The 288,358-nt window shown below is 38.3% G+C and overlaps 2 protein-coding genes across 3 annotated transcripts; both read left to right on the forward strand.

The window, feature by feature from the left end:
• Window positions 1–52,295: 52,295 nt before the first annotated feature.
• Window positions 52,296–67,476, forward strand: NUDT12 (nudix hydrolase 12). Of its 2 annotated transcripts, none has more exons than XM_032335602.1 (7): window positions 52,296–52,385; window positions 55,015–55,226; window positions 55,775–56,364; window positions 59,692–59,859; window positions 61,348–61,461; window positions 63,975–64,174; window positions 65,347–67,476. In XM_032335602.1, the coding sequence occupies exons 2-7, from the start codon at window positions 55,021–55,023 to the stop codon at window positions 65,455–65,457; spliced, it is 1,389 nt and encodes a 462-aa protein (XP_032191493.1). In that variant the 5' UTR covers window positions 52,296–52,385; window positions 55,015–55,020; the 3' UTR covers window positions 65,458–67,476. The 2 variants fall into 2 exon arrangements, with proteins under 2 accessions (XP_032191493.1, XP_032191495.1); XM_032335604.1 differs by having other exon boundaries at window positions 55,019–55,226.
• Window positions 67,477–84,598: 17,122 nt separating this feature from the next.
• On the forward strand, window positions 84,599–192,106 carry LOC116586074. The gene is made up of 12 exons (XM_032335605.1): window positions 84,599–84,740; window positions 86,631–88,970; window positions 96,285–96,476; window positions 105,869–106,036; window positions 112,749–112,850; window positions 125,227–125,337; window positions 134,381–134,559; window positions 177,075–177,232; window positions 179,359–179,401; window positions 181,301–181,487; window positions 189,620–189,755; window positions 191,734–192,106. The coding sequence occupies exons 1-12, from the start codon at window positions 84,683–84,685 to the stop codon at window positions 191,831–191,833; spliced, it is 3,774 nt and encodes a 1,257-aa protein (XP_032191496.1). The 5' UTR covers window positions 84,599–84,682; the 3' UTR covers window positions 191,834–192,106.
• The last annotated feature ends 96,252 nt before the right edge of the window (window positions 192,107–288,358 follow it).

Consider the following 288,358-nt stretch of genomic DNA (forward strand, 5'->3'; position numbering starts at 1 on the left):
CAGTAGAATGTCATGGGCTTGTAAGAATCAGACTTATAAACTACCTTATATCAAACCACCACATCCTATTATAGTTCCACACCTTGTTGAAGGCCCAATATAAACTTGGACTTGAAATCAAGCACCCCAGTGTTATAAGCTAGCCTATTTTTTTCACAATAACAATTCCATAGAGAGAAACTGCTCTTACTTTCTAACAGGTTTGAGACTCTAAAATGTGACTGCTTCTCTTCAGTAATTTTCCATCAAATGTGCAAGATATATCTCGACAGTGAAACACCGTTTCTCATTTACCTCTTCAACAAGACTGAAAATATGTAAGAGGACATTCTTCTATATAAGGAGACATTCATTTTACTTAAATAAAACCAGGGTGGATCTATGTGGTTTGGTTTCTTTTTCCAAATATTTCTTCATAAAAAAGCGTTGATTTCTTAGCTTCTATGACTGGATGGGATAATTTCTTTTCAATGTGCTATCTGTGCCTCAAAATGATAAGCTGACTTACTGTTGTTACAACATACTGTTTGAGTTATACCAAACCAGTCACATTTAGTAACTAGCTTTCTTAGTGATCACTAATCTAGTCACTGAGAATACAAATTGTAACTCAAAGCCATGAACTAAGTTTATGGATTAGCAAGTCTATACATATGAGGCCTGCTGGGGACTGAACGTTTTTAATTAAAGTAAAACATTTCCAGTAGTAAAAGCAGAAAGGAATAATTCTGAGAATTCAAATCACAGTGATGAATTGTGTCACAAAGTTTCAAGACTGCAGCTATCACCACCCCCACCAGAGGTTTTGTTCTGCTGCATTCTGAATGGAAAGCCCAACCCACCTATGAATCGTCAAAAGCAATATTAGGAATGAAGTTCATCCTGAACTCTAAGTCCTTGTACAGGAATGTGTCAAATAATCAGTGGTTCTGGGACACCTGGGTGGCTCAGTGGGTTAAGCCACTGCCTTTGGCTCAGGTCATGATCTCAGGGTCCTGGGATCGAGTCCCGCATCGGGTTCTCTGCTCAGCAGAGAGCCTGCTTCCCTCTCTCTCACTGCCTGCCTCTCTGCCTACTTGTCACCTCTCTCTGTCAAATAAATAAACAAAATCTTTTAAAAAAAAAAAAAATTCTTAAAAAAAGAAAAATCAGCGGTTCTATTTTCCCCAAATGCTATTATCTTACTCCAGTACAATAGCAGGTCAGATGGTAAATAATAACAAAGCCATCTAACCTTTAACACTTCCACATAATAAGCTTTAGTTAAAAGGGGTTAAAAAAAAACAAAACAAACAAACAAACAAAAAAAACGTAGATTTTATCATATCCAGGATAAATCTCACTACTTAGAACCAGGTAAAAAGAAACCCCACCTGAACAAGTAAATGATCATAATCATTGTTTATTTTTAAAGAATTGTTAATACTTTCAAGCTGCAAGGGAAAGAGTAATATGGCAGGTTTGTGCTTCGGATCCATGAGAGAGACCAGCTCTCCTACTTGCATAACTTAAATTTCCTGTACCTTGATTCTTTGTCCATAAAATGGAGCAAGTTTAAAGAAGACAACAGTTAAAACGAATTTTGGACAGTGCATCCTGAAATATTGTGGGTGCTCATAAACATTCATTTACTCTATACCCACAACAATTATACAAGATTAATAAAATATTTCCAATAACTATTTGGTAATTCTGCTTCAATACTACAAAACATGATTTTATATAATAAAAAATCATTTTGCTTTTTGGGTATAATCTTAGGTGATTAAATAAGAAAACTGCTTGTTGTCTAAGTAGGTTAAACAAATTTTTTGCCCTCATAACTTATTTATACTTTTAATCTGGTTAGAAGAAACAACAAAGGAAACAAATAAATAAAAGCCTTCATCTTTATTAAAATTTCTGAATTCAGCTGTATTCCAACCCTAGTTGGCTACGGCTTACACAGACATCTTTACCAAGTCAAAAATTAAGAACTGCCCAACAAGATTCTTAATACCTATAGCCTTGTTCCTTCCACCCAGCCATTGATGTGCTAGTTTTGTTCTTTGGGCTGCATTCAGAGCCCCTGATCATCATATGCCACTGTCTCTGTCATTCAGTTCTTAAATGCCCTATCATCATCAGAGAGGATCTCCCTGATCAGCTTACCTAAATTACCACCTTTCTCTGACCCACATTCCTGTTTATCCCATCGATTTGTTTTATTTTCTTTTAGCAATAATCGCTCTCTTGTTCACATACTTATTCACTGGTTTCATAAACTTGTTTAGCTTAGAAACCTGGCCCGGCTCAGGCACCACTGTATTGTTAACATCTAAAATACTACCTGGTCTCTAACAAATACTAATTATTTTTAAAGATTTTATTTATTTATTTGACAGACAGAGACAAGTAGGCAGAGGCAGGCAGAGAGAGAGGAAGGGAAGCAGGCTCCCTGCTGAGCAGAGAGCCCAATGTGAGGCTTGAGCCCAGGACCCTGAGATCATGACCTGAGCTGAAGGCAGAAGCTTTAACCCACTAAGCCACCCAGGCACCCCACAAATACTAATTATTAACTGAGAGGATGAATCCTGATCCCTATTACATATAGAGGAAAGGTTAGGCACTTTCAAAAGCACAATGCCTACTGGACATTCTTCATCAAGGTGTGTTTCCACTTTTCTTTACAAACTGTATTTGCCTCAAAAGAACACAAGTCTAATGTAGTGCTGTCTTCAGCCCGATCCACCTCAGGCCATCAACAAAAGAAAAAGAAGCCACTTATCCAGAAAAATAACAACAAAAATGGGTTCCCATTAGGATCAAGAACATTTGTAGCCTCATAAAGTGAAAGCCTGAAAGAACAATGCCAGACAGTAAACCTATGTTTTAGCAAAGCTGACAGATTTCTTCACTAGGAAAAAAACAAAAAAACAAAAAACCAACAACAACAAAAAACCCTGCATGACAAGCTTTTACTAGATGGCAAAAGTAGACAATATCACCATGTAGTGCCTAGTGATCAATTGTAATAAACAGCTGTATGGTTCATAATTATGAAGAATTATTCATAATTATTCTTCCTCAAATAATTACTAAAAGAAAAAATGGGAGAAACTTTTGACAGTGAGGCACAGTTTACATTTCAAGAATTTCTTTCTCTGCATAGAAAAAACTAACTTTTGGGGCGCCTGGGTGGCTCACTGGGTTAAGCCCTTGCCTTCGGCTTAGGTCATGATCTCAGGGTCCTGGAATCGAGCCCCACATCGGGCTCTCTGCTCAGCAAGGAGCCTGCTTCCTCCTCTCTCTCTGCCCACCTCTCTGCCTACTTGTGATCTCTGTCAAATAAATAAATAAAATCTTAAAAAAAAAAAAACTAACTTTTTATTTATGATCCAATTAACCATAACATCCCCCAGTACTTTTGTAGCATTTCCAAGTTGTCCACTTGTCACAGCCCTTTTCTTTGCACCTAGAATACTGTTTGTAAACTTTTCCTGGGAGCACACAGAAACCTCGGCAAAGTGCACATGATTCTGTCACCTAGAATTAATCCCCAACCTTCTCCCGTTTTCTATCACCTTGTTTTTCCAGATTTTAATCCCCAGCCGGTTACTTAAATTTGCCTTCACTTGCAAACTGCACTTTCCTTGGATGCCATTTTATTTTCCCCTACTTATTACATCTGGTTCTCTCCCATAAAAGGAAGATTCTCCTGGATTCCAACACATTTGAGGAGAGAGAGAAGTCATTCTTCTTCCACAGGCATCACAAGAATATTGTAAATCTACAGTGGGCTTTGGATATCAAGTATGTTATACTGCTTTTGTATTTTTTTGGTCATTGATAGCCTCTTTAGGATAACTGTAATAATTCTCAGTTAACCTGAGAATTTCCTTTTGTGATAATATTCTACTTTGCTTTATCTCAGCTCCCTCATTACCAGCTCTTAGAGGACAAGGACCATGTTTTACGCAGCTTGGAAGTCTCTGTAACACTTAACACATAATACTTTTTTTTTTAATATATATTTTTTAAAGATTTTATTTATTTATTTGACAGAGAGAGATCACAGTAGACAGAAAGGCAGGCAGAGAGAGAGAGAAGGAAGCAGGCTCCCTGCTGAGCAGGGAGCCCGATGCGGGACTCGATCCCAGGACCCTGAGATCATGACCTGAGCCGAAGGCAGTGGCTTAACCCACTGAGCCACCCAGGTGCCCCTTAATATATTTTTTTAATTTATTTTCAGCATAACAGTTTTCATTGTTTTAGTACCACACCCAGTGCTCCATGCAATCCATGCCCTCTCTAATATCCACCACCTGGTTCCCCCAACCTCCCACTCCCCCGCCACTTCAAACCCCTCAGATTGTTTTTCAGAGTCCATAGTCTTTCACAGTTCACCTCCCCTTCCAATTTCCATCAACTCCCTTCTCCTAACTCCCCATGTCCTCCATGCTATTTGTTATGCTCCACAAATAAGTGAAACCATAGGATAATTGACTCTCTCTCCTTGACTTATTTCACTCAACACATAATACTTTTAAGAGTTGTCGGGGGTGCCTTGGTGGCTCAGTGGCTAAAGCCTCTGCTAGCTCAGGTCATGATCCCAGCGTCTTGGGATCAAGCCCTGCACTGGGCTCTCTGCACAGCAGGGAGCCTGCTTCCCTTCCTCTCTCTCTGCCTGCCTCTCTGCCTACTTGTGATCTCTGTCAAATAAATAAATAAAATTCTTTAAAAAAAAAAAGAGTTGTCAAATTAACTAAGTTGAGTTAAATTCTGGACAAATGGGAGTTTTTGTAAAATTTGAATGTCAGATTTTAATTCCTAGGATACCTATTCTATGGATATGTTTTGTTTTGATTAGCCTTATAATTCATTTAATAATTGTTACCTTAGTTGTGAAAACAAAACCTGAACTTAAATAGAGGCAGAACAGCACATAAAATGCTTCATATAAGATGATCCTGGTGGTACATGTTAGAATCAGGAATATTAGAAAAGGAGTGGTAGCCTACACCTATACCTACTTCCCAAATTAGAATCTTGGACATACATCCCTGATAAAGAAGGAATGACGGAAGAATATTGCACTGACAGGCAATTATAAATAAAGGAGTTCAGGAAATAAAGATACCTTCTAGACACATTATGAAATCAAATGAACTTCATTTTGAGAAAGGGCGTTATAGACTAGAGTGCTATAAAATGCTATAAGATGTTAATGACCGTTCTCATTAGCATCATCACTTTTAGTAGGGATTTTCTGGTAGCTGCTTGGGGAGAAAGTTACTTTAAGCTAAGCCTTCAGGGATGCACTATATCTGAGACAGACCATATTGTTTAAACATTCCATGAATCTCCACTTCCTCATTCTGGTCTATTTTCAATTGTTTACCAATTTTTTTCAACTCTATCCAACTTTTAAAAATCACCACTGTTGACCTGTTCTATAAAATCCTCCTCTTTAAGTCTCACTTCAATTTTAAATCCATTTAATTGCTTCAAACTTGGTGAATTATTCTTACTAAGTTTTTAAAATTCACAAAAGGGACCTATTTATCTATTAGAACTATCCAAATTGTAGACTAAATGTGGCATGATTCAAGCCCTCAGAGTACATTAAACAATATCTCTCCCAACTTGATCTGGAAACATGAAAATGTTTATTATATTCAAAATACTTTGATATTATATTCAAAGTACTTTTTATGTTGTTTCGCTACAACATAAAACTTCACCAGATTCTCTTTGGCCTTATGCCATAATTCTTAATTAATACTTGTAGGTTCCATAACATGGTTCAAAAACAATTGTAAATCATTACGTTACAGACAGTGATTTCTGAATTAATTCTAAGCACCAGCAGCAATTCTGCTATTACAAGCTGCATTTAGATCATAAATTACTCTGTAGGTCATGTTGTCTATGCCAAATAAATGTGAAGTTACTACATGTGTGAAGATGGAAATTTGGTAAAATAATATTTAGAGTACAAAGGATTATCTTGGTCAGAACCTCCTTGTAGCTGAAAATAATGATGAAAAACTAGCCAGAGAGTCCCTGAAACACATTTGTTGAAAACATGCTTCATCTTCAGCAGACACCTGAGAAGAAACTAGTTAACAGCTTCACAGATTCAACAGGGACAAGCATCTTTCCTTGGCACTATTTTAAATTGCTACATAGCAGGGTGAGTCTGAAACGGGGGGAGAGGCATAATTGCTTGTTAGAAAAAAAGAGGAGGGCAACAGAGAATGCTAAAAGAAAATGTATATTAAAATAAACCTTAATTGAATTCATGTGCTTAAGGAAATAACAATAAAAAAGACTTCTCAGAAATATAGATATGTGCCTATAAATAAAAATACATCATGATTTTTTAAAGATTTAGTTGTTTTAGAGAGAGAGCAGGGGAGAGAGAGATAGTGGGATAGAGGGAGAAAGAGAGAGAAAATCTTCAGCAGACTCCCGACTGAATGCGGAGCCCAAGGATGTGAGGCTCTATCTCATGAGATTATGACCTGAGCCAAAATGGAGTTGTATGCTTACCTGACTGAGTCACACAGGCACTCTCAAAGCATGATTATTTAAAATAATATCGAGCCTCAAGAAACTGTTCAAGAATTTATTTAATCCATAACAACTAAGATATTGCAAGAGTTCTAATAGGGTCATAGGAAACAGGAAAATATTTTCTGAATGTCAGCTTCATGTAAAACAGCTATACCCAGAACAGATCCAGTAACAACAACTCTGTGGTACAGGGGTTGGCAAACACTTTGTAAAGGGGCAGCGAGTAAATATTTTAGCCTTTGCAGGTCATAGGTCTCTGTCACAATTATTCTACTCTGCCACTGTAGTGCAAAAACAGCCATAGACAATATGTAGACAGCTGGGCATGGTTTTGCCCCAATAAACTGTATTTACAAAAATAGGCAGCCAATTAGAATGGCCAATATCCAAAATACTGATATCACCAAATACTGATTATGATATAGAGCAACAGGAACTCTTCATTGCTGGTGCAAAGGCAAAATGGAACAGCCGGTTTGGAAGACAGTTTGGCGGGTTCTTATAAAACTAACCAAACTCTTACTAACATAAATATCCAGCAATCATGACCCACGGTATTTACTCAAAGTAACTGAAAACTTAACATCTATACAAAAACCTGCATGCAGATGCATAGAGAAGCTTTATTTCTAACTGCCAAAACATGAAAGTAACAGGATGTCCCTCAGTAGTGAATGGATAAATATACTGCAGTACATCTAGACAATGGAATATTATTCAGGGATAAAAAGAAACGAACAGTCAAGCCACGAAAAGACATGGAGAAACTTTAATGCGCATTACAAAGTGAAAGAAGCCAGTCTGAAAAGGCCACATACCGTACGATTCCAGAGATTTAACATTCTGAAAAAGGCAAAACTATAGGGACAATAACAAAACCAGTGTTTGCCAGGGGTCAGGAAATGGAAGGATGGATGGATAGGCTAAGCACAAAGGATTTTTTAGGGCACTGAAAATAATCTGTATGATGCTATAATAGTAAATGCATATCATCATGCATTTGACAAAACGCACAGAATTTAAGATCAAAAGCAATCCTTAATGTAAACTATGGACTCTGGGTGATAACGATGTGTCAGTATAGGTTAATCAATTATAACAAATGTAACAAATGTACCACTCTGGTGGGGTATGTTGATAATGGAGATACTATGCATGGGTTGGGGGCAGAGGGCATATAAGTAATCTCTACCTTATGTTCAATATTTCTACAAACCCAAAACTGCTGTTAAAAAAAATAAAGTCTATGAAAACGCACACAGACAAAAAGAACAGGCAGCCAGTTAGACATGACCCATAGGCTGAATAAAGCTTGACGACCTGCCTTTAGAGTATGTTAATCCTGGGTCAGGAATCAGAAAAATTCTCATGTCTTCTGAGGTCCACAAACCTCTTCTTCCCAGTCTGGGGAATCTCACTTTAATCATAGGAAAATATACCTCTGTCCTGTTACTTTTATCTTAGAGATATTCCATTTCTCCTCTATTTCCGGAACACCAATTTTAGTCTCCTCAGGTGACTTCAGCGTTGGAAATTCTAATTAGAAAGGAAAGTACCCTACCCATTTCTGTTCTGTATAATACTATTGTGATACAGTCACTGCAGCTCTCTGTTCTCAGGTCAACATTGGGAATAATGATGATATACATTTTATAAGGTACTATGAGAATTAAAGTTGTTCTCATTTACAAAGTAGTAAAGTACTTAGCATTCAGAAGATATTCACTCATAAGAAAAAATGAATACCTACCATTTACATTATCATGAATGGAATCGGAGGTGATTATGCTAGATGAAATAAGTCAAGCAGAGAAAGACAATTACTATATAGTTTCACTCATATGTGGAACATCAGGTATAGCACCGAGGACCATAGAAGAAGGGAAGGAAATTTGAATGGGAAGAAATCAGAAAGGGAGACAAACCATGAGAGACTTAACTCTGGGAAACAGACTGAGGGTTACAGAAGGGAGGGGGGATGGGAGGATGGGGTAATGGGGTGATGGGTATTAAGGAGGGCACATGTTGTGATGAGCACTGGGTGTTATACACAAGTAATGAATCTTTGAATGCTACCTTAAAAACTAATGATAGGGGCACCTGGGTGGCTCAGTGGGTTAAAGCCTCTGCCTTCGGCTCAGGTCACGATCTCAGGGTCCTGGGATCGAGCTCCACATTGGGCTCTCTGCTCAGCAGGGAGCCTGCTTCCCTTCCTGCCTCTCTGCCTACTTGTGATCTCTCTCTCTGTGTCAAATAAATAAATAAAATATTTAAAAAAAAAAATAATGATGTACTATATGTTGGCTAACTGAACATAACCGTAAAATATTTGTTTAAGATATTCAATAAATTGTCACTACCATTTTTAATTTATGTTGTTCCACACATCTCTGAACAAAGGAAACACCTAATCTTTAACCTGCATAAAAGAAAAAGGAGAAAATACAGGGAGAGAAATGTGTTTTAGAAAGCTCAAAAGATTATCCTGACAGAGAGTTGACTCAACAAAGCATTGACTAGGATGGTGGCTAGAATGTTATCTCAGATATTTGTTTTGAGTCACTGTAAAAATAAGATAAAAAACACAATCTCTGGAGCACCTAGGTGTCAGTTAGGCATCCAACTCTGGATTTTGGCTCAGGTCATGATCTCAGGGTTGTTAGATCCCTACATCAGGCTCTGCAGTAAGCAAAGAGTCTACTCCCTCTCTCCCTCCTTCTTCCTCTGCCTCTTCCCACTCTTCTTCCCTCTCTAAAACAACAACAACATACACAATTTGTAGGCAATTCATCAAAACTCTCATGTTTGCCTGTGGCCCAAGAGAGGTCAACATGAAGACAATACAGAGAAACTTGACAATAAGGCAGTAACACCAGCCACATCTTCACGGAGTAGGCAAAGGGTCGACACAACTTTCCAGTTCATCATTAGGAGAACTTAGCTGGATTCAACAAAGCAAAGGAGGGTGAATTATTATCACCCATCACTCCAGCTAATAAAGAGCCACACACCTGGGCATTAAATCCCACCCAAAGACATTATGGGCCTTGCATCCTTCTTAAAACAAAAGTTTATTTCAACATAAAATGAACATATATATAATCCTGGCTTTTCCTATTTGTTCATTGAGAAGCAAACCCTAATTTCCTGATCCAGGAAATCAAGCATATGAGATCACATATCAAAATCCTAGTTTTCTACATTTTGAATAAATTTATCCTGTGGGTTTTAGAAAATACTGATAGCCGTGGTCACTTTTATATACACTAAGTGTTGGCAGTTCTCTGCACAAAAGGTGAATTCACGGTGCCTGGGTGGCTCAGTCAGTTAAGCGTCTATCTACAGCTCACATCATGATCCCAGGGTCCTGGGATCAAGTCCCACAAGTGGGTCCTTACTGCGCAGGGAGTCTATTTCTCCCTTTACCTCTATCTCTCTCTCAAATAAATAGTCTTTTAAAAAAATGGTTAATTCATACTATGTCTCTTAAACTAATGCTATCCCTATTTTTAGTTCTTTACTTATTTTTAAGTTACTATTAATTAAATGACTTTAATTGCAAATAATACACATTGAGCCTTGAAAATCATGGATTTGAACTGCATAGATATGAATCTGAACTGCACAAATTTGAACTGCACAAATATGAATATTTTTCTCAATAAATACATTGGAAGACTTTGAGGAATGAAAAAACTCAAGAGACAAACCATGTAGCCCAGAAATATTGAAAAAATTAAGAGAAAGCTATGTCATGAATGCATAAAATACAGGTAGATAGTACTCTATTTTATCATTTACTACCTATAAAACATATACCAATTTATTATAAAAAGTTGAAGTTTATAAAAAGTTATGCACAAGAACATTTACAGACCATACTTGGTGCCACTCAGAGTTGCGAGAAATGTAAACAAATATAAAGATGAAAAATTAAATCAAACTGCATAAAATTAACTATAGTACATACTGTACTACCATAATAATTTCATAGCCACTTCCTGTTGCTATTGCAGAGAGCTCAAGTGTTGCAAGTATCTGCTTAAAATGCTGTGTGACACCAATCATCTCCGCCTGAGCAGTTCATCTCTCCAGTAAATTGCACATGGCAGTAAAAAGGGATCTCTCCTGGTTCTGCCTATTAGCAGTTAAGTTTTTGGGAAGTCAAAAGTTATTCATGGATCTTCAACTATATTAGGCAGAGGGAAGAAGAGCCCCAACTCTTGAGTTGGTCAAGGATCACCTGGATGTACTTTGTATCACAAACTGTCTTATAAATACTTTTCATATTGAAAAACTGTCCCACATAAACTTAAGAGCAAGTTGAAATTATGATAAAAAATTCATATTCAGATTATTACCTAGATACAACCAAATATATTTTAACTCACTGGACAACTTAAGATTGTTAATCATGTTTGAAATATCTAAATTAAACCTCTCTGCCTATTCATTCCTTTACTTTATTAACAAGGCATTGTGGGGGTATTTATTGGGCAGCGAAGGTGAAAACATCTGCTCTTTCCTTGTTTGTCATCACTCAAAACTTTTAGCTTTGGGAACATTAAGTTATCAATTATAAACTAAGACTTATATCAGATGCAGGAGCCAATTCTGAACCATAAACTCACTGCCCCAAGCTTATCATCAGGTCAGCCTATAAATGGCTATTTGGAGTAGCACCTAGATTTTTCTTTTTACCTGAACATCTATTTGGTTTTCCGAATTTCAAATATAATAATTTGGTTCTTAACTTTGGCTCAGACATCTAAAGTAGGGTCTTGATTCCCTTCTGGAAACCTTTTCTCCTGACCTGTCTAACTCACCAGCTAAGATTTAAGATACTAACTTTCACATAAACTAGCCCAAATTTTAGTCAATACTCAATGATCTTGAATGCACGTGATCCTTATTTAATTCATCTAAGGAACTCTTGAAATTGTTGATGACACCTATAGTATCCATATTAATTGTTGATACTCCTCTCCACTAATAGCTATTACTTACCCCACTCAGCTTCGAGTGAATGCACTGATCCAGTTATGCTCTCAGGGTGATATTCTAAATGTTCTAAAATAGCATGGGCAATTGGGTGATGTTAGTATTAAGGAGGGCACAAGAGGTGATAAGCACTGGGTGTTATACTCAACTGAGAAGTTCTTGAACATTACTCCAAAACTAATGATGTACTATAAGTTGGCTAATTGAATTTAAATAAATTAAAAAATAATGAAATAAAATATCATGGGCATTAGCCTATGAGAATGGAAGCTGGACATACCTTTGGAATGCGATAACATTTTTTTCTCCTCATATCATGTTCTAATTAGGTGTTCTATGGACAGCCTTCCTGTGATTCACAAAATCAGGTTTCTCCTTCTAGCGGTCTCTCTCAATCATCAGCAGCCAGCCAAGAGATGAAGAAAGAAAGTAGAGACGTGAAGAAGAAATACTTGCTCTGAACCACCCTGGCCAAGAGGTGATACACATCACTTCCACACATATTCCACAAGCAAAAAAGCTATATGACCCACCAAAATGCAAAAGGCATAAGAGGTACCGCAAGGAAGTATATTCAATGAGTACAAACCACTGTCGCCATCACATATACAATATATTAGAAGGCAAAAGTGCCATGGGATAAAAATGAACAAAAGTAAAAAGAATTTTGAGTGTTTGGAAAGAGGTCATAAATTTAAACAAGATACTCAGAGTAAGCTTCATTTATCCAGTGACAATGGAATAAAGGCTTAAAGGGGAATATGGAGAGGTCCATACATGTATCTAATGAAAGAACATTTCAGGAAAAACAGTCAGTTCAAAAGCTGTGATGTGGGATAGTACCTTGTAGTTTCAAGGAAAAGGAAGAAGACTCTCATGGTCAGACTAGCATACTGTAAGGAAGGCCTAAGACCTACAGGCTGTGAGGGGGCTGGGAGAGGGTGGAGAACAAGAGATTTTTATAAGCTGTTACAGGCTGAATGGTTGTGTCTTCCCCAAAATGTAGAAGCTCTAACTCCTAACGTGATGGTATTTAAAGGTGGGGCCTTTGGGAGGTGACTAAGTTTAGATGAAGCCATGAGGGTGGAGGTCCCATGATAAGATCAGCACCCCTCTAAGTTGAGGAAGACACCAGATCTTCTTCTCTCTGCCATGTGAGGAAACAGTAAGAAGCCCTCCAAAATCCAGGAGGACATTAAGAAGGAAACCTGTTGGGGGGTCCTGGGTAGCTCAGTCAGTTAAGCATCTGAATGTTGACTTGGGCTCCGGTCAGAGATTGAGCCTCACATCAGGCCCCTTTTGCTTTTGCTTTGACTCTGAAGAAAAACAAGAGCCATTGGTGGAAGGTGATTTGAAGAGTGATATGACGTGGGTTACATTTAGCAAGACTATTCAGACTGTCATTTGAGAAAACACTACAGTGCAGTAATTATGGAACATGAGAGAGTAGTTAGAAAACTATTACAACCATCTCAATGAGGGATAATGGTAGACTAGGCCCTGTTAGTAGCAATAGAGACTGTAAGCAGATGCAAAATTCTGGATTTGCCTTGAAGGTGGAGTCAATGTATATTCTAACAGATTGGTGTAAGCTTTCAGAGCTGGGCAATTAGAAAGTGGGAGTCATCATTAACTGATATGCGGGAGACTATAAATGAAATAAATTTGGAGAGGACAAGAGTAGAAATCCCTCTGTGGACATATTAATTTTGAAGTATCTATTAGAGATCTAAATGAGGCTATCGAATAGTCAGCTGGATATATGAGGTCTGGGTCAAAAGATATAAATCTGGCAATAGCAAACACATGGACAAAATTTAAGCCACGAGGCAGATGAGATCACCAACACAGTAAGGAGAAAGAGAGAGAAAAGATCCAAGGTCTGAGGTCTGAGCCAAAGTAGCATTAAAAGGTCAGGATAAATAAGAAAATCAGAAAAGGGGTGAGAGAGAAGATGCAGTAGTAATGCAGAAAGAAATCAGAAGAGCGTGGTATCCTGGGAGCTAAGCGAATAAGGAGTTCTCAGAAAAAAGGAATTCTTGACTGTGTAAAACGCTGCTAATAGGTCAAGTAAGATGAGGACTGAGAATTGAACTGAGCAGCCTGAGGCTGTTTGTTGACCTTGATGAGAGAGATTTTGGTGGGATGTGGAGGAGCAACAACCTGAGAAGAGTGAATGTAGGCAGATATAAAGAGAGCTCTCAGGGACCAGAAGTGCAGGTAACAATTTTGAGGACTTTTACTGCAAAGAGAAGCAAAGAAATCAGGCTGCAGAGGAGATTTGTATCTTGAGATGAGCCAATACCATGCTGTTCCCATTATGTATCAACGGTAAGCTGCTTGAGACTCTGGTATAACCACAGACATATACCAATGTCTGCATTTTAGAAGGCAGTAATAGCAGCACAATTCTCCATTCTATCCTTGGCCAAAATATAATTATTTTGGCTTCCCTTCAATGATTAACTTAGAAAAATGCATATTCAAACCTGCTAACAATTTAATATTTTTTAAACATATTCTATCAACGAATGCCTTGTACTTCAACTTAGTTACCACAATTATCACCTTGGTAAAGTGTGAAAGGTGTACTTATCCTTCTGTCTCCTCCTGACAAAATATGACACACATTAGTGTCTTTCCCTTTTTAATATGAATCATCAAATTGTTTCTCTCCTTATCCTTTTGCTTCAAAAAAAAAAAAAAAAAAAAAAAAGATAAATCTTCCAAAATTAGAAGAAAGAAATACATTCATCTTCAAGAGAAGAATCTGAATCTAAAATCTCTGACCACCCTTCACACAGGACATCATTCTCACCATCAATATCTCTACCTGCAGACTTAAGGCAACAGAGAACCAGTTGCTTTTCAGAAGCAAGATGCTCCTCAAAAAAAGCCAAGCTATTCCACAGTCTTCCTTAGGAAGAGTTCATGTGGCAACACTGGGACATACTGTTGACAAGTTTCCATCAAACAGCAGGGGGCTGAAGCTTTCCAGAACTGATATTAGTAGGAACAGGGGAAAAGGAAAGAGGTCAGTTAATATTCACCTATTTTAACTCTCTGAGACATCTGTTGGACCCAGCAGAGCAAAGAGCTTTAGAGATTGGAAAAATATAATGTGAAATTTAAAAGATTCCTTTAAATAAACATTAAACACATAAATTAACTGTTTTGGTAAGAATGGAACTTAGGTGTTATTTGATAACACTTTTATTTCAGTAATTGGTTACAAGTAAAATTAATTAAAACAGAATGGGAGGTAACTCAATGCCTTTAATTGATCAAACATTTAATCAGAGCATATAATGTACCAGATTCTGTGCTAGGGATACCAGGATGAAAAAGGATGTTTTTCTTATCTTTGAAGAGCTCACATTCCAACAGAAGAGACAAAAATTTAAACAATGAAAATAGAATAGAGAAAGTGTTCTAATAAAATATTAGAGGCAGGTACAAAAAGATACAGAAGGAAAGAGTGGCTAATACCGCTGAAGACAGTGGGGAAAACTAAAGAGAAGAGTTAATATGTGAAAGATAAAATTGTGTTTCTAGAGCTTGGAGAGGGTTGGAGGAGGCCAGAGACATAGGTCAAACAATTTAAGGCAGGGGTGTTATAGTTCACTCAGGCTGATATAACAGAAATACAATAGATGGAATGGCTCAAATAACAAATATTTATCTCTAACAGTTCTGGAGGCTTAGAAGTCCAAGATCAAGGTGCCTGCGGATTTGATATCTGGTGAGAGCCTGCTGCCCGGTTCATAGAGGGCTGTCTTCTTGCTGTGTCCTCACATGGCAGAAGGGTCCAGGAAACTGAGATCTCTTTAATAAGGATATTAATACCATTCATGATAGCTGTACCCTCATGACTTAATCACCTACCAAAGGCCTCATCTCCAAATACCATCACACTGCATGTTAGGAGTTCACATATGAATTTTGTGGGGACACAAACTTGCAAGGGGTAACAGCAAAAACAAAGGCAGCAAATATAACATGGTGTTTTTAAGATGGAAACATAGTCATCAAAATTCTAGTAGTCCTGTTTCTCAAAAACAAGGCAGTCAGGGCAAAAGACAGACTTCTCTTTCCAGAAAGTATCTCTCATGACAATACCTGGAAGGTGGTCTATTTCTGAAGATGAGAGGGGGCAGACATGGAAGTGGCAAAGGAAGACCATCACCTTGTGAGGAAACTGCTTACAGAAAGAAAGAAGGAAATTTATCAACCTTGATTTTTCTCATTACCTTACTACTATCTTCCCTAGCATTATCTCAATTTATCAGCAAGTCTTACAGTCAAACTTCAAAGTGTATCTCAATTCTCTCCTTTCTCTCCATCTTCCCGGATGGACCACCACTTCAAGCCACCATCATCCCTCTCCTGGACTAGTAGAATCACTAACCAGTCTCCTTGCCTCTTCTCGTGCTCCCTGACGATCTTATGTCCCCCAAATCTGGAATCACCATTTTAAACCATTAATCAGATTATATTGTTCCCTGACTTAAAATCCTCCATCAGAATACAATTGGCGATTTGAATAAAAATAAGTGTCTATTACCGTCTATATTAGACTCCGGTCTACCATCACCACTTACTTATTTTCTTTGCCCTGATTCATCTTTCCCATGACCTTAACATGACTAGCTCTGTCACTATTCAGTTTTCAGCTCAAATGCCATCCATGAAGTCCTTTTCTGATCACACTATCTAAAGCGGCTCCCTCTTTCCACTGTCCATTACTCTGTTATATTTTCTACAGAGCACTTATCACTGTTTGAAATGATCATGTTTATCTTATTCACTTGTTTATTGTCTCTGCTACCCTCAAACTTTTGCTTTGTATCTTCCTCACCTCTCAACCTTGATAGAATTGAAGAGAGTTAGGGCCTTGTTCTGGATTAGGCTTTGGCTTAAGAGAATGTTGTGGCTGGTTTGATCTATGCAGACCACTCAAACTTCCTCCATATCAGCAATAAAGCTGTTTCACTTTCTTATCATTTCTGTGTTCACTGGAGTCATGCTTTTCATAGCCCTCAAGATCTTTTCCTTCATGTTTGCAACTTGGCTGATTGGCACAAGATGCCTAGATTTCAGCCTGCCTTGGCTTTCGACATGCCTTCCTCATTAAGCTTGATCATATCTAGCTTTTGATTTAAAGTGAGAGATGTGCAATGTTTCCTTTTACTTGAACATCTGAATACAGACCCCATTGTAGGATTATTAATTGGCCTAATTTCAATATTGTTGCATCTTAGGGAATAGGGAGGCCTGAGGAGAAGAAGAGAAATGAGGGAAATGGCTGGTCAGTGGAATAGTCAGAACACACACAACATTTATTAATTAATGTCACTTTCTTATATGGGCACTATTTGTGGCATTCCAAAAACAATTATATAGTAACATCAAAGATCACTGATCACAGATCACCATAATAAATATGATAATGAAAAAGTCTAAAATATTACAGGAATTACTAAAAGTGACACAGAGACACAAAACGAGCAAATGCTATTGAAAAATTGGCACCAACAGACATGCTTAACACAGGGTTATCATATACCTTCAATCTGTAAAAATACAGTATCTGCGAAGTATAAGAAAACAAAGCATGACAAAAAGAGGTATGCCTATATGCTTTAAGTCTTTCAGAGACAGATGTTAAGTCTTGGTATCAGATACCATGAAGACTTTGGCATCAAGGCAAGTGAAAATAAGCCCCATTTATATAGAATACCAGGTAAAAACCCTATTTGGAGACTTCCCCCTCCCAGATATAGCTAATTCCTGTGCAATGAAAATGCTTATATGTTCATCAGTGTTCACAACATAAGTTTAGTTCTAAGAATCAAAGACTGTAGGAGACACATGGAAACTATTCATGGAGGGTCTAGTCAGAACCTTCTAGAAGAACTGGGAAAAAAGAGAAATTAAATTTTGTTACAAAAAAGCTATGAACAGTGAGATTGGAAATAGGGGGGTTTCAGAGGCAAAAGCGGCACTGTGATTCTATCCGACACTTTCCATGGGGAAGAGTACCACTTCTAAGAGACATGAACAGTCACCAGAAAGAAATCCTCCACTGTGCAAGATATCGAAGGCTTCACTGTGTGCTGAGTAAAGTCGCTACTCCCCATGTTTCCAGTGCAAACTTCTGTTTACAGTTCAGCTTCCCTGGCCCCTTGATGTTAGGAAAAGATAGAGGTAAATAAAGGAATCCCAGCTCCCCAAAAAGTGGGGTGGTCTGCAGTCCTTGTTGAGACTACATCATAGCCCAACTTCTCTCTCTGTCCAATCAGCCACCTTTACTTCAACTCTGTAGGTGTTGATCACAGTATACTTCCTATATGCTAAAGTCTAGTTCCAAGTTTACATCCCTGACAACCCAATCTCCAACCTCTACTTTAAAGCATGTTAGGATCCAGGTTTCAAATGATGTTATTGTCAGCAATCTATCTCTTAGCTCGGCATTAAGTTCATTTTTAACAAGTCTCTCCTCTGTGGTAGAAAGTAGATTTTAGGTCATTTTACCAATTTTTTTTCCAAAACCAGTGCTGTGAAAATAAATTTGTCTCATGACTTTGTTGATGTTAATACCTTTGTTGAAATTTTGTAAACAATTGCTAAAATTAAAGTTAAGCTCATATGTCATCTGAGGAATTGGTACAGAAAAGCTTAAAATGTCCAAAAGTGGAAGAATATGACATAAAAAAAAAAATCACCCAAAAGAAATGACATTATTCTGGTTTCCCACAATAAACAATTGAATATATGAACTTAGAAATAATTTGTTAAGAGATTTGGCTTTAAACAATAAAACTATTCAAAGCAGCATTAGGAAAATTAGGATGAACAGAGGCGATTGCTGTTATTACTGTAATGTACTATGTGATTACTATGTCATATTTAGCATATAGGAAACAAAAAAACAAAATACTGGAGACTCTAAATAGAAATTGATTAAAAATCCTAAAAATTATATGCTTAAAGTACAAAACTAACAGGAAGGCATCAAGAAAAACTCAAACCAAATATTAAATTTTACTACCACTTCTTGGAAATAAACTGAGATTTAAATGTCACATGGAAGATTGGCAGAAGAATCTTAACAATACAAAAACTGAAATTAAAAAGATATGAAGGAAACAGAAACTGAAAAAAAATTCACATAAAATGCTCTTAGTTATTAATGATGAAATATTGTTTTCTAAACATGAAATATTTTTAGAAGAATAAATCACCCCATAATCTTAGAATTTACTAGCTATGAATTCTTCAAGATGCTTATATAAAAATAAGAACTAAAAAAATTAAAACTTTTTTTTCTTTTTTTTTTTTAATTAATTTTTTATTTTTTATAAACATATATTTTTATCCCCAGGGGTACAGGTCTGTGAATCACCAGGTTTACACACTTCACAGCACTCACCAAAGCACATACCCTCCCCAATGTCCATAATCCCACCCCCTTCTCCCAAACCCCCTCCCCCCAGCAACCCTCAGTTTGTTAAAACTTATTTTTAAAAAGCATTTACATCTTTTAAAACATCCACTAAGTATAAATTGTAGTAATCCTTATAAGTAGTTAAAAGAAATAAGATTTTGGTAAATTGGTAGATTTGTCATTTGAGCAAATTTTCATTTGGTAAATTTAATTTCAGAGAATTCGTTTTTGTAGAATTGATTTTCAGTGAGTTGGCCTGCCTCCACCAAGACAGCCCTGGCAACCACAGTTTTATATTCTACCAAGCCAATCAACCCCAGCTAAAACGCATACTTTGTTCCAAGAGTTCCAGCTGAAGTCCTGGCATTACCATTGACCAAGACTGCTTGGGTCATGAGCTCATCTCCATACCAGTGACTGTAGCCAAGGATATGGAATATGGTGATCACGCAAGCCTGACCCTTCTGACACCCTCTGGAACCAGGAGAGCAATCAGGCCCACCTGAATCACAGGAACTGCAAGAGGAAAGGGAAGACTCAGAACAGGAAAACCTAGGTCTCCTATCAGAAAAGAGGAACAGTAGGTATTTGTTACATCTTTCACTCTGAGACTTTCAAATAAACTTTTTTCCCATAGAACAGCATTTCTCTAACCACTGCTAATGGAGCCAAATTTTATCACAGCTTTCAAAAAGAGGATCTGTTATCATGCTTTCACTTTTTCAAACCACTTGAACTCAGAAAGGGCATAAAAGAAAATATTTTTCCAAAAAAAATTGTTTTTTTCCCCTAGAACATGCTATAAAGAAGAAATGGTGCATTTTTTTCTCTATGGAATGATTTCTTTAACCACTCTGCTTTTTTGCTTCAATTCCAAAATTCAAATTAACATTCTATACTTCTGGCTGACAAGAAAAAAGATATTCCCAAGTTGAAGAACACACATTTGATATATGTTTGATATATTTGATAGATGTTAGTTATTAAATACTTCTAGACTCTTGCCCCACATTGGGCTCCCTGCTCAGGAGGGAGTCGGTTTCTCCCTTTCCCTCTGTCCTTCCCCCTTGTTCATGCTTTCTCTCTCTCTCTCTCTCTCTCTCTCTCTTAAATAAATAAATTAATTAAATATTTAAAAAGAAAAGAAGAAAATAGACTCTTTCTGGTATACAAAACTTTTTTTCTATACACCAAAATTTTTCAGATTTTAATTTTTTAACATATGAACTATTATTACTTTTTACCACATTTAATCTCCAAATTAAACAACTATACCCTGGATAATTGAGAGCTGGTGCTTTTTTAATAAAGCAAAATAAAATTATAAGTGTCTAAATTAAATCTTCAGATGATACTGAAAATGTTCTCATACTCTTTCTTTCAATAATCATTCAACAAATACACATTATAAGCCAATCACTGTTCCAGGCACTATGGATATAGCTAAAACAAGTGTCTTACACTGTGGAACTTAGATTTAGTAGGGCAAACAGAACAAATAAATAAATATATCATAGCAAGTACTGTAATTATTACAAAGAAAAACAAAGCAAGGCAAAGGATCAGAGAATGAAAGGGATATTTTAGGTAGAATGGTCAGATATAGGGGTACTCCATAAATAATAAACTCAAGTTGTGTTTCAACTGAGAAAAAAGCAAATAAGAAATAAAACATCACCTTTTTTTTTATAACACTGATTGTGGAAAATGTGTCTGATATCTGTGGACAAGCAGAATCCCTAATATTAAAGTCCACAATTAGACAGACCTACCAACCCAGTAATCATCAGTGTTGGAAAATGCAGGCTTCCTGATAGAGTTAAACCTCCCTCACAGCAACATAGCACATAGGACGGGGAACTCCTGCAGGCAGTCAGATGCCTAGGAGGATGATGGAAATGTTCCCAATAGCCCCTTTCAATCTCTCAAATAAATAAAGTTACATCTCCTCTACTGCCATGTAAATAAGAAGCTGGAGACAGGACAGGTATGCTATTAAAGCCCCTACACATGGAAGAAAAGAGGAGGAGAGGGATAAGAAACATCTTCATGAAAAGTTGCGTTTCTCCAGCCACTTTCTGTGGCTCAGGTGAAGATACAAAATGGGTGGACAGAGAGTTGCTTGTGTTTAACCAAGAATACAATCTCATGAATGTTACAGAAGGCAGGCGTGCAGGGGAGAAAGCGAGAGGGGGTGCTGAGAGTGTCTGTGCCATCAAATATAAATTGGATAAGGAGAAAAGTGAGTCCATTACAACAGTAATACACAATGAATAAGTAGTATATTAAATGAATTAGATCCAAATGTAATCAAATAATGACAAAGACAGAATAAGTAAATGACCTGGAAATATAAGATAGTTGATCTGACAGAAGAAAATAATGGTCCACTGAAGACATTCACATACCAATCCGCTGAACCTGTAAATATGTTACCTTATATGGCAAACAGGACTTTGTAGATGTGATTAAGTTAAATATCCTGAAATGGAGAGATTCCCCTGGATTATCTAGATGGGCCAAATATAATTGCAAGGGCCACAACAAGAGGAAAGCAGAAAAATCAGAGACAAATAAGAGATGTGATGACAGAAACAGAGAGTCAAATTCAGAGAGATTTGAAGATGCCATGGTTCTGGTTTTGAACAGGAAGGAAGAAAGGAAGAGGTCGCAAACCACAGAAAGTAGGTGGCCTCTAAAAGCTAGAAGAGGCAAACAAACATATTCTTCCAGAGGGTCTCCAGAAGGAATGCTGCTCTATTGGTATTTTGCTTTTAGCCTCTAAAACCCATTTGAGACTTCTTACTTCCAGAAATACAAGATAAAACAATGGTGTTGCATAAGCCACTAAAATCATTATAGCAGCAATAGTAAACTAATACAATTGGTTAAAGAGTAGAATGTTCAAATTCAGTATTTTGACGGTGGGGTACCTATTGGTAATGACAAAGTTTAGCACATAGACTATAATGTGATCAGGAAAACTGAGGTCAAGAAGCTCATAGGGGTTGAGTGTGATCATCCACAAGGTTATTGAAGTCATCAATAATGAAAACAGTAATTCAGCTTTTCAAATCTTCAGTGAGGTTTATAGATTACCAAGAAGGGAAATACAATAATCTAGAAAAAAACAATGAAACAGGAGGACATCTACCTCATCTCCAGTCTCCGTTATGTGTGGGAAGTGAGATTTTAAAATTGTCACCAGTAAAGAAAACTAGATGAGTACCAATATCCTCAAGAATGACCAGGTTTTGGGTATCTAGGTGGCTCAGTCAGTTAAGCATCTGCCTTTGGCTCGGGCCATGATTGCAGGGTCCTGAGATCTAGCCCTGAGTCAGCTTCCTGCTCAGTGAGGAGTCTGCTTCTCCCTCTCCCACCCCCTGCTTGTGTTCCTTTCTCACTGTCTCTGTCTCTGTCTCTCTCTCTCTCTCTGTCAAACAAATAAATAAAATCTTAAAAAAGAAATAATGCCTAGGTTTCAGTTAAAGAAAAAGGGTAAAGGGAATGAGAAGAGAGCTGCGGATATCAATGACTTCAGATTTTCATCATACACTGTAAAAGCACAGTGAAAGAATTTGAAGTATAATGTGGAGGCAAATGACTTGGTCATATCAGGAGATATTTGAAGCTTTGGAGCATGAGACCAGTTGATGATCTATGAATTGAAATTTGGAGGCTTCTGAAGGTGACTTAGATAAACATGAGAGTAAAGTGTAATGGGATTTGTCCTGATTTTTTTTAGAAGGGTAAGCAGTTCTAAATGCAGCATTTTTTCATGATTATTACCTTGGATACTTGTAGTCATAAGATAAATGAAGATTGATTGCCTTACCATCAAAAAGTGAGGTCTCTGGGCTTCCTTCCCTTAAGCTTCTCTTAGTGAGACAGACTCATCAAATACACAAAGCTGGGAGGTCTTGCTGAAACTGAGCAGCCCATGGAACCCTTAGGCCTCCTTTGCAAATGCCAGAGAGAGGACCATGGCTATGGAAGAGGCAATGAAGCTGTGGACCTCTCAGCGATCTGCTGTGGAACCTGTTGAGATCATGGTGGAGAGCTGGACAAGCCAAGAAAGTTAATGTAATCAAATGAGGGTTTTCCTAGGTCTCCAGTCCTATTATTTCTATGAACTCGAGTATCTTCAGTAAATATTCTATCTAGAAACAAAATCCCATATTTGAAGAAGGAATAATTTATAAGAAAAACTGAATAGGTTAAAACAATTGGAACAATGAAAATGAAAAAGAGAAAACACTGCAAATGAGAAATAGCACATATTGAAATGGCTTTCACAAACACCGAAATGAGAATGACTTTTTACAACCTATGAATGTTTGGGCAATCTTAAAAGCTCAAACAGTGGTGGAAAAAAAAACAGTGGTGAAAAAAAAAAAAAACTCACCAGAGAAAAAATATATTCATCAAATTTGTTCTAAAAGTGAATTCTGTTTCTTTATAACCAATAGAGCTACCCCAGGAGGACAGCTTAAAATTTTAGTTTGCACATTAAATTTACACATTTTAGTTAATATTGAAAGAAACTGTTAGTACTTTATTCCATAAGGTACAAAGAACTGTATACAAATTGTTCTCTTTGGGACAGGGCTAATCTTAGCATGGATTCAGAGTGCCTATGAAGCCAGTGAAATTTTATGTGAAATTACATGATAGGATGGATGTCAGTGAATACAGGATGAGGGTCCTCAGCTTCCTTGAAATCCTCAAAATGGTTTCATCTTAAAATGTAAAACAAATTAATCTAAATATTGTTAATAGCATAAACAGGTAAGTCATAAAACATTGTGTTAAAATGTCAGACTTTCATTCTCAAAATAGTGAATGGAGAGGGTGGGAGTGTGGTGGGTATCAAAGGGGAGGGGAGGGAAGGACGAATCAGGAGAATACAGAGGATTATTAAAGCAGTGAAAGTATTCTGAATGATACTCTGGTGGTGGATATATACCACGCTACATAAATCAAAACCCAAAGAATGTACACTACAAAGAGAAAACTCTAACATAACACTATGAATTTTAGTTAATAATAATGTATCAATTACACCTCATCAACTGTAATAAGTATAGCACAAAAATGCAAGACATTAATAATAGGGGAAACCACTGGGTTCAGGGAGGTACATGGGAACTCTGTACTTTCCACACAATTTTTCTAGAAACCTAAAACTGCTCTGAAAAATAAATCCATTGAGAAAAAAAAAAGATGATGCTGATCACTTTGAATAAAATGGATTGGAGTAGAGCTAGAATGGAAGAAGGAGTCCAATTAGGAGACTTCTGCAATCAAGAGATGATAATAAATTGGACTAGTATAGATAAGAACCAAAAGGGAAGAATCAGAATTATTGAGGGGGGTTGGTATGAGAATTAATGGTCATTTGAATATGGGTTAAAAGGGAGGGAGATTTACTGATAAATGACATAAATTTTTGGCTGTGTACTAGAAAACAAGTAAAATTCCAAAGTACAGATTTTTGAGAGATAGATACTTTCTCAAGCCAGAAGGATGGGTCCATGGCAGCTAGGGATTTGTGAAAGGTAGTGAGAAAGTTCAAAAGAACGTTCACAAAAGAAGCGAAGAGAGTAATACTTTACATCGTACAATTGTTTTGATATTCTCATCCTAACCTAGTCAACTCGGGCTGCTAGAACAAAATACCATAAAGTAGGTGGCTTAAATAAAACATTTATTTCTTAAGATCTGGAGGCTGAGGAATCCAAGATCAAGGTGCTAGCAGATAAGCTTCCTGGTAAGAGCCAGCTTTCTGGTATGCAGCAGGCTGCCTTCTCACTGAGTTTTCATGGACGTGGGGGGAAGCACACCAGTCTCTCTTCAAGCCCTCTTCCCCGGAGAGGATGTTAACCCCATCATAAGCCACCCCCCGACCCTCATGACCTCAGTTAAACCTAATGACTTCCCGAAGTCCTTAGCTACAAATAAGGTCTACCAGAATGTGGGGGAGAACAGAAAACTATCCCCCAAACTGAGGAGGCACTTTGAGACTGAAAAACAAAGCAGGAGACCCTCTACAGTTTACAGTTTTATTCAGGGTAACTTACTGCCAGGATAGACGGGGCGGGTGATGACCTACCCTGCACAGTTATTCTCTGCAAAGTCTGGACCTTAGCCTATAAATTTTATAGAGCAAGGGGATAGATGGTGGGGCAAGGGTGGGGGGCACTACAGTAAGATAAAAGAGTCTGCATGCATTTCAGAGGGTGGCATACCTATGTGACAGCTAAACTTTATTAGATCTTATGGGCCACCTGTGAGTCAGGAAGAAAAAAAAAAAAAAAAACTCCGTTAGCTCTAACAGATTCATGGAAGCCTGAAGCAAGCCTCCCTCCTTCCCAGCTGTTGGAGGCTACGGCAGGGTTGGAGTCGAGGATCAAACCAGGCCCTGACTTGTGTCTCCTTCAAAGTCCAGACACCTTGACAAGGGTAAGGACAAGAAAGTTGAGTAACACTGAGAAAAGGGTCTGTGCTATGTGTCGTGCGCTCGCCTACGTGACTTCCCACACGCTCTCCCTACAGAAGGGAACAATGTGGTCAGGGTCGTGCATTCTTAGTTAGTCCTTGTTGTTCTGTACTTCCCATAACCTACTCCCTGGTTGATTGACTTGCTAATGGCTTTAGCGGAGACTATCTGGCATCATGAGGTTTGCTTGTAGTTAATGTAAACTTGTTATAGAAACTTGCAGTCATCTGACTAGGTACTGATGTATTACTCCTCCTATTGTGGTCTGCCTTACAAATGCTTGTAAGATGTGGAATAAAATCGGCACTGTTGGACATCATCTTCAGTGTCCCTCCTGCCCCCATCTCTTTGTCTCTTAATTTCTTTTCCTTAGCCCGCACGTTTTCCTGGTCGATTTGTTGTGCTGGCCGTGAAACCCAGCCTCAGTGGCTATTTCTAAAGTAATCGTCAAGAGGTTCAGAACATGTAACCCCAACATTGTCAGCACTCCTACACTATCATCTTCAAGACAGGCTTCAGCATAGGAATTCTGAGGAGACACAAACATTCGGTCTGTAACACGCCTCTAGCCCTAAGCCAGAACCACATTATTGTATAACATAAATTTAACTCCATACAAGTTAAGTACAAGATTACATATACAAAACAATACTTGACATTTTAAAAGCAACCAGTTATTTAAAATAATTTAAATATTTAACATTTTGAAATAAAACTTCCTCTCTCAAAGAAAGCCCAGTGTTAACAGATGCTGTTTGCAGTATTTTTATGTCGGCCCCGTCTCTATCTCTCTCCATCCCCTGCCCCAAAAGCTGATTTCCTAATAAGCAAGGACTCATGTATCCTATTCTCCAATTTCCATCAATGTAATCTGAAAACCAGCAGCAAAAATGCCCCAGAACTCTAAATTTATAATGATCAGATTAGGGGAGAATAAAGCAACCAAGATCCAGATAATTTTGGACTTTATAGTCCGCAGTCAACACCTTAAATCTCATCTGGAATCAGAGCAGATCACAGAGCAGTGATGTAATAGCTAATGAAAACATTATCACAGCTTGATTATGTAGTAATATGATGCATTTCTCATGCTGCTTTCATTAAAATAGCATCATACCCACAAAACTTTTGAATAGACCATCTCCAGAGAGAGTGGTTCAAAATTACCATCTTATTAAAATATAACTCCTGCTTTGGTTGCTCTTACTTGCTTTCTTTAAAGTCTCAAACTATGACGTATGTAGCCAGGAGAACATAGATTATCCCTGAGACCTAACGGAACAGGGCCTTATATTACACAGAGGCCCAAGAGTCTATTTACTAAGCTGCTGCTTCACCTACTACCCGTCCATTCTATCCCCAGGGCATCAGCTTCTGAGTTAAAGTTGAGATGAACACGCCAGCTTTTATACCTGGCCCAACCTCATTCACTTGTTTTTGTTTTTGTTTTTGTTTTTTCTTCTTTTAATCACCTCCTTTCTGTCACAGAGCCTCAGAGAGTTCTGCACCCCAGTGTCAATACTTGTCATGACCTAAGCTTGTGAGCTGGCAGAAATGGATGAGGCCAGCAGAAAGTCAGGAAAAAAGACCTATGGATTAAAAAAAAAAAAAAAAAAAGGATGGAAGAAGAGGAGGATATTCAGTTTTCCTCAACCTCTCATTTCCCCAAAAATACATCCACCGCCTGACAGCTGTTGATCTCCCTTCATTTAACATTCACCGATCACAAGGATTTCAGGCAGAACGCAGGGGAAAGTGCGAGCTGTGAGAGGTCATTAGTCTTCTCCACATGGGAAGAGAAGGAATGTGTAGTCGTCCCCTCACCCTCAGTGAGCTGTTATAAATGATGATTTTTATGTCAAACTGAAATTTTCTTCATTCTTTCTTGTATAAATGTATAAGGGCTATTCTACACTAAGATGGGTCACCAAGGTAGCTTATAGATTTTCCTTCCCTTGAGACCTTTAAAGAAGATAAATATCAAACTGTCTTTGAAGGATGACATGGAATCCTTATCACAGATTGAAGAATGAATTAAAAAACCTTGGCTGTCCCTAGTGCCTATGAGTAAAGGAAAAGCAAAATGAAATAAAACATTAGCTATCTTCACAATATAAAACAATTCCTTTAAACACTCTTTATTTCCAATATAGCAATTTTTCTTTTTTAAATGTAACTCTCGGCCACCCTGACATTAAATGTCAAAGTAGCACCAACTCTGTCCAGTTGAGCTACAAAATTAATTGACTACTATGAAAAATACCAATGTAGCATAATGAGCCACAGAAGACCCATATCAACACTAAATTAGAAGACATAACTGCCTTTTAGAACTCAGTTATGCCCAAGTCTGCAGAGTCTAATAATTAATGCAGGGTGACTGGAATGTTTATTAAAAGTACTAGGATATCTGACATCTTCTGAGTAGACGTAGACTCTAAGAGAAAGATAAGGTCATCTCTTCAGAACTCCCAAGTACTAAGAGCTGATGAGTCTTAAAATAGCAACAGGTTACCAATGTCTGGTATATAGTAACTAAATGTTGAGTAAATGGACTATATTTATTTCTTCTATCCTTTGTTCTTTCTTTTTAAGATTTTATTTATTTATTTGACAGAAAGAAATACAGTGAGAGAGGGAACACAAGTAGGGGGAGCGGGAGAGGGAGAAGCAGGCTTCCCACCAAGCGGGGAGCCTGATACGGAACTGGATTCCAGGACTCTAGGATCACCTGAGCTGAAGGCAGGTGCCCAATAACTGAGCAACCCAGGTAAGATGACTATTTACTGCCCTTCACAATATGCTCAGACCTTTCTCTCCTTCCAGTATGAAACTGGAATTAATACATCTTGCTTTCTTTTTCATTCAGAGTATAATTGCCTGGATAGCTACATGTACGAGAAGGAAAATGGACCACTATCTTGCACCATATATAAAAATAAACTCAAAATGGATTAAAGACTTGAATGTAAGACCTAAAACCATAAAACTCTTAGAAGAAAACATAGGTAGCAAGTTCTTCAACATTGGTCTTAGCAATATTTTTTTGATTAGTGCCCTCAGGCAAAGGCAAAAAATGCTAAAATAAACAACTGGGATGGCATCTAACTAAAGAACTTTTGCATAGCAAAGGAAACCACCAACAAAACATAAATGCAGCCTATTGAATGAGAAAAGATATTTGCAAATCATACATCTGATAAGGAGTTAATAACCAAAATACATAAAAATGTACATAAGTTAATATCATAAAACAACCTGATTATAGACAAAGGGCTTGAAAAGACATCTTTCCAGAAAATACATACAGATGGCCAACATACAAATGCTCAACATCACTAATCAGGGAAATGCAAATCAAAACCACAATGAGACATCACTTCATACCTGTCAGATTGGCTATTATCAAAAAGGCAAAAATAACAAGTGTTGGTGAGGATGTGGAGAAAAGCTCACCCTCGTACACTGTTGGTGGGAATACAAATTGGTACAGCTACTACAGAAAACAGTATGGAAGTTCCTTAAAAAATTAAAAATAGAACTACTACACAACTGAAAAATTCCGCTCCTGTGTATTTACTGGAAGAAAACAAAAATACCAATTCAAAGAGACACATGCACCCCTATGTTCACTACAGCATTATTTACAATAGCCAAGATATGGAAGCAACCTAAGTTTCCATCAACAAATAAATGGATAAAGAAGATGTGTTTGTATGTACAATGTAGTATTACCCAGCCATAAAAAAAATAATAAAATAAAATCTTGCCATATGTGACAACAAGGATGGACCTTAGTATAATGCTAAGTGGAATAAATCAGACATGATTCCACTATAGGTAAAATCTAAAAAACAAAACAAACAAAACAGAGATAGACTCATAGATACAGGAAAAAACCTGTTGGTTCCCAGAGTGGTAAGGGGTTAGAGGATGAGTGAAGGAGTTTAAAAGGTACAAACTCCCAGTTAGAAAATAAGTAAGTCATGGGGATGTAATGAAGAACATAGGGAATATAGTCAATAATAACTATAATAATTTTGTATGGTGACAGACAGTAACAGGACTTATGGTGATCCTCTCATAAATATATAAAAACATCAAATTACTATGATATACACCTGAAACTAGTAGGATATTGTATGCCAATTCTACTTCAGTTTTAAAAAGTATAATTGTGGGCCATATGGGTGGCTCTGTCAGGTAAGTTTCCAACTCTTGATTTTGGCTCAGGTCATGATCTCAGGGTCATGAGATCAACCCTTGCCTCCTAGCAGGCTCTAAGCTGAGCAGAGAGTCTGCTTGAGATTCTCTCCCTCTACCCCTAACCCCACTTATGCACATTCTCTCTCTCTAAAATAAATATTTTTTAAAAAGTGTAATTGCGTATATCTAGATTCTTACTGGGTTATTTTATGCAGCTGCGGTTTATGTTACCTTTGTTAAATCTTGAAATCAGTATGAATCTCGGCAGATCTTTCAATCATTGCTGAAATACATTTTTGAGAGTTCAGCAAGAATATAAATTTTCTTTTCTAAATTGACCACCTTTTCCATCTCAACTAGAAACTGAACAAGTGGAGTATGAGTTAGACTAGGCCCAGATCCCACTGATAATTTCTTAACATTCATACATCAGTCTATAGTATTCAACCCTTGTTGGTTTGGTATTTTGTGTGCGATTTTATTTATTTATTTATTTATTTATTTATTTATTTATGGTGTTCCAAGATTCATTGTTTATGCACCACCTCTCTAAGAATTCTTTATAATAATTTAACTGTAATAAAAATTTGCCAAGGTGTAAGCAGAGATATTTCTACTGCTAAATTTCTAGGGCTATGATCTGGATATCTATCTGGATAACCAAGTTCCAAGAATCTGATTCTGACATACCACAACAATGTGAAGAATCATGTTACCATATCTTCCCTTAATTCAGCTCTTATGAAGGACAGTCACCTAAAAGATAGAATGATAGTAATTTGGGGGGGGCTTCTTGTGGTTCTAAGATCCTGATGGAGAAAAAATGAGGAATGCCATGAGCTTTTGGGCTTTTTTTAGTACGTGACCTCGTATAATCAAGAAATGTTTCCACTGACTTGACGTCTACTACAAAATTTCACTTCCAAAGTTGACTTTATTTTGAAAAGCTAACATGAGGGCACCTGGGTGGCTCAGTGGGTTAAGCCGCTGCCTTCGGCTCAGGTCATGATCTCAGGGTCCTGCGATCAAGTCCCGCATCGGGCTCTCTGCTCAGCAGGGAGCCTGCTTCCCTCTCTCTCTCTCTCTCTCTCTCTCTGCCTGCCTGTCTACTTGTGATCTCTGCCTGTCAAATAAACAAATAAAATCTTTAAAAAAAAAAAAAAGAAAAAGAAAAGCTAACATGAAACCAAAAAGATTATTTCTAAAGTAGTTCCTTTAGATACAGCCTTAATACTGAATGCCCAACATTCATTTATTTTATTCCTTCTCACTTAAAACTAATAGGAGATATAATTCTCAATTTTTCTAGGGTTATCACAAAATAAACAAAAGACGTTATATTAAAAAATTTTTCAATCTAATTCTCTAATGCAATGAAAATTTATAAAAACAATGCTCCATAAGAGCACTGTTCCTTTTATCAATTTGTCAATTAATCTACTAATATTTAAAGTTAATTTTAGGTTAGGTATTTTGTTTAAGTTGGTTTTCTTTCTTTTTTTTAAATGAATTTGTTTCTTAAAAATTGCAAAGAATGAAACAGTCCATTAAAGACTGCTTACAGATATGCTTCACAAAATTATATAATCTAAAGTAGGAAATAATTTTAAGCCCAAACTAACAAATGGAAACTTCGTACTTTGTATTTAGAAGGCATTTTATAGCATTTTTGTCTTTCTTTCTCAAACTTTCCCAAAGCCCTTATTCTAAGAATTAATTTCCTCTCCCCTAAAGTGAAAAGTCCATCTTTTCATGTAGAATATAAAACAGGATCTAGATTTCTCTAATATGGTAATTTATGACTTAAAAACCCCTAGATTCAGTTGTTTCAATAGCAACAGCTATAATTACATCCTCTTTTTGACACTGTTTTCCTGATTTGATCCTATTTAAGCCTTTCAAGAACCAACATAGTGACAACTTGTTCATTCAGAAGAAATCAAGAAAAGTAGGATTATACTCAGAGGAGCATAAACTCATGTCATGTTCAACGAAATACTCTGGAAGCGTTGAATGTTTTCTAAAATGTTAAATATTTCATGGTCACAAAGATAAACTTCTCTGTGTCATTCTAAGAATTGGGTTTGTTTGTTCCTACAATGCCTGTGCACCCTCTTATGGTCATTTTAGGATTTGCTTTATTGGGAGATTCAATTTATTCAAGGCTATTTAAAGGTTTCATCTTGTAAATTTGAATCTTTATTAGAATAATGACATTTACACACTTCACACCTTTAAATCTGTGATTTCATAATCCCAAATATTAATTGAAGCTCACACCTCTTCACACTGCTGAGAAAACCAAAGTAGATAGAGTTGAGGTTACCAGGATAATAATTAGGAAGCACTCCATACTTTCCAATTATGTCTGACATATTAACAAGCTAATAAGAAATTTAGATTCTGCCTCCTAGGCATAAAACAATTCAACAGAAAGGCCATGATAGGGCATCACAGGCCTTATTTCCTGAAACTGATAAGACAAAAATCAACCTAGAGTTTGTTTGGGCCTATTTATACAAAGAATGAAAATGACTTCTGTAAGACAATAGTCTAAAAAGAACAGCAGTATCATGGCTGTTTTTCATTAAAAAGTAGCAATAGCAAGATTAAACCCATGCGCGTGCGCACACACACACATTTTATACTTTAATTGACTCGTATGTTGTCTTGTAAACCTTAAATTCCTTTAAACCTAGAGATCATTAAAAAAAAACAAACTAATGATCAACTGTTACCTATTATGCTTAATTTGACACCCATAATAAAAAGAAAGACTGCTTATTCCTTTCCTGACTTAAAATCTTCTATTACTTGAAGTTTCATGTTTAGAAAACATTTAGGAAAAAAAACATGAAAAGTTATAATGATAAGCCTTATTTTGGAGTTCGTGCTACTGCTAGTGATAAGGATATCTGCTTTGAGGTGAAGAGAAGCAACTCTTCTAACTCTACATATGGCAGAAAAACTACTATTTAAAGTATTTGTGAGAATTATTGCATTTCCATATATTTTTCTCTTACTGAGGTGACTGCCTCACATTGTGTATTTTTAACTTAAAGTGTAACTTGAGCACTGTATGGATTTTAAGTTCCTAAGTTATATTACATTCATATTTTGTCAGAAAAGTACTTCAGAACCAATAGATATATCTATAAATCAATAACTTTGATTTCAAAATACAACTAATATTATTAAGGGCACAAAAGTACACTCACCAAGAGTGCAAGAAATTCCACAACTGAACAACATTTCAGGAGATAGAAAACACAGTTTCATCAAGCTAAAGTCAGATATTACACAGGATAATGTCCCAAATTTATAAGATTCTGTTAATTCCCAAATTACAAATGAAATCTAAAAATAAAATTTGGGGTGGATGAACTGAAAAATGCAATTATTTCCCACAGTAGATAACAGCACTTAAAAAGATCCCCAATGCCTGTAAGGTGTCAATCCATAAGTTCCCAGCATATTATTCAGTGTGTCAGATGTGTTCACAGAAAATATGCACTTCAGAGCATTAGATTATTGCCAGTTCCAGGAATGTTCTTTATAATTATACTTCCAAAGAATCTAAAATCCTACGAGTCATCTCTCTTACAATACAACCATGTGCATTGTCTAACATATCTTGTTCACGGCTCATAAACACTGAAACAACTGATAGGAAGTTGCCAAGTGAGCCCTACAAGCACCTCTTTGGGTATGCATTCTTTCACAATAATAATAATTTTGGACAACTAGAATATACTTTATAAATATGTGTATCTTTTTTTTTAAAAAGTGAGTATGTCTTGCTAACGAGCATTGTGAATGTATTCTGTTCTATAAAAGTCTGATGTGTCCTACAGAATCTGATAATTTAATTGTGCATTCAAGGATACAAAACAGTTAAAATCTACTGGCTCCAACAACCACCTAGGAAGCCAGTAATGAGGGTTGTTGGAAAGCAGAGTAACCCAGGGGTCCTCAACTACTTTGCATAAAATTCCAGGACCTCAAAATCAGCCATAGGATACTACTTCTCGTTTCTTCAGCACTATTCCTTTGCACATCGCAATGGTTACACATTTAGCTCCTTCTAGCAGAAATAATGCCCTCCCTTACTGCAGTACGTCGATATGTATTGGGACTTATCACATGGTCATGCAAATGATTTGCTTGAATGCCTAGGACTCCCAACAGACTACCCTATGTAATTCCTTAAAGACCTTACAAACTGAACTGATTTATTTTTATATTTCCCAGTACCTGAAAAGTACTAGGTAATGATGCAACAAGATGGTTTTGGAGTCCAAAACATCACTAAAAAGAACTGTGTTTCAATCCTAGCTGCACTGAACTTTCCATTTTCCATATATGTAAATAATTATGTATTTTATTACTTGCAGGATCGCTGGGAAACTGAAAGATACCTATAAAATGACTAACTCAGTGCCTGGCACATAGAAGACACTGCTACATATGTACTCAGTAAATGTTAGTTGAATTGCTCTTTCCCTATAGTGCCTTCCGTGTATATATTAACTCAAAATCTCTCCAGGTTTTTCAAAATTTAAATAACTATCTCGTTTCTTCTTATGCTTTGTCATACACCATAATTTAAACGTAATCATATCTATAAAGATAAAGAATTTTACTGTATATTCAGGCAATTTAGGCATTTGAAAACACTAAGTTCAATTTTTTTCCAGACATAAAATATCCTAAGAAATGGGAACTAAAGTTCAGGCCATTCAGCTGTATTTTCTCTTCTATTTCTCAATAAAAGAGAAAAAAAATGTTTCAATATTTATAAGACTAAGAATAATGGATGTGCATAATTTTGCTTTAACATACATTTTTGCCTTTTAAACCCAGTTTAAACTCTGTGAAAGGCCAAGAACATGGACTTAATTATGCAGGAAAAAAAAAAAAGATGCTTTAACTGCAGTGCACATTGAATAGACAAAATCCAAAGAAAGCAATCCTGCCTGAAACGTTCACAAATCAATTCATTATATTGATTTGGAATGAGTTGTGCTGTAATTTAAAGCATAGATTACCGCAGGCCAAACTTGATAACATTCTTTTTTTAAGGTACTTCACTTGGCTATGGACTTGACCTGAGAATTTTCAAGAAAGAGTGACTTGCCTAGCCTTTTAAAAAAAAAAGAGCTACTCTATATGTAAAAACTAAATTTAAGGGGTAATGATTAAGAATTGATCATAACTAAATTTCAAAAGTATAAAAAATTGTATCTGAGTTAACTAATAACTTTAATAAACAACTGATATTTTGAGAAAAGGCAATGTGTTTCTATTTCATAATGATTTATCCCACATACAACGTACAGATGTTTCTATCTCATTTCCTAGTTCTAATGAAGTTCTGGAAGAAAAATTTAAGATTTGATTCTGTTTTGTTTCTTCTTCATGGAAAAAGCTGTTCCTTGGGGGAATGGTGATGATTATGCCTAAGAGTCCTTTTGTCCCACTCAAATCTCCTGATGACTCAGTGTTTTATCTTAATGCAACTTAAATATTTTGTCACTTTTTTTCACTTAATCTTAAAAAGTAGGGATAATAATAGCTGTCACTACATAGCTTACTTCTCAGAAAGCACTGAAACTAGGGTTCAGAAAAGCTCATCTAATTTTAATTACACATCAAGTATGAAGTCAACTATTCAGTTAATTAAGTGGCTAACTATGTGTTTCCTGGAGGAAAAAGAGTATTTGTTAAAATCATTTTCTTCATAATAAAATATAGGACCTAGCGAATGATACTGCCTCCTCCATTACCCTGTTTCCTAAGAGGGCAAGGGAACACAACAGGAGTCCAGAGAATATTAAGTAAATAAAATAATAATTTTTAGCTGAGTCATTCCTGAGTCCCAAGAATCAATGTAACAAGGTCTTGCACAACATTAATTTTCCTTCAGTGAAATTTCTCTTCGACCTCAGTTTCTTCATCTGAGCAATGACCCTGATTTCCCAATTCTCTTGTAGTTTTAAGTGTTGTGAGTTCTAATAAGTTAAGTTGAACTAATAACAGAAATCAACTAGTCTGCTGTAAGCTAACATCTAGGTGACACATGGATATACAAACATAGGAATGTTTAAATATGCAATATGTAAGTTATTTAAACACATGTATGGATCTATTAAAATTTGAGAAACAGTTAAGTTTTGATACATCTTCTTCAAAACTCATCATCTGTGGTAAAATGACACAAAAACTGTGGAAAACAAGTATAATACCTCAGTGGAAACAAATTACTTTATTTCCCCGGTTTCTCTTCTTTAAAAGGAAAGCAGACAAATACAGCAAAATTATGATCTATGAAACAAATCATAACTTAAAGAAGAAATTTTCAATTATTTCCACAAATGCCTAAAGCAGTTTAAGCTTTCTAAAATGTATTACTCTGTGGAATAAGAGCATTTTAGCTCTATAAAAGCTTTCTTGAAGTTTGCCACAAAATTTCAAAATAACCACCTTTCCATCAACAGAAAAATAAGTGATTTTGCTGTGACATTTTTCCTGCAACAGGAAATCTTTCTAATTTTAAGTATTCGGTGTTTGTTTGTTTGTTTGTTTTTTTCTTGTAGAATAAGCAAAAGGCAAGGAAAAAATAAGTTGGCTTTTCTGAGTTCTTGGTCCTACAATTAAAACAAAATTCAGTCTCTAAATACAATTTGTCTTCATTCAATTGATTGTAAAAATAATTCTTGAAATAAAATGAATTAGTGATAAATGTAGGTCTCTATTTAAAGATTCCCTACTAACCTTTACTTGTGTAAATTTAAAAGATACAGTCCTTTCAAAGCTGACTATATACCGAAAGTCACAACCTTTACTAGCACTGCCACCTGCTGTTGATTCTAAAGCATTTTTCAGCAAATATCAATAATAAACCAAAATAGAATTAGCATGGGCAAACTGGTCTAGAAAACAAATAGCAACACAGATTTTAGAGACAATCTGTGTGAAAGCCACAGATAAAGTTTTGCATGACAGTACCTAAAGTTATATCTATATGGTAAAATCCTCTTAGTATGCAAAAGGAACAAAATAGGTAACTATAAAGGCCCTGAACCTTTTTAGTTATTCACATTTGTTTGTGGTATAGTTTTAAAAGAGCATTATTTATTTGCCAAAAAAGAACGGGTTGCAGTCTCCAGGAATATGAGAGTAATAAAGTTCTTCCAGGAAGAATTATATGATTTCCTTCTAATTGAGTAAACCATGTCTAAGAAGTAGAGGAAGATATAAGCATGTAGGGAGATAGAAGTGAATGTGGCAAAACTGGTTAATCTACCTGAGGGGTATAGGGGAAAGCACTTTTTGATCCTTTCAACTTTGCTTAAATTTACAAATTTTCTAAATAAAAAGTTGGAGAAAAAATTATAATATGCTGATATTTTTAATGTTTTACCAGTGCAGCTAAACATTACAAACTTTAAGGGAACACTGATACTATAATAGACAAATTTAATATGTATTTTTAAGTCTGAGAAAGGTTGAAAAAAACTTTTTTTTTAAAGAATACTGAGCCTCTCTCTTTTTCCCCTATTCTAGAAAAACATAATATACAGCAGCCATGGGTCTTAGGGGAGATGGCTATTCGTGGAGCCAGAGCAGTGACCTAACACTGCCTCTTAGTGAAGGCAGGAACAAAGTGTATAAAAGAACACGAGTTTATCCAACACTTTTTTCTTTTATAATTTAACAGCTTCAAAACTGAAATGTTAGTTGCCTTGAAAGCTTTACCACTGTGCTTCCTTTTCTCTCTCTTATCATACACTAAAAAGCCATAATTGAGAACTTCTTTAAAACATATTCATGAGGATTTTATTATTATTAAAAAGAAAGAAAATTCATTTTAAAGCTGCTAATTTTTTTTTACCAAGAAACCTAACATTTGCATAAAAGACAGCTTTTGGGTTGTCTGTACAACTCTCTTTCTGTGGATTTTCCCTCCCAGCAACTCTATCATAGAAATTCAAATTCCATGACTCTAGCCAGTCATAAGCCACTGGGCAGTGCTACTCTCTTCTGGGAGTTCAGAATTGGAATTCAGAAAGGATATTTTGGTCTCCGATGTTTTCTGAAGTGGTGACAGGAAAACTCAAGATCTACGGGAATGCATGGAAAAGCAGAGAGAAAATAAAGAAAGACATGTACAGAAATAAAGAAGAAAAGACAACACAGAGAGAGGGAGTAATGTCTTAAACCTTTCCAGTTCCAACTGAGCCCAGGAGTACTTCTTGCCCTTGGGCTCCAAGACATTCCCTTGTATTCATTTGCTACCCCCCAACCCTACCTTCCACCCCACACCCTTAAAGTCACACTGGTTTACAGTGGGTTCTGTTTCTTAAAGACAAAGCCCTGACTCCAACAATTTGTTGACACAAGAGATACAGAGAAATTTTTGATACAACCAAAAAATTAGAACCCCATCCAGTAATAAAAAAAATTAAAGATGTAGATACTGTGTATGAAATAAATTTTAAAGATGAGCAACCTCTATGGAAAACTGCAATATTTATCTTAACAGAGTCCCTACCTAGGAATTATAGTGGTGACTATGGCAGATTATATTATTTCTTTAAAATATTCATCCCTCCTCCTTTTAAATTCCCTCTCCAGTAGTTCTCCCCATGAAAGAAATATATTTCCCACCACCACCACAACCTCAGGTTTGGATACATGACTTGCTTTGGCCAATCCAAAGTAAAGCCAAGGGACTGCCATTGCCAAGCAGGAATGTGAAGGCGATCTTCCAGTTTCACAGAGTCAGCCTGCTTTCCTTTCTCTCTGACCACGGCGGGGGGGGGGGGGGGGGGGGGGGGGCTGAGCCTGTGTTATAATAATGTGCAGGTGTGTTACGTGTCAACTTGCAATAGGTATGTAATTGGAATAAGAAATAAACCTGTATTGTTATAAGTAACTGAAATTTTGGAGTTGATTGGTACCATGGGATAACCCAGCAAAAGCAGACAGGTACTTATCTCAAATAGATACTCATTACAAATAAAGCCAAGTAAATACTTTATCTTGGAGTTCATTTAAATATTGCCAATAAGCTTATATTTTAAATAAGCCCTTTTTGTTTTCAAGCCATCATACTGTTGATGATTTTAAGGATCCTTAGAGAAAACGCTTACCAAAGGATAGATTTACTATTTCCTCTGTGTTTCTAAGAATGGTCAACAGATTAATCAAAAAGACATACTTCTTAAAATACTTCAAAGATATTCTAATTCTAGCCTCTGTACTTTTCCAAAACCTGTGAGTACAATAAGATTTTTCAAAAACAATGTATCAATTAAGAAAAAGTTCTTAACCAATTTTATGCTTTCCTTCAATCTTATGGAAACAACCTGATAGCAAGGGTTCTGATCCTTCCAAAGAGTACAAACAAAACAAAAAAAATTATTAATACCATTCCTATTTCCTTGGTCGCTTTATAATACCAATGGCCTTAAATCCTCTATAACCCAGGTATTAATTTTGCTTTTGTTTAAGTATCTTTGAAAGCAAGGTCCTATTTAATAGAGTTTTGATAGATGGAAACAGTTATCAAATAAATGTAAGATAAAATATGAGGCTAATGTTATGCATTCTGTCACTAAGATTAGCTATGTGACTTTAGGGAAGTCATTCAACCTCTATGAGTCAACAGAGAAGCTTAGAAAAAATGAGGATAATAATCTATGCCTACCACATGTTGTAGGAACCAAATAATGCTATAACCTCTTCCCTAACCTAAAAAACAAAAGGGCACTTGATCACAACAGAAGCAGAAGAGATGCATAAATAGAGTTTCCATAAACCTTAGTACAAAAACTAGATTGTTGAAGAATCAGGTAATGTGGGAAACTGCTTCTGCTTCTCCACTAACCCACTAACCCCACTCTTAAAAGCACAATAAACTGTATTAATAAGAGAATTTTCTCATGCAATTCACTTTTATATTCTAGGTGATCATTTGAAAAACATCTCCATTTCAAGAACAAAAACACTTTCATGTCTTTAACAAAAGAGACTAAGAAATGATCTCAATGTGTTTTAAATTGCATATGTTAATATTTGTCTAAGCCTTGTACTTATTTTTACTCATTTAATCCTTATAACAATTCTATGAGGAAGTTACCATTAATTAGTCCATTCTTATAAGAAAACTAAGGCACAGATTAAGTAACTGTCCAAAAGTCATACCTCTTAAGTAGCAGAGTCAGGTTTTGAAACCAGGGATATTAAACGAGGCAATATTAAAACTCCATTTCAACCAAATATTATCATACCAATACAAGTGAACCAAAAAGAATTTGGGGAAAAAATGCAAATGATACTGTATCAAAAATAAACTACTATTTCATTAGTAGATATTAAGTCTGTCTTTTAAATAATCCCAGTCACTTAAATTATTGACATTTTATATTGATAGAAATCATGTAAATGCATCAACTAACATAAATGTTGTTCACCTAAATCCATTACTTCTATTGTTACAATTTCTTCACCAGTGTGGCTGAGAAATTTTCATCTCTGAGCTAGACTGTGTTCTTGGTAATGAAAAAGTAAAGTTGAAAAAGCTAAGATCATGAACAAATAAATGTATGGTAATTGTGACACAATAAATAACAGCTATGGCATCTCTCTAAGATAGTACTCCACACAAATGCATTCCAAATTGGATGTATAGTATACATCTTTCATATCTTTTAATATCTTTTAAAGAATAAATACATAAAGATGGCAATGTTAAAAAAAAAAAAAAGTCCCACAGAATGATGGACTTCTACACATCCAGAATGTGTAAATATATAACAACTCTCTGCAAATGTGAAAGAAACATATCTTAGATTGAGATTTGAATACCAATGGCAAGTTTTTATAAGCTATTACTTTTATATAGAAGATATGCCATTTAAACAGAGAAATTTCAACTCTGAAATTCCAACTGTGATTTGAGAAATCATTAACTAGCTGGAAAAAAATATTTTTCCAATTTGGAATTATATTCAAAACCTTCAAGAAAGACTCAAAAGATTCAGTTTAATTTAAATAATTTAAATTTGACATATTCAAATTACTCAGAGCTTTTAAATTTAAAGAAATGAAAAAGAAAATACCCAAGTCCCAATATCAAAGAAAGGTGACAAAAATCCATTACTTTTAGGAGAAAAGAGTCAAACATTTCCAAGGAGACAATTTGACTCCTTAGAAAAACTAATTTGACTAAAATGAGCCAGGATTTTATTATTGGTCCATTATGAAAAGCATATCTTATGTATTTTATTCCAGTATTTCAAGTGAGAAAACTCAGACAAATTAAATATAAAAGAAGGGTCTCTATATTTTACATCTAAATTTGCTCAAGACAAGTTATCAACAGAATAGAAACTTGGTTATACCAATATGTCACAGAATAATGATTACTACAGTGAGAAATACCAGTTTCTGTAAATTCTCAAAATAACCTTCATTAGTACTATAAACTGCATAAAACTAAAAAAACAGCTGGGAAATTACTGCATTTTAGTTTTTAAGAAACTTGGTGAGGGATGTTTTTCCACCCCCAGAATATATCTCTTGCTTTTCTAACAATATCACTAAGCCCAAGAGGGCATCTACATGCATTTCCAAGTTTCAGTAATGGTCAATGTATTAAATAACTAATCCAGTATAATGCACTATTCCAAAGTAGAGTGTTTGGCCAATGTACCTCTTCAGAGAGATACCGTAATTGCTTCACTCCACTTTCAATGAATGATCTGTAATGAAAGTTGCTTTTTTAGGCTTAACCTAGAGCTGTACCCTGTGGGAAATGATGGGTCTTTGTAAAATGTGTTACAGTTTACTAATAAGGATGCAGAAGAAGCACAACTGATGAACCAGCAAATCTGCTCTGACTTATTTGGTCTTTGCTGCATGAATTTGAATATCATCAAAATACATTATCCTTATCCATAACCTGCTTCCTATGATTCACTCTATCCTCATACTCATTTCAAAAGGAACTTTAAGCACTTGAATATTTTACATACCTGTGCTGGCCCTAGGCATTACATAAAACAGAGTATTTTTTTTTTCTAAAGGACAAAAATGAAATTTTGAATAGGAAGAAGTAACCAGGTGAATATTTAGGAACTAGACAAAATCAGACAACATTTACATATATATAGATGCAGATATATAATTTTTTTTAGAGAAACAGGGTAGAGGCAGAGGGAGAGAGAGAATCTTAAGCAGGCTCTACGCCCAGCTGTGGAGCCCAATGCAGGGCTCAATCTCACAACCCTGAGATCATGACCTGAGCCGCAACCAAGAGTCAGATGCTTAACTGATTGAGCCACCCAGGTGCCCCAACAATATTTATATTTGATGCTGATATGTATCAGAATCATATATTCTGATATATAATCATAATTTCTCACCTAAAAATAATACAAAGTTATCTTTCCTGAATATTTACCAATTGGCTATCAGGGAACCATGGAGATATGGATTAAGATTCTCTTTCCACCAGTAACTGATTGTTTTATCTTGAACACACCTGTTCATTCTTCCCTCCCTCCCTCTGGATCCATTCCTACCTTCATTCCTTCATTCTCGATTCATTCATGAATTCATTTAACTCCTACAGTGGGTATAACATATGCTGGGCTAATGATTGCCTCTAAGTTTAAAAAGATGAACAAAATAGTTGTTCCCAAAGGAGATCCTCATTTGAGTGACAGAAAAAAAAAAATACCTAAACTACAAAATATTATAGGATGGGTTCATTCAGAGTGCTCTGGAAACAGACAAAGGGATGTAAACTCAATTTCCCAAAGATGGTGACACATGAACTGAGCTTTGAAAATCAAGCAGGCATTACTGCAGAAGAGGCTGAATGTGTGAGGAAGTGGAGTGGGGTAGTTATTTCGACCAGAAGAATTAGGAGAAGAGACATGCCACATCCTCTGAAATTACTTAGCTATGGGTCTAGGGTAGGTAGCAAATAAGGAAGTGATGGATTCTCCAAAGTTGGGTTGCATATGCCCAAAGGTTTATAAGACAAATATAAGGGTACAGGAATAAAATATTAAAACTTCTTATACAATTATTCTTACCACCTTTTTTTAAAAAAAAATTCTCCTTTTTGAACAAATTATTTAATGAACATAATTTTTTAGTAAATAAATAAATATATACCAGGTATATGTCCTCCCCAAATTTTAATTAGTGGTAATTCAATAAAAGAAAGAGAAAGAACCTCATATTCTATATTATCCTGAAAGTGATGCATAGTAACAAAGCATTTTAAGGAAATAAGTAAAAATTGGATTTTAGATTTTATTTATTTATTTATTTGAAAGAGAGAGAAGGGTGTGTGTGGGGGGGGGTGCCCATGAACATCCACTAACTAGGGAAGGGGCATATTGGGGGGAGGGAGAGGATAAGGGAGAGAATCTCAAGCAGACTCAGTGCTGAGCTCTGGATCTCAAGACCCCGAGATCATGACCTGAGCAGAAACCAAGAGTTGGAAGCTCAACCACTCAGCCACCCAGGCACCCCAATGATTGGATTCAAAGGTCACTCTGACTGTATTCTAGAGGGTAAATTAGAAGATAAGCCCTGAGACAGGTAGAACAGTTATGAAGCCACTGTAGTAATCCTAATGAGAATATCTTAAATAATGATGGTGGCACAATAGGAATGCCAAGGAGGAGGCAGAGACTACTTGTAAGAGAAAAAAAGAGTATAAAACTATAAATCAGATTGACTTACATCATTTACTACATTTTGGACCTTACACAATTCTACAAAGATAATTCACATACCTTTCCAAAAGTTGGCCTACAGGTCAAATTAAAATGTACTATGTCCCTATTTGAGATCATTAAAACTCAAAGATGAAATTATATTCTTATTTCCTGATTAGAACCAATATTTGAAAAGCAGTATATTCAAACTATACCATTCTAGTTTTTCTCTTGTAAGTTCATTTAAATATTACTCACAAAAGATGAGAAAGGGGGACGGAAGGAGGGGAAGGCAAAGGTGAAGGTGAAAGGTACTGGATGACAGAAAGCTAAGATGTTCTAATCAGTATCTAATTACCCAATGCCATCATACTGGTGATAGAACAGAGATAGTATTTGCTTCCACTTTCTTCTCTGTTTTACCAGAAATGTTCAAGAGGCCAGGGGCTTTTAAATAAATCTGTGTCCAAATATATCACAGATTTCCTTTGCTAAGAACAAGAAACAAAACAAAAGAGAACAAATAATGAGATATAATTTAGGTAAGTTATGCTTTATCCATGGGAGTTTAAACAGCTGGCTTTAACAAACTTAGATACATTGTGTATAAGGGATCTCCATTAAGATTAAATTGTGGAAAAGGAAAAGATTTGATAATAGAATTTGATTAAGTTGTACCTTCCAGTACTATTCTCCATTAACATTTGAAGAATCCCTTTCCTATTTCTGAATGAATAAATAAATTACTGTTCAAATTTTATTTAAGATCAAAGTGCTTGGTCCTACATAAGAATTGTCACATGGGTGGCCCTGTTGCCAGAAAAGCTCCATGTGATTTAAATTGGAAATGTTTTCTTCAGAGCAGATAACTTTTTAACTAGGACAAAATGGAATATTATACGAGATACCCTAGTGGCATTTTGTAATGGTTCCTTATCCTGGCTTCCTAAAGGGTAAAGTGTTTTCTAAGTACTTCATGTGGCCTTCAGTGGCACAGCTCCTCTCCTAAATTATTCTGGCTTTTCCACAATTCTGCCAATCAGATTTATATTGAAACTGGCTAACCAGCATAGTGACAATAAATGGATTCTCAAGGATTTTTTTCACAAGAACTTAAAATACATAAAGCATTTTTGGGGTGCCTGGCTCAGGTGATAGAGTATGCAACTCTTGATCTCCGCGTCAGAAGTTCAAGCCTCACAGTGGACGGTAGAGATTACTTTAAAAAAATAAAAATAAAATAGAATCTTGGAACATGAAAAAATTAAATTAAGATGTTAAATAAAATTAAATTAAGAAATAAATAAAATACATAAGGTGCTTTACCATGACTTTAAAAAAAAATCACCATATAACGTTAAAAATGAGGTTTTCGTACCTTAAAAATGTATAGGTACTTTTGGAATAAAAAGAGGGAGAGGTGGAATATTCCTGTAATTTTTCAAAACTCTGGAAATTCACTGAATATAGACTGACAGCTCAGAGAATAAAAACAAAATGTCATCCCACAGATTCAAAAAGTGTTTATTAATCATTCTAAATTTCATTCCTCTTTTTAATGTATTCTGAGACTATCGTGGCAATCAGCATTGTATTATTGTTGTAATGATAGCTTAGGAGGCAACAAAAATCCTCTCTGGGATACTGAAATCATACAAGTTAGAGACAGCTGACAGAGCACTGTTGGGGCACTTCGTTGAGAAATTACAGGTAAGGTGCCCTCTATAATAGTAAAGTCATTCCAGTTTTTCATTCCAAAATTCCAGATTTACTTCTGAACGAAACCTATATGGGGCTCAAAAACAAAATATATTCACCACCAACAATAAATTCACTGACATGTGAGCACATAACATGTGGCTTTAAATATAGCACTAAATTATTCGTCCTCCATAGAGATAGAATGGACTCTGATTCATAGAGCAGGTAACAAACCTAAGGCTCTCAATCACGGCTGAAGGAATTTACGTGCGCTGCAGACATTCACTCTCTGTAGAAGGTCATCGCTTCACAGCCTGGGAAATAATCCCTGCCAGCGGACTTGCAAAGTGCCTGAGGCATCGCTCCTGAGAGGCATAACTCCTCTTCTTTCAAGGCTAGAGGTCAGAGCCATGATCACAGCTCAGTCAAATTTAAAGGAAAATGTATCTAGGGTCAAAAATATCCTAAGGAAAAATAGAAGACTAAAACTAAAAAAAATATATTGTGCTCCTCTGGGCTTTGGGATAGTGATAGGAAAACCTGTTGCAGAATATTAAATGCAGATCTTTTTTCATCTGATGGCTTCAAAATAACTAAACTGAAACTGAATACAGAATCTGATGCATGTCATGCTGCAATCAGTTTTGACGACATTTTTAAATGCTACAAATCCATTTAATTCTTCAACAGCCTAGACATTTTAAAAAAGAAAAAAAATCAAGCTTAAGTGGCTTAAACATGAAACGTGAGCATTGGTTCAATGATTAAATTACTGCATCAATTAACTTGAGTACACAGAAAGAATGCTCCTCTTTCAAAGAAATGTTAATTCTGCCCCCGATTAGACAGACCCCTCCTCATATCATGGTTGTTGCTTCATAAAACACAACTCACACAGCAAAAGGGGAGAGATGATTTATAAATAAGAATAAACTGCTGTTTGGGAATTCTTTATAAAATACATAAACTAAATTGATGTTTATGTGAAAAATATAGTCATTTCCATATACTTCCAAGAGTGAAAAACTCTGAAAATTGTTTTTGAAAATCATAAGACAGATGAAATTACCATTAAACTCGACAAAAGTGGCTTGGTACCCATAAAAATCATAAATGAGTATATTTAAAGATTAAATGCATTTCTGGATGTACGCATCGCAAAGGGGAAAGTATTTTATTTTGGTCATCTCTGCCAACTGCTATTACATGCTGTCATTTTCAGTAAGGGGAAATGTATTTGCAAAAGCAGAGTGAGCACAACAGGCCTTAAATCAGACAAGTTGGGGACTGCTGACAAAGCACTGTCTGCACTCTGCCTACCAGGGCCCTTGAATATCAGAATTTTATGGTGTTTTCCTGACATAGCTGATAACATAGTAAACTCTACCATCTCCTTAGAATCTGGAGTACTAACCTACTTCTAAGTTTGCTCCTACTCTTTTAAGGGACCAGACTCCACCCTGGCAAGGAGGAAAGGAAGATTTCCTGAGGAACTGATTTTGTCCTTTCATTATTCTTGGCCTTTCAAATCTCAGTTTCAGAGATTACCTGGTCACCGTTTCCTGTATCACTTAGAACAGACTATGTTACAGTGAGGTAGCGACTCAACCCTGAAATCTCTTTCAGGGTTACACCAAAAGTTTTATTTCTCACTCATATAAAGTCTGTTTCAAGTCTGGCAGCCATCCATAGCAGCTCCCTCTCAAGGGTGAGTGCCAGTCCTATCTCCTTGTGACTTGGTTATCCTAACATGTCATACCCATATTGCCATGACAGGGTAATAAAGATCTGGAGGACAAGGTAATGAGAGAGCAATTAGAAAATCTAAGGGAGGGGAACCTGGGTTGTGCAGTTGGTTAAGCATCTGACTCTTGGTTTCACCTCTCAGCGCTGAGATCAAGTCCTCTATGGGGCTCCATGCTTAGTGTGGAGTCTGCTTAAGACTCTCTCTCTCTCTCTCTTTCCCCCCCCCACCCCTCCCCTCTGCACTCTTACTCCCTCTCAAATAAATGAATTAATCTTTAAAAAAAAAAAAATAGGACGAAAATCTAAGAGAAGAATATTTTTACAGGAGGAAAAGCTTGTCCAAAGTCCAAAGCAAACTTGGTATATTCAAGAATGTAGTATATTTGTATGATGTATGTAAATCAGAAACACCCCAACTATAGTTATATGTGAAATTATTTTATATCAAGGATCTTAAGTGAACATACTTTTAAGGAATCCACCTCTATATTATCAAGTTTAAAGCATGTTTCCCATCATACTTCATCACTCTCAACTGCCAACTTTATTAAGTGCCTTAGATAGGAAAGAAAAGCAGCCATTATCATATTCAATTTTCTAAAAATCAGACCCTCTTCAATTAAAAAAACAATCTATTAGAGAATAAAGCAAAACTACATAAAGTATTAATACAAAAATTTGAGGGGCACCTTGGTGGCTCAGTTGGTTAAGTGTCTGCCTTTGGCTCAGGTCATGATCCCAGGGTCCTGGGATCAAGCCCTACATTGGGCTCCCTGCTCAGTGGGTAGCCTGCTTCTCTATTTCCCTCTGCCTGCCACTCCCCATGCTTGTGTATTCTTTCTCTCTTTCTCTCTCTAAGGTTCCTCTCTGTCAAATAAATAAATAAAATCTTAAAAAAAAATACAAAAATTTGAAAGCAATGTGTGAGTAAGAATTAGATGTATCTCCAGAGAGTATAAGGCTAAATTACCAAATAAAATTATCTACATAAACTTTTATTTCTATATTATCTATTAACTAAAGTTTCTGTCTAGTTGAGGGAAAAATAACTAGATGGATTTTCACTAAATTTTCAGGATACAGTGGCATATTTCTGTCTTAAGAAACAATCTATGTGTTATACATAACATTCATTTGCAGGGCACACAAAAAAGGTAGAGACTAACTTTCCAGAGCAGCTAAAACTAAAAGTACAACAAAAGGTCCATGAAATCCGAAAGGGCTGGTAATAGTGAGGGATAGGCCATTTTGTAAAACAATGTTATAAATGGACAGGAAGAAATTCATGGTTTCAAATTTGAATTACAAATTTTCAACTCAAAGGCAATCAATCCAAATTCCATGCACTGGTTTGCAATAACATTAATTCTCATATACACAACAAAATATAGTGTGTCCCAGAATGAGTAGTAATAGGGATATATTTATATAATAATAGTTAATGATTCTCCCAAACTTTCCATTGGAGGCTAACTACCATACAACAGAGGTTCTGAACTAAAAAGAGGAAAAAAAGATTGGTTTGTTTTTTTTTTAAAGATTTTATTTATTCTTCAGAGAGAGTGGGAGAGAGAGCAAGCACAGGCAGACAGAATGGCAGGCAGAGGCTGAGGGAGAAGCAGGCTCCCTGCTGAGCAAGGAGCCCGACGTGGGACTCGATCCCAGGACACCAGGATCATGACCTGAGCCAAAGGCAGCTGCCTAACCAACTGAGCCACCCAGGCGTCCCCAAAAAAAGATTGTTTTAATTTAGGTTTTCCCAAAAGCAAATCCTGAGACAAAGATTCATATGCAATTGCTTATATAGGAGAAAAAAATGGTAGGGAAAGAAGGAAGTGAGCCTGGTAAGGAAAGGCAAGCATAAAGGGTTGGTTATTATTAATCATGTATCCATTGTGGATAACCAACAAACCAACCAACAAACAAAAAAAACACTAATTCCACTCGGGATATCTGGCAACCAGTCCAAAGCAGTCTAGCCAGTATGTGAAAGACACAGTTATTTTATCTATTCATTCATGTCAGCCTTTATCTAGGGCTACTTCCAGGCAGTATTAATCATCTGGCATTGCAGAGCAGAAATACAAAGTGGACCCTAGTGACAATAAAGAGCCCTCAGACAAAGGAATACAGTGGCTGGCAATTGGGATAAGAGCCAGCATACACTGAAGTGGCAAGAGCAAGGGGATACCAATGGTAAACTAACAATTGTGTGGACAGAAATAATCTAGAAGGCCCAATAAGAGAGGGACTTGAGTTGGACTTTGAGAAATGGATTGGATTTGGTTAAGGGAAAGCATTTAAGTTAGGAAAAGTAGCATGAGCAAAAGGTCTGAGGTAAGAAATCATAAGAGGTATCCTAGGTCAGTTATAAGCCAGTTTGCCTGGATCATGAATATACTTAGATATGAGATTCTTGGGAAAATATGGCAAAAAGTATATGTTGGGTCCATATTAAGAAAGGTAGAAATGTTGGCTAAACAGTTTAAACTTTTTCTTCTAGGTATTAGGGAACCTTTAAGTTTCCAAGCAGGAAATTAATAAAATGAAAACATTACTTTATGGCATCAATGTCCATGTTGGCACCACTCTTGTCTTTGGAATGTAAACTTCTATTGGATAGGATATGTATCTGTTCAATTTCCCTAGGGGAGGATTACATGCAGAGAACCATTCAGTAACCTATTAACAATGAGCACCTCAAATACAAAGAACTGTGGTATCTAAATACCATTTCTAAGGTTCCTTGAAAAAAGTCCGGATTCCAGATCTGTGTAGAATATTTACAACATGACTTTAAAACATTTTGTTATTCCAGAAAGGAAGCTGTCAAACACTACAGTACCCTGGTCAAAAGAACAAAGGAGCCCACTTAGGGTTCCAACCCTAAGTTCAACAATTTGAACATCAAAATAATAAATATTACAGAAATATGGTTTTTTATTAAGATTTTATTTGTTTATTTTACAGACAGAGATCACAAGTAGGCAGTGAGGCAGGAAGAGAGAGAAATATGTTTTAAATAATATCTTCAATGACTAGAAATATATAAAAAATTTTAACATCTATAAGTTCATAAAAATATTTAAAAACTTGAAGGATATTAGGGAACTAACTCATTATTCCTAAAACTAGAAAATAAAGGAAAATTGTACACTTATCCTAATTTTCCTATGTAAACTGTACTTAATGAGGTAAAGCTCTTTATTACAAAAAATAATTTCTCTTAATAAACGTAGTATGGTCAAATTAGAATTTCATCATTTTGCAACTTCTAAAGAAATAATGGAACTAGACAATAATCATTAATGGCTGCTAAAACTGTTAGCTGAAAAGTGATGGGAAAATTCAGATTAACAATATTTAGACCCAAAAAGCAATTGCAACATGACACAGACAACCAGACAGTGGGAGCACCTTAATGTAAAATAATGGGAAGCAAATAATTCCTATGAATTCTTTCTGACCATTGGAAAAAAATGTTTTTTTAATCTGAATAACCTGTAGATTTAACTACCAGTTCAGGGGCAGCTGGGTGGCTCAGTGGGTTAAAGCCTCTGCCTTCAGCTCAGGTCATGATCCCAAGGATCAGGATCAAGCCCTACATTGGCCTCTCTCCTCAGCGGGGAGCCTGCTTCCCCCCCAATTTCTCTCAACCTGCCTCTCTGCCTACTTGTGATTGCTGTCTGTCAAATAAATAAATAAAATCTCTCAAAAAAAAAGAACTACCAGTTTATAAGAAATAAGGCAAAAAGACACATAGGAATACAATTTCTAAAATTCAGAATATGGGACAGTCTACAAAGCAGATAATCATTATTCTTAAATAAATCACAAGAAAAAAATTGTAGAAGAAACTATAGATCAAAAAACATCAACTGTAATGTGGAAACTTTGTTTAGAACTTTGTTTTAGAACAAGTGTAAAATATATTTTTAAAAATTTGAGACAATTATATTTGATATTTAATGAGTCTTCCATATTACAGAATTATTATAAAAATTTTAGTCGTACTAACGATAATATAATTTTGTTCTTTTTAAGAGCCATTTTACATTTTAGATATATATTCATAATTCCAAAAAGTTTACCCTTAAATATTTATCAATAAAATAATATGGTGCCTGGTATTTACTTCACAAGAATTCAAAAAACTGGCATGGCTATATATTTGTAATTGTTTATGCTAGATGATTAATATATGACTGCTCCTTATACTAATCTATTAAATATATGTTTGAAGACAAAAGTTTGTGTATTTCAAGTGAGTTACCAAAACTTTGTACTTCTGATCTCCTGTATGATCCTTGCTATCATTAGAGACTAAAGACAACTACCCACAGAAAGAAGCGTAGGGCAAAGCTTTAAAAAGCAGTAATGATGGGGTGCCTTGGAGGCTCAGTCAGAAAATCCAGCAACTCTGGATCTTGGGGTAACAAGTTCAAGCCCTACACTAGGTGTAGAGATTATGAAAAAATAAATAAACAAACTTTAAAAAATAAATAAATAAATAAATAAATAGTAAACATTTTAAAAAGCAGTAACGAAAGCACAATGCCAAGGAGTATACATAACTTCACTGTGAGAAGAAAAAGCTTCCAATGTCTCAAATTCATTCAGAAAGCAATGGTCAGCCTTAGCCAATTCAACTTGCTGATTGCCAAGGTGGCAGTTTGTAAAGAAAAAAAGCCCTGGTCTAGGAGACTACCAACAGCTAGTTCTGCAAGCTCGGACTCACGTAACTTTAGGTTTTGGAATTTGAAAACACAATAAGTGAAATAACAGCATGAATGATAATTGCATTGTGAGTACTAACTCTAAATTCTAAACTTCGTAAGAGCTTTAAACGCATTATCCTCGTTTAACCGCATAACCCAAGGAGGAGTTGTGGGCACATAATATATACTTTTTAAAGGACGATTAAATGAAGTAGGCAATAATACATGGTACCATTTTGCACATAACGAGTTTAGGTTCAGAGGTGCACACTGTTTTAAGGTCACGCATTGGAGTAAGCTGGTCCAGCCAATATTCCAGGTGGAAGAATGCTTTGAACGTGCATGCCACTGCATCAGACCATACAAGAGAGGAGGTTAGGGGACTGGGTGTGAAACACTGGAAAACTTAAAATACCTCTTCCACAGACCTACAGCTTTACGTCGGCCGCACCACACTTCATAGGTCTACGGAAGACCGGGAAAGAAAACCAGCCTTTCACTCACCCCCAAGAAGCTGGATGTCACAGCCTGGACCTCCCGCCGAGGCTCCCGAGCGCCTTCGCCACCACCACCCCCCCAAAACCCCTCCCCTTCACGGATCGCGCACTATTTGTGACCGTGAAACTACATTACCCATAAAACCGTTCGAGAACAGCGAACCTCCGCCGGAAGTCAGGAAGGCTGAATCCGGCGCCGGGAAGAGTGAGAGTGGGGTTTTCCCGGTGTTGCGGCTCTATCCTGCATTCCTCTACTCTGGTCACCTTTGGGTTAGTAGCAGCAATGAGTAGTTAGTCGGCCCCGGTGCCCTCCTTGGGGTGGGTGACCAATTCTCAGTACTTTCTGATTTCAGCGCTGTTGGCCTGGCCATGCTGGGTTGTTTGGCGCAGCCTCGGAATGCGGTGAGGGTGCAGGCGCGGGAGCTATGGGCTGGTAGCCCGGCTTCACAGAGAGGGCAGGGGATGCTGTCGGTAGGCTGCTGTGGCCTTTGCAGCCCAGTCTCTGAGGTGGGGAAAACGAAGTGCTGCCTCCTCTGTATATTCCCGTTTAAAAGGAGTCTCACAGAAGTGACAAGAAAGTAAACTATCTCAAGGCAATTAAATGTTGGCAGAGACCTTGTGTAGGTGGCGCTTGACCTGTTAAATGGCCACCTTGAATGCTGAAGGCCGTGGAATTCGTTAAATCGTCATTGACTTCACTGACGGATCTGTATTTGAACTCTGCCCTGTCTCTTTAACCATGTGACCGTGAGCAAGTCGTGGGCCCTCGGTACTTACCGGTAAAAGTGGGTGTCGTTTGCTTAAAGGGCCTCTCAGAATGGTCTGTGTTCTTTTTGGAAAGCAAGGACGGCATTTGGCTAAGGGAATCGCCTCATCCTGCCTTCAGATTCTTACCTTGTGGAAAACCTGTCAATGAGAAATGAAAAAATAAATCCAGCAGGAGAACTGGAATGCAGATTCTGTGTGATTCTCTGGAAAGAGAAATGGTTGTTTCTAGATGGCTATGCTGCCACCAAAAAAAAAAAAAAAAGCTAAGGGAGAAAGTATACATTTTTCACTGCCTTTCTTCTGAGAATATTGTAGTCATAAGAATTGCACCGGAGATAGTGAATGGTACTTTATTTTTGGAGGACAGTTTTGCAGTCTGCCCTGTGGAGTGTCCTGTGGGGAGGGTGTAGAAATGACTATGACCTCAGAACATGACACAGTAAAATATTGCTTAAAGTAAACCTAGCTGAAGAACCTGTGTGGTGATTTTTGGAAAATCAGTTTTAGGGGAAAGGCAACTTGAAAGGGACACTATCCATGAGTCAGTATACAGCAATGATTCCAAATGAAGTCCTGAAAAGTTGTAGCTTTTGTTACTGATAATATTTGTAAAGCATTTAGAAATCTCAGTATGAACAGAACAGCGAAGTAAATTCTACAGTAAAGAAATAGTTTTCTCATATAAAAGCCACTCCACTAATTTAAATTATAAACACATTTGCACCATTCCTGTGAGTAGTTTTTTAAGCCTTTTATTTTAATCCCAGTATAGTTAAGTGTTAAAATTAGTTTCAGGTGTACAGTATTGTGATTCAGCAGTTCTATATGCTATTGCGTGCTCATCCTGAGTATACTTTAATCCCCATCACCTATTTCACCTGCCCCACCCCCGCTGACCTCCCCTTTGTGTAGTTAAATTTTACCTTTTTATAAGTAGCAGGAAGATAAAAACAGGAAAAGTAAATTTTCAGCCCATTTTTCCTTAAATTTTGTTCATACTCCCTCGACTATAAAACTGATCAACCAAATTGCAGTGTGGGAATGCTAGAGACAGCACTCAAAATGTATGGATTATAACCTTTTCTTTTTAACCCAAATATCTAATGCTTAGATTGATAGAAACTAGTTAGAATCCAAATCAATTCTTAAATAGCATGTCACTGAACAAAAATTAATACCTTACAAAAAATATTTTATTCTCATAGAGAACTTAAGCTTGAACCATTTCCACAAAGAATAGCTCAGTTTGTGCCCTACCACTTTCAATCCACATTGAGATGAAATTTATTAAGAGGTATGAAACATATTTTCTATATTTTTTCTTACTGAAACAACAAATAACAATGCAAAGTTAATGGTTTAAAAAGCTTCTTTGATTCAAATTTTGACAAAGTGACCAAATGAACAGGGTTCAATAATTGATCCAAAATATATTGTTATCTGATTTATGACAAAAATGATAACTGCAGTGCAATGGGACAAATCGTAATTTCAAGAGTGGTGCCAAGTCATACGGATTATCCACTGGGTTAAAAATGTATCTAGCCCCTACTTCACACTATGAACAAAGATGAATCCCAGATGGATTGTAGAATTAATTGTACACGGGAAAGCAATAAATTGTTTTCATGTGAAACTTAACACAATTTTCGAATAATCAGCTGTAGGATAATTTTCCTAAGGGAAGGCACCTGTTTCTGGGTAGTATAGAATCTAAGAGAATACTAGTCATCATCTGCTAAAAAACCTCTGACTCGACTTATGCTTTAACTCCCCTCATTCCTCTGATCTATATTGAAATCCCTCCGGAATACTTCAGAGTCCTCCTCCTCTTCATAATGTTTGTTACCTGACACTCCTTCTCAAGGATATGCCTCCTTATCTTTATTACCAAAGTTCTTCATACATTGTTATACATCCCATGATGAATTATATTTAAAATTAAAATTATATTTAAGACAATTTTGAAATGTATGCTGTGATGACAATTGACTACTAATTACCTTTTGAAGAGTATGTAATTTAAAAACCATAACTGTCCTAATTACATCTGTATGTAGGTAATGTTCCACCATTGAACAAATAGCAGTTGAAAATGAGGATTTTTTTTTCTATTTTCCTCTTTTTTAAGGAAGAAATGTCTTCTATAAAAAGAAGCCCAAATCAAGAAATAATTTCCCAGTTTCACTATGCAGCAGCAGAAGGAGATATTGCCAGGTTAACAGTAATCCTCAGTCATTCTCCATCTCTTCTCAATGAAACGTCTGAAAATGGCTGGACTGCTTTAATGTATGCTGCAAGAAATGGGCACCCAGATGTTGTCCAATTTCTACTTGAGAAAGGGTAAACATTTTAGGGACTACTACTTGAAGGGCTCTGGTTTAATTTCTGGGTTACATACTTCCTTTTATATTTTTCTTGTAGCCATATTTATACCATTGGGCTTGTCAACTCACTGACCAGTTTTATTATATAAAAACACAGCATAGTATCTAACTAAAAGCCTTTAACTTCATTTGTTGAGAGAGAAATCCTTCATACTTAATATCAAATCAAATTTATGAGTTAGTCTAATCCTCTACTCCCCAATAGAAAATGTAGATCTACCCACTATGACTATGAAGAACCCCTCATAAAATTTTAATTTCTTCTTATAACATATAACACTTACTGTTTTTATTTTATAATTCCCCAGAAATACTAAATATCTATCTCTAACTTTTCATCATTTATTATATCTTTTAACCTTCCCATTAGTAAATTATGTCCTAAAAGGGAAAATCTACATAATAATCATTAGTGGGGCTATCATATGCATCTGGAAACATTTTACTGTAATAAATATTAAAGAAAATGTTTATTTCCTATTTTATTTTTCTTTCCATCTGTAGGTGTGACAGATCCATTGTCAATAAATCAAGGCAGACTGCACTGGATATTGCTAAATTTTGGGGTTATAAGCATATAGCTAATTTACTAGCTAATGCTAAAGGTGGGATGAAGCCTTGGTTCCTAACTAATGAAGTGGAAGATTGTGAAAATTATTTTAGCAGAACACTATTAGACCGAAAAAGTGAAAAAAGAAATAATTCTGACTGGCTACTAGCTAAAGAAAGCCATCCAGCCACAGTTTATATCCTTTTCTCAGACTTAAATCCCTTGGTTACTCTAGGTGGCAATAAAGAAAGTTTCCAACAGCCAGAAGTCAGGCTTTGTCAGCTGAACTACACAGATATAAAAAATTATTTGGGTCAGCGTGAAAAGATCACCTTGATTTTTCTTGGAGTGGAACTTGAAATGAAAAAAGAATCATTTAATTATGCTGGAGAAGTCCCAAGAGAAGAAGAAGATGGGTTGGTTGCCTGGTTTGCTCTAGGTATAGATCCTGTTGCTGCTGAAGAATTTAAGCAAAGACACGAAAATTGTTATTTTCTTCATCCTCCAATGCCAGCTCTTCTGCAATTGAAAGAAAAAGAAGCTGGTAAGAAGTGTATATGGTTTACCTATTGGTAACAATTACTTGTTGGTAATAATGGGGGTTTTGGAACTGGGTTGGAGTTATACATATCTTCATTTTCTAGGAGGTGTGCTTTTTTCAGTAAGCAATGAAATTAGGCTATCTTCATTAGAACTTTCCTAAATTTCTCATTCTAGGGTACTACTCTCCTGAGCAGTTACAGTAGTTTTAATCAGCCAAAATCACTTTCCCCAAAATTAATCCTAATGCATGCTAGTGTTATTTGATTCTTCAGTGAATAATTATTGAGCACGTGCTATACACTAAGCATGATGGCAAAGACTGATTATTTTGTTTTCTGTTGCTGGGTATGCTAGTTCATGTGGGGCCTTATATGCCACGGTTTTATTCCAAATACATTTAAATGTTGTAACCTGACCTATGGTTTTAAAAAAACAAAAACAAAAACCCTCACTCTGCCTGCTTTGTAGATCATGATTTATAGGTAATTCAGTGTGAAGTTAGAAGTCTTGTTAAGAGGGGATTGGCGATTACAGTCGTTTAAGTAAAGAGATTGCAGTGGATTGGTTTGAAGAAGCAAAAGGGAAAGTTTGAGATGTTCTGTAGGTAAAACTGATCAGGCTTGATCAGTGTAGAGGCTATTATAAGTGAGAGAGATGATAGTACCCTGGACCACAGCCTGACTTAAGGTGATAATGGTATAGATAAAGAAAGGGGGTTATGTTCAAGGTATATTTTAGAGAGAAAATTATCAGCATTTGCTGATGGATTGGGTATGGGATATATAATGATGAAAGAAAAGATCAAGAATGATGGCTAGGTTTGAGAGTTTAGTAATTTGGTGTATAGTGATACTATTTCTTGATTAATATAGGGTAACAGGTTGAGCAAGTGAAGCAGGACAGTCTTGAAGTAAATAAATCAAGATTTTAGTTTTGGGCATATTCAGTTATAGAGGAGGATATTGGAATCTGGAACACAGAGGTGAGGTGTGAAGTGGACATACCCATATGGGAGTCATCAACATAAAGGTGATATTTAGATCTCAGGAAACTGAGATGGGGAGTTGAGAACAAGCAAGAAAGAGAGCCTCAGAATCATACCTTAATCCCCCTAAATGTTGAGGTCAGGTAGAAAGAGAGGAGCCATCAAAGGTATTATTGACAGTGTGGCCATAAGGTACGAGGAAAACAGGAGAATGTGCTCATGGAAATCAAGAGAGCAGAGTATTTCAAGGAGGAAGTGGTCAAATATATTGAATGCTGTAAGATAGACCAAAAAAAATTTTTTTTAAGGATCTTTCATTTTGGTAATAGGAAGCTGTTGATGAATTTGACAAGAGGTATATTGATGAAGTGGAAAGAATATAAGCTAAATAAAGGTATCCTCAAAAGTTAGTGGGAGGTAAGGAATGTCACCTTGTCAATGTCCACCTGCCCTTAGAAGATGTGTGGTGGGTCCTTTCAGAGACTGCTTAGATTATCTCATCCCAAAGTCTGGATTGGTATGTTTTAGTCTCCTCATCTATGGAGAAAACATTGCACTTTTTAAAGAAAATATCTTTTCTCAATGTCCACCTTGTCACTTGTCCATGTCCACCTTCCCTTAGAAGATGTGTGGTGGGTCCATTCAGAAACCGCTTAGATTATCTCATCCCAAAGTCTGGATTGGTATGTTTTAGTCTCCTCATCTATGGAGAAAACATTGCACTTTTTAAAGAAAATATCTTTTCTCAGGCCACTTAGGTGCTCAGTCATTGAGTGGCTGCCTTCAGCTCAGGTCATGATCCCAGAGTCCTGGGATCAAGCCCCTGCATCAGGCTTCCTGCTCAGTGGGGACTCTGCTTCTCCCTCTGCCCCTCCCCACCACTCGTGCTCTCATTCTCTCTCAAAAATAAATAAATTATTTTTTGAAAAAGAAAATATCTTTTCTTTGTAGCTATGTAATTTTAAGATCAAAAGGGTCTCTCTCTTCCTCTCTCTTTTTACTAGCAAGAAAACTGAGGCCCTTTTATTCACTTGCTGTGTAAACTTCCACAGTTAACCTCTTTGTGCCTCAGTTTCCTCCTCTAGAAAAAGAGGATGATAATACCTACCTTATAGGATTGATCTAAACATTAAATAAAATGAAATGTTGAACTATGTAAGTATTTTTATTCATTTCACATAAAATATGTTTGTATTATTTGTCATTTGTATTATCCGCCAATACCCCACTATCCTCTGTATCAGACGGGCCAATAGAAATTTAACTGTTTTGTTCCTCATAAATAAATAAATGATACATATGAAGGTCTTTCTATGATGCGGCACACATAGTTGATACTAAATAAATATTAGCATTTCTTATTGAAACAATATTGAAATAATGTAAGTAGCACAAATTACATATTACAAGATGACATAGTAAGGAAATATTTACTGTTGCCTACGGTTCATTGAATTTCAGTATTAATTTGTTTTTATGCATGGTTTATTTTGTTTTTCCCAGTTTAAAACATTGTTATTGTTGTTTATGGTCATTTTGCTTTTTTTTCAAAAATCCTTAACCCAAATAATGTGTTTTAGTAAGAGCAAGTGTCAGGCAAATGCAAATGTAACATTTCTACTTTTACTGTTTCAATTATAACATTTCTGATCAGGCCATATTCTTTTTTGAAGTACCAGGGTAAAGGCTATAGCCAAAGTATATATATTTTTATATACGTATATAGAAGATTTATTCTAGTAGGCATTTTTTTCATGAACAAAGTTAACCATGAATGTTATAAATGAAGTATTTTTTTTAATACTCTGTGCAATTTCCAGTTGTAAACAGGATGTGTTTCATGGTGACATGGACCAGTACTAGTTTAGGGACCCAGGAAAGAAGAATTCCTGTAGCTTTCTATTAATATGTTCTTTATAGTCCAAGTCTAAATTAGGAAGTGTCTACATAGTGTATTTTGATAAGAGTCACTATTATAAAATCAATATTTGTAAGTTCACTAGAATACACTAGAACCTTGTGTATCTAAAATTTAAAAATCACCAATTGTAAAAGCCTGACCTAATATAGTATATAAGATAGGTGTGCTAACACCTATCTTACATAAGAGTTGCATCTTATTAGTTCAAATTAAAGTTAAATCAGATTTTCATCTGTCATCTATTGGATTTTATATTTTATTTCAAAAGAACTATACATCATAAAAATAAGAATATGAAAATTCTTGATCACCTAGCTATTCAGAAAATATAGTGTATGCCTTGACTTATGAACATTTTACTTTGATATTAATTTGTTTACAGTTTATCACAGAAATAAAACTTTTTTATGCTTCTCTTAAAGGGGTTGTAGCCCAAGCAAGATCTGTTCTTGCGTGGCACAGTCGATATAAGTTCTGCCCAACCTGTGGAAGTGCAACTAAAATTGAAGAAGGTGGCTACAAAAGAGTCTGCTTAAAAGAAGACTGCCCTAGCCTCCATGGTGTTCACAATACATCATATCCAAGAGTTGGTAAGCCTTTTCTTTTACAGTGAAATTTCAGCCATCTGGAATCTTAGGGAATAAGACATTCTGGGGAGACAAGATTTTGAGTTTTTGAGGGGTTCACCTTTTTATTAAAACCACATTTAATATAACTTGAGACTGTAAGTATTAAAGTATTAAATAGTTTCATGGCTTTTAAGTAACGGACATTGTACATAATTAGCCTTTTTTTTCTTTTAAGATTTTATATATTTATTTGTCAGAGAGAGAGCATAAGCAGGGAGAGTGGAAAAACATAGGGAGAAGCAAGCTCCCCGCTGAGGAAGGAGCCTGATGCAGGGCTTGATCCCAGGACCCTAGGATCATGACCTGAGCCAAAGGCAGAAACTTAATCTTACTGAGCCAGCCAGGCATTTCTAATTAGCCATTTCTTAACTCTGAGTTAATCAAAATCAATTCGATGTATTAAAATACATGATTTCAAAAGTCTACCAATCTGGATCTGCTTATTGCAGAGACCAAAAAGAATAAAATAAATTAAATAAAAATAAAAAACAACAATTCAGTGCCTGTTCAGGACATCACCAAGGCAGTACAGCCTGGAGCTAGCATCACTCGTGTTGCCTACCTATACATATATTCTCTCCTTCTAAATGCTGCTTTGGAGCCTTATATAGGTTTGGAAATATGAGAACCTCCTCCTTTAAAACTTGTGAAAAAATAATAATAAACTAATCAATACCTGAGGAAGTCTCCTGAGAGTAAAATGCATGACTTTGTGACACCTGGTTTCACTGCTCAGGAGCCTTTTCCGTTTGATTCCTGTTTTCAGTCATGATCTAGCAAGGAGAATTCACTGCATTAATGACTTCTGGGAAATAAACTCTAAGTTAAATTTTATGTTTTTAATGGCTTAAACTTAGTCATAGAGCCACTTTAGCTTTTAAAAACATTTGTTCAAGTTTGGGATGGAAGGGAGAGGAAAATTCACATTTACTATGGTAAAATTTGTATTTTCTTCATGCCATATAATACCTACTCTTGGAATGTCTGGGTAGCACACTCATTAGGCGTCTGCCTTCAGCTCAGTTATGATCCTGCAGTCCTGGGATTGAGTCCTGCGTAGGGCTTAAGAAACCTGTTTCTCCTTCTGCCTGCTGCTCCCCCTACTTGTGCTCTCTCTCTCTCTCTTTCAAATAAATAAATAAATTATTTTTAAAAAGTGCCTACTCTAATATTTTTATAATTAAAATATATGCCTAACATACAGTAAGTATATAATACCTGTTGCTATTAAGAAGAAGGCAAAATTGGTCTTTCTTTACGTATAATATTCTTTGCAGTTTCCCTGAAATATTCTGTCATGAGGCAGAAAGAAACAGTCTTATAATTAGAAAAGAGTCTTGTTCTTATAAGGGCTATACCTTTTTATTATACTATTTGACAGTGACTTTACACAATGAGTCTAAATTATTTTTCCTATCATTCACTCATCTGATTTTTTTTTAAAAACAGATCCAGTAGTAATCATGCAAGTTATTCATCCAGATGGGACCAAATGTCTTTTAGGCAGGCAGAAAAGATTTCCCCCAGGCATGTTTACTTGCCTTGCTGGATTTATTGAACCTGGTAAGCCTTTACTTAATAATTTTAATAATAATCTTCCTTTAACTTAAAATTTCCAAATAAAAATTTTAGGCGGCATTTGAAAATTATCATGCTGTGAAATTGGGCATTTTTAAATATCTTCTGTGTATTTTGAGTGCTATAATATTTGTTTTTACTAGAATAATTTTGTCCATTTTAATAATTCAACATTTCGTCTTTCATATTATTGCTATTACCAAAGTAACTGCATGACTTACACCTTACTTCCTTCTTTACTAGACCCAACTTTGTCACCTTATCAAAGAGGCCTTCCCAAATAGCCCCAAATACATTAGTTGGCATCATACTCTGCATTCACAATTCTGTCATCCTGCCTGACTTTTCCCTATAGCGCTCATTACCACCTGACATGGTTTGTATGTATGTATGTATTTATGTATGTATAATTGTATTTATGTATATGAGATTGTATCTCTGTATTTATTATATGATGTATGTATGATGTATCTATTTATCTATCTACTCTTTTCTTATCTTCTCATACCAGAATGTAAGTTGCGTAAGGGCTAGGACTTTATTTCATTCATCATTATAGCCCACACCCTTAGAGCACTGCCTTATATGTAGTAGGAGCTCAGCAAATATCTGTGGAATAAATGCTAATTAATATATGTGTTTAATCTTAACTTCCAGTATTAATCTGCACTGATAATAATAGTAGTAAACATACTTTGTGCACACTCTCTTTTGAAGGCTTCCCAAATATTAAATCATATGATCCTCATACAGCCTTATAAAGTACATACTTATTACAGCCGTTTTACAGATAGGGCACTATGGTACAGGGGCTGAATCACGTGCCCAAGATCAAACAGCTTATCAGTGATAGGGCAGGAATACAAACCTGAGCAATTTGGCAGAGTCCATGCATGCTCTTAATCACTATGCTGTCTCTAATAACTCTACGCCCTTTTTTTTTTTTAACTGCTGTGTACCATTTTATTTATAAATACTCTTCAATTCACCCATCTGCTGTCGGACAGTTAGTTCATATCTGTTTTGGCTATTGCAAACAACACTGCAAAGAATATTCTTATACTGCTCCTTATGCACATTTGCAAGAGTTATCAAGGGTATACTTGAGAGTAGAATTGTTGGCTCATAGGTTATAAGCATCCTAACCTTTCATAGACATTGCCAAGTTGCTCTCAGAAGTGTTCCTACCAATTTATAGTCTAAAAGCACATGAAATGTTCTATTATTCCATATCTTCACCAAGTTAGGATTTTCATACTTTATAATGTCCTAATCTGATAGGTATGAAATAGTCTCATTGTAGTTTTCATTTCCCTGCTGTTGGAGCATCTTTTTCAAATGTGTTTTAGGCATCTGATTTTCTTTTCTCTGAATTTTACATGTTTATATTCTTTGCCTAATTTTTTTTTGGTTGTTTATCTATATTTTCTCATTTCAGGTGTTTTGTAATATGTATTCTTTAGCTATGGTCTAGCAGATATCTTAACGCTAGTCTATGACTTACCTTTCCACAGTATTTTTTTGGTGAACATGAGTTGATTTTAATATGGAAATATAGCATCTATTTGAAATAAAAAGTTATATTTAAATAGCAAAATATTTCTAAACTTTCAGATAAACTTAGAAACCATTCTCTTTATTCTGTTTCTCAATTCTAACAAATCAGAATTAAAAAGCACATTTTGGGGTACCTGGGTGGCTCAGAGGGTTACGCCGCTTGGCAGGGAGCCTGCTTCCCCTCTCTCTCTGTCTGTCTCTCCACCTACTTGTGATCTTTCTCTCTGTATCATATAAATATATAAATATCATATTTTTATGACTTATATGATATTTATATATGTTTATATATATATAATATATATATTTATATATTATATATGTCATACAAATAAAAATAGATATGTATTTATATATATAAATTTAAAAAAATTTTAAAGTACATTTCTAGGCACTACTTTATTTTATCATAACTGAGTCAATAGTCATCTAGAAGAAAAAAAAATCATTTAGAAAGAAAAAATACTGTTTCTTATATGGTTTTTAAACTTTTAGTGTTAATGTAATTTTCAACTCTTTTCAAGAAAGTTATCTGCAGTAATTTTTTAACAACATAAAACTTTCAAAATTTTAGTAAGGAAAAAGCCATTTATAAAAATCTTGGAATGGTAATTTGTAACTATTTAGTGATAATATGTAAATGAGATAATATATAAAATGTTTGCATAGTGTTCAGCTAATAGCAGGTGCTGGATAGTTGTAGATGTTACCATTTTTACACTGTAACCAAAAAATCTGGACCGGGCGTTTTGATTATGTATGTGGTCATATACTTTAAGAAATAATTTTTTTAAAATTCCAGTCTAGTTTTAGGCTTCTGCTTTCTCGTGCTTTGAATTGGGTTTCTGTCCAAAGTGATTTCCAAATGTTTGAACCATTCGGAGCACAAAATGTCCAAGGCATGTTCATCAGCTACTTGTTCTTTTGCCCCATTTGATTAGGAGAGACAATAGAAGATGCTGTTCGGAGAGAAGTAGAAGAGGAAAGTGGAGTCAAAGTTGGCCATGTTCAGTATGTCTCTTGTCAGCCATGGCCAATGCCCTCCTCCTTAATGATTGGTTGCTTAGCTGTGGCAGTGTCTACAGAAATTAAAGTTGACAAGAATGAAATAGAGGATGCCCGCTGGTTCACTAGAGAACAGGTAAAGTTCAATTTAATTTCCTTCTTCTATTGATTGTTCTCTGACTGTATCAGTTTGGGCATGCAGCAGGGATACATGTTTTCACCAAGTTGAATGAATGGTATGGCCCACCCATCATGCATGGATTACAGTGTAATTGATGTGTCCTATATCAACTCATTCTGTGAGGTTCTTTTAGTTAATGACTCTGTGCCATTTTCTAATTTCAAGTGCCATTCCTTCAGATTAATGATGCTTTTCAATGGACTTAAAATAGGTAAACATTATGAGAACTATGAGAAACAGGAAGATTATTCTGAGATATTTTGTATTTTAGTTTACAGCATTAAAACAAGTAGTTCTCAAAAAGTATCAGTAAAAATGCTTAAAATTTTTGAAAAGCTCTTGTTCTTTTTAAAATGTGCTTAAGGACACAAATAACAAAACTATATACCAAAGATATATTCACAAAAACTTTTTAAAACATCTTCCTTCAGTAGTATAATGAAAGATAAATTACTTGTCTGTGTTTTGCTTAACCCAAAGTATTTGTAGAGAAAACAAATGGATGCACTTTTTTTTTTTTTTTAAAGATTCCATTATTTATTTGACAGAGAAAGATCACAAGTAGGCATAGAGGCAGGCAGAGAGAGAGAGAGAGGAGGAAGCAGGCTCCCCACTGAGCAGAGTGCCCGATGCGGGACTCGATCCCAGGACCCTGAGATCATGACCTGAGCCGAAGGCAGCGGCTTAACCCACTGAGCCACCCAGGTGCCCCACTATTAGTAATGAAGAGTGAAATCATTTCTGCTTTTCCTAAACAAAATTTATTTTATGTTCAACTTCACAAAGGACAAATTAAGTGTTTTTTGGAATTTTATAAAAGGGAAACTGTTGGAAAGTTGATTTTACTTTGAAAATAAGTGTGGAGCATGTACTTTTCTTTTTCATGTCCTTATTTTCATAAGGGAATATGCTCTTCTGGAATATTTTTACAAATTGATTCATTAACTCATTGAATCAACTAAAAGTACTGTACTAAATTTTGCATATTGAACATGGATGTTGTCACTTTGTACTGTTGTTACTCACTGTAAAATAATCACATTTTAGTTAAATTGCATAAGCATAGAAGTAGTACTTAAGTATGACAGTGTTGAAATCCTAATACATTTTATTATGGTGTATTTTAGGTTGTGGATGTTCTGACCAAAGGGAAGCAGCAGGCATTCTTTGTGCCTCCAAGCCGAGCTATTGCCCATCAGTTAATCAAACACTGGATTGGAATGAACCCCAATCTCTAAATCAAATAACTAGATTTTGAGTATAATTTATTTCTAATAACTTATTCCTCAAGTGAGATTAGAAATATTTATTGCTCTTCGGAATGTCACAACACAGTATTGGGTTTCCAAAATAGTTTCAACACGTACTTTCCATCTTAACCGTAGAATCTGTGTTTTTGTAAGTTAAAACATTGCCTCAGTTTTTGTTAAATCCAAGTCAGCCTGTCCAAATATTAAACCATATTTCTATTAAGAAAAATCATGTTATAAAGATGGATACTCTAAAATGTAAACAAACCTAAATTCCAGTGCCTCTTTAAAGCATTAGACCGCTCACTAAAGTTCTATTCTTGAGAAATAATTTTAATGAATTTTAAGCTTCATTTCCAGTCATTGTATTACCATAAAGGTTCTTTCAGCCGTCAGTAGCTGATTTTTGTTCACTTCCCATTGTATTCCACTTTTTTTCCTGGTTTCACTATTCTAGCAGTGGTGCTGTTATAGTGCTACCATGTGTCTGTTTTGATCAGTGTTAAGAATTTTCTACTTTAACAACTCTGCTAGTGATCAGAATACCATGCCTTCGTGAAAGGAGAGTTTAAGTGAGAGCGTACCTTTATGTATGGAACCTCCCCCTTAAACCTAAAATCAATTAATATGTATAGTTATCTATTACACTCAAAGTTGTTTTTAAGACAAATCAAAATTCTCTGCTTTCTCACTGAAATCAAGTGTATTTGAAGAATTCTCCTCAAAGATCAGATGTTTAATATTTCCCAGATAGGTTTACATATTTAATAAAAACACTGGCTTTATGTCATTTTGTGATAAGGGATGTATCTGTATTAGCAAAAATTATGTAATCATTACTAATTATATTTACTAAACTGAAATGCAACTTTTTGATTTTGGCCTTATTTCAACACATTCTAAGAAGCCTTTATAAAATAAGTATATCTTAGAACTGAATCAGCAAGATTCAGAGAAAAGTAAACTGTAGTAATTCACAATTTCACAACATAGAACTGTCATATTTTATAAGGCTATTTTGAAATTGTTTTAAAAGCTAGTCTATAAATATATAAGTTTACATAATTTGGCTCTTTAGTATTTTATGTTAGAACTGGAAGAGACCATAAGGATAATATATGTAGATCAGTGACCTTTTATAGATAAAGAAAAAGAAATCCTGAAAGGTGAATTTAATTAATTTAATCCATTAAAGTTGAATCAATTAATTAATCGATGAAAGTTACACAATTACAACTTACCATTGTTCATACAATTAATTGTAATTATAGTTAAGTAGCTTAATTTAAACAATCTGTCCTATATAGCCTAGTGCAGGACTCTTCCTCTAGTAGGAAGTAGAAACTACTATTTAAATTATGGGTAAAGTTAAGAAATTAAATGACAAGAAGGAATGGTAAAACGAAATTAGGAATAAGGAATAAAAAGAAAAAATTTAATTTACCAATATTGTTAATTAAAATTTTAGAAACTAAAATCATTTAACTTAAATATAATTTTCTTAGATTAAGAACTTTACTAATGAACAATGATTTTCTTAGTAACAGATGAAATGTTATTGGGATCAGGACTTTGGACAAAATTGACTTACATTGGACATTAAGATATATAATAAAATTTGAACTACATAAGTACCTAGAAAACTATGTGCCTTGATTCTAATGAAGTGGGACTTAAAACTTAAGGTTCAGTTTTACTCCAAATTTACTTAGAGATTCTAAGATTACATCATAAAGTTCCAGGTTTCCATGTTCAGGTAGCAAAGTAAAATATAAAATATCAACAAAATGTAGTTAAAAATTTAGCTTTGGTTTTTTAATCCTATACTCAGGGAAAATCAGTAAGTAAACTGTTGTTACTAATAATCATTCTTAACATTGCTAACCTCTGAGGTAGATAACTGCATGTAAGTGAAAGGAATAGCAAAGAAATTTCAGAGGTTCAAGTGCCATGAATGTATTCTAATGGAAATGAAGGTAACAATATATTAAAATATTTATCCATTTATTCTGTTTTGTGTGTTATGTATTTTTTAATATGTTTTGATAAATGTCTTCTGAAAAATGAAAAAGCCAAACTTTAGTCATCCTCCCTTGTTTAATGATGTGTAAACAAAAAGTATAAAAGCCCTTTTAAAAGTGGTCCTATCTAGACAAATTAAATCTTTAAGTCATATGTGTATGTATACACACATACAAACTTACACGTAGACATTTGTATACACAGTCAATAATTTTTCATCATCAGATTTGAAGTTATATGACTAATGTCTGTTTTTATCACTTGTCTCAAATTTCCAATCTTTGCGTTTTGAATTTTCCACTGTTTACTGTTCATGGAAGGGCTAAAAGAATTAGAAGCACACATATTTAGTTGGAAAAATTACTAAGTAACTTTCAGAGATCAGGTTAGAGATTTGGATGAAGACAAAAGAATGGAACAACAAAGGGTGAGACCATGAGGTGGAAGGAGAGAGTATGTTTGTTAATAAGCCAAATAAACCCAATTAAATCTCATATAAAAGTAGACAGCTGGTTCTAGAACTATGTCGCTAATGTGTATATAGAAAATAATAGGTGAAAATGTTCTGTAAAACAAATCCATTAATTATTGATTAACACAACACAAATTTTATTAAAGATTAGAACCAACTATTAGGTTCTGAATATATACATACATATATATAGACATACATATATGTACAAACATATATACATATGTGTGTGTGTGTGTATTCAAGCAAGGGAGGAGTAATAGCTGTTGAAATTTATGTATGTGTTGTGGCAAAAGGCACAGTTTTTTCTGGTAGAAAAATATCTAGGACAAAGTAATCCAAAAGTGCAAAATCGGAAGTATCTGTCTATACATGTAAAAGAGCTAGTTCTTGAGGCAACCCAGAAGTCCTTGCAGCAAATGGGTTGAAAAAGAGGGCAAGAGAGTTTGACTTCAGTGCTGGTGGAGGGTGCTCAATCAGGGGTTCACATGCTAGGGGGCTTTGACATAGAGGCAGATGAAAGATAGGGGCAGATGTAATACACAGAGGGTATATTTCAAGGAGAGAAGGATAATGTCACCAGAGCCTGCATCTTCAAAAAGCCTTACCAGTCAGAAGAGAAATGGAAAGGAGTTTCTTTGTGAAAATAAACTCAATACTGAAAATGATTTTTCCCCCTACACTAAGCCTTGTCCTTTTTCTTCCCAGGACACTCAGGTAGAATTCAGAACAGCTTCTGTAAGAGCAAGCACAGTTTATTATCATCTACAATAGATTTTCAAATGGTTCATTTTATTTGCCCAAAGTAGAATTGTCAAAAGGAAACTTATTCAAGTAATAAAGATGGCATAGGAAAAATGGGTAATCAGAAGCCTGAGTTCTTTTATTGTTTGGGAAACATTTTTTCAACTATAAAAAGAACATTTGGTTATGTTAATTGGGCTAACAGGAAAATTCCTCATCCTGTTTTTATTGAAGGATATCTACATATAATTGTACTTACTGGTGGAAATAGCACTTTCAACTTTTCTCTATTCTTTCAATACTATGTTTCTCTTTTATTGCTACACATACAACACATAGTCCAGCATTGGACAATGGGTATTTCTTTTCACAATTCCCATTGTAATGATGCTGTACAGAATAGTCGGGGCAGCTGTGAAGTTTTAAAACCGATTTTAAGTTTAAAAAGAAGACTTTCTGCTAATGGAAACTTTTTCTTTCTAACTAGAAGTCTATAAGAGACAGACAAAATACAGCATAAGGAGCAAAAAAAATATATCCAGCCGTTCCAGTATTAGGCTCATGAAAACTACCAGACCAACTGTCTCATCCCTAATGGATTAAGAACATTCTAACCACTTAACTTGTGAGGTGGTTTCATTTTTAGTGATGTAAAAGTTCCACCCAGAAGCAGAAATTGAAAATAGTACTTGTATCTATTTTAGAACAGCCAGTGTAAATGGACAGATGATGTTGTCTGAAGTGTTTGTTTGCTTTTTTTTTTTTTTTTTTTTTTTTGGCTTTGGTTTGGTTTTTTTAGTTTTCATCCTGTCCATTTTACTGTCCCTTGAAATTGTAGTCTATTGGAGCAGTGTGATGTTTTGAACACCTCAGTAGAGTACCTTATAAATATTTATACTGCTTTCAGGTAGCAGTAAGCTGAAGTTATCTCTATCAGTGGAGCTAAAAACAATTTAAAATGCCATTTATCCAATGGCTTTGCTGCTAAGAGTTATTTTGCTGGATTTACTTGTGTTTATGAAACAAGTTTGAGTACTCTAATGCCAGTTTGGAGGATTTGGAACTCCAAATAACATGCACAAATTCAAACCTCAGAGGCTGCCTTGGTCCTGACATAATCTGCTCTGCATTGTAGTGAGCTCTTTACTGGGAATGTCGCCATGAGTGGTAGCCAGTGGGAACTCTGCGTGTTCTGGGAGGCACTGTCAAGGATGAAAAGAAAATAGGCACGTGTCAGTGTGGACCTCAAAGTTTTATTGCTGTACAGATGTCTAATAATAATTAGTTCAGAAAAATATTCTCATTTTACACATATTACTGGGTTTGTCATACTGATCTTTTTCTTTGGTTTCCAGCGATTTCATACATCCTCATGAATAATAAGGATTTTTCATTTTATTATGATGATAAATTGTAATATTCTATATGATAATAAATCCTAGTATTCTTTAATGATTTATCATCATTCTATTAAGATGATCACATAGAATGCATTGTTTGGTTTTTACACCATGAAGGGGGTATGTATATTTTCCTTGGTCCGTATATCTAACATTAACACTAATAAGTTGTAAGTTTAATTCAAATCCAGATTTCTGAACTTTGTGAAAAGTATTTGTCGCCTTTTCTCTCCCAGCATATTTCTCAGTACTACTTATGGATCTTTACAACAGACTCCTAAGAAAATGTAACACTTTGATTAGCTTATTCTCATAATCCTAATAATATTTATATAGGACTTTATATATAAATCTGGACAATTATTATTTCTTTTTGTCCTTAACCCTGTGAAATGAATATCAATATCATTATCCCCATTTTACAGTTGGCTAAGTGGGGTTAACTGTTTCAAAGTCACATTGTAAATAAATTGGAGAGCCAAAATTTGAACCCAAGTATTTCACTTCAAATCCTTTCATCTTTCCACTTATCAGAGCTACCTCACAGAATCTTTTTAATAATGCTGCATTGAGAACTTCTGTTTCAAATTTCTCTTTTAGTTCCTTCAATTTTGGTCATTTTTCAGGTTGGACCTTATATTCTTGTTACTCTGGACATTTCTGTAAGACCTTCACTACTTGCTTAATTATCAGATTTCTATCTCCACCTATCTATTAGGATACCTGCTGGGACATTTCACTGCCTCCCAAGTACTACATGTGTACAATTAAAATATCTTCTATCCCAAGTACATTTCTATTTAATAATCTTGCAATTTCTAATACGGAACTTTTGGGTATTATTGTCTACTTCATTCCTTCATATCCTATTTCTTTTAAGTTCTTGAGTCTCAGTATCTTCTCTTTCCTTCCGTCTACTTCTTAATATGTATTGGATCTTAACACTTCTTGTCTCTCTGTCCATTGCCACCATCTGAACTCAGGCTACTCATCTGGTTTCTGCATCAGGTTCTTAAATTGGTCCCCTTCAGGTTTCACTCACAATTCCTTCTTCACAATGCAACCAAAGAGATCTTGCTAAATTCTTCAGAAAGACTCTACTTTGGACAAAAGGTCAAGTCCAAATTTCTTAATATAGCAACTTACCTCTGCAGTTTGGACTCTGATCACTTCCCTTCCTTCCAGCCTCATATATATCATAATTTATGTGTTTGCAAGAAGCTACAGACAAACCTTCCAAGTTTTTATTCGACATTAATAAGAATCACCTATATAATTATGAGCCATGTCATTTGCTACTACTTTAATAGAAATGTCTCATTTATTTAAAGATTCTAAACTCTACTTCTAAACTAATTTCATTTACATATTTCATTGGATTTCAAAAATTCTAAATAAGAGCCTATATTATTTATCCCAGTTTTATAGATGAGCACATTGATTCTAAGAAAAGTTAAATGACCCTCAAAATCAATATAGGATATGGAAATGTGACTCAAATTTAAATCTTCCTCATCAAGATCTACAACCTCTGCCACACCATACATCCCATACCATACACCATACTGTTTCTGCCCCTGTATTTTTCCCACAAAGATAAATGAGTTACCTTATAATTAACCCCACCAGTGTCAAGAACCAAACTAGATCAAACTCCTTTTGTGGGGGGGAAATGGGTGGGAGTTCTTCCACTCCATTTACACCACATGAACATCATAGCTGTGTCTTGAAGTACCCCTATCGAAACTCCTAGGCCACAAAAGCACACAGTACATCATTTTTCACTAAAGGTATGTTTGAAAACCAACAGACTGAAAGGAATGGTTAGGACAGATAATAATAGACTGATTAAAGGATGGTAGATCATTCCTGACACTCCATAAGATTAAGTATGCTAATCAGATTTTGGATTTAGACAACCCAGATAAATCCCAAGTAGAACAAGAAGAAGTATTCAAATCTTTACTTCCTTTTCTTGTTTTTCAAAATACATCTTTGGGTTTTATCTATGTCTCCTTCAGAGCTGAGGAATTATGAAGGCTTTATCCAGGTGAGTTGATTAAATGTTCTTTTTACTTTCTCTTTTTTTTCTTTTGCTGTTTTGAATGAAGTATCCTCTATTTTAATCCCCTCTGTCCTAGATTCGTTGCTTAGCAAAGGATAATAGCAAAAGGGAAATTATTTGAATGTTATATATGAAGACAATTTAACAACTCATTTCTTTCCAGTCACAAAAAAAATCCAACAGCTGTTTGTAACTTGCTGTGTTACCAAATAGGATGGATACAGAAAAAGGATGGATGGGAGAAAAAAAAAAAAATTCTAAATAGTCAGTGTGTTTAGGCCTCTTTTATTTATGCTAAGAAAGACATCATATGCACATTTGAATAGCTACCATCCATATCCTAATTTGGTTATTTGAAATAAATTGTGCATTTGGAAAGCAAGGAAAATGCAACTGACAAGCTAGGCTTCTAAGCATAATTGAAATTCATTCTGAATTCATGGAAGGTCAGTTTCATTTCAAAGCAATAGCCCCTGTTTTGAATTTCTATAATTCTGCTTTGTTTCCATTGCAGCATTAAATTTACTAATCACCAAAATGATTTTCTCATCTGATTTAGTTAATAGAATTTTTCTTCCTTAATTTTATACTATATGAAAGCAATTTTACCTATATAAAAGTTTATATTTAATTTTTTGAAATGTATTGATCACCCAAAGCATTGTGATCTGATCTCCAGAAAGAAGACATTAGGGAATAATGTTTTTCCTATAAACAACTGCAGTTACTATGAGATTTGGACCAATTTCATTAGCAAAATATTCTGGCTGATATCTTTTGTATAAATAATACCAAATCAAAGTTTGCAAAATAACATATTTGTAATTTCACGATCAGTTGATCTTTAAATGACATCTTCCAAGATTCTGATGTCAATATAAATTTACAAAGATTTCTCTCACCATTAAGAGTTCAGCCAGTCCTTCTTACCTTCCTTAATCTCACTTAGAACTTAAATACTAGATGATTTTTAGCCTTCTTTTCTTATCCCAGCATTTAAACATTAGTGATTTTTTCTAGTGTCAGATTGCACCAGTGTTGAATAAGTATCCTAAAACCCTTCATTTGGAAAGTAAACTGAAAAATAGATCTCTATTTTCTACTTTTGGTTTTCCCAGATATACTCTCAGTTCTAGTAATTTCCTTTTTAAAAAAATTCCGGGTGCAGTAGTTTAACTTCTCAGAGAAATCTGTAGTACCCATGTGACGAAATTACAATCAGGATGCTTAATGAAGAGCCTGGGTGTCTTCAGGGGAAAAAAATTATTCAATAGCCAGGTTTTCAAAAAGATCTTTAAAATGACACACCAGAAATTTAACTGTGATGGGTCCAATTCTCAACTCTCTCAGTTATGATGGCTCTTTCATAGACTGGTTCCTGATTATTTTTGTAAAAAGCAGAATGAAAATTCTGAGTGTACTGACTTGTGAAGATGTATGCTCCTTACACAAAATACACTGATCCATTGTTCTTATCTCATGTAACTGCCCAGAGCTCCATGAACTTGAGGGATGGGATGGAATGTTAGCCCTGATTATCTGCCCAATATAAACCTAATCATAAAGTGATTAAATTACCCTGGCAGATTAATTCTAAGCATAATTTCTCATTCCCTCATCATTGGCCAGACTGCAATTGACACACATTTTTATGACAGTGGGCAAACTAGAGCATAGTTGGTAGCCTCAGTTATATAAGAAAAAGGTCAGCAGAAAATATCAAACATAAAACATTTAAAATAAATGCCTTTTTGTTGCTTTCAAAAACATGCATTAGAATGGATTAAGCTATGAAAATTTGTTTAGAGAATTAGTAAAATGAGCATAGAAATTTTTTAAAAATGTGATTTCTGAAATTACTGAAGATGATGTCTCTAAGTTTTTTCATTGAAGCATCTTTGTAGACCTTATGTCTTGTTAACATTAAGAGTCTCACCAAATTACTTCTTTCAGAGGTAACACAAATAATTTTATTTTTTTTTTTAAAGATTTTATTTATCCATTTGACAGAGAGAGATCACAAGTAGGCAAAGAGGCAGGCAGAGAGAGAGGGGAGGAAGCAGGCTCCCTACTGCGCAGAGAGCCCGATGCAGGACTCGATCCCAGGACCCTGAGATCATGACCTGAGCCGAAGACAGTGGCTTAACCCACCGAGCCACCCAGGCACCCAAATAATTTTAATTTTAAGGCAATTCAAGGTATCTTGAATTATGAACTCTAAACCGTGATGCCTAATAAAATGAAATAAAAATGCCCAATAAAATAAAAATAAATAAAAAATAAAAATGCCCAAAATACCCTAATAGAAATAAAAAGCTGGCTCTTAATAAATAGCTGATGATGATAACATTTCCACTGAATATACTCATTGCTTCTTTCTAAATTTGTATATGCATTTATAAATATATATCTATATAGATATATACAATATATAGAATATATTCATTACTTCCTTCTGAGTGACTGGAAGAAGTAGAAATTAACCTATGACCATTTTTTAGGCTAATACGAGCAAAGTACAGGTTTGCTTGGGGGTAGGAAAAACTATTTTGAGTGTTTAAATGTTGACTTCAGCTTTTTCCTCACTGTTTAGAACTTGGCAGTGTGGTTATATATTGGTTTTCCTGGGTTCTGCTGAAAAGGGATAAAGATATTACACGTTTTCCGTTTTGAGCAATCAAAAACTCTGTTGTCAGCAGAACTGATGAGATCTGCCCCTGAGGGATAAGACATCTCATTGAAAGAATCACAGGGATTTCATGTTTGGGGGAAATTACACACAGAGGTTTCTATATGAAGATCAAGACACAGTATATTCAATCACTACTTCAAACTGAGGTTTAAGGTTGAATGCTTCAAAATTAAGAGGATGTTATTTAAACCCATCAAGAGTTGGTATTTCAGCAATTATTAAGTCTTCAGAGAAGCATAGCTCTTCTGTAACCTAGTGAAGTAGTGTGGCTCCACTTCAGTAAGTGAAAAAGGAGACAGCATTCCTCTTTAGAAAACTCAAAGGCATTCTTCATTTAATTAATAGGTAGGGAAAGTCTTGAGCAGGAAAAAAGTAGTCCCTGAGATCTATTCAATTATCCTTTTGTGCCTATTCTTGGCCAATTTTTCCCAAAGCATCTAATGACATATTTAAGTGCACATATGTGCTTTATTTTTCCTCTTTCTTCGTCTAATAGAAATACACCTGTTTAGTAAACTTCTTATTATTTGAAATATATAAATGTTGCAATAAAGTTGTCACTCTCATCTAGTTGCAGACAGTATAATTAGTGGAAAAGGAATAATGTAAATTGTCACCTAGGACTGAGAGAATGGAAATGGGATTCTCAAGATAGAGTCTGCAGGTCCCTGTGCTGGTCAAGGTCAGAGTAGGGGAAAACCATAATTACAGACTTCTCAGACCTAGCAATTGAAAAAAAATTTAGAGTAGCTCAGGTTGTAATTGTAGTTGAATAGGGTGATTCCTCTTCATACAATGATATTTAATTCATGCATCGTTCTGCACATGGGATTAGCAAAACTTGTAGTCTAATAATCATCCCAAAGCCAAAAAGGAAATGAAGCAAGGCAAAATACAAAACAGATTTCTAGTCTTATAATGTCATGATAACAGCACACAGCATATGACTTTATCTTCTCAAGCAAGAGGCAACATACCACTGCTGGTATATAAAATGGTTTGGGGTGGTACAACATAAAGACATTTTCTTTTTATTAGTTATTGTTTTTGTTTTAATGTGCAATAGCTACAACCCAGAATTTCACATACATTATTACCTAACGTGAAGCTAAAGTAAAATTTTAATGAATCAAGAAACTATTAAGCAAATAGCATGGATATTTCAAGGGAATAGTCAGAATCATGAAGGTAGTATACAAATGACTGAAGTCGGGAAACGTTAGAGCAAGGTTTACTCATTCATCCACCCTAAAATGCTTACTAACTACTGTGTTTTTCCACATATGTAAAATAGATACACATCAAAGTATAAGAGAGACAAGTTCTGTGTCCTTATGGATCCTGCATTTCAGCCCACAACCCTAATGATTTCTCAGGAGACTGGGTTAATCAATGGCTGTATACCCTGGGGCATTCTATCCACTTTTGCAGGGCCCCAAATTAAATTTCCTCTAAAGCTCTGTTGGCTCAAGTCAGGTTGACTGTGGAGCAGCCAGAAGTCTGGTTCAGAGGAGAAGACTAGTCTCACTAGAGGTGCTTCATAAAGAGCCATGCCCAACAAATACCAGCCATGCCCAACAAATATTCTCAGGAAATGAGCTGATGGATGCACCACTATAAATAGGAAGATCAAGGTCTGGGTACCTCATTCACTCTACCAAGTACCCTCTGTCTGAATACTTCCACTACACTGTAATGCCCCATGTACCTGCCAACCATTTTGGCTCTTATAAACAAAGTCAATCCCAAAATATGGGAAACTTTTAACTCTGAGAAGTCAAATGTGAACATGGGAGATAAGCAATCAAAAATATGTGCCATCTTCTTACTCCAGAGGCTCTGGCCTGCTAATCTGACGTGCTAGATTTTTATCACAAATTATGATTAGCGCAAGATAAAAAAGGATATTGGAGAGTTAATACCTAAGATTGATTTAGGACACAACTTTAGCAGAGCTTCTTTACATGGGGTGGAGAAAAAAAACAAAAAACAAAAACAAAAACCAAGTGATGTCTCAAGGAGTTTTCTCCCTAGAAGCTTGCTGATAGAGAAAGAAAAACAATCTGAGCTTAAACCAAAACAATAAAAAATGTAAACCTTATTGCATACCAGTTGGGAGAGGAAGAGAATGAAGTGGCATGAAGTGAAACTGAATTCGTTGCAAGTTTCCTCAGGACTGCCCTACTCTAAACTCTTAAGGCTGTTAAAGATTTCCTGGATGAGAACCCATCCCACCTACCCAGTTAGACCTGCTTGGGGGGGGGGGGGGTTCTGAATCAGAATCACTTGCTTGCAAGGGAGTAGGAGAGTGAATACTTATTAAAAATGCATATTCCTCTGTCCTGCCTCAGATTGTGAATCTCTAAAGTGAAGCCCCAAATCTACATTTTTAGCAAGGTGTTCAGTGACATTCTGAGCACTCTCAAGTTGGAGACTCCCTGGGCTACACCATGAACTCCTTGAAGTTTACATTATATTTACATTTCCACATTAAGTCCAGCTCAGGACCTTGAGCCCAGAGCATCTCTGCAGGAAAGCTACCTCTGTGGGACGTACACTGGGTTTTCCCAACTATAGTTTAACTCCTTTCATTTTATAATAAAGTGAGAGAGAAAAGGGGTAGTTTCTGAAGCAAACGAGGAAGAGCCTCTACGTTTAACACTGTATAGCCATAAACATCTTTGAAAAATCTTAGGTTAAAAAATTCTTCACTTTCAGAGTCTTGCCATGGTGGAAGAGGAAGTGAGGCAGGCTCTCAGGGCTACATTTCTCTGGGCCATTTGCTGCCTCTCCGTTTCCTCTGATGAGACAGGAGGGAGTTGGGTAGGTGATCTCACACCCATCTATCCTGAAACAAACAGCAGACATTCTCAGGTGTATAAGTGACTTTCATTTTTTGTTCCTCCTTCCCTGCCTTGACTGATATTACTTAATTTATCAAACTTCATTAATGAATACTGAGCTCAATTTCCTTTTGGTTCACTAATAGAAATTTTTCCTTACCCAATTTTTAAAACATTAGTCACAGTAACATGAACAATAATAAATTCCACACTGCACAATGCTCTTCTCTATCTGCATTTCATGTCGTTTCTGCAGATTCTCATTTCACGTATACAGGGCGTGCCTCTCGCTCTCCAAGCATTACCCTCAACCTCTAAGTTCTGTTTGATCAATTATGGGTCAAAAAAGGTGAGGGCATTCCAACAAACCTTATGTTTCAGGATAATAATTTTAGTACTGAGGCTCTTTTATGTCTATTGGACTCACAACCATTACACATGATGTCCAGTGATCACTAAGAATATGGATACTACCTACAAGCCTCAACAACTTATTGTGTGCTTGGGGAAAGGAAAAGCTGGTTTCACTGGACATGAGATTTGGATGTTTCTATTTTAAAATGATAACCTAACGGATTCCAGTGTTTTATCCAGGTGAATGTATATGGACATAAGTAGAAACGCATTTACACTTTACTGTTTCCAACACGGGGAAGAAGTAAAGGCATAAAAGACAACTTGAAATAGTCCCAAGACCGCCTTAAGTGATCTTAACTAAAGCTGCTGAGTTTCAAGACACTAGCAAACTATTCATTAAGAATTATTACGCAGAGACCAAGTTTGTCCGCTTTCATCCTTGCAGCCCCATGGAACCGGAGTGCAAACTTGATCATGATAATGATATGGTCATTACTGAAAGAGCCATTTTCCAATATTAGTCTTCTTAACCTTATGGAATTTTTAAAAATAAAGGCCAGAAGAATATAGTTTAAAATCCATGCCACTAACAATCAAGAATGACAGAAGACGGGCTGGTACCCTTTCAAAAGTAAATGGAAACTTTAGAATTTTCTTTTCTTTGACTATTTTTAAGCTTAAACGTTCCATGGTGTGTTTTACATGTATGAATCTCCTTTAAACATTTAGTACAGAGAACATGGGCTTTGTGCTAAAATCAAGGACATAAAACCATAAGAAATACACTAAGATTTCTTTCAAATTCTGCAGAAAACTGGAGCCAATGGATAATAAAGACATTAAAGAGAGATAATACACTACTCTGGAAGTTTAACATTTAACCTTCTGAAATTTCTTTCTTTTTTTTCCTTTCTTTTTTTAAATTGAAGTATCGTTGATATCATATTTAGTTTCCTTTTAGAATTGTAATAGTGATCATTATGTACCCTTTTATGACTCTTTCTCTTCTTATTGCTAACAGGTCATTGCTTTTGAATGGTCCAAGGAAAACATTTCAGCTTAGCAATGCTATAGAGAAGTTTTAAATAATTTGTCAGAATAGTGGCACCAGTAAAATTTTCTAACAATACCTTTGAAAAAATCTTTACCATCTACCAGTTTTCTCCGGACAATTGTGTCACTATCTAATACTGCAGCAGAAAGATATTGTTAGTATTTCCTGTTTATATTTTGCTCATTCTTCTGTAAATTATAGTAATGAGTCAAAACCCAGTTAGATAAAAGATCTATAAAATACAATATAAAGGTCTCAAATGTGATAAGATTCAGCTGATATATAACAGCAATGATGGTAACTTTTCTAAGCTTTATTATCAATTTTTCAGAACAATACCAGAACAAATAAACACTTATGAAAAACATAAATCTAGGGAATCTGTAGTGGAATGGATACCTTAATGTACATCCTAAGGTCTAATGATGATATATTTTACTTGTGAGTAAAATTAGACTTTATGCATATGTGTTAAAAAAAAACACTGAAGTGCTTAAATTTTTTTCCAAGTCGAATGAGAGGCCATTAGATAATTTTAAACAGGAGGAGAATGACATGATTTAATTTATATATTTAAAAATTCTTCTGGCTATATGAACAATCAATAAATATAAATATATTCAATTTATTTTAAATAAATATTTTATTATATATAATATATAATATATAAATATAGAAGAAAGTCAGAAAGTTATTGAAGTAGTCTAGATTTTTAAAATATACATATATAATATAATATATACCTATTTATCATGTATATATACATTACATATTTTGTATATTTTATGCACATTTATATATTACATATGTTATATATTTATAGTTATATGTATATGTTACATATGCATAGTTTAAAATCTAGATTAATATATATACACATATACACACATAGATATACACACATATAGGTAGAAAAGGGGGGAGGTTTAGATTGGAGTGGTAGTAAGGAGAAGAAAATAAATGGATACATTAGGATAAGAAGTTTAGAAATAGTGTAGGGCAAACTGGCTAGTGGTTTTGAGGAGGAAAGTGAGTTAAAGGAAGAGTCAAAGGTGATATGTCAGTGTTTGATTTGAACTAGACTAATGCTGAAGGTGTTGGCTGAGATTGGAAGGATTCACTGGACTTGGGAAAAAGTTCGGAGTGGAATTATGAATCTTAGAGTCATCCATACAGATGGTTTTAAAGCCATGAAAATGGTTGAGATTTCCTAGGGAGAGAGGTGATGAAGAGGCAAAAAGAGCACTGAAGTTGGCAGAGACTAGATCCTGAGCAAAAGCATCTACGAAGAATGGTCCGTGGGGCAAGACAAGGACTGGGAGAACATGGTGCCATGAAATCTAAACGAAGAAATAGAGTCAAGAAGAACAGAATAACCAATTGTCTCCAATTCTGCTAAAAGTGTGAAAAAGCTGACCAAAGGGAAGGGACCAGAAGCTTTGGCAATATAGATGTCCCCGGTGACTGAGGCAAGAGTGCTCCCAGTAGGATGGCCACATAACAGACTTCCTGGAGTGAGTTTGGAGGAGATGTGCGGAGATAAAGTGGAATTTAATAGATAACGCCTTCAAGATGTGCTGTGGAGGTGAACAGAGCCAAGTGACAACCGACAGGAGTAGTCAGGGTATGTTTGTACTCTGACATGAGACTGATGCTACAGAAGACAGAAACTGACACTACGTGAGAAGAGAGGAAAAATTGTAGGACGATGGTCCCAGGGACCATTTCATCTTCCAAATAAGAGAGATTCGATTGTATATGATACAAATGAGACAAAGAAGTTCACAGCTTTGGCATTGGGAAACAGAGAATTTCTCTCAGCTTCTATTTCCTCTGATCATATGTCCACATCATCATGGAGAGTGGGAAGAAGGGCAGGGTTAAGAGGGTGGAAAAAAGAGAAAGTGTGAAATACTTGTTTTAGAGATAGGAAATACAAAAAAAAATTTTTTTTATTTATTTGAGGGAGAGAGAACAAGCAGGAGGAGGAGGGAGTAGCCAAGGGGAAGGAGAAGCAGACTCCCTGATGAGCAGGAGGCCTGATGCAGGGCTAGATCCCAGGACCCAGGATCCTGACCTGGGCCAAAGGCAGATGCTTAACCCACTGAGCCATGCAGGACCCCTGCAAAATAATTTTTTTTTTTCTTTCCTGAGAAGGAGCTTGCATGTCTGCCTGTGTGCACGTGGCAGGCAGAGTTGCTCAGGGAGAGGGAGAGAGAATCTTAAGCAGGCTCCATGCCCAGCAGAGGAGCCAAGGCCAGGCTCAAACTCATGACCCCAAGATCATGACCTGAGTGGAAATCAAGAGTCAGGCACTTAATCAAATGAGCCACCCAGATGCCCAGTATGCAAATACCACTAAATCACTGTAGGAAAGCTTTGAAACGATTGTGATATTGATGTGAAATTAAAAAATTCTACAGCATGTGGAAGGAAATCTAACAATATTCTGATTTCCCCAGTGATGACTGCTCTGAAATTTTTTGAAATATCAAATGCTGAATTCTTTAATCTTTTAAAACTTTGGTGCCCCCGGCTTTATGGTGTCCTAAGCAAGCACTGTCTCTATGAATAAATTTATTAGGCTCTTTGTGAAAGAAGAGAAGAGGCCGGGGAGAGAATACAGTGATTTGACTAGGAAGAAGAGGGTCCCCCACAAGAAACAAAGAAACAGTAGACTGGGACGCTAAGAAACACCTTCCTCCACTCCTCATTTTGCTCATGGTCAGTTAAGACAATGTCCCTGTAGCCACGCCCTGTTTAGCAGGTAAATGGGGGAAATCTTTGCTTCTGTTTAAGTAAACAAGTAAACTAGAATTTGTAGCACCCATGAGAGACTGCTCATGGGACTTAGACCAATTTTTCTAGGCACTATCATTGATTTGGGTACCTCTTACAGCAGTACAGAGCAAGAGAGATAATTAATGGGGAGAAAGATCAGCAGTGTATTTGTTTTAAAATAGACCTTTATTGGGGCATCTGGCTGGCTCAGTGGGTTGAGACTCTGCCTTCGGCTCAGTCATGATCTCAGGGTCCTGGGATGGAGCCCAGCATGAGGCTCTCTGCTCAGCAGGAGCATGCTTCTCTCTCTCTCTGCCTGCCTTTCTGCACTTGTGATCTCTCTCTGTCTGTCAAAGTGAATAAATAAAATGTTTTTTAAAAAAATCAAATAAAAATAGACCTTTATTAACAATCAACAAATTAATACACAGTAATAAGAAAGACTACTTTTAGAAATACAAGAGGGTACATTATTAAAAATATAATTAGATGCAGATTGAGCTGTCTATCTAATTCACTTAGTCATACATATGTATTGGGTGCCCATGATGTGTCAGGCACTGTGCTACATACTACGTACATATTCAATGTTCAATAGTATATTCAATTTCCTGAATCAAAGTTGTCATGCTCTTTCTGACCGTAAGTGCAAAAAATATATAAAATTTGCTCTGTATTATCAGAAGCAATCTCAGGACTCTATACTCTGCTGGTCTGCTCAGAGAGAGAGTTAGCCCAATTCCTAATAGCCTGGGTTCTAGTCCTGAATTTACCACTGTTAGTGTGATAAAGGAAGCAGGGACTCTCTGTGTATCCATTTTTCCTGAACAAAATGAGACTTTTGAATGGGATGATCTTGAACACTTCATTTAGAAATTCTCACTCAAAAAGAGTTGATGGTTGGATCAGCTTTACCTAAGCTTTCACTCGCAGCTCTGATGTGATGGATATTTTCCGCATGTCACGCACTGCTCAATACTAATGTGTATATCTAACACATATGTAGATACCTTGACCTACATAAGGTTAAGAATGATCGATGCCATTTGACTGGAACTATTTATCACACATTTTCAGTTGTTTCTTCAGAACCACTCTGGAAGGTGAAACTTGTCCCATTTCTGCTTCAGAGTCAAAGGAAACAGCCTCACAGAAACTGTATGACCTGCCGTGAATAAGCAGCAGAGCCAGAACACAGCCCAGACTTTCTGAGTCAAAGCCCAGAGTACTCTTCTACTAAACACAGAGGAGCCCCTTACATTTTGCTGTTCAAACTACACAGAGAAATAATCGATAACCTAGTCAAGCGTTTTTGAAGCACTTCTAAAATTAGAAAACCTTATATGTTTAAGATGGGAATTAAAAAAAAAAAAGAAAAATATTAATTATGTGTTTGTAATCCTCTCCCCAAACCAACCCCCATGTTGGCCTTCTAAAAAGAAAGGATTCGGGGCGCCTGGGTGGCTCAGTGGCTTAAAGCCTCTGCCTTCGGCTCAGGTCATGATTCCAGAGTCCTGGGATCGAGGCCCGCATCGGGCTCTCTGTTCAGAGGGAGCCTGCTTCCTCCTCTCTCTCTGACTGCTTCTCTGCCTACTTGTGATCTCTGCCTGTCAAATAAATATATAAAATCTTTAAAAATAAATAAATAAAATTAAAAAATAAAAAACAAAAATAAAGGATTATTGCTTAGTCAGCCATCGGAACTTAATTGTGCCTATTGGGGGAAAGAATAGAAAGGATAATTGGAAGACACCAAAAGTGTGTCAATTACTCCATATAAAACAGGTTGCCTAAGGAAAAAGAGTTTTCAGAAAGTTGAGATTTTGAGAGTTTATGGAGGAAAAGCATTTGAAATCATCACATACCATGATATAGGGGATTTTGAGGACAGAGAGAAGTTAAGAAGAATTTAAATAAATTTTTGCCAAAACTGGCCACAAAACAGCCCCATTTTATTTGAGTTTTGTGTCAAACAGATAAAAGTGGAGCTGCTCTGCTGAGGTATCCAAAGGCAGAGTCTACCTAAATACACCCAAAACAATTGCTTCAGAGAGAAGCTATTTCTCTTTGCCTCTTTGCACAGTTTAATCCTCTAAAAGGAAAGCAATTGAATCTGGCATAGCTCTAAGCACAGGCAGGTGCCTATGGAGGTGATCTGAGGAAGTTAGGAGGCTGCAACTCCCCCAAATAATTTTCCCAATACTTTTTATCAGTTAAGACATCATCAACAGGGAAAATAACCATTTGTTTTGCGATAAAATTATAGAATTAAATAGTCCTGTAGAAGACTATAGAGTACATATCCAATCTTAAAATATTTAAACATAGTGTTTATGGTGATAATGTAATGGAGGCAAACCATCTCCCCCTCAGCCTACTCCCCCTCAATAAGGCAGGGCTATAAATTTGATGATAATAAATATATGTCAACCCACAAAAATCGTAATTCTATTATGCTAAGGAAAGTTAGAATATAAAAATCATCAGTTAAACATAATATGATTTTATAACTTGCATCCTAAATGTCTATACATAAGAAAAAACACATGTTTGAGCATTCACATGGGATATAATAATGAACTTAAATAGTTGGGGTAGAATTAAATAGGAAAGGAAGATATAATTAGAATAACACAACGGATTCAGAGGAGAGCACTATTGGATACCAGAGAAAGATACTATGTTATCAAGTAAGCAAATAAGTTAGTATTCTGAGGGCAAAATAATTTCAAATTTTATGCTTTCAAAGGACAGTGAAAACTGAAGATGCTCAGCTCCCCAAAATGAGAAAGGAAAGAAGAAAAGTCTGTAAAAAATGGAAAATCTTGAATCCCACAGTATGTAAGTCTCATTCATTGGTTTTATAAGTATGTATAAAATGAACTACCCAGCTAAGTACTTTGCTTTTTTACCACAGAATGCCTATAAAAGAAAGAAGATAAATCTATATAAATGTTATGAAACAATTTAGAAGTTTGGTATGTATGTACATATTGCAAATAATAAAAATTTAAAAGAGAAATATTTACTTATTAAATAAGTTATAATTATTAAGACCCCTGTTCATAGAATCTATTATTAGTGGATTATTGTATAACTATCTCAGTTCTACGTTGCTAGTTGTAGAAACTGAAGTATAGACAGTTGAAAGAGGCTATAAACTATAAAATTATGAAATTGAAAAGCCTATAAACTGAACTGTTCTTGGCATGAGGGTGTTATTTTAAGAATAAACTGTCATCTATAGTCTTAGAAAGCAGTCCACCAGTATATAAAGTACATTCATGCTATACTGTAAATGGGTTTTAGAGAGATATGTTTCCGTGTCTTATCTCCCACGATTTCTATACTACAGCTCTCAGGTTGTAAGCAGGCCTGCTGGGAACTCTTTCAGGACTTGCTATGAGAACAGCCATTGCCTCAGACTAGCAGAGAGGCGAACTGGAACTCCATGGAACTCCAGGATGCCTGAGAACCTTAAGTTAGGAAGCAGTAATTCCTAAACCTATGATTCTTTACTTGATTCTAAAAAAGTAGTTCGATCTCTATATCTCATACTTGTATGCTACCTCCAGCCAAACTTTGGTAGGATGTTTTTCTGGTTACAGAGAATTTATTTATCCTTTATATAAATATTTATAAAAATATGATTTTATTTGTATTTACATATATTTTATTAACTATATCATATTTAAATTAAGAACATTTAAAATAATTATAAGTAATCTATTCCAATTTTTAGCTTAATCAACCTATTAAAATTATTTTCATGGAGACCTGGATCATAGGTTTCCATGATGTCTCTATTTGTTGCCCATTCTCTCTTCTCCTTTCCAAATACTCTCTCAGACGTAATTGAAAACATATGAGATCTTTGTCTTTTGTCCACTGTTTTTTTTTTACACAAGATCTGTTACTTCATACTCAGATTCACAAAGTTTTCAAGCAAAATATTCTAAAATTATAAAGTGGAAGAGTAAAGGTTGCAAGCTGGCAGTTCTTGGGCCAAAGCTGGTCCTTAAATTTATTGGCGTCCATCTATAAAAGGTTTCGTTTTGTTTTTTTGTTTTGTTTTGTTTTTAATGTGAGACAATCTTTAGAAATTAGGAGATTTCACAATATAATAAATCCAGACTCTAGTTCTCCCCTGGAAAGTGATAGCATCTGGCAATACCAGGACACCTTCTCTGTGCTATAAAAAGCCTCTACCCATCCAAAGGAAACTATTGGACCTATTTAAAAGGCTGTCTATAACCCATACTTGGGTCTCTTTATTTGCTTTTCAAATTAAATCAAGCTTGATTTAGCCTGTATTATAGTAGTGTTATATATAGTATTTTAATGCCATGTTCAAATACTTGATCATGGAAACTTATTCTTTATCAAGAAGTCTCTTAAAATTTATTTGTATAAATTTGTTCTGAAATGTTCTTTTCACCCATTTTGGAAGTCTCTGCTTTAAAGTCAAACATAATTACATTCTTAGTTCCTAGAACTACCAAGTAATAATCTACATTCTAAAATAACTGATTTAAACTAAGGTATTTATTAGAAAAGAATTTTTATGGAAAATACCTTTATATACTAGAAATGAAAGAAAATATTGCTCAAATACAAAGAATATGCACTGAATTGTACTCTAGAATTTGAGTCCCATCTGTTCTAAATGGACATAGAAAACCTTTTTTTTCTCTTCTTTTTCTTCTTTTTTTTTTTTTCCTTCTTCTTTAGGTGTACCTCAACCTGATAATCAAGCATACCAAAAAAATATAAAAGATCTTGAAAAGGAAGTCAAAGGAGATACCCCAAAGGCTGTGCTTCATCCGACTAAGGCCTTAGGGAAATCTAAGGGAAATGGAGATGTGCATACATCTGCTTCTATGAATGGAAAAGAGAATTCCCCTTTCCTTCCTAAAGATAATAAACAACTTTCACCTGACAGCAAAATAAGTAGGGAGAAGGAAAATGATCATCTTCTTCCATCCATTTCTCATCAACGAGACGAAGTATTATCAGCGGCTATGTTTAATGCCTGTGAAGAATCATTATCAGGAAAAATTACCCTGCAGGATTTCCCAGACACAGTGGAAGCCCTTAAACCAACAAAAGGCAAAATCATTACAGAAGTAAAATGTGGGGCTTTCAGCATGCAAGTAGAAATCAAGAACAGATTTTTCTGTAAAACAGAAATGCAGTTCCCAACAAAAAGGAGATGTCCAATATGTCGCCAACATTACTTTTCCAGACACATTCAGAAATGGTACACTTCTAGAAGCTGCTCTTCCAGATGTAGGAATGTGTTGGTAGAAGAACTAAAACCTGAGGAGGCATCCAAGTCTGAAGAAATTGCCAGAATGGAGAGACCCTCCCTAAAGGTAAGCATTGTGGAAAAAGGAATTAAAGTTAAATACATGAGTAAGAAACAGAACATATTAATTAATATAATTCATCCTAAAAGAAAGGGGAAAACAGCTAAATACAAAAACATTTCCTCCAATCACACTACTAAAGAATGTTCCAGGTCTTCTGCACCATCTGAAATTAGGCACCCTGAAAAGTGGCAGCTTGAGAACAAGCATCAGAGTTCAGAAGGTTTGCCTGTCTCTCCTCCTATTGTGTTTGCTGTGCAGAAGGAGAAGAATATCGACACAGCTGTGGATTTTCTGTGCTCAACCCCTGAGAGGGAGAAGAATAACCCTGATACAGTATCTCCAGTTTTAGATCACCGTGAGGTAGAATCTGCCATCTCTCAGCAGGAGGACTTCAAAATTAGTCAGAGCACTCTCAAAAAAAAACCCTTCTCTGAGGCTAAGGCTCCTCTCAAAAACATTCTTCCTACTTTACAAGACACCCTGAAGACCACAGGGTTAAGAAAAATGGACTTACAGAAAATGTCTTTTGAGGATCCCAAGGATGTGGACCAAGAGACAAAAGTCATCTTTGATATGCCAGAAGATATCATATCAGACTTATGTATCAGGCAAAGCACAGAAGAAATAAATTATTTGCCAAGTGCCATGACTGGTACCTTCCCCGTTCAAGGTGGCAAAGACTCTGCCTTACGTTCTTTGTCTTCTCCGAGCATGCAGCTGGTAGGAGAAAAGGCAGCCGACATTTATTACAAAGGCAGCAAAATTCCACTTGCAGATTGTTGTGAGAAATCAACCTCTTTACCTTTGCCTTCTAGTCAAAACGCTCTCGGGTCTTCCACCTCATTCGGCCCATCCCCCTGGGCCACCAGACATTCAGAACCTAAAGAAATCCCTGGGGATACATTTTCCTTTGATCACTGTGTTGAGTCTTTAAAAAACTGTGAGGAAGAGCATGTTGATGTGACTGACAGAGACTTTCACAAAGCCACCTTACATAGTGACTCTTGTATAACAGGAGAGCAACTGTTGGAAATGAAGAGTACACAGTGCCCGACCCTCAGCCCTGCTTCCTTCAGCAGCCTCTCTGCAGGCAGCCCCCTCAACGGTAGCAGCCACAGCACTGTGGAATGGGGTCCAGCAAAACCCCAGGCAAGCCATCCAGAGACAGCAGCTCTCAGCACAACAACAGAGCTAGTCATGTCCTTAGTATCTGATGCGTTAGAGCAAAGATTGATTATTCAAAACGATAAAGAAGGCATGGTTTATTCCAATTGTCCCATGGGAATGAAAACTCCTGAAGACTCATGCAACTCTCTGGGAAATGATGAAAAAGACAAATTCCAAGTAATGCCAGTAGTAAAGGATGCATGCCATAGAGACTTTGAAGACCTATCAAATGAGAATCATGATGAAGTCGGTTTTCCAATGGATTTTCCGAACACTGCTGAGTTCAGCTGCACAGCATGTGCTACAGATAAACTGTTTGTTATCAAGAAAACACTGACCAATGATGCAGACCAATATGGCAACCAAGATGAAAAAGGCCTTGGTCTAACCAGCTTTAAACAGGAGCCAACAGAGTGCCAAAGGATTGCATCGACAAAGCCAAATTCTGAAGGAGATCGAAATGACCCAAAGGAAACTTACTATCACCAAATAGATGTATTATTGTCGCCTCAGAAGCAGAAGGCCTTGGCAGGTATGGTGGCTTTACAGAATCTTTAACTTTCATTGTTCTTACATGTTTGAGCTTTGGAAAGTCTTAATGTTAGGGCTTTTTAAAAATTTTTATTTTATTTTTTTATTGCTTGGGCTTTTCTTCTTTAATGCTGAAGATATATTGAGTATTTTAGAGTTAAATGAATATGGGGAAGCATATATCAGCTTGCTTCTTTACATTATCACCTACTCCACCCATAAATAGTGCATAACAAAATCATGAAGGCTGCAATTTAATATAAAGTTTTTAAAAAATCAATTTCTTTAAAAGGTTGATGTATTGCCAAATCAATTTTGTAGGAAACGTTAGCCTTTTGCCACTCTTAAATAATCTACCGTTTTTTCCTTCTTGCAAGCTAAGCATATCTATAATAGGAAGAATATGTTGGTGAGAAAGTGTGTTCTTATACCTTGCTGGGGTGTTGCAGAAGGTTGGTGTACATGTTTCAGGAAGCCATGTGGAATAGTAATCAAAGCAAGGGACGAAAACCAGAAACATCCATGGCTAATCCTGATTGAGCCATCCATGGGGGTGTCTGACCTCAAGCAGACCCCTGACCTCCCTTGTGCATTGGTTGGCCCTGCTCAACACATTGATAGAACCCAGCAGCTCTCCAGACCTCTAGAGGGCTACGATAGAAGCTCTTTTCTAAGTACATAATACTGCCCTGTGTGCTTTCAATCTTGGGTCGACATTATATCATTTTGACAACTTCACAGAAGGCCCTCCTTGTTTTTCCTCAATAAGTTAAAAATATTTTATATTTAATATTAGCATTATTCCACATTGTCTATTAAAATACATCTTGAGGGGCGCCTGGGTGGCTCAATGGGTTAAAGCCTCTGCTTTCGACTCAGGTCATGATCTCAGGGTCCTGGGATGGAGCCCTCATCAGGCTCTCTGCTCAGCGGGGAGCCTGCTTCCTCCTCTCTCTCTGCCTGCTTCTCTGCCTACTTGTGATCTCTGTCTGTCAAATAAATAAATAAAATCTTTAAAAAAACAAAATACATCTTGAACAAATAAAAACTCCCTTCCAAACCACTGGTAACATTCCTCACATGTCCAGGAATGATGCAACTATCTTTTCTTTGTCGTTCCATCCCTAATTTCTAAAATAGAATTAATACAACCTAAAAGTAGAAGTAAAATACAGAAAGCGCAGTTATCTAAGTATTGGCATAAAACATGAAATTTACTGTACAGAGAATAAATCTCCTAAAATAACACAAATTGCTATAGACACTCGCTTAACAGGAACACCCTAAGCAAAGATCTGTCAGTCACAGCGACTCCTTCCAAGTGCCAACATACCTCCAGATAACAAGATCAATGACATTAACCCCAACTTTTGCTTCAGTCTGTAATTATTTGAGTCAGCAAGAGGCAGATCTGCCCTAAGAGCACTTGTGCCTCTCAAAATGATGCATTTCTTCCCTGGATGCATACCTCCCAGGCTGGCTCTCTTTCCCCCAAGGCCATTCTCTTCCCTGGACTGCCTCTCCCAGCAAGGCCTATTTCCTTAAGTATATTAATAATTCAAGTTGGAATCCGCCCAAAGCTGATGCTGCATTTCAGTAGACTTTGAAATGATCTCATAGGGTGAACAATTGCAACTATCTGTTCCATGTGTTACTGTGATTCAGGAAAAGGTTGTCCCTACAATTCTCCCTCCCTCACCTTTACTCCTCTTCCCCGGGATCATTCTGTCCCAGCCATAGAGACTTCCTTGAGTTACTAGAACCTGCCAGGCAAGACACTGTATCAGTTCCTTTGCTTGGGCTGCTTCCACTACCTAGACCACTCTTCCCCCACATGCCCACATGGTTCACTCTCACCCCTTCAAATTTTTGCTCACATGAGACCTTCTCAGTCCTCAGTGAGGACTTCTCAGACCATTCAGCTTAAAACCACAACCTGAGTCTTGTCCATTCCAGCCAAGATATAACCCATCCTTTTTCCGTGTTTTATTTTTATGCACAGTACTTGCCACCTTCTAATATGCTATATAGTTTACTGCTTTATTTGTTCTGTCTTCTCTCACAAGGATGCAGTCAGGAAGGCACGACTTCTGTTGCTCTATCCACAACACTAGAACAGTGCCTGTCCTGTAGACCAGGCACTCCATGAGTATTTGTTGAATGCAAGATTCAAGGAAGTCACATCAGGCTTCTTTGTGCAAAACTCTGCCTTCATATGGGAAAATAGAACAAAAAAACAGGGAAATTCTTCAGAAATATAAATGTTTGTATTAAAAATATTTAAATCTCTAAATATTTGTATGGATTTGACTCTCCTAGAGCTATAAATTTTTTTATACTTTATTCAGTACTATTATTAATTATACTATGGATACCTCAGGCCGGGATTTTGTAATCTTTGCAAGGTGTAGATTGCTTTGAGGAACTAGGACATCTTTGTACTGTTTTATCAAAAAATTATAAATTTGATATAAGCATAAACTTATGCCTAAATTTTCAGAAGTGTCCTCCAACTCCTCAGATCCTGTCCATGTCACTCAGATTAAGAATCCCTGGCATGAGGGGGCGCCTGGGTGGCTTTGCGGGTTAAACCTCTGCCTTCGGCTCAGATCATGATCCCAGGATCTCCTGGGATGGAGCCCCGCATTCAGCTCTCTGCTCAGCAGGGAGCCTGCTTCCTCTTCTCTCTCTGCCTGCTTCTCTGCCTACTTGTGATCTCTGTCTGTCAAATAAATAAGTAAAATCTTTAAAAAAAGGATCCCTGGCATGAAAATGCTGAGTATAATACAGACAGTCCCTGATTTACAAAGATTCTATTTAAATTTTTCAACTTAAGGGTGGCACCAAAATGATACATATTCAGAAGAAAGTATACTTCAAATTTTGAATTTGGTCTTTTCCCAACCAGTGACATGTGGCGCCGTATTCTCTTATGATGCTGGGCAGTGGTAGTCCCAGTTCCCAGTCAGCCACACCATCACAAGGAGAAGCAACCCAGACGCTTACAATCCTTCTGAAACCATACAGCTATTCTATTTTTTACTTTCGGTACAGTATTCAATGAACTATGTGAGATAGTCAACACTTTATTATAAAATAGGCTTTGTGGGAGATGATTTTGCCCAGCTTTAGGCTAATGTGAGTGTTCTGAGCACAGCTAAAGTAAACTACGCTAAGCTGTGATGTTCATGAGGTTAGGCGCATTAAATGCACTTTTGACTTACGATATTTTCAATTTACAATGAGTATTTCAGGACACAACCCTATCATAATTTGAAGAAGATCTGTATTATGTAGTCCCTTCTATCCATCTGTGTGTGTGCTTGCAAATTAACTAGATTAGAGGTCACAATCTGGACTGCTTACAGGAGCCAGGAAGATAATGTAAATGAGTAAAGCAGGCTGCATGTGAGAAATAATGGAGTGTTGGTGATTGAGAGGGAACTGTGTCCCCAGGGAATGAGAATACAGTTCTATTACTGCCAGATCTTCTAATTTTTCAAGAGAGCTGGAGATCTGGAATATATATATATATATATATATATATATATATATATGCATGCACGTGCACGCACACACACACACACGTGTGTGTGTGTGTGGGTATGTACATGCACCTCTATACTATAAAACTTTCAAGACAAAGTACAGACTAAACAGCCTTTGACCTCTGAACTCGATAAAAAAGAGGGGGTAGAGATGGGCAGGTTTTAGGAGGTCAAAAAGCCAGGGATACAAAGGAAAGGATACCAACCAGTCTGAGAGTCTTAACACTAAATCCTGGGTTATTCCCCTGCTAAGTCAGGTCTCCGTATTCCTGGGTAAAGAACTTTCTCAGGGCCTTATTTCTCCAGCTGTAAATAGACTGAAATATAACTTTAAGATCTCTGCTAAAAAAACAGAAATTTTATATCCTAAAATATGTTAATGAAGAAACCAAAACTAGGCTACTCTGTGAGAATGACAAGGAAAGAATGAGAAAGATTAAACGCTATTTTACATGGCATAAAATATTTATCATTAAGAAGCCCTTTATACGTAATGGGACACAAAACTTGCGTGCATATGTAACATACTTTATTTTGCTACGTTCCAAGGGAGGAGTGATTCTGAAAGCCAACACCAAGGCCAAGGGTGGTTCCAAGATCTGTATCAAGTTGTAGGAATCAAAAGATGAATAAAGAAAATATTCCTTCTCCTGTAGCAGAATACAGCTGTTAGGATAATTTCCAACAAGTTAGCTTTTGATGAAATTGTGAGCTTTTCACACTGGTGCCCATTTCAACATTTCTCCGTAGATGAGCAAGTGCAGGGTCCAGGGTGCAGGATCCGGGGTCCAGCTTCGGTGCCCATCCTTCCTCCCGCAGGGCTTCTCCCAGCTGAGCATCTTCCTTTCCTCGGTCTCCAGCTCACTTTGCAGACCTCCCTTTGGCTTTCAAAGTGATAGCTTGCTTTCTTTTTCTTTTTTTTTCCCCCATAAAATGATACTTCTCTATTTTTATATTCATGTTTGATAAAACATTAGTATGTCTTTTAATGGATTAACATATTACTCCTACAAAGTGACCGTGTGTATTTTAATAGAGTCCTTCGAAATACTTGACTGTCTTCATTCTGGCCCCAAACCAGGTAAGCATCTTGCCTGATTCCTAGAAATGCTCAGTAAATATCCACTGGATAGTCATGCAAGGAGGAAAAGTTCATATGGGAATGAAGGTTACTGAGATACAGATTCAATTCACCAAGTAAAAACTTTCTATCAGTTGGAAATATGAAAGGATTGTGCTGATCCAGGTTGGAAACGGGTAATACATTTGAGTATGAGAAGTGTACAAGCTTACACTGAATGACTACTTAGTAGAAATCTTGTGAAAGTGTTTTAAGCATTTAGGGTAATTAGACCAAATTACCTTATATATTTTTGCAAACCTGAGATTCTATAAATACCAAGCAGGACGATGGGAGTGACACTTTGTCCTCATGGGCATTACAGTGGTTCTCAGAGAATACTTCAAAACATACTGTAGGGCACACAATTTCTTTCATTTATATACATAAGAAAAGGCTAGAAAAACTTTCCCCACCATATCACAGGGCCATATTTCTATCACACACAATTTCTTAGGCTCATAGAACTTCTCTTTTTTGGGATTGCCTGCCTTTGCCTCTGGTCTTGATCCTAAGGTCCTAGGATCAAGTCCCACATCAGGCTTCTTGCTCACTGGTAAGCCAGCTTCTCCTGCCTGCTTGGTTCTCTCCCTCCTTTTGCCCATTCTCTCTCTCTCTCTCTCTTTCAGACAAATAAATAAAATTGTCCAAAAAAAAAAAAAGAACTTGTTTTTTTCTCCAACAATTTCAGGAAAGAATTGCTTTTATTTATTTATTTTTAAAGATTTTATTTATTTGACAGAGAACACGAGTAGAGAGGCAGGCAGAGAGAGAGGAGGAAGCAAGCTCCCTGCTGAGCAGAGAGCCCAATGTGGGGCTCGATCCCAGGACCCTGAGATCATGACCTGAGCCAAAAGCAGAGGCTTTAATCCATTGAACCACCCAGGCACCCAGGAAAGAATTGCTTTTAAAGGTAAAATAGTTGACATTGCAAAATTTTTCTTCTTATCTCATGGATGTCTTCAGAGTCAACCTGGACTCCTAATCTCAACAAATGGAACTAGAGCGAGCATTGGAGAAAATGGCCAGAGAATTTTTAAAAGTTCTACCAATGTATGAAATCCCAGAGGCCAAATAAATAAATAAATAAATAAAGGTAATCTCCTCAGGTCATGATCAATCTCGGGGTTGTGAGATCAAGCCCCTGGTCTCTCTTTCCCTTTCCCTCCTCCACGCTCCCCACCACGAGCACATGTGCTCTCTATTCCTCTTAAAAAAATAATAATAATAATAAGTAAAGGATATATGTATAGAAAGTGAAGAGTAGGGGTGCCTGGGTGGCTCAGTGGGTTAAGCCTTTGCTTTCAGCTCAGGTCATGATCCCAGAGTCCTGGGATCCAGCCCCACATCGGGCTCTCAGCTCAGCAGGGAGCCTGCTTCCTCCTCTCTCTCTGCTGGCCTCTGTGCCTACTTGTGATTTCTGTCTGTCAAATAAATAAATAAAATCTTAAAAATAAAAAAAAGAAAGAAAGTGAAGAGTAAATATAGAATGAATGAATGAATGTCATATTTCTGATCTCCTCTTAGTTCCTAAGGAAGAGTTAAGGGTCAACAGCTGAGTTACAGAAAATGAAGAGGAAAAAAAAAAAAAAATGAGAGGAGTTAGATAATGACTCTGCCCATCTTCCAGGTCTTTGTCCCTGAGAAGTGAAATTTCAATTGTTATGGAAATGAATCCTAATAATTATGAATAAAATAAAGAGATAATTTATTCATGGATATATCCCATTTATTATTTAAATAGTTCTAAGAGTAAACTTTGATACCCATAAATTAGATTTTAATTTACAAGGCCAAATTTTAAAACTCCTTTGCTCCTTAGAATAGAATAAAAATAAAGGTTAAGATCTGTTCTCTGTTTAAATTGCTGTTGCTTGCCTTTCATACAGTGTCAAAAAGTAAAAGCAAGTAAAATCTTAACCAACTCCAGCCTATCAAATTACCTAATAAGTATAATGTGCTTTGCTATTTTGTTTTCCTTTTATTTTGCCTTGCTAGTTGTTGTCTTAAAATCTGATTTTATTGCAATTAGTTTATTTGTAATTTTCTTTCTTCTAATTATTCCTCAGTCCCATGGCTTATAATAACAGTAGGCAGCAGTTTGGAAGTATATCAAGTATTTCAAGTTGTTACTTACTCAAATACAAAGTTATCAAAGCCTCATTCATTTGGGGTTTTTTCCCTTTTCCTTATTTTGAGTCAACACATGCAACAAGAAAAATAGCATGAAATTTACATTATTGTGATTAATAGAAGTTAAACCATAATGGACTTGAGTGGAATAGTAAATTTACTCTCATAGATTGTAATTTAACTAATTCAGGTAATATCTTGTTTTCTTTTTGAGAATTCAGGGGGCATAATTAACAATTTATGTGCACGTTGCTCCTCCAGAATAACTATTATAATATCAGGCATACTTCTGGTACCTAAGCATTATCAATTGAATTGACTCCAAATGAGATAATGCGTGGTGATCTCCCACCTTCAATCCAAATGGATTTTTTTTCATGTTTCACAAGTCTAAAAATTGAATTGTGAAAGAGTTGAGTTATTCTAGTCCTAGTCTATAGTGATTCTGTTTCAAAGCCTGGAATATTTGAATTTCTATCTTGAAATGTTGTCTCCCTTTCATACTTTAATCTAGATTGGAATTTGGAAATAAATAGCCTCCGCAAATTATCCCAGGAATGGGCTCCAAGAGGAACAAGGGTCAGCGATGGTTCCCAAGAAGAAGCAATAGACCAGTGGGCCAGGAGGAGGCAGCAGTTCAAAGATGGCAAAAGATGCAGTTCAGCAGGGGGGAGTTCATTTACCAGCAACATCACTGAAGGATCCAGTGAGTAGACAATCACTTTCTTTTCCAAAACCAGAGCAAAGCAACAGGTCAAGCTCACCAGCAACAGGTCCCTTCCCTCGTATCTCCAGAATATAAACCCAACTGCTTGAACGTGGCAATGTGGTGATTATATGCCTTTATATACAAGATATTTTTGGAATGATCAACTCCTCCTTGTCCACTAAAGAACCCCAACTTGGTAAATTATCTCCTTCAAAACACAACTGTCTACTAAGGCTCCTTTTCTCTTCAGAAACTGAAACAACGAACTATAGGATTCTTTACAGAATTAAATTTGTCCCCTACTTCAAAGAATTTGAGTTGGCTTACAAAAATATGTATAATAGAAAAAGCTAAGATTGGTATGTTTGATTAAAAGAGACAATTTTCTTCTTGATTTATCATTTCTAAAGTGAGGAATTGTCTTTAAATGGATATATATTTTAATGAAATGGTATTTCTCTTGGTATTGAAAGAGTATAATTAAATCAGCATTATACCTCATCGCACAGTCACTTGCAACTGAGAATGAAAGGAAATCCAACTGAAGGGAAAATAACGTGTTAAAGAAAATAGAGGGGAGTATTAGTACATTCAGTACATACTACCACTAGTCTGGCTGCAAGATTCTAGAAGCGAGTTGTTAGAGGATACTTATCCAAGTAGTAGACATTCATCATTTCTGTGTTATTTACAGAACATACCAGTTTGTCATGAAAAACAGTGATATGGAAACCTGAGAGAAAGAGAGAAATGGAGGGAGGGAAGGAGGAAGGGAAGAAGGAAGGAAGAAAGAGACAAGAGAGGAAAGGAGGAAGAAAGAAAAGAAAAAATGAAAGAGTTGATGCAATATTGTGATTTATAAGAAATATAAAATATATTTTTTGAATTCGGTAATTCAAATTCATCCTCATATAAAGTGGATCTTGGTCCACTGGTTGCTGCCTCACAGCTCCTAAAACCTTTATTAGAATTCTCCGAGGATCACCACTTCCTCATATCAGGGAGATCATATGATCGTTGTCTTTCTCCGATTGACTTATTTCGCAAAGCATGATACCCTCTAGTTCCATCCATGTCTTCGCAAATGGCTAGAATTCATTTCTTTTGATGGCTGAATAGTATTCCATTGTGTATATATACCACCTCTTCTTTATCCATTCATCTGTTGATGGACATCTAGGTTCTTTCCATAGTTTGGCTATTGTAGATATTGCTGCTATAAACATTTGGGTGCACGTGCCCCTTTGGATCACTACCTTTGTATCTTTAGAGTAAATACCCAGTAGTGCAATTGCTGGGTCATAGGGTAGTTCTATGTTCAACATTTTGAGGAAACTCCATGCTGTTTTCCAGAGTGGTTGCACCAGCTTGCATTCCCACCAAGAGTGTAGGAGGGTTCCCCTTTCTCTGCATCCTCGCCAGCATCTGTCATTTCCTGACTTGTTTATTTTAGCCATTCTGACTGGTGTGAGGTGATATCTCATTGTGGTTTTCATTTGTATTTCCCTGATGCTGAGTGATATGGAGCACTTTTTCATGTGTCTGTTGGCCATCTGGATGTCTTCTTTGCAGAAATGTCTGTTCATGTCCTCTGCCCATTTCTTGATTGGATTATTTGTTCTTTGGGTGTTGAGTTTGCTAAGTTCTTTACAGATTTTGGGTAGGAGAAGAATAAATGAAACAAGATGGGATTGGGAAGGAGACAAACCATAAGTGACTCTTAATCTCACAAAACAAACTGAGGGTTGCTGGGGGGAGGGGGGTTGGGAGAAGGGGGGTGGGGTTATGGACATTGGGGAGGGTATGTGCTTTGGTGAGTGCTGTGAAGTGTGTAAACCTGGCGATTCACAGACCTGTATCCCTGGGGATAAAAATATATGTTTATAAAAAATAAAAAATTAAAAAAAAAAAAAAGAATTCCCCGAGGAGAGCAATTAAGGTAACTTCGGAAGGCCCTAGGTAACCTAGTTGGGGCTGATGACCACAGAAAGCTAACCACAGAGCTTAGAGGGTTGGAATTTTCAGCGAGGTGTCCAGAGAATTGCTTGTTGGTGTGTGCTGTGCACGCCCGGGCACACACATGTTACAGTCGGGTCCAGGATCCCAAGAGCTGTGTTGCAAAGAATGAGGTCTTTATGACAGAGACAGTAGTGACTATTCTAGACTATTCCTACAGACAAGCAGGTAGAATGACACAAGTGCAGTTCCTGAAGGCAGCAGGAAAATTCATCCATAGTGAGTTACAGAGCTGGCACAGATTAGGAATGGAATGTAGCTATAAACATGTGGGCAAAATCATAGTGATACTGAAATAATAAAACACTGTACTGTATTATCCCAGCACAGTGTTCTTGCATTCATGTAAACAGTGAAGAAGACAATTTAAGTGGTCCATTTTGTCTTATCCTGATCGTGTTTCATTCTTATCCCTTGATCAATGTCTAATTCCTCCAGTTGCATCTTCCTATTTGGCAACACGGACTCTGGATCTGTAATCTTAAATTTTTAGTTTCACATATACTACTCTGTAGGGTTGTTTTATTATCCCTCTTCTGTTCATGGACTCTTGAAACACCTCCCTGGAGAATACCTTTGTTATATTAGACTTCCAATAAAATACTCCCACTGCTTCACATTTTGTTGTAATGTTCCTTTTCTTCCACTTCTAGTCCCCCTTCCCCTCATCAGTTTCTATACTGATATATTGCAGAATTTTGTTCAAATTGTTAAGAAATATTTTAATAATCGATACTTAATAATATTTAGTTTTCCATATCATTGCTTGATGCACCAATTACTTCCAAGAGAATTTCTTTTTTCATCTTAATATAATCATCTAATAATTTTTTGAGAGAGATTATTTGGGAGATAAATTGAGTCCTGATATATCTGAAGATATATTTGTCATTTAATTCTTAATGGCAATTTGGCATAGTTCAGGACAGAATTCCAGGTTCTGGAACAAGCTGTCTTCCTGAGGCTGCTGGTGCTGATGAGAATCTAAATCCAATCTCCTTCTCAAAACTTTTGCAATTAATCCAGCTTTTGTTATTATTAGCTCTTAGAGTTTTTGCTTTAACCTTGGTATTCTAAAAATTTTCTAGCATGTATTTCACTGTGTGTATTTCAAATATGTTTTCATGTTTGTCATCCCACAGGCCATTACATTCTGATGACTCATAACATTCTTCCACTCTCATAAATTCTCAGAGACAATTTCTTCAGATACTAATTTCCTTTCTCTTCTCATAGTTTCCTGCTTCAGGTTGCAATAAATGACACTCCTGCACAAGATATCCCATATCCCATCTGGATGTCCTCTGTTCTCAGTCCTTGACTTTTTCACACACTCATTGTTCATGGCTAAAGACAGGTACAATCACTGCTGTTTCCTGACCCACAGTGTAGTTCAAAGTGAGTGATGTACGAACGTCAAACTACCTGCTGTTTCTCCTGTGGTTGCCCAACTGATTACCCCACTGTTTGCACCCTGGGGCATCTTTAGCTCCCTCACTCTTGGTGGTGTTCCTGTCATTCTGCATCAAAACTTTCTTACAGAGAAGTCAGAGAAAGACAAGTACTGTATAACTTATATGTGGAATCAAAAAAGCCAAACTCATAAAAACAGAGAGTAAAATGGTAATTACCAAGGGTTGGGGAGTAGGGGAAAAGACAGATGTTGTTTGAAGGTACTAACTTGCAATGAGTAGTAACTATGTCTTAAAGATAAAATGTACAGACAACAGCATTGTATTATCATCAAACTTGCTAAAAGACTAGAGCTTCATTATTCAAAACCACTGAAAAGAATAATTATGAAATGTAGCACAGGTGCTAATTATTGCTACAATGGCAATCATATTATGCTGTATAAATGTACCAAGTTAACACGTGGTACACCTTCAATTTACATAATATTCTATGTCAAATAGATTTCAACAGGAAACAATTTTTCTTACATGTATTCTCTGCTATGATTTCACTTCACGGCTTATAGGCTGATCCTGGACTTCAGGTATTTCTCAGTTACTTGTGTACTGATTCCCTTCTTGCTTTCAAACACATCTATAGGTCTTAAAACACATGCTGTGCTACACACACACACACACACACACACACACACACCCTTCCCTTCCATCTTTTTGCTGATTTCCTCTGAACTTTGAAATGCTGTTTTATTATGCAGAAAAAATTCAGCTGCAACTCTTGCTTCTACATATGTGTAATTCGATTCATCACACTTTCAATAAAATACCTGCAAGAATTAGGACCTAACTGCATGTATGTTTTCTAGCATTCTCATCAAACTGGGAGACTGGGTTTTTGCTACTGCTCTAGCCTGAACCCACATCTACAAATAGCCTCCATTTGCCCACCTCTCTTCCTTTTCTACTCTTCTCTACCTTGTACTCAGCCCTAGGTGTCTCTCCTCTATGGACTATATCAAGGGGCTAATTTGCCCCCTGGTTTTTTGTGGACTTTGGCCAGAAGGAAAGATCAGCAGGAACCTTGAAGGAATGAGGAGACTGAGGTCCTGCTGTTGTTGAAAACCTTTCTAAGATGCCGCTCTACCTTAAAGGCCTCCAACTGCCCTGTATTCACCTGAGGAAGCCCTTTTATAACCCCACTTCCCTTTTATAATCCGCGTGTTGATTGAGTTCTGTTTTCTCCTTTTGGACCCTTGAAATTCTTGTCTTTTATACCATAGAAAATTCAACTGCCGCTCAGACCTCTAAACCCATGTAACCAAAATTACCAAGGTCCTCGACAATCCACTAACACTAACGTAATCCAAATCTACCCATCTTAAGAGCTAAGAAGCAAGAGTCAGAAGAAAGAACAATCTGGCCATAAACAAGAAAACCAGAAACAAAATGTTACATGCAGTAATAAAAATCTATTACTTATAGCAGTAGTTTCCACTATTACCTGGAACAATTTATGATTGATCTAAAAAAAAAATTAGATTGAATGGAAGCTTTGCTTGATTAACCACAGATGATGTCTATGTGTCATAGCAAAAGGGATCGTTTTCTCTGGTCTTCTGTTTCTTCTCCTGTAGAAGGACCCCTTTGTTCTAGTTCATTGTGTCTTTGAGCTTCCTGTATCCTTTCAGTCCAAGCCTGTTTCATCCAGTATTTGATGGACAAATCTAGACAAATCTAGACATTTGTCCTCTAGACATAGTTGCTGCTAGACATTCACATCTGGTGTGCGTTTCTTGAGAGAAAGACACTGCCGTGGGTGTGCTGGAACCTGCTCTGGGTGGTTCACAGTAGCTCCCCGAGCACACTTTGTCCTAACACTGCAATGCAGTGAGGTCAGGTTGGTAGCTAGAAATTGGTCAGGCTGGAAGTATTTGTGCAGTGGAGACTGGCAAACATTACAAATCAGGGTGGTTGTTTTCTCGTTTTTCCTTTTGAAGAGCCACTTAATCATTTACCAGGGCCCTCACGAAACAACACAGGAGTCAGCTGTGTCACTTACACACATTCACATTCAGGCCAAAAGAGCACAGTCATTTTAATTTAAAACAATGACTGTTTTCTTTGAGGCGAATTCTGTTCGGAAGGAAAACTTGAACAATCGGTATGACCTAAGACACGAGGGAATTGAACTGTCTGCCATTTTATTTCTCAGTTTAATCCAAGCCACAGACACTCATGTTGTGTTTCTTCAGAAGCGTTTCAAGAGAGGCTGCAGTTCACTCTGAGGTGCTGGAGCTACCATTGTTTAATGTGTGGCTTAAATTCTATCTCATTTATAGAGTCAGGATATGCTACTAATCCATGACTTAAAACCTGACAGCTTTATCGAGCATCATTACAGCTGGTGTTTCTCAGTCTGTTAATCTCACTCATCTCTGACTTCCTACATAATAACTGGAAAAGACATTAGGAATGACATATTTATGTATGTGGACACAGTTGATCAATGCATCTAGGCTGTGGGGAATGCTGACTAAGGCACACCAGGTAAATAACTTGAAGGCTGTAAACTAAAGTCAGAAAGGGCTTGCAAAATGGAGCTCTGATTTTTATCATCTCAAACGGCTCCTGTATCACAAACAGATGTGGCAAGAATTTGGGTCTAATTGTGTGAGGATACTTGATAGCATTTCCTTTATTTCGTTCAGCTACAAAAATTATTGCATAAATGTATTTTCAAAACCTTAGTTTCCATGGAAATAAGAAAGGAGGGGATAGAGAGAGAGAGAGAGAGAGAGAGAGGCAAGCAGGCCAAGGAACTCTGCTTTCTAAAAATAAGAGTTTGGGGCGCCTGGGTGGCTCAGTGGGTAAAAGCCACTGCCTTCGGCTCAGGTCATGATCTTGGGGTCCTGGGATCGAGCCCCACATCGAGCCCCACATCAGGCTCTCTGCTCAGCAGGGAGCCTGCTTCCCTTCCTCTCTCTCTACCTGCCTCTCTGCCTACTTGTGATCTTTGTCTGTCAAATAAATAAATAAAATCTTTTTTTAAAAAAGAGCAAAATACTATAAAAAATAAATAAAAATTAGAGTTCACAATTACATTGTGCTTATTATGTCAGCCTTTACAAAACATTTGCTTATGAATTATGCTAACACCATCATAAATTAAGAACTATATTTTCATCTTCACTTTACCAAATGAGCAGTCTGAGTCATGGGGAGGATAAGTGACGTGTCCAGTCCCTCGGGTATAAATTAGCGGCGGAGCTGGTTTTCAAGCCCACATAGCCTATGCTCTTGAACCCAGTCTACCACCTCTGGTCGGACCATTCAGATCTGAACCCGATTCATCTCTGGGAAACTCCAAACTGGGTCTCCCTTCTTGTGATACCACATTATTATGTGCAAATAATACAGAGGAATGTAAGAGATATGAGGATGTCTAAAGCCATCTGGAACTGAGTTGAGCATTTTATTTTTTGATTCTCAAGTGAAAAAAAGAAAAGAAGTGTTCTAGTTTTTCAAGAACAAAGAAGCTCAAATCCAATTTCAGTAATACCAGGCAATGTTAAGGGCTCATTCTGTTTTAAAGTTTCATTTATTAAAAGGCTCATCGCCACAAGGCAAATTTTGGAGACAAATTTTTAGTGACAAAGGTACATTCGGATTTGTTTTTTACTTGGCTTAAAGTTCCACAGGGGCAGTTGTTGAGAAATCTGGAAGTTCAAAGCTGCAGCAGGTGTGTGGCTTGCTGCTTCATTGGATTTTATCACAAATTTTATGTTTCAGTTTATGTAAGGGTATGTTGATTAGCTCTGTCTTGGTAACTGAATGAACAGAAAACCGCTCATCCACATAATCAAATCTGTTTGTAAATAAGTGAGCTGTTTTAACAGTCTCTTGCATGCTGATAAAAACAAAGATCACTATAATTTAGAGACCGACCTACTGCTTGGGGGAAAAAATAATAATAAAGATAAATCCATGGGCCCAGGAATCTGTACCTTATATTCATAAATATTAAAATGTAACTGAATACTTAAGGCCAACAATATAAGATATAAATCAAATAAGGAAAGGTGCTTTCATACTTTAAAATCCTTCAGGGCTTCTGCAACTGTAGTAAGTACAATGTAGAAAGCAACTTTGAATTAGGCCTAAACCTCAGAAAGATGGGTCAACAAATTGTTATAATTTCTTTAGTTTACTTTTCCTACCATCTAAACTCAAATGTCACACTCCGTTATTTTTCTGCACTAACAGTGTACTTATTCAACCAACATGGTCTATCTTCTCAGTATCTACTTCCTCACCCTCAGTCTACTTGTCTATGTCATGTTTACTTAGCAATCCACAACCCCATCTTTCTGCAGAGATTTTGCCCACTCCTCAAGTTCTTCTTCCTTTAATCCTCTCCTTCCCTGCATCCAGAATTGTTCTCTCTGTCCTCTGAACTCTCTTACTGCCTCATGACTCCCCTATCTTATTGTTTCACCCCCATTGTGCTTAACTTGCACCTTCCTTATGACAGAAGAACAATTCTCTTGGGTTAATTCAATTCAATAAAGGAGAGAACAATGAATGAATGCACCTGAAACCACTTAAACTGTGGATTAGTTATCAGATGATTCATGAAATCTCATTTGCTGTACAAAATAAGAACTACAAGAATAAGCATTGAAGATATTGGGGTTCAACTGACATAACATGGTATGTCAATTATACTTCAATAATAAATTTTTGTGAAGATATTGGAGTTTGTTCTTGACCGTCTGCAAGAGACCAGGCTGATGCACGCTTCGTCATCATACCACCTATGACCATTTCTACGCAACTGAAACAAATACATGAGCTAGAAACTATTGTTGCATTTGTCTGTGTGTCAGGACAATAAGTAACATTTACAGTCTTTGGTACTGAGAAAGCAGATGTGAAAATGTAGGGCCAAGGACTGGAACCATTCAGGAGGGCTCTCCAGAGTCAATCAGTGAGAAGAAAAGAGACCTTCAGTGGAAGTCAGCTGGTCAATGCTAGACATGTGAGAAGAAGGAAGAGACTTTAGCTCTTTCTTTGAAGGGAAGATCTAGGGAGAACTGTATACAGTCTATGAGGAGAGATTGAAAGAGAATTGTTCTGCTATTGTTGACAAAGCATAGTGTGACCTCAAACCACACCCCTCCTCATGATAGGTGAGAAATGCAAGTCATGGATTTAGGCTTTTCTTGAAATTATATTTTAGTTCTGAAATGCTGCTTCTTAATTCTGCATTCTTGAAAGACTGAAAGATGTGGGGCATGACTTTATTCAGGTATGAGTTACCGAAACAGGGCAACGAAGAAACCCTTGGAAGCAAATACAGAAAAGCGATGCTATGGGCTTCGCAAGCACAGCCTTTCACACTAGCCAGGAGACTTCCACATACATTGAAACCTATAACTGCTATGAATGAACCTACTGACTGAAACTTTACCACCTCCCGATATGCCTTATTCTACATGGAGGATCACAGGAATTTCTTAGGGATGTTTCTGCAGTGCCTTCTTTGAACCACAGAAAGTAATAGGGTTTCTTCCCTTGTGCTTGGAGTTTTGAAAAAGATTCTCATTTGCAGTCTTACATGGCTTCCTCTTGACCCTAAGTATTACTATGTAAGTCTAAGAACAATTATTTTCTCCATATTTTCCTCAACAAAAAGATTCACAGTGCCATCTGCAAGGTACTGACTTCCATCATGTAGGTCCTCAAGCAATGTCTGTTTTATTTATGTTATTTTAGGATTAGCAAAGTTTTTCCCAAGGGAACTAACAAACTTAGCTCCTTGTTATCAAGGATGATGTTGTGCCTTGAGTGAACACTTCACCCCTGCACACATTCTGCTGCTTTCCTACTTTGCCCATTAGCACGTGAGGTTCTCCTTTCTTGCCAGAGCATAATTCACTTTACCCCTTTTCTGCTCCTCAGTCACTTCAGAAGATGGCTGCTCTGTGGATCTTGGCTTTCGAGTTGATCTTGAAGAGAAAGGATTCTACACAGAGAATTTCCATTCAGCAGCATGGGTTTTCCGAGGGGATGACGGGAATCCGGAGGACAGTCCCAGATGTCTTAGCAAAAAACCCCGTCCAGTAGCTGGTAAGGACTCTACAGTTATAGTACAAAAGAAACACCTTAGAGAACTTGTAGCCAAGCTCCAGGCTAGTTTCTGAGGTTGGCAAAATGCACACACAGGGTGGAATGTTTGGAGATTTTGGAGTTTGGAGTGTACATATATAGTGTATTTCTTACTATTTGGAAAGAATCTGAAACTATTAAAAACTGTTTTAAGAGCTCATTCAAACATAGAATTGTCATTCCAAAGTTGAAATAAAGATTAACGTAGGAGGGGTCAAATATTTTCCATTCTAGGGGTAAAAATACTATTTTTAAAAAATGTACTGGAGAGTATGAATAAGTAATATGTACTGTTCCAACACCAAAATATAACCATTTTATTGTTTCTGGATTTTTTAATTATTATGTATTATACATAGGTCTAGTTTTGTTTTTAAATATACATGAAATATGCATTTTATATTATCATGTATACAGTCTGATACATAAGATTTTATAGCCTGTTTTTCACATTTAAAATGTGATTATTTAGTCAGTATATCTTCATTTAATGATATAAATGCTTTTGCAGACTTTATTAATATTCTAATGATTCCATAATTGTTATGAAATTTTTAGTTTACTGACAGTATGTATATTTCCTTAATGCAATAACAGCTTAATGATTACAAAATCTCATACCTGAATTACAAGTTTTAATATATGAAATTATTATTTCATGCAATCTTTGCTATAAAATTTAAGATGTGGAGCTTTTATAAATTTGTGCCTTATTGGTATAAATAAATGACCTTGATGAAGAGTTAAAAATTTAACTCGAGCAAGCAAAGATTCAGGTTGAAAATAATATTGTAAATTAACTACACAATAATGCATTTAACAAATATCATGCCTACTATGGTCCAGGCACTAGTGAAAGTTGTTAAAGACACACAGTGAGAACTGAGAGATTTTACAAAGATGTACTTCTCATGTTCAGTACAGGCAAAGTTGTAAATCTAAATCAGTTCCTACACACATGCATAAAATACAAGTTTTATATTTTGTACATTTAGAATATTTATTTATATTCATATCATGATAAGCTTAACCATTCATTGACTAGTAAGTATAAGACTCTAAGTCTTAAAATTCAAATAATTCAGAACGGAATTTTTGAGAATTAAAATAGATGATAAGAATCTAGAAATAAACTTTTTAAAAGATTTTAATATTTAACTTTTATTTGTGTAATAGAATAGTAGAGGGAAAGGACACCAGGCTGAAAGCAAAATTTGGGAGGTTAGGATTTCTGTCTATCTGTTCTCTGATGTATTCCAACCACCCAGGACAATGCATACCTCATCATAGGAAGCCAATACATAATTGTTGAATGAATAAATAAGAAGTCCTGGATTTCAGTAATATTCAGAAATCTACCAGCTATCTGACTTTAGAAAAGTCATTTATTGTTATTACCTCTCTGCCGATCTTACAGTGTTATAAAAAATGAAATGAAATTCTATTTTTGATCATTATTATTGGCTATTTCTATCCATCTTGACCTTGAAGATGGTCAAGAGACATTGCTATCTCTCACCCCTGTTTTTCTTTTTTTTTTTTTAAGATTTTATTTTTTTTTTAATTTGACAGACAGAGATCACAAGTAGGCAGAGAGAGAGAGGAAGAGAAGCAGGCCTCCTGCTGAGCAGAGAGCCCGATGCGGGGCTCGATCCCAGGACCCTGGGATCATGACCTGAGCCAAAGGCAGAGGCTTTAACCCACTGAGCCACCCAGGTGCCCCTCACCCCTGTTTTTCTGAATTCTTATGAGAATTTTGGATAAATATTAAATATATATTCACATACATTTGTATATATTCATACATATTTTCTATGAATTCTAAACAATTGCTGTTACTTAAGATACTCACTAGATTTATGAATATTTATTGCCTCTTTGTTTATAGCAGGCAGGTATGAAAACATGCGATGAGTAAATACAATTATTCCCTCACAGTGTTTTGGCTAGTACTAATACATGATATCTGTGAGAAAGTACAATCATCACTATTTCAACAACTGCTTATGGTCATCAAAAAATAAAGTGTTTGGTTGATTCACTATTATTTGCTTTAGTTAAAAAAATGAAAACTTCTTCAATTTTGCCCAAAAGTTGCAGACATACACATACATATATACTCTCATATATATGTGCATATACATATCCACATACACGTGTTTTTGTTCAGTTTTGCCAAAGAAAATCTTATGTGTGATATACATATCACACCTAAGAAAAACAAAATGTTTAAATGCTGCCAGTGAGTTTCATAATACCATTTATTGGACTGAAACTTAGTTCGAGAATGCAGCAGTTGATCTTTCTTACTTGAAGTGTTAGCAGATGCTTATGTTCTTAACTACATGACATTGAGATATCAGCAGAAGAAGGCGAAGATTAAGAGGAGAGGTGAGCTGAAGGCAAATGAATAGTTTTTAACTAAAAAATACCTTAATTAACCTAATGTCATCTTAAGGTACTGCAATACTAATTTATATCTACCAGCCTGTATTTTGTAAGAATGATTTAAAAAATAAATCGATCTATATCCCCTAAAAGAGCTCTTCTAGAAGTTAGAGAACTAGGTAAAGGTTTGCATCACTATCAAATTATATTGAGGGGTGCCTTAGTGGCTTGATTGGTTAAGCTTATAATGTCTGACTTTGGTTCAGACCATGATCTCAGGGTTCTAGGATCTAGCCCCGACTCAGGGGCTAAGATTCTCTCTCTCCCCTGTTCCTCCCCCCACACTTGTGCTCACTTGAGTGCACACACACACTCTCTCTCAAATTAAAAAAAAAAAAAAAAAAAAAAAAGCATATTGAGGGAGCAAAAAAAAAATTTAAGGTATTTTTAATATATGAGTGGTGTTATGTTTATGGAAATATTTACCTTCATTTGCACTTTTACATCTAAGAAGATGATTCCAAGGAAGTGTGTTATTTGAGGGGATAAATTACTTGAAGATGTACGCACAGAGTCTCTGAAAAGACAATGACATTCATTTGTGGCTTTTCAGCAGCTGTGTGGCACTCATAGATTATCCACCAGACAGTGGCAGGGGAAACCAGGCCTGCAAATCTTAAAATATGAGAAAATTGTCTTGAGAATGGGAGGGGAACATATTGCAAAACATTTTGATTGTCTCGTCTCCCACAGGAGAATGCTACAGTTGAGTTCACCATTTAAAGACTTCATTGAATTGTTTATACTTTTGCATACATTGTTGACATTCAATTTGCCTGATTGAAGGAAAAAAAAAGGCACCATCACCGAAGCCTTGAAAGCAGTAGCTATCTTCACAGTCTCATGTAATACAAAAACAAAACAACAAACATGATTTGATTTGAGTCAACACAATAAAAATATTCCATTAAACAAATATCTGTTGGGTAATCAATCTGTCAAAAGCAGAAGACGGTATCAAGAGGGTAACCTAGAGGGAGCAAAACGTTTTGACAAGTGGGGATGTTAGAAATGATTTCTACAGAGGTCAGAAATAGGATTTCTGATTTTCTTTCTGCCCTGATTGGCTACCAGCCTGTTACAGATTGTGAAAATATCCATTTCTGTGTCCTTGAATTTCTTATTTCTGTCCCTTAAATTATTCTGAGATCCAGTAAATGGCAATCAAAACAGTGATATAAAATGACTGCCAAAAGGAAATTAAAGAAATGATGGAAATCTTCCCAAGAGCATGGAATAGAGCAGAGGACAGAGTTTTAGGGCTGGGTTACACTAGTGCCTTCCCAGGAACTTCGGCATGTTTTCCTAATACTGTTCTCAACAACAGAAAAACTGTATTTTCTTCAGACATTTTGGAAAGTTAAACATTCCTTCATTAATGCATATGAAGAGATTTTATCCTTCCTCTCTTTAAACGCATGCCAATTTTGGCAGCCAGTGTCCAGCATGAAAAGTTCATGAGAAGAAGTCTCTTGTCCATCTTTACCACTACAGTCGTAACCCAAAGGAAAACACCTGGACACCTGGTCGATATTCAGTAAATGTTCATGAATGAATAACTTCCACTATTAGGCTATAATGGATCACTAAAGACAGAGACACTTATTTCCTTGTTTTTAGCAGATATTTTTGTTCACTGGACGACCAAGCAGAAGGTCACATCCAAACACATTCGGACATATTGCCTAATTTTTTTTACTATATTTGTAACTTCTTATAGGAAATTTCATTTAAAAAAACCCTACTCATTTACTTCAGAATACCTGAGAGAAAATTTAATAAAATAACGGCACATCTTCTTACAAACTTTGTAATCAGAAATCTTTAAACTGTAATGTAAATTAATAATAATAGTATCTCCAAAGATCAGGGACTCACCCACCCAGATCATCTATCAGATGGCAAGGAATAAGTTTCTCATCAAGTAGAAACCTGGAGTAAGATCTTTTCCCACTCAAAATGTAATTGTTAAGTCAATCCTTTTAAATTCATAAGAGTTCCTTTGGCCTCTTTTTTTTTTTTTTAAGATTTTGTTTATTTATTTGACAGAGAGAGAGATCACAAGTAGGCAGAGAGGCAGGCAGAGAGAGAGGGGAAGCAGGCTCCCTGCTGAGCAGAGAGCCCGATGCAGGGCTTGATCTCAGGACCCTGAGATCATGACCTGAGCCAAAGGCAGAGGCTTAACCCACTGAGCCACCCAGGTGCCCTTCCTTTGGCCTCTTAATTGCTTCTAATTCTATCTATAATTTGCCTACATTAGGCATTCCATAATAGCCTTTGAATATGGATCTAAAGACGATGCAACCCTGAAAGGAGGAAATGTCCTTGATCTCTAATCTGGAGGAAGATCTCAAACCCTCTGAGATGTGAGAAGGGAAATACCAAAATATCAAAGAAGGGTTGGAGAGCAGCAGAATTTATGTTACCCATAAATTCTAATGTACTCTTATTTTTTAATAAAAGGGGATACTATTAAATTATAGTTTTAAGGTGTGAATTTGCCCTGTCCTTATGAATAGAGGAGTATTCTTTTTTCTTTTTTAGAGGAGTATTCTTATTTTACAGTTAGTCCCCTACAGACTTAACAATAGGCCTATTACCAATAATTCATGTGTAGCGCGTAGGGAGTTTATCATTATATTTTATTATGATTTATTCTTTATCATTTTTAGATATTAACATAGAAAAATTAATAAAATCATTCAATAAAGTATGCCACAATAAAGTATCATTTGTGGAGACAGATTAATTCTCCCAGTATTGGGTGAGTGGTTCTCTCTGGTGAATTTGACCTTAAATATAGCTAAACACTCAGTATTTTGAAGACTTTTGTTTAACATTCTTCATGGGATAACTTTGTCAGCACTGAAAAAAATGAATCTTTTTGAGATCACGTAGGCCCTTCAGAGTTTTATTTCAGTTTTATATTCTAGTATGACTTAGGCATAAATTTTTTTTCTAAATAAAAACCAAGATGTCAATATACAGTAAAAGACAAACTGCTTACAATATCCACATCTCCCATTATGTGAATTGTCCTGCCACAAAAAGAACAGTCCTGCGGAGACATATTTTCTGCCTTATAATCCTGCCCTTTTGTTGCCTCCAAAGAGTAACAGCCCAAACAGTTATGAGCAGAGATGTTTTCACCCGATGAGATTCTCACTTTCAGAAATTTGAAGAAGCCCTTATGGTAGTGAGCACAGAAGTGAAAAGGCCTTGAGTTGAGGTAGAGAAAACTCAAGAGGGTCCACAAGTGAGCTGAAGTTATGAATAAACCAAACTCATTGGTGAGGAGAAGATGAAATAAACACACACACACACACACACACACACACACACACACACACCACACACACCCAGAGCCCTATGTATATACAGAAAAGATGCTGTGAAAGTAGCAGGAGGAAAAGGGAAAAGATACATGGAAAAGCAGACTGAGAAATAACAGGACCACATTATTAAAGGTCATTAGACTAATGTAAAAATGCATGAATTCTTACTGTGAAGTCTCTGGAACTACCTTCAATACAGCACAACCATATAGTTAAAAATATCTGTAAAGTCCACCCAGCAGTTCCTGCTTATTCCGGGAAACTCAGTTGTTCAGGCTTCCCTGGGTCCTGTAAGAGTTAAATATACAGCTGAGGATTCTGTTTTCTTATTTCCATGTAGAACTTTGCAACAGATGTCCTATTGTTTATGGATCTGAGTGACTCAGACCTGTAAGGCTCAGCTGCCTTTTGGGAATCATACTGCCTTGGGGTGGTGGGCACTGCCCCTTACTCACCATGTGACTCAGGCAAACTGTTTAACCTCTCTGTGTCTTGTGGCACCTGGGTGGCTCAGTCAGTTAAGGATCCAATTCTTGATTTCGGCTCAGGTCATGATGTCAAGGTCATGAGATCAAGCTCCACATCTGCACTGGGCAGATGCTTAAGATTCTCCCCACCCCATGGAGCCCCCCCACCACACACACACACTCTCTCTCTCTTAAAAACAAAACAAAACAAAAAACCCTCTCTGTGCCTCAGTTTCTTCCTCTCTACAAAAAGAGTAACAGGCTGTCATAAAGATTAAATTAGATAATACTAGTGAGTGGTTAAAACATTTTTATTAGGTCTGGCATGTCATAAACTAGCAATAAATACTAGCTACTTTTACAATCATATTTGTGGTATCTAAAGAGTAACTCAAAAGAATGCCCTCTTTGCTTCCTCTTTAGTTCGCGAGCGAACGGTGAGACTGTTCAAAGGAACTGGTGATTATCCCTGGGGATTCCGAATTCAATTCTCCAAACCAATCGTGGTAACTGAAGTGGACGCTAGTAAGTTGTCTCACTATAGCAGCTTTCATTCAGACCAGAACAACTCAATCCAACTTCACACGAGATAATAAGTAGCCTTTGATACAGTCCCATAAAACATACACATGCAATAGAAGCAATTTCTAAATCTCGGTCTATCAAAAACTCATGGTGATTGAAAGTGCCCACATCATAGTCAAATACTTTCTAAAGGACTATGCTTTCCCCTGTGGAACATGGTCCCCTGGTCGCAACAGGGCCTTGGTCTCCCTACAGAGAAGAGCCCTACCTGTAGCTGTGGAAACAGGGCTGACGCTCTGGAGAGAAGAATGGTTTTACAGAGGCAACAGTTGCCAATCTATTTGTCTCTAATCCTTTCTGGGAGGAGTTCCATTCTCCCTAAATTATTTCTCTTACAGCTTCTCGGATTCCCTTCTTTCCTAACAAGCAAATTAGAAATTCACAAACACCTAAACAAAGTTAGATCCTTTGCTCCCTGATCTGTATACCAGGTGAATAATCTGAGATCAATGCTATGAAAAAATTAGAGCTAGAAGACTAAGATTGGATGGACTAAAAGATAAAGATATCTACAGCCAGCATGTTGCATTAGGAAAGGCCTAATGAGCTTATCACAGAGGGAGGCCCAGGTCCACTGGGGGATCTCTGAATTACATTATGGTCCCCATCTACACTATGAATTCACCAAGGTCAGGAACTATTTTATACATCATTTTATCCTCAGTACTTTGTGCAGTGTCTTCAGGCAACAGAGGAGATGCTCCAAAATGCTTGTTGGAAGACTCTGAGAACCTTAGGGCTAAAGGCTGGGGCAGTATGGGGCAGAAGGAAGGGAGGAGTACCACCTCCCTGACAACCCTTCCTGCCTTGGCCTGGTGCCATAATTCCTTCTCTGGTGCCATTATCACCCAGGATCACATTTCATTTTCCTTTGCTTCTCAGCATTCAGGTGTTCCTCCATTGTATGTTCTGTGATTCCACTGGGAATGTGTCCTCATATCTGTAAAAAAGTGGATGGCTACTCAGCTTGGGTAAAGGCCAGAGGGGTGAGAGCTGAGCACGTGAAATCGTCGCCTCCTAGTCCGGCATTCCACGGTCCTGGGGGACGCCCGTGGGAAACAGTGGACTCAGACAATCACCTATTTTTTTTACATGAACAGAATTTAACAATCAATTCTCAGTGCATGAGAATAGAAGAAATACTGAGTATCCAAGTAGAATGTGAAATATTCCTAATGCAACAAGGAAGTTTTATCATTTTAGAAGCTTTCCTAAGGAAAGTTCTTTGTACAAGTTACCACTTACGCCGGGTGATCAATGGCATAGATTTTGTGTAATATAGAGGATTAGTCTCCTTTAAGCCAGAGGGGATTAACTTAGTGCTAAGTAACTTGGATATCTATTACACATTCATTGATGTTTTCTAACAGGAAATTTACTTGCTAATTTATAATATCAAAATGGAAATCAAATTTACTTTAAATATAAAAGCCATCATATTCATTGGATACCTGTTATGATATACTTTCTCCCATGTAATCTATGATATACTTTGATATACTTTCTCCCATGTAATCTATGCAACAGAACTTGAAACTTGACATTATCACTTCCATTTAATGAATGAATATATGGTGGCTCAAACTGGTTAAGCAACTGGCCTAAAGTTACACAACTTTATCACGACAACTCCCAGATTCAGATCTCAGAATTTCTGCCCCTGGAAACAGAGTTCTTTCCCTATGGCTTCTATCAGTTAGGACCTTCTGTTGCAACTCCGAAGGAAATCTGACTGAAAATGGTTTAAGCAATGAAGGGGGTTGATTGACTCACAAAAGTTGAAGGTTCTTAGCGTAGGTGTATGATTTGTTTCTGTAGCTCAATTTTATCAAAGGTATGAATTCTTTGACCCCAATTTCCTTGGTGTTACAAGCTTCCCATTTGGATTCAAAATGATTTCTGCAGTTCTAGTCTTCTAATGGCACATCAGAGTCATAAAAAGAGAGGGGATGGGCTCCAACCCTCAAATGTCCTCTGGTTTCTGGGCCCCTACAGAACAATGTGAACTATTTCACTTACGCCCAATGCAAGGGGATAACATTGCCTGCCTGAGTTGCTAGGAAACCAGGGTACGCTCCAGACTTGAGAGTAGAATAATGCTGCTCTACCTATTTCAAGCCACCACATAATGGAGAAGAGATGAAGAAGATGTGAGAGGACGTCAAGGAACTCAGCCTCAAGTCGTACTGCCGCCACGACACTCTGCACCCACAGAGAGACAACACAAGTCACACAAACCAACAAAGTGTTATCTAATACACACAAAGGTGGTCTGTCTCTTCTTGGTTTATTATTTCCATCGATTCCCATTCTTTAAAAATTTTATTATTCTTATCAAGGAATTGCCTTTGAATGCATGGACCTAGTCCATTCTCAATTGTTAAGAAAAATGTCCAATACTTTAAAAACCACATCAACTCCTCTTAGTTAAACTGCTAAACTGACATTATCCCAAATACCTGTTTATGGTTAAGTAGGATTCAGTGTGTTACATAAAATAGTTTTTTCTTAATACTCTCCATTAAGCATAACTTACCGACCCACTTTTTGTTGCTCCGGGTGAGTTCTGGGATGGATCTTAATTTTATATAGTCTCTCTTAAACAATAAAAGCACTGTTGTTTTGTCATTAAAAGTCCATACAGTAATCATAGAGCTATAGGTTATTCTAGTGTAATAATCAAGATTTTTGCATTTTTATCCAATTTAGAATTTCTCTCCTCTGCCTGAGCCTGCCTCATAGGCTTGCAAGCATGGTTTATCTTCTTCACTATTTCTCATCTCTATTTTCCGTTCATCAGAAATCTTACCCTGACAGTTTCAAATGAGCCTTCCCATGGTTTACAGAAACATCAGTAAATTGGGAATTGATGCAAAGTTGTTTAAGGTAATAAAAGGAGGTCCTTTTTCTCAGCTCCTATAGTCTGAGAAATAGTCATGAATATGAAAGTAGATGTGCAAAAGAATGGAGGAAATCACTATGACAGACAAAAGAAAGAGAGCATACATAGGAAAAGTTTCTGAAGGCTTCACAATGGAGGTCTGGCACATGTGAGTGGAGACAGAGAAGGAATCAGGATTACATAGTTAGAACCTCAAGCTGCAGTGTAACTCTGAAAAATCCTGAGACAGGCTGATAGGAAGCCCCAGAGCAGAGTGTTATTTCAAGAAGTCTTGCCTTGGCCAGAATGAGCCTGGCTCTAGTACACCCTCCAAATTCAGTCAGTGGCTGGAATTGGTGACTTCCTGGTGACAATGTAACCTCAGCATGAGGTAAGACTATCAGAAAGTGTGGCAGGTGAAGGCATGTCTGGGCAGTGTAGATCGAAGACCTCCATATAGGAGGTCTAATGATAGTTCTAATAAATGTATACTGAATACTACTTGGAAAATAATAAAGACATTAAAGAGCACCTGAATTAACACCAGGAAAAACTTAAGTATCATTTTTAAATCTTAACATTGAAAGATGTCAGTTCTGCCTTAAACTGATCTATACGTGGAATCCTCATTAAAATTCTAGTAGAGGGGCCACGTGGGTGACTCAGCGGGTTAAAGCCTCTGCCTTTGGCTCAGGTCATGATCCCAGGGTCCTGGGATCGAGCCCCGCATCAGGCTCTCTGCTCAGTGGGGAGCCTGCTTCCTCCTTTCTCTCTCTGCCTGCCTCTCTGCCTACTTGTGATCTGTCTGTCAAATAAATAAATAAAAATCTTTAAAAAAAAATTCTAGTAGAGTAGCTGCTTTTGTTTTTGCTTTAGTTTTAATGGTAAAGAAATTTTTCAGTGAGATTCTAACATGTTTATAGGAAAGCAAAGGGCCAAGTTATTAAGCTGAAAGTCCTTTGAACTGGGGGAAAAGCCTTTTTGTTCTGTAATTAGATATTAAAATGAAAATGCATGGGTATATTTTTACTTTTTTATGTGAATGAATGTCAACTGAAGTTCTTTTTTCATTTTTTCATTAAATTCTAATCAGTTAATCAAATATGTAAGTGATTATTTAGCAAATAAATCCCTTAATGATTGTGGAAGAGAGGGGTTTTACCCACATGGTGGAATTTGGCAGTAGAAGCATAGACCCCAAGTAAGTGTGGGGTGGAGCGCAAAAGAGGAAGTCATGGGACCAAAGATAAAAATGAGGAATTTTGCCAGAGTCAACCTTGTTTGACCTCTAGTGCCCTTCAAATTACCAAAAGTAAAAAATAATTTTTGGCTTAATTATTTTTACATAGACACAAAGATAGGCAAGTTGTTATCATAGAGTCTCTTCTGAGTTTTTACTATGTTTTTCAAAGACCTCTGTTTTTAAGGAAATAAATGTTTATTCATAGGGAACGTATTCATGGATGTTTCCCGTCTTCCCATTCTATTTTCTCCTCTCCTTCTTTTTCTCCATTTTCTCCCTCCCACTCCCTCTTGCCCTTTCCCTACTCTCTTCTTTCTACCTCTGACTTTAAAAGATCAGTGTTAAACAAAGAAATAAAACTCATAAGGAAAATAAAAAGGACTACCCTTTAAAAGTCAAACAGGTCTGACTTGATAAGTTGAATCAGATTTTTACAAAACATCCAGAACACTTTCCATACCTGTCTTTCAAGATAAAATAACTAAAAGCAGTTTAATAAAACGTAATAATCTCTTTATTTTCTGATGCCTTTTGTAACTGTTCCAATGAGAACATTAACTGTGTCTCGTCCATCCAAATGGAAAACAAATCACAATGTTTGCCTTGCAAGTGACTTTGTATTTAGGAGGCCCTGAGGTTTTGTAAAAGGAAGAGCCGAAGGATCTCTACAGTAGCAGAAACTGTATAATACAGAGTTAACCTAGGATTTTATTCAACATCAGAAAGTGCTGCCCTGGCAAGGATTCATGTAGCTGCTGAGTCTACTCCTCTCTTTTTTTTTTAAATGTACTCCTCAATGCTGAGGAGCAACCTCTGAAATCCATTGTCTAGTCAAATCTGCTAAATGAGGGGTTGAGGGACTTTAAAATTACACGTATTTTCTGCACTTCTGAAAATCTCATTCACACCACAAAACATTGTTCGGGATGCACTAGAAAGGCTTAATTACACACTGAAGAGAGAAAGATAAAGCAGGGAGACCTGTAGGTGGGATGGAAGTGATTATCCATAACTCTACAGAGAGGGAGTTTGCTTGTAGCTTACATAACTAATTGCCCACACCCGGCTGGCATTTGCATGAACATTTTCTATGAAAGCCTAAATGCTTATGAGATCTGTTGGCATAAACAAAAGAAACAGATGTTCCAACTTTGATACCAAGCAAACTTGAAAAGAAAACTATACATTTAGGGTTGTGTAAACCATAGAGGAAATTATGGACAGGCCCATTTTTCTGGAAGTTGTAGAATTTAAAATGCTACTGTTATAGTACAATTTTTTTTTAAATGAAAAGATGAGCCCCCCCCCTTTTAATTATAAGTTTTTCAGTTCCTCCATTATATGTAAATATGCATCAAAGGATGGAGTAGCTCAGCATTTAACTCTTTATAATAAACCTAAAACTATACAGTCAAGGGTCCTATTAGGGAAACAAACTTAGAAAATCATGGTTTTTTCCTACCACCTCAATCCTTTCTGTCTAATACAGGATATATATACTTCCATCTGCTCCCTAGAATGGCCTCAAGTAGATTACATACTGTGTGGTATATTACAGGGTCACTTTGAAATACCTCCTTCCTCCAAGAAGCCCTACTGCCTCAAACTCTCACCATGATTAATAAAGGGAAAATTTGTAGGTTGCATTGCAGAATAGGGGAACATAGTCAATGCAATCTATAATTATAGCTAAAAGCAATCAAATGAGCTGTCAAGAAGGGTTACACTGCAGAAATAATTTTCTACAACAAGAATAATTTTCATTGCAAAACAAAATAATACAAAGATAAATAATCCAATTTTAAAATGTGCAAAGGATTTGAGTAGAGATTTCTCCAAAAGAGATAAACAAATAGCCAATAAGCACACATGTGTGTGTACACACGCACATGTGCGCGCGCGCGTGCACACACACACACACACACACACTCGTTCAATATCAGTAGTCATCAGGGAAATGCAAAAGAAACCACAATGAAATACCACTCCATACCCACTAGGATGGTCATAATCAAAAAGTCAAAAATAACAAATACAGGCAAGAATGTGGAGAAACTCACCATGTTCATGCAGGGCTGATGGGAATGTAAAATGATACAGCTACTTTGGAAAATAGTCTGCTCATTCCTCAAATAATTAAATACAGAGTTACCCTTTGACCCCGCAATTCCATTATAGGTATATACCTAAGACAAATGAAAATATGTATCCACAAAAAAACTTGTGCACAAATTCTCACGGCACAAATTCTCGCGGCAGCATTATTTATCCAAAAAGTGAAAACAACACAAATTTCAGTCCACTGATGAATGGATAAACAAAATGTGCTAGACTCTAGTAATAAAACATTTATTCATCAATTAAAAGGAATATAGTGCTTGGTACAATGTGGATGAGTCTTGAAAATATTTTGCTAAGTGAATGATGCCAAACACAAAAGAATAAGTACTGTACAAATTCATTTACATGAAATGTCTGCAATAGACAAGGCCATAGAGGCCCAGGGTGGCCTAGAACTGAGAGGTTGGGGTAAATAGATCTACAGCTATGGTTATGGAGTTTCTGGGGTAACAAAAATTATCTAAAATTAGATTGTGGTAAGGGTTGCACAACTCCATGAATATACCGAAGACTATTCAATTTTATACTTTAAATGGGTGAAATATATGGTATGCTTATTATAACTTAACAAAGTTGTTAAAAAATAAGTTATTTCCACATTGATGGGTTATTCAAGTCAAAAAGTTGTTGTTTACTTGGGAGAGAAGACCTTTCATCAAAGTCTTCTACCTTTGATGATATCAGTGTATGACTCTATTTGGTTAATCATTCACCATGTACTGATCAGCACCAACGGCTCAAACCTCTGTCTTCCATTTCCATCCTACGCCTTAAAATTATGTAATATCATTTACTTTCCCATCTTGAGATTTAATCACTTCTTGATCCTTGTTCTTGACTTCTCGAATAGACTAGGATTTAAAATGCTATCATTGTGGTTATTTTTGTGCTGTTACTGTACAACCGTTGACCATTTCCTCCACCTTAAAATTCTTCTCTTACTTTTACTTATCTTATATTCTTGCTTCCATGTTCTCTAGGATCTGCTTGCACCTTCTTTATGTTCTTCTTCAGCTCTTCTACTTTTTTCTTTATACTTGTCCCTTTACTTATAAATTCTAAATCAATTTCTCAGGCCCTTCTCATTTCCTAGGTTTCTAGTTATTTTTTCTACCAGCTCAATGAACATTTTCTATTTTTTCTTTCCTGGTTATTTCAGTTTATCAAAAAACACACAAATACCTTCAGCCAACTTCTTCAAGCCCCTACCATGTGCCAGAGATTATTAGGCATGAGAAATACCTAAATAAACAAATATGAAAATTTATAAGTCCCTGAGCTGCATATATTCCATTAAGGGTAGAAAGACAGATATGCAAATAAGTACAATGAAGAGTTTTCTGTCCTATGATAGCATGTAACACCTCCCATTCATTTCCAGCTCTTATTTCCAGAGTCATATTGCAAGATTATATTTAATTCTTATAATAATAATAGACTTGCTTATCTTAATCTCTTCCCATTCTAAATTAATCTTCTAAAAACCACTGCATATATGTTTTCTGCTCACAAACTGTTAATGGATTTCCACTGTTGATGTATCAAGTACAAATTCATCTTTATACTCAAGACCCTTTACGGACTGGCTATCTTTCCAGCCTTATCCTCCACACTGCCTCTACCCACCTACAGCCTCTGCTGCAGTTGCTCTGAGTCACTAAATTTTTGGCATGTCTTAAAACATTCTGCTCATGCAACTTTGCTCAAAAAACTCTTCCTTCATGGATAGCTATTTGAGATTATGCTAGCTTTGGCAACAAAACTGTATTAATGAGTTAAGATAATAAAGCCTCATTAGTCTTTCACATTAATTGTCCATTGTAGATGTTCTTGGCTGGAAGGTGGCTTTGCCCCACATAATGTTTCAAGATCCAAATTCATTTGTTCTTAAAGCATCTGCATCTGGTAGGAAGATGGGGAAAGAATATGAAGGGTGGTCCATTGGATGTTTTTATGGGCCAGGCCTGGACATGGCACACACCACTTCTATCCACATTCCAATGGCTAGAGCTCAATCATATTGCCTACCCAGCAGCAAGAGAGCCTGAGAAAATCTGTCCAACCATGATCCCAGACAGAAGAGGAATTGGGTTTGTGACGACCCAGCATTCTTAGCCACCATGTTCTTTCATTATTCCCCTATAAGAAGAATCTGTGTATTCATCAAGGTCAGACAAAATGCCACCTTCTTTGAAAAGCATTTCTTAACTACTCTGATGGAAGTGTGAGAATTCCCTTTTCTGAAGTTTTACAATACCTATTATCTTTGTTATTTATTTTATACTTGCCACTCATCAAATCGCAAAGTTGTTTTTCTTTTTGATTGTGCATGTCTTATCTTCCCCAGTGTAATTCTAAGTTTCTTGAAGGTATAATTTTTAGGTCATCCATTTGTTCATTCACCGTGTATTAACTAGAAGACTACTATATATAAGACATCAGATATGGTTACCCCAGGGAGTATAAAAATTGGTAAGAAGTTGTTTCTTGACATATATATCATTTTGGAATTCAATTCAGAAGGCATTGCCATGAGCAAGTTCTTTGAACCCTTTAAGACTATGGGAGGAATTTATTCAAAGGATCAACCATCAAGAGATTTTAATTGGTTGTATGGATGATATTATGTAAGTGAAGACTATATCAATTATTACTTTTTACTTAACCTTCCTATGTTGATCAGCCACTGCTTATTTGAGCACAGAAGACCTCCCCTTACTATTATAAAGAGGCTTAGACAAACCTTAGTCATAGCTAAAAATATTCAAAGTCATGTTACCTCACCAATTGAGTCATGCTTTAAGATTAAAAGTCTTTGAGGACACTTTAGATAATGACAGCCAATATTGCATAATGCTCTGCAAGTCCATGAACATGCACCTAGGACTAAGATCTAAGATAAGAAGAAATGGAAAATATTGCTATGGCTTAAGTCAAACAAATTACTACCTATGCTCCCTTCTAGGATTTTTATGGTTCCTGGTCTTACATTTAAATCCTTAATTCATTTTGAGTTTATTTTTGTGTATAGTATAAGAAAATGGTCAGGTTTCACACTTTTGCATGTACCTGTCCATGTTCCCAATGCCATTTGTTGAAAAGACAGTTTTTTTCGCATTGCTTTTTCTTTCCTCCTTTGTCAAAAGTTAATTATCCGTATAATTGTGGGTTAATTTCTGGGCTCTTTATTCTCTTCTATTGATCTATGTGTCCATCTCTGTGCCAGCATGTTACTGTTTTAATTACGGCAGCTTTATAATACAAGTTGAAGTCTGCAATTGTGATACTGCAGTTTTTGTTTTCATTTTCAAGATTGTTTTGGCTATTTGGCATCTTTTATGGTTCCTTACATATTTTAGGATTATTTGTTCTTGCTCTGTGAAAAATGCTGTTGGTATTTTAATAGAGATTGCATTATATGTGTAGATTGTTTTGGGTAATACAGACATTTGAACAATATTTGTTCTTCCAATCCATGAGCATGGACTGTCTTTCTGTTTCTTTGTGTCATCTTCAATTTCTTTCATCAGTGTTTTGTAGGGTTGTTTGTTTTTGTGTGTGTGTGTGTGTGTGTGTGTGTGTTTTGGTTAAGTTTATTTCCAGGTGTTTTATTATTTTGGTGCAACTGTAAATAGGATTGTTTTCTTAATTTCTCTTTCTGCTACATCATTTTAGCTGCAATGCAACAGAATTATGTACATTGGTTTTGTATCCTTCTACTTTACTAAGTTCATTTACCACTTCTAGTAGTTTTTTGGTAGAATCTTTAGGATTTTCTATATATAGTAACATGTCATCTGCTAGTAAAATACTTCTTCCTATTAGTTTGGATGCTTTTTACTCACTTTTCTTGTGAGCAAAAATATGCAATGGGAAAAAGACATTCTCTTCAACAAATCGTGTTGGGAATACTGGACAGCTACATGCAAAAGGAGGAAACTGGACCACTTTCTTACACCATACACAAAAATAAACTCAAAATGGATTGAAGACTTAAATGTGAGACCTAAAATATTAAAAGCCTAGAAGAGAGCAGAGGCAGTAATTTCTCTAATATCAGCCAGAGCAATAGTTTTCTACATATGTCTCCTGAGGCAAGGGAAATATAAGGAAAAAAACAAAAACAAAAACAAAACTTTGAGACTGCATCAAAATAAAAAGCTTCTGCAGAACAAAGGAAACAATCAACAAAATGAAAAGGTGACCTCTTGATGGGAGAAGATATTTGAAGATAATGTATCCACTAAACAGTTAGTATCCAAAATATATAAAGAACTGATACAACTCAACATAAAAAAAAAGCTAAAAAGAAATAATCAAATTTAAAAATGACCAGAAGACATGAACAGATATTCTTCAAAGAAGACATCTAGATGGCCAACAGATACATGAAAAGATGCTAACATCACTGATGATCAATGAAATCCCAAATCAAAACTACAATGAGATATCACTTCACTCCCATCAGAATGGCTAAAATCAAACCACAAGAAACAGCAAGTGTTGATGAGGCTGTGGAGAAAAAGGAAGCCTCCCCATCTTCCAAAGCCTGTTATTGGTGGGAATCTAAATTGGTACAGCCACTGTCAAGAAACAGTATGGAAGTTCCTCAAAAAGTTAAAAATAGAACTACCTTATGATCTAGTAATCACATTACTAGGTATTTACCCAGAGAATATGAAAACACTAGTTTGAAAATACAGATGCACCCCTATGTTTATTGCAGCATTATTTACAATAGCCAAGATATGGAACCATCCCAGGTGTCCACTGATAGACGAATGGATAAAAAAGATATAAATATAATGGAATATTATTCAGCCATAACAAAGAATGAAATCTTGACATTTGCAACAACATGGTTAGAGCTAAAGAGTGTGATGTTAAGTGGAATAAGTCAGTCAGAGAAAGACAAATACCATATGATTTCACTCATGTATAGAATTTAAGAAACAAAATAAATAAGCAAAGGAAGAAAGAAAGAGACAAACAAACTAAGAAACAGACTCTTAACTACAGAGAACAAACTGATGGCTACCAGAGGGGAGATAGGGGTGGAGGGGTCGGGTTAAACACATGATGGAGATTAAGGAGGACCCTTGTGATGAGCACTGTGTAATGTGTAATGTACAGAATTGTTGACTCATTGCATTGTACACTTGAAAGTAATATAGCACTGTGTGTTAACTATACAGGACTTAAAATTAAAAACTTAAAAAAAACCTTTAAGCTAGAGTCATTAAAAACCATTAAAGAAGAGGAAATAAGCTTAAGCTGATCTAAAAGAGGGGAAAAAATGGATTTAAACTGCTACAGCATGAATCTTGGTCCAATATATCGGAGAGCTTATTTAAAATGAATTAACCTTGAAATGGCTTATTACGCCCTTTCTTACCCTTAGAAATATTAGGTATGTTACAGTAAGTGCAGATGCTAGAAAACCAGGAGATAAAATAAATAGCCTTTGGAGAGGTCCTCCCCACCTTCCAAAGCCTAAATCCTAAGGCTTAGACTATTTTCGGTTTCCTTTCTGAGATGTCTCAGAAAGGAGCCTCTACAATCAAAGTAAAAGAAGCTCTCTATTTCTTTTTTTTCCACCCCCCCGACTACTCCAAGATCTGTTTTTGCCACAACTTCATAAGTATTTCAATTACTTGTTCCCTCAACAATCCTGCAGAGAAGCCCTGCCCCCACCCCCCTCTTTATGGATGAAGATATTGAGGTTAAGTGATTTTCTCAGGGTTACAAAGAGACCTAGCAGCAATGAAGGAATGAGAACTAGCAGTTCAACCTTCTGGTGGATGAATAGATTGAGTTTTTGAGCAGCCTGGCTATTATACTGCAAAGAGGCCATGCAGACGCCTGGCTGAATGTGCAAAGAAACTGCGCGCAGGAAATGAAAGGGAGGCGGCGAGGATAGCGTTTTCCTTCTTATTAATGACAGAGGCAATTGTCTAAAGTTGGAAAGAAAGGCCCTTTAGAGAAAGAGCCTTTTAAAAAGAGGACAAACAGCAGGGCACTCAATTTGGGACCCCTCCTCAATGAGACCCTTGTTGTCTGTCCATTTACAGACAGCGCCGCGGAGGAAGCCGGGCTCCAGATCGGAGATGTGGTGCTGGCTGTCAACGGCACGGAGGTCACCAGCGTGGAGCACGCAGAAGCTGTGCACCTTGCAAGGAAAGGTGGGTGGGCTGCTCGCAGAGTTCAGCGTTAATCTGAAGACGCAGAGGGCTTCGGTACATCAGGGAGTTCCAGCATGGGGAGGATGCAACAGCCCGGAGGGTGCAAAGGTGCTTCTCCCCGGAAGCCCCCTTTAATACCTTGCCATCAACATGGGTGTATCACAGGAATTAAATCATGTTTCTGCCCCCACGTTCCTTCTGCATTAATGACCAGCTACAAAAGGGAAACCAGAAAATGGCCACAAAGTGTGCTCTATTTATTACCCCAAAAATGTGTCCTTAAACCCCTTGCCTTTGAAAAAAATGTCACTGTAATGATATTCTCATTACGAGAATTTATTTACTGTTTCTCTTCCTTCCTCCTGTCCTCTCTCCCTCCCCTGTCTCTACGTTCCCTCTTTTTTCCTTGTCTCCCTTTCCATCAGTTTTTAGAGTTAAGAGACTCAGGGTTTTAATGTTTAAAAAAAAAAAAAAAAGAGGAAGAAGGAAAGAAACCACAAATCTAAAGCTTCTACAGATCCTAGGGCCACTTAAGGGCCTGCCTTGAAAGCAGTCCTGACACAGATGGAACCACCAAGAGAACAATAATACTACATGCCCCTGCATCCACTCACTTTCTCTGGGAAGGTCAATAACATCTTCCTCTCTGCAAAACAAGTTACTTTCTTTGACACTGTGTTACAAATCCTTATCCCCCTGCAGACCTAAAAATATACAGCTGGTAAATGCTGGGTTCCACCCCTGGGATTATTTCCAGAGGTGTCCTGTTCCTGGACTCTAAGGGCTGCATACACACCTCCCTGCTCCTAAATGTATTCTCAGGCACTAAGGTATGAAAATTGAAGCATTTAGTATAGGCCACATGGGCTGTTAAGTACAACTCACTGAACAGTCAGTATTGTTTATCCTTCCTCGTGATGCCATCATGGTTGAGGGGTCTCTTTAGTGGAGACCAGGACAAGAAAACCATAATCAGATCTTGTATCCTGGTAAGCTATTCTGGCCCTTTTCGATGTAGAATTTAGCTGAGTATTTGGCTGCTCTGTAGAACTTGTCGTGCAGTGGATGCCTCAGAAACCCAAGGACTCTATCAGAGAGCACGTTCAGCAACTCCTTGTAAATCCTAAACAAATATTTATCCTATACGCCGCAGAGATAAGAAATCCAGATAATATGGTGACGATTATACTAATGAATTGGATAATGAGGGGATTTTTATCCCTTACTTTTGGATTTGGCTGTCCTAGTTTCTTTCTCACAAATAATTACTTTTCTAATTTTTTTTAGTTCAATAAAAGCTGATTTTATTTCCACTTTTAGGCCTTCTTTTATTTTTCCCCAACAAGCTTAATGTTCTTGGTAATATTGAACCATTCAGACTCACTCTACCAGTTAATGGAAAGCAGAAAACATCTCTAAAATTTAAGAGGATTCTTTTATTCCCAAGAGATGATGAACTAATACCGAGACTGGAGAAGAGCTAACCTCAACACCTTCATTCGTGTTATTCCGCGGTTTTCTGTAGGATGGCTTTATCTGCTGTTGTAATTTGGTTTCTACCACTCCTTGCTTGCCAGCTTGGCCTCCCTGACCGGCAGGGAACCTCCCCATATCTTTGCTAAACCTTCTCAAACACAGCAGTGGAAATGCTTCAGAAGCAGAAAGGTGAATTGTAGATCTGAGACGCTCCAGTAAGGACAGTTAAGAGACTTTTAGGTAAACAAGTTCATTTCCTACGTGTGTATGGTGTGTATGTTCGGGGAAACAGGAAGTGTGGCCGATAGCCCAGGACAGCCCAACATCTCATGCAAGGAATGGCTGAGAGACAGCTTCTTAGTGCTTTTCTCCCTGGCCTGGGCTGGGCAGCCAAGACTAAACCACCCTACTGAAAGCCAAACAAATGGCAGCACCTGGTCTGCGTAGTCAGTGGAAAACATCTAGATGGCCCTTAAACCCAGCTAGATTAGGGTGTTGATCACTTCTTCCTCAGGCTTAATTTCTAAGACTAATTGTGACATAGCCTCTTTTTCTTTAACTTTTCATTTATTTATTGAGCGAGAGAGAGTGAGCGAGAGAGAGAAAGAGAGAGAGGGCACAAGCAGGGAGAGAAGCAGAGGGAGAGGGAGAAGCAGGCTCCCCACTGAGCAGGGAGCCTGGACTTGGAACTCAATCCCAGGACCCTGGGATCATGACCTGAGCTGAAGGCAGACGCTTAATTGACTGAGCCACCCAGGTGCCACCCAGGCACCCGGTAACACAGCTTTTAATTGAGAAATAATAAATATTAAAAAGATGCCAATAAATAACAAAGAATAGAAAAAAAGAAAAAGTGGAAGTTTTTAAATAATAAATTACTACTTTGAACAACTATGTAACAATACATGTGAAAACTAGATAAATAACATTTTCCAAAAGTATTTAAAGTGCCAAAATTAGTGCCAGGATAGAAATTTTGTATAGACCACAATAAAGGTATTTATAGAGTAAAGAGACCACCTCACTTTTCTTCCATTTCCACCCCCACTTCGTTCTCCATTCAAAAGTGCAAGTTACCACTTTTACAGATGACATTTTCCCAACTTCCAAAGAACAAATAACCCCTACTCCACAGAGTTCTTCCAGAAAATAGGAGAGTGAATGCTTCTTATCTCATTTTATGAGGCTACTATAATCTTGATTCCAGAACAAGATAGGTATAATATGAAAAACAAAAGAATATGTCCATTTTACTTATGAGTGTATAGATGCACAAAGCCTAAAAAAAAAAAAATAGTAAGGACCTGAATCAAATTGTTTATTAAAATTACATATAATACATCATAATGAAGTAGGGTTTATCCCTAAATAAGCATGGCTTTCTAAGAAAATATTTTAGTACAGCTCATCACAAGTGAATCAAAGAAAGAAATTGCATGACAATCTCAGTAAAACAAAAAATCATGTAATAAAGTTCAATACGAGTGTACAATTTAAATTCCCTAAATAGGAATAGAAGTTTCTTTTTATAATTTGATAAAGGTTAACTCTCAAAAACCTAACCATGAAAAGAGAAAAGTATGTAAAAGTATATACACATTGCTAAGGTCCTGACTTACTCAATAACGCAAGAAAGAGAAATAAAGGTAAATGGTCTTGGAAGGAAAGAGATAAAGCTGTTATTATTTGCAGATTATATGATTATAACAAAATCAATATACCAGTGCTGAGAACTAATTAACAAAAGATTGACCAAACCAAGGTCTCCCTATAAAAATCAGTAGTGTTCTTCTATACCAGTAATAACCAAAAAGAAAATAAAAGGAAACTAATATATGATTAATAATAGCCGCAAAACTACCAGGTAGGAAAGAATTAATCAAACCAAGAACACACAAGAACTTCATGAAAAAAATATTTACAGCTCAACCAAAGTACATAAAAGAAGACTTAAATAACTGCAGATATATAGTATCTTTATGGGTGGAAAACTTTGTAAAGATCTTAATCCCCCCCCAAATTAATCCAACTACTCCATAAATTCTCAATAAAATTTTATTAAAAATATTTGAGTAGTTTGTCAAACTTATCCTCAGATATATGTAGAAGGATAAACGTCTACAAATAGCTAGCTCATTTATGAATAGGGCTAGCAATGACAGAGAACTTTTCATACGATATATTAAGGTATATCGCAAAACCATAATAATAACTAATAAAAAAGGTAGCACTTACAGAAATAAACCAGTGGAATGGAATGGATTAAAAGCTCAGAAACACACTCAAATGTTTATTAAAACTTGATGTATGATAAAAGTAGCAGCACAATGAGGAGGGGACAAAATTTTTACTACATCATTTTTATAAAGAACCATAAATTGGATGGATGTCTTCCTTCCTACGTTATGCTTTCTATTTTATACCATATACAAAGGTGGACCTCACATATATTAAAGACCTCAATTTTTAAGGTAAAAGCGTAACGTCAATAAACGAAACTAGGAAAATAATTTTTTTAGTGATCAGAGAAACGCAACGAGGAGCAAGATGACACTTTAGATCGCCCAGATTCGGGGGGTGGGAGGGAGGTGGTAGGAATCCGATTAGGGCCAGCTTTGGTAAGGCTCTGAGAAAATGGGAATCCTCATGTACTCTTTCTTGCTGTGCTATCGGTGTCTCAGAGAGCAGTCTGGCGGCACCTAGTGAAGCACCTATAAACCCTTTGTCCTAGCAATTGCTCGTCTGTGGATACAAGCCCAAAGAAACTGCTGAGAGGACAGACACGAGGACGTTCATTGCAGTGTTCTGTGTGACAGAGAACAGTTAGAGGCAGTCTGAGCGACCAGCACAGGGGGCAACGGATAAATAAACCAACAATGAATGCATACTCTGCACTTTGATGCCTCACTTTGAAACAGTATGCAAGATGAGCATCTAGCCAGCAACATGGGTAGACCATAAAAAACACGTTTTAGAGTTTAAAAAGAGAGAGCGAGACAGAAATAGAATGAGATCTTGCATGTCAGGTATATGAAATAGAAAGACATACACAAAAGAGTGCATGAACAGTCCTATATGAGACATGTTCTTTTTTTTTTTTTTTTAGATTTTATTTATTTATTTGACAGAGAGAGATCACAAGTAGGCAGAGAGGCAGGCAGACAGAGGAGGAAGCAGGCTCCCTGCTGAGCAGAGAGCCCGATGCAGGGGGGTGGCGGGGCTCGATCCCAGGACCCTGAGGTCATGACCTGAGCCGAAGGCAGAGGCTTAACCCACTGAGCCACCCAGGCACCCCTATATCAGACATGTTCTGTGAGTGCCTATTGTGGGGAGCAGAATGTGTGAGGAGAATTAGGAATGGAGCCAGCAAGTAAAGTGAAACAAACAAACAAAAAAAGGAGGTCTGCACTCCAGAGACAATTGTGTGCATGACCTGAGTGTTATGATGGGCTCAGCAGTCTGCACCCAAGTTCATGAGGAACAGAAGGAGGTCTCCTCAACGGCACCCACCCACGCATAGTTTTAGCTCCCTGCACATTCTACAGTTTATAGGCAGGAATGTGAAGGAAAGCAAAAATGAAAACAAAATAGGATTGCTGAGAGGCAGTGGGGCTGGGAGAGGGATATCCATGACCATGAAACTTAAAAAAAAAAAAAAAAAAAAAAGGCGGGGGGAAAGAAAAGAAAAGAAATAACAGGAATAATTTAGTTTTTATGTTGTGCTTTATGTGTTCCATTTTAGCACGCCTGTAAATTGGTCAGGGTATCTCTGGAATGTGTAGAATTTGAAACAAGCTCTTGGGGGTTCTCTTCGGGAGAGGAAAGTCACCAAGTTGTTGGAGAAAGCAATAATCATGAAACAAAAAATAGAACCTTTTGTTCAATTCATATAGTATATAGAGATCTTAAAAAATATGTTTCTGCAATATCCAACAAGGGTAACAAGTAAATCCGAAGTTGTTTAAAAATCTGCATGTTTCCCCCTGCCTTTGGTACCTGTTTACATAAACTCTTTAAAAGCCTGATATCTTTTTTTACTGCTAAAATTTCTGTACAGTTTCATTCCTACATATTTTAAACTTCCGTAAAATCTTACTATGTTACAGGCTGCTGCTTTGCTGATTTAGATATCTAAACATCAAATCATTTTCCTTAAAACATCAAATCTGAAATCCAGCTTTCCAAACACTAGAAAGGGGTCCTACTGATTGTTGCAAGATCAAGAATTCTATTGACCTAAGTCCTATTCAATCCTAATATAAAATAATATATTAGTATATATTACACTGTAGAATATAGCATATAATATGACACTAATCAAATAATAATCCTCTTCAAAAATACTAATCCCACACCCCTGTACAAATTACCTCCATTTGGCCGAGGGGAAAACTAAAACACTTAAGCAAGTGTTCGGGATCACAGTGGGAATAACAACAGTTCTATGTGAACCTTGACCTCATGAAGTCCTTCATCCTTCTGGTTTGGGCTCTTGGAGACTAGTTACTCGCAGAACGAAAGAGAAGATTTAATCATCAAGGAGAAACACGGAAAAGAAAGAGGAAAGGGAAACAATGAAGTGTCATCAACCCAGAAGTCCTTTGGGCCCGCTGGGCTCCTTTGTTTCCCAAGAGCAGCTTTCCTAAAAACAAGTACAGAAGTCTGGGCCCTGGGTGGCCCAACGCAGCGCCGGCAGACCGCGCAGCCCCAGGGATGGTACCTGTCTTGCACATTCCTCTTCCGCGCCTGTGAGGAGTGGTGGCGTTTGTCTCACAGCAGAGGTGCGAGTCTGACACGGTGTAAGATTGGTGGCATAATAAGAAGACAGTGATCCAAGGAGAAAGTGTGAATTAGAAAAAGAAATCATTTTTCTCTCTCCTGTAGCTGTAAATAACCTCACCCACAGCTCCCTACTTTTCAAAACTCCAGGCCAAAAGGCTAGGGAGAAAGAGTTGGCTGGAGAGCTTGTCTTTTAAAGGACGTCATCACCAAAGAAATGTATTTGCAAAAAACGTGGATTTTCAACCTCGTTCATTTCCTGAAACAAATGGTTCTCTGGACTCTCGCTTCAGGCCGTTTGTCTTCTGTGTCCTAGAAAGCAAGCGAGATTGCTGGGCTGTCCAGGCCAGGAAGGCAATGGCCAGGAGTTTCTTTCTCCAGGGCGGGGAGATACTTAGGGAAGGATTTAAGCGGGGGGAAAGCTAATAATATTGTTTTTGTAAAATACTGCGGTTGGAAAAAGAAAAGCACACAGGGGGAACCTAAATCGTAGCCAAGGAAAGAGAAGAGCTTAGTGGTTGATGACAAAGACCGCTCATGCGCAGAGCCTCCTGGCCACTGAGGCACGCCGGGCTACTGGCCATGAAGCTGTGGTCCAACATCAAGTGAGAACTTGCTACACATATGGGATTTCAGGGCTCATCCCAGACCTACTGAATGGAGAGAGTAGTCTAACAAACACACTGGGTGATTTGCATCTACATTTAGTTTGAGGAGCACTGTCCTAGGACATTGCCTTATTTTTAGCTCCCAGTAAAATTAGTAGATAAGTAATAACAAAACCAGGAGGGTTTAACTGTGTACACTTTATAATTAGTTCTTTTAACAAACACACACACACACACACACACACACACACACACACACACTACAATGACTATATAAATAATCTAACATGGAAATCATATAAAAAATCTAAATTCTACACTTTATAATTAGTTCTTTTAACACACACAAACACACTACAATGACTATATAAATAATCTAACATGGAAATCATATAAAAAAAATCTAAGTTCTACCAGACCCACGTCCTCCTGCAAAGGATGTCAAACCACCATCACAACAGCAGCAGCTGTTTGGAACTCAGCAACTCCCCGTGTATCGGGATCATGTCCTAACTCTGAATGTGAAAAACTTTCCTTTAATATGATGACACCACGCCACAGCAGGACCATCTGTATCCCTGCCCCAGAGAGAATTTTCTGGTGGACCAAGTTATGTTTTTGGCCAGCTGAAACTCAAGCCTAGCCTGATCAGTATCAGAGAAACCCATATGCAGTCTGTGTAAGCAAGAGGAAAATGACCTCAAGGGGCAGCCCACTGCAGCAGTACATAAATAAATTGGCAGATGTGTCAACTATGCATATTAGTCCAGAGTGCAGTTCTTTGGGGACTAAAGTCCAAAGACAAAGACATTTGTGGGTTGCCGGTCAATCTGGAGCATTTCTTCTAATTTTTCTGGATGTGTTTTTGACAGGAGCTTAAGGGCAGTTCAATAAATTAAAATGTATTTACATGGCAATGAAGAATTATCTTGACACACAGAGTTATTTAATTACCAAGGTGCTTTGCGTGCTGCTAAAGTTAAGACTGTGTCAGCCTTTCTGGGACAAATCTTTATTTTCAGGGCCATGTGGCTCAGCCAGGAATGATCCCCTGGGTTGGAGCTTGTCATTTATAGAAGAGGAGTCTCCTCACTGACCCCCATTTCCATAGACAGCTCTAAACAGATCGGTAATCTCAATGTCAGACATCATGATGAAGTCAGCGCTGCTGAGGCCAAATGTCCCCCTTCAGGGATGTGGCCTCCCTCTCAGAGGAATTGTAAATGAAGTCATACCCCATTTGCAATCTTCAAAGCATGTCAGGGTTGCTGTCTGTCTGAGTGACATTCAGAGAATTTTCTTGAGGCATCAAGAGGTAGGCGTATGATGAAAGTCTGTTTCCATGCTGGCAGCATCAAAGCACAATTGGTAAACGGTGACCTCATATTATTAGGGACAGGGACAGTTTCCCCCAAGCTGTGCACCATATTGATCATAGAGGGAAGGGGACACCTCTGAGTCCAGGCCCCAAGGAAGTCACTCTGAGAAAGAGGACAGGTACCTGGAAGCTCAGGGTCAAACCCGCAGCACTAAGTTGGACAGGAAAGAAAAAAGGATAAAAACATTTGTGCCTCGGCTTTCCTAGAATTTCTGTTTACTTCCATGGTCAGAGGTTTATCATTGATTTTGATCAGAAAGAATATGGGCAACAGATATATTAGCATGGTTAGTTCCTCCCATGAGCTAACCCAGGTCGTGGAAGACAATTATCTTGAATAAAAATGAGAGAGAAAAGCCAAACATTGCCCATCTCCCTTCCTTGGATCTAAGTCAAAATATGTTAAAGATCTAACTTGATGTTATAGACAGTGAGAATGAATAGACTTAAGTCATCCAAGATGAGAGCTGACAAGACCACATGGTAGAATACAACGTGTTCTGCATGAAGAGCCAGAAATCCTGGGTCCCACGTCTGACTCAACTCCTCCTGAGCTGTGGGTCCTCGGAGAAGTCACTTTACCTCTCCAGGTTTCATTTTCCTCATCAACGTGAGGGACTGAGTCCCTAAGGAACTCTCGCATTCATTCCAGCTGTAGGATTCTATTTCATTTATTCTGCGTATGCGAACGATAACCCCCCTTTCCTCCATTCCTTCTGAAAAGCAACAATCTTTCCAAGTGGATTATAAATTGTTTTTTTGTTTTTTCAAGCACTGAACTATCCCAAATTCATTTCTCTAGGTCCTGACATCTTGACTCTGGTGGTGGGATCTGACATCAGTCGCTGTCCCAACACCCCGCGGCCCACCTGCCGCGGCTACCTACATAAAAGGACTCACTCGGGTTTTGTGAAGGGTTGGAGGAAGAGGTGGTTTGTGCTGAAGCATGACGGCTGCCTCCACTATTACAGACATAAGAAGGTAAACTGAGAAGTGCCGTCTGTCCATTACCAAAGTGCTTTCTCATAAGGTACCGTGTTGTAGGATTCTGGAAACAGTGTTCTCTCCTGTGACTTTTAAAGTACTTTTCCTTCTTCAGAGGTACCGAGAATTGTAATTTATTTTCTCTGCTGCTGCATAAATCAAGGCTGGCATAAGTTTCTATCTCGTTTATTCCTATTTTCAGATCCTCTGTGAAAATTTCCTTATCAAAGCCAAGAAAATAAGAACCAAAGTGCATACCTAGTACCCTGGAGAAATCAAAGCGGGCTAAGGCAAAGTACAGCTAACATCTCGCTGGACCGCGGCGCCCGAGCGCGGTTCCCTAGGTTACAGGGATTGATGTCAGCGAGGCTTCTGAAGCCTCCGAGAAGCTGCCTAGAATACCTTGTTTCATTTCCCAGATTTCATCAAAGCAGCGATTTTTAACTATAGGTGAAGGTTGGAATATTTGGGGAAATGAGCAGATCCGATTCTCCTCCTTCCGGGCGTTTCTCAGTCAGCACGCGAGGGATGGGGACTGGCCCAGGGATCTGGGGAAGGCACTTGGGGTGATTCTAGGGTGCCCTTCACACGGTCAGCCTGTGGGTCACGTCTTGCCCGCGGAAGCGTTTTTTCAGCCCTACGCAATATGGTATTTAATTTGTTTAATCAGATGCAAATATCATAAATGTCAGAGATTTCCCACAGAAGTCCCGATTTCCAGCTTCTCTTGAAAAATTTCCGAGCAACAGTTGGTGGGGGCCGAACAGTGACTCCGTCCTCTAGGAGCTTTTGAGCTGTCTGGTTCAAGAGAGGGCTGACTCCTTCCCACTGTCTTCTGACCTGTTGGCTTCACTCTGAACCACAGGTGTGATCTACCTCTAGTAAGTGAAGTAAGAATAGGAGTTTGGCTTGTTTTCCTTACATACGACACAATCTTTATTTTACATTACCCTAGTTTCTTCTTTTTTTTTTTTCTTTTTGTATTATATATATAACATGCTTAAAACCTTAATTCCTTTCTGGATCAAAGAAAGGAGTACATCAATAAAAAAAAATCAATACCTTTTTAAAATGAGGAATAACTTTGCATATCGAATCATTGCGAAGAATCCCTTTTCCTAAACTGTGAGTCATTTATTTGGGACATACACGCAGAGGTGTCTGCCTTTTGTGGGAATGTGAGCCATGGCCACTTTGAAAAAACTCTGTCTCCCTCCAGTGCAGGAAAATAGGATTCTCTGTAATCAGGATGAGAAACGACAGTCCAGGCTTGTTCTCTCTATTCTGACTGTTAAAGTAAAACAGACCAGAAGTTTCCAGCCTGGGTATTGCTTCAGAAGCCCCTGAAGAGTTTTCCAAAGTATATGCAAAGAAGACCCGTCTCCTTCTCCCTTCCCACCCCCCAAGGGGGTCTTGGAAACTTTATGTTCTTTTTTTATGCTTTTTCAGGGTAATTCTCATGCAACTGATTTGTAACCTGGGCGAGTCCCATGGCAAAGTGTGTTCCCGTCTAGAGTCAGAAGGCAAAAATAAAAACAATAATGCAAGCGTACCAGTTTTTCTTTCACAGGATAGATAGTTCTTTATCCTGGGAATGTGTCCTTTCTACCTTTTCAGTGATCATTTTTGTTTCTTCTTGTGAAACAGTGACAAGACAATGCTAGCTTTTCTGGGATGGCCTTCCTCAGCGAAACAAATAACATAAAGCAGCCTATGTCAAGCACCCCATATTTTAAGCTTCCTGTTCTTAAACTCAGAATGGTTCCTGGATCCAGTGCTCCAGGTCTGAGTTTGCCAGGTGGCAGTCTCGGGACGGGTGCTGCCTGCAGATGTTATGTTTGGCTTGCACGATGTTTTCATAAATTTTTTAATTAAATGCATTCAGGTGAAGCATGTGCTGTCCAATTTGCCATAATCCCTGCTACTCCTCATTTCCTTACACTGAGCCCAGTCATTTAAATTACCCAGTAGGCCCTGTAAGGGTTCGAGTATATGAATCCTGGGGTAGAATTTATGTGGAGAATTAGAAGTGTGGCGGTATTGTGGTTAAAATTAAAAGGGTGTTCTGTGTGTTTTTTTTTTTTTTAACTGTTTCTAGTCCTCTTTGGGAAAGAAATGTGGATCTTATATAGTTTGGACACAGACCATCAATGCCACAAGTAGGCTTTAGTGTGGAGATGGTAGAATACAAAAATAAGGCTTTATTTTGTTTATAAAGGACCCAAATCCAATCCCTTGTGGAGCTGCAAATTCCAGAATATATTACGTCTGATCTTTATAATAGATAGCAATGATGGAGAAGAGTTAAAGGGGCATAATAAGAACATAACAGAATAAATTGGCAGAAAATGAACTCAGCTATACAGTATTCACTCAAGCAATAAATATTTATCGAGTGCTTTTACGAGCCAGGCATTATGCTAAACTCTGGAAACACACACTACAAAGACAGGGTACCTGCCCTGTTTGTGCTTATGGTTACATAGGACAGACTGGTATTAAGGAATATATTCACAAATAAATTTGCAATGGTGAGTAGTACTGTAAGTACAATGACAGGGCGAGGGAGAACAGTAGCAGTCTGGATCTAACCAAGAGATACAGTAACACAGTGATTTAAACAAGGAAGTTTGATATGAAGAATTGTGAAATTATGATAAAAGAATAACTACAGGCTATAAAAATAAATAAATAAAAATAACAACTATATGGTATCAAGAGGGAGTAGTCAAGCAAGGACAAACTTAGAAGTAGGATCCTCTCCAAGGCTGGGGATTCGGATCTCCTGGGGAAAGGTAGTTGAATTCATGGGCCAGCAGGGCAGCCCACTGGTCTGCTGGGCCAGACCGAGCGACCAGTCACAGAACAGAAAGGAAGCAACCCTTTGGATCACAGAGGGGGCAGATGAACAGAAGCTGGTAGCCTGTGCATGGGTATGTGACAGGAGTGAGGATGCCCGTGTGGACTGGAGACCTGGAGCATAAGGTGTCCTTGTGAGGAAGACTATGTCTGGAGGGTGGTGGGTTGGGGACAAAACTACGGGGGGGGGGGGGGGGGGGGAGAAGTGAACACAGGGAATCAGTATACCGGGGTTGGTGGGGGCAGGCAGAGACCTGGAGCATAGGAAGGACGTCCGCGTGGAGAGGGCTGAAGGAAGGTGATCACTAGGCCACACTGGGGCCGCCAGGACTCAGGGTCAGCACGTTGGGACAGAACACCCCCATGTGTCCACATACCCACACTGCTAGACCCAGTCTGAGCCCCTGGAAAGACCAGGAGCAGGCTTCCTCCTGCAATGTGCCTCCAGCGCCCTCTACCGAAAAAGATGAGCACCCACGTTTACTGTAAAAGAACTATGGAAAGGCATTCCATCCACTATTGTGGTGCACATGCGAAGTGAAGTTGGAGAGGAGAATCAGGAAGCTCACAATTGGCACAAAAGTAAAAGGAAGGGTCTAGTATAAATTAACAAAATGGGAACTCTGTAATGAATTCCTTCTTGAGGATGTAGCGTTTCACCTGAGGCCTGAGGATTGAATAAAAGTTAGCCAGAGCGAAAGTTGAGATGAGCATTTTGCAAGCAGAATAAATATGTGTGCAGTCCCTGAATTGGGGGGGGGGGGGGGAAGCTTAAAAGTCTGAAGATCTCGGAGAAAGCCCCATGTGGTTAAACCATAGTGCAAGGCGGTAGGCAGGGAAGGCAGCAGGTCAGGTTAAAGAGTTAGGCAAGAGGCTGGTGATGTGGGGCCCAGAGTCAGTGACAGGAATATTTGGATGTTTTCCTAACCATAATAGAGAGCCACCAAAATATCTCAGGCAAAGGAATTTTCAAAAGATCTTTCTGTTCTGTGGAGAATAAATTGGAAGAGCACGAGAGTTGAATAGAAATACCAGTTCTAGTGCCATTTTAGCGAGAAGAGGTAGTGGTCTTGATCGGAGTGGGAGTAATAAAGCCGAGTGGACAGATCTCCAGATATATGTAAAGCTAAAACAGATTTGGCAATGAATTAAATGTGGCAGAGAAAGTAGATATAAGGAACATTGAAGGACGACTTCAAAGCTCTAGCACAAGTAACTGATTGGATGAGGTATTATTTACTGAAGAGGGAAGAGGTGACAAGGGTACAGGGTAAGGTGAGATCAGTAGTTCAATTTGAACAACTATGGAATATAGAGAGAGAATTTGTAGTGTTGTCTATTCTACATGTGACCGTATGGTACATATATATATAAATTAAATATACATAAATTATATAAATTTAAATTAAATATTTAAAATAAATATATATTATATATTATGTAAATATATATAAATTATATGCATTTACATTAAATATTATTTAAAATAAATAAATATATATATATTATTTAAACCCACAGAAATTGATGAGATTGCCTAAGGAGAGAATATAAAGTGAGATGAAAAAAGAGCTCTCAGCTTTACCCCAAGGTGGACGGAGTAGAAGGAAAAGGGAAGGGTGGTTGAGAGGGGTGACCAGGTGGCCAGAGGGATACGAACCAAACATGTGCTGGGAACCAAGATTTTTGAAAAAGTTCCAAAAAGGAAGGTTACCAGTGTCTTCCAGTGTCGCCGCAAGACCACGCTACGATGAGTATTAGGAAGTATCCATTAAGTTTGGCATGATTCAAGTCCTTGCAAATTTTGGTACGAGAAATCTGGCTTATACAGAGTGAAGCAATTCATTAGTGTGAATTGGAAAAGTTAAGTAGCATTTGTAGACCAGTCTTTTTTTTTTCTTTTTTTAAAGATTTTATTTATTTATTTGACAGACAGAGATCACAAGTAGGCAGAGGCCGGCAGAGAGAGAAGGGGGAAACAGGCTCCCTGATGAGCAGAGAATTCAATGTGGGGCTTGAAACCAGAATCCTGGGATCATGACCTGAGCTGAAGGCAGAGGCTTTAACCCACTGAGCCACCCAGGTGCCCTGTAGACCAGTCTTTTTTTTTTTTTTTTTAAACATATAATATATTTTTATCCCCAGGGGTACGGGTCTGTGAATCGCCAGGTTTTCACACTTCACAGCACTCACCAAAGCACATACCCTCCCCAATGTCCATAACCCCACCCCCCTTCTCTCAACCCTCCTCCCCCCAGCAACCCTCAGTTTGTTTTGTGAGATTAAGAGTCACTTATGGTTTGTCTCCCTCCCAATCCCATCTTGTTTCATTCATTCTTCTCCTACCCCCTTAAGCCCCCATGTTGCATCTCCACTTCCTCATATCAGGGAGATCATATGATAGTTGTCTTTCTCCGATTGACTTATTTCGCTAAGCATGATACGCTCTAGTTCCATCCACGTTGTCGCAAATGGCAAGATTTCATTTCTTTTGATGGCTGCGTAGTATTCCATTGTGTATATATACCACCTCTTCTTTATCCATTCATCTGTTGATGGACATCTAGGTTCTTTCCATAGTTTGGCTAGACCAGTCTTTCGAAAACCTTGTCTCTGAAAGGGACTAGAGAAGCAGTGTGATAACTGAGTATGCAGTTCACTTATAGTTAATTACTTACATAATTGGGTTTGCATCTACTATCACCATTTTTGCTTTCCACTCGTCTCTCCATTCTGTTTCTTTTCCTTACCTTTCTCGCCTGCTTTCATTAAAGAGTTTTACAATTCCACTTAACTTGGGAGTTATTAAGTCTCTTACTATTCTTTCAGTGATTATCAAAACTATTACAACATGTGTTTAAACTTATTAGCATTGAATATAAATTTGTACTTAACGCACTTTCATGGCCATCACAGCATGTAATTTTGCCACACCCTAAGTAGTAGGTGTTACCATGTATTTTAATTCCATATAACTTGCTAAGACACTATTAATATCCTTTCATACAATCAATATTCTTGTATTTATCTACATGTCTACTTGCTCTGTTGGCATTCATCTGTCCCTGTATCTTCAAGCATTTCACCTGGCAACATTTTCCTTAACTTCTCCATAGAAAGCCAAAAGAACAGTCTCCTTGTCTCTTTGTGCTTTATTCTGCATAGATTCCTCTCACATACTTCCCACTGTCTAGTTTAATATCAAATCAACCCCCTAAAAGTTCTTAATTTTCATAATTGTATTTTCAGTTCCAGCTTTCATTTGACTTTTCTTTTTTTATAGTTTCCTGCATAAGCTGAAATGTTTCAACTTGAACACAGTAATCATAGTCATGCGAAATTACATCCTTTATCAGGATCCCCCATAGGTCTGTTTCTGGCACCTGCCATTTCCGCAGTTTTGTTTCGGCCACAATGATAAAGGCTAGTCCCAAATCATCTTCCTCTAATCAGCATGAAAATAATTGTAAGCAACCTGTAGTCCTTGTGAGGGTTGGCCTTTTTTGTCATTCACCCAGGGTCATTCCTTGCGGGTTCTAACTCAGAGCCTGACTTATCAGGACTAACCTCTTCATGGGGTCTAAACTCCACGAAGTCCTTGAAAGCTGTTTTTAGCTTCTCAGCCTTTTCAGATGAAATGGCCCCAGTGTTGGGCTCCTCCCCTGCTGGGTTTTAGCCCCATTATACTTCACTGTTTTACAAGCCTTCCGAAGTATTTGAAGAGCCATTTATATGTACATTCAACTTTTCTATTTTTCTCAGTGATAGAGTTTGTATTAATTAGTCTGCCATTAATTAATCTGCCATTACGAAAAAAAAAAAAAACACCAGTTCTAATGACAGCTGAAAAGGAAGTATGAGGGAAAACTTGTTTTGTTATTGTTTTTCTGGTATAAGATACCAAAGGGTGAATGCTGCGGAGGGTAGAGTCAAACAGAGAGGGGGAAAAGTTGAAGATACAGAGAGAGGAATAACTGATGGATATGTTTGCCTTATAAGCCATCTATCCTAAAAGTCGGGTGTAGCTAGCCCATAGGTACCAGAAGAAAAATTGAATTTTGTGAAGGATAAGACTGAATGTTCAACCAGGTTAGAAACAAAATAAGGCATTCTCTGTATATTGTAGCAGAACAAGCTAACTTTTGTCTGTCCTATGAGTCTATGTATGCAAGAAACTAAATGTGGGTGTGTGGGGGGAGCATAGTAGGGACTGGGAGACGCTTCACACACTGGGCTTTACAATGCCATGCTTTAAATACTTGTCTCTGTTTCAGGAATTCTGATCGTCACAGCATATTTACTTTGCTATGTTAGAGGAGGGACCCAAGAGACTAAATAACACACAATAGTGTGGGAGACTTTATTTTGAACAAAGAGTAAAATTTGGAGCATGAAATAAGTTTGGTTTTTTATGTGTCTTGAATCTCTTTGTAAATCTGTTTGTCACTGATTTCCTTTTATGAAAAGAACTAAATGGAGACAAGGTGAAATAGAATAAGAGTGTGGGTTTTGAAGGTCAGTCTAGCTGTACAGCCCCCCATTTTTGAATAAGTTTTTATTACAACTTTTAGTAAACCACCAGTTGCCAGGAAATAAGTAACTCCTAGTGTTCGCCCTAGAATTGATCCAAGAAGCAGAAGAAAACCAGGCTCCAGAATTGGTTTGATTGGGCGGTAGAAGGAAATAGCATAGGTATTTCTGAAGGCACCTTCTGGTTTTGCTTATCACCAGAATGTTTCTGTGCCTTTAGATGTCCAGGTGACTATATGAGGAGACAGGATGTTGGAGGGCTGGGGAGAAGTCTGGCAAGAGCATCAGTTGGGTTAATCATTTGCATATGGAGTTGGCACCATATGCCATGAAATAAACTAGGAAGAATGGAAATTACAAAAGAAGAGAGAGCTAAGGCCAAGGCCATTGGTTTGTGGACAGAGCCAGTCAGAAGTCTGGTGCAGCAGTGAGGATCTAGCATTTGGGGTTGATCAGGAACAGACAATGAGACAAGAGAAGTCGTATGTTCCCCAAGGCCAGAGACAAATGTGTTTCAAAAAGATAGGTGTGGTCAGTGGAGTCAAATGCTGCTATGAATTAATTTCCTGCTAGATACAAGCCTCTTAGAGGAGGAGGGACCTCCCTTGCTATAGCTGCTTTGTCTGCCTACAGCTTTGATCTTACTTTTTCTAAATCTAAAGGCATATTTTTCTCTGCCATCCCGAGGGGAAATGCCCTTGCAGGTATATTTCTTGTAACTTTCTCTCTTCTCCCCTTTTCAGGCAAACTCTGAGAGTTATCTAATGGAGTCTTTTACTTTCTTTCTTAATTCACTGCAATCAGGTATCTGTTTCTGTTCTCGCGTGGCTGTTGGAATTATAAGCATGCCCAGATTATCCAGGAAAAGAGTGTAGGATGATAAAAGCAATGGGCCACCAACATTTCATGGGGCATGATGTCTTCCTGATAAGACTCTTATGTGGATTAAATTACATAATATTTTTAAACTAATAGTTACAGGGTCTTACACATAGTTTCAAATACTAGATGCTATCTCCTTGGCCCATTTTACCCTATTCTAAGTAAACTGCCTGTGGTCACATGGGTCCTAAGAGAGTATAGATTCAAACTCAGGGGCACCTGGGTGGCTCAGTGGGTTAAGCCTCTGCCTTCGGCTCAGGTCATGATCTCAGGGTCCTGGGATCGAGTCCCATATCAGGCTCTCTGCTTGGCAGGGTGCCTGCTTCCTCCTCTCTCTGCCTGCCTCTCTGCCTACTTATGATCTCGCTCTATCAAATAAATAAATAAAATCTTTTAAAAAAATCAAAAAACAAAAAACAAACTCAGGTCTGCTTGGCTAAAATGCCTGCCTGCCTGTCAACTACTTGGAAACCACAGTCCCTGAACCACTTTCCAGGTTCACAACTCCAAGCTGGACCTTACTCTGATAATCTGGTTCTAATCTAGATATCAGCCTTTGCTGGCTGCCCAACCCACTTGTCCCCACATCATAACTGTGTCAACCCCTAGAGAAAGTTGCAGGACAAAAGCGAGGCTAAGGTTAAGAACTATTAGGTAAGATTTGCGAACATTGTCTACTTCACAGGATTATTTGGGGCAAATAAATATCCAGTCGAAGGAAGTATGCTCATAGCTTTCAGAAAGGAGGGAAGGAGTCAGTAAATGCACAGGGTCAACGTAAAAAGAGGTCTGCAAGTTCTCAATAAGATCTCCAAAAAGCTCATCTTGCAAAATTTCAATACCTCCTTGAAACTCATTTGTAATTTAAGAGATGCCCAGTAGGTGGTGCCACTTACTCACAGATGGTTTTCAGAGCTACCAGCGGATCAGAGTTTGAATCATAAAATTCTTGTTAATGCAGAAAGAGATTGGAAAATGAACTTAAACCAGCTTCCTCCTTTTCCCAAATAGGAAAATGGGGATTCAATATTATATAACTTACAAGAGAAGGTCCATCATTTGAACCATGTGGCTGACATTCACCTAAACTTCTCCTATTTATACTACATTCCAGCCTCCAACTTTGGGTAATTTCCCCCAAGAAGACCATGCACTGTCACTAAGCAGCTGGTTCTGGGTTAGGAGGGTGCAAGTGTATGTAGGAAAAGTTTTCTGCCATGAGAAGACCACATTCTTTGGGTGCTATTGTATTGGAGCTATTTATCTGGTATTATGAAGTCCCATTTTTAAAAGGACATTTAAAATCACCTTTTACCACCTTCTGCCTTTTCCCCTAAAACAAAACCCCACCTGGGGCTTACTTTCCAGGCTACCCCAGTCCCTGGCATTCTGGGAGCTAGAGGCAAGATCATCGTGTCATGTCCACTTCTGAAAGACATTCCTGGGAGAAATCCACATCCATCCCATTATTGGCAAAATAATTATTGAAAACTTCATTTATGCCAGGATTGAGTTGTAAAAATAGTAGTCAAGACCAACAGTTCTCATGGAGTTTCACTTTACTGTGGGAAGAGATGGAAAAGAGACAAGATAAGTTTAGACACTGACAAGTACTTGGATGTGACAGGGGCTCGGGGAGGGATGGGGTTGGGGAACCATTTTCAAGGAAGGGTCAAGAAAGCTTGTCTGAGAGGATGGTATTTAAGATAAGACAAAGATCAGGAGGAATGATATCAGCAGAGGAAACAATTAATACAAAGGACCTGTGGAAGAAGTATTAAACAATTTTTAATCATTATATCCTTAATAAGTATTGGATAGTTCATCCTACTGCATCTTGAGACCTTCTATCTGGTGTAGAGAAAGATGCTGAAGGCACTAAAGTTTAAAAGAGGGAAGGGGGAGGGGCCATCCTGGGACAGGGCAGGCCTGTCTCTCCCTAGTGCAGAGGTGGGGGAGAATTGTGCGTGTGTGACACTGGGCTGCGGGGATGTGCCAGAGAGGAGACATCACAAGCAAGCAGGAAAGATTTACTAAAGGGACAAACAGAGGGCCCCAAATACAAATGGTAGTGCTACAAAGTAACTCTTGAAAGAGCTTTTAAAATAGCCTGCTTACTTCCACCTCATTGTTTTTCAAAATGTAGCCTGAAACCCACAAATTAGAATCACCAGGCACTTGTCACATACCTTTGGGCGTCACATCAGGTTTTTCAAATTAGAATTTATGGGGGTGGGGATTATAATAAGCACAGATCTATTAGAATCAGAATATGCATTAAAACACACACACACACACACACACACACACACACACATAAATGTCATACACACTAAAGTTGAGAACTGATGCTTTGTAGAATTTACATTTTACCAGTATTTTGCCTCCTCGAATAGTATGGCCTTCTATTTCTGCTAGTACAGGCGCTGTTCTTCAAAGTAGGAAAAGGCTAAAACACCTCCAAGAGAAAAAGGGAAGATTAATGCATGACAAAAAACCTGCAAAACATTAGGGAGTTTTAGAGACCTTTAGTAGTTCCCTTTATAAAAAAACATACAGGTCTTTGATAATTTGTGGGGCTTTTTATCTATAATACATAAAGGAGCCCTTTTCTTTCTGGATTTGAATAATCAAAGGACCTTAGGTTTTCTTTAGGGTATAATATTATTTTTCCTATGAATGATGTAATTTTGTGGGCAATAATGTTCTCTTCCTGAATCTCAAGAGTACTGAGCTCTCAGCTCATCCAGTTCTTGGGGATACATAGGAAAGAAAGTTCCATTAGTGAAACTGTGGGTTGGGAGGTTGTGATTTTAACCCCTGCAGTAGACAACAATGAGGACATGGCAAATGCATTTGGAATGATGAGGAAAATTAGTATGTTCCTCAATCCACTGGTATCTTTGTATTTGATTTAGAAGATTATAGCCAAAAAAGCATAAAGAGTAAATTTGGATTTCTTGCCTGCCCACCTCCCATCTGTAATTAGGTACTGAGGTTTTGGTGCTTTTAGTTTTGTTTTGTTTTGTTTTGTTTTAACTAACTCTTCTACTTACGCAACCCCAGTAAACCAACAAAAAGTAGGATTTCTGGTTGCCCAATATAGACTGATATATTTAATGCTTGATTTCTTTCTTACTTTTTATCATCAAAAATTTAAAGAGAAAGCATGTAACTTCTTTCTTCCATAGATTTTTCGAGTAGGCTATAGTGCCTAACAGTAGCTGCAGCTATAGTGGTGGGACCTTGGGAATGATGTTCCAGAAGCCCAACAACCTTTGCTTAAAGACTCTTCAACCAAAATTCACACCCTTCAAATGCTTTAACCAAAATGTCAGAGGCTTCGTTAGAGTGGAAATTATTTTATGGCTCCATAATACATGATTTTCCCCCCAGAATAGCCTTATCTCCTTATTTCAGTAAAATATCTGCTAGACTAAGCAATGTCCACAATAGCCAAACTATGGAAAGAACCTAGATGTCCATCAACAGATTAATGGATATATATACATGTATATACAATGGAATACTATGCAGCCATCAAAAGAAATGAAATCTTGCCATTTGCGACAACGTGGATGGAACTAGAGCATATCATGCTTAGCGAAATAAGTCAAGCAGAGAAAGACAACTATCATATGATCTCCCTGATATGAGGAAGTGGAGATGCAACATGGGGGCTTAAGTGGGTAGGAGAAGAATAAATGAAACAAGATGGGATTGGGAGCGAGACAAACCATAAGTGACTCTTAATCTCACAAAACAAACTGAGGGTTGCTGGGGGGAGGGGGGTTGGGAGAGGGGTGGTGGGGTTATGGACATTGGGGAGGGTATGTGCTATGGTGAATGCTGTGAAGTGTGTAAACCTGGCGATTCACAGACCTGTACCCCGGGGGCTAATAATACATTATATGTTTATAAAAAAAATTTAAAAAATATATCTGCTAGACCAGCAAAAGGAGAATCCATAAACTAAAGTTTGTGAATTTGTTCTTCACAAGAAATTCTTAGGGTACAAGTTTAAGAATGGACAATTAAGGCAAATTATTCAGAAAGACATATGCTATTTGCATTTTTCCCTTTGGGATATGTTTGTCATCATCATTTACATGGAGGGTATTTGCTTACAGATCTGCTCTTTGCCTCAGAATTAGGATAATGTTTCCATTTAAACTGAGTCATCTTTGTCCTAAATATTGCATAGTGGCACGGACTACCTATCTCTTGTTTCCTTGGGCCAAACACAATGACAAGGCAAGCTGAACTGTGGTCCCCAAATCTCTTGTGTTCCATTTTGTGAGATGGTCAGAGGTGTTTGTATAGTGCAAAGAATTAAGATATTAAAGGAGTTGCCTAGAATACCACCTAACAAATTTTAAAATAAAAAGCTTATAAGCAGAGTATCTGCTCTTGCTGTGAAAAATGTGTTCTGAAAGCACAGAAGGAACATTTGCAACTTGAAACTTCTCATCAGAAATTGAGAGAACTCAAGGTCAGTGTAATATTAATTCTCACCCAGCTCTTTCGTCTAACAGATATCAAGTTGCATTTGAATCTGGTAAAGAGACATGAATTTAGGTCAGGTTAGCCTTCACAGGACAAGTTTCTTGAGAAATATTCTGTACCCATGTATTAAGTCTTGAGTACCATTAGGTTATTTTAAGGTGAAGATGACCAAAACTTGTTTTTTTTTCATAGAAAAGGAAATTCATTTCTGGTAAGTTGAAATTGCCTTTGAATAATTTATAGGGAACAGAGAATTCCTCAGATCTCATATCATCAGCAGCCACTAGATTGCCTTGTTCTGTAATAGGTACTATGGGAACTGGAAAGCTAGAGTTTGTTAGTATAATTTCTAACCAGAATCTCATACAGGTTAATGGCAGGTTAACGCATACAGGTTAAAGGCAGGCAACATTTAAGAAATGGCATGTCAAAATTACGTAAAAAGGAGGGGTGCCTGGGTGGCTCAGTGGGTTAAGCCTCTGCCTTCAGCTCAGCTCATGATCTCAGGGTCCTGGGATCGAGCCCCACATCGGGCTCTCTGCTTGGTGGGGAACCTGCTTCCCCTTCTCTCTCTGCCTGCCTCTCTGCCTACTTATGATCTCTCTCTGTGTGTGTCAAATAAATAAATAAAATATTTTAAAAAAAGAATTACATAAAAAAAATCTTAAAAAAAATTAGCCTTTATATAAAAGATATTCTCTAGACTTCTTACCATGATGTTAATATTCATTCCTCCATAGTTCTCAGCTAATATGCCCCATTTTCTCCTCCTTTTCACTAGGTGGGGAGGTAATAATAATAGGAACAATAAGATAAAGTATTATAGACAAATAAAATGAAAACATCTTAATCCAAATAAAGTGAGAAAAGACCTCTGATTCATTGCTGACCAACTCCCTATTTTTTCTCCCAAATATCAAAATTCTTTCTCCCAATATATATATTTTTAAAGTAAACTCTATGCCCAATGTGGGATTTGAACTCATGACCCTGAGATCAAGAGTCATACCCTCTACCAACTGAGATAGCCAGGTGCCCCTCTCCTAGTTTTTCAGACCTAATGCTGAATGACACTATCTTGAATCCCATTCAAATCCCATTTAGTCATTTATAACCTTGTGTCTTTGCCAATATCCCATATATAGTCATCTTGTTCATTACTCTTGCTCTTACTGACCATCTTTTGTGTGCAAGGGACACAGATAACATTAGAGTGAAAATGAAGTTGAATAGGACAAAGCTCCTACACTCACAATGGATGCTGACTGAACTTAAACTTGTAGCTTGAGTAGGATTTCTGCGCACATACTGTGGGAAAAAATTCCAGATGGAAGCCTGAGGAAAGGCTGGACAAGAATGTGCTTGGACCCAACCAAAGAGCCGTCAGTAGACCAATCTGATTGCACCGTGAGCTACTTGGGGAAAACCAAAGGAGATTTAGGTTGTAAAGATAGACCAAAGCCAAATAGTAACAAATCTTAAATTCAGAATAAAGAGCTGTACCTTGTTTGGGTGGCCATGAAGAATCACTGAGTTGTTTTGAAACCCAGAAGCATACTGAAAGATAAATGGAGCTATTCTTTAAGACTGTGGGGCAGTATTGGGAAGTCGAGTTATACAGTGAGTTAGAAAGCTTTGCATTAATTCAGGCAAGAGATGAGACATTGAATTTGCGGGATGGCACTAAGAATCAAAGAGAGAAAAACCAACTCAGATACAGTTATTCATCTGCCATTCCAGACTTTATCTTGCTATCCTGTACTGCTCTCACCAGTCTTACAACCTCTATCCCACCATAGACACCATCCTTCACAGTGCCGTAACCCGTGTCTTCAGCCCATAGATACGCAAGTTCTTAACCTGGAGTGCAGATACCCCTGAGAGCGTAATATTAAAAGGTTTTTGGACTAGGATGGGGAAAAAAGTTCCACCTTTATTTTTACTAACCTCTCACTGCAACTTAAAATTTTCCTCAATTATAAAATAGGAAACATACCATTATAAAATAAGCTGTTCTGTCAACTTTTTGATAACAGAAATTATAGATAGCTTATGTCATATTACAGTTATTGTTCATATATTAAAATACAGTTTATATTCATCACTATTTTAAAAGTAAGGCATCAGTTAGAACTATTACCAGATTCTGTTGTTTAATGTGTTACTAAAAAGGCAAGTGCTACCATATCACAAATTTTTCTTTAATTTTTTTTTTAAACTTGGGTCCTTTTTTTTTTTTAAGGTTTTATTTATTTGAGAGAGAGAGAGAGAGTGAGAGAGAGAGAGAGAGAGCATAAGAGGGGAGAGGGTCAGAGGAAGCAGCAGGCTCCCTGCTGAGCTGGGAGCCTGATGCAGGACTCGATCCTGGGACTCCAGGATCATGACCTGAGCCAAAGGCAGTTGCCTAACCAACTGAGCCACCCAAGTGCCCCTGTCTTTAATATTTTGATGGTGGTATTTCTACCTATAACTGATTTCCTGTAATCCTATGTATTTTGATTAACACATTTTAAAATGTTATTCTTAAAAAAAGATACACAAGCTTCTCCAGACTGTTACACATCAAGAAGCCTTATAGAGATCTGGATCATGTGAGATCATGACCTGACACAATTTCCTCACCATCTTCAAGGTCTCTCTTATCTTTGAAAGAAAGTATTCCATCTGTCACTCCTCACCTGTAGATCAGGGAAGGAAAGATCCCCCCTCATTTGCTACTTTGTTGCTACTTTGTTGCTACTTTCGCCTCTTCCGTCCTGCCCCTACTTTTTTTTTTTTTTTTTTTTTTACTTTTTCTATTTTATGAACTTTGCTTCATGCACCTTCAGAATGCCAGTGCTTCTATAACCGAGCATAATCTCAATCTTTTTTCTTCCCTGGAGAATTCTTTCTATGCTAAATACCATGCTATTCCTGGAACCAGTCAGTTTGTTGTTGCCGCATACCAGAAGCCAACAGTGTCTATGTGAAGGCCAGTTTCCGTTAACTCACTTCCTTGTAATTGGGAGCAAGAGGTGAGAGAGGAATTTCCTGCTGGGAAATTAATGCTGCGGGAGGCATGTTGATAGGACTGTTCATCCAGTGGTGCGGGGAGAGAAGGCAGGAAGGAAATTGTTGACTGAACAATGGAAAGAAGGTATTTTTAGGGGACAAGATGTGCACCAAACATGAATTTCATCTAGGAGTGACCCTGACTGTTCCTACTGAATGATGATGTGTGTTGAGAATCCTGGAATGGGTGCATAAATTGATAACCTCTGTTATATAACTTTTCAAAGGGCACAGGCTTAGGCCCCATATGGAAAATGAAACCATTAGTGTTTTCTTGGTTGATATTGTGATGAAACAAAAATAATGTTCACAGATTTTGTTTCCAATTGACTTCATTTTCTATAAGAGATGGCATTGGTGATGGAAAGTAACACACATACTGTAGAACTTTGTGGAGATTTCAACGTGGTTTTGCTTTGTTAGGTCTTTGTTTCTTTTAACATACACATGAAATGGCTAATGAAAAAAATAATTAGCCAGAAACAGTACACAGAATTTTCATCAACATTCTTTCCCATTATTGCAAGTAAACAATGAAGCTTCAGGGGTTGTTTCTGAAAATCTGTAACTTGACATTTTCAATAATAGTCAAGAAAATAGGAATGTGAAGTTTGATCATGAAGACTAGAGTCATAGACGCAAGGATTTCTAGTATCACAAAAGGTAGGCCTGAAATTCTAATGGCTTTTATAACTGGAAGTAATTGGTGAATGGGAACAAATGTATACTGAGGTAAGAGGAGCCAAATGTCTATTTGTGTGAGACCAAAAATGTGAAAGGGTTAGAGTGGGCCATGCATCCAGAAAGCAAATTAAAATGGAAAATGCAAAAATGTTTGCTCTGGCTACTGGTGAAGCCACTGATTCACTAAGGATAGCACCAGGGGTGTTTTACCTGAGCCCTGAGTCTAGGAAGACATGAAGGAGGAGGAGAACTGTCACAGGAGAGGTCAAAATCCATGTAGCATTAAGAAATGAATTACCAGGGGCTCCTGGGTGGCTCAGTGAGTTAAAGCCTCTGCCTTCGGCTTAGGTCATGATCTCAGGGTCCTGGGATGGAGCCCCACATTGGGCTCTCCACTCAGTAGGGAGCCTGCTTCCTCCTCTGCCTACTTGTGATCTCTGTCTGTCAAATAAATAAATAAAATTAAATTTAAAAAAGAAATGAATTACCGAAAAAAAAAAAATCCTGAGAAAGTATAATGAAAAAAAAAAAAAAAAAGACTGTGAGAATTAGGAGGTACAGGCCAGTACCATTCCATGGTGGTATTCAAAGAGGTCACAGAAAAAATTTGTTTATAGGACAATGTTTTAAGTTGCTCATAAGTAAATTACTTTCAGTGTCAGTGTCTATTCTTCTTTTTGTAAACACGTCCTTCCTAATTTTCTAGTGTTAAATTGCCTTTTCTTTTTGAAATACAAAAGGATAGCTTTTCTGAAAAGTTTGTCTTTGGGAAAGAATTTTTTAAAAGACATTCGCCACCTCTGGAGAATGTATAGAGGTTCCCCAAAAAGTTAAAAATAGAACTACCCATCATTGGGGTAAAATGGGGTAAAAAAAAGTTAAAAATAGAACTACCCCAGCCATTGCACTATTAGGTAGTTATCAAAGGATACAAAAATACAGATTCAAAGGGGTACTTGCTCCCTGATGTTTATAGCAGCATTAATAACAATAGCTAAATTATGGCAAGAGCCCAAAGGTCCATCAACTGATGAATGGATAAAGACGACGTGGGAGATACATATAATGGAATAATACTCAACCCTCAAAAAGAATAAAATCTTGCCATTTATGACAACGTGGCCAGAGCTAGAATATATTATGCTACGCAAAATAAATCAGACAGAGAAAGACAAATACCGTATGATTTCACCCATGTGTGGAATTTAAGAAACAAAACAGATGAACATGTGGGAGGGGGAAAAAGAGAGAGAAAGAGAGGGAAACAAACCATAAGTGACTCTTAAAGACAGAGAACAGGGTACCTGGGTGGCTTAGTCTGTTGAGCATATATGACTCTTGATTCAGCTCAGGTCATGATCTCAGGGTCGTGGGATCAATCCCTGCATCTGGCTCCCCACTCAGCAGAGGAGTCAGCTTGAGATTCTTTCTCTTCCTCTCTCTCTGCGCTCTCTCTCTCTCTCTCTCTCTCTCTCTCTCTCTCTCTCTCGCAAATAAATAAATAAATAAATAAGTCTTTAAAAAAAGATAAACTGGGTTGATGAGGGGAAGTGGGTGGGGGATGGGCTGGGGAGTGATGGGTATTAAGGAGGACTCTTGTACATGTATGTATGTAAGTGAAGAAATCAAATCATTGATTTCTATTTCTGAAACCAATACTGCATGGTACGCTAACTGACTAGAATTTAAATAGAAGTTTGAAATAAAAGGAAAAGAAAATTGAAATGTATATCCAAGGTCCCAAACTCATTTTCATTTTCGACTCTTAGAATGGGTAGTCCAGGCTAGTGAACTCCTAATTCTTTCAGTTAAATTTACGCACACATCCCCAGTATATGGGACTTTATTTATAAATTACATTCTTATGCTGCTCTGGTATTATTACACAAAAAATATAAATTTAAAAGGATGAAAAATCAACACTAAAACTTTCTATTTATTAAGGACTCTAAGAACCATTGTATTCTCTCTCGTCTTAAAAATATTGTTCAGACCAACTCATTTAGTATATTTTATTTTTTAAAAAAATCTTGGTTTAGGTCTTTGTGAGACAGGAATTCAAAGGCCTCGCCCAGAATTCAGTTTGTTTTCCTACATAGTTTTAGTGGCTGTCATAACTTAAATACACACTTTACAAAGCTAGAGATTCAAACGGAAGAAGTGCCTTATTGGCTGCACATCCTAAATCATGGTACTCATTTTCTTTTCTTTTCTTTTCTTTTCTTTTTTAAGATTTTATTTATTTGACAGACAGAGATCACAAGTAGGCAGAGAGGCAGGCAGAGAAAGAGGAGGAAGCAGGCTCCCCGAGGACCAGAGAGCCCGATGCGGGGCTCGATTCCAGGACCCTGGGATCATGACCGGAGCCGAAGGCAGAGGCTTTAACCCACTGAGCCACCCAGGTGCCCCATGGTACTCATTTTCAATCCCATTCACCGATTATGCAGAAGTTTTTCATTTAAATTTGGCTAGTAAATTTCTGTCTTCCCTGACGTCAGTCACTGATCCATGCAAACTATCTGGGCAGTATTGCATTTTACTATTTTTAACAAATGGGTTCAGAACATCTTATTTGGAAGATTTTTAAATTCCAAGTCCCTTAAATGTGGAGGTATGAGTTTTTATAAGTGAAACCCACTCTTTGTGGCAGCTAAATCATTAATGAGAGAAATATTCCCAAAATACTTTCCTTATAACATGAGTTTCTTTCAAGAGCAGTTCCTTTCTCATCCATTATTAAAATGTGACCTTTACCTTGCAGGGCCAAATCAAGTCTGCTTATTGTTTCAAATATCTGCTAGGTAACACACTACTGATAACTACTTGTCATCACAAAAGGTCAGAAAGCTGCAAGTGAGGGGTTTCTGGTTGGTTTGGTAAAAAAACAAAAACAAAAACAAAACAAACAAACAAAAAAACCATACACAGTGAATCTTAAGTTTGACATGTTATCTTCCTGCAACATAACCAGCAAACCTCTGTGTTGTGCCGAATTTTCAAAATCACTGCTCCATATCATTGGAAAGTATTAGAAAGATTTTTTTTAACATAGGTAATCTAATTTCTTAATTCCCTTACCCATATACTAATTTGATATTGCAATATGCTCAAAGTGAACACACAGCCATGGGCATGTTGTTAGTGCCTCTGAGTATGGAATTCAGACACTGTCCTTGGGAGTTGGAAACTTGGGTACAGGTTGCTAACTCAAACTGCCTGAAATACAGGCTACATGACAATGTATAGCAGGGACAATCTATTGTCCCTGCTGTATTGTTAATATTACTATTAGTATTATTGGTATTAAATATTACTAATATTAATTATAAATATTATTATATTAAATATTAATACAGCTTAATTTATAATTACATTTATGGATAGAGTTCTAAAAATAGAAATTCTATTATTTTTTTCTTGTATCTCAGTCCCTGAGGTGTCCATATAGTGGATATCAAGGTCTTAAATCAATTTGTATAATGTCCTTTTCAAATTTTTTGTAACTGACTGCTAAAGGCCAGTAGTTTAGATGACAAAGATTATTAGTTAACATTTTCAATTGTCTTTATGGACTATTAGATAGAGAATAGTGTCTACAAATTCTGTAATTTTTTCAAGAATAAATTAAAAGTAAAAGAACATAAGGCCTAGAAAATAACTATGTATAAATTAAAATAAAGAATTTCTTTTAAGGAACACTGTTGAAACAAAAACAAATTGCAAAAAAAAAATTCTTTCTCTACAGATATTTTTTAAAATATTAAACTCTCTGAGATGAAAGAAAATCTGTATTACAACATGGTATTGGAGCTAGACTTTCCTGCTGATCTATGAGCACATAGCCCATGGGCTTCTGTGTCTGAGTTTTCACAAGAAGAACCTAGACACAGCCTTTCCTGCTGGTTCACGAAGAATGACATTCTCACTATTAAAAGATGTATTTGGTTTCTATTAATACCACCATTATCAGGATTCTGTGACTATTATTCAAAGAGCTCAACCAATTGAAACTAAATACAAACAAAAACTTAACTAAGATATAAATAGCCTGAAACAAATATCCAAGGAATAAAATAATGAAAACACTAGCCTTTTATATGTTGTTTCAATTGATTTTTTATGAAATTGATAGTATAAAATTTGGAGACTGTAACAAAGAGCTAAAAAAGCAAAAGCAAATGAAATAAGTATAATTGTCCCACATAAAATGACCAAGAAATAACAAGTTGCCAGAAATTTTAAACAATGTTTTTATAATGGTATATTTATTGATTAAACAGCTAGTTGTTTAACCACTTATTATATTCATGGTTTTAAGGACAAATTTCAAAAGCACAGCTGATTCTCATTACTCTCAGAAGTCATATTTTATGACATGACTGTAAGCAGCGAATTCGTGAGTACTGAACCCTTCCTCCAAGGGGAAACAGGGTTAGTGAGGTTCCCACACACCTCTGGTCACAACACTTTCATCAGCCCATCAGGGTATATGTATGTTTTTGTTCAGATACACTTTATTTAATATATACTGTTAATTCTTTAACATCAAATTTGCAGCGTACAGCACTGTAACTTAAGCCTGAATGAAGCTTATCTAACAGAGACGACGAACTCAAACAAGCTTTCCACCAAGGCACCTCGTAGCCTTCTCGCACTTAGGAACTCTGGCCAACAATTCCACAAAAGCAAAATCACCAGAACACAAAGAAACAAAAACAAAATTTCAAAATATAAAAATACAAAATTTATGGCGTAAATAGACCAGGAAAAGGACTTGTTCACAAAATAAGAGCTGAAACAAGAAGACAGAACATTGCTTTGTTCAGCCTTAGCTGGGAACACCAGACAATTTTTCACAACTTTGCACATATTCATGAATGACCATGAAGGTGCTGTGAGTATTAATCTGGGGGTTATAAATAAATTTTAGCAAGTATGACATTCACAATATGAATTCACAACATTCACAAATATGGAATTCATGAATAATGAGAACCAACTGTTCTGTTCCATAAAAAACTTAAAAAACTATATAAACAAAATAGGGAAGTGAAATATGGAAGATAATAATTTTTTTCAATGTCAGTTTTATTAAAAACAGGAGGAAAGTACTACAGTAAAAATGGCAAATATTTACCGGGAGTTTCTTAGGAACAAATAGAACTGTTAAGCTCATAACAAACTTATAATTTCAATGACCCATGTATGTAGTTAACATTATTACTTGCATTTACAGATGAGAAAACTGAGGCTTAGAAAGGAGAGCATATTCCCCAAGCTCACTTAGCTGCTAGGTGGCTTGGCTTAGCTAGAACTCAATGTAGCCCCAAAGGTGAGAGGGTTCCTGCATTTCCCTGAAATAGGACTTTCCTAAATTTAATTGTAAACTCTTATTTTGAAATTGATGGATAAATTTAGTCCAATGGGCTTTTTTGGCTAGAGTCCAGTTACACTTTTTTTTTTTTAAAGATTTTATTTATTTATTTGACAGAGAGAAATCACAAGTAGGCAGAGAGGCAGGCAGAGAGAGAGAGGAGGAAGCAGGCTCCCTGCTGAGCAGAGAGCCCGATGCGGGACTCGATCCCAGGACCCTGAGATCATGACCTGAGCCGAAGGCAGCGGCTTAACCCACTGAGCCACCCAGGCGCCCCACAGTTATACTTTTTTAAACATTTTTTCTTCTGTTCAAGTTCTTATAAATTTTCCATCTAAATATTACCAATCTTAACCAGGCACCAATATTCTGTTGACATTCTTGTAAACTCAGTGGAACATAAAAGAGCAAAATGTGGACAATGCAATCCTTTTTTGTTCTATTTGTTCAGGAGCACACTCTTTTGAGCTTATAATCCTTACTCAGAAAGAAATTAGGATATGTGTTGTTTGAGAAACACCTACGGCAAATGACTTATGCATCTGAAACATGCAACAAACTCTTCTCCATATTTTATTATAAGTAATGGGAGATCGTGGCACTTCTCTATTCCAAGTCTCAGTAATTTCTTACTATCCATAGAACAAGGTCAAATGCATCAGCCTGGCTGATTAGAGTCTCCGTAATGTGAGTATAACATCCAGACTTACCTCCCGTAGCATTCTTCAGTGCATACTCTGTTCCATTCAGCGTCCTTCCACTTGCTGCTGCCCCAGAATACTCTTTTGCTCCAATTCCTACGCCGGTCTCCACATCATTCCTTCTGCTTGGCTCTCTTCCCTCTAACATAGATCTATAGATGCCAAAATATGGCCTCCTTCATGAGAACCTGTAAGTATCTCCAGATTATAATTAATTTATTCGAGCTCCATACTTCTATGTGTCTGTGTCTTTAAGAAAGTGCCTACACCTCATAGGTGTTCAACAAAAGTAAGGGGCATTGAAATGAAAGGAAAGATGCATGGATATCTAGGACTTGGCACATCTCTTAGGACATCTTCTATACAAGAAAGTGGAGATATCATTGATGACTCTTGTTGAAAAATGACCCAGTGACTGAACTTTCCATGAGGACAGACTACCTATTTGGTAATCAATAAATTGATACTTTAAATACAAGTTTTGAAGCTCTTTGCTTTGTTGGCACTCTGTATACCATCTTAGCTGCCTGTAAGGATATATAATACCCATAGGTTTGGTCGGTCCAAATCTTGGGATAGTGAGATCTTAGACCATGTTAGAAACTCTCCTCTCATCTGTAGAGGATGTAGGGATAAAGTTCATTCATGGTGCTCTCGCGAACATAAACATGTCTACATCCTTGTAGTTAATTCCCAGCATAAGAATGAAGAGCAACTAACCGCACCTTCTTTATTAAGTGGGTGGTGTGTTGAGGCAATAGTGATGGAATGGAGAACAGTGCCGAGAAATAGAACTCTGAGAAGTAGATCAGAATGAGATGGTCGAGAGCCTTATCAGACAAGGAGTGGTGGTTGGGCTTTGTTCTCAAAGTTATGGGAATTTGTTGGAGATTTGATGCAAGGATCTGACATATCTGTATTAACATTTTTCAAACACTTGTCTTTTAAACATGGCAGCATTAAGCATTACATGGAAAGGAAATTGTTAACAAGGGAGTTTAAGATAAGTGCTTTATTTACCCTCCTGGAGGGATAGGAAAAATACAGCTTTCTGGAAATATTTCACTAGGGAGATAATCTTATGTGGAAACAAGAGCTACTGGGTCTCAGGACATTTTCTCTCACCCACTTGGAATATTTCTTGTGCTTCCACTGTCCCAAAAGAACATCATTTTGACACTGATAAATTTTGAACTTTCCCTGCAGATTGTGAGTGAGTTACAAAATATCCATTCCTGATGGGGGAACTTGTTTCAGTGAGCTTCAGCTTGAGAATATTTGTGATAGGAAGAAGTAATGATAAAAATACAGGAAAACTATTAGCCAGGGGCATTTCTTTCAACTCTTCTCACTCAAGCTTCTTTTATTTTTAAAATTTTAATTCCAGTATAATTAACATACAGTGGTATATTAATTTTAGGTATACAATATAGTGATTCAACAGTTCTATTCATTCTTTACTCAGGGCTCATCATGGTAAGTGAACTCTTAATCCTCTACACCTATTTCATCCATCTCCCTCACCCAAGGCCCCCTCTGGTAACCATCAGTTTGTTCTCTATATTAAAAGTCTATTTATTTGGTTTTTTTTTTTTATTCCACATATGAGTGAAATCATATCTCTCTGACTGACATTTCACTTAGCACTGTACCTTCTAGGTCTATCCATGTTGCTGCAAATGGCATGATCTCATCCTTCTTTATGGCTGCATAATATTCCATTGTATAAAACTATACTGCCTCTTCTTTATCCATTCATCTATGGATGGACACTAGGGTTGCTTCCATAATTTGGCTATTTAAATAGTGCTCCAATAAACATAGGGGTGCATATATCTTTTTGAATTAAAGTTTTCATATTCTTTGTGTAAATACCTAGTAGCAGAATTGCTGCATCATACGGTAATTCTATTTTTAATCTTTTGAGGAATCTCCATACTGTTTTCACAGTGGCTATACCAGTTTTCACTCCCACCAACGGTACAGGAAGGTTCCTGTTTTTCCACATCTCTGCCAACATTTATTTTTTCTTGTATTGTGGATTTTAGCCATTCTGACAGGTGTGAGGGGATATTTCATTGTAGTTTTGATTTGCACTTCTCTGACGATGAGCGGTGTTGAGCATCTTTTCACGTGTCTGTTGGATGTCTTTCTGTGGAAAAGTGTTCATGTCTTCTGCTTATTTTTAAATGGAGTATTTGTTTTTTTCACTGAAGTTTCTTTTAAGTTAGAGGGAAGCAAAAATGCCTCTCTTCTTGAGTAGCAGGTTTCTATTAATACCCTTTTAGACCTACTAAATTGTTAAGCATTCACTTTACTACCAGGCATTATGCTACACACTTGGTATATCTTACTTCACTTACTTTTCCTAACAAAGATATGAGAGGTGGAAATTGAATTTCAGCAAGATTAAGGCACTCACTCAAGGTCACACAATTACTAAGTGGTATTGTCAGAATTCAAGTGTCCATCCACAGTCTGAGCTTTCTCCTATTGGTTAAGCTATCCCTGCTATACAGGTATGTACAATAGTAATGGTACTGGGGTTGCTGTCAGATTCCACTCTACTATTCACTAGCCTTGGAAATTTAGGCAAGTTACTTAAGCCTCAGTCTCTTCTTCTGAGTCAAGTGGGACCCACAATGCTTGACAAATGGGGCATTTGAGGATTAAGCAATATAAGGTCCTAGCCACATAATTAATGGTATATTCCTTCCTTCTAATAAATGACAAATTCCATAATTGGAAACTCTTCTGCTATATACTCACCATCTCTCAGAGAACCTGACATTTAACCAAAGACCCAAAGTAAGAGTAAACAGCTGTGTGAGGAGCTGGAACCAGAACAATCCGGCCGGAGAGTAACCACTAAGACCCTCAAAAGGAGAGGGTCTGGGGTTTTCAGAGGAGGAGGCACAAGCCAGGGTGACAGGGGCACAGAGTCAGGGAAAGGCTGGTGGACAAGTGGCTGGAGGTATGGGCAGGGTCTTGAAAGCCAGGTGTTGGAGTGTGGATTTATTTTACACGCAAAGGGAAGTCATACATCTGAACGAGATGAGTGACATGATGTTTGGGTAGGCAGAATAATGTGTCCAGTTCCCTACACTGTTCCACCTATCCAAAGATGTCCACATCTGCATTCCTGGAACCTGTGAATATATTCCCTTATATGTCAAAAAGGACACTGTGGCGTGATTAAGTCAAAGGTCTTGACAGGGCACTGGGGTGGCTCAGTCGGTTAAGCGTCTGCCTTCGGCTCAGGTCATGATCTCAGGGTCCTGGGTTTGAGCCCCACGTTGGTCTCCCTTCTCAGTGGAGAGCCTGCTTCTCCCTCTCCCTCGGCCCCTCCCCCTGCCCCTTTCTCTCTCTTGCTCACTCTGTCTTGCAAATAAATACAGTCTTTAAAACAAATAGGAGTCTAGAGATGGGGAGGATATCCTAGATTATCCAGGTGGGCCCAAGGTCATCACAAGGATCCCCATAAAGGGGAGGTGGGAAAATCAGACTCAGGAAAGGACATGTGACAAAGGAAGCGGAGGTCACTGCGAAGCTGGGCCACAAGCCTAGGAACGCAAGCAGCTTCTAACGCCGGAAAAGGCAAGAAAGAGATTCTCCTCTAGAGCCTCTAGAATGAATGCAGCCCTGCCAACTCCCCAACTTTAGCCCAGTGAAAATAACTGTGGGCTTCCGACTTCCAGAACTCTAAGAAAATTAACGATCGTGGGTTAAGCTGCGACAAGTGTGGCAGGTCCTGACAGCAGCGATAGGAAATGAATACAATGCCTCTGGCTTCTGAGTGGAGAATGGCTTAAGGAGGACATCAAGGGTGGAACTGGGAAGCCAGCTGAGATGCTATTACAGCCGTCCAGATGACGTGGCTCCATCCGAGAGCAACAGTGGCCACACAGACCTGTGACAAGGAGGGAGACACAACAGACATGGATTTTGGAGGTAGAGCTGCTAGGACTTGCCAGAGTCCCTGTAGCTCCTAAGCCGGTCTTTGTTTGGGCGGGAGCTGGAACCTGAGGTACCACTTGGCACACTAGAGTCCTCAGTCCTAGGAAGCAAGTGCTGCTTTACTAGGTAACTGACTTGACAGATAAATAATTTACTCATCAACCGGAAACATCTAGCCAAAATGAAGGAACTCAGAGCCCAGACTGTACAAGTCTAAAGGCAAGCCCTTTGGTTTTGTACTGTCATCAAGAACGGAAAAGCAAGGCTCAAGACAGCAGCTGCCACAGAAGGGAAGGACCTCGAGGGTAAGACGGTATCTCTGGCCAGGTTCTGCCGAATTTCTCTCTTATGAGGCGTAAGAAGAATGATTTTCTTGGTGGCAGGAATGAGAAGGAAAGAAATCGCCTCTCTACCCCAGTAGCGTTTGTCAGACCTTTCTGAGCACCACCTCCACTCCTTCATCCCGCCTGGAGTCCAGGGCCCCACCTGCTATCGCCACGAGACACTGACACAGGCAGGGATTCAGACCGTGGCCTCTGCCCACCGTCCTTGAACTGCAGCTCAGAGCTGTGTGGAATGCCAGCTGGAGGACTGAGAACCCGGGGACTGGGGACATTCCATGGGAGACAAGTCATGCTGCCTTATCACACAATAGACCTTTCCTTCCCTTGGGGGTCGGGAAAGAAGACTGAAATAAGTCTTCACTCCACCCAGCTTCTAAGACCTTGCTGGAAAGATTTCCCTAAAATCCCCTCCCCAGCTCTAACTCCACCAGCTCAGGTCATCACACCTTTCTCCATCAGCACCCACGGCCACTCTCAGCCTCCTGAGGAGGAACCTGAGCCTGGCAGATTGCTCTCAGGAGCTGTGGCACACTTCCCATGTGTCTCACAGTTTGCATAGCTGTGTTTTCCTATGTGCGCCGCACACACCGCCCCTCCCCTCCAAGAAACGTTCTTTGAATCCCGAACTTTCCCCAGGAATGAAACCGTTTGTCCTCTCCTTGTAGAGGCTTCCCATCACAAGGTTCTGCACAGCTAAGAGAGGAGGGGAGCCCTCCTCGCTCCTCAGGGAAGCCAAGGGCTCAGCATCTAAGGGCGAGAAGCTGTTCTGCCGGAATAGGGGAGAAATGTGCAAATGAGTTTCCGGATGTTGCATGTCCCCTCTCTGGCCTCCAGAGGTCTCAGCTTGTGCGTGTTCACCCTGTTCTCCATTGCCTGAGGGTCATCTGCTGCTCCCCACTTTCATCACAGAACGTAAGAAGCCTCACCTCAGCCCAGGTGAGCCGTTCAGTGGGCCTCTGCCCAAGAGAGTCAGAACAGATCACGCTTCTGTTTTTTGTTTTGTTTTGTTCTGTTTTGTTTTGCATGTACCCCATTTTGACTTAATGGTCCCATTTCTGTCCCAAACCTGTCACTCTCGACTAACGCCACACCTTACTTAACCTCCTCCGCGCTCCCTAGATCCCCAAAATGATTTGTGGGTTCGTATCTCCATTTTTATCAACAATGAAAAACAAACTACTTCGCCAAGAGAATAACCCAGATGCCCGATGCTCACAGAGAAGGTGCCCTCCAGCTCTGATCCCTCCCATCAGAACTAGACTTCATCCCTGGTCTCTATTTTAGGAAGCTTTTCATCCCACAGGCCACAAAGGCAACCAATTGCCTGAAGAGAATAGCTTTGTGATGAACACAGAGGTCACTCTGGATACGATGGGCTGTTAGTTGATTACACACTTTTCTAAGGCTGTCCTTGGTACAGAGGCAATGAATGCGAAATGGCATGTGCTGCTCGTTCCAGCAATTAGTTTTGATCTCTCTGGCTTAATGCTGTGTCCAGTTGTTCTGAAAGGGAAAAGAAATGCTCTGCCTCTGCACCATTTATTTTTATACATGCATTCAGTGAAGACGTATCAGAACCTAGGCCTCTCCTGGGCATTGTGAGGGATAAGAACAAATCATTCCCCACCCTCAAGAAGCTAACAGCATAGAAGAGGAGGGAAAACATGGAAGGAAAATATGACATCCACAATGCTGCAGCATTTGGAGGAGGGAAAGAGCCCTTCCTTTGTTCAACAAGTATATGCCAGGCGTGCTTAAACCGTTTGAGGCCTGTGGAAGTGAGAAAGGCAAAAGAGGTCCCTACTCTTAGGGGGAAAATGATCATTGCACTAGTAAAAACAAATAAATAAATATACAAAGTTAATCTAAATAGTGATAAATACAATTAATGGAATATGAGTGGGATGAGATGGAGATTAGTTTCGAGTAGGTCTTTAGGTAAGCCTCTGTGGCAAGGTGACCTTTTCTCTAAATGACAAGGTGGCTCTAACTATACAAGACCTAGGAGAGGAATGACATGGGCAGAGGAAACAAGCGCAAAGGCACTGTGGTAGGCACAGACTGGGAACTTTAGGAGAGAAGTGACAGTTCGGCCTCAAAGAATGGGTAAAATGACATTTCAGGAAATGAAATTATTTAAGCAAAGGCACAGAAATGGGAAAGCATGAATTGTACTCAGTTGGAAGCAAGCACAGACTTCAATCAAGGTCTGGTCAAACCTGAAATTCCGAAAATAAGATGAGGGCAGATTATTTCTGGAGAGCCTGGGGCCAGGCTGTGGCTACGGACTGTATTCTGTGAGCAGGGAGCACTGCGGGTTTTAGAGCCTCTGACTTGATAAAAAGGTGCTTTAGCAAGATTTCTCTGGCATTAGTGGGAACTATTTTTGCCTTTGACAAACAAATATCCTCTGTGCTTCTGTGGAAGCTTCCTATTTCCTGATAAATATTCATTTTCATGCCTAGGTTTCTTGTAAGAGGCTGGGCTAACTAAAAAATAGTTTTAAGTAGAGATGGCAATAATAATTTGTGGGGTCCTGTGCAAAAGGAAAATGTAGGGCCCTTCGTTTAAAATGCAGTTTATAAGCTTTTTCCTTTCTTCAGCCATCTCTGTCTTGACTTCTCATGGTGTTTTGTATTATTCAATATGAAATAACTCCCTCAAACATGAGGATACTTGCCGGGCAAGCACAGACCCTCGCAGGCACCAAATGCTTCCCCTCAACCCAATACTCTGGCTCCCACACTCAGCACCCCACAGTAGGGGAAGTCAGCAGTGGTCCCTAGCGGGGAGCAGGAGAGCAGGAAACGAACACCACATCTCTCAGAGGCAGGCAGGTGGAACCCCATGTGAGCAGAGGCTCCAAGCACCCCAGTGCATGCTCCATTGTTCCATCCTCACTTACAAAACATAATTCCAAAGATAAAATACTTAAGAATTCCAAGATGCCATTTGCCTCCTTCTGCCCATGCTCATGACCCATCCTGGACTGAAGCCTGAGGAGATGGTAACTGCCTCTCAGTGTATAGATGTGTTTCCCTCAGAACTTAAACTCAGTGAGCTACTGTCCTTCAGAAACACATGTGCTACCAGAGTTTTATAAGATGATTGTGCATGTGTGTGTCAGGGGGACTGAGTAAGGGTACATATTTCTTCAACTTGCTGTGAATCTACACTTACTTGAGAATAAAAGTTTATGTACAAAAAGCCTTCACACATGTGCTAGTTTTCTAAAGGAAAGAGGAGGGAGGAAGGAGTCTAAGAGCAACTAAGAGAGGATCAACTTGAAGCCACTTAGAGGTACTTGGCTGGACAGGAAAAGTTCCCACCTGCATCCTCAGCTGGAAATGTAAACCCTGTCCATGAGCTCGGAAGGGATGAAAAGAAAGTGGTCAGGCTCTCATTCCAAAGGTGAAGGACAAACCAGCTTGTTTCTGACCACATTTACCCTATTCAAATCCACTACATGATCATTTACTAATTGCTCATCACCTACAAGGAACGCACTGCTCTTGGCTGTCTGGCATTACAATTCAAGACAATTGTATTTTATGCAAGGAATGTTTTCCCAAGAGTGGATGGAATCCAAGACTAAGCTTGGAGAATGGCAGGTATTTCTAATTACCAGCGAAAGAAGCACTACCTTGTGGCAACAGAGTAAAGAGTGCTCTTGGCCCAAAAGTTTAAAAATTCTTGTGATTTTTTAAATTTGGGAGTATTTACGTTATTTGTAATTTTGTACTTGATGCTTATATCGTACTCTTTAAAATTTGCATAATTCAAATTGGCATAAAGGATCTACACAGATCCAAAAGGAATATTGTTGGAATTTAAAATACATATAATTTTATAAAAAATATATATATATATAATATATATAAAAGCATCTAGCACAATCTCTTGAACAAATGGGAAAAAAATTAAGGAAACCCATTCTTATTGCTGTTACAGTCAATAATATTTCCGATAAATCACAGTCTCCAATTCCAAGAATAGTATCTCTAAACTACAAAACTGGGGCAGGTTTCATTTTTTTTATCTGCAGAAGTAGAATAAAAGTAGAGCTCATGGAGTTGAAACATTTTATAAGAAAATACCATTTAGCCCTGAGATTCTAAATGTTTTTCCACTGAAGAGAAAATTAATACCTTGTCAATTCTGCTTCTGTGCAAAAGTGGAACAGAGTAACAAATTAAATCAACATATTATCCCAAAGCTTTGGTCCCAGTTAGAATACCTCTTTCATGATGTTATTTTTCTTTGCCCACATCATAGGAGGACAATAATCAATGAGATCTCTGAATTAAAGTCATGCAGTGGCCAAAACACTCTGTAGGATCATTCCCTAAATTGGGAGAAATAGCCCATATGTCCTTCACTCCAGGATGACAGCTAGTGGGTGAGCTACCCCTGAAGCAGCAGAGCCAGGACCAGGACACCAGAGTTCAAAGCGTGAAACACCATCTTCATGGCCACCCCTTGGCTCTAGCCATCGTCTGTCCTGAGTAGCACATCCTCCAGGGCCAATCTTCTATCTTGAGGCCTCAAGGATTGAAAAAGGCCAAAGCCACCACACAAGTGTGTTTCAGATAACTCTAGGGAAGAGAAAAGAGAACTAGGAAAATTTGTCTCTGAAGGGATTATGTTATAGCTGTGAAGAAACACAGCGAAACACACCTATCCCAAGAGAGACTGGTGCTGAATACCAGGACTATGGGCTCCTTGACAGTCATCTGCTTTGATCATTGGGTGTTTAACTGAGTACTTCCTCTGGATTCAACCCTGTCTTAGCTACTACCTGGGGAAAAACACATAATCCCTGTTCAGATGGAGCTTGTATCTACCTGGGTCCATAAGGGCCACATGAAATAGTCTTTTGAACAGAGATTAATAAGATTACTAGCCCTGGTTCTCACAGACTGGGATCCAGCCTCGGTCCTGCTCACTTGCTACCTGGGTGGACCCAGGGAATTCAGTGAGCTTTTCCAAGCCTTTCTCCTGAACTATAAGATGAGTATAATAATAGCCCTAACCTCCCAAGGTAAATGTGAGCATGGAACACATTGAATCTGACCTGTATGGATTAAATCCCTTTGCATTGAGACAGTCTCATGCTGTGATTCAGTAAGTCTTGGTTCACTTCCTGGATTTACCACCTATTACCTGCATTTCCTCGGTCAAATTACTTAACCCCCTTGTCCCCACTTCCCGGTTTGTAGAATGTGGATAATGCAGCTCTCACAGTGATATTGTTTCATAACCCTGCCAAAATCAACAAGCAGTATTAAGACAATCCTTTCTGATGTGAAGAATCAGGGCTCATTTGCTTCCATTTTATTCTTCACACAAGACAAGGTCAAATGACATTCAGAAATTATCTACATTATTTTTAACAATATGTTGGTGAGATTTCTCTTCCCTCTTCCAAAGCTCTGAGCCATTTAGCTTTCTTTGGTTAGACAGGAAGGAGTTTGCTAGAAACTCCCAGTCAATTCTGCAGACATGACCAAGCAACTAATGCAAAGAGGGGGAGGTGTTCTGATCCAGTCTACTATCTCCAAGGAGTTTCACAATGGATCTCAGGATAGGCTGTCTCAATCGAGGCAGGTTCAATGGGAAGATTCTATTATTTACTAGATATACTAAACCAACAGACAACTATAATATGCAGACACATAGAGAGGTTTTTCACAGGATGTATTATATGTCCTCTCTCCCAATATGTATCTGTTGTTTTTCTTCCAAGAAGGGGGTACCCCAGTCTTCTGGCATCTTACTTAAGAACAAGAGACCAGGGGTGCCTGGGTGGCTCAGTGGATTAAAGCCTCTGCCTTCCGCTCAGGTCATGATCCCGGGTCCTGGGATCGAGCCCCGCATTAGGCTTTCTGCCCAGCGGGAAGCCTGCTTCTCTCTCTCTCTCTCTCTCTCTCTGCCTCCCTCTCTGCCTACTTGTGATCTTTCTCTCTGTCAAGTAAATAAAAATTTAAAAAAAAAAAATCTTAAAGAACAAGAGACCATAGCTCTGATTTGCTAATCTCATTTGTTTCCTTAAAGAAAGAAGAAAATTTTTAATTATATAGTGAGTGTGAGAGGAATGAATAGCCCCCTACAAAGAGTCTGTGATGAAAAAAACCTCCTAAATGAGTTGATCAAATGATTAAAAGTATATAGCATAGGACCTGCTTCACCATAAAAACTTGATCTCAGTAAATATTAGGGCATACACACATAGACACACACAAACCAAATAAGGTACTATATAGTTTAGCCCCCAGTGATACAGCATGGGCATAGTCTTCAGGAAGAGAGAGTATGGTGATGGCTGCAAGAGATAAAAAGACTTCATGAAGGTAGAGGAATCTGAGGTTGGCTAGAATATGAAGAGGAAGAGGAAAGACAGGAAGGCATGAAAGGTGAGGGAAACTGAGTGCAGGCAGAGAAGGAATGAGGGGGGTGTATTCCTGGGATGGACACTGAGGACGATTAATTAAATTGATAGAAATGGTGGGTCAGGTTAGAGAGGGGATTGGAGTCAGCCGGAAAGACTTGATTGGATTTTAAAGATTTTATTTATTTATTTGAGAAAAAGCATGAATGGGGGGAGAGGCAGAGGGAGAGGGAGAAACAGACTCCCTGTTGAGCAGGGAGCCCAACGTGGGGCTCGATCCCAGGACCCTGAGATCATGACCTGAACCAGAGGCAGACGCTTAATGGACTGAGGCACCCAGGTGCCCCTTGACAAGATATTTTTGACTTGTTCAGGAGTCTATTAATCTTGGTCCAGTCAGAAGAAAGAAATAACACAGTGTATTAGTGAGGGAAACAGAACCAACAGGAAGTGTGTGTGCGTGTGTGTGTGTGTGTGTGTGTGTATACTCAAGAGGGAGATTTTAAGGAATTGGGCCATTGTAAGAGCTGGCAAATCTGAATTGTACAGGGAAGTCCAGCAGGCTGGAGACCCAGGGAAGAGTGGGTTTTGCAGCAGGAGTCTGAAGGCAGTCTGGAAGCAGAACTCCTTCCTCTGGAAGACCTCAGTCTTTTTACCTTGAGGCCTTCAACTGATTGGATGAGGCCCACTCACATCATGGAGGGTAATCTGCTTTACTCCAAGTCTACTCCTTTAAATGTTAATCACGTCTAAAAAAAATACATCACAGCAACATCTAGAATGGTGTTTGACCTTATGTCTAGGCACCATCATGAGCCAATGTGACATATAAAATTAACCATTGCACACAATAATTTAAACTAGTGACCAGTGATAAGAAACTAATTATAAAGTTAAAAAAGGGAACTCTTAAGTGTCTTCAGGTAGAAAGAGAGAGTACTCAAGGAAGCATAAACTTGGAAACAGGGGCTCAGGCCTCATTAGAGAAGGCTGGTTGCAGTCACTGGTTGATGAAAGATTTTGCTGGGCTGGCAGGACAGAGCTAGTGCACAGTCTCTGGGCTAGCAGAAACAACCCTTACGGCTCAGGTGAGCCAAGGCTGCTGGACAGGTGTGCAGGGAGTCGGGAGTATTGAGAGTACTGGGCACTGCTGTAGGTATGAGGCCCAGAGAGCTTGGTGTCTGCCTTGCAACCGTCACAAAACAAATGTCCAGGGCACATGTGAGCTGAGGCTGATGCTTGGCCATGTAGAGTGAGTTGGGTACATAGAAGGTGCTGGAGTGCCACTGTGGGTGCTGCTGAAACTGGGAGTTGGGAAGACCTCCCTCTATAATAACTTAGTATACTTTAAGTACCTCTTAGGCATGGGGGTTTGTTTCTTACGTGTCTAGCTGCACAGGACTGAGGAGAGGGTGTACAGAGGCACCCAGGCCTCAGTGACTGGGACTCCCCACTATACCATCAACGCCTAAACTGGAGCTGGGAAACCCTGGAGAAGCTGTATCCTACAAGCACTTAGCACAGGAAGAAACCTAAAGGGCTGAGGAATAGAGAAAAAATGCAACACCGCCCACAGGAACTGGAAGGAAGAAGCCTTCTTCCTGCAACGCCCCTCCAGAACTTGGTACTGGCAAAGTTTAACTTCATGCCAGCTGGCATAGGAAAAATGTTATAATTTTTATTTATGTTTAATGTTAATATTAAACTATTAAGGTCCCAGGTCCATTTTCACAAACCAGGCAATGAAGGATAAATCTGGAGCTGAGAGGCAGTCAAGTGGCAATGAATACCATGGGAAATGCACTGGAAGCAGACCTTGGGTGTATGATATCAGGCAATTCAAATTACATTGTCAAGACTGCACGGGCATTGGAAAACGCAGCCAGGAGGCTGCTATAGCAACACAGGCATGAGATGCCAAGACCCTGGACCAAAGTGCTATCGCTAGGAAAGAAATGCAAGGTTGGGGTGAAATATTTCAAAGGAAAACCAGAATTCTTGCTTTAGGTTATCACTCTGACTTAGTCTGTTCAGGCTACTATAACAAAAACACTGGAGATTGGGTGCCTTAAACCACAAATACTGATTTCTCGGTTTTGCAGACTAGGAGGTATAAGATCAAGGCTCTGGCAGATTTGGTGTCCAGTGTAGACCCGCTTCCTGATTCATAGATGGCTGTCTCTTGTGTGTGTTCTCCCATGCCAGAAGGGGCAATGTCTAAAACAACTCCAGAGTACGGATCCCATTCATGGGGGTCTAGCCCCTTGTTCCAATCACTTCCCAAAGGCCCCACTTCCTAACACCATCACACTGGAGGTTAGGATTTCAACATATGAATTTGGAGAAGGACACAACCATTTAGTCCATAACACACCCCAACTGATGAAAGCAGGGGAGGTCTGCAAAGAGATTGGAGAAAGAGAACCACGTTCTCTCTACTCTGAAGTGCTGAGTATGCTATCGTGTATGTCTGGATAAACGTCTGAATCCACTGAGAACCTGAACACTCCCTCTTGGAAGAACTGGGTCACCCCTTTCTTCCTTCCTTTCTTTTTTTTTTTTTTTAAGATTTATTTATTTATTTATTTATTTATTTCACGGATAGAGATCACAAGTAGGCAGAGAGGCAGAAAGAGAGGAGGAAGCAGGCTCCCTGCTGAGCAGAGAGCCCGATGCGGGGCTCGATCCCAGGACCCTGGGATCATGACCTGAGCTGAAGGCAGAGGCTTAACCCACTGAGCCTCCCAAGCGCCCTCGGGTCACCCCTTTCATAATGAGGGTCAGAAGAGGGCAGAATAAGGCAGGCAAAAAACCACGAGTAATAAAGGGCATGTTGGGTTTGGGAATCCCAGGACCAAAGGATATGGCCAGAAAGGGGGCCTAGGAATTATTGTCAAGAATGAGACTGCCTAAAGACCAGCAGATCAGTCTAAGGCTGGTAATGTCCGTGGTGGGTCTTTGTGCCTAGCACAAAGTCTGTCAAAAGGTACAGACACCTTCAGTAAGTGCTAGAGGAAGGAAGGACAAGAGAGAGGGTAGTAAGGAGAAAGAAATTCATTCCAGCCAGGATGTTCATCCAGGCACAACCAGGCCAAAAGACAGCAGCCTCAAGACATGATCACGGAGGAAGGCAGAGCTGTTAGTAAGTGCCTGCTCTTGCAACAGATAGCATCTACCTATCTGAGATAGGAGATTCTAGGTCTACATATAACTAGAGGCAAATGCGGACTCCTCTGAATCTGTGAATAAGGGGAAGATTAGCAAGAATCCAGACACAGGAGCCAACCACCGAGAACATCACAACTCCTTTCTAAGATAAGATAGCGACATCACCCAGACTCCCTCCCTTCTCTGCCGTCTTCCCCTGCTCCAGCCCCATGCCCACCCATGCCCCAGCGCGGCCCAGCCCTCTTCTCAGTAACCACCACTGGTGGGTCTGGTGCAGAACTTTCCTCTCATGGTGTCTTGAGCCCTAGGGATATGGCAGTGATGTTTCATTTGCACTTCAACGGAAAGCAGAGCCCAGATGTGGGAAGGGAAAAAACCTCATTTTTAGGTGGACTTTACATAGATGATCTCACCTCATCTCCTCCTTATAAAGGAAGATGCTGGGGGGACCCTGGGGGGCTCAGTTGCTTAAGCATCTGCTTTCAGCTCAGGTTATAACCTCAGGGTCCTGGGATCGAACCCCACATGTTGCTCCCTGCTCAGTGGGGAGCCTGCTTCCCCCTCTCCTTCTGCCCCTCCACCTCCCACCCTGCTGCTCATACTCTCTCTCCTGCTCTCTCTCAAATAAATAAAACCTTTAAAAAACATTAAAAAAAAATCTCGGTTAATTTCTAGTTCTGACTCCTCAATTTCATCAAATTTCTATGCAATATGAAATATATTATATAGACATAATAATGAAAGCTAACTAAAAAATAAAAATGATGAAAGTTAATATGTATCCATCACTTATGAAATGCACAGCAGTGTTCTGAACTGTTTACCTATGTATTGACTAAATCTTCTCTCATAAGGAAACTGAAGCATGGAATTTAAAGAGGTTGCGCAAGGCCACAGATGTGAGGTTTCCAACCCAGCTTTCCTGGCTCTAGAATCCATCTCCAAACCAAAAATAGGCCGAGTTCAGAGAGAAAGCTTGTAGGGCAAGCATTCATTGGCAGAGCCCGAGATGTAGACTATCTTGGTTTTACAGTTCACCTGGTAACTTCTTGACAATTTTGGAAAGGTCACAAGCACGACTCAGATTAACGTCTTCCCAGTCTCGCTGTTCGGACCAGGTGGTAGTTGCTATGCTCTCAGGGACAGTTTAGGAACCAAGGAAAAGGGTGACAAATGAGGCATGTGCTTGAGGTCAGAAGCGTCTCTCCAAAGCCTTAAAGCCTGGGCGGCTGGGACTCCAACATGGCCGCCTCCCCTCCCCCTCGCTAACTGCCCCGCAGGAAGCCTGTCTGGGTGCACTGTGACACGTAGGTCTGTGTGCACATAGACTCCTCCAGGCCCCAAAGCCGCCTGTGCCTCCCAGAGCCTGGAATCTCCCTGGTGCCAGGAAACAACGTGATGCTGCCAACATGTATTTGTCATTCCTAAAGCATGGTTCCCCACTCCAGGCAAACTGAAAAGAAAAGCACAAAATTCCGAATTTGCAGCCAGTTACCTCTGCTGCCGCTGCTGGTGGCAGCCAGGCACTATAAAAGCAGGAAAAGAGCAGGAACTATGCTTCTATTCAGACAAGAGCTGCTGCCACCATGGGGGAGAAAATTGTCATCATCTCAATCTTTGGATAAAAACCAAGTGAGAAATGTTAAATTCACAAAGTTTGGGCAGGGACCCCAGTACCACCCACAAACAAGTTTGACTTGCCCTCTGTTCTTCATCCATGCTTTCTTGCCTACTTGGAGAGCATAAAGGAAAGTATAAACAAACACATACATACATACATATATGTAATGATGTTGAGTTGTATCGTGAGGGGAGTGCAGTCCCTAGGGTCAAGGCTTCCATTTAATCAAGAACCAAGACAGCAAACGTCACTACAGCGAAAGCACTCTTGTATCTCTCCTTCTTACCTCGGTGGGCTTTGCCACCTTCCTGATCTAGTCAGCTATGACATGGCCAGAGGCCACTCTCTCTCAGCTATCAAAGAGGGATGGTTTTCAGACACCAGTGAGGAGGGGATGCCCCCAAACTGTTGCCTACAGATCAAAGGCTCTGATCATCATTAATAAGGCTCTAAGAGACACTCACTCCTCAATGTTGCTTCCATCCGCTAGCTTTAAATACAGCTCTCTAGATGTGTATTTTATACACCTTTCATGTGCTGTTTTGCTTTAGGGCATGCTTTCTTTCCCTCTAAATATATTTTGGCTCTGTTTTCCCCACTGAGAATTAGCTCTTTTTCATGGCTAAAGATGTCTTTTTCCTCCTTCTTAGTTCCTAGATTTTCATGGCTGTGCCTTCAGATAAAGTGAAACACATAGTGTTTCACTGGCATAGTGTCCCCACATTTTCTCTCTCTTTAGACAAAGAGGCACCACCACAAAATATTTCTACCAAGCTTAAACCAAAATTTGGACCAAAGAAAATAGCTAAAAACCTCTGTAGGTAATTTTAGTTTACTAGAGAGTCCACGTTGCAGACATATACAAATGTTCTTGACCACATTTTTCTTTAGAGAAATAATTTAATTTAGAAGTAGATTCACTATGGTTGGGTTTTATCATTATTATTATTTGCTATTTCCCTTTTCTGAGCAGTCTGACCTTTGGGATTATTTCCGTAGAAATCTTATTTCCACAACAGGCAATGTCAACATTATCCAAGGCCACCTGGCATCAACAGCCCAAGTTCCTTTATTCTGAAGTTGATAGCTTCTGGACCTCACTAAACAAGTCCGTGATATTGTTCTGTTCAGCCTCTTTTCTATTTTATTCTATCTTGCACACATGAAGCAGCTAGATTTCTATTTTGGCTCAAGAAGAGAAAAATGAAGCTAGAGCCTTTCCATGCCTTGGAAAGGAGAATACAAAGTTGTGGGGAAACTGGTCTTAAAGAAATCTTTATTGTTTTCAGTACTGACATAAGTGAGAATTTTGGCAGAGCCATAGGGAAAGAATCAAACAGAACCCACTTAAGAATCAAACTGAGGGACTGAGTTTTGCTTAAAGGAAAAGTTGATGATCCTAAGGGCACAGCAACAAGGCAAAATGGAGTTCTAGTCGTTCCTTATCCCTAGAAAACATTTGATCTGCAAATACCGAACTATAGCACGGTTAGGATCAGACTAAAAGGAGAACCTTTTCCAAACCCTGTATCTCCATAAGAGTGAACTTAAAGGTTCTTGGACGGGAGAAACTGAGAGAAAAGAGTCAGACAAGTAAGAACAGGTGCAGGAGTCTCCACACCCACTACACGGGCTCTGTGTCTAGGGTCTTCCTGCAGCTGCTCCCAGGGCCACAGGAGGCTCCTAATCACAGACAATGAGGCAGCAGCTGAGATTAGTCAAAATGGAATCTGGGCCAGGCTAGAGGCCCTGTAAGAGACAGTAGCATTCATTTTTTAATCTAGTCCATTCATCAATCATTCATTCTTCTCACAAAGCTGCTCCTTGAGCAGAGGAGAGAGTGATTTTAGGTACTGCTCTTGGTCGCGTGTCACACACCATATGAATGTAGTCCTCTGCACTCTCCTACAGCAAAGGACACGGACAACACGGTAGCTCTGGAGTAACATAATGGTACCAACACTGAGAGACCGACATATCGTCTTACCTATACCCACAGGAAAGCAGACCCCGTGAACGTTTGCTCTTAGGAAATGACTCATCTCTCACTTCTCAAGAGAATGAAATTCCCAGGCTTTATTCGTTTCCCCATTTCTTTTTGTAGTTTGGAATGCTCTGAGAAAATATCGAAAAATCAAAATTCTGCATCTCTCTCTATTCCAGAAAAGTTGATGGCTTCAGGAAATGCTCCGTTTCCTTAAATGTTGAATACTACAGCTTTCAAGTGCTAATGCTAAGATCCAGCAGTCTCCCAAATTTCCATGGCCTAAGAAGCCAAACACGTGGGAGAAATACTGTAGAAAACAGAGCCAAAAAGACCAGTGTTTAAGTTCTTTTTCTGTCTATTTAACCTTGAGACGCATTACTGAAACTTGGTTTCTTCCTCTAGAGAATGAAGATAACATTGGCTTCCTATTTTATACAATAGTCATAAAAAATAAAAAAGACGGAGCCCGGGGAAATGTTTTATAAACTAAAGTGCCATACAACTCTGAGATATTACTTTTAGTTGAAGAATATTCTTATATCCGTCTATTTATAAGTTGCAAAAAAATTTTGCATACGCATTTACATGCATGCATACACACATAGGTATTACATGCCCCCACATGTGTGTATCCATGTACACATATGTATTTACACATGTGTGTTTGGGTACACACGCACACATGTGTGTGTGCACACATGCATGTTTGGGGGGCAGGATGAGTGGGCCCATACTTTTTATCTGTATCTCAAAGTTATTACCTAAAATTGGTTGAGAAGCTCTGGTCTGGATGATGTCCCACATGATCAGGCATCAAAAATATGAATTTAGGGGCTGCCTGGGTGGCTCAGTGGGTTAAACCTCTGCCTTCAGCTCAGCTCATGATCTCAGGGTCCTGGGATCAAGTCCCGCATCGGGCTATCTGCTAGGCAGGGAGCCTGCTTCCTCCTCCCTCTCTCTCTCTCTCTCTCTCTGCTTGCCTTTCTGCCTACTTGTGATCTCTCTCTGTCAAATAAATAAAATCTTAAAAAAAAAAAAAGAAAAGTATGCAATTTAAAATCACCAGGAGATTCTACTAAATGCTTAGTAGGATGGCAACTTTATCAACAAGGCAAGCACTATAGAGCATTGGTGAGGGTGTAGAGAATCTAGAACACTCATACACTACTGGTGGGATTGTAAAATGGCAGAGCTACTTTGGAAAACACTTCAGCAGTTTCTGGTAAAGTTAAGGATAAACTTACCATATGGCCCAACGATATCACTCTTAGTAATCTACCAAAGAGAAAGAAAACATGTGCCCAGACAAAGACCTGTGCACAAATGTTTACAGTAGCATTATGCAGAATAGACCAAAATTGAAAGAAAAATCTCCCATATCTTATGAATGGATGGACTAGATGATTTATATCCATATAAGAGGATATAGCTCAAAAATCAAAAGGAATGAAGAATTACAAGGGCTACAACATGGATGAAACTCGAAAACTTTACATTAAGTAAAAGAAGCTAATCACAAAGACCCTAGTGTATGATGCTACTTACATGAAATGTACCTAAATGGCATATTAATAGGAACAGAAAACAGATGTGTCATTGCCTATGAGTGGGGGAGCAAGGGTGGCAAATGACTACAGATGGCCTCAAAGAAAATTTGGAGGTCGATGGAAAAGTTCTAAAACTAGATGGTGGCAATGGTTTCGCAACTCTGCACACTGACTAAAACAATCACTGACTTGTACCCATACAGTTAGTGACTTGACTCATATGAGTTACACAGCAATATAGCTGTTTTTAGAAAAGACATGAATAATGGACAGGATGTTTTGTGATGTCATTGTAAAATAAATGTAACAAAATATTTACCTGTAAAATTATTTTAGTCTTGCACATATAGATGGTATTTTAAAATACTGTCATTAAAAAAAAAAAAAAGTGTTCTTTATGCTCTCTGTGCTGCAGGTTCCCAATCTATAAAATAGAGATGATGAAAGCAACTTCCTCATGAGCATTGGTCAAGAAAAACCAATTAATAGATATTAACAATGTAGAAGAGGGCCTGCCCCAATAAGCATCTCATTGTAGACACTAACTAGCAATTTCGTGTCATTATCAACCACATACATTTTGTAAAATAAATTTCTTTTAATTTTTTTTTCCTCATGGGAAAAATGAGTATTAATGGTTAATCTTACTTCCCCAAGGTGGCATAAATAAAATTCATATTATTAGAGGCTACTCAAAAGGGATGTGGAAAAATATCGTAGCTGGAAATTTGGAGTTCCATGGAATATATCATGGAGAACATAATCAACAAAACCTCATTTGGGTTATATTTTCATTTCAGAATATACAGTCAATTAAAAAAATAAGCTTAGTCTTCCTTCCCTCAGTCATCTTCTCCTTATCTGCCTAGTTGCAGTGCCTGCCCATGTCGAACCTCTTCCTTATCAATTACAGGATGAAGGAAAATGCTCGCCTCTGGAAGTAATAAAATTAGAAGGTGCAGAAGTTGGCATGGATAGCAGTTTGGGAAAACCATTTGTGTTCAACTGTATGCCTCAGTCTGGAAATAGGACTTTTTGCTTCTGTGCAACCTCAAACCAAGAAATGAAAAGGTAATTCGTTACTCTTTGATCTTAGAAGTTTCACTTTGGGTGGAGGCAATGCTTCTTCAATAACACTTTTATAGATTTGGGGGATTGGAAGTAGAGGAGGGAACAGCAGATTCACAGCATAAGTCAATCAGCTTTTTCTGAAGATTGAGAAGTTTGCTTCTTTATTATTTCTCCAATTTTTTTTTAAAGATTTTATTTATTTATTTGACAGACAGAGATCACAAGTAGGCAGAGAGGCAGGCAGAGAGAGAGAGAGAGAGAGGGAAGCAGGCTCCCTGCTGAGCAGAGAGCCCGATGCGGGGCTCGATCCCAGGACCCTAAGATCATGACCTGAGCCGAAGGCAGCGGCTTAACCCACTGAGCCACCCAGGCGCCCCACCAATTTTTTTTTTTAAACACTTTCTAAAGAACAGAAACATCTTCTCCTAACTCATTTACTCTAGACCTCCACATTTTCTAAAAAAGTTTAGTACTGTCATGGTTCACATCTAGCTTCCCAAAGTTATCAGATTTATATATTTTAGGCTAATTGGATGGGTAGTCTTGGGTACAAAAATAGTGCAGTAGGCTTGACATTTCGAAGCATATAACCCAACTGGAGGGTCAGGCTTTCTAAGACAGTAGCCTACAAACTCTAAGTATTTAGTGACTTAGGATCATTATTCAGTGTATCAGCCTAAGGAAATGGAGACCATTGGTCAATCCTGTGAGCCAAATGAAAATCTGAGTGTAAGTGCTGCTAATTTAGGGTGAAGGTTGGATGCAGTGAGAAAGTATGAAAAAAATGTAAGAGGTCAACAGTCTATCAATGGCATGTCTCTTTAAGAGGTTTTGGAGGGGGCACCTGGGTGGCTCAGTGGGTTAAGCCGCTGCCTTCGGCTCAGGTCATGATCTCGGGGTCCTGGGATCGAGTCCCGCATCGGGCTCTCTGCTCAGCAGAGAGCCTGCTTCCTCCTCTCTCTCTCTCTGCCTGCCTCTCTGCCTACTTGTGATTTCTCTCTGTCAAATAAACAAATAAAATCTTTAAAAAAAAAAAAAAAAAAAAAGAGGTTTTGGAGGCAGCTCGAATTTTAAAGAGAGGCCTAGCCCTGAAACCTCTTAGGCAAACAATATACTGTTCCTATTTGGGGGAACATTATTTATTCAAATACATGCTGCTTTAAAGGACAAATAGGGAAATATGATAATAGTAACTTGATTGTATTTCATCATGGGTATTTGTTGGGTAGCTAGCTAATGTGTCCAAGACACTGTTTTAAGTTCTCCACAGACTATTACTATGTTTAAATATCAATTCTTGCCTTCAGACAAACGCTGAACCAAGAAGAGAGGGCATTTAGTTGGGTATTTGTAATGCAAAATAGAAACTGAGAAGTGCTATCTGAGAAGGCAAAACGGTCTGGGAATTAAGGGTGGAGAGGGAGGATCTCTCATGGTGGGGATGAGGGAGGAGTTGATGAGGGATGTGGCAGAGGATCAGTCAAGCCTACAAAAGAAGAAATGGAACCAGGGAGGACAAAGAAATCAGTCAAACCTTTGGGGAAGCGAGCAAGCTGTAGGGCTTGATTGAGAGTTACAGAGTTTAAAAGAATGTTGAAAAAGACTGGCAAACGATGTGGGGCAGATAGGCTGGAACCTGGCTAAGGAGACAAGACTAGGAAAATGCCGTCTGCACTAAAAGGGGACTGTCCAAGGAACCCCTGGGCAGGGAGCTCAGGACAGCGACTGTTTGTGTCTTCCTGGGCTGTACTAGCCAGCCTGTGCGTTCCAGTCAGGAACACCAGCTGTTAACTAGCCCTGCTGGTGGTCATAAATCCACATACATTGGGAAAAATAAAAGAAGGAATGAATTTTCTCTTACACACTAATGAAACTATGGCAAAGGAGAAGGATAACGATGATTTCTTTTAAATATGCCTGGTGGGGGGTGGGATTTTACCCTCTACTAATACCAGTTTTGTAAGAATGTGTGGCCTTTCCACTATGATCTTCAAGCAGAAAAAATATCTCTGAGCCTCGGGAGGGTTCTGTCTGGAAGATGGGTTTCCAGGGAGAACGACAAGCCCCTCCCAAGGATACTTAACCAGCCCCCAAAGGAGAGTGCCTCTCATTGGACTGTCTTTCAGGTGGCTCCAGGCAATGGACAAAGCAGCCCATCCCGTCCGCCAGGTAAGGCATCTGTGATATTCATCTCTGCCTTGATTCTGCTTTTTTCTCAGAGGGGGAAAGGATCAAGTCGGATGTCACGCAGTTCACCCTGGGACTTCTCAGATCTCTAAAAGCTGGGAAAGAGGATTTTAAGTTAACAGGGGTTTCTATTCAGATTCTATGAGGGAACTTGGGTTCCTGCTGTTCTTTTTATTTTCACGGGCTTGTGTGACATTTCTCTCAGTGAACTCGCTGGGAAGTCACATATGGGGGTGGGATTTCCGTTTCACACAGCGCAGTCCAGGAGGTTAAACCACTGCTTCTGTTTTCTTTTCATTCCTTAAGTACAAGATCTCGGGGATGTCTTGGGATCGTGCTGTTGGCTGAGCCGCTTATTAGAAAATGAACGTCTTATATTCAGAAATGCAGTGGTTTATGTTCATATCCTTGTTTTGGATACATACTGCCCGCCTTTCACTGTCCCTACCTGTTCACAACTCCCCGTTTCAAGCAATATACTGTTTAATTTAGGTTTGATCTATAAAGTGATAACTTCCTAACATCAACAGGTGAGTCATCACTTTAGGCCCTAAGATATTTGATAACCCCTTTTCTGAGCTAGTGCTATCACCTGGCTGGGCAGGGGAGATGGCTTTAATGCCCAATTATTTCATTTTTATGCTTTGTACAAGATTTCTAATAAGGTTATAGATTTCCTTTAAATATGCTCACCTTCTCACAAAATGCCACACAGGCAAAAGATATTTACAATCCATTATCTTCCCTGCAGATTCTGGCTCTTGAACATTCAGGAAAATTTGGATTGTTTGAGCTTACATGTACTGCCCTGTGTCCTATAACTGTCCTTTCCGAATAATCACTGGCATCATCCTATGATAAACAGCGAGACTTGTGTTTCATTTTATCTGGAGCACAATGCTCAATGCCCTCATCCATCCCTCCAATGCGTCATTCTAATGAGCGTGATGTTTTTAAGAGGGTTCTGTTCTGCTAATGCACTCAGAGTGTCTATAGCAGAATGAAAAAGGCACACCCAAACTCCCAGCAGGCTTCCACCTCACAGCAAAAAATACAGTCAGCTCTGCATCCTGAAATCTTCTGCACTGCCTTGTTAAAACTGAAATGCAAAAATTGAAACCAAATAAAGGAGGCCTGGCCAGCACCTGGCCAGGCAATTATGATAAAGAGATGAAGCACTGTGTCCCCTGCCTCAGGTCAAGTTACAGGGGAAAGCCTGCCCATCAGGCCTGTGGACCGAGGGCTGCCCTCCCAGAAGATCTTGATTTAACATGGCTTTCCACATCACTGACCGTGAGACCCTAAGGCCAAATCTGGCCTGGGGCATTTAACTTGGTCCTTTGCACAAATGGGAGTTATTTTTTTCTCCTTTTTTTTTTTTAAATTAACACACAATGTATTATTTGCCCCAGGGGTAGAGGTCTGTGAATCATCACAAATGGGAGTTCTAAAGTGAAGTATGAACCACGGGCTGTCTACCACAGTAGACAGGCCAGGAACGGGGCTAAGAGGACAATCCTCATGGTCAGTGAAATAGCACATTGGGACCGGCATGTAAAGACAAGGCCATCGGACAGTCTTTGGTGAGGTGCCCATTTCCACTTCCTTTCTAAATACCACTGATATTCTTTGGGCTTCCTTCCTCACACTAGAACAGAAACCAAAGACTAAGGATGTTAATGGACATGGAAAGGAAGAAGTTCTCTACAGCTACTAGATAAATTCAGGTTTTCTGGCTAGTAGTTCAAGTATGAGATTGACTTAGCAATATAATCACGTAAGGCAGTGTCTTCTCTGAAATCAAACAGTCTTTGTGCTGCTATCATTGGCTCTGGGAGTCAAGATGACCACTCAGATGATCCCTTTGTGCTACACCTGCAGACCCATGTGTGGGAAGATGTTACTCTGCACAACAGTAGCCTCCCACCCCTGGCTATCAAGAACCCAGAGTGCCTGGGCCTTTTGCACCAGTCGGACGGAAGCACAGATAGGTGGGTCCAGCACTACTGCATTCTGAAGGACGGCTGCTTGTACTTCTATGCTAGCATTCGCTCCACCCAGGCTTCAGGTACCGACTCAACTTTTAGTCGAAATAATAGTCGTTACAGTAATAGTAGTAGAGATGTCCTGGCTTTATGGACCTTTAACCAAACCTTATACTGTGTGCTTTGCCTAAATTAGTTCATTAACCTTCCAATGAAGAGATACTATTATTATTCCCCCTTTACATATAAGAAAACTAGCTGGAAAGGCTACTTCCCTCAACAAGATCACAAGTAGTATGCAGTGAAGCTGAGAGCTAAACACAGCCAAGCTAACTCCAGATCCCATGCTTTTATTGCCTAGAAAAGCAAAAAATAAACTCCTTCATTCTTTTTTTTTTGAAAGAGGTTTTTTTTTTTTAAATATTTATTTATTTGACGGAGAGAAAGAGAACACAAGCAGGGGGAACAGCAGGCAGAGGGAGAGGGAGAAGCAGACTCTCTGCTGAGCAGGGGGTCGATCCCAGGACCCTGAGATCATGACCTGAGCTGAAGGCAGATGCTTCAGCTCTGCCTGACTGAGCCACCCAGACTCCCCAAACTCCTTCATTCTTATGGTCGCTGATGATACTCGGAATCAATGCCAGTATCTTTCTGGGGGGTAGTAACTCCCTTTTCTCAGAGTATTCCTAATGTTGGGCAATTGAGTAACAAAAAGAACATTAACTGTTAATTTTTCTCAGGCAAGTTACTTAACTTCCTAGAAATTAACTTTCTTCATTTGTAAAATGGAAACAGCTATCTATTTTATACGACTGTTGGGGAGATTACATGAGGTAACTGCTATTAGGGTAACTTAAGCTCTACATAGAAAGCTCTCTCTATACAGCATGTATACATCTTGTATATTTATTAAATTATGTATTTTATTTTATTTTTAAAGATTTTATTTATTTATTTGACAGAGACCACAAGTAGGCAGAGAGCCAGGCAGAGAGAGGAAGGGAAGCAGGCTCCCCACCAAGCAGAGAGCCCAATGCAGGGCTTGATCCCAGGACCTTGGGATCATGACCTGATCGGAAGGCAAGGCTTTAACCTACTGAGCCACCCAGGTGCCCCAATTTATTAAATGATGTATTTTAAAAGCTCTATGTACAAAATGGATATATAAACAATATAATTCAATAATGAAGTAATTGTGCCTGATTTTGACAAGAAATATTATTTATCCTTCTTGTAATTTTTTTTAAGATTTTATTTTTAAGTATCTCTACACCCAATGTGGGGCTTGAACTCAAAATCCCGAGATCAAGAATCCTGTGCTCTACTAACTGAGCCAGCCAGGCATCCCTAGTCTTCCTGTAATTTTTGACAAAAGAGATTATTGGCATTTTATTTATGGCTGGATTTTTTTCACCAAATGAATAATCCTTAAATAGTTAATAGTAGTAAATATCCTTGAACCACAGTCATTTATTATTATTATTTTTTAGCATTAATGCTTATGTTTAATTAAGCTAGACAGCCATGCCAAATGGGAAGGAAGTTAGTGACCATTTCAGCCTCGTTGGAAAATGCAAAAGAAGTACAAGGTGAATGGCACACTATGTTCTATTTCTTACTATTCAGGATGAAGGATACAATGATTCTCTTTCACTTATTCACCTTTCTATTGAGAGCGTTACAACATAACCCAAAACATCATTCAACTATTAGGAGAGAGCCAGCCTTTACTCTAAGTGCTTACAGAACACACTGTTCCTATTCAACTCCAAATCCATAGTTTTAAGTACCTGATACCAGGATGGAAATGAAGATAAACACACCAACCCTCAAAACAGTCATGGACTGGCACTTTTATTATATAATATTATTGCAAGGGTGCCTGGGTGGCACAGTCAGTTGAGGGTCCAGCTCTTGTTTTGGTTTCAGCAGGGGTTGTGGTCTTAGGGTCATGAGATTGAGCCTTGAGTCAGGCTCTGTGTTCAGGGCAGAGTCTACTTCAGATTCTCTCCCTCCTTCGGGGCACCTGGGTGGCTCAGTGGGTTAAAGCCTCTGCCTTTGGCTCAGGTCCTGATTCCAGGGTACTGGGATTGAGCCCCGCATCGGGCTCTCTGCTCAGCAGGAAGCCTGCTTCCCCCCTCTCTCTGCCTGCTTCTTTGCCCACTTGTGATCTCTGTCAAATAAATAAATAAAATCTTGGAAAAAAAAAAAAGATTATCTCCCTCCCTCTCCCTCTGCTTCTCCCCCATACACATCTCTCTAAAATAAATAAATAAATGAATAAATAAAATAAATATCACTGCAAAAGTCTGAATCATTTTAATTACCAAATCAACGAAACTCATTTTTTGGAGACTGCTTCCAGAGATAGAAAAGAAAGGTTTAGGATTGAATGCTCAGATTACTCCAAACTGAAATATTAACTAAATGCTTCCAAATCTGTGGGGCCCAGAGATTGCTGCTGACTCCGGGTTTAAAACAGTAACGCCAGCCACTAGGTGGCTTCCCTTATTCTGAAAGATCACAAGTGACCCCCGGGGAAATAGCTACTAATAAATGTCCTAAAAATAATAACAACAAAAGTAGAGTTACCATTTAGTAAGTACAGCTTTTGTACTGGTCACTCTGTTAAATGTTTTTGCTTATCATTTCATTAAGTTTCAGTAACACTCCTATGAGACAGGTCACTTTCCCACCTACCACTTGGTAAACTGATACCTAGCAGGGTTATATCATTTGCTCATGTTCCCTCTGGCTAGTAAATGGTGAAGACAGAATTTGAACCCAGGTAGCCTAAGTTACACAAAGGAAAAGAAAAAATAGACGAGGAGGAAAAAAGGAAGTCCTCTTTATATTCAGGTCCTATCATCTCACCTATCTTTCTAGAATCTTCCATTGTCCTTTGTTGCCTCCAGAGCACTCTAGAATTTTATACTTTGTCCCCAAACCCTTTCTGTGGTTTTGTTTTCCATTCCATGTGCTAAAGTGACTTGCACTCTAACTGAACATGGTCATGTTCTACTTCATTAACACACCTCACATTGAGCATTTTTCTGACACCATGTCTTTGCTTGTTCCAGGTCCTTCCCCTGGAAGTCTATACCTACTGATTTCTCAACTCTAGTTGTCCAGATTCTACCAGTCCTTCAAATGCTTATTCAGTCACCAGCCATGTCTGCTATAAAGCAATCCCAGATGGTCCTAGACAAAGTATCTCCGTTCTCTGGCCTTCCACACTTACCTATCTTGTGACACTTACCACCCTCTACCTTGTTACCTCTAGATAGCCATCTTATCTCTTCTAAGGGACTATAGGCGCCAAAGATGATTCTATATTATGTATTTTGAATGAATGAATGAATTATCAAGTCACCCCAAATGGCCATCATTCCCGTCAAGTGTGAACAGTTTGTTTTTCCCTCACTTAATAGTAGAGAAAGGTTAGAAGATTAGAAAGCCAATTCAAAGGCAAAACCAAAACTCAGGCCACCAGATGCCTAGCCCTTCTGCCGTATCACATTCTTTCTAGCCCTAAGAAGTTACCTAATTTCTATCTATTTTTAAATTCTTCTCTTGAAAATATATCATTCTGTGACTAATAAAAATGTTTAATCCAAACCCATCCATTCTTACCCTGCTGTACATCTTAAATATGCCTATGTCCACAGGCCCTCGATTTCTAGCTTAAATTATCTCAAATGTGGATTAAAAGAACATTTTCTTACTGAAATTCCTAAAGAAATTGTTATATCTAGGCCATGTTCTAAAATAGAGGCCTGTGATTTGGGGTTTTACATGACTCTACTCTTTCTTAAATAAAAAAATACCACTTGTCTGAACATGCACCTTCTTCCAGAAAATGTGCTTTCCTGCCACCTCCTCCCCACTCTGACACTGAGATGCTGGGTCTGGATGGAAGCTCTCCGAGGGTTAACCAGCCACTCACTCTTCTCTAGCATGAAGGTAGCTGTGCAGGAGATCTTCTGGAGTACTTTCCCCTGCCCCAGACTGGAACTGTGAATTGAGGTCTGCATCCTTTTTCTAGGAGTCCTCCCCAGTCTTCTTGTACATCTTAACTTGCATCAGGACCTGAGGCCCGGAACCAACGATCTGGAACAACGAAACCCAAGCTACAATGGAGACATATCCCAGTCTCCCGTGGGGAAATTCTCCAAACAGAAATGCCTCTCTCTACTGTCCACTAAGTATCACTGTCCCGGGGAGCCACAGGTTTTTTTTGAGAGTACTGGATCATACCGCTTGGGTGTATTGGAGGCGGAAAGTTAGCATGTATCACTGAATGCTTCCTATGTGTCCAAGACTTATAAGCACTTTATATTCATCATCTAAAACTAATATTGGAAAAGCATCCACTGTTATTGTCCCATTATAAATGGGAAACAAAGGCTTAGAGAAGTTAACTAACACGCTTATGTGGTCCCCCCGCTGATACTTGACAAAATATGAACAAATGCTATCCAAACCCTATGCCCATCATCTTAGCCATAATGTTAGAGAGAGCACTCCCTGCCAGAAATCAATCTTGTTAAAGTAGCAATCGGTGCTCGGTCTCTAGTCTCCAGAAATTAGCACAATGACTGTCGTAGCCATGGTCTGTGTAGTCCAACAACTCCTCACCAGGAGTTGTGACGACAGGCAGCAGAGAAATTTACTGAGAATGGCTGAACCCATGCTGTGCCATGAACACTATGGGCACTAAAAGAAATACATTAATCAAAAATAAAATACTGTTAATGTAATCATTTTTCTATACATGGGATATGAATCTTTATATTCATAAAGATTATAGAGAGTTCTAGTACTTATTTTCAGTTCTTCTAGGTGATACTGAGTGACATTTGCACTGGTCTGATCACTACTTCCTCCCTTATGTGTATTGTCCAAGCTTTGCTTGGCTCTTGGGTATCCCACCCTCCTTTGGTTCCTTGTTCTCCAGCCCTGTGAAGCAGGCCTTGGTTGCTATTTATAGCATTATTCACCAAACTACAGGTTTTTACCTCATGACTGAGTCATGTAGTCAACGTAGTAGTTTGTGACAAGTATTTAAAAATACAACAGAATCAAGTTTAATTGCATAGAAAATATCATGATACATCCCAGTGCTTCACAAAACGTTTGGGCTAACTGTAGGAAAATTTAAAAATGTAGAGCTCTGCATTTATTTATATCTTTGGATCACAGCCGAAAAGGTTGGAAAAACACTCAAGTACAAAAACACTTGTCTCTGCATTCACGCTTGCTAAATGGGCAGTTTCACGTTCACAGTCTTAGGGTATTTAAAAAAGCTTCTTCTCCTTCCCATTATCTTTGTCCTATGTCTACCATGTTAGTTGCTTTGTTATTAAGCTCAGGCTTCTGTAGTCACCACTTCCCAGAGACAAGACCCCCCTGACCATAGCATCTCAGTTGCTTATTTTCAATTCATTTTACATTTATTTTATTCCATTGGTTTATCTTCTTGATGAGAGATCCACGAGAAATCATGTGCTATTTCTCACTTCTACAGGTATCTGTAGTGTTTGGGACATGATTGACTGACTGTAACAGTCACTTGAGGTAGCGAGGCAATCCTGGGGACAACAGACAGAAGGCTGGGAAAGATAACAGTGAAATAAGGGGAAAGTACACGACGTGAGAAGCAATATGGCCCTAATTTCCTGTGAAAACCACATTAGATGTGAATCTCACATTTTACTTTCAGCTAGATAAATATGCCTCTAATGTGTACTGTCAGAGTTGTAGAAATAGCACCAGTCAGTTCCCTGAAGTCTGTGCTTACTGTCAAGGAAAGTGCTCGTACTTGAACAGCATGCATTACTGCCTTGCCTGTGCTGGCTAATGTTAAAAAGCCACTGTGTCAGTATTCCAAAAGCCCTTAAGTCAAATGCCTCTTCATAGGCCTGAAGCCCCTTGTCATTCACCATATACTTGGTGATTTTTTTTCCCTTTTATTTTTCTCCAGCAAAAGGTAAAAGTAACAAATTGTAGTAGACTGTTAACTATTGTTCTTGAATAAATCACATCAAGGTCTGCGTGTACTTCTCAGATACATTTTATCTTATTGCAACAAATGGAACACTTAATGCTTGCATAGTTCTTGTGAGAAATCTCTGCCCAAATGTTGTGCCAGCTTTCTATTTACTGCTGCTACTTAATAACAGAGAGACTGGCCCAATGAGGTCACCTCAAATGAGGTAATGGGGTAGTAATCTGATGTCTTTACTGCCAATCATTTCTACTCTATAACTGGTTAGAAAAGGGGCCCCAAAACTCTCCTGTTTGTAGGAGACACCTTTTTGGACAAAACTTTCTGTTTGTTCCCAAAAAGGGTAGGGATGAGAGAGGGTATTCATATCTGCTCAGACATATGAGAAAGGGAAATGTCACCAGTAGGAAAAGGTCAGAAACCAGTACAACAATACAAACATTTTGTACTATTGTTGGAAGCAGAGAATTAAGACAGCAAACTAACCCTTGGTATGTCTTTAAGTAGCCCATGGTCCTGAAACAACCAACATATTGCTTATTCCACTTCTAGTATATGCCCCAGTCTGTGCAAAAATCTGTACACATTCATAACATTATTTGTAAGAGCTCAAAAAATGAAGAAAACTCAAGTGTCTGTGAACTAACTAATAAAGTGTGGTATGCCCATACAATGGAAGATACTTGTTAAGAAAAAGGAATGAAGAACTGATCGTGCCACAGGGATGAACCCGGAAAATGGCACATCAGATAGAAGCCAGTCACAAAAGACCACAGAGCATATGATTCCACTTATCCTGAGCACCCTGGGAAAAGCAAATCCGTGGACACAGAGAGGAGGTTGGTTTACCTGGGGGTAGGAAGGTGCAGCAAATGGGGAGGGACTGATAATGGGTCTGGAGTTTCTTTCGGAGGTGAAGGCAATGTACTAAAATTAGATTCTGGTGATGGCCACACAACTCCATACATAAACTAAGAATCACTGATTGCACACTTCAAATGTGTGAATTTTATGGTGTGTGCATTCGCACAAAGACAGCTAATCTCAATCTCAGATTTTGACAAACACTGTTTTACTGGGGCCTACTAAAGGGGGAAAAAATCTAATCGTTTCTACAATGAGTGCTTTCCTAGAAGTTAGCTTTAAAACGGACTCTTCAAATGAAAACCTTTTTTGAATTTAGTACTGTATCTAAGCCCCTCCCCCATAGAATAGACAGATTTTATAGTCCAAAAACCACTCCTTGCATTTAAAAAGAAAAAAAAATGTATGTGTTCCAGATGTTGGTACCAAATATAAAAAAAGGAAAACAAAGTCAGTCACATTCAAAGGAACCAAATCTTCCCTTCACAGTCCGTTATTGGCATAGGATGATTGTCAGAGCACTAACATGCATCTTGTGGGGAGATGGGAGATTAGAACAAGAGTTAGCAAGAGCAAGAAAGAGGCTTAAACACCGAATTATCAATATTAGTGATGCCTAGAGTATCAACAAGACATTCAGGTTACCTCAGAGCATGAAGACACTATAAAACACAAAGGGTTTTAATTTTCCAGCATCTTCCCCCAAACTGATATGCTCTCCCTATCCCAAGTAATGGAAACAAAATTCAGACCAAGCAATATATACCCACTAACATGGATTCAAAGGACCATGGGGAAGAAATTATCTCCTAACACCAGTCATTCATTCTCATTTTAATTCAAGTTGGCTCTCTCATATCACTCTGCGGGTTCATATTTTAAATGTGTTTTGCATATGCACAAAGAAGGTGAGAATCTGTGTTGGTTTTAGAAACTGCTAGCAATCTCATTATTCAGGAAGGATGTCTTAATGGTTCTGCCCGATCGAATATTATTTAATTTTCCTCTAATGTGACAGCACAGGTGTCACTCTTTGATACCAAAAAATTTATTTCAAAATGTGTCCTCCAGGTAAAGTAGACCCACGGGAACCCAACGCTAAATACGGAACATGCAGTGAGAAGACCACAAAAATGAAAACCGGGAAAGCCACCTCTATTACCAGTCTTGACATTAATCATTAGTGGATTAAATTACATACTGTCCTGAGTCTGTTTCTTCATCTGTAAAATGAGACACCTAGATTAGAGGTTCCTGCAGTTAAAAATTTTTCTTGGTGCTTTTTCAGATTCCTTTTCTCCATCTTACTTTTTCTCTATTCTTCTCATTTTTTTCCCTCTGTAGGTGGCCTGTATCTACAAGGATATAAGGTGAATGAGCAGACCCTAAGCTTCAAGCAGTCAGTAATTGAACTCGAACCTCCATCTGAAGAGTTCAAGACTTTCTATTTCTGCGCAGAGAATAAGACAGAGAACCAACGGTAAGTTAAGGTCTACATATTTCTTCTTCATCATCTGCGCTGACAAGAGTCATCTTAGCAAAACCCTTATCCTTACTTTCCAATTTCAACTCCCACCTTCAATTAAGTCTCTCCCTTTCTTTGCATAGTCTCTAGAGTTAATATTCCCCAGCATTTTTTTCTTTCAATGCATAGAAGATGACTCTTCTGGAAGTACTTTTTTTTCAATGAAAAAAGAATCCACCATTCTTCCTAAAGCAGTGACTGACTCAGATTTCAACATAAAAGATCTACTCACACAGTTATCTGTAAATATTATAAGTTATTAATTCAGATTCGCTGTCTTGGCTCCTTTCATATAACTCTTATTGCTGTGTCCATCTAAATGTGGTCGGTTGTTTCATTTTGCTATAAGCCACTGAAGGATACAGAACTTACCTCCCTAATTCAATATGTTCACTACCCAGCTTGGCAGGCAGAAATGGGTGCTTGGGTTTATGATGGTTTGAGGGAAAAAAGAGCAGTAGAGTCAACAGAGACAAAACCATGAGGCAAAAGGAGTATTCTCTTGGACATAGAGAATGCTCCCCCATCTAATTTCAACCCCTAAGACATCCGGTGCCCTCCGTCTCCCATTCCTACCCTCACTGGCTTGATGACCATCCCTCACCTCATCCAGATGCTTTCTCCCAATTGTCTGGGTCAAAAAGATCTAATAAAGAAATTCACTGTCATTTATTAAAACAGAGAACATGGTAAAAATTTTCAGGGATATTTATAAGAACCAACTACATTGCTTTAATCCAAAGAAATAAAACTTGGAAAGTAGAATTTCAGGGTTTCCAGCAGTAACCATGTAGGGAACAAAGGAGTCTCCCTAGGACTTCTCCCATTATGTAAACCCTGTCTGCTCCTCCCATTCCTAAGGATAGGCTAGAGTGGGAGGTTAAGGAATATAGAATTGTTAGCTATTTTGCCAAGATCTCTTTCCTTGGGCTTGTGCTCTACAATCTGTGTGGCGGACTAAGACAGTTCCCTTGAAGGTGAGGCTCCAGCTGGCATATAGGAAAAGGGGTCAATGAAATAAAGTTAACTCCTATCTGATTTAAGAGTGGATTCTGAATAGTTGGGTTTCACTGCCAAATCCGTGAGTGGATATTATCAATAGGTAACAATATTGAATCACTAGAGAAATATTTCAAAGCCTAAGAGCAGAGTTTCACAAAGTATAGTTCATATAATTCTGGCTTCATAAGATGCCCTACTCCCCAAATATAGTTAGGCAAATTTAAGAGATGATACAAATTATATTCCCCTCTCAGAGAGTCACAAAGGACATTAACTTATTAATGTTCCTGACACATTGCACTGGAACGAATGCTGAGTTACTTCTCTGTACCTCCCCCTACCTGAACTTACCTGACCCAAACCATTCTTCTAAAAAAAATAACAACTAACTAACTTTAGAATAAATTATATACTGGCACATTTTATGGAACATCACCCAATAAAATGAAAAGAAGGGAGTAGGAAAGAGAGAGGAGTTAATCTGCAGAGTTCGCTGTGATTTGCAGAATGTAAAAAAGAATATTTTGCCCTAATGGCAATATTTGATTACTATACATTTGACCATTCGAACTTGAAATTTAATTAGAAACAATAAAATACTAGTAATGATTGTAAAAGACTTACAGCTCCGTTAATCACTGTTGACAAACATTGTGCCTTCTTCTGATCCTATCAGTTACATCAATGTAGTTTTATTTCTTTGCTACCATTGTATATTCCACATTTGATACCTTACCTTTTCATTCAATCCAAACCTAAGGATCAGGGCCTCCTGTATTAATTTCAAACTAAATAACTAGAAGAAACAATTAGGAAATACATTTAAGAGATTTTTTTTTTTAATGTTTTGCCTTCCTACAGCCCAGTAATTGTTTTAAATGACCTGTTTGTTTAAAAATCGCTTAATTGGCCTGCACTGTTATTTCGGCAGCTGGATTACGGCTCTGAAAGCATCCATCAAAAAGTGGGTTCCTTTGCATCAGGCTATTCAAGACTTCATGAACCGACCTCTAGAGGAGACCAGAATGTGAAAGAAACCCTCATCTTAAGAGAAGGGGCCCACAGATCATCACCGATCTGCTGTGGGAAGAAACAAAAGCATTTTTTGTTATATAGCATTTAACTGAATGCTCCTCAGATACACTAAAGCTTTGTGGTAAGATCATAACTTTGTTTTTGAACCAACGCTCCAAAATCTAATCTAACATTCAGGAAATACAACTTACGTCAACATCATTAATCCCCACCCCCATGTTTTTGCCCCTCAGGCTGCACATGTTAGCATCAAAATGTAGTATGTCCCATACCCCTGTCTTTTGAAAGCATAAATACAATAAACGTTGATTTATTTTCTCTTTCATATTCTTTGTTAAATGTTCCGCTCTGTCCTTTGACTGTAGACTTCCTAGAATGCCTACAGGCCAGGATGTGGGAAGGTGATATTTGGAAAAATTAAGATCATAGAAATGAAGTGACTTAAATGGCGAGGAAATAATTCAACTCAACAAGGTCATCTCTGTCAGGCCGTTTTACAATCGACTGGCTCAAGTGCTTCCCAGGACTTCCCTGAGGAAAGAAAGTAATAACAAGTATTGTTATAAAAATAAAATAAAGAAAAGTAGGCTACACTTAGGGGAGAAAACTCAAAGGCATGCATCACAATATTACCTGAATTATTACCTGAGTATCTGTGACACTGCAAGGGGAAAACACAAAATAAATCAAGAATGTCCTGCTCTTAACCCTGGAAGTGACATTCAGAGAAATTCAAAAATGAATTCTAAGCATCGACTTTGTTTCTTAGTGGAACAATCCTAGTGTGTGGCCACAATTCTGTGAGGTACTCGGAAGTCCCATGCCCTTACTAATGGAACACGGAAAACAAGTTGCAGGGAGTTCAACTGTCAGCTTCAAGTGCTCTAGAAGAGCTTCTGACAACAACAAAAAAATTTGAGGTCTCTTCTTTTCACAAAATAATAGTATTTCAGAGCTCCCAAGACCCTTACAGCTCAACCCCTCTTCTTTATGGCTGCCGCTCAGGAAGGGAGTCAACTGTTGAAAATCACACAGGTTGTTCCTGGCTGAACTGGAACGGATCCCAGTGTCTATCCAGTGTTATTATCACTCATCCTATGACCTGTCATTGTGACCAAGGGTGTAGTGTGGTTTCACAGAGATGAGGTAATGACCCACTTCCCAAAGTTGTCCAACAGTCCTGGTCTTTGCCTGAGGACTAAAACACATGGAGCCCAGCAACACGTCATGTTTATATCTCCACGGTCTCACGGAGGGCTTCGTGGTTCATGCAAAGGATATTTTACAGAGAATCTTAAATGTGAAAAAGAGATCAAGAGTCAAGCCATGCTCCTATACTCTTCACCTCCCGTGCCCCCCACCCCCAGAAGCCTGTGAACTCTTCAAAAAGATGGCGACAGCTTGCAGCGGTCGTTCACTACAGCTCGGCCAGAGGAGGCCTGTGAGTGTGGGAGCCTGTGCTCCTTCGTTCTCCTATCAAGAGAAGCTGCACAAATGAACCCATGCCCAAAAAAAGACATGCTGCGATCCTCTATCCAACTTAATACCATAATCAAAAATATTCAATTAACAATAACAGATAGCCCTCTGTTCTGACAATGGTCCCTTTGTTCCCCCGGTCCTTGCCATGATAATAATGAGGTCTTTCAGCAGAGGAGGCATCAGTAATGTTCGTGTCAGAAACCTGGAGCTCATACATCCGCTCCCCAGCGGAGCGCTCAGCCCTTCTGGAGCCCCGCCATAGAACGTACAAACTGTGCCGTTACCAGGCAGCCAGCTAGTGACCACAGCCAACTGTAACGCTGGCACGGAGCTCTCCCCTAAAGGAGAAAAACAAAGGCAACCACCTCAATAAAATGGGAATACAATTTTCCCTGAATTAAGCAGTCGTATAACTCACTTGAAAGTGAAAGGTATCAATGTTCAAAGTTTAAAGATACTCCTCAGAAAGTACTGTTGTTATTCCTGGAAGGTTCTAGAGATCTAAACAATTCCATACATTATGCAAAACCACGGCAACATTGTGTGTGAGCATTTCTATGTGGAGAGAATTTTAAGCTTTGATACAATTTTCAAGGGATATGTGACTCAAAAAGAACTTTTCAGTTCTAAGACTAAGAACATTTCTCGAGATCCACAAGGTTTCCATCTTTAATCAATAAAAGAGGGAGGGGAAAGTTCAGGGCCGGGCTTCTACAGATGCACTATCTCACTGCATATTTTAGGACGAGCCCGCATTTTGGCAAATCAAGGAGAACTTGCCGTGGGTCCAATGGTCAGTTAGTCAATAAATGTTCATTCAGCACCTAATGTGGGCCAAGAACTGGCTGCCACCAGCCTGCTAATATTAAGGAGAGGCAGAAAAATTCTTACAGCATGTCCTCTGTAGCCGGAAGGCCCAAGTTCAAATTCTAGCTCTGTCACTTTCTGGCTGTGACCTTGGGCAGGTTCCTTTAACTCGCCCTGCTTTTGTGTCCTCATATATAAATGGGGATAAGTATAGTATCTGTCCCATGTGTTTATGGGAAATGAACAGTGAACAGTGACTGGTCCCAGTGAACTCCCGACACGAGTGTCGTTAGCGAGGCTTGTCAGCTGGCTACACGTAGACCTCACATCTCTGTGGACTCTTCCTGAAGGAATACATCCTGTGTCCTTCACCTCACTGCCTGCAGGTGGAGGAGATGAAGGAGCATTCTGTCAGGGTTTCCACCTTAAGTAGACTTAACAGAGAGGGCCAAGTTACAGTGTCAGGCTTTCTGGGTCATATGCCACATAGTATTGCCTATTCAGAGCCCTACAGTTGTCAAGACTGGCCTGCTGCTGTCAAAACTCTGCTAGCCCAAATCCTTGATAAACTTGGAAGATTTTCCATCAGTACCCCTGCAAGCCCTAAACTAAGTCCAAATTATCTCAGGAGGTCCCTGATGGGCCCAAATCGTGCTGGTCTCACTCCAATTCTTGTTCTGCCTCATCTGTTGACTTAATGTGCATGCTATAAAGGAAAATCCCTGGACTGCTCTGTACTTGGGAATTACATTTAGTGAAGATAAATTAAGAAATATCAAAGAACACAAATGATTTAAGAAAGGGAATGCCACACACAATCAGTCTATTTCCTTTTTTGCCTCACCCACTTAGCCTGAGAACATGATTTCAATGATCCCTTGCTTCCAAATCACTTCTCAAGCACCTTTCTGGGCTTGGATTTATCTGTCCCCCACCCACCTCGATTTCTGAGAAAAAATGGTTTCTCCAGAGGTTTAGCTTATATAGTACAATTCTGTTTTCTAGGGATGTGTCGGTGGCTCAGTTGGTTAAGCGTCTGCCTTTGGCTCAGATCATGACCCCAGGGTCCTGGGATTGAGCCCCACATTGGACTCCCTGCTCAGCAGAGAGCCTGCTTCCCCTCTCTCCCTCTGTTCCCTCACCCGCTAATTCTCGTTCTTTTTCTCAGATAAAATAAATCTTTAAAAAAAAAATGTTTTCTCTTCAAATCCATGGAACAGCCATGTAAAACCATTTCAAAGACATGTCCAGAGTGGGAGGTAAAAGCCTATTTTTAAAACAGTAACCACTCTAACAATACCTCACAGCTCACATCTACAATATTTATGCATGTATATCCCTCATATGTTTCCAAACTTTTTTTTTTTTTTGGGACAAAGCAGGAAAGAATATCCAATGGGAAAGAGACAGTCCCTTCAACAAATGGTGTTGGGAAAATTGGACAGCCACATGCAGAAGCATGAAACTAGACCATTTTCTTACACCACACACACAAATAGAATGGAACCCATTCTTGAGTGGAGTCTTTCACTTCAGTGACTTTTCACAGGCTATGAATACTCAGGAGGCACAAACAAGGTTTGAGTTATGCTAGTGGATTACCTGATCTTCTGAAGATGAGTGGGGAGGACTCACATCTGTAATTTCTGATTTGATGACTGGAGGCAAGTAGGAATATGTCTCTCTTACTGTATTCCCTGAGGCTAGCTCAATGTCCAGTGTACACTAAGCACTCAACATTCATGTGGTAAACGCATCAACACATGAATTCCAGCTACTGACCTGATCACCGATGAAAACTAAATCTGATAACTTCTTTAATGATTTTTTAAATTTAGTTATTTGACAGAAAGAGAGAGATCACAAGTAGGCAGAGAGGCAGGCAGAGAGAGAGAAGGAAGCAGGCTCCCTGCCACGCAGAGAGCCCGATGCAGGGCTCGATCCCAGGACCCTGAGATCATGACCTGAGCTTAACCCACTGAGCCACCCAGGCACCCCTGCTAACTTTGAGTTTAGATTCTGATTTGGATTCAGACTTTAAGGTTTGCTAGTGACAGAAAAGTTTTTGAGAGAACTTTTAAGCCTGAAGGTATCATTATGAACAAACGGTAGCCTCTCTGGAAACTAAGGCGAGAATGAAACTCAGAGGTAGCCTCTAGGCATAGAAACAAAGGAGAAAACCCAAGTCCTCATCTCTCTGTGTCCTCCTGCTTTTTGTGTACCCACTTCATTCTTCTTTCTCGCTGCAGCTTGACTTTGGTGGACAGAGAGAATGAGTGCACAAACTTAGGTCAAAATCCCAATGACAGTCACAGCGTCTTGGCGACATCCACACATGAAGATTGCTTGCCCGCTTACTCATAAAGTCAGCAGCCAGAGCATAAGGTAGAATAGCCTTTGTAACCATCATATGAAGGTTCAACACATCAGGCTGAGCTAATCCGCATATCACCAATAACACAGGGCCTACCCAGCAACACTAACAAAAAACTGAACTCAAAAAGGAGTTCCCCTCTTTTCATAGAAAAGATATAGGAGACTTCCCAGTTCAGAGGCACTTGCTCCCACAAAGCAGTAAATACTGTCCCTCCACTCTTTCCAAGTGCTTGAACGTTATGTCTCTCACTTTGGATGGCGGAACCCTTAACAATATCTAGGCAGCTGCTGTCCAAGTCCAGCTTCTAACATTTGCCATCAGAATCTTGGGTGATCAGGGTGACCATATAATTCAGCTTCCAAATCAGGACATTTTGAGAAAATACAGTATTCATAATCATAAAGAAACAATGGATATAAGCGGGGAATGTCTTGGGCAAAGTAAGATATATGTCATTTTATGAATAATGTGCACAATGGTATTCTCTGCTTTGTCATCCACATGGAGGAAAAGGACTGTAGCTCACAACTTCCAGTATGTATGTTCTCAGGTCCGGTTAGTTCCCCATGAGAGAATAATTTCTCTCTTTCCATACTGATTCTAAGAAATTCATGGGGCACCTGGGTGGCTCAATGGGTTCAAGCCTCTGCTTTGGCTCAGGTCATGATCTCAGGGTCCTGGGATCGAGCCCCACATTGGGCTCTCTGCATGGCAGGGAGCCTGCTTCCTCCTCTTTCTCTGCCTGCCTCTCTGTCTACTTGTGATCTCTGTTGGTCAAATAAATAAATAAAATCTTAAAAAAAAATAAAAAGAAAAAAGAAAAGAAATTCAAACAGACCAATTACTCATGACCGAGAAAGTGGGTTTACATTGTAAGAAAATAAATTCGAGGATCTCTGAAGCCCTCACTCTGTGTTTGTTTGGAGGGAAATAGGAGGAGGAAGGAAGAGGGAACTTTCAGGAAGTGGAATCGTTGGGAAGTTTGTCAGGAAAATGGGCCCTTTGGGAAGTCACTGGTTGAGATTATACCCTACTTAAATAGGTTTAATGGTGTAAAGGAGCCCTGGGGCCAAAGAATTCCTATTGGAACGACTATGCAATTTAGTGAGAAAGTCTTCCAGAGTTCCCTGGATGCTGGCAGGAGACAGCAGAGTCCTGTGTCAGAGACAGGACTTTGTTTTTCATAGCAAAAGCTGCCACTGATCACCACTGTTAACTGGTAGCCTGTGATATTATCCCAGTTCTGTCACCATCCAGCTGTATTGTCCACTAAGTCATTTGGCTTTTCCAATATTTAGTTTCCTCACCTTTATTTTTATTATTTTTTTTATTTTTGCACAATGCACACTCAGCCCTCAACTGAATTTCAAAACCAGTATACTTCAACGACAGTGCTTGAGAAATGATTGTTCTTTTCTAAGTTTGTAATCGTATAATTCATTCCCCCATACTTTAAACTGGTCACTAGGTTATACAAGAAATTGCAATATAGTTTAATATCATGAGAAACATATAGTAATCTGTAATTAAAATTATACATATAAAACAAGAGACCCCTTTTGGTAGACATTTGTTCAAATAATACAGGATTCAAGCTTGACCTTTCACAGAGCTCCCCTACAGTGTTGATTAGGAGCAAAGCAACCAAGTGTTACGTTGTTGTGACGGTGAGTTTGAAATAGGAACTCTCTTGGGTGAATGCCACTGATCCACACCAAATCCTTTATTTTGCAAAATCCCCCCCTCAAACAACTTTCCCACTGATTATACATATTTGTCCTTTACGCTTTACCAGTTTCTCAACTTGTAGATATTAATAAAATGTTTTGCTCAGTGAATCTGCTCAATTGTAGTCACTGTAATTATGACTTTATTTTTAAATGATCCCTGCTGTATTTTTCTATGCTGCAAAATAAATAAGAATTTTGTTTTGGGGAATCTGTTATCTGTCCTTTGCACCAACATAAAGTAATGTGATCCAATAGTTTCGCTCTACTCTCATATGGACTTTTCATTCCAGCTTTTCTCACCTTCCTCTGGAGTGTTAATTACATGTGAAATCTGATACTAATTGGACTGATGGAGTTATATATAGCCCTAGTTCTTTCAGCATTATTATATTTACTGTGAATTAGTTAATTACAGACTTCCACAAAAACATACTGATGATGATATGCTGTTTTTCATTTTCCCCCTTTATTTCATGAGAACATCCTCCTGATCTTTTGTACCGAATCTGTGTGTGCACATATTTGTGTATTTATTGTCTTTTTAAAAATCTTACTAGGAATTCCTAAGCCTTGAAGTAAGACAGACATTTTAAATTCCATGACAAGGGGATGCCTGGGTGGCTCTAGTCATTAAGTGTCTGCCTTTGGCTCAGGTCATGATCCCAGGGTCTTAGGATCAAGTCCCACATTGGGCTCCTGCTCAGCGGGAGGCCTGCTTTTCCCTCTCCCACACCCCCTGCTTGTGTTCCCTCTCTCGCTGTGTCTTTCTCTATCAAATAAATAAAATCTTAAAAAAAAATAATTCCATGACAGGGTTTTAATTGAACAAAATGTCCCTTGAAACACAGTAAGAATAATGGAGGTACCCTATCCACAGCAATCCTGAAAGGAAAAATATTTTTAAAGTAGCCTCTTACCACTTATAGCATCCATTTTTTCAGTTCATAACTATGGTGTTTTAACTCCAGGATCTGTTTATACCTGGTTTGAAAGGCAGCTTAGAATTGTGTATTCATCAATTCAGCTAAACAAGTTACAGGTGCTAGTCAGTGCACTCCTAGAAACGTAGGGGGGTGGGCGGGTGTAGAAATAGCTTAAAAATTGCCAACGTTTTTACGGAGAAAAGGCCAATACGCCATATCAAATAAGATCGTCATGACCTGCTACAAAGTTTAATGCTTCAAAAACCAAGTAAAGTAAATGTGGCCCCCTGATGAACCTATATGGGATTTTTAAATTTTTCTTCTGAATATTGGTAAAAGCAGCATTAGGCCATCACTAACTGATAAATATTCTATTTATCAGGAAAAAGTGATGACCATATATCCATATATTTAATGAAAAGATAAAATTAGTCTTATAATTTACTCAGGAGTGCCTGGGTGACTCAGTCAGTTAAGCAACCAACTCTTCATTTCAACTCAGGTCATGATCTCAAGGTCGTGGTATCCAGGCCCACCACTGGGCTCCATGATCAATGGGAAGTCGGCTTGAGATTCTCTCCCTCAGCCCCTCCCCACTGTATTTCTCTCTCTCTCTCAAAAAATAAATAAATCTTAAAAAATAATCAAAAAGTTAGCTCTATAATCATCCATTCACTCACTCATTCTCAATGTATGTCAGGCTCTGGAGAAGAGTTGCCTGCTATACAAGATCTCTGTTCCCATCGAAGAGCTGACCTTCCAGTAGAGGAGTCAAGCCATAAACAAACAACAAAATAAATCAATGAATTTAATAAGCAAAAAAGATAATGAGTGCAAGGAGAAAAATAACCAGCTTGTACAGATAGAGAATAACAATTATGCTGGTCAGATAAGATGGGCAAGAGAGGTGTCTCTATTCAACTGAGACCCAGAGGATGAGAAGAAGTCCCTTTGGGGAGAGCTGAATTTCTGCTGGAACAAGAAAAGCAAGTGAATGATCAGAAAAGAGTTTATAGATACAAGTTTGCCGACCATGAGCTGGAGATTTGGGGGCACAAGAGAGCGAGGAGATGGAGTCAGATTGGCGAATATACTGAACCCAGAATGGAGATGAGGTAATAGTGGATACCTGGGGGGCTTGGCCTTCAGACCATAACTCAGATGACCTGGGAAGGGGGCATGATTAAATGAATTATAACAAATTCTTAATTAAAAGTAACCATTGTTCTGACACTGAAATCTCAAATATTTTTGCTGGGTGGGGTGGCATCCTAAACTAGCTATTAAAGCACCATTACTCAAGCTGTGAAGACATAAATTTCACATCATTATTTTCAATGAATTACCAGAGTGTAAAAATGAAGCGTGCTACATTTTGCATGACATGTTCTTGCCTCTACCTAGTCCCTATGCCTCTTGTTAGGCTGAACATTCGATGAGATAACTGGGTGCTGATTCTCTACCACTCCTGGCACTTTTACCACGGATCAATACTCTGTCATAGAATCGTTTCAGGATAACAAAATGTTGTCGCTAAGGAATTTTTTCCTTACTCAGCAACTCTTTGACTCAGTTAGTTACTGCCAATGTTAACGGGTCTCTTTTTTTTTTTTTTTTTTTTTTACGATTTTATTTATTTATTTATTTGTCAGAGAGGTTACAAGCAGGCAGAGAGGCAGGCAGAGAGAGAGAGAGAGAGGGAAGCAGGCTCCCCACTGATCAGAGAGCCTGATGTGGGGCTCCATCCCAGGACCTTGAGACCAGGACCTGAGCTGATGACAAAGGCTTTAACCCATTGAGCCACACAGACACTCCTTAATGGGTCTTTTAATAGGTCAAACACCTTCATGCATTAGCTTTATTCTTTTCCAAGGCCTCAAGTTGCACCCCTAAAACTGTCAGTTTTCTCGAGAGACCTTTTTTTTTGTTTTTCCTAAATAAAAAATAACTTAAAGCACAAGTCCTAAAATCGTAGATCAATTGTGTCATAGGCAACAGACATTCAGTATACTCTTTTGCCACAGAGTAAAATACTTGCTTTGTACTGAAGCAGAGACACAACAAAGGTAAGTGAGATCATAAAGAAAAGCTATACGGAAAAAGAGGAGTGAGTACTTACCCTGAGAGTAAAGAGTAAGGAGACTCCAAATTATCTTCAACATAAACCCTACTATATAGAAGAACTCCCTGACCATTTACAGGTGAATGTGTTCAAGCAGGGGGAGAGAGGCTCTAGCAACTAATTCATCTGATATTTTCACTCCCTTTAAAAAAAAAGTGGAAAGAATTATTTTTTAAATTCTCATTTTCAAGATAAACTGAAATCTATTAGAAGCTGTAAAAACTAGTTGTCTGGAGGTTACCTGAGCATAATGGAACTGGAGACACTAACTCTCTGTATAACATAGAAGTAGTGGTCTGAGAGGCAGACAGTAAACCTGATGGCATAGCAAGAAACTCTGGTAAATAATGTAGAAAAAGTAGAGAGAAGAGAAAAGACAGTGACCTTTAGAGAAATGTATTAGGTTCCTTTTTATTCCCTCCTAAAGACCTGAAGTCAGTTCACGGACACGGAACCATAGTTGGAACCCTGGGGAACTGGAAACTCCATCATAAGATGGTGAGTTCCTGATATTCCTCTTAAAGGAGATCTGTCCCCAAAGCATAACGACTTGGTCACCAGAAGCAGGAATGCTGCTATGGGAATGGCTGTATTACTTCATATGAAAAGATAATCAAATAGTAATTTTCCCCCAAATCCAAAACTTGCACTGAGAGCTTTCTATAATGACAAGAAGCAAGAGCAAGAAAGCACTCTGAATTTGGGGTAGAATAGATTCTACTGGCCTCATGACAAGCATGTTGTACTTGCATAGGACATGAGTGACCAGAGCTATTACAATTTCAGGCAGCAAGGCTGGGAAATGTGATAAGTAGTAAATGCCTAGTTCTAGAGGTACTGACCTTCTCTGTTCTATGAGGGAGCAAAATACTGTGAATTACTATCCTGGCTAGGAAGAAAGAGCAAATCCAGGCCCACGGCATCTAAAGAATCTACAAGTTCACCATTTCACTAATACGAGAGTAATGGGAAAGAAAGAACCTCTCCACATTACAGTTGACGCGTCAAAAATCCAGTCCAATTAAGGTTATCTTTCAAAGAAAGAAGCGTCCCAGGGCGGTTGGTACTCAGAAGTCTAGGCTAAACCAAATCATGAAGTGATCCTTTAAAAAGCATCTTCTTCCATCAATTCTTAAGACATGACAACTCTCTCAAGCAGGTAAACATAAAAGAGCTAGACTAGAGGAACCTGGCACATAGCATTATATTCCAGGAAGCTAATTACTGGGACTGCTCAGGAAAATGTATGCAGCTGGAGAGGCCATAAATAGAAATACCTCATTCAAAATAATAACACAGAAAGCAAAATAAACAAATTTTTGGCTGCTTCGTTCTTTAACTAATGGAGAATGTTAAATAAAGCCTGAACTAACTGATATTTTCAAGACTTCATTGGCAGCTTCATTTCTAGAGATGATTATTAATTAATCTTTTAAATGGCTATGGAGCCTCCCACATGCCAGACACTAAGCTGGGTAGTGGGGATAAAATATCAGAAAACAAATTAGTGGCCTATAGTTGCAATGGTGAGGGTTGGTAAGGAGCTGAAATGAGAAAGGAATGGAGTTTCAGTGGAAAACAATCAAATCTTGGGAGACAGTTCTCAGGATGAGGGGAGTCAGTGGCATGACGTTCCCCATAAATTTTTATTCCTTCACTTTGCACTTTCCATCAGTCTTCTTCCACATCCCCTTTTGCCCAAGAGGATCAACAACCAGCCTAGAAGTAATGCTATGAGCTGTTTGGCAAAAGCTGAGGGAGTGACTTGAATTTTTTTAAACAATCTCAAATTTACAAAAAAGTTTCAAGTATTGTACAAAAACACTTATTTCTGAATCATTTGAGAATAAGTCAGTGACGTGATGTACCATCACACTCCAAGAAATTGATGTGCATTTCACAAGGATAGTTCTATACACAACCACAGTATAACTACCAAAATAAAAAAGTTAGCACTGGTATATTACTATCAATTAACCTGTGGAACCCCTTGAATGTCACTGGTTGTCCCAGTGTGGATAGCCAACTATCCAATTAGCCAATGTGGATAACATTTGGGGAGCTATATTTAAGTCTACCACAGACACATAAAAGAATATACTTGTAAATGCATTTGTGTGTGTACACACACACACACACACACACACACACGTACATACACAATACCTCTGCCCCCTGAGAGCCTGGGAACAACAATACCCCAATATCAATGAATATAACTAGTGACTAAACTTAGCTTCAGTCACAGTTTGGGTTTTCCAGGAGGTATACTCTAACACAGACTCTCATACCTCCCTCAGTGGGGCTGCCCAGGGGAGTCGGCTTGGGCAAGGTAGCTTCTAAGCCAAGGTACTCTCTGAAGTGATTGTGAGCTGACTTTCCACCAGAAGAAAGCCAAGCCTTCTTGGAGAATTGGCTCATTCCAGTCCGACTAGGGAAGATCCAATATGAATCTAGAATACTTTTTTGTGCCAGAAAGTGAAAAAACAATCAAGGAATGAATGGCATCAACTAGATGCAGAGTCGAAGTAACATGTTCCAGTTGGGCAAAAGCATTATCTTTCCCCATGAAGAAAGATATCACGCTTACACAGAAAAGGTCATAAGACCCAAATTAAGGCTGGGTTGATAAATTGCCATGGAAGATGTTTGACCTGGAAAATCTCTTATACTCACATAAATTCCAAGTATGTCAAGAGAGGAAACTTTGCTTTATTAAGCAATTGAAATTTTTAGCATTGCTGGAATTCTGGTCTCTCCTGACTGATACAAAAGGGCTCACGGGAAATACATTTCTGAGCCACTTCAATCTGAAAAGATTTTTATTTCCCCCTCACCTTTAATTAATAACCTGGCTCGATATAGAATTCTAGATTACAGACAAGTTTGATTCTATTTTAATTCCTGTTCCTTTGTATTTTCCAGGTCAAATATCTTCCATGGCATGATATCTTTCTTCATGGGGGAAGATAATGCTTTTGCCCAAACTGGAACATGTTACTTCTACTCACAACCCACTGACCAGAACTAGTTAATGACCTACATAGCTGCCAAGAGGCAGTAAAGTGTCACCCTCTCATCTGTCCAAGATGGAAGGAAAGCAGATTATGGAGAGGTACTAGACATGGCTACCATATTTATATTAGGAAGCCACTGTGAGATGTGTTCAAGCAAAACAAAGGAGTACACAAGAAAAGGGAAAACATGAGATCCAGAAAACAAGGATTCCATACCATCAGGCCTGAAAAGCAATCAGTCCAGATTAAAGCAAGGAGATTCAGGGCTCTGGGAAAAGGTCATAAAGGGAGGAAAAAAATAAAAATGGAATTGACAGCCTATGAGGGAGGATTTGGATGAAGAGATCACTGTCGGCAATGAAAAATAATCAAACAAGTCCTTAGAAAACAATGTAAATAAAAACTTGTGATAATCGGGAGAAATAAAAGTTGTGTAAGAAAGAAAATCTCATTACAGTCACTACTTGGCTGAGCGGTAACCTAATTTACCTGGTCATGTCAAAAATACAAAAAATATTATATAACTACATTGGAGTAGAAATGAAAAGAGATTTAAGAGAGTTAAATGCTCATCAGCTCATATCAAGAAGGCAATATTTAATGTCCGAAGTCAGTAAATCAAGGAATAAATACAGTATGTGTATTACACAGCCACTCACATTGACCCTACTATCTCCTTTCTAAGGAGGCTGTCTGCCTCCTGAGCTAAGCCCCCCACTCCCACCTCTTATCACTCTGCCAAGCGCCCCAGCTGGCCAGAGTTAAGGTAACATCCCGAACCTGGATGACCCACAAACCCCACATGTTGAGTGCCTACCCACACCAAGTCACCCTCCTCTCCTGAGCTTCAGTAGAATGCAATACCACCAGATAGGGAATAAGGCTTCTGGAGGGGCCACCAGAAGGCCAGACGGCTCAGCAATAAAGGACAGAAGAGGCAGCTCCCCAGGGAGTGAACTGTGACCGAAGAGAAAAAGGAGACAAGAGGAAACCATGCAGGTAAATTTCCCTTCCTTTTCCCATCCGCACAGTATTCAGGGTGGGGTGACTGCCCCCAGCCCGCGTGCCGAAGTCGCACGTGGACCTGACACGCACACTGAGTATTCGCCACGTAGCACATCACATGGCAATGCTTCGTAGCTCTTTCCTCCCTTCTGTTTTGCCTTACCTTCACCTCTCTGGGCTTATACCCCCCAAATGAAGTATCCAAGTATTAATTCCTGAGTTCATCTGTTTTTAGAAAATCTAGGCTAAGACAGCATATTATTTTTAAATATAGAGATAAATACTTGAAGAAATGGCTTGCCTCTCTCTGGGAAGTAGGACTGCAGGGTAGGCACGGGGAGACAGAAGATTACTTCTAAGCCTTCTGATATTACTGACTTTTAAAACCATCTCTGTTCTACTTTCATAAATAAAAATTAATGTGAAAAGAAAATAGGTAATGACTACCATTATATGGATTTTAAATTCCTCACTTACCTCTCCTAAGTTTTCCTCATAAGTCAGAGAAACAAGCTAATAATCATTTTAGTAGTATTGTAATAATGTTGTGACTTAAACCTCTTGCATTCTTACACATTTTATAGATTTGTCTAAAAAAATCCTTTTATGAAAAGTGAAGAAAGATGTCACCTTAAAATCAATACCTCCTTGTATCCTGCCTAAAGTGCTATATTCTTGAAATGACAGCAAGTGCTTTATGGCAGAATAGCAATAAGTCAATCTATAGACTCATCTTAATAAATTATAGAGGAAAGAGAAGCAGCTAAAAAAAGAAACCATTTTATTTTTACATTGACTGCCTTTTGACAAATGGAACTGGGGGTGGAATTAATGATTTAATTAAACCACTTAATGTTTTATTAAAGTCAATATGGCCTAGTGTTCCTGTGCAACCATCAGCTTATCAATAAAACCTCATATTTGTTTTTGCCATAGAATTCTTAATTTTTATTAGAAGTGCTGTGTTACAGAACCTCTAATTGTTTTCAGGAAATCATATATGCCCTTATATTCTAAAACCTTTCCATTAGGGGATCACAAAATTCTGCTGAAAAAAAAAAATCAGGTCAGGTTCTGAAGGCATGATTTATTCAACTTGGTACTACTCACCATGAGGAACTCTATTTCTGCTCTATTCAGCATCTCTGTTCAGTTTTTACAGCAAAGGAGGGACTCAAGGTCACCAGTGCAAAACCCAGTTGAGACTGATGTGTTCAGCAGGAAGCACTGAAGGACCAAAGATAATTTTCTTGCCAGACCCTGTTAGTTTCTCCCCTTTCTTTGGAGTATGTCTTTTCTCATCCCCAACTCCCCCATTCTGTAACCAGCACAAATTGCTGGACGTAAAGGGCCAGTTAGAGGAAGAAGAAAGCAGATAAGGAGAGGCCTCCAAGACAATTTACAAAGAGGAACCTGTCTATTTTCATTTGAAGCATTGAGGTTAGATGGTAACAGTCCTGGCAGAGAGAGAGGAAGGGCATGGAGATATGAATCCAAAGACCCAAATGTGATCCAACACGTATGCATTCCCCGCCATCCTGGATGTGGTTCCCCTTCCACGACCTTCACTTAGAATGCCTGGCACAGTGGGAAGCTGTAGACCCGCAGTCATCAGTTGCAGAGGCCATGTCTTCATGACCACACGGTCCCATTATTATTTTTCCTCGGGTCTCTGTCTTGCTAGAGGGAAGCTTTCCAGACAAAAACTGCCTTCAGTCAGAAGGGAGTGTCTGTCCTTGCAATGCCGAAGTCTGTGCTCACAGGTCAAATCTTCTGTGGACGGGTCATGTTCCCACACTCTTAGAACGGGTGTCTTCTCTAGCATCTCATTTCACAGAAAACACAGAGAAAACAGCAGAACGTTTTAATCAAATTATGACACACCTGCTTCAGGTTGATCTGAATGTGACATGTGACAGACTCATTTTCTCCACATTTTAGCCTAATGGATCTTATGACACTTAGTTCAAATTTTAAAATTCACAAGTTTCACATGATATTGACCAACTGCTTTGACTGACTTTTTAAAAAATTTTATTTATTTATTTGACAGAGAGAGATCACAAGTAGGCAGAGAGGCAGGCAGAAAGAGAGGGGGATCCAGACTCCACACAGAGCAGAGAGCTAGATGCGGGGCCCGTCCCAGCACCCTGAGATCATGACCCGAGCCGAAGGCAGAGGCTTTAACCCACTGAGTCACCCAGGCGCCCCAGACTTGACTGACTTTTAATGTAATTGGCTTGCTTCGTAATATGTGTAAGTTTTCAACTGTCCCCGGTTACTCTCTTTGCTTATATTCTCTCCCCTTTTTCTTCTATACTGTTTGTCCCTTATGTGATTTATTTTCTCACTTTTAAACCTCTGTCCAAGTGTTTTCACCTCCTTATTTTTACCTTGATCATGGAATATGGAATATGAATTCGATTCTTTTTTCTCATTCTTTTCTTTGCCTGTTTGTTTCTAAGGGATACCTGGTAGGACAACAGGAGATTGGTGTTAACACTGGCATTTTAAAAACACTTAACAATGATATAATACATAGATAGGGATCTTCAGTAAATGATCCTTTGTCCCTAAAACACAGAAAAACAACACATATATTCCTACCATCAACTCCCAGAATTAATAACGTTTAATACTGAATTAACTATTCCAATATTTTCCCTGTGAGGGTAATTTAAAATAAAACAGTGCAGGCAATTTGTGCTTGCCTTCTTTTAAGGAAAGAAGGAAAGGGCGGAGGGAGGGAGCAAGAAGGGGCGGGGGACGGAGGGGAAGGAAGAACTAAAGTTCTCTTTGACAACTACCAACCTCATTTCTCATTTCTCTTTATTCTCTGCCCTACAGGCAACTCCCCCACACCAGGCAACCAGTAGCACAATATACATAATTTTTTCAAATTTTTCATACTTATCCAGAAATAACACACGATACATATCCTTCTGCCACTTGCTTTTAAACTCAACATTAAATTTTTGAGCTAGATCCCTGATGATTTATATAGATCTAGGGCGCTGTCATTCATATCTTTGTCAAAAGCCCCCTCGCTGCTTGCTAAGATTGAACCATTGGCTAAGTATATAGGGACAAGCTTACCTCCTTTGTCCAAATGAAAACCCCTCTTATATATATTCATATCACTGAAAAATGGAGGTTACTTTGGCATATTCATACTAGGACAACTTTACAATAACGTCCAGATTTAAAACCAAAATGAAAATCTTTCCTTTGGAAAGTTTAAATAATTTTATACTTGGAAAAAAAAAAAAAAAGCATTTCACCAGCTGGCTAAATTAAGGCACTACAAAAGTTCAGTCCAAGAATACTCCTTGGCTTTAAATCAGTTGCCTTTTCTTATAGTTGGAAATCGGATACATTTTTTTCCCAAAAACTCTTGCCAATGTGTACTTTCTTCTAAAAGAGTTAAATAAATGTCAATAGGCAAGCCAGCTCCCTTAATAATATTTCCTTCACTCAGATCATCTATTTTGGTTGAAGTTTGGCATACAGAGATGCTCTCATTCTTTCTGACACATTTCCAGAAAATATGTAAATAAGGCTCATATCCTTCTAAAGCCTTTTGCTCCAACGATATTCAATATAAAACATTCCTTCTCCCCACTATCCTGAGGACCCACTGTCTATTTTGATGTTCTCAGAAAAGGGAAGATGTTTTTTAAAAATTCTTCTCTTTCATCCCATGCCCTTATCCAACTAGTGATTGCTTTAGGAACTGTTTCAGATAATATTTATCTAGTTTTACATTTATTTTGCTTCTTTAATCTCCCTTCTGGGCCCACTGGTCCTTAACCTTTAGAATTTAATGAAAGCTCCAGGAAAGTCACACACAGGCACAATGACTATAACATTAGGCATAGGTATATCAGAAAGATGGTAGATCTCTCAATATTTGCCTGGACCCCAGGTACAGGTCCCTGAATCATGCCCAACCTTTGTCAATCAAGACTACCTCCCTATGCTGCTGTTTCTATGATACCTCATCTGGAACACTGGCACTGACCCATTTCTCTTTCCTCCCACTTTCTCAAAACCTTGCATCTTGATCACAAAACAAACTATTTCTGCCTAAAATTTCAGGCAAAGTTGCTTGGTGGTATCATTTCAGGAATCATAAAACCTGTCCTGTCCAGCCTAATGGGGATAATGCTGCCTTTCTATTGATAGGACAAAAACTGACATTTGCTGATGAGAAAAAGAAGCACAGCGAATGAAACAGAGCAAATCCACCAAATATTGAAAAGTATGCCATTTCTATACAGTTAAACACCTTGCTTGATCCATTCTCTCCCCTCCAAATGTTTTCTGCCCTTTTGCTATCCATTCTTTAATTCAAAATACTTCTCTCTAGCTTTTCTTCAGCCTGAACTTGAGTGACCTGAAGGTTAAGGCCTGCAGGTGTTAAAAGAATTGCTGGTCATGCAAGCTGCCAAAAACCAACTCACTCCAGCTACTCTGGAGAATTCAGTGCTGCAAACAAAGAAACGTGACCTTTCTGTTTTGGGATACCACTTATTCAATGTATTTTTTTCCAGTTCTACCAGGAATTCATTGGTGAAAAGCAAATGACAACTAAGGTAATACCTGTATAGATTCTCCTTAAGACTTTGAATAACTCATCTTTCTTTCTACCATCTGTACAAGAAGAATAAAAATAGAGTGATTCCTTAATTATCTCTATGTATGTTATTTTCCCGAAAAATTAGTATTTAGGCTGTTTTCCCTTCAACATGCTTCCAAAGGAAATTCCTCAGTCACCAATTGATTCATTGAGAGAACACAAACTTATTTTAACACCAGCCTAAGAAAAACACACTGTAGAAGATATGTACGTTGTCTCGAATTACAGAATGTGTTTTCAGGTCAAAGGTATGTCACTTAGGACTTAGAAATTTATTCTGGATGATTTGCATACATTACTCCTTATCTAGATAGATAATTGGGGTCTTACTGCCCATTTGCAGTGTTTCTAGAATAAATGCTTTTAAAGTCAAAATGAAAAGAGATGTATGTATATAGGGCCTGCTCCATATAATCTTGCCACTGTGTTAAGTCTTTGATGGTCTGGATGATGCAGCCCTGTAGCAATATGGTAATACTGAACACAACCTTCTCAACCAAACTCATCTCCTTTCAAACACATTATCTCATGCAACCCACTACCCTCTTCCACTCCCTACATCCACGAGCAAATCTGGTCAGGTATTCCTAAATACTTTAATTGAAGTCCATATCTTTCTTTTAATTGAAGTCCATATCTTCTATCTTTCATCCATGCTCTCATGCTTTCATATTCTGTTAGAGTAACACCCTCTCACTGTCTCCCTAGTCCTATCTATTCTCTACCTAACTGCTAAGAAATATTCCAAAAATGGCAACTTCATTACATCAGGAATTTCTGAAATTTCTCCCCAGCAGCGGTAGGCAGCATAATGTCTCCCAAGGTTGTCAACACTAGATAACTGTGACTTGTCATATTATGTGATGAAAACACCTTGTATACATAATTAAGTCTAAGATCTGAAAACAGGGAGATTATCCTGGATTGTCCTGGTAGACTCAATCCAATCATATGAGCTCTTAAAAACAGAGGACTTTCTCAGGCTGCAAACAGAAGAAATGTAGAAGAGAAAGTCAGAGATATTCAAAACATGAGAAGGACTCAACTCACTATTCCTGGCTCAGAAAGAAGAGCAAAATGACAAGGAATGCAGGTATTCCTGAAGGAGCTCCGAGAAGCCATCAGCTGACAGCCAGCAAGGGAAAAGACCTCAGACCTATGCCCACAAGAAAATGAGTTCTGCCAACAACCTGAATAAGTTTGGGAACAGATTCTCCCCCAAAGCTTCAGACAAGCTAACAACTTGATTTCAGTATTGTGAGACCAAGGGCAGAGGAACCAGACTTCTAACCTAGAGAACCATAAGATATTAAGTTTGTGCTGTTTTAAGCCACCAAGTGTGTGATCATTTATGACAGCAACAAAAGGTTATTGCACTAGCTAATAAACGTACACTCTCTTCTTACTCTTCAAGACACATCAACGTCTAGGCCTAATTCACTAATCACAACTAATTTTCCTCAGATCACAAACACCAGCTCTTCATTTATGCCAGGCCAAGCTCAGCTTTGTACACAGAGCTTACATTCTTTAGTGAAGAAAACAAAAACCAATAGAGAAATGACTAAATAGTATAAATTCAGGAAGTGTGTGATAGACACAGAGCTGTGCTGTCCCAATCATCCTCAAAAAAGGACTGTCCAGCCACGGGGAAGGGAGTCAGTGGGCAGGCCCAGCTGTCATCTCTTTCCCATTTGAGATTCAGAGAGGCACCTTTCACAAAACCACACCATTTCCAAGAAAGTCTGCATCTGGTAACTAAGCAGGGAAAAGGAGCAGAGAAGTTCAGACATTTTGGCTCAATATGGGCCACTCTCAAAAGCAGTATTCACCCCAGAGCTTCTAACATGGCTGGCCAAGGGTTTATTAGGCCCACACTGCAGGTCAAATTCTTCCTGTTCATTGTTTAATTTTTAATAAACAATGTTGACCCCAAACTCTACCTCAGCATCCGCTTCTGGAGAATTCACTGCAACAGAAGAGTAAGCACTAATAAGAAAATTAAGGCAGGTTAAAGAATGTCTAGGATAGCAACCCAAAGAAATAAAATAGCATAAAAAATGTCATGCTAAAAAGACTCAGAAAAGTCATATTAATATATATATATATATATATATATATATATATATATATAAAACTATTTTTGAAATTGTGGTTAATTTTTTCATGGAAGTAATGCATATCCCAAAATGCAAGAAATGAAGTTGAAACTGAAAACCAAGATGGGGGCATCTGGGTGGCTCAGTGGGTTAAAGCCTCTGACTTCAGCTCAGGTCATGAACCCAGGGTCCTGGGATTAGGCCCCACATTGGGCTCTCTGCTCAGCCAGAAGCCTGCTTCCCCCTATCTCTCTCTGCCTACTTGTGATCTCTTGTCTGTCAAATAAATAAATATCTTTAGGAAAACAAAACAAAACAAAACAAGATAGTAAGAATGTAATCTGACATGGGATGAAACATGGGAAGTAGTCAGATTAGGAATGAGGACTTGATGGCTAAGGGCTTGGATTATAATGCACACACAGGGGCCAGAGAAAAAAAAACTTAGGCCCATGTGAAGCAGAATTTGGAGCTGAGACCTTGCATAAACCTGGGAACCTAAAAAAGCTGAATCCTCAGTAGAAGAGAAACTGGAGAAACTAAACTCATCTACCAATGAAAACTACAAAAAAGCCTGTTCTGATATAAGTAGGAGAAAGAAATAATCCCCTAAGAAGCCAAATGCCCAACATTGTACCACATATGCCTTTGGAGTTCCACTTGGGTAGTATAGGAATTGTCAAAATGATAATTCAGGTAAGTATGTCATGAGCCAAAATATCTCTGAAGAATCATGCAGTAGCAAATCAGTCTGCCCTAGATTCCCTCAGGAAAGATCAATGCCAAGAGAAGATGAGCTCACAAGTTATGACACATATTAGGGAACTATCCAGGATGAATGTGAGGCAGACAGAATAAATTATAAAATAAGCATAACTAAAATAAAGCAAGAGATTTTTTTAAAAGGTATAAAAGCTATAAGAAAATAGTAAGATACTGAGAAAAAGGAAACTTGACAGATTTGAAAAAAACAAACACACACCAATAGAACACCTAAAAATGAAAAAGTTAATCGCTGACAGTAAAAATTCAATGAGTAGGTTAACCATCAGGTCAAACTGAACAGAAGAGAGAATGAGCAAAGTAGGAAATGGATCTGGCAACATTTGTTCAATATTCCCATGAGCATTTGTTCAATGCTCTCAGAATGCCCTTCAAGATACTCTGTTGACGGTGTAAGAGAATGGTCGAGTTTCATTCTTCTACATATAGCTGCCCAGTTTTCCCAGCACCATTTATTGAAGAGACTGTCTTTTTTCCACTGTATATTTTTTGTTTTGTCGAAGATTATTTGACGATAGAGTTGAGGGTCCACATCTGGACTCTCTACTCTGTTCCACTGGTCTATGTGTCTGTTTTTATGCCAATACCATGCTGTCTTGGTGATCACAGCTTTGTAGTAAAGCTTGAAATCAGGTAACGTGATACCCCCCCTTTTAATTTTTGTTTTTCAACATTTCTGTAGCGATTCGGGGTCTCTTCTGATTCCATACAAATTTTAGGATTATTTGCTCCAGCTCTTTGAAGAATACCGGTGGAGTTTTGATCAGAATGGCATTAAAAGTATAGATTGCTCTTGGCAGTATAGACATTTTAACAATGTTTATTCTTACCATACTCTTACACCGTACACAAAAATAAACTCAAAATGGATAAAAGACCTCAACATGAGACAGGAATCCATCAGAATCCTAGAGGAGAATACAGGCAGTAACCTCTTTGATATCAGCGTATCTTCTTTCAAGATACGTCTCCAAAGGCAAAGGAAATAAAAGCGAAAATGAACTTTTGGGACTTCATCAAAATGAAAAGCTTCTGCACAGCAAAGGAAACAGTCAACAAAACAAAGAGGCCATGCACGAAATGGGAGAAGATATTTGCAAATGACAGTACAGACAAAAGGTTGATATCCAGGATTTATAAAGAACTCCTCAAACTCAACACACACAAAACAGACAATCATATTAAAAAATGGGCAGAAGATATGAACAGACACTTCTCCAATCAAGACATACAAATGGCTATCAGACACATGAAAAAATGTTCATCATCACTAGCCATCAGGGAGATTCAAATTAAAACCACATTGAGATACCACCTTACACCAGTTAGAATGGCCAAAATTAGCAAGACAGGAAACAACATGTATTGGAGGGGATGTGGAGAAAGGGGAACCCTCTTACACTGTTGGTGGGAATGCAAGTTGGTGTAGCCACTTTGGAGAACAGTGTGGGGATTCCTCAAGAAATTAAAAATAGAGCTTCCCTATGACCTTGCAATTGCACTACTGGGTATTTACCCCAAAGATACAGATGTAGTGAAAAGAAGGGCCATCTGTACCCCAATGTTTATAGCAGCAATGGCCACGGTTGCCAAACTGTGGAAAGAACCAAGATGCCCTTCAACGGACGAATGGATAAGGAAGATGTGGTCCATATACACTATGAAGTATTATGCCTCTATCAGAAAGGACAAATACCCAACTTTTGTAGCAACATGGACAGGACTGGAAGAGATGATGAAATAAGTCAAGCAGAGAGAGTCAATTATCATATGGTTTCACTTATTTGTGGAGCATAACAAATAGCATGGAGGACAAGGGGAGTTAGAGAGGAGAAGGGAGTTGAGGGAAACTGGAAGGGGAGGTGAACCATGAGAGACTATGGACTCTGATAAACAATCTGAGGGGTCTGAAGGGGCCGGGGGTGGGAGGTTGGGGGAACCAGGTGGTGGGTATTGGAGAAGGCATGTATTGCATGGAGCACTGGGTGTGTGCAAAAACAATGAATACTGTTACGCTGAAAATAAATTTAAAAAACATTTAAAAAATACTCTGTTGAAAATAGCATGATTGATCAATAGCCCAGGTACTGAACCTCTGGTTGTACCACTTGGTTCATTCTGAGGTCTAGTCTCCAGGGTACAAGAGCCAGGACATTCTTGCTCAACATGTAATTCTTCCAGTGGGCAACTTTTTGTCAGGAATTCTCCATCAAAACCTTCCCAGAAATCTAAAATTCTGAAGTCTAAAGTTCTAAAGTCTAAAGTTCTTCTTACTTCCTACTTTCTTTCCTTCTCTCCTTTCATGGTTCTCAGCTGTGCATTATGGTCTGAAGACTTGCCCATTCTATTCTGGTTCTCTTCTTTATCTTTCACTTTATCTTTATCTTTCATTTCTTTCACTTAATTTCTTGCATCTAATCCTGCCTTGATTTTTGTCTCATATAAAAGCCAAACTCACACAAAAATAGAACTAAAATAACAAAGCAACATGAGCATTGAATATAGGAGGGAGTGATTAACATTAGGACATTTAATAGCGCTTTTATTGTATAAAGGCAAAGAGTTTGCCAGAGAGTTTGGTTAGACCTATATTTTGTTAAGAATGCATGTATAAAAGGTGGGGACAAACTCTTAAAGATTACAAATAGAGTGCATTTTTGCAAATGCAGAAGACAGGAGCAAAGAGAACTTTATTAATCTGATAGAAGTATAAAAGAAGAAAATGCAATGCAAGAAGAAGGTGAGATAACTAAAAAGCAGAATTTATGATGGTAGAACAATTTAAGCAAAGTAATCATGATAAAACTATCAATGAAAGAGAAACTATTAAATAAGCTTATTTAAAATCAAGTTATATGTAATAAGAGAAACACCCAACCTTAAGTTCCCCCAAAATAGAAACTAAAGTTATGTAGAAAGATTTTCTAAGAATAAACTTCAAAAAGGGAGGTTGCATTTTTAATATCAGAAAAAGAATTTTAAGGTTTTTTTTTCAAAAAGTATTATAGAGAAAAGGAAAAGCATTTCGTAATGATAGATGACATTTGCTGGAAATATAATAATCCTGAACCTCTAAACGCCTAACAACATGGCTTGAAAATTCATAAACAAAAATATGAGAAAAACATTTACAAATAACAAAATACAAAACTACAATGAGAGAATTTCATATACCTCCCTCAAGAACATAGAAATCAAGTGAATAAAAATTATTGAGAATATAGAAGATTTGAATGTCACAATTAACAAGGTGTAAAAAAATGTATGTATAAAATCCAGCACTGTTAGGGAATATATGTTCTTTGTAAACATACATGGAACATTTATAAAAATTGACAAAATTCAATACAACTTAGCAAAACTCAGCAAACACCAAAACATTGACTTCATACAGACCTCATTCTCTGATGGAGCAATAAAACTAATTATCAGCAACAAAATAACTCCCAAATCCTGCACATTTGAAAATCTTAAAACACATGTTAATCTGTGGCTCAAAAAACTGAATCATAACAGAATTTTGAAAATTATTTAGAATCAAACAGCAATTTCTAAAAAAACACGGTATTTCAGAACTAGTAGAATACAGCTGATGTCATTTGATAGGAATCCACAAGCAACCTTAAATTCAAGTATTAAAGGAAAACTGAAAAATAATGAATTAAGTATCCAATTCAAAAAGGCAGTATAAAATTTAAAAGGCAAATCTCCAAAAAATAAAAAAAAAAAGAGATGGGTAGAATGGAAGTGTTTTTTTTATTTTACACAGGATGATAATAATGGCCAAAGGAGAGGTCATTTGAAAAGAAATTTGCAAAAAGGAAAAATTTCAGATGTTAATAAAATATTTTTTTTGTATAAACATATGCACATTTTTCATCCTGCCCTACCATGGAAGGAGACAGAAAATTGGCTTACCCATCTGCAGTTCATAGCAGGTATATATATAGAATGGAAAAATCACGCATGTCTTGGCTCATGAATCCTCCCTCAGGGATAAAGCCATAGATGCAGCAGGTGCTATGAGAGTAGATCCCTTGAGGAGAGGATGATGACAGACTGTGCAAAGGGAGCTCATCATTTCTGTCACCCAGCTGCCCAGTGAGAGCCAGCACCTACGCCTTGTGTCCCAGTCAACACAACACTGTACCCCTTATGGGAAGAGGTTCACCCTGGCCTCCTCCCAGCAAGTGGAACTGCCTCTCCTGCTTGCAATACCACAGGACTTCGGTATCACTCAGAGGATTGTGCTCCCAATCCTGGTAACTTTTTCTTGTCCCCTTTGCTCTTCACACCCTGTTGAAAACCCTACCCAGAGTAAGCTACTCATGTTCTCCCATCATGGTCACATCATTGTCACCATGCAGGTAATCCATTATCACCCAGACTTTCATGCACCACTGTTCTGTACTCCACTAATTGGATCCAATTTTCTACACCTTTCTATTTTAAACCTTCAGAAACTCCCACCAAGAAACTCTCTATTACATCACCCTACTTCTTTCCACAGCACCTATCTGGTCATTTTCTTGCTTATCTTTTTTAATTGTTTCTTTCACGTCTTCCCCCAGAAGAATATAATCTCCATGGAAGCATGGATCTTCTCTGTCTTGTTCACTACCTTAGCAGCTGGCAGTAGTGACTAGCACACTATGGAAACTCAGTATTTTTTTTTTAATTTATTTGACAGATAGAGATCACAAGCAGGCAAAGAGGCAGGCAGAGAGAGAGGAGGAAGCAGGCTCCCCGCTGAGCAGAGAGAGCCCGATGCGGGACCCTGAGATCATGACCCGAGCCGAAGGCAGAGGCTTAACCCATTGAGCCACCCAGGTGCCCCAGGAACTCAGTATTTTTCAAAAAGGTAAGTGAATTTCTCCATCTATAGCCAGGGAATCTTCTCACCATAGGAAGACAAGAGGGATGGTCACAGGTCTAACGTCCATTCTTTAGTATAATTCTGCCATTTCAGAGTTTGTAAGTAAGATAATGTTGTGCAGCGCCCTCACGTCCGTCTTTCTCTGCCACATGAGAATTATGCTCCTGCTCTCCTGGCCCCATGCCCAGACTCAAAGGACTGTACTGCATTGATTTTAGCTGGGGCAAGATGCCAGCCAAGGACCATTTGGGAAGAATTTCCCACAGTAGGCAGAAAGTGACACCTCGGATGCAAGTTTAAACGGCTCTCAGCAGCAAGTGATGCTAAACAGCTTCCATTGGAGACTGCACTGTGGGAAAGCACACCTGAGCATTCTGGAACATGACATCAGCAGCCCAAATTACTTCTTGTTTAAACCCCAGCCCAGGAAAACCTAGGAAATCCACTCACACAGCAAGAAACCTATTGAACCTTGTTAATAGCAAACAGCTTGCCGCCCCTAATTAATCCTTGCCTTCTTGAAGGATTTTCTTTTTGGCATTTACTTACCTCACAGTTGCCTGAAAGTTCAACAATCAGCAATACTCAAGGCAGCGTACTCACATCATTGTTGTTTTTTCAGCAAGTGTGTCTGTGTAGAGCCACAAAATAATATGGCACTTGAGAGAAGACGGCCAAAGGATGGAAATGTGATCTTAATCAACCAGTAATTTTTCTACCATTTAAATATTCCCATTGTGACAGAAAACTAATTCTGACATGTACCAAGTAGTTTGGTAGGACTGGCTGAAGATTACATTTTAATAGGTTACACTGTTAGAATTCTGACCAATTCAACTTCATTTTATTGAGCACCATAAAGCCCGTCAGAATTAAGTCTAACTGGCTACCCTCCAGCCTTTCCAAATCACCTTCAGTTTTGCTTCTCATAGAAGAATCTACCAAGACTAGGTGTCCCTGCTTGTCAATAACATGTAAGTTCCCTAAAGATAAGGATCATGCCTTGCTTTCCTATTATATCCCTAGAGCTTAGCTCATAGACTGGGATAGAATGAGCGCTAAGTGCGTTTAGCCCAAGAGATGGATAGACATCTCTTTGGAAATGGATAGATGGATGAAAAGAGTGATGAATGAACCAGAGGAAGCATCACCATCACCATCCCCTGTGATTTTAGGATGGCGGCAGTGGACAGTAATAGAAGCTCAGACAAAATGCTCTACCTGCATTCCACATCTGCCATCATCTGCACGTCTTTCTGCTGTCCCTCAGTGCCTTCTCTGTCACTGCAGGTGCCCACTGGGCACAAGCACAGGTGCAGGCACGGTCCAGTCCAGAAGTACAGGGGAGTAAACATCCCAGCTAAGTCCTCCGCCAATGAGGTGTGAAAGCCAGTGGGTGGATGCCTTCTCCTTCTACCCTCTGGCAGACAAGTCTCAGAAGCATTCTGCACGGTTCTCATCAAGTCTCAGCAAAAGCAAGCCCCTACATGTTGCCCAAGGCAATGTCCTCAATCTTTATGCCGGGTCTCATTCCTCTCACTCTTTCACTGTTTCCTGAGATCATCTCCCAAATAAACTGCCTGCACCCAAGTCCTGGTCTCAGGCTTTACTCTTCATGGAAACCCAAAGAATGTGTCATAATAAATCCAACGTCTGACTCTCAAACTGACAAAGATGTCCAAGGACATAAATGATCTAAAACGAGTCAGCCTCAAAACACAAGGGTGAGAAAATACATCCCATATGGTCCACCATTCACAAAATAATGAAAGAGAAAGCACTAAACACAGTCCCGAGATCCTGGAAAAGGCCGGGTAGATTGTTCTTCCTCTCTTTCCTAGTTACTTCCCATCCTTTCTGCATTGCTTGGTCTGTAAGCTGTGGGGGAACCCTGTCAAAGACATATGGCTCCCAACTACTCCCAACACCTTCTGTGTGAAGGTCTCAGAAGGTTTCTTACTCTAAACATGAAGACTCTTGGTGGATAACTACATTTGCACAGAGACCAAGGGAAGTAGTGATCAACAGAAGAATTTTAATAGCTGATATTTAGAAAAAAAAATACAAGTTATATTCAAGGGTTCATATTTAGATCTTCCACTTTTACAGAGTAGTGCCTGATTAATAGTATTGAATGTCCAAATAAATAAAATCAAGAACCATCTTACAAGTACCAGAGGACAGTCTGTGCCGTCAGCCATTCCGGTATATACAAAGCTTGGCTGCTTGATCCGTACAGTTAGAAGCAGATATAGTTCCCAGGATCAGCACATATAGACAAGACTTACATATCCGAATCTGCAAAATTAATGTGACATTGCATCTCCTCCTGGATTGCATTTTCATTTTACTGATTTTACCCAATGATATGAGATATCTTAGGTTTTCAGGCACTGTGGGTAACCAGATCAAGACGTTTGGGGGACAGAAAGACCTCAAACCAAATCCCATAGGTATTCCATCTAAAGGTAAGACCTAACTTTATTCCCCAGTGAACATTACTGCCCCTCTGGAATGCTGATACTACCTTTCATAAAGTATGGAAAAATACTATAATTTGACTGTCTCTTCAGCACAGAGTTTAAAAACCCTTATTTAAACATCCAAGCTTAAAGAGAGCAAACATCACAGATCTTGCAAACATATCGTGTCCTAGGAAAGAAATCATAGCACGTGCACAGCTCTGATATCACATTTGCAATTCTCAACTACTTCTTCAAACACCTTGTTTCTGCAAAGAAAAAAATCATTCCAAGTCTAGGAATTAGTGGTGAGTGAAATTGGCAACATTGGAATTCTTCACATATCTAATCTTAACACTGTGTTTTAAACAAATTAAACTTAAAACAGAAGCCCTAAATATATCTTGGACAGAATTTATCCTCACTGGTAGCAAAAATGAATTGCAGTCCTACCACTGTCTCTGTCAATACACTCAAAGTTCTCAATAAGCTGGCTTACCAGTAAGGACGGACTCTGGGTTGGTTATGCAAACACAACTTTATGGGAAGCCCCATGACTTCATCAGCATCAAAGTTGCCCCTGATGGGGAACTTCAAAACCAACTCTAGCCCTTTCCTCCACCCAGACTGTCATTCTAAGTCTGCTTTTAGAGACGCTCTGGGCCCATTATCGTTTCCCATTTTATTTTCTAAATATCGTAAGTGAGCTGAAAAGTATAATAATCATACTTAGCCAATGATAAATTTTGTAATATTGTTTTGTTTTCAGTACTTTATTTTCTATTATTATTACATGAAATTCTTCAAGAAGTTCTTTGAACCTTTTCAGAACATTTATTTTAATCAAAACACACAAAGAATTCTTTCATCAAAACTAATAATTTAATACCATCAGATTGGATGCAGGATTCAAACCAGTTTTGTTGAGTGAACTTTCCCATCAGTTAAAAATGGGCTCTGAGGGACGCCTGAATGGCTCAGTGTGTTGAGCTGCTAACTTTGGCTCAGGTCATGATCCCGGGGTCCTGGGATCGAGTTCCGCATAGGGCTCCTTCTCCAGCAGGGAGCCTGCTTCTCTCTCTGCCTCTGCCTGCCACTCTGCCTACTTGTGCTCTCTCTCTGCCAAATAAATAAATAAAATCTTTTTTTTTTTTTTTTTAATGGCCTCTGATCAATTCCAGGATGCATGTTTTTGAAACTTCAGCACTGGTTTTCCTGCTTCAGCAAGGACATCAAAGAGAAAATAAACTGAAGATTTTCAGCTGTGTTGGGTCCTCTGCCAACCTCACATTCAGAGAGAATTAAACTTTGCTTCTGTCTCCCCATTTACAAATGAGTATCCCAGGATTCAGAGTTGTTTCATAACTGGCTCAAGATCACAGTGACAAAAGCAAGAGAGTTTGAGAATCACTTGCTCGTACTTGCTGATGATGATACAGACGAGAATTAATGGGGTCTCTCTCTCCCTTTCTCCCTCTCTTTCCTCTCATTGGAATTCTAGGAGGAGGATGTCAGAAAGCTGTGACTAGTATGTACTACATCTTGTCAGAAGATGCTCAGGGAGTTTACTAGAAAGCCTCCCTGGAAACCAGGAGCTAGAGGTTATTCAAACAAATAAGAAATAAGATCACTGCTCAAGTGGAGAATAGCAAAATCTAGGAGTGACACAAAGAACTTGTAAAACTTCTGGCAGAAAATGAGCATTCATTTGGCTAGCGGCAGGAACAGAGGGTCTGTGTGTGGACAAAAGTAAAGTAGGAGTTAGAAGCCATGTCTTGCCAGATGCTTGTTTAGTTCAAGCCTGTCCATGAGTTTCAAACAATCAGGGAAGAAGAGAAGGGAAACCATCTTTTCTCTAAATTCTCAACAAACAGCTGCTCCAAGAATCCAACCTTCATTAACAATCAAGGGCAACAGTTGCACCCAGGGGTCACCTATGGTGGAGGTCATGAGGAACGTGGCAGGATTTGTGAGCAAGAGTCAGAAGTCCTCTCGGGCTACAAACCTTCATGGCTTTATGGCAAGGTCAGTGCCAACCAAGGACAGAGGAATGGTACCAGGAAAGGGATGTTTCTGTCCTTTTTCTGCTTGCTTTTGGGAGTCTCCCCACTTGAGAGAAAAAATCATTAAGTGGTTAGAGGACAAGAGTAAATGAAACACAAAAATTTCTTCCCGGGGTCGGGGTCAGAGGCGGGTGGGGGGGGGGGTGGCGGGGGATGGGGAGTACATAAACTGCAAAATCGTCATTCCTCAAGGCTGAAGTCCTAACAAAAAGGAAGAAAAAAACCATGGCATACATCTGTGGAAAAGAGCACTGCGAGCTGAGGTTTGCTGCAAACAAGCTGCATCTCACAGGTCGATATCCCTCAGCCTCTTCAGCCTGCCAGTCTTTTCATCCAGGCGTTTAATTTTAGCTCTGTATTAATTATACATTACAATTACACATAGACATGGGCACGCACACACTCCATAATGATTATGCTGCTCTCGTGGACTCACTCTGGAACTTCTTCAGGTCGCCTCAGCCCCTGTGGGAAACGAGGTTGTTTACCATCTAGTACCTCACACTCGATTTTCTCTGGAGATGGCTGCGCGGAAACAAGCCTCTTCCTCCAAAATGAAAACTCTTTGTCAATGCTTTCTAGCGGGGAAGAGGTTACGAATCTCTACGTCAGATGCCATGCAGGGACCACCCCCACCCCCCCCCCCCCCCAAAAAAAGGTGTATGTGATGATAAAATCAAAACGTTCTGACACTCCCTCCTCGGCAAATGTGGCTTGATGTGCTTGGAGAGCCATGCATGTGGTCATGCCTCACAAAGGCAATCCGATTCAGAAATGTGGTTTTTAGGTTGCGCAGGAAATGGATATTGAAGGCTTTTCCTGTCGTCGCTGCAGTTTTGGTGATTGCAGTTTGGGCTGGGGAACAAAGGCTCAGCAGAAATATCTCTGCACTTCCCCGAAGCCCAGCTGCTTGCCCTTGACATCTTGAAACTGGCATTTCAGTGAGCTCTTAGCCTCTGAGAGCAATGCATGAAATGTAAGACCAGAAGCATCTATTTATTAAGCCTGGTCACTAAATTAATCTTTCCCTGTGGCCGGCTATGAAGTGGAGTTAATGAGGATGAAGCAGAAGCTGAGCTGGGACATATTTAGCCACGGGCTGCACCTCAAGGCCTCACTCTCTGGCAGAAGAATCAGGACAGCTCCCTCCTGACATCAAAGGGGCACAAAGCAGACCTACGGCAGAGAACTCAGGCACCTTTTACTCCCCGAACCCTCCCTTTATCTCTTACTGAAAGCCTGGCCATGTGGGGGCTCCCACACAATGCACGCCTCCCAGGACTACAGCCTTCCCACAAGGGTTGGACTTCTTCATTTGTCAATTGGTCAAATATTTATTGCGGCCCTCCCACGCCTGATCACTGGGCCATGTGCTGAAGACGCAGCAGTGAACAAAGCCAAGTCCCTTCTCTGCGAGACCTCACAGGGCAGTGGGAGGGACCGTCGAGGACCCAAACAAATTCACACATGATTTCAGGTCGTGATAATACCTTCATGGCAGCTGTGGCACGGAGGCTTAGCAACCCCAGGAAGGGTGGGGAGGGAGAGCTTCCCTTAGGAAGTGTCATTTTCGCTGTGCCCTGCCAAGCCCCAGGGTAGAGGCCCCAGTACACCCTCCAAAGAACACAAAAGAGGAGAACTGACCACAGTTACCTAATCCCTGCCTTGATAAATGCTCTTTAAAAAAAAAAAAAAAAATTATTTATTTATTTGAGAGAGAGAGAGAGATCACAAGTAGGCAGAGAGGGGGAAGCAGGCTCCCTGCTGAGCAAAGAGCCTGATGTGGGGCTTGATCCCAGGACCCTGAGATCATGACCTGCGCCGAAGGCAGAGGCTTAACCCACTGAGCCACCCGGGTACCCCCTTGATAAATGCTTTTACCTTTTACCTCCCTCATAACCGAAGGGGGGTATTTATTATTGGGGACCATAGCTGTGGAACGGATATAACTTTCTTGGCCACTCAAACCCCAGGGAGGTCACAGCTTATACAAAGGGACAGACACAGGTCCAAATTTCCCTGGGGAGCTGGGTAACACAAAGCGTGTTAATGAACTCTCAGGAGCCTCAGTTTTCTCATTGGGAAGAATGGGTCGATACAGGGAGGGATTGCACTGCAGGCCGTGCAAAACTTACCTGGCCTCATTCCTAGCTCACAGTAGGTATTCATCAGGGTTGACAATGTGTGTGTACCAGGCATGAAGTTAAGCCCTTTGCAAATTTTTTAAAATGTATTCTCACTCTAAAGTGGACATTCTTGTTATCCCCATTTAAAAGATGAGGCAACAGAAGCCAAGAGGACTTAAACTGCTCTATTTGCAAAGCTGGTAAGTGGCAGAGTTGGCTCTCACCCCTGCTCAGTCTCCAGAACCAACAGTGAACTCACTTCCCTAGCATAACACAAGCATGAGGAAAGTTCTAACCACAAGCCAGGTCCTCCCTCCTCCAGGTGGAATCAGAAGCCGTCCACCTTAATATTCCACGGTTGTCCCTGCTTCCTTTGAGAGGCTCCCCAAGGAAAGGGGGTTCTAGTCCATGCTGACCTTTTCTTTCTGGTTTCTTTTCAACTAACACGGCACAAAGCTGAAAGATCTTTTGGTTAACTGTATTTATTAAGGAAAACAGGCTGGAGTGAGCCCAGCTGGGGTCACTGTGCAGTGAGTGGTTTATCGTGCGCACACACACATACACACACACTGTGAGAGCTTGGGTCTGGGGCAGAAACGGCCCGTGAGCAGCATACAACTGTGCCGCTTCTCTCCAGAAGAAAGCTGTCTCCATACGGATGATGAGAACTTGGCCCGACAAATCAACAAAGTGCAAAGTAGCAAAAGTGCGATGAGACTGTCCATGGAAAAAACCCTTTCATCATTCTATAGTCCGTTGAAAATTTACTCTGAATTAGACATTTGACTACATACAAACCAAAGGGGGAATAAACCGAGAACTGGTTATTTTAAAAACAACAACAACTCTGAGATCTGTATTGTGGGAGAGTTGTAGGAATACCCAGAAATGTATACAAAAAAGTACTTAAAAGATGAACAAGGTTTCTCATTTGATCCACAAAAATGTAGTAGTAGGTGCATTTTTAAATTCACAGAACCATTATACACACTGGTAAACAAAGCAAATAAAAATACATACCATCAAAACTATAATACTAATAACCATAATTACTTACTATAGTGGAACTTACCCTATTTGTGCAACTATTAAATATTATGGAAATATTAATAACTTCTGTTTCCTTGGCTTTGATGTTCACTCCTATTTAAACGTAAATATCGGACAGTGTGTGCCTTGTATTGGTTACCTGTCAAGTAAACCTTCCCCATTGACCAATTTCCTGAGAGTTCATTTTTTTAAGAGAAGGGGAAAATAAAAAAGACCATGTCGTCTGAAGGCAGTAGGAGTCTGTGCCGGGTGAGTTTGTGGGGTAGGGACAGGAATGAAGAGAATGGTGCCTCTCACATTTTGCCTACCAAAAACATTGGCAACACAAAAGTAATTTCACTATTATTCTCAGTAAACCACCTGCTACTGCTTTCAGAAAAGAGAAAAAAAAAATCACATAACACATTTCAAAGTCAGAAACACTGTACGGTCTGAATTACTATTCCTTCCATTAGCATGGATAATCAAGAGTTTACTGTGTGCGTTCAATCAAAGCTAGCCCCAAGCGAGTCCTAAAATATAGCAATTATATGGTTTCCTCCCACTCCTGCCCCGCATAATGGATCCTGAAGGAGAAAGGGTGTTCAAACAGGCTGCGGCATAATTCTTAGCGCGTGGGCAAATCTGAAAAAGGGCAGCCTTTTAAAATAGGTAGGAGAAAGGAGCATGGGTGTGTCCTTCCCTGAAACACCGAGAGCCTATTCCCTTTTTCAAGGAAGGAAGAGGAGGCCAGGGTACAAGGTCGGATCTGATTGGTGGGCTACTCTGTACTTCCAAAAGAAGAGTCCAGGGATTGAGACCATAGGCCAAACCAAAACAGCAATTAGTCGAGAGAAGAGAAGAGAAGAGGGGGGAGACGGGAGAAGCAGACAGTCTCCTGGGATTGTCAGATCTCTGTGATAAGGAATGGCACCATTATGCTTGCATTTTCAGAAGTGGCCCTCCTCTTATCCTGTTTTCAAAAGAAGCCCCCTCTATTCACCTTCTCATTAAAATAGCCTCTCCAGAAAAAATGCTGAGACCACACAAAGCAGGACATTCATCACTAGGGCAACCCGTGTACTCAATGAAAGCTGGCGAGCACAAAGGGCTCACTTAAGGCTTTGCAGGGAATCTGGTTCTCTTTGCCTCAGACCATATTTCAGATTTAACACTGGACTCGTGAAGCAAATTCTATTTTTTTGTTGTTTTTTTTGTTGTTGTTGTTCTTTGTACCAAGAGTACTTATGAAGAATGAAATCATTCTTTAAATTTCATTTGATTTTTTTAAAGCAAGCAACCTCTTGGGTAGTGTTCAGCACCCAGTTTTTATTTACCAAGCCTCCACCACCAGCTACATTCCAACCCATTTATACCATATAATGACAATGTGGTTAATTGTCTCCCAGGATGCCCTGCATACTACATCTGCAAGGACCATTCAGATATACTTCCCAGCTTTGCCCCTACCTGCTCCCCCTCCCCCCTCCCACAACTGCCTTTCACCCATTTTTCCTGTCAAAGACCACACACACACACACACACACACACACACACACACACACTTCCTCAGGGCCAGCAAAAACCTACACATTATACTCCAGTATAATGTGTAAAATAATACCAGAATCTGGCTATACAGAATCACACATGTAATGGCATTTACTGCAAGCCATTTTTGTCTTAATATTTTTAAAGATTTTGAGATATTAAAGTTACAAACAACAAGAACCCTCCATTCAGTGGAAGCGAGAGGCAGCCTATCTTACAGCAAAACCACCATAAACTAACTTTCAGTTAGTGTATGTACCTCATCAACCTTGCTTTATTCCTGGACTTCCTTCTGTATCTCTTTCTTTGCTTGGAGATGGAATAAAACCACTCCATGTGGCCAGAATAATAATATTGTATCTCAGCTTTATTTTAATTTGCTGTTGACAAAGTTTTTTCTCAGTCACTTCTCAAAAAAATAACATCTCCTGAGAAATCATCTTTAGCATATTAGAATCTCAAGCAGAAGTTCCATTGTGGACACCTGGGGCAATTTTCTCAGATATAGGACAGAATTCAGCTGGAGTGTGAAATTGGATCTGGGTTGTTTCTTTTTTTTTCTTTTTCATGTATTCCAAGGAGTGGGGTTGAATTGGTTTTGCACTCCTGTTTCATAAACTATTCTTTCACTTTGTTTTAAATCTGCACAAAGCACCTAAGAAACTTAAAAAGAAACTCAGCAAAAATACTCACTGACTCTTTCATATTTACTAACAAAGAATTCAAGAGATCAGGAAAATAAGCAGTTAGAGTTAATAATAACTGAAAAGTAACAAGTTCTGAGTCAGGTACCAGGGATTCCAAGATTAGCAAGACACAAAATTCTACTCTATGTTCACTCTAGGTAAAAATAAAGAGGACAGAGTATTTATCCATCTGGAAAGAGAAGTTAAGCATCTCAGAATAGGTAATACCTTGTGGCTACCCACCTAAACAAGAGCTATTTGAGGTCCTTGTGAATTTTCAAGAGTCTAAAAGAAGTCCTAAGATCAAAATGTTTGAAAACTGCTATTCTAGCAAATTGAGTAGGAAGTGAGGAAATAGAGACAGAGAGTAAAAACAATGTTTTCAGGAAGTTTGGTTATGAAAAAGAAAGAGATAGTATGCAATTTAGTTTAGAAGGCAACTTTGGGGTCTAAATGTGCGTGTGCCTGTGTGTGTGTGTGCGCGCATGTGCGTGCGCGCACACATGTGCCCATGTGGCACACATCATTTAAGATAAATAGGATTTAAACTTGAGCATGTTTAAATACTAAGATTAAGGGCCCTTTAAAGAGAGAGATGTATAGACGGGCAATGGAGTAGAAAGAATAAAATCTCTTAGAAGAAACAGAGGAATTGGTTTTTGACTGGAGAAGCAACAGCTCAGTCCCTTGAACAGGAGAAATTTCAGGAAAGGATTGATTTTGATGATGAGAAAACTTTTGTATTTGTGGCAGTAAATTGAAGAAGCTCTGATTTTTTGGCTGTTCCATACTCTGTGAATTAGGAGGTAACGTTCTGTGCTGAGGAGGAGATAGGTTGGGAGCAGAGAAGAGTAGGGGACTGGAGAATATCTGAATGCATTCCTATGGAGAATGTTAGGGACATGACTATGGAAACCAGACAGGATTGCCAAGAAGCACTGAAAATCTTGCTGACTAAAGCTGAAGACCTAACTTACAGAGGACTCAATCACTGGATTAAAAACTTTTTGACTCTATTGTGAATTAATATATACATACAGAAAAGTGTATAAAATATATATTTGTACTTAAATAAATATTTCTAAATTTTATTAATGCCTTTACCCTCCTACCAGATAGTGAAGACCAGAGGTTTTCACTGAGTTTACTCACTCAGCATATGATATTATTAACATGTATTTTAATAGTGTGCTGTAACTTCATAAGACATTATTGTTATTTTACATAGTAACTGTTCATTTATATTTACCCATGTATTTACCACTTTCTTTTCTTTTCTTTCTTTACTCTCCCTTCTTTCATTTTAGGCCTTTCATTTGAGCTCATCCTCCCTTAAAATTTCCTTTAGTCATAATACCTGGTGCAAACACTCCCTATCTTTGCTTGTCTAAAAATGATCTTATTTCACTTTCACTTTTTAAAGTTTTTTCTAAGGGTATATTACTCTAATGTGGCAGGTCTTTTCTTCCAGCAGTTAGAAGGTATCATTCCACTGACTTCTGGCTTTCATAGATAGCACTGAGAAGTCAACAATCAACCTAACTGCTATTCTTTTAAAAGTATTCTAACATTTTTTTTTTTCTGGCTTAGATTATTTTTTTCCTTAATTTTTTTTTTCTCTTTCATTGGTGTTCTGTAGTTTTATTGTAAAGTATCTAGGTACACAGGTCATATTTATTCTGCTTAAAATTTGATTTTATTAATTGAGATAAAATTTGTAAATAACAGTACATAAGTCTCAGGTGCACAAAATTATAATTCAACATCTGTTGAACATACACAAAATGTGAAATCCACCAAAAGTCTAGTTCCTTCATCCATTGTAACCACCATGCTTGATTGGTTTTTGAATCTTTGGATTGATGTATTTCATCAGTTCTGTAAAATTCTCTGTCATCAGTGATTCACTGTTTTTTAAAGATTCTATTTATTTATTTGACAGAGAGAGAGAGAGAGAGAGCACAAGCAGGAAGGAAGGTAGGAAGAAGGAGAAGCAGGCTCCTCACTGAGCAGAGAGCATGACGTGGCTTTGATCCCAGACCTTGAGACCATGACCTGAGCTGAAGGCAGACGATTAACTGACTGAGCCACCTGGGCACCCCAGTTATCATTTCTTTAAATATTGCCCCTGCCTTACTCTCTCTCTTCTTAGTTAAACATACATTATAGCTTCCTTCATTACTTCTCTTTATGATTTACCCTGTATATTTTCTTCTTATTCATATTTCCATTAATCTTTGCATTAATTCTGTGGATAATTTATTCTTAAATCCAGACACTTGAGTTTAATCTGAGTTATCTTTAGTTTTTCATTTTTAGAAGTTTTACTTGGCTCTTTTTTCAATACTTTTACATTAAATTTTAGAGTTTCGTGTGTTTGCCAGGAGAATAAGCATAATTTTTTACAATTTTTGTCTACTGATTCCAATTTGTAAAGTTTTTGTCAACCTGTTTTTATGTTATTCCTAATGTTTCCACCTCATAATATTCCATTGCCTTACATACTTGATTTTGTTTATGACTCCATGCTTTTTACTTTCTCTGAAAAATATTTACAGGGATTCCTTGAAGCTTTGAACCAAGTTGTCTACCTCCAAAGAAGACCTGAATTTATTTCTGTCAGAAACCAAGGGCATTACCACTCTAGAACCACCTTACAACAAATTTTTGTCTTGCAGTTTCCCTAAACCCCTCAGAATATGTGAAGTTAATCTGCAAATCTACACAAAGTTTGGCTTATGGCTACAACTTTTCAAAAAATGTTTTCTTTTCCTTTTTTCTTCTTCTACATGTAGTTTCAAGGAAACTTTTTCAGCAGTTTCTTTCCGATTCACCCTTCCCAGCCCTTTGTGATTATGACTTAATGTGAAGAGTCTCTTATTAGATTATCCACTTGCATTGGCCCTAGGCCTTAAATAATAATCTCTTACCTCTGAGCCACCAAAAACAAAGTGCAATTTTCCCAACATTAGAATGCCTTCAGGACCAAGTGAGTTGAGTATTCAGCTTACCTCTTGAGTTTCCAGTTTTCCTTAAGTTTTAATCTGGTAATTTCTTAATATCTTTTAAAATTCTGCAATGTTTAAAAGAGATGTTTTTAATAATATGCCCAGAATTATTAGTTATTTTAAAAATTTGTCCAAATCATCTAGTCAACCATTACCAAAGTAGAAATCATTATATTTCTTCAGGAACATTCATCATCTGAGGTATGGGTGTAGAGAAAAGGACCCAGGACTGGGGTCTTGCCAAGTAAGAATAGAAAGAAGATGTGGTAGTTCATCTTAGGTAATTAGTAAAGAATGTCTGAAGTCTTGAATTATATGAATTGGATGAGGAAAGAAAAAAGAGGAAATGTTTGAAACACTGAAAGTAGATGATAAGCAGAATAGAGATCTCAATGAGGTCAGAGAATTGATATATTGGGAACAACTTAGCAAATGACCTAAAAAGACAGGAGATTATAAAAAAAGAATGTCTAGGTATGTGATTTTCAGGACGGAGAAGTTTATTCTGACTATGGCAGTAGGCTATGAAGTACAGAGGTTGAGAAGATTATTTTGAAGATGAAGAAGGAAAAAAAATCTGAGATTTTGCCATCAGCCACAATGAGGTCAGAACTAGAAATGGAACAAAAGACCATGAGACAGGCCCTCAGTCTTCAGTGAGTGAATGGATATGATCATTACAAGGGGAGAGTTCGGGAACAAGGTGAAATAGAAGATGGGTACCAGTTGTTATTTGCTTCATGAGATCAGGGGGAGTTTCTTGAAGGGGAAGGAGTAATCACCTGAAATAACTTAAAAAGTAAAGTGATGCAGGTTCACTTTCAATTCTGAGGAATGTCACAAGTAAGAGAATTTTGACAAGGCAAATTTTAAAAACATCTGAACAGAACTTCTAGACAGGAAATGGTTCCCAGCTTTTATCATACTAATGTGGATCTCAGTGAGATCATAAGATTCGCTTTCCTCATGGGGCAAATGCAATAGAATGCATCACATGTTGTGTGTCTGATTCTGGGTTCTTGTCTCCCCCAGTTGCTGTCCCCCTCTAGTTGTTGCATTTGTCTGCTTGTAGGACTTCACAAATAGCTCATTAGGTGACTGCTAGGTGACCTGGTTTGTGTGAATATAATGTGTTGGTCTTCTTCATGTTCTTTGTGTTTTATTATTTATAAACTTCTTTTTTCATTGAGAAAAATAGTCAAAGATCTTTGACAAAAAGTCTTGTACCAGGAAAAGAATCTGGTACAGAGTTTAGCAACCCCTCTTGAAGTATGGGGGTCTTGAACCATCCTTTTTTCCATTCTCCTTCCCCATATCCTATTTTGGGCTAGATCTTCTATCCTAAAATTCTGACTCCTACCCTAACCCCACTTCAATCCTCCCCCTCAAAAAAAGCACCCCCTCCCCAATGTAACACATTTACATCTTGAAGAACCTAAAAACACTCCATCCCTTGTTCCCAACCTCCTGTGTCAAGGCCATTTCTTCAAGTGATGTGTATTAAGACACTTATATTTGGATGGGTCAAACCCACTTTAATCTCTAATGTTAGGGTAGAGGGAAGCAGAAGCAATGAAGGGGTCATTCCAGGTAAGAAGTAGGGTCAGAAGAAAGAAAGGGAAAATGAATGTATATCCAAGTCACTCAGAAACTTTTATGCAAATGCAAGAAACTTAGGTCAAAGTGGCCACACGACTGTTTAAGAGGAGAGAGAGGGACATAATTCCATGGTTACTGCTACAAACCAAAGCTTTATGCGAAATCTTGAATTTATGGGGGGAGAGGAGGAAAGGTTGTACCTATCTGTTCTTTCCCTAATCCCTTCCCCTCATTTATGACCCGAGGGAAACTGAAGCCCCTTGAGCTTTACTGACTTCATCTCTGGGGAGTGATTATTTGATGGCTGATTTTGCTGTGCCATGTGCACTTCTTTCCCACTCACTGTTGTTTGGTAACACCCATGCTGACCCCTTTCCCTTCTCTCTTGTTTCTGGGAAATACATGAATAAATAAAAATTTATTAGTACAGAGGGGAAAAAAAGATTCACTTTCCTCTCTTCAAGAATCAAATCAATGGGGCACCGGGGTGGCTCAGTGGGTTAAGCCGCTGCCTTCAGCTCAGGTCATGATCCCAGGGTCCTGGGATCGAGTCCCGAATCAGGCTCTCTGCTCAGCGGGGAGCCTGCTTCCCTCTCTCTCTGCCTGCCTCTCCATCTACTTGTGATTTCTCTCTGTCAAATAAATAAATAAATAAAATCTTAAAAAAAAAAAAAAGAATCAAATCAAAATCACAAAAAGATTCTAGGACATGATAGGCAATTTTACACAAAAGAATTAGCTTTATTAGTGGTCCGGGCAGGTGCTCCATAACCTCCAACACGTGGAGATCTGCAGCATAGGTGGTGTGGTTAGAACATGGTTTAAAACAATGCTCCCTGGCTGTCTGGTATGCTATATACCCTGAACAACAATCGAAAATGCTCAGTTTCCATAACAAAAACTTTAACCATGGAGCTCAAAGGAAGTTATCTCACATCTGCTTTCTTTCTTCCCCAGCCCTCACATGCCCCTCCACCCCAGGTCAAAGAAGGCGAGGCCCATGGCCATAGAAGGATGGACCAATCCTTTTCTCCGCAGTTACCAACACTACTTACAAGAAGCTAAAAAAAAAGACCAGTTTATGGAAGAGAAATTATGCCCACAAATTCAGTGACTATCTCAAAGCAGTGATGCCGAAAAGGTGACTCTCCCTCTAGACATATAGTCGTGGATACCTTATAAGATGACAGAGTAGGAAAAAGAGCACTTCTAAAGAATGTCTTTTCCAGTCAGTGCTCAAAAGGGGGGCGGCGGGGGGTGGTGGTGGCGGGCAAGAGAGAGTAACGAGAACCTCAACCCAAACTGCATCACTCTGGAGAGCGAGAACAAGGAACAACGTTCCAAACGCCAACACACTATGATGAGTGCGCTCAGGCAGGGTTCCCAGAAGTTTAGGTTAGCATTAATCATTGCTCCTAATTGCTGTCAGTTAACTCTCCCCAGTCCCTCCAGGCCAAGCCATCATCCCATGAAACATGTTGTCTTCCCTTATAATGCATTTTCTGTCTTGCCAGTAACAGAATCTGTGGCTTTGGTGTTCTTTACAGAAACACTGATCAAATTACCCTGAGACCTTTTTGTGTGTTCTGGGTTACTGGGCAGAATTCCAGAAACAAATGCTTACATTATCCTCAAATAGAATACCTAACTTTCCAAGACTGCTCAGAAGTAAATGCTTCTCAGTCGTTTCAGGCTTGGCATTGATCAAGGCCCAGCGCACTTGACATCCTGCTCTCTGGCCACTATGTTACACAGCTCACATGTCATCTCCTAACTTCTAAGACCATGCTAGTAAAGGCCCCTTCCTGCCTCAGCATCCTGTGTTCTCCATTACAAATGCAAATAGGCCAAATTTCTTTGTCCCTCCATCCCTCAGACTCCTCTCCCAACCTTGTCAGTCTCCTTGTGACTTGCATTCTATTCAGCCTATTCACTTAAGAAACTGCTGCCCACTCTATTATTTAAGTGCTCAAGGAAAACACACACACACCCTTTTTTCCCTTAGTATGTTTCAATATTTTGCAACATTTAGGATATTAATTTCAATGGCATCCCAAAAAACGATCATTCGGGGAAACTGAGATCTACACTTTGCATGACTTGTCCAAGATCAACAGTGTTAGAGGCAACGGTGATATTCCTTCTAGTGGTTTTCCTACCATCTCCCTCATATCTTCAAATTTAAGCTTTTTTAAGGTGCCCTATGATTCAGAGAATCCCAACTTTTCCTACAAACACTGTTGATTACATGCTTTGCCTGCATCTTTACAGAAAAAAAAAAAACAAAAATTAAATCTTTTTAAAAAATGTATGGGACTGACAGAAGCTTCTTAAGTGAATATTCACATCAATTTGACTTCCATTTGACCTTGAAGTGTCACTGTTACTTAATGTGAAGTTATCAAGATGATAGCCCAGCAGATGCTGCCAAATGAAAATTTTGCTGCAATGAGCTTTTTATGAAATATTGAGGCTAAGCAGAGAACCAGTTCCTCTGACAAAAATACTCTCAGTCACTCCCCTCACTAAATCACAGCGTGGAGGCTGCAGGCACTCCAGGCTTTCCATTGCCAGCAATGACATCCTGAATGTGCTTAGCTGGGAAACAGTCAAGATCAAGAGGTGACCTTTTTATTGCAGATTGTGAGATCATCTTTATTCCCACAGGTTTACATTCAAAATGAAGGTTTGGTTTTTCTGGGGTTTTGTTTGTTTGTTTGTTTGTTTGTTTTAATCACATGGTGTTCAAGGATATAAAAAAATATCTCCCACCAAGCAGGAAAGGCGATGGTGGACTTTCCTCCTGCAGCCCTGTGAGTGTCTGTCACACCCTGGAAGCACACTGCACTCTCTCCCCTCTGTGACAAGTCCCTCTTTGCCCCAAAGCCTCCCCTCGGGTCGAAAACCTATCACACGCACTTGTCTAGGTATACGGTTTGGTTTTCAGCTGACACCTTTGACCTTCCGGTCAGTGAGGTGACCCTCTGTTTGGGGGAAGGAAAGGAAGTGATAACTAGCGATATTCCAAATGAGACACCCGGGATGTTCTATGCAGAAGGAACGGGACACTAAAGGCCGTCTGAGGTGCTTTTGTTGCTTGCTGTGTCACCTCGCTGGCGCACTCTTGATCAGATGACCTTCACTGAGCACCCAGGAGGGGCCAAGAGCACATTCACTATTCTGCAGAGGGACTCAAGGGTAAGCAGGCTTCTGCAGGGACAGGTTTAGGAGAGAAGGGAAATGTGTCATTCCTCTGAGGATACTGAAAGTCAAAGGCTTCTCCGTTCAGGGCCATGGAGCAGAGGCCGGGTGGAATGAGGCATACGGTGCACTACCCTTTGAAAACACCCCCTGACGACACCATGGTAACCTTCAGTTTCGCTGACCGCAATGGCCCCTCTATTCTATTCCTGGCACGATGCTCAGTGCTGGCCAGGATTCATTTCTCCCTATTCAACTCAAGTTGTAGTCGCATACTAAAATGCACAGTGACAAGATTTCCTAAGGCTTTCAGGTGCATTCAGCCTGGCAGGCTGCAGGATGCTACAGTACTAGGTCCAATGGCTAAATGAAGGCACCTCTTGCTTCCAGACTGCAGTCAGAATCCAAACAGATGCTGTCTAGAATTAGTTATTCGGGAGGCAGTTAAGGATCCTTAAGGATCCTTATGCAACAAAGTATTTTTAGAGTGTCAACGATGTCCCAGGCATTATGCTCCACCCTGGCTGACACAAATATAAATAAGACACAGCCAGGAGAAGCTCCCAGAGAAGTGAAAGAGAGAGAGAGAGAGAAGTACACACATAATATGATACGGTGAGTGTCATTAGTGATTAGTGGGAAGTGCACGGTCCTCAGAAGCACAGAACATCTAATATAGTCTGAAATGGATGAGAATATTTTCTTAAGAAAGTCTGACCCATAAAAGGGGGGGGGGGTTAAAAAGTGGGTATTAAGCAAAAAGAAAAATAAAAGCAAAGGAAAAGGGGCATGAAGTAGGTGATTGTGTGCACATACTTTACCATTGCCGGCACGTTAAATGTGTATGCATCAAAGGGATGGCGAGAGGCCGGTAGCTGGGAAGCCAGATAGAGGCCGGGTCAAAAAGCAAATTATGTCCTCTGTAAGGACCATTATTCTACAGGCACTGAGCAGCCAGCAAAACCTCTGAGTAAGGGAAGAACACAGGCAATTTGCACTCCTGAAAGATCATTCTGGCAACAGTATGCGAGAGGGGGCTCAGGAATAAGACTGAAGGGAAGGAGGACACTTAGGAGCTTTTTCCAAAAGTTGAGATAAGTATTGAGGAGGGCCTGTCTCTTAACCTCTCAGATATCTGACCACCAAGTCTGGAAACCAGAGGCATCCCCAATGGTGTACAGTGCGCAATCAACTTTGAGCCTGGGACAAATTTTCTGTGTGAAGCACGTCAGACTTAACCTGGGAATGTCCTCCTATAGCACATGGAAACCAGGGGGGGAAAGGTTGAGAGGTCCATCCACACCCCTACTCTCTTCCCATCTCTTCCTCAGTCGCTTAGGTGTGCTTGTGACCCCGAGTCATGAATGCCCAGACAGACTCACCCCGGGCTGTGCCCTGGCTGGCTTTTCTGGCCCAGGGCGGTTCTGCCCTATCCAGGTCTGTTGTTCATTTTCCCTCTCTCTGTGAATGTGTGAGGACTAGCTTCCCATCTGTTTTGTAGTCATTGTCATTTCTTCCCCTTTGTAAGTAAACCTGCAGGGCTGATTACTCCTCACCAGCTCCCATACTGTGGCTGCCTAAATTCAATGTCATATAAAGCCTGATGGGGTAAAGAATAAATCCTAAGTCCATTAGTTTGCTTCCTTCTAGGAACAACATCAGGCATTTCAGCCGTACGAGCAGAGTGTCTTCCTGTTGTGAGGCCAATGCCGTCTCCTTTTCATCTTTCTGAGGCAAGGAATCATTGTCTCTTCACAACCCAGAGTAGTGGCGCTCACAATTCTCAAAGAGCAAACCCTACTCAGTCTTCAGTCACCCCCATCCTGCTGAAGGGAGCCTGTGTCAAGGCTCTTAGCTCCTCACTTGGACATTGCCAAGAACATTTTTCTGGACTGCAGACTGTCCCTTGCTAGGTGACTGTCACAATGCCAGCACCTCAGCATGTTCTGGTGAAGACAGAAATTTTCTTCTCCTTTTCTGCCTTTATTTAAGAATCAGAGGGGGTGCTTGGGTGGCTCAGTCATTAAGTGTCAGCCTTTGGCTCAGGTCATGATCCCAGGGTCCTGGGATCAAGCCCTGTTTCAGGCTCCTTGCTCAGCAGGAAGCCTGCTTCTCCCTCTCCCACTCTCCCTGCTTGGGTTCCCTCTCTTGCTGTCTATCTGTCTGTCTGTCTGTCTCTCTCTCTGTGTCAAAAATAAATAAATAAAATCTATTTTTAAAAATCAGAGAGAAAGAGCATGCCTGGACACATTCTTATACATCTTCGGTTCTCATTCACTTCTCAACTTTAAAGAGAACCTCCTTCCCATTCCCTCCAAAAGACCCTCAGCACTGCTTTCTGGATGCGAGTATCTGGGAACAAAGGCTGAAACACACAGCTGTGATTCCCCTCCTCTGTCTCCATGTCCTGTGACGTTATTTTTGTCCTGTGACACTTGATTTTTGTTTCCTCCCCTAGACTATAAACTCCCTGAAGAAACTGGGGCTGTTTCCTCATTGGCCTCAGTCCAAGCAGAGTGTCTGCAGGTCTGTAGCTGTCCACTCGATGTGGCTGAATAAAAGCATAGTGGCTACCTCCAACTGCACGAGCAAAGGACTATTCACTTAGGCCTATGACATCAGCCAAGGCATTTTGAGGGCTGTACCTCTGAGATACTCATGACTTACAGGCTGCACTTGCATGAAGAATGCTCGGGCTTTGAGGTCGATATTTTTCTTCCTAAGAGAGCTGCAATGCAGGGCAAGTATCCCTGAATACTGGTTTTAAAGAACTAATCAAAAGAAAAGTATCCATAGCTATTGGAGAGTAAGAAAAAAACACGAGCACCCTCTAATAGGAAGTCAACACACACCCTGGAGGGGAAGCCTTCATGGTGACTTTAACTGACAAGGTTGGGCTGATGAACAAAATTGCAAAAGGCAATTGGCTCTCACACCCGTTCTTCCTACTGGCACCATTTCCCATTACAATTCCTGCCATGGGGCTTGTGACATTGGAAAACATTCACAGCAATATGGAACTTGTGGGGAGGTCAGAACTATCAGGTCGTGTCAGACCTGGCATGGGGCCAAGCATCTGGCCCTGGAAATAGGGGGACTCTCCCAGCCATGCCCAGACAGACTCCACAGTGTCCAGAGTGTAATTAACTTCAGGCATAATTTAGAAAACAACTGGCATCAATTCCAATCTAACATAGGGAGACTGACCTCTGGCAGAGCAGAGTGAGGAGCTCTGCTGAGCCACACACCAGTGAAACGGGTGAACTTTTTTTTTTTTTTTTAATCATTTAAAACTTCTGGAAATAGTCCTACGAGCAAATAGAAAGTACAATATCTACGCAAGAAAATCTGAAAATTTGGTAAGAAATGGGAGAATCTGTGGAATTGGACCAAGATCCTTCCCTCCCTCCCACTCTCCGCTCAGTGAGGCAAAGATTCCATTCCATGTGACCAGAGCCTCTGGCCCAGGGCTCCCTCTTTTCCCAGCTCCCAGACAGAGGGAGCTTCTTCCCTCAAAAACAGGACTTCAGCATTTCTCATCCAGCCCATGGACCTGAGGCTAAGCGTCAGGTGGGTGCCCTCAGGAGGTGGAGGCTCCCTTCTTCCATCTGACCGCTGGGAGGGCTGTCAGGAGTAGAGGCTCTACCTCGGGTGCCGCAGGTCAAGGACAAGGCAGCCCTGGTTATCCTGCCCTGGCTCAGGGGACAGTGGCTCTGTACCAGAAGAGGCAGCCAAGAAGATCTCAAATTGCCGCCTCAACATTCCACTGAGCACTGAGCTTCTGGAATGGGGTTATCACACAGAGAGAAGCTCATTATTTACCCCACACCCAGTTCTAGAGCCCTGCTTCATAGATTTTTGTCTGGAAGGAGAAGCACTGTCAAACAGAGAGCTCACCTCCTTCCAAAGGAACGGACTTCATTTGCAATGGAGCAGGGAGAAATTCAACTCTAAGGCTCCCTCACAAACAGTGGAGGTTGTGTTGAAAGGCAGTTGAGGGGAGATCTCCACAGATCTTTCATGAAGAGACAGCCTAGACCGTGGGCCAGCTGGTTTATAGGATAGGAGCAGGGAATAAGGCAGCAGGGAGGAGCCCTCCTGGGTTCAGAATAAGGATCAAGCAAGGACCTCGGGAACTATTCCAGGAAAGGAGCCACGATTTGATGGGATTGGTGTGTGGGGCAATTTAGACCCCCAGGTTATTGTTGAAAACAATAGAACAATCATCGGGCAATTAGTGGAGGTCCACAGCGAGGTGAGGTCAGGGACAGAGTCTCCATGTCCAGAAACTCCTACCAATACCAGTGTCTTCTCAGGATCACTGTGGGTATACCCAAAGCTGCATCTCGCAGACAAGCAACATCAGAGGCTTACCACTGCTGAGAGGAAAAACACTTTACTAAAATAATAGTAGCCAGTCACTAAAAAATAAAAAAGCAAGTAAGAATCACAAGTCCTGGGGTGGAAGCTGTACCCAGAGTGGCTACAACATATGATCCAAGATCTCTGGCATCTTCCCACTTATGAGACAGGCAAGCCGAAGTTCTCCCACGGGAGCATGAATCAGAATCCCCTGGATGGCTTGTTCAACGGCAGATTGCTGGCCCTGGCCCCTCAGTTTCTGATTCGGTAGGTCTGCAGCGGGGCCAAGAATCTGCGCCTCTAGCGAGTTCCCAGGTGATACCAATGTGACGGTCCAGGCGCTACCGTTTGTGAACCACTGGCTGCCCTGATGTGTGAAGCCCACAATACATAAATAAAACTAAAGCAGGTGGAGAATGTAGGTCATAGCCTAAAATACAAGGACCTACTTCCAGATAAATGGGGGTGGTAACTACAGCAGGAAAATAAGCAGCAGGTGTAGTGAACATCTAGTGGTTTTGCCACCCAAATCCTTTCGCTCTCCTTCTGGTAAGTAGACACCAGTTTCCCTCGGGGAAACACTTTCCTCCCTCACTTTTAGCCCATAGGCTTCGGAAGGACTTCATGACTGACCTTTGCCTCAGGAGAAGGGATGCGACGGGGCTTCCCACGTTCCCCCAGCTCCAGTAGTTAGTTCAGAGATGGGCAATCAGAGCTAGTAAGATTTAGGAGACTTTTTCTTTGAGGAGACAGGAGAGGGAGGGAGGGAGAGAGGGGGAAAGAGTGAGAGATTTACTCCTGCAACTGCCGCTTTGCTACCATGTGGAGCCTAAATAAAGCTGAAGCCATTTCGAGGTAAGCCAAGTTGGAGAACAAGCAGATCCTGGTGTGGTCATTTGAGGCCTGGATCAAACAAACCTGAAACTGGCATTGCCCTGTAAACCAATGAAATTCTTTTTTCATTTGAGCATTTTGGATGGGGCTTTACAATTTGCAATATAAAAATTAGAAATTTTTTTTAAAAGGAGGGAAAGCGATTTAGTATGACAATTTAGTAACGACACATTTAGAATGACAATTTAGTAACCAACTGAATAGAAGAAGCAGAACAAGCCACATATCATAAGGGAGGGTGGGCATTTTGGAGCCTGACTCAAGGGAGACATTCCAAATGCTAACAGGGCAGAGATTCCTAAAAGGCACCAGACCAAGACTGTCCAGACCTGGATGAATAGTGTGACCATATTACAAAGTACAAAGACAGAAGCGCAGGTGTGAAGATCCAGCCAAATCTGGCGTTCAGAGGAGTGTGGGAGACAAATAGGAGGGCAGGGACTTGGAACAACCAAGGGACCCCGGGGTAACGTAGGAGGAACCTGAGGCCAAGGTGTGGGTATTATCAAAAGGAACCACAGATCAACTCACATATCCACCCTCTAGGTCCTCCCCCATTGCCAACTCTCTGACCTCACATCCTACCATTCTCTCTCACCAACCCCATTCCAGATACGGTAGCCTCCTCATTGGTCTCCATCTATGCCAAACGCGCTCCTACCCTGGAGCCCCGGCCTTTGTTTCCTGTGCCTGGAGGGCTCTTGCATCAAATACTTGCATGGTGCGTTCCCTCATTTCCTTCAGACATCTCCTCTCAAATGTCAGTGTATCAGACCGGTCTTTCTGAATCTGTGCGTATGAAATAGCAAGACCCCACCTCCAACCTGGCTCACTGGAACTCCTTTTCTTGTTCTCTTTTTCTCCACAGTGATTGTTACTATCTGTCGTATGATATAAATACTTGTTTGTTAATAGGTTCTCCTTAATAGAATGTAAACTCCATGATGGCACAGGCTTGGGGCTTTGCTGCTATATTCCTGGTACTTAGAATAGTCTACATCATAGTATGTGCTCAATAAAATATCATTGAATAAATGAATGAAAGGATTAATTATTTTTTAACTTTTTTAAAGATGTTTTATTTATTTGACAGAGAGAAATCACAAGTAGGCAGACTGGCAGGCAGAGAGAGAGAGAAGGAAGCAGGCTCCCTGCTGAGCAGAAAGCCTGATTTGGGACTCGATCAGAAGACCCTGAGATCGTGACCTGAGCTGAAGGCAGCAGCTTAACCCACTGAGCCACCCAGGCACCCGAAAGGACTAATTAATTAACAAACCAGGATTTAGCAGCCACAGCTGGGCCACTGAATCCTAAGTCTGTGTGTCTCTTATTAACTTATTACTTATTAGTCTGTGTGTCTCTTTGTGTTCTTTATTATATCCCTTCTAATAAATCCATAAATATAATTAAGAGTTTCTCTGAGTTATATGAACTGTTATAGCAAATGAGTGAACTTGGGGTGGAGGGGTGGGAGGATCGATAGCCAGTTGGTCAGAAATACAGGTGACAAATCCTATGAGTGCAAGTGGGACTTGTGCCTAGAGTCTGAAGTGGGGCAGCCATGTGGGACTGAGCCTTAAACATGTGTGGTCTGCGCTAACTCTGGGTAGGTAGTGTCAGGATGCATTAAATTGTCGATGATAGGACATCTAGTTGGTGTCCACAGAGAACTGGAGAATTGCTTGGTGTGGAAAAATCCACACAAACGATGTCAGAAGTGTGAGTAGTGGAAAGAGACTTTTCCTTTATTCCTATTGGCTTTACACAAAAACTTCTGAGAGGTTCTACAATCTATATCTATGAGTCCACATAGAACTTTATAAAAAAAAATGTATCATAGGATCATCCACATAACAAAGAGTAGAAACAGTTTGGAGTGGTGTATTTTCTCCCTTGCTGAATATGATGAAATTAACTTAAGTGATAGATTAATAAATTTGAATATTCTAATAATCTTTTCCATTTAGGTTTTTAAAGACTTTTCTGTGATAAATCATAGTAACTATAAAATTGGTAGATAGTGTATGATTTTTCATACAATTCACATTTTTATATTCCTGCTGCTGAAGTACGTGCTATCCTACATAAAGGCATAATAAGCACAGTGCAGGTCAATGTGCAAATCAAGAAGTGGATACTTGACCATCTCTGGCTCTGCTTTATGTCCCTACAATGGTAATTATCATGAAACACAAAATTATATAGAGCTTGGCTATTAAATGCAAAAGAACACAATGTTGTAACTTTGACAAGACTTTTTCAAACACCTCTTTTGCTTAAAACTCAAAATATGATCATTACATGTGTTTCCATATATGTAACTATTATGTAAAAGCTATTTTATTTTGTATCACAGGAAAGTATTTGCATTTAATTCATTTTAATATATTAAACATTAAGATAATATTAAATAGAAAATAATGTTAAAGATATTGATATTAAATATTAATATAAATATATTAAATATATTTTACTTTTTTAATATATTAAAATAAAATGAAACATTTTAATTTTATATTCCAATATTTTAAAATAAGACCAAGAATCTTCTGGGCTAGCTTACTGTATATGCTTCTTTTTAACAACCAAATATGTGTTTGATGCCTCCTTTCTGATGGACCCACACCAACTAAGCAACCTATAGATGAAATTATTCCACATTTTTTGGGAAACTCTCTAAGAAACAAGACTATATAGCAATTAATCCTTCCTTATTACCTATACTGCTTGTCTGGCCTCAGGGACTCACTGGCCAGACATTCCGTCCATTCAAACAACTGCTTCATAATCACTACCAACTGACTGGCTGATTCAGTCCCACAGGTTAGCTGGCTTGAGTGTGTATAACTGACATAAATTCTCTCAAAGGAAGTTTTCTGGTTAAATTTTCCAAAAATTAGAAGGCATTTCCTGGAAAGCATCATGTGCCTAGAATTTATTTCCTCTACCATTTTGACAAAGCCTGTGTCTGCTAGACTTCTGGGCACCAAGAACACAATGTCTTTCCAGGCTTTCTGTGTCTTTCCAATGTATCACACAGATGAACTTGGCTCTGGAATATCTCTTCATCTGTGTCTCTATGATGACAACCAGCTGAAAAGGGAGAAATTAAGTCAATCAGCTGATTGCTTTCTTTGCACAACTCCAACAGTTTTGGCAGATTTTTTTTCCTCCTTGCCTTGCCTGATTGTTTGGAGACTGTGTCAATGAAGACATTGCTAAATGTGAACTGAGGATTATAGAAGCAAGTAGCTTTAATAGGAATGTGAGAGTCTAACTAAAATTGAACACTATAAAGTGTGCATAAATAAAAAAATAACACAAACATGATTACTAAAGACATGGTAATGAGGAAGAGAAAGGCCAAAAGATTGAAGAGACAATTTTGTTTTCCGTCTTCCACGAAACATTTTTTTTAATTTTTTATTTCTTTTCAGCGTAAGAGTATTCATTGTTTTTGCACCACACCCAGTGCTCCATGCAATCCGTGCCCTCCCTAATACCCACCACCTGGTTCCCCCAACCTCCCACCCCCGCCCCTTCAAACCCCTCAGATTGTTTTTCAGAGTCCATAGTCTCTCGTGGTTCACCTCCCCTTCCCATTTCCCTCAACTCCCTTCTCCTCTTTTAAAGGAAGTGTCTGCTCATCGTTCATGGTGGCCGTTGGACTACTGAGATGGGTGGTCTGGTAAGAGAGTTACCACCTTGGTCTGCTTTCTCCAGGCACCAAAAGACTGTCTTCACTCGTAGGTGTCATACTGTTTGAGTATTTATGGTTAATCTGAGAGGAATTTTTTTTTAAGATTTTATTTATTTATTTGACAGAGAGAGAGTGAAAGAGCACAAGCAGGGGGAACAGCAGAGGGAGAGGGAGAAGCAGGCTCCCCGCAGAGCAGGGAGCCCGACTCGGGACCCGATCCCATGATCTGAGCCAAAGGCAGATGCCCAACCATCTGAGTCACCCAGGCACCCTGAGAGGCATTTTTAATGTGAGTCTTTAAAAAGAAAAAATGTGGGTGAGAAAAAATGAACTTCATCAAGGAGCAAGAAAACTTACTATAGACTATATATAATAACAGTAATAATAATAATAACAATAGCAGTAATGGGTGTGATGGTTAATGTGATGTGTCAACTTGACTGGGCCATAGGTGCCCAGCTATTTGGTCAAACCTTATTCTGGTTTTTTCTGTGAGGGTGTTTTTAGATGAGATTGACATTTAAACCAATAGTTTGAGAAAGCAGATTGTCCTCCCCAGTGTGGGTTGACCTCATCTTTTGCTGAAGGCCTAAATAGAGTAAAAAAGCTTACCCACCCCTTAATAAGAGAATACTCCTGCTCCATGGCCTTCCAGTTAGAACATCATCTCTTCCTGATTCTATAGCAGCTTTGGGTCTTTGAATTTAAATTGCAGATTTGGACTTGCTGGATTCCGTTATTACATGAACCAATTCCTTATACTAAATCAGTCAATCTCTATACACACACACACACACCGATATATGTATATATATGTACATTCTATGTTGATATATAATCCATATTGATCCTGCTTTTCTGGAGAACCCAACTACTATAATGACTATGATATATTGAGCACTTGCTGTGTATCCCCCACTGTGCTATGGTTATTACATCTATTGTCTTGCTTAACCCTTTCAACAACCCTATGAGCTGGGTCTCACTCACTGTACCCATTTTATGCATGACGAAACTGATTTAAAGCAGATAAATTACATTATCAGGATCATTGGACTAATATGCAGTAGAGTCAGGGCTAGAGTAAAACATATTGCTCCCCATGTTTTATTTTTGTGTATTTTCCTACCTTTATTGTGGGAAAAATTCTTAGTGCTTACCAAAGATTCATATGCTCCTTTACATTTTCTAGTCCCCCTTTCAGTTAACTGGGATTGTGGGAATAGTGCTGTCCAGTGAAGTATTGTGGATAGAACAGGTGATCTTATGGACCAAGACATTAAGAGCTGATGTGCCTCCTTCATTTCTCTTCAACTGCCTCCTGACCCTGGAGGACACCTGTTCGAGCTGGCCTAGTTACAAAATGAAAGCAACCCTGGTCGCTGAGTCATCTTTTGGAGGAAAGCCACAGAGGAAAGTCATCTAAGCCACATCAAACTCTAAGTGAATAGGAAATAAAGTTCTATTGGGTCAAGCCACTGATATTTTAGTGTTGTTTTTTATCCTACCATATAGTGCACCTATTAAACTCTAATTTATACCAATAAGATCGGATATCAAAAGTGATAAGTATTTGAAACATAATGATATGTTTATGAATATAACGTGGCACAGTGAAGCTTTGGAACCAGGCTACCTAATTCAAATCCCAGTTCCACTAGGACTAGAGCTTAGACAAGTAACTGACCTTGGGTGTTACTTAACCACTCTGTGATGCTCATGTGTAAAAAAGGGTTTATTCTAATAGGGTGATTATGATGACCAAATGAGTAAATAGACCTATAGCTTTATGCTGGTTTTTATTAACACTAATAAAAATGAGCTTTGTATTTAAACAATAATTTATATTTGACAATGTAAAAAAAGTTTTTACTCTCATTCACTCAAGTTTATTATACAAACAACAAGCATGCTTAAGTGAAGCCATATGATCAACCCTAAACTAAATTCTATGGATACAAAGATGAATAACACATGGCTCTATTCACAGAGTTCACAACTTATTAGAGGAGACAGCCATATTAATGTTATTGATGCTAAAATTCAATTAATATGGTAAAGAACCATTTTCTGGGTTTCACAACTGTGTCTTGTTCTAATTTTTTTTCATTTTCAGTGCCTTCTAGAATGCAACTGAGGAACTCTAGGATAAGTAACCCAGCTTCCACTACTGATGAGGAAAAGAGAGCATGGGTCTCCCAATTTGCTTCCTGCTTGTCCTCTCCAAACCATTCTCTAAGGCTGTTTCCTAGAACAGAGATTTCATAAAGTCATTTTACTTCTTAAAAATTTCTGACACATCTCTACTGATTATATAATAAGGTGGTGTACAGTAGTAAGATTCACCTGCAGCCTCAAACTATCTGCAGCTAACATCCTCTCTGGTAGAAGGAGAATGAGTGAGATATAGTATAGAGAACAAGGAACCCGGAATGCAGAGACCTAAAGTCTACCTCTTAATGTCTTTGAGCCTTGGGTGAGAAACTTCACTTCTCTAGATCAAGTTTCCCCACCTATAAAAATGAGATGTTAACTGTACTTTATAGCTAACAAAGTTGTTCTGAGAGGCAGATGACATTCTAAATGTCAAAGTGATTTAGGATTTTTAAGTATAAAGCACTATATATAAGATAGATACAGATACAGGTATGGTAAGGCAATGCTTCTGAAACTTCTGTACAGGGGGGAAAAAAATATCTTCTGAGGATGTTAAATATGTGTTCACCTATGTCCTTTCCCCAGAGATCTTGATTCAGTAAGTCCAGGATAGAGACGGGTAATTGATTTTTTGCCAAATACTCCAAGTGATTCAGATGCAGGTGGTCTCTGGACCACACTGTGAAAAATGCTAAGTGTTGCAAATTCCACAAGAAAGAATCCTCACAAAGGTAAAGTCTTTTTGACCCAACAAAAATAGATCTTGGTCAATATCTACTTTTCTATTTTCATCATCATTGTAACAATTATTGTCAGACTACTAGCAAACTAAAAATAGGTATATTTATTGAGAGACCCAAAAAGTTTCACAGATTTTCATCTCCTTTTAGTCCTCGGAAAAAATAAAAAATATATAGCTTTACTCCTAATTCAATGATAAGGAAACCGAGGGTCAGATTCCTGGAAACAAATTTCAAATCTCTGGTGCCACATAGAAGGGAATTTGAGAACCTTTAGAGTCTGCGTATAAACCCATAGATTTTCATTTCTCATGGCTGCCTTTTCAGTAGAGCCAGGATTGGCCAGAAGCCAGACTTTGTGGAAGCTCTTGAGGTGTAAAGGTGGCTATTATCTGTCCTGATGAGCTTCAAATCACAAATCAATATTTTCCCATTACCAGCTCTGCCTCCAGACAATTTTGTATCTGAAACATTGAAAACATTACCTCTATTACAGTCATTCTCCATCTTTATATTGACCACGTGACCCAAGGCAGCCTATGGGTGGTGGAATGTCCACTGCAGCTGTCACTAAGAGAGCTTGCCCTGATCAGAGATGAAGAAGAGACCCATGGTGTTGATACTCAAAGTCACCTCCTTTGGCAGAAATTCCAAATAAAACTCCATTCTCTCACCATAATGACAAATGTAAATAAGGAACTGAATTTTTATATATAAATATATGCAACTGTTTCAAAAGCATTGACTAAAAGCCCTCTGGCAAAGACAAAATTAAGTAATCAGAAGGTCTTAATACTTTTGCCACCCAATTAGCATGTACTGGAATTTGTTTTTGCTTTTAAACTCCTGATAAAATAAATAACGAAAGGATCATATAATTTTCTGACCAAAGCAAATGGAAGTCTCAGGGAAAAGAAAGAACTTATTTCTCAAACATAGTATATCTTAATATTGCAATTAATAGCTATAATAAAGCAATCTAAAATTCAGGGGTACATGATGACATAGAAAAAAATAACTTTATATATAAAAATAATAAAGCTAAGATTTTTTAAGTCCAAATAAACCTTATTTTACTTGAGGGAAGCATTCATATTTTTATTCACTCCTTGGTGTCTGCTTGAAGCTAAGTGATTATAATGCATTAATAAAAAAACTTCCAGGAAATGAGGCAAAGTCATAAAATAGGAAATACAGAAAAATATTTTAAATATAGGAAAAACTCCTGTATAGCACCCTATAGCCTACTAGCCACAGTTTTATAAAAAACAACAACTATAACAGATGTGCAGCAGAAATTGAAAGAGATTTTTACTGGCACTAATCTGAGCTAACAGCTGTCATTAGGGCTGACTCATCACTTCTAAAAACTAGCTTTTCAAATGTGGAAAGGGGAATTTGCAAATATGAGAGGGAAAATTTAAGGATATAAATTTGGTTGTTATCAGTCTTGAAGTTCATCACCTATTAAACTCACAATCAATATTTTTCTATTATCAGCTCTGCCTCCAGACATTTTTATATGGAAGCACTGAAACTATCTCTCCTATTGTGGTCATTCCTCTTCACTATATAGACTACATGTTTTAAGAAACCTGTAGAGAATTTTGAGATTTTGGGTTTGCAGGTAAACTTTGAATGAGTATTTTTCAACATGTAAATGTCCTGGAAACTCAACCAAAGGGCACTATAATGTAGTGATAAATAAATAGCATAGGCTTTACCATCAGATGGTCCAGACTTAAATACCAACCTTACCACTTTGTGACTCTGGACAAAATATTTAAACTCTCTGATCCTCTATTTCTTTCTCTGAAAAATGGAGATAATAATAGCATCTACCTAGTCAATGATGTTTTGAAGATTAACTATTACACATATGTATAAGTATGTATATATATGTACATAGGTCTATGTGGGGGAGGTGTGTATGCAGCTTAGAACCATGCCTAGCATATCATACACATTCTTTTAAGTTCATATATTTTTGTTTATTATTTATTTATTATCTAGATATAATTGTTTATTATTAGTGTCACTGCAGAGCTACCAAACAACTTAGCCTATAGATCAGACTGTGGCACTGAATAAAATCTGTGTCTCTGTAAAATTTAACTCATGAACAAAGTCCAACTAAACATATTTCTCTTTTTTTCCCTGCTGAGAATTGTTTTGAGAAATTACTTTTACTGAATAGACTGCCTATTTGGTGTTGTATATATACATTGAAAATATGATCATGACTCATAGCAAAGCTATTTTATTAAATTCAGTTTTTGGTCATGAATCAGAGGACATCAACGATTTCTACAATTTCACATTCAATTTGTGGCAACCTGGGGGATTTTGTTGTGTTTATTCCTTTAGTGACACTTTTCAACTTGTGCTTATCCAGTATTTAAGCATAAGATAGGATTCTTTGCTACGTTCTTTGGGGAGGGTTCTACTGGAATTGGGACCAAGTTTAAGCGTCTGAGTGGACTTGATGGTTGTTAGCAAGGGAGAGTGAGGTATGTTTTCCAAGAAAGATAAGGAGATTGTGTTTTTAACCAGTTTTTCTAGAAAAAGGAGAACCATATTCTTCTATTGTTGGTAATGTAATTTCATGTTTTCTTTGTTAACAAAAATATATACTATGTATAGGTAGTAAATATAACTACAGGATTATTCCTCCTTTCACTATTAAAAAAAATCTCAACTCTTCCTTTTCTGATTCTCTCAAAATGGCTCTTCTAACTCTGCCCTTTTTCATCTGCCGGACAATTATTTTTTTTTTTCAGCATTTAATGGAACAAAAACTAAGAGGACCATATTGTATTTAAAAAAAAAAAAAAAAAAACCTCACCTTTCAACTCCTTATGACAATATGTTTTCAGACACCAACATGTCAGCTCTAGCTTTGGAAGAAATATTGTTTCATTATGTCCTTCTAAGTCCACAGGGCAAGGGCTAAGTGTAAGCCTTTCCAGAAACTACCAAATAAGTGAAATCCTTATGGTTTCTTACATTTCTCAGAAACTCAGTGGTAAATTTTTCCAACTAAGTATTTTGACATGGGAAGGCAGTATCTTTAAATTCAGCATGGTCTCGAGGCTAAAATCCTAACCCTCATTCTTTATTTCCATCCTCACTTTAGGTATCGCAACAGTGCATTAGTTTTAGTTGATTAACAAAAAGCCACTGAAATGCACAACGAAATAGAATAAAAAGGCACTGATAGCATTCCCCCTGCCAGATAAACATGCCTCACAGAAGGCTTAACTGTCACATACCTACAGTTTTAGCTGTTTGAGAGCGTTTTGATAATAGCCTGAAATGTCAAAATTCAGCTGCCAGCACAAAGTTGTCAGCCTTCCAAATGCTCTATGGAATGCCTGTCCCTTAGGGCATGAATTCCAAGGAGCAACTGAGCTGCCCTACAACTTGACAGTTTATCCTAGTTTGGGGAGAGCCTTGCATCTGTGCCAATCTAGGAGATGTAACTGCAGATCTAAGACGAGGAACTGTGATTGGAGCACAGTCTCTCAGAAAATAGCACAGAGGCCATTTGGGTGCTAGATATTCAAAGGGCTTTTGAGGTCTCTGGAAATGAAGCTAACTTTGGCTACACTAGCTGGCTCACAGCTGGGCAGAAAGCACTTAGGCACTGCTTTGGCCAAGATTCTCAAGGTGGAAAATGATATCCTGGGACTGCTCCTTCCTCTGCTGGTGACCCTGCTAAGTAGAAGCAATTTCCACGATTACAACTGCAATTTCTCATCAGGCATTACATAACCCATATCATTTCACCTTCCTAAAATAAATTATTCATGTCGTTTGAGAATTCATCTGGGAGCTGCAGGTCAAATGCCCCATTTGCTGCTAAATTACTGTTAACATTTTTTCCCTTTTTTCCCTGATTTATTAGCTGTTTACACAGAATATTGCTTGAATATAATACATTTTTCTCACTGAAGTATTTCTGCAAAGAAGCAAATCTTTATTTCCTTTTGAGCCCCCAATGTCATGTTAAGGATCATCAGTGGCTCTGAAAGAAAGTCTAGTACCATCCCCCCCAAATTCATATCACATACAAAAAATTTCTCAACTGATACTATCCCATCAAAGTCTTGAACACATCTCACTTCATGTCTATTTCATGAAGAGAGTGTGGTGATGGGAAGTAGTCTGTAGAATATATTTCTACAACTATTACTTTCTAAGTGAGGTTGACCAAGGTTATTTAGCAGCATTCAGTTAGCAGATGAGAGATCCCAAACCCTTACATATCTGATGCCTAACAATGATGCTGTATCACCCATATATGACCAGATCACCCATATATCACCTCCCCAGTATGGCAGTGTCAGAGTAGTGAACTTTTTACCAGACAGCTCAGGGCTCCTCTAGGCTCTTCTAGAGCCTAGACATGAAACATGAGCCATGACATGAGACGTGAACGGAAGCTGCCAGTATCATAAGGCTGAAGCCCAGAACTGAATCCCTTCTGTGATAGTCAAAACAGAGGACACTTCCAGATTCAAAAGAAGGGGACATTGACATGAGACCCTCCCCACCCCCATCTCTCAATGAGAAGGTATCAAAGAATGTGTGGCTGTCTTCAAACTCTCAAGCAATCATTCCATGATTTATAATAACAAATATATAGCATCCACTAGTGATTCAGTGAAATGTGCTTCTTCTAAGTATATATAGTCACATACTTTATTAACAATAACAAAATGAAAATAGGCCTGTGATAAAATACACACATTCTGAAACTTAAAATTTTAAAAACATGATTATGTAAACAAAACAAAACAAAACAAAAAAACTTCCTTTTCTGTCAATAAATACAATTAAAATTCTTAAGCAGATTGAGTTTTGTGGTTGTCATGGGCTGAATCGTGCCTCCCGAAAATTTATATGTTGAAGCCCTAACTCTCAGTGCCTCAAAGTGTGACTGTATTTGGAGTTAAGGTCTTCCTCTTGGTAATTAAGTTAAAGTGAGGTCATTAGGGGTGACCCCAATTCAATATGACTGATGTAGAGGAAGAGGAGGTTAAGACACAGACATGTAGAGAAGGAAGACCATGCGAAGAGACAAGGAAAAAATGGCCAACTAGAAGTCATGGAAAGAGGCTCAGAAGAGATCAACCCTGCTGACATCTGACCTCAGCCTTCTATCCTCCAGAGTTGTGAGAAAATAAATATCTATTGTTTAAACCACCCAGTGTGTGGTACTGTGTTATGGCAGCTGTAGCAAACTACTACAGCCATGTTTGTCTTAGTCATTGCACTGCTCTTTCCTTCAACTACTGAAGCAGATATGCTGGATAGCACTAAAACTAAAATTTGTTGTCCCATAGGGTACTTTAAATAGTTTTCGCTCATTTTCATTTTGGATACAACTATAGGAATTGCCAAAAACAAGATTAATAAGCAATTTACTTCAAAAATATTTGAACTCATATCCTAATATTTACCCAAAAATAAAGCTATCTGAATAAATTTGCAGATGGTTTACTTGTTTGCTTCATTTTTAAATCATTAAATAAAACTGTACTTGTTTTGCTGATTTTTTTCCGAGGTCACTTTTGAATTCCTTCTGTCTTTGCTATGCTTTTATTCACAATGAATTTTTCATCTATTTTAATTAGTTGGGTTGGAATAAAAATCTATGTAAGTCTACCTCTTGAAATCTTAGGTCTAGCCAGAACAGATCTAGCTCAGGTCTAGTTGGAAATTTCTCTCCTTTTCTCTCAATTATTTCTTCCATTTGCTCCCTCATTTCACCCTTTCTTTGTTTTCTTCTTACTTTCCTAGTTGCTTGTTTTCACAAGTGTTTTACATACTCTTCAAATGATCCTCCTTTAAAAGTCACTGTGCCTCGTAAATCTATAATTGGTACTCTCCTCTTTTCCCTTTACAAACAATCCCTGGATGATCTCATTCATCCTCCAGGTTTTAGTTAACTCTATGTGCTAAAGACTCCAAAATATTTGTTTCCAGCCCAGATATTCCCATGTTGTCCAGATCCATATACCCAAATGTTAACTGGAATCTTTATTTGAGCATTCCACTGGCTCCCCGAAGTCAACAAATCCAAAGATCTATTCATCCTCAGATGAAGACGTTTCATCTTGTTCATTAACATTATGAAGGATCCAGTCATATAACCAATGACCCAAGCAGAAAACTGAAATCATCGTTGACTCCTACCCTTTTTCACCCCACCCATACAATCAGTCTTCAAAGCATAATCCTCTTCCTTCTTGGTATCTTTTGAGTTTATTTATCTTTCTATCTATCCATCTATCTCTCTCTCTATCCATTCTATCCATCCATCTATCATCTATCCATCCCTACTTCTAGTGCCTGAGTTATGGCTCTTATAATATATTATCTATTTTAACTGCCTGCTAATTGATATCCTTTCCCCTGCCTTTGCTCTGCTCTTAATTCATCCTCCACACTGTCACCAAAGTGCTCATTTCAAAAAAAGCAGATCAAGCTCTTTTCTTGCTTAGAATCCTTTAATGGTGACACATAAAACCACATCCAGTTCTGAGTAGTCTATATTTTCTAACACGGCTTTCAAGGAACATCCTTGTTTCTTCGAATAATTCCAACCCCTTACTTGGAAACATACCTCGGATATCACTTCACCCAGAATGCTTCCTGATTCCCTTTCTAGATGGACTTCCCAAATCCCAATATCTGTCCTTTGTTTTCCCATGCCTTACTCTACCATAGTATTTTCACATCCTTTTACAATCACGCATATATTCATCTCTTACCCAAGAGAGAGGATACTGGGTCTTATTTGTTATCCTGAACAATAGTGCCAATAACCATATATTTTCCAAATAAATAAACTAATACAGTTGCCATATTGATAAAGTTTGCCATTGGAGTGCTCCACTAAAGTTTAAGACTGAACAGTGTACCTCAGTGTACCTCAACACCTTGAGATAAAATCCCGGAATCACAGAAAGCACTCCCCAGTACAAACTCTGCCCATACAAAGTAGATCCACTCATTTGGAGAGCAGTCCTTGAAGGTCCTGCTTGTTTGCTGACTCTTGAAGAAAACCTGTCCGGAAGATGACGGAGTGGTGGTAATTTAAAGAGCCATTACCTGTGCACAGCACTGGAAACATTTCTGGCTGGTGGGAAGGAGAAACATAAGGATGCTCTTAAAACAAAGACACTGAGCTGGCAGCAAATGACTGAACACATGTGAGGGCAATTAACTCCCACGATCAGGACTCTAATATTCAGTGCAACAATCAAGTGCAGAATCACAGGATGTATTTTATAAACTTAACAGTGTTAGAGGGCAAAACAACAACAAACCACAACAGCATGAAAATACAAGCTAACTGTACTTAGTGGAATATTTTTTTTTTTACCTCCCTAAAATATGTTCTCTAACAATATAATGGCCATGAATATCAGGCCACAATTCTAGATGTGTTTAAAAAAATGTAATTTTTTCTATAATAATTACTGACTTCAGGCACCATTTCAATGAGATTGTGGAAAACTTATTACTACCATTCTTTAGGTTCTCTTCTCCTTTTAATGGCGTTCTGTCGAAGTTCTAAGATCTTCGACCAAGCCAAGGCATTGGGAAGAAGGTGGAGACTAGAATACCCTGTTCTCACATACTGTTCACACAGCTTGCCTATGAGGTACGTGATGTCCTTTTCAGTTGCTCTATAGGTCTGTGCTGCTACTATGGAGGAGCTGTCTGTGGTTCTCTCTCAACAGACTAATGCAGACAGCTTTTTGTTTCAGGGAACAGTAAAGTAAAACATGGGTCCTCTTTCACTCCCAGTAACAAGTGACTCTCTTCTCTTCCTCTTGTCAGCCTGGGAGCATCTCTTTATCAGCTGTGAAGCAGTCCCTAAAGGCATTGTATCTAAACCTATGAATCCTCTGCCTGAACTGGTGCCTTTTTAGTAGTGGAAATGATTTAAAATGCACGTTTCATGTGTAGATCACTTCTTCTAATCATTTTCCACCTATGGAAAATCAAGGCATTTATTGCTGTTTAAATAGTCAATTAAGTCCAGATTACCAGGGTACTTGCCTCTTCAAAATGACTAGAAAGGCTGGCACATGCTACAACAAGAAGACTAATAAGGTCAACAGTATACTCTGCGGGCCAAGGATTATGGAGTCTAAGGTGGGTGCCATCCATCACTCTAGAACTGTGGCTAGATCATCTAACTTTCAAGACATGTTGAAAACAGGGATTTTCATGCAAAAGGTCTCAGATTTTTTAGATGAAGCTCAACTGTTGCAACACACTACATTTATACATAGTATAGGCTAACAAAAATATACTAAAGATAGATTAAATTTGTCCCATGAATTACGAATTTCATAATCTAGATAACAAGCATATCACTGTGAAAAAACTGGGGCTACTGTACCTAATACCATGCAGGAAGGATTTCTTTTAATCAGTGAGTGATCTTGTGAAAATCCATTAGCTCTCTTTTTCCATTTTTTACCCAACTCAAATTTCTGCTGCTACAAATTATAAAGGCAGGATGTGAGATTTCCCTTCTCTCATTAGAAAATGTGTTATTTCTGGATTTTAGACATCACAGTGCCAAGCAAAGCTATTTTCTTGGGTTCCTCCTCCCTTTTCCCATCATTGCCAGTTTCTGAACCTCTTTGGAACACTACCAGAACAACTCAGTCCTGACTCAGCCAACAGAGCCCCATTCCTTTAGGTCTTTTTAGTGAATGCTAGTAACCACTCTGATCCACAGAATCAATTAGAATCAGACCAGAGTACAAAATCAGGCAGAGTACAAAATTGCACCATCTACACAAGCAAATTCTGAGTCACTGAACTGATGATTTTTTTCCCCAGAAGCCAAGAATTCATACATATAAATTATTCTTTGTAGTTACACAGACTATTTAAGGTACTATTTACCCTTTTATTTAACTGAGGTATAATTTTCATAAGCTTACTTTCTGGTACAGAACAGTGACTCTGCATTTGTGATTTTATCATTGGTTAAAAACAGAAAAGGAATCCTCCAAAACTCTCCAGTCAACCTTATTAATATTTGCAAACATATTGACACACCATTTAATTTAGTCACCTATTTAGTTAGGGCATAAAAAATTCTTCCAAAGACCTAGGATTTTGGCCATGTAAGATTAGTTACCTGTTACTGTGTAACAAACCATCTAAAACTTAATGTCTTAAAACAACAAGGATTTTGTGGCTTGGCTGGGTAGTCTGATCTGGTTATGCCTGGATTCACTCATGTGATTTCATTGAGTAGAGAGGAGTGGCCAGGCTAGGAGGATGCACAATGGCTTTAGTCACATGTCTGGGAGTGGGTGCTAGCCATCAGTTAGGATGCCTTGATTCTCCTCCACATGACCTCTCATCTTCTGGCAGGCTAGACTGGCTCCCTCCTCTGATGGCCTTAGTGAAGAGGGTAAAGGTAGAAGCTGCAATACCTCTTGGTAATTAGGTCCCAGAATTTGCCAAATTTTACTTCCACTTCATTCTTTTGGTCAATGGGAGTCACAAAGCTAGCTCCAGTGGTATAACTTCTCCAGATCTAAGACCTATAGACTAAAAGGAAAAAGTTATCTTCCAGTCCAGACTCAAAAGAGTAGAGAAATAGAATCCAACTTTGAATGGAGGGAATATACATACCAGGATGAAAAGAATTTGCAGTCACATTTTGCAATCTACCCCCATATGATGACTGACTCATAAAATTTTTACAAATGTTATTCTCTATGTATAGAGAAACATAGACTCTAAACTCTTCTGGGAAAAAAAATATTTTTTCTGAGGACGCACCCAACCAAGATTATCGGTTACCTCCTGTATGACACTTTAAGTCCTCTCACTTTTACTTTTCTGTTCCAGCTCTAGCTACTGCAATTAACCAACTGCTTCACAGAGGCAGGGCTCCCCCTAGGGTGTATAGAGTCCTGGGCAAATGTTTTTAACAGGACCTGTGACTACATAAACAACGTGAGCCACTCAATATCTGCACCATTATGGAGGGTCAATTTCACACTACCTACAAAGGAAATAATATCCTGACCATCTGCCCCCACACTTCCCTGTTCTCTGAGGCATCTGAAAATCCATGGCACATTTTTTTGGGCCCACCTCTGTGATAGGCAGTTGTGTACAAGCCCAGGCTCATGCTGGCTACTCAAATTCCTGCTTTTCAAACAAACGGGTTCTCCAAAATCCCAGAAGTCCTCTCAGGTTACATATAAGCACTGTCCAAAATGGGAAAAGAGATATTAGCCCTCAGGACAACTCTCACTAAATGGGGGATGGGAAACAGTAGGTAAATGTCCCAGCCTCCCATCCTATGGATAGACAATTCTGAGAAATGTACAGACTGCATCTCAGCATTCCTGGTAGAATAAAACCACTAGGGACCTTAATAAAACATCTTTATATTGTCTTATTCTCCTTCTCTCTTTCTCCCAACCCCCTCACTCTTACTTCCTGGGATCACCTTCCAAATAAGTTACCTAGCCTTTATTCAAACCCCAAGCCTTTATTCAAACTCTTTTTTCAAGGGTACTCAAATTAAGACACCCTATTTCTTTACCAACTTGTGGACAAGCTAAAAGTGCAGGGTAAAAGAGTTAAACCATGGAGTAAAACTGTAATGAATGGGAGACTGAGTAAGCAGAGAAATTTTTACTATCACTCCACCCCCGAGATTCTTCTGAAATGTAATCCTTTTATGGCCTTTCCAAGACCTCTTGAAGTTGAATAGTCAATCAAGCTTGATACCAGGCAGTGGCCAGTTTCATAACACATCTTCATATGGGCTGTCATTTTTTCTTTATTTCACACCCCCCTCCATCCCTTGCTTCCTGGGATTGAACTCCCTAATAAAATAACAACACATAAGACCTTCACTAAGGCTCAGCTTCCTAGATGGCCCAGGCTAAGATACCACATACCCAGAATTCCAGTTAACAAATAATTAGTGGGAAAAAATGGGCCATAATGATTATCAAGAGTTCAAGCAGAATTCTGGTTTCTGGTCCAGGATGTAAGAAGCCTAGAGGTCACTACTTCAATCTAACAAGAAAAAAGCTGAGCAAATTGAAAAATCTATAATTCTTCCTAGATCCATCAGCACTTTGAGGTCAAAGGACAAACTGTTGCTCCCCAAATTGTAGGCACAACCTGGTGGATAGAGTGAGTCACAACTTAACAAAGCATAAACCTCTGAGATAACCAGTACAAGGGTAGGAAAACCTGAAATTTACTTGATGGTGACTCAGTGTAGACAACTGAGAGTTTAAGAACTCCAGTGTGCCTCAGTTATAGGTAAAACCATTTTGGGTTTTACCTCTAGGAGCTTTACTAGATCCTAGATTCTTTACAAGATCCTCACAGAAAATATTAGAGAATTCCATCATGGGGGGAAGAAAGGAACCATCTTGAAATAAGAGAATTCTTTTCTTATTTAAAAGACTTGCCTTCAGGAGAAATTGTTTCACCACAGCCTAGCCTGCTGGGATTTTATCAGAAACTAAACTACAGGGGTAAGAGAAACACCCAACTCCAGTCTTCTTTAGCCATCCTGTCACACCTAAGCAATGGGAGACTGAAAGTCACTGGTAGAATTCAAAGCTCAGGGGCAGAGAGACTCACCAAAAGACTGAGACCCAATCATAAGACTGTAATACACATCTCCTCCCCACAAATCTGACCACTACATTTCTAAAGTTTTATTTACTATAGTACATTTTACCCACTACATCATGTCCACCTTCCAACAAAAAATTACAAAGCATATTAAAAGGCAAAAAAGTTTGAAGAGACTGAACAAACATTAGAACAAAAGTCAGGCAGATAATGCAGGAATCATCAGACAAGGGATTTTTTTAAAAAACTATGACTAATATGCAAAGGGATTTAATGGAAGAAGTAGACAACATGCAAGAACAGATGGCTAATTTAAGCAGAGAGATGGATATTCTAAGAAAGAATCAAAAAGAAATGCTAAGGATCAAAAACACTGTACAAATGAAAAAATGCTTATGATGGGCTCATTAGTAGTCTAAGCACAGCTAGAAAAGAATATCTAAGCTTAGTGATATGACAACAGAACTTCCAATACAGAATGGTGAAGAAGAAGAAGAAAAAAAAAAAGACTGGAAAAAACCCAGAACAGAATATTTTAAAACTGTGGGGCAACAACATAAGATGCAATATACATAATGGGAATATCAGAAGGAGAAGGAAGCGTGAAAGGAACAGAAGCAATGTTTGAAGCAATAATGACTAAGAACTTTCCCCCAAATTAATGCCAGACACCAAACTATAGATCCAAGAAGTTTAAAAAACATTAAGCAGAACAAGTAGCAAATAAACCCTAAAACAAACAAAAAACATCTAGGCATATCATATCTAAATTTCAGAAAATCAAAGATATTTTAAATTCTTGAAAGAAGCCAGAAGAAAAAGAACTTATCTAATAAGGAGCAAAAATAAAAATTATATCCATCTTCTTCTCAGAAACCATACAAGGAAGAAGAGAGTGGAGTGAAATATTTAAAGTGTTGAGAAGAAAAAAAAAGTCACCAACCTACTGGAATTCTGCGCCCTGTGAAATTAACCTTCAAAAGTAAAAGAGAAACAAAAACTTTCAGACATGCAAAAATTGAGAGAATTTGTTTTCAGTAAATCCATTAAAACAAATGTTAAAAGAAGTTATTTAGGAAGAAAAAAAATAATATAGGTCAGAAACTGGAATCTACATAAACAAAGGAAGAGTACTGGGGAATAAGTGAAGATAAAATAAAACCTTTTACTCTTCTTCCTCTTAATTGATCAAACAAATAAAAATTTGTTCAAAATAATGATAGTAACCATACACAGACACACACACACACACACACACACACACACAATGGAAGGATTAGGAAGATTTTTGTGATTATAATGTATTCATGCTACCTATGAAGTATTATACTATTATTTGAGGGTGGACTTGGTTTAGTTGTAAATGTATATTATAAATTCTGGGATAATCACTAAAGAAATTAATAAGAAGTATAATTGATATGCTAATAAAGAAGAGAAGATTGAATCACAAAACATATTTAATTAAAACCATGAAAGATAGAAAAATTGTGGAGGACAAAAATAAGAACAAAGAACAAAAATTAAAAAAATAGAGAACAATAACAAATATGGTAGATTCTAACCCATCTACATCAAAAATCAAATAATCAAATAATACTTTAAATGTCAATGGTCTAAATATACCACCTAAAAAAGATTATTAGGTGGTTAAAGAAAAAAAACCCAAGTATATGCTGTATAAAAGAAATCCAATTTAAATATAAAGACCCAGGTAGATTAAAAGTAAAGGAGAAAGATATACCATCATAACACTAATCAAAAGAAAGGAGGAGTAGCAATCATAATTTCAGGAGAGAAACTTCACAGAGTGCAAAGTTATCAGGAATAAAGAGGAGCACTACATAATTGTAAGGGATCAATACTCCAAGGAAACATAACAATCCTTAACACGTGTGTGTTCCTATCAAAAGAGCATCAAAATACATGAGGCAAATACTGATAAAACCACAAGGAGAAAAAGTTGAATCCACTATGATAATTAGAGGCTTTAATATACTCCTATCAGAAATTGACAGATCTAGCAGCTAGATAATCAGTAAGAAAATAATCTCAACAATGCCATCAATCAACGGGATATAATTAATATCTATAGATGACTTCATCCAACAACAGCAGAATACATATATACTTTTCAAGGTCACATAAAATATTCACCAAGATAGATCACATTCTGGGCCATAAAATATACCTTCTTAAATTAAAAAAAATTTTAAAAAAATAGAATATATCATGCAATGTCTGCTCTCAGACAACAATGGAATTATCTAGAATTCAATAACAGAAGTATAGCTGTAAAAATCCCCCAAATACTTGGAAATAAAACTACACACTTCTAAACAATACATGGGTAAAAGGAGAAATTTATAAATGTTTTGAGTTAAATGAAAATGAAAGTATCTTATCAAAATTCATGGGATGTAATGAAAAACAGTGGTTAGAGGGAAGTTTACAACATTTAATGCATATGTTAGAAAGGAAGAAATATCTAAAACCAATCATCTAAGTTTCAACTTGAAAAGCTAGAAGAAAAAAAAAAGAGCAAATCAAATCCAAAGTAGCAGAAGAAATAACAAAAGTTAAAGCAGAAATCAATTACACTGAAAATAGGAAATCAATAAAGAAAATTAACAAAGCCCAAAGCTGATTCTTTGAAAAGATCAATATAAGCCTCCAGCCAGGCTAAGAAAAAAGGTGAGAAGACACACAAATTACCAGTAAAAGAAATGAAGTGGGGACATCACCATCCCGTGGGCGTTAAAAGGATAATAAAGGAATACTGTGAATAACTCTATACCCACAACTTCAATAATCCAGAAGAAATGGGCCAATTCCTTAAAAAGACACAATCTATCAAAACTCAAACAGGAGGAAATAGACAACCTGAATAGTCCATTATCCACTTAAAAAAAGTAAAAAATTGGGGAGCCTCGGTTGCTCAATGGGTTAAAGCCTCTGCCTTCAGCTCAGGTCATGATCTCAGAGTCCTGGGATGGAGCCCCGCATTGGGCTCTCTGCTCAAGCAGGGAGCCTGCTTCCTCCTCTCTCTCTCTGCCTGCCTCTCTGCCTACTTGTGATCTCTGTCAAATAAATAAATAAAAATCTTTTTTAAAAAATGTAAAAAATTGATAAGCTTCCACACAGAAAGCATTAGGCCCAGATGATTTCACTGGTGAAATTTACCAGATATTTAAGAAAGAAATAACAATTCTCTACAATCTCTTCTGGAAGATAGAAGAAGAAGGAATACTTCCTAACTCATTTTATAAGCATATCCTAACACCAAAATCAGAGAAAGATATTACAAGAAAAGTACAGACCAATATTTCTCATGAACATGGATGCAAAAATCAACAAAATATTAGCAAATTGAATCCAATATGTACAAAAAGACTTTTATACCACAACCAAGTGGAATTTATCCCAAGTATTACGAGGCAGTTTCAAAATTCAAAAATCAGATAATGTAATCCAGCACATCCACAGGCTAAAGAAGAAAAATCATATGATCATATTAATAGGTACAAAGAGGGATTTAGCAAAACCCAACATCAATTTATGATTTAAAAAAAAAAACCCTCTCAGAAAACTTACAGTGAAATTGCCGCAGCTTAATTATTAAGAATATCTAAAAGAAATCTACAGCCAGCATCATATTTAATAATGAGAGAATTGAAGCTTTCCAGCTAAGATTAGGAACAAATCAAGAAACTCCCTTCTTACCACTGCTTTTCAGAATCATACCAGAAGTTATAACTAATGTAATAAAACAATAAAAGGAAATAAAAGGTATACAAATTGGGAAGAAAAAAATAAAACTATCTTTGTTCACAAATGACATGATAATCTATGTAGAAAATCTGATTAAATCAATAATAACAACAAAAATCTTCTCACACTAATAAGTGAGTATAGCAAGGCTGAAGAATAAAAATCAATCACTTTCTTATATGCAAAAAATTAATAAGTGGAATCTGACATTAAAAACACATTATCATATATATTAACACCACAAGATAGGAAATATTTAGATATTGAACTAATAAAATATGTGCAAGATCCATATGAGAAAAACTATAAAGCTCTGATGAAAGATATCAAAGAAGAATGAACTAACTAGAAAGAAACTTCATTTCTATAGATGGGAAGACTCCATATGGTCAAGAATTTCAGTCATTGCATCTTGGCCTATAGATTCAACATAATTCCAATAAAATTCCAGCAAATTACTTTGTTGATATCAAAAAATTGTTTCTAAAGAGTACATGGAGCGCCAAAAGACTTAGGATAGTCAACTCAATATTGAAGAACAAAATTGTAAGAGTGACACTACCCAACTTTCAGACTTACTATAAAGCCACAGTAATCAAGACAGTATGGTATTGGTAAGTCAAGAGACAAATAGATCAATGACAAAAAAATACAGAGTCAACAAATAAGCCCACATAGAGTAAATTGATCTTTGACAAAGGAGCAAAGGTAATACAATGGAGCAAAGAAAGTCTTTTCAATAGATACCACTGGAATAACTGAATATCCACATGCAAAAAAAAAAAAAATGAATCTAGACATAGACCTTACACTCTTTATAAAAGTTAACTCAAAATTTAACTCAAAATGAGATTTAAATGTAAAACACAAAACTATAAACCTCCTAGAAGTAACACAGGGAAGAACTTAGATGACCTTGGGTAAGGTGATGACTTTTTAGAAACCACACCAAAGGAACAATTCTTAGAAAAAATAATTGGAAAGCTGGGCTTCATTAAAAGTAAAAAGTTCTGCTCTGAAAAAGGCAATGTCAAGAGAATGAAGAAGCAAACCACAGACAAGAAGAAAATATTTGCAAAATGATAAATCTGATAAATGACTGTTATCTGAAATATACCCCAAAAAATCCTTAAAACTCAATAGTATGAAAGCAAAAAACCAGGTTTAAAAAAAACAACAACACAAAAAACCCACAAAACTGGTCAAAGACCTGAACAGACTCCTCACCAAAGGAAATATACAAATGACAAACATATGAAAAAGTGGTCAACTTCATGTCAGAGAATTTCAAATTAAAACGTCGGTGGGGCACCTGGGTGGCTTAGTCAGTTAAGTGTCTGCTTTCAGATCAGGTCATGATCCCAGGATCATGGGATCAAGCCCTGCATCTGGCTCCCTGCTCAATGGGGAGCCTGCTTCTCCTTCTATCTATTGCTCCCCCGGCTTGTGCTCTCTCTCTCTCTGTCAAATAAATAAAATATTTTTAAAAATAAATAAATAAAACATTGAGATACTACTACCTGTGTACTAGAATCATCCAAATCCAGAATACTGATAACACAAATGCTGACAATGTAGAGCAACAGGAACTATCATCCATTTCTTACCTGAATGCAAAATGGTACAGTCACTGTGAATGGTGGTTTGGTGGTTTCTTACAGAAGTAAACATACTCTTACTATACGATCCAGCAATTGTGCTCCTTGGTAGTTAATGAAAGAATTTGAAAAATTATAGCCAGTCACAAAAACCCCGCACACAAACATTTATACGACCTTTATTTCCATAATTGCCAAAACTTGGAAGCAACCAAGATGACTATCAGCAGATGAATGGATACATAAACAAAATACCCATTCTTCTTGAATACACACAGAACTTTTTCCAAAATAGACCACATACTAAGTCACAAATCAGGTGTCAGCCAATACCAAAAGACTGGGATTATTCCCTGCATGATATCAGACCACGATGTCTTGAAACTGGAACTCAATCACAAGAAAAAAATTTGGAAGGAATTCAAACACTTGGAAATTAAAAAGCATCCTGCTAAAGAATTAGTGGGTCAGCCAGGAAATTAAAGAATAACTTAAACAATTTATGGAAACCAGTGAGAATGAAAACACACAATTAGTCCAAACCTATGGGATGCTTCAAAGGCAGTCTTAAGGGGGGGAATACAAAGCCATCTAAGCCTTTCTCAAAAAAGTAGAAAAATGCCAAATATACAAGCTATGCCTACATCTAAAGGAGCTGGAGAAAGAACAGCAAATAAACCTAAATCAAGCAGGAGAGGAGAAATAATAAAGACCAGAGCAGAAACCAATGAAACAGAACCCAGAAAAACGGTAGAACTGATCAACAAAACTAGAAGCTGGTTCTTTGAAAGAATTAATAAGATCAAAAAAAAAAAAAAAGAATTAATAAGATCAATACACCACTGACCAAAGTTACCCAAAAGAAAAGAGAAAGGACCCAAATTAATAAAATCATGAATGAAAGGGGAGAAATAACAACTAACATCAAGGAAGTAGAAGCTATATTAGAAACTATTATCGGCAACTGTATGCCAACAAATTAAGCAATCTGGAAGAAATGGATGCCTTCCTGGAAACTTAAAAACTACCAAGACTAAAATAGGAAGAAACAGAAATTCTGAATGGACAAATAACCAGTAATAAAATTGAAGCACTAATCCAAAACCTCCCAAAAAGACAGAAGTTCAGGGCCAGATAGCTTCTCAGGGGAATTCTAGGAAACATTTAAGGAAGAAATAATACCTATTCTACTGAAGGTTTTCCAAAATAAATAAATAAATAAAAACAGAAGGAAAACCTCCAAACTATTTCTATGAGGCCAGATTATACTGATCCCCAAACCAGGCAAAGACCCCATCAAAAAGGAGAATTACAGACCAATATCCCTCATGAACATGGTGTCAAAATACTCAACAAGATCCTAGCTAATGGGATCCAACAGTACATCAAAATGATTATTCACCACAAACAAGTGGAATTTATCCCTCGGAAGCAAGGGTGGCTCAACATTCTCAAATCAGTGTGGTAGAATACATCAGTAAAGAAAAATATAAGAACATATGATCCTCTCAATTGACACAGAAAAAAAGCACTTAACAAAATACAATATCCATTCCTGATTAAAACTCTTCAGAGTACAAGGATAGAGGGAACACTCTTCAATATCATAAAAACCATCTACGAAAGGCCCACAGTGAATATCATTATCAGTGGGAAAAAGCTGAGAGCTTTACCTTTAAGATCACAAACATAACAGGGATGCCCTCTCTCACCACTATTGTTCAACATAGTACTAGAAGTCCTAGCCTCAGCAATCAAACAACAACAAAAAAATAAAATGTATCCAAACTGGCAAAGAAGAAATCAAACTCTCCCTCTTCCCACATGAAATGATACTTTTATGTGGAAAACCCAAAAGACTCTACCCCCCAAATTACTAGAACTCATACAGCAATTCAGCAATGTGGCAGGATACAAAATCAATTCTCAGAAATCAGTTGCTTTTCTATACACTAACAATATAATTGTAGAAAGAGAAATTAAGGGATCAATTCCATTCACAATAGCAACAAAAACCATGAGATACCTAGGAATAAACCTAACTAAAGAGGTGAAGGATCTATATACACTAGAGACTGAAGAACACTTATGAAAGAAATTGAGGAAGACACAAAAAGATGGAAAAATATTTCATGCTCATGGATTGGAAGAATAAATATTGTTAAAATGTCTATCCTTCCCAGAGCAATTTACCCTTCCAATGCCATCCCTATGAAAATACCATTGGCATTTTTCAAAGAGCTGGAATAAACAATCCTAAAATTTGTATCGAACTAGAAAAGACCCTGAATTGCCAAGGGAAGGATAAAAAAAGAGAAATACGCCTGGGGACATCATGTTGCCTGACTTCAAGCTATATGATAAAACTGTGATCACCAAGACAGCATGGCACAAAAACAGACACATAGACCAGTGGAATAGACTAGAGACTCCAGAAATGATCCCTCAACTCTATGGTCAGCTAATCTTTGACAAATCAGGAAAAAATATCCAGTGGAAAAAAGACAGTCTCTTCAATAAGTGGTTCTGGGAAAATTGGACAGCTACATATAGAAGAATGAAACTGGACCATTCCCTTACATTATATACAATGATAAACTCAAATTGGATGAAAGACCTCAATGTGAGATGGGAATCCATCAAAATCCTAGAGGAGAACATAGGCACTTACCTCTTTGACATCACCCATAGGAACTTCTTTTAAGACGTGTCTCCAAAGGCAAAGGAAACAAAAGCAAAAATGAACTTTTGATATTTCATCAAGATAAAAAGCTTCTGCACAGCAAAGGAAATAGTCAACAAAACTAAAAGGCAGTCCATGGAATGGGAGAAGATATTTTCAAATGACATTACAGATAAAGGGCTGATATCCAATATCTATAAAAAACTAATCTCAAAAAACGAATAACCCAGTCACAAAATGGGCAAAAGACATGAACAGACACTTCTCTAAAAAAGACATACAAATGGCTAAAAGACATGAAAAAATCCTCAACAAAGCTAGCCATCAGGGAAATACAAATCAAAACCACAATGAGATACTACCTTACCCCAGTTAGAATGGCAAAAATTAACAAAACAGGAAACAAAAACTGTTGGTGAGCATGTGGAGAAAGGGGAACCCTCTTACATTGTTGGTGGGAATGCAAGTTGGTACAGCCACTCTGGAAAAACAGTATGGAGGTTCTTCAGGATGTTAAGAATAGAGCTACCCTATAACCCAGCAGTTGCACTACTGGGTATTTACCTCAAAGGTACAGATGGAGTGAAAAGAAGGGGTATATGCACCCCAAAGTTCATAGCAGCAATGTCCACAATAGCCAAACTATGGAAGGAGAAAAGATGCCCTTCTACAGATGAATGGATAAAGATGTGGTACATGTACAAAATGGAATATTACTCAGCCGTCAGAAATGAGGAATATCCACTATTTGCATCATCATGGATGGAACTGGAGGGGATTAAGTTAAGTGAAGTAGGTCAAACAGAGAAAGACATTTATCATATGGTTTCACTCATATGTGGAACATAAGCATGGAGGACCATGAGAGAAGGGAGGAAAATCCAAAGGGGGAGAAATCAGAGAGGGACATGAACCAACAAAAGACTATGGGCCCTGAGAAATAACTTGGGGATTCCAGAGGGAAGGATAATGGGGGAAGAGGGTAACAGGGTGATGGGTATTGAGGAGGGCACAAGCTTTGATAAGCACTGAGTGTTATACTTAACTAATGAATCACTGAGCACTGCATCAAGGACTAATTATGTACTATGCAGTGGCTAACTGAACATAAATAAATATATACATACATGCATACTTTAAAAAATAAAGCATAATAAATGCTTTCTAGGAGTTCATAATCTAGAATAATCTACTGAAATGTAGTAATATTAGTTCATAATAAATTCTGTCTTAATGAAAAATGTGATTTAATCAGGAATTGAGGGCTTTAAAAGGAAATTCTACTTCAACCTATTGTAAAAATAGAAACCTTCAGGCACAATGACAAGTTTGAAGACTGTCTCAGATATTTTGTGACCATACAGTCCTCTGCAGAGCTCAAATCCTGGTATTAGTCAGCTTTATAGCTCTGATGGACATCACAAACAGGAAGCCACTAAATGCTTCATCAGTGCTATATTTGGTGCTGGTTTAGCCCTTACTTAGAGAACCCTATTCCGTATTGATCCTCTTACCTCAGAAATGATATAACTATCCTTGGGGAAGTAAAAATATACAGAGCTGTGTGAGCTAAGCTTAGTTCCAGGATTTATGTCTGCAAGATATGAAATGCTAAATAGGCAAGGAAGCTCAAGAACATATTTTCATCAAAAAGGCATAGAGGCTTGTAGTCCCTGCTATACAAATAACTCCCTAGCAACCATACTGGAAATACGACCACAGAAAAAGGCGATGTATTAGAGTTGTTGATATAATTAAAAATACAGACGCACTTGACCCAAAGCCCACTGAAATCTCCTACAAGCTTCACTGGACATAAGAGAATTTAGTACAGGGAGATTATTAAGGTTAAGACCTTCCCTTCATCCCAAACCAACTATCGTAATTACACTTTAACAATAACAGTTTTTTTGGTGTGACTCTGAGGATGATTTATAGTGAGGTTCTAATTTAGTTACTTGGAATAATTTTAAGCTTCACATGGCAGAAGCAAATTAAAGGTAGAATTTTACTGAATTTAATGAGTAAAGCAGTTGTCAAAGAGTCACTATCAAGGTTTCTAAAGTAATACAATTTAATGCAGTGTCTAATCATACCTTTTGAACCAAACCAGAAATTCTGATTTTATAAATATTAACAGTTAAAAAAATTATTTAAATGATATTCATAACACCCTTCACACATCTTATGTATGCTAAGCCATTTTTTAAAAGCAAAGCAGAGAATAATGGCATATTTACTTACCATCATAATTCAAATAAATGTAATTTTTAAATTCAGGATTGCCTAAGGGGCAAACTTTTGATTTCTGTTTTTGCAGAAAATCCATTTGTACAGAATATCTGGGGTTCCAAAACATTCTTTAAAAATAAAATATTAAACATTGTTTTATCGGTTTTCAACATTCAGAGTCAAGGTCTGTACAAGCTGTAACACATTTGTGGTTGCAGAATGGGATGTAAATGTTAACCTTGACAATGTAAAAACAGAAGTGTAGCTGACAGGAGAAGGGTGTTGAAATAGGAAATAAAAAGTGAGAAAAGAGTTGGAGTTCTACTACTTCAATGTACTCATTTTACAAGCAAAGAACCCAACAATCCTACCCAAAAACTGAGTTTTATGATATTATTTAAAAATTGCAAAGGTTTAGAAAAAACAAAAATCTTAATAACAAACTTTAGCATGGGAGATGGAAATGGGGCAATGGGAGTTATTACCTCAACTTTCTTAATAAGAAGTCTATGGATGTGGTTCATTGATTTATGGAAGAGCACAGGAATAAACATATGCTTTCAAGTTATCAAAGTAGTCTTTGAAAGAGATTTAAAAGGTAAAAGCTAAAAGATTTTGCCTTTGGGGAATATAATTAGAAATAGAGAATTGTGGATGAGAAACCTATTTTTCTTCATAAACTCATCTATATTATTTAATGATTTACCATATGCATTTTTTTAAAAAAACTAATTTTTATTTTATTAAAACATTTGTCAAATAATTTATTAAAAATACTGCTATATATGCCTATTGGCATTACTTATTAATTAATATTTAGAGGAAAATACTTAAATACAATATTAGGTAACTTTACAAGCAAATGTTCATAGAGTATTTTCATCATAAATTGCCACAATACAATAAAAACTGCTTTATTCTGAAAAGCATGGTATTTTCTAATTTACTAACATTTTCCCAATAAAAGAGGTCTGTGATAGAAAACATTAATCCTACTTAACAGCTGGCACCCCACTCAGTGGTGTAACCAGGAAGAGGAACAAAGAATGTCTACACATTGAGGTGCTGTTAGGAATAGGAGTGTGACAATGGAAAAGGTGTATCACTTAATATGTTGGGGCCTTAATTTCCTTTTTCATTGAATGAGAAAGTTGGGTAAAAAGGCCTTGAAGATTGCTTCTGACTCAATGTTGTATATCATTTCCAACAAAGCAGTTCATTTTATGTAATTTGAATCAAAGATTTCAAAAAATAAAAAATATCTTTGAAGTCATTCAGCCTTACTCCCCTTGTGCTGTAGAGAGAAAAGTGAAGTCTCATGAAACTTCTGGAACCACAGAATAAGGACGGTGGAATTAGAATGAGAACCCAGATCAAAACTCCTGTGCTGCCAAGTATATCTTCTCTACTGGCCTCATTGGGTTGTCATAATAATATGCCGTAGACTGGGTAGCTGATACAATAGAAATGTAATGTATTTTCTCATGGTTCTGGAATCTCAAAGTATGAAATCAGGGTGTCAGCATGGTCTGGTTCTAGTGAGGTCTCACTTCCCAGCTTGCAGGGGGCAGCCTTCTCACGGCATGTTCAGATGGCCTTTCCTACATGCAGATGCAAGGAGAGAATCTCTTTCTCTTCTTCTTCTTCTACAACCACGAATCCTATCCAAGGAGGATACCACCCTCGTGATCTCATTTTACCTTAATTACCTCCTAAAAGCCCTTTCTCCTAAACCAGTCATGTTGGGGATCAATGCTTCAGCATGCTCATTTTAGGAGAACACAATTCAGTTCAGAGTGTCTTCTTTCATAAAATGGGTGACACGACTTTCACATCGTTCCTTCTGTCAAGGTAACACAACAACTTTGTCTCTGTATATCAGCCTTTCAATATGAGGGGAAAATACTTGGATATAAAAAAGGTTTGACATTGTTTCTCATTTCTCAGTGATGACTTATTTGAAAGACTAACTACACAAAGATTTGCATGTGATACATCTCACACTTTCTCCACATCAACGTGTAAATTCAAGGACACAAATGTAAAGGTGCTAAGCTATCCTGTGATAACAGTCCATAATACTTATCATTAGTTACTCTAACCTAGTCTGCTTATGTAGCCCTCACTTTGTAAAATTCTCAAGGGTAAAAACTATAGACTCATACCCATTAAAGCTAATGGATTTCTAGAAAGAATATATCTTGTTCTCAATTGGACATTTTTTTCTTTGCAGTCCAGTATCACTAGACTTACATTCTACATTCAAACTGACAGAAACAAACAATGCATTCACAGTCTGAGTCAGGTAAGGGTTATATTTTCAGTTCAAAAGTAATGAAAAGAGCTTGTTTGTCAAAGACAAAAAACATACACAATAATTGAAATGGAGAAATAAGGAGCCAAGGATGGGAAACTTGGTTGTGGAGGAAACTGCTACTTAAAGTACGTGTCTAGAAATGGGAAGAGACACACAAAATCCATGAAGCTACAGAGAGTGCAATGTGTTCAGTCAAAACATAAAAACATATATAAGAGAAAAGTGTGCACACTATAAATCCAGCAGGAAATACTTTAGGAGGGGTTTAGAGACAAAGGGCCAAAGGTCAAGGAGATTTATATGACTTCATCTTTACAGATCATGTGAGAGGACAATATGGTTATAGTAATAAAACCTCCTTTCCTCAGCCTCCTCACCCTATAACCACTTCCATCAGCTTAGCGAGTCAGCCCCTCCTTCCATCCCAGAGCACCCACGGCAGATACCTTTACTAGAACCCTATACATCATCTTGTGCTGCTTTTTCAAATGTGGTTCTCCCACCATCTGCATCAGACTCACCTCCACCATTGCCCAGCCCACCCGCCCCTACATGCTTGTTAAAAACACAGATTCTTTGGCAGCCCTCTAGAATAGATCTAAGGACGTGCTCCGCAATCTGCATTTTTTTCTTGCCTTCCAGTTGATTATTCTGTACCCTATCATTTAAAAGATCTCTCTCTGTCAAATAAATAAAATCTTTAAAAAAAAAAATAAATAAAAAAAAAAGCACCACTATCTTTTGAGCTGTTAGCTAGTCTCTCACCAAACTGTAAGTACCTTTGATGACCGGTACTGTGATTTATCTGTCTCTTTATTGCCTTGCCACGTTGCCTGGGACCCTGAGGAGCACCTTTCAGTAAGCAGAAGGTAGGGAAGTTGAACTCATCAAATAGCTCATTAAATCCAAAGAACGGGATAAAATCTTCAAAGATGAAATAAGCAAGAAATTATTTTGGGTTCTGATTCAGAACTGACTCCATACTTCACTACTGTTCCTGAAACATTTACTAATCTTGCTCCTTGGGAAACCAAGTGAAACCAAGTTGATACTCCAACATGTTTTGTCTCCTGAGTGTGGTGACTCAGAAAAGACTCAGTGGTGGGCTTTTCTGGATGTCAGTGAGGAGTGGTCGGGGTAATGATCACTGGGGAAACCAAGAGGCTCTTCACTTAAAGGAAGTTCAGAGAAAGACTTGCAGCTGAAGCTGAGGTGAAGAAGAAAACCACATGAGAAGCAAGGTGTCAAAATGAAGCATCTAGGACTCACACAGGAAGCCACACACTAGAGACTGACCCTGCCTTTAAGTTGATTCCTACCTTGCAACTGTATCTGAGAAAGTAGACATGAAGACTGGAGGTGACTTGTCCAGAAAGAACACTGGGATGACAGGGGGCCAGTGGGAAAACACAACATGAATAATAAGATTATAATTTAAAACTGTGAAATCTTGACTCCCACCCTAAAATATGTAGGAGCTGAAGAGGAGGGTTAGACTGGGCGACTGGTCTTCTGGTAAAAGAGCATTCAGGTTTGTAAAACCAGAATACACTACCTGCCCAAGGAGACAAGCTGTCAAATACAACAGAAATGCTAGATCATGTCCAGCTTAAGTGGTCATGTCTGCCTGTGGGTCAATCTAATTATGGTACCAACATCAAAAGGGAGTATATTTCAAATTAGATTTCTGGAGAAAACATCTTTAAACTCATTTTCTCATTGTTGTGAGCTGTGGTGGAAAATATTTATCCCTTTACACAAGGAGTATCAACCTCTGGTACATTCTGAGGCTTAAACTCAAAGCAGAAGGCAGCTGAGAGCTGATGAGCAGTCCAGAGTGGAACTGGAGAGAGAGGTCTCTTATATCTAAGTAGCTGAGCGCTCCCAGAGAAAACTACCCAACCTTGCTTCTGATGACCTGGTATTCCTTTCTATGACTCTATTCTGATTCTACTCACAGTTCCACGATAGTTATTTTAGATCAACTTCCTAAGCCCTGACCCCAACCACTCTCCCTATCACATGAATCTGGCCACATCATATGGTACGTCATAGAAAAAAATAAGATGCCAGGAAGTAGAGCTTCTTCACCTTCCTGTTTGCCCTCTTCCCCACCCAGGAAAGGAAATTATCCATACACACACTCACCTCCTCTTCCCCATTTCAGTGGGAGGTGAGGGAGTTCTCCCTAGGCTCATCCAGGCTTGCATTCTTCATCTGACTTCTGGGTTCCTTACCCTCACAGCCATTCAGGCACTTGGCCTCAATTATTACCAACTTCTACTCTGTTTCATCTGCTTCCAAGTCCTCAGATGTATTTGAGTTCTGATCTTATAAAAAATAATGTGTTTATTTCAATCTATCATAGACTTCTTTAAAGAATAATGTACACTCGCTGTGTCTAAATCTAACCTCTTTGCTCCTCAACTCCTTATTGCCTGTATCCCATCCTCTGAATCTACCTTTTCACTGGAATTACTCTTACCGAGGTGTCTGATCACTTAGAACCACCAAACCCAGTAGTTACTCCTTAGCCTTGACTTCGGGGGAGCACTTGGCACTGCTAGGCACTTCTTCCTTCTGACTCACTGATCTCTCTCAGGTCTGTGATGTCTCTTTCTGCCTCTTCCTCATGTGCATGCATTTTCCTCCTGCCTATCTGGATGTTCCCTCCCAGTCCCCTTAGAAGACTTGGCTGCTGTATCTCTATGAACGTTCCCCCAAAGCCCTAATCTTGGTCATGTTTTCTTGCACTCTACCTCCCTCCCGGTGTCTTGTCCATGTAGCCATCAGACTATATTCCAATGACTCCCCACCTCCATCATAGAACCTTCCTCTGAGTTTCAAAACAATATACCTATGACACCTCACACTCACTATATCCAAGCCTAAAATAACCCTCTGCTCATGCCCCTTGACCCCCAAATCTATTCTATTGTCCGGATTTCCTTCCTTGCTTAAGCATACAATCATTGTCTTTGTCATATAACAAATCGGGAAGTTCTTTGTTTTTCAAAAATATTTAAAATTGCCATCTCATATACAGTACCCAAAGTCAATTATACTAGTTTCTAAGTAGAATAACAATCTTTAGTAAGCTATATTTTATCTATGTTACCTACTGGTATCTAGCCCAATGGCATGTTTTTTTCTGGTCATCTGCCTATGAACTATTTGGTGGAAAATATATATGGCTTGAAAAAGCAAAAAGATTAAAGTAAAATATCCATTAGTTTATTAATATGGTCACAGAGTAGAAATGCTCTATTTTATGAGTAGTACATGTGATGGGATTTTTAAGTTTTTGGGTAACTCGAATTATTCTGTAATTGCTTTATATAATAAACCATATTATAATTTCTCCACACTGCATAAATTTAGGATCAATATCCCCCCCCATATTTCTATTTATTTCTATTCTATATATTTCTATCTAATATCCCATATTTCTGAAAGTTATCCATCTTACAGAAAAATTAAAATAATTGAATTGTGAATACCTATATGCCTACATTCTCCTCTATCACTTGTGTTATATTTGCTTTATCACATATCAATCCATCTAGCCTTGTATTAATCCATCTTTTTTCAAAGTAGGCTGTAGATATTTGTACACTTCACCCCTAAATATTTGAGCATGACTATTATTCACTACATTTATCTTAAGGAAGGTGATTTCCCATGTATCGCATGCACAGATCTTCAGTGGTACGCTAAGCACTACTCATCCTCCACTCTTCCTTCTTCCTCTCCACCTACTCCTACCCAGTCATCCTCCACATTTCTCAACTCCCTTCCCTCTCCTCCAGGCCCACAGCTTTAGTTCATACTTTTGTCATTTCTCATCTGGATTACTGAAAAGTCAGCCAGTATCTTCCATTTTAATTCATTCTTGTAGCAGTCAAGGTGATTTTTTCAAACCAGATGTTTTCTGTTTAAATTCCATTGATAATTCTACCTCCAAATATTTAGAGGAAACTTTAGCATACTCTAATCTCCTGATCACAGTATAGCAGGGTCTGACCTTGTCTATTTCTCTGGCCTCATTTCTTGCCACTTCCCCACCTTTCTTAACCTGTTCCCAGCAGCTCCTTCTCACATAAACACAAGTCACCAAAGATATAAAATTCTCTGCAGTATTTCATGCGCCTCAGGCTTTGTACTTTCTTCCATGGTTTTCCTTCTGTCTCCAATGCCTTGCTCTCCCTTCTTCATTCGGCTACTCCCTTCTCACTCTTCCTGACTCCCTTCTGCATTACCTCCTCCCCTGAGCCCTGCAAGTCCACCCTGTACCCCCAACACAGACTTGGCTGATGCCCTTCTCAGGTTTTCCTGAACATCATGTCGACATACATATTTGTCTTAGAATTTTTGCTCCACTGTTTGCTTGTCAGTGATCCCAACCAGTCTGTAGCTTCTTAGGAGCAGCGAGCACATCCTGCTCCTGGAATCCTTTGCTCCAGATATAAATGCTCAACGAACGTTGATAGGAGCAAAGCAGACAGGAGGAAGGCTGGGGTATTTACGAGATATTTGAGAATATTTAGCATTCAAGGTGAATGGAGGGAGAGTGTTAATCCAACAAAACATTTAATATAAATTTAAAACCAAAGGGCCACCTTTAGCCTACATCAGCACTTCCCTGTGACCTCAGGCAAAATATAGGTAAGAAGAAGATCATGAGCCAGTTGTTAACTTTTTACATTTTTTGTTGTAATAAAATGCATGTAGCATTAAATTTATCCTCCTAATCACTTTTCAGTGTGTAGTTCAGTAGCGTTAAGTGCGTTCACTTTGTTGTGCCCATGCCACTTCTAATTATATAAATGCAAGATTATATCTTTCTTTATAAAAAGGACAAATAAAGGTATTAAGAAAGCTCTGACTCAAGGTGGCTAGATTCTTGCCTCAAGTACTTGTAGCAGCTATGCAGGAGCTGCCCTAAGGCTGTACCACTAATTACCAGGCAGCAGTTTCTAGAGCTGAAGGCAAAACTGTCAAATCTCAGTAATTGGGGGGTGTTTTCTTCCAAAGGACAAGCGCATCAGACTACATTTATGGTGTTAAGAATCCCATGGGCTTCACACCTGCCGGTGGCAGCCAGTCTACCTTAGGCCTGACCCTGATTATCCAACTGACTATACACGAGGTGATTTTAGAGACCCAAAGTATGCCATCAGTTGAATAGCATACTATCCCGCATTTTTTATCCAAGAAAATGAATCTTCATCTAGCCCTGAATTTCTCTGGACTGGACTATTTGGCAATCCTCCACAGCAGAAGTAAGAAAAGAGATAAGAAATGTGAAATACACTGACAGTATCTGAATTCAGGCAGTTGATAGAGTCATTGCACTGATTCTAACATAGTCACTTCGCAGCATGGATCAAGTCAGTATCCACTAGAAGCCAGACCAAGTATATTACCCAACAATACAAAGCTTTGGGCCACATGAGGGACTTAGAAAAGAAGGCAAAATGAATCAGTCCCCAGCTATTTATTGAGGCTCTAATATGGACCAGAAGTGTGTTAAATACTATAGCATTAAAATTAGCATACTTGGCTCCCATATTTCAGAAATAAAACCTTTAGACCATAGAAAATCTGATAATAGGTAATATAAACCAGCAAGCAAAATTCACCATAGTCATTTCTTCAAAATTCAGAATATAAACTGAGGGTACATTGACTACAAAGGTAATCTCCAAGGAAGGAAGACACTGAAAGATTTGGGATGGTTACTCAGAATTGGATGATGATTTTCACAATTAAATGATTACTTTTCTTGGTCTGGGATATATTCTGATTGTAAGAAACAGGATCTTTCAACCACTCTTAAGCAAGTAGTTGTATTTACTAAAAAGATACATGGATATTTCACTGAACTCAGATGGCAGAAAATATCACTAAGCCACACCAGGCAAGGAAAGAAGCAAGAACATGGGAGTTAGGAACTGTGATGACAATCACCATGGCCCTAGAAGATAAGATGCTCCCATTTCCACATTTATTGCTCTGTCTCCTCTATTCTTCTCCTTCTCTGCAGATAGGCCTTCTCTACCTTGGGATGCACACGGCCCAAATATGACACACACACCCAAAACCCCGTTTTTCTGTTCCCTCATCTCCAATAGGGATGAACTAAAGTCTCTGAACCTAATTCCAAATTCTTAAGTGGAGAAACTGATGAGAATAGTTTAGGTCAAGTCTTTATTCCCTGATGTTTGTTACTTACGACTTTTTCAGAAGACTCTGCTTCCTAGGACTCCAGAAGTGAGGCTGTATCATGATGTCTACCCATGGGATTGCAAAAACGCCTCAGCACTTAACAATAGCATTCTGATTCGTCCAGTAACCAAGTGAAGTTATAGAAACGTGAAGTGAGAATATTTGGTTCCAAATTCTTAAGTTATCAGATCAATATTATTGGTTTTCATCCAACCCAACAAAAAGCACATGCACTTCTTTTTAGGTGAAGAGTTCCAAGCACATCCTTAGGATATTTAATTTCTACTCTGCTTGCCTTCCCCCCCACAAAAGTTAAATTCATCTTTACTTACTGGAAAAAGTAGTCTGTGTAGTTGTTCTCATCATCCGTGTGGGAGCCTCTATCTGGAAGGCTAAGCATTTACTGACTTCAGAGACGGTGGCAACACGCAGACAGAACATCTAAACCACCATTTCTCACCACAGATGCTTTTTGTTAGAGGATAGGAGCTGTGCTTAGAACAAATGCCAGAAGGCACTGAAGTACCAATTACTAACTATTTAAGGACAATGCCATCTCCAGAATGGAATACGGTTCACAATTATGAAAAAAGTTGATTCTGTTGCAATAGTTAAGTATTTCCACACTGTCCCTAGCAAGCCTTTATAATCTGCATTAATCACAAGTTTCTTTGGGGATTCTTGTCTAGGGATAAGCTTAAACCATTAATTAAGTCACTGTGTGTGTGATGCTGGAGCTGTTCCCTCCTTGTTTATAATACATACTTGTCTACTGGTCTGAATGAGGAGAATGGGACACAGATGCCCAAGTTGCCGCCTCTGAGAAACCTAGACTGTGGGGTGCTGCCTTGTTATGGGCTGAATTGTGTCTCCCCAATTCCAGCTTCACATATATTAAAGTGCTAACAGTCAGGACTTGAGGGTGTAACTATATTTGGAGATAGAATCCTTAAAGAGGTAATTAAGTTAAAATGGGATTGGCGGGACAGGACCTAACCCAATCTGACTGATGTCTTTGTAAGAGGAGGACATTTGGACACACAAAAGTTCTCCAGGGATGCCAGAGAATGGAGAAGTGACCAGATGAGGACACCATGAGGCGGCCTTCTACAAGCCAAGGAGAGAGGTCTCAGAAACTAAATGTGCTGATAATTTGATATTAGACTCCAAAGCTGTGAGAAAATAAATTTCTAGTGGTTAAGCCACCCAGACTGTAGTATTCTGTTATGGCAACCCTAGAAGACTAATACACTCCTCCCTGAGAGAATTTAGTATCAGAGGATTCTCTAACCTCCTTCTTCAGGATGACTCATTCACAGGTTTAACTGTATATGACCCCGACTTAGACTGTTTCTTATACTAGATATGGAGAAACCTTGAGATATTCCCACAACACAGGGCTCTCATTCCCTCAGGGCATCCACAGACTGGGATAAAGAGTAGCAACCTCCTTTACATGAGAGAGACATTTCTCAATCTCACACGATCCCCAATATTACCTACTGTCATATACCAAATTGTTGCACACATTTATAACATCTGTCTGACCTCTGTAAGCATTTGAGCCCCTAGAATGTTTTGCTCAGAAACAGGCTGCACAGTGCTTCTATCAATGTGCAGAGACATTGATCAGGCATCCCAGGGTGACCAGGCAACAACAGGCCCATTAAAAACATTTCCTCTAAAGCCAGATGACACTGATTTTTTTCGATACACTTCTGAAGACCTAAAAGAGTCACAGAATCAAAAAGCAATAATTCTCTGGCCATTGCTGTCACTGAGGTAGAGTCACCTTGTATACGTATCAGCTAACAAAAATGAGGCTATCCTTCCCTTTTCCACTTGCTTTTTCAAAATATTTTCATCTAAGGGGCACCTGGGTGGCTCAATCAGTTGAGTGTCTGACTCCTGATTTCGGCTTGGGTTGTGATCTTGGGGTGGTGAGATCAGGCCCCAGGTCAGGTTCCACGCTGGGTGTGGAGCCTTCTTGGGATTCTCTCTCTCCCTCTCCCTCTGCCCCTTCCCACACCCTCATTCATATTCTCTCTCTCTCTCTCTCTCTCTCTCAGTTATTATATGTACAAAGGGAGATAATTTGGTTTGGTATGAACCAGGGATTTGAGTTGTTGCAGGACTTTTTAGTCAAGAATTGAAAAGATTAATTTTGTCCCAGATAAGGTTGGTCGAAATGTTGTTCTTTGCCAGTTTGTGAAGCCATCCAGCAATACTTTAGTTAGTCCTCAACTCATTTATAATGGTGGGAGTAAGTACTAGTGCCTCTAGAGATGCTCTGTGAGCCCAGCCTACTCTACAGGTCAGGGAGAATCCCCAGGTTGTCCTAGAGATGGCAGAGCCACAGAACAGCAGCAGGAATCTCTGTGTCTGTCTCTCCCTAGCCCTCTCCCTCCCTTTCTCTTCCTCTTATTCCTTTCACATTCATTCCTTCTCTCCTCCTAAAGCAGATCGAAAAGATATTCAGAGGGAGGGGTTCCCCAACAACCAGAGTTCAAGGGCAGCTGCTTTGGAAGGATGCTCAAGACTTCCTCAGAACTTGCAATGGAATTTCACTGGCACAAGCACTGGTTAGCAATAAAGACTTCAAAGAAAAGAGCCAGCATCTCAGCACTGAACAGTTTATCCACAGATAAACTGAGGATGCCAAAGGTTCATTTGTTCAAATGGCCAAATACTAATTCAGTGGCCTGCCTGGACAGAAGCTAAACCCATACTTCCTACAAACCCACACAACAATAGCCTCTCCCACATATATCCACTCACCACCCTTCTCACACACAACTACCACCACCACACACACCACCAACCACCACACACTTACACACAGTCACCACTCACAACACACATACCAGCAGATACCCTAATCTGTTAATACTAGTGTTACACAGACAACACTAATCAACACACACACACACACACACACACACACACAACACACATCGCAAGAGGCACATTACAAAAAGCCATTGCAAAAATGCATCTCTCATAAATGAGCCAAAAACAATGTGAAAAACAAGAAGCATCAACAAAATCATCTCAATCTCTGTTCTGTTTTGTTTCAGAATCTCCACCTCTGATTTACACTAACCCAGACTTTAACATTGACTAGTGAAGGGAAATGTCTAGTACATTTGATAATAACCATTTCTTCCGCCTTTCCCCTATGTTTTTGCCTGATTGTTCCCGAGTCTAAGCCATTTAGGCAGGGGGGTCTGCTGTAGTATTCTTTTCTCAGTGTGTACTCAAGAAACAAAGGCACAGCAGTACACTGTCACTGAGTGGCAGACCACATCCTCACAATGCCTGCCTTCTTGCCCAAAAGCAATGAAAGCTTCTTTCCTAATAGAATAATTCAGTGGAAGGTAATCAAGCCACTTTGGAAGGGCCTATATTACGTGCAGTATCGGGTGTGATGGGGGCAGTGCTTATAGTGTTTTCAGAAATAAAAATTAGACACATGCCCTCATCTAATTTGGAAAGAGACTGTCCAAAAGCAGTCTATTTATGATTATACCAAGCCTAATGTGCCAGTTGATTGTGAGCCTCCTTTTCCCCTTCTGCTGCCTACTCATTCTCTGTTTTACTGCTCATTACCTTCTTCATCAATGTGTAAGAGAGAAAGGTCATGGTGATATGTCTGTCAATCCCTTTTGTTTTATCTTCATAGCTCTGAAAAAAAAAAAAAAAAAAAAAAAATTTCAAGAGGAATAAGCTGAAACACACATAAGACCTTAGGATCACCTGAAGATTTTTATTAACGCTGTGCCCTTCCCCCCCTCCCCCACTTTGTACAGTGAATGTAGTCTGCATAAACCTTGCATGAGATAAATGTGCCTTATTTCTCCACCCTTGGCTCAGTATAAGAAATGCTCCAACCGCAACTTGGCAACTGAAAGTAATCAATAAAAGCCACTACAAAGGTCTTGGTAACCCAAACTATGATCTGTCCCATATTCTTCTGTCAAGTTCTAAGTCATCCACACCAAAGTTCTCAAAGCACAATGTCTCTGGTAGGATTTGACATAAAAGAGAACCGCATGTCTGACTCCGTGATGCCATCGTTGCACAGAAAACTGTTGTCAGTTGTGGCCACTGATAAACTTTATGTGACATAAAGAAAGCCACAGGGATTTTATGAACTTCAGTAAATGCAACTGTAATAGATTCATTGCCCAACTTCATGATGGCATGAATGAGAGTTATACATACGGGATTTTCAAACTGTTCAAGGAGAATTTTAACATTTCAGTGTTTGAGAGTGATTAATGATCAATTAATGGCTAATATAATCAGTACAATTAATTAATGATTCATACAATCAGTTCTATATTACACATTGTATAAAGTATAAATAGGCTGAAAAGTTATGTTAATTGAGGATATTTTGCACTTACATATGTAGACTTTTCTTTGTTAGGTGCATAATCAATTGGGCTGTATGATATAGAATGGATTGATTGCCAATTATTATCAATGATATTTACTCCATTGTTCAAATATAAAGCATTTAAACTAATCCCTGCAGCATTTTCCAAAGCTCTTTCTTTATTTTGATCAATATTTGCCTTCTCTATACTGTAATACTTTGGAAACCATCTCACGTTTGATCAAGAATACTGATTCAAGAGGAGGAGGAGGAAGATGGCAGAAGAGTGGGAGAGCTAAATTGCACAGAGTCCCAGGAGTTCAGCTAGCTATCAAAACATTCTGAACACCAACAAACTCAACAGGAGATTGAAGAAAAGAACAGCAATTCTAGGAACAGAAAAGCAACCACTTTCTGGAAGGTAGGAGGTGAGGAGAAGTGAATCTGAGATAACATACGGGAAGATAGACCATGGGGGAAGGGGCCAGCTTCTGGCAAGTAGTAAAGCAGTGGAGCACAAAATTGAAACTTTTAGAACTCTGCTCCACTGAGGGATGTCACTCCAGAGTCTAAAAATGAGGGGTGGAGAACTCGTGGGGACAGTGTGGTCTCAGGACCCACGGGGTCACAAAATGACCAGGGGTGTCTGAGTGTAGCAGAGTTCCCAGGTATCGGAGCAGGGACAACAGCTGCAGAGACAGAGTCAAAGAGTGTGGTGTCAGCTTGGGGTTACCTTAAACCAGGATCCAAGGCACAGTCAGACCACTGCTCTTCAAGCAGGGACCCCTGGCAGATCCAGGGAGACCCCCTCCTTCCTCCTCTGGGAGGAGTGGCACAAGGAGTGTGCTTGAGGAATCTGTTGTGTTTGGAGACTCCAAACAGGGCCATGCACCAGAGTTAGAAACACTCGATAAGGGGCCAGGTGAGCATGGAGTGTGGCCAGAGACCAGGGAGAGGGGAGGGATTAATTGCTATTCTCTGAGGGCGCACTGAGGGTTGGGGCCCTGAGCTCTGGCTCCTCTGGGTGGGAGATTGGGAGGCTTCCATTTTCATTCCCAGTCCTCCAAAGCTATACGGAAAGCCTTCAGGGAACAAAAGATACCAAGAGCAAAAAAGCAGATTACTTTGCCTGGCCCCTGGCAAGGGCAGTGCAATTCTTCCTCAGGCAAAGACATTTGAGAGTCACAGCAACAGGTCCCTATCCTAGAAGATCAACGAGAACATCCAGCCAAGACCAAGTTCACCCATCGATGAGAACTGTAAAACTTCAGAGCTACGGGAATACAGCACATAGAATTCATGGCTTTTTCCCCATGATTCTTTAGTCTTTCAAAGTTAATTTATTTTATTTTATTTTTTTCTTATTCTATTTTTAAATTTTTTCTCTTTCCTATTTTAATGTTTTTTTTAACTATTTTATCTTATCAATACCTTTTTAAAAAATCTTTTTAAAATTTTCATTGTTATACTCATATTCTATCCCTTCATTGTATTTCACCTTATTTTTTGTATACATATATGATTTTCTTTCTTTAAAATTTTGGGATACAGTTTCTTCTAATAGATCAAAATATACCCTAAATCTAGCATATGGCTTTGTTCTAGTCTCTAGCCTGATAACATTCTTTCCTCATTTTGTTTTCTTTTCTCAACCAACTTCTTATCAATTTCTTTTCCAGAATCTTTTTAAATTTTCACCTTTGCAGTCATATTCCATCCCTGCATCATGCTTACCCTTATTTTGGTATATATATATAAGTTTTTCTTTCTTTAAAATTTTGGGAGGCAGTTTCTTCTAACAGACCAAAGTACACCCAGAACCAAGTGTGTAGCTGTGTTCTCTTCACCAGCCTAAAAAAATTTAAAAAAAAAAAAAAATATATATATATATATATGTATGTATATATATGGCCCCGCTCTTTTTTCTCTCTTCTCCACCCCAGTTTTTGGTCTCTTCTGATTTGCTTAGTGTTTCTGGAGTTGTTGCTACCCTTTTAGTATTTTATTCTTTCAGTCATCTATTCTTATCTGTATAAAATCATAAGGTGGGAAAAATCACCACAGAAAAAAGAACAAGAGGCAGTACCAATGGCTAGGGACCTAATCAATACAGACATTCGTAATATGTCAGAACTAGAGTTCAGAATAACGATTCTCAAGGTGCTAACTGGGCTGGAAAAAAATCATGGAAGATACTAATGAATCCCTTTCTGGAGAAACAAAATCTCTTCCTGGAGAAATAAAACTATTAATGATGTGCAATCAAAATGGAGGCTCTTACTGCTAGGATAAATGAGGCAGAAGAGAGAATAAGTGATATAGAAGACCAAATCATGAAGAATAAAGAAGATGAGAAAAAGAGAGACAAACAAATACTAGGCCACAAAGGCAGAATTCAAGAGATAAGTGATATCATAAGATGAAACAATTTTAGAATAATTGGGATCCCAGAAGATGAAGAGAGAGGGGGGCAGAAGGTTATTGGAGTAAATTATAGCAGAGCATTTCCCTAATTTTGCAAAGGGAACAAGAATTAAAATCCAGGAGAAACAGAGAACACCACTCAAAATCCATAAAAATAGGTCCACACCCCATTATCTAATAATAAAACTTACAAGTCTCAGTGACAAAGAGAAAATCCTGAAAGTAGCTTGGGATGAGAAGTCTGTAACATACAATGGTAGAAATATTAGATTGGCAGCAGACTTATCCACAGAGACCTAACAGGACAGAAAGGACTGGCATGATATATTCAGATCACTAAAAGAGAAAAATATGCAGCCAAGAATACTATATACAGCTAGGCTATCTTTGAAAATAGAAGGAGAGATAAAAACCTTCCAGGATAAACAACTAAAAGAATTTGCAAACAGCAATCCAGCCCTACAAGAAATATTGAAGGGGGTCCTCTAAGCAAAGAGAGAGCCTAAAAGTAACAGACCAAAAGGAACAGAGACAATACATAGTAAGAATCATCCTACAGGCAATACAATTCATATCTTTCAGTAGTTACCCTGAATGTAAATGGACTAAATGTCCCAATCAAAAGACACAGGGTATCAGAATGGATAAAAAAGACAAGACCCATCAATATGCTGTTTGCAAGAAACTCATTTTAGACCCAAAGACACCTCCAGATTTAAAGTAAGGGAGTGGAAAACAATTTACTATGCTAATGAACATGAAAAGAAAGCTAAGGTGGCAATCCTAATATCAGATAAATTAGATTTTAAGCCAAAGACTACACTAAGAGATGAGGAAGGACAGTATATTATACTTAAAGGGTCTGTCCAACAAGAAGATATAACAACTTTAAATACCTATGCCCCTAACATGGGAACAGCCAATTATATAAACCAATAACAAAATCAAAACAACACATTGACAATAATACAATAGTAAGGGACTTTAACACCCCCTCTCACTGAAATGGACAGATCATCTAAGCAAAGATCAACAAGGAAATAAAGGCTTTAAATGACACAGTGGGCCAGAGGGACATCACAGATATATTCAGAACATTCCATCCCAAAGCAACAGAATACACATTCTCCTGTAGTGTACATGGAACATTCTCCAGAATAGATCACATCCTGGGTCATAAATCAGGTCTCAACTGGTACCAAAAGATTGGGATCATTCCCTGCATATTTTCAGACCACAATTCTTTGAAACTAGAACTCAACCACAATAGGAAGGTTGGAAAGAATTCAAATACATGGAGGCTAAAGAACATCCTACTAAAGAATGAATGAGTCAACCACGAAATTAAAGAAGAATTTAAAAGATTCATGGAAACAAATGAAAATGAAAACACAACTGTTCAAAATTTTGGGGCTATCGCAAAGGTGGTCATGTGAGGAAAGTATATAACAATATAAACCTTTCACAGGAAATAAGAAAGATCTCAAATATACAACCTACTAACTCTACACCTAAAGAAGCTAGAAAGGGAACTGAAAGTAAAGCCTAAACCCAGCAAGGAGAAGAGAAATAGTAAAGATCAGAGCAGAGATTAATGAAATAGAAACCAAAAGAACAGTAGAACAAATCAATGAAACTAGGAGTTGGTTCTTTGAAAGAATTAATAAGGTTGATAAACCCCCAGCCAGACTTATCAAAAAGAAAAGAGAAAGGACCCAAATTAATAAAATCATGAATGAAAGAGCACAGATCACAACCAACATCAAAGAAATACAGACAATTATAAGAACATATTATGAACAACTATACACCAGAAAATCTCACAATCGGGAAGAAATGGAAGAATTCCAAGAGACTTATAAACTACCAAAACTGAACAAGAAGAAATAGAAAACCTGAACAGACCCATAACCAGTAAGAAGATTGAAGCAGTCATCAAAAATCTCCCAACAAAGAAGAGCCTATGGCCAGACAGCTTCCCAGGGGAATTCTACCAAATATTTTAAAAAGAATTAATACTTATTTTCTCATGAAACTGTTCCAAAAAATAGAAATGGAAGAAAAACTTACACACTCATTCTATGAGGCTTACAAACTCATTCTATCATTACTTTGATCCCCAAACCAGACAAAGACCCCATCAAAAAGGAGAATTAGAGACTAATATCCTTGATGAACACAGATGTGAAAATTCTCACCAATACTAACCAAGAGGATCCAACAATACATTAAAAGGATTATTCACCACAACTAAGTGGGATTTACTTCTGTGCTGCAAGGTTGGTTCAACATCCACAAATCAATCAATGTGATACAATACATTAATAAAAGAAAGAACAAGAACCATATGATACTCTCAATAGATGCTGAAAAAAACACTTAAAAAGAACAGCATCCTTTCTTGATCAAAACTCTTCAAAGTGTAGGGATAGATGGTACATACCTCTAGTATCACAAAGCTATCTATGAAAAACCCACAGCGAACATCATTCTCAATGGGGAAAAATGGAGAGCTTTTCCGCTAAGCTCAGCAGCACAGCAGGGATGTCCACTATCACCACTGCTATTCAACATAGTACTAGAAGTTCTAGCCTCAGCAATCAGACAACAAAAAGAAATAAAAAGGCATCCAAGCTGGCAAAGAAGAAGTCAAACTCTCACTCTTTGCAGATGACATGATACTTTACAAGAAAAACCCAAAAGACTCCATATCAAAACTGCTAGAACTTGTACAGGAATTCAGTAAATTGTCAGGATATAAAATCAATGCACAGAAATCAGTTCCATTTCTATACACAAACAATAAGACAAAAGAAGAGAAATTAAGGAGCTGATCCCATTTATAATTGCACCAAAAAGCACAAGATACGAGGGAATAAATCTAACCAAAGAGGCAAAGAATCTATACTCAGAAAACTATAAAGTACTCATGAAAGAAATTGAGGAAGACACAAAGAAATAGAAAAATGTTCATCCTCATGGACTGGAAGAAAAAATATTGTGAAAATGTCTATGCTACATAAAGCAATCTATACATTTAATGCAATCCCTATCAAAATACTATCAATGTTTTTGAAAGAAATAAAACAAATAATCCTAAAATTTCTATAGAAACAGAAAAGACCCCTAATAGCTAGAAGAATGTTGAAAAAGAAAACCAAATTTGGTGGCATCATAATTCCAGATTTCAAGCTTTATTACAAAGCAGTAATCATCAAGACATCAAGACTGGCAGAAAAACAGATAGATCAATGGAACAGAATAGAGAGGCCAGAAATGGACCCTCAACTCTACGGTCAATTAATCTTCAACAAAGCAGGTAAGATGCGCAATGGAAAAAAGACAGTCTCCTCAACAAATGTTGTTGGGAAAATTGGACAGCTACAAGCAGAAGAATGAAACTGGACCATTTCCTTACACCACCACAAAAATAGACTCAAAATGGATGAAAAACCTCCATGTGAGACAGGAATCCATCAAAATCCTTGAGGAGAACACAGGCTGCAACCTCTTCGACCTCAGCTTCAGCAACATCTTCCTAGAAACAACACCAAAAGCAAGGGAAGCAAAGGCAAAAATGAACTATTGGGACTTCATCAAGATCAAAAGCTTTTGCACAGCAAAGAAAACAGTCAACAAAACCAAGAAGATAGAATGGGAGAAGATATTTGCAAATCACATATCAAATAAAGGGCTAATATCAAAAATCTATAAAGAACTTACCAAACTCAACACCCAAAGAACAAATAATCCAATCAAGAAACGGGCAGAAGACATGAACAGACATTTCT

Source organism: Mustela erminea, chromosome 3 (genome assembly GCF_009829155.1).
Source record: "Mustela erminea isolate mMusErm1 chromosome 3, mMusErm1.Pri, whole genome shotgun sequence".
NCBI lineage: Eukaryota > Metazoa > Chordata > Mammalia > Carnivora > Mustelidae > Mustela > Mustela erminea.

Excerpts from the sequence above, each read along its gene's own strand:
- NUDT12 (XM_032335602.1), top strand. The coding sequence starts at position 55,021 with ATGTCTTCTATAAAAAGAAGCCCAAATCAAGAAATAATTTCCCAGTTT. Across the intron at positions 55,227-55,774 it reads CAATTTCTACTTGAGAAAGG|GTGTGACAGATCCATTGTCA; the intron begins GTAAACATTTTA and ends TTCCATCTGTAG. Across the intron at positions 64,175-65,346 it reads GCTGGTTCACTAGAGAACAG|GTTGTGGATGTTCTGACCAA; the intron begins GTAAAGTTCAAT and ends GGTGTATTTTAG.
- LOC116586074 (XM_032335605.1), top strand. The coding sequence starts at position 84,683 with ATGAGAAAGGAAAGAAGAAAAGTCTGTAAAAAATGGAAAATCTTGAAT. Across the intron at positions 177,233-179,358 it reads TCAAACCAAGAAATGAAAAG|GTGGCTCCAGGCAATGGACA; the intron begins GTAATTCGTTAC and ends ACTGTCTTTCAG. Across the intron at positions 189,756-191,733 it reads AATAAGACAGAGAACCAACG|CTGGATTACGGCTCTGAAAG; the intron begins GTAAGTTAAGGT and ends TTATTTCGGCAG.